Source organism: Amblyraja radiata, chromosome 11 (assembly GCF_010909765.2).
Source record: "Amblyraja radiata isolate CabotCenter1 chromosome 11, sAmbRad1.1.pri, whole genome shotgun sequence".
Classification (NCBI taxonomy): domain Eukaryota; kingdom Metazoa; phylum Chordata; class Chondrichthyes; order Rajiformes; family Rajidae; genus Amblyraja; species Amblyraja radiata.
Window position 1 is genome coordinate 33,673,005 of NC_045966.1, and position 288,358 is coordinate 33,961,362.

The 288,358-nt window shown below is 41.7% G+C and overlaps 2 protein-coding genes and 1 non-coding gene across 3 annotated transcripts; 2 read left to right on the forward strand and 1 right to left on the reverse strand.

Moving 5' to 3' along the window:
- The first annotated feature begins 60,426 nt into the window (after nucleotides 1-60,426).
- ctnna1 (catenin alpha 1) lies at nucleotides 60,427-185,403 on the forward strand. The gene is made up of 18 exons (XM_033029663.1): nucleotides 60,427-60,799; nucleotides 73,247-73,361; nucleotides 75,380-75,575; nucleotides 88,447-88,613; nucleotides 91,120-91,239; nucleotides 94,659-94,928; nucleotides 98,326-98,529; nucleotides 151,451-151,531; nucleotides 159,018-159,170; nucleotides 159,736-159,828; nucleotides 160,243-160,399; nucleotides 161,878-162,078; nucleotides 164,449-164,600; nucleotides 167,815-167,925; nucleotides 171,414-171,595; nucleotides 172,461-172,566; nucleotides 180,448-180,582; nucleotides 184,210-185,403. Exons 2-18 carry the CDS (start codon nucleotides 73,257-73,259, stop codon nucleotides 184,492-184,494), a joined length of 2,718 nt encoding a protein of 905 aa, XP_032885554.1. The 5' UTR covers nucleotides 60,427-60,799; nucleotides 73,247-73,256; the 3' UTR covers nucleotides 184,495-185,403.
- Nucleotides 127,446-129,917, reverse strand: lrrtm2 (leucine rich repeat transmembrane neuronal 2). Its single transcript, XM_033029664.1, has 2 exons — nucleotides 129,406-129,917; nucleotides 127,446-129,133 (listed from the first exon to the last, which is right to left on the reverse strand). The coding sequence occupies exons 1-2, from the start codon at nucleotides 129,407-129,409 to the stop codon at nucleotides 127,581-127,583; spliced, it is 1,557 nt and encodes a 518-aa protein (XP_032885555.1). The 5' UTR covers nucleotides 129,410-129,917; the 3' UTR covers nucleotides 127,446-127,580.
- A 51,049-nt stretch (nucleotides 185,404-236,452) lies between the features above and the next one.
- trnad-guc lies at nucleotides 236,453-236,524 on the forward strand. The gene has a single exon. It is a non-coding gene; the product is annotated as a tRNA-Asp (tRNA).
- Nucleotides 236,525-288,358: the final 51,834 nt, after the last annotated feature.

Consider the following 288,358-nt stretch of genomic DNA (forward strand, 5'->3'; position numbering starts at 1 on the left):
CAGCCATTTAATCATGGCTGATGTATCGTTCCCTCTTCTCTGTAACCTTTGACACACTTAATAAGCAAATAATCAACAGTACTATCATGCAGCACCTATCCACCAATAACCTAAATTCTCAATTTGAGTTACCTCTATGCTAATTGGCTTCTGATCTCAGAATAACCTTTGATCAAACATGAACAATAGAGCAGAATTGCACAGATGAGGTCAAGGCAAAAATGTCACCAAGTAGGGCATCAAGGGGCCCGGGTAAATCTGAAATTAATTTGGAAACAAGGGAAAACTTGCTGCCTGCTGGAATCAAATTTTGTACACAGAATTAGAATTGTAATTGTTGGAGGTTATTTAGTTCACCTGTTGCAGGAATTCCTCAGAGCAGTGTCCTTGGCCCAGCCAGTTATAGTTGCTTTATTCACAATGTTTTTTTAATCTCACGATGAGAAATGAAGATGTTGGTTGATGATTGCACAAAGTTCAGTTTCATTAGCAACTCCCTCACAAATAAAACTACCTACACAGCAATGCATAGGCAATTTTCAGACATGGTTTGATAGGTGGCAAGAAAAACTTGATACAAATGAATAACATGCAGTGATTATTTCCAATAAGGATTACCAAAGCCAAACCTACCATCATCAACACCTGGAAAGTTTCCATTCATTATAATTTTAATTGGTCAGCCACACAGATACTATAACACACAGAATAGGTCCAGGAGTGATATTTTGAAACAAGTGACACAACTACTTAAGGGCCTGTCCCACTTGCCAATTTTTTTGGCGACTGTCGACATAATTGACTGACGAATCAGGTCACTGAAAAAGTTGCGGCGTGATGACGTATTGACACATGGTGTTTCCTCAAGTGTCGCAACATTTTTTTTGTCGCCGCTGGATTTTGAAATGTTCAAAACCTTTCGGTGACCCTGATACGTTAGTCAATGACGCCGATAGTCGCCGGAAAAAATCACCAAGTGGGACAGGCCCTTTACTTAACGATGATTTTCCATAATCTGCAAGCTATGAATAAGGTGTGTGATGAGATACTTTCCATGACGGCTGTTCCAATATCATGCAAAAAGCTTGATAACATCCAGAATATAATCAAGCTACAGGTTGGCACATTTTGTTCATTATCTCAAACATTCACTTTATCCACAATCAATATGTCGTGTGTCAGCGTGTGTCATCTAAAATCCCACAACCAGTGTCTTTTCGCTGACCATCCCACTCTCCTCATTCTGAAAACAAAAGAATAAAACACTCAAGATGGAGGAAAGCTGAGTATGAAACCATTGATCTGAAGGAGGAGTTCTCGCAATTAATTGCTATTTTATTATTTATGATAGTCATGTGAATGTGCCAGTAACTTTTACCTATTCCCCAATTGTTTTTGAGGAGATAGTGATGAGCTGCCTTTCTGAATTTCTTCAGTCTGCTACTCCCATTGTGCTGGTGGTAACTGCAAGACCTAAACCAAACACGGACCAGAACATTGTGATATATTTCCAAGACAAGACATTGTGTAACTTGGACGGGATCAGGCAGTTAATGATAATGTTGGTGACGATCATGTCCTTGCTCTTAGTAATAGTGAGTTTGCAAATTATTTTTTTTAAGTGGTCAAGTGACTATTATTCCACGAGGGCAAGAGATGATGTACAAATTGAAAGTTTTAGTAGTAAGTTATGGAATTAGTTTTGGTGAACTTTTGATGGTAGTGTTCTGAATTGAAGAACAAATGAGGCTAGTGACACAATTATAAGATATACTATTTCAAGATGGAACATACTTATACTGGCACCCCATTCAACCTTTGGCTGCACTGCATGCACGTTTTTTAGTTATAGTTCTGGCAATGACCATTGACATTTCCTTCTATTACCTCCTGAAAACATGTATCATGTGTCTCCTGCCCATGAAGACAAGGGCGGAAAACCCGGGGGGGCCAGAGGGGACACGTCCCCCTCATATTTTGAGAGGTGGGGGACATCCCCCCCAAGTTTTTGTGATACGGATTTTACAATCTCCGCTTTCCGCGAGACAGTGGGGGTGGGACTGATGATCGAGGGCGCGATGATTGGAGGGAGGGAGGAGTGGGGGTGGGGGGGCACTGAGGATAGAGGAGGGAGGGAGACGTGGCACAGACCTGCGCCTCATCCGCAGGCAGGATCGATCCCGGCTGGGTCTCCGGAGCTGTCCCGCGGGCCCCCCCCCCCCCCCCACGGGTGACCAGAGAGGTCGGCAGTCAGACGCGAGCTGTGCCCCCAGGCCCACGGCCAGCGCAGAGAAACAGCACTAAATCCAGCTCAACTCTGCCTGTCCCGCCAAGTGAATCTACAGCCCTTTCTGGACTTGTGGGAAATATGGCCAGCGTGGAGAAGCAGTGCTGGTGGCCCGTCAGTCCAGACAGGGCTGTTGGTTTACCCGGTGAGACAGGGAGATTTGAGCTGCATTTAGCACTGGATTGTGCCTCCAAAGCCTCGCGCACGCATGTGTGTGTGTGTGTGTGTCAGTGTGCGCATGCGCGCGTGGCCGTCAAAAAATTGTGTCCCCCGTCCCCTCCATGTTTTAATAGCGAGTTCCGCTCTTGCAGGAAGATACAGGACTTACTGTGGAAAACCTCCAGTACATTGTCAGAAAACTTTGGGAGACACTCATTCACAGTTTGAGCCATCTTGACAAAAACATTTTAAAGATTTTAAGTTACCTCCTGAACCAGTTCTTGAAGCCGCAATTTACATCTATTTTAAGAGGTGAAAGATACCTTTGGAATCGAGCTAGTAACAATGCATATCCAGTCAGCGGCTGAACCCACGTAATTCCAAAGAAAGTCTGAAGAAGGGTCTTGACCCGAAACGTCACCCAATCCTTCTAGCCAGGGTTGCTGCGTCCCGCAGAGTTACTCCAGCATTTTGTGCCTATCTAGTGAATCATCATGTTGGCTTCTGTAGTAGTCACTGGAAATCAGCAGTCATAAACACAATCATTATTTTTTCTCTGACCAACCCATTCTCTTCATATTGCCTAAAATATCTAATGTAATCACCCTTATTTTTATCAGTAGAAATTTATCTTCTTTTTTTAATCTCCTGCACCTAAACTCTCTCAATTAAAATTACTTAACATTTCTCTACAAATGTATAAACTTTTATTCGATACAGATTACTTTGTTCCCATTAGGAACAGGGTGACATACGATTTATGTGATTCATTAGGATTTGAAGCTAAAAAAATATGAAAATCTGGAGAGATTTTACTCTTATTGCCTTTAGTTTATTGTCTGCAGTGAAAAGTTCACAGCGGGAGATTGGGTCTATCTCCAAATTACAGGCATACCATACTCCTGCTGCCATAATGTGCAACATATGCTATACTGCTGCCACTATTGTACAGCTGTCAAGTTTCGGGTATCAGTTTTGAACTATTTTACTTAGTCTTTTGTTATGTTATTGCAGAACCCTGCCCTTGAAACATTGTCAAGATAAGCCAGCCAGAGCAGATCTGAAAATATCAGAATGACTCTGATCTATTGATTGGCCCAATATTAGATAACAGGAGCAGACAGTACTGCATATTGTAACAAATACCATTGCACATCCAAATTCATGAGTAATCATTTTATATGCAATGAATCATATATGCAATCCTTTTTAAAAATGAAAAGATACTACCAAAGCATTATTACCATAACTACAAAATGTGATGAATATTCAGAGATAATTGTTCTGAATACAGGTCTAATAACAACAGTGTGCATTTATATAGCACATTTAATGGATGAAACAAAACCTTTAAGCACTTGATGATATCAAGCCATGAGAGACGTGAAGTTCAGCGACCTCAGTACTGAGCCCTGCAGAACTCCGCTAGTCACTGGCAGCCAACCAGAAAAAGCCCCCTTTATTGCCACTCTTTGCTTTCTGCCATCCAGCCAAACTGATATCCATGCTAGTATCTGCTCTTTGATACCATGGGCTCTCATTTTCCTTAGCAGCTTCCCGTGTGGCACCTTATCAAAGGCTTTGTGAAAATCTAGGTAAACAACATCTACTACCTCTCCTTAGTCTGTCCTGCTATTTACTTCTTCAAAGAGCTCCAGTAAATTTGTCAGGCAAGACTTAATGGACTCTAAAATCTTACCAACCACCAAAGTCAGACCAACTTACCTTTAGTTCCCACTATTTTGTTTTGCTCCCTTCTTATGCAGCGGGGTAATAGCGGCAATTTCCCGATCATCTGGAACCATGCCTGACTCTAGTGATTCTTGAAATATCACTATCAACGCCTCCACAATCATTAAAGCTACCTCTTTCAGACCTCTAGTATGCTGTCCATCTGATCCAAATCTCTATCCACCTTCAGCCCTCTCAGATTCCCAAGCACTTTCTCCCTGGTAATAGCAACTCCACTAACTTCCACCCCCTGACTCTCTTGAACTTCGGGCACATTGCTGGTGTCTTCCACTGTGAAGACTGATGCAAAAATGTTATTCAACTCCTCTGCCATTTCTTTATTCCCCATTATCACATCTCCTGCCTTATTTTTCAGCGGCCCAATGTCCACTCTTGCCTCTCTCTTACTCTATATATAACTGAAGAAACTCTTGTTATCCTCTTTTATATTATTATTATTATTATTATTATTATTATTATTATTATTATTATTATTATTATTATTATTATTATTATTATTATTATTATTATTATTCGCTAGCTTACCTTCGTATTTCATCTTTTCTCCCCGTATTGCCTTTTTAGTTACCTTCCGTTGTTCTTTAAAAGCTTCCCAACCATCTGGCTTCCCACTAATCTTTGCAATGATACATGCCTTCTCTTTTAATTTTATACTGTCCTTGACTTTTCTTGTCAGCCACAGTCACCTCTTTCTACCCCTAGAACCTTTCTTCCTCTTTGGAATGAAAAGATCCTGCATCTTCCGAATTATTCCCTGAAATTCCTGCCATTGCTGTTCCACTGTCATCATTACTACGGTCCATTTCCAGTCAACCTTGGCCAGCTCCTCCCTCATGCCCTTTGCTCAGCTGCAATATCTACACCTTTTCACAATGGCAGGCAGTGACTAGTGGGGTACCGCAAGGCTCAGTGCTGGGACCCCAGCTATTTACAATTTATATTAATGATCTGGATGAGGGAATTGAAGGCAACATCTCCAAGTTTGCGGATGACACTAAGCTGGGGGGCAGTGTTAGCTGTGAGGAGGATGCTAGGAGACTGCAAGGTGACTTGGATAGGCTGGGTGAGTGGTCAAATATTTGGCAGATGCAGTATAATGTGGATAAATGTGAGGTTATCCACTTTGGTGACAAAAACAGTAAAGCAGACTATTATCTAAATGGTGGCCGATTAGGAAAAGGGGAGATGCAGCGAGACCTGGGTGTCATGGTACACCAGTCATTGAAAGTAGGCATGCAGGTGCAGCAGGCAGTGAAGAAAGCGAATGGTATGTTAGCTTTCATAGCAAAAGGATTTGAGTATAGGAGCAGGGAGGTTCTACTGCAGTTGTACAGGGTCTTGGTGAGACCACACCTGGAGTATTGCGTACAGTTTTGGTCTCCAAATCTGAGGAAGGACATTATAGCCATAGAGGGAGTGCAGAGAAGGTTCACCAGACTGATTCCTGGGATGTCAGGACTTTCATATGAAGAAAGACTGGATAGACTTGGCTTATACTCGCTAGAATTTAGGAAATTGAGAGGGGATCTTATAGAAACGTACAAAATTCTTATGGGGTTGGACAGGCTAGATGCAGGAAGATTGTTCCCGATGTTGGGGAAGTCCAGGACAAGGGGTCACAGCTTAAGGATAAGGGGGAAATCCTTTAGGACCGAGATGAGAAGAAACTTTTTCACACAGAGAGTAGTGAATCTCTGGAACTCTCTGCCACAGAGGGTAGTTGAGGCCAGTTCATTGGCTATATTTAAGAGGGAGTTAGATGTGGCCCTTGTGACTAAAGGGATCAGGGGGTATGGAGAGAAGGCAGGTACGGGATACTGAGTTGGATGATCAGCCATGATCATATTGAATGGTGGTGCAGGCTCGAAGGGCCGAATGGCCTACTCCTGCACCTATTTTCTATGTATCTATGTATGTATCTGATTTCATCTACTCTCTTCTCAAATTGCAGACTAAAAGTATCAAATTGTGGTCGCCATGTCTTAGTGGTTCCTTTACCTTGAGTTCCCTTATCAAATCCGGTTCAGAGCACCAGCTTTGGTAATGTGTTTACACCAAAAATAATTACTTTTATTCAGGGCGTCATGTATGTAAAATCATCGGATATAAGATTACGACTATGACAATGAGAAAATTAATATTGTATAATTTACTGTCATATTCTTTTAAAATCATATACAAAAGATCCAGAGAATACCTAGAGATTTGTCAGGATTTTGAATACTTCAGGCAGTAGAAGCGGACTTTGTAAATACTTTTAAAAGGGATTTAGACAAGCATTGAAGGGTAAGTAAATTATAAAGTTAAAGGCAAAAGGCATGTCTGGAACTAAGCACAAATGTTCTTTCAAAAGAGCAGACACTGGTATGACAGACAATTTGTCTCTTTTGATCCTGTAATGCTCCTGGATTCATTTATGGTTTGCTGTTCATTGATGGATTTCTTAATAATTTAAATAGTTGTCATCAAAGAACTATCTAATTGTGAAGGCACAGGAAGAGGGCATTCCGCATGTTAAATCTATGCTAGCTTGAATTGAAGTAATCTGTCAATCACAATTTTCTCCGCAATCCTGCAAACTATTCTCACATGGATGTCTTTCCAATTCCCGTTTGAAGGTACCGATGGATTGCTTCCATTTCCTCCCTCTTAAAAGTGGTAAACTTTAGATTCTTACCATTCTCTGAATAAGAGTTTTAGGAATGTGCATATTAATGCCTTTCTGCATATGAAAAAGGGGCATTCTGAAGCGATCACAAACCAGTACATTTCAGATTAGGGACTTGCCAACTTATGTGAGCATGGCCAGTTTTGGGTGATTTGAATCAGATGACAGTAAATTTAAAAAATATTGCCAAAAATATTAACAAATGAGGTTCTGCATGCAAATCATCAAAGTTTTGAATTTCTCATAATTTTGCATTGCTTTTACAGATCCTAGTTTTCTATCAAACGTGGACAGTAAAATAATGGCTACATGAAGAAAATTAACCTCAAGTAAATGCAAATTTACCAATCAGTAGAAGAGGGGATTCACAACTTTTTTTTTTTTCTGCACAAAACTGTAAGTTATAACATTCATCATTCACCAGGAGAGGGGAAAAATTCTCACTCAGATTTAAGCATGGAATTTTCAGTTATTAGTAATCTTTTTGCTGCTGACCAGGATAGAAGATCCCCAGAATAATGAGTAGACACAAGAGACTGTAAATGCTGGAACCTTGAGCAAAAAACAATCTGCTGGAGGAACTTAGCAGGTGCAGCAGCATCTGTGGAGGAAGTCAATGAAAGCGTCAAATGCGTTTATTTGTCATTTGCATCGGATATGAAATGAAATTCTTACTTGCTATAGTTTCATAAGCACATTAGATGCTACATCAACTAAATAAATATACAATCAATTGTTGGTTATTCTAAGTAAAGTGGATCATAAAATGAACAGTTGACGTTTTGGGTTGAGACCATTCCTCTGGACTCGGAGGAAGCATGATCTCTCTGAAGTAGTTTTCCTCTACTTTTTCGATGGGAGTTCATCTCTCACTGCAGACCTCTATGTTTTCTCTTGCTGAGTAAAGCAAGCACCTTGACCCGAAACATTAAACGTCCATTTTCCTCTACAGATGATGACTGATCCACTGAGTCCTTCCAACAGATTGTTTCTTGCCCAGAATAGCAATCTCTGCGGTAAATCAGCTGCTGTTGGTTTACTTGAAGATTTAAGATTTAAGATCTAAGAATCCCTGCTTTCTAGCAGCCATGTTGCCCTGAGATTGGCAGTGCAGCTAATCATGAGTAAGAAAAAATCTTACAGTCTATACACGCACGCACATGAAGTTAAGCTCAAAGTAGAAATATAAGTGAAATAATTACGTTTTTCCACTTTAAAATACTTGAAATATTAATGAGCAAACTAAAGAAATTGCAATATACTGTAAATGCAGAGTATTAAGTTTTTAGTTTACCAGATAATTTAGTAGGTGGCAATTGCGGTTTAGAATGCCATTCAAAATGCACTTAGACCACAGAATATCTGTGTAAAATTTAAAAAAATAGTTAACTTTAAGAATAATTTACCAGAAGCATTATTCATGTCAGTTCTAGTGATTTCAGCTTGATTGCACTGTAGAAGTCCAAAAACAGTACAACCTTTGAAGGTATGCAAGATCATTAATATTGAGATTTTCAGAGAAAACAATATATGTACGTACATAATTTTTTTGCTGTTGTTACACATAGTCATGGTGAATAGTACAGTTCTGCCATCATTATTACTGCAGAATCCAACAGTGATTATGAGCTGGTATAGTTTGGCAATTTGTCTTATTTGCTAATATATATTTAACAGGGAATAGATTATTCTTCCCAAAAATACACAAAGGCAACACATTGTTGCCTCGCAATGGATCACAGAGTAACATATTTTTCTATGATACACAATCTAGTTTGACAGAAAATGAAAGGTTTAAGAAATTCCAGGACTTCATTGCAAGAAACTGCAATTTTTCTTCCAGTCCTCTGTGTCTTACCCATTAATTTACAGAGGATGACTGTGGCATTGAATAACATGCGGCTTAAGCCTGGATGTCTTTTCCATAGTTTTCAATTGGACTGTGTGGCCTGTATTGACCAAAAGCCACTAATGCAGAAGGCCTTCACAGAGCCTCTGAGTCATACATCTGTGTGAGTTAAAGGGGCTTGCCTAAATAGATCCCAGTGTGGCATTAACTTGAACTCAATCCGTCTACTTATCCTCACTTTTCTCACCAACACCCTTAGTCCTGTATGTCCACTGACACACTAGGCATTAACTAACATGTAACGCTCGTTTAGTGGGCTACGATTCCATGGGTTTTGTGTACCTCTGGATATTAGTGAGACCATGACGATTTTTTTAATTTAGTGACCACGAATTGTCTGCATAAAGTAACAACAATATCCAGATAGACACAAAGTGCAGGAGTAACTCAGCAGGACAGGCAACATCTCTGGAGAGAAGGAATGGGTGACGTTTCGGGTCGAAACGAAACATCACCCATTACTTCTCTCTAAAGAGTCTCAACCCGAAACGTCACCTATTACTTCTCTCCAGAGATGTTGCCTGTCCCGCTGAGTTACTCCAGTACTTTGTGTCTATCTTTGGTTTAAACCAGCATCTGCAGTTCCTTCCTACAACAATATCCAAATGTTTGATGTAAATGAAGGAATTGCAGATGCTGGTTTAAACCAAAGATAAACCTCTGGGTGACGTTTCGGGCTCAAGACTCTTTTTCAGACTGACATGAGGGGGAGGGCAATAGATAGATAAGAAAGTGTGAAGGTGTGAAAACAGGGCAAAGGGAATGGAGATCAAGGACATTGTAGAATAGATCATTGTTAGCTAGGAGAAGGTAACAATAACGTAAACAGAAATAAAATGAAGTCGGAGACAGTATGACTGGTCAGAGAACTGGGAAGGGGGAGGGATGAAGAGAGAGGGAAAGCAAGGGTTACTTGAAGTTAGAGAAGTCAATGTTCGTACCACTGGGCTGTAAGCTGCCCATGCAAAATATGAGGTGCTGTTCCTCCAATTTGTGATGGTCCTCACCCTGACAATGGACGAGGCCCAGAACAGAAAGGTCAGTGTGGGAATGGGAGGGGGAGTTGAAATGTCCGGCAACCGGGAGATCAGGTAGGTTTAGGCGGACTGAGCGGAGGTGTTCAGCGAAACGATCGCCAAGCCTGCGCTTGGTCTCGCCGATATACACGAGTCTACACCTGGAACAGCGGATACAGTAGATGAGGTTGGAGGTGGTGCAAGTGAACCTCTGCCTCACCTGAAAAGACTGTCGGGGTCCTTGGACGGTGTCGAGGGTTAAGGTATGGAGACAGGTGGTGCATCTCCTGTGGTTGCAGGGGAAAGTACCTGAGGAGGGGGTGGTTTGGGTGGGAAGAGACGAGTTGACGAGGGAGTTGTGGAGGGAATGGTCTCTGCGGAAAGCGGAAAGGGGTGAAGTGGGGAAGATGTGGCTAGTGGTGGGATCCCGTTGGAGGTGGCGAAAATGTCAGAGTATTATGTGCTGTACGCGATGGCTGATGAGGTGGAATGTGAGGACTTGAGGGACTGTCCCTGTTACAACTGGGTTGAGGGGGAGCAACAGCGGAGTTGCGGGATATCGAGGAGACCCTAGTGAGGGCCTCGTCCATAATGGATGAGGGGAACCGCCTTTCCCTTAAGAATGATGACATCTCCGATTTCCGATGTCCTGGTATGGAACACTTCATCTTGGGCGCAGGTGTGGGGTAGACGGTGGAATTGGGAGTAGGGGATAGAGTCTTTACAGGAGGCAGGGTGGGAAGAAATGTAGTCTAGATAGCTGTGTGAGTCAGTGGGTTTATAATCGATGTCAGTTGATAGTCTGTCTCCTGTGATGGAGACGGTGAGATCAAGAAACGGTAGGGAGATGTCAGAGATGGTCCAAGTTTTCAAGAGAGAGTTTGATTTAGCTCTTAGGGATAAGGGAATCAAGGGATTTTCTATGTTTCTAAGTGAATTTGAGGGCAGGATTGAAATTAGTAGTAAAGTTAATTAACTCAATGAATTCTGCATGGGTGCATGAGGTAGCAACGATGGAGTTGTCAGTGTAGTGGAGGTAGAGTTCAGGGATAGGGCCAGTGTACATCTGGAACAGTGATTTTTCGACGAACCCTATGAAGAGGCAGGCGTAGCTGGGGCCCATGCGAGTGCCCATACCTACACCTTGGATTTGAGGAAGTGGGAAGAGTCGAAGGAGAAGTTGTTAAGGGTAAGGACGTGCTCAGCAAGGAGGAGGAGAGTGTTGATAGAGGGAAATGTGTTAGTTCTGCGGTCGTGGAAGAAATGGAGGACTTTAAAACCTTCCTGGTGGAGGATGGAGGTGTAGAGTGACTGAACATCCATAGTAAAAATGAGGGAGCAGGGGCCTGGAAAATGGAAGTCATTGAAGAGTTGAAGGGCATGTGAGGTGTCTTGGAAATAGGTAGGGAGGGATTGGACCAGGGGGGATAGAATGGAGTTGAGGTATGTGCAAATTAATTCAGTGGGACAGGAACAAGCAGAAACAATGGGTCTGCCAGGGCAGTTCCGTTTGTGGATTTTGGGGGAAAGATAAAATTGTGTCGTGCGGGGCTGGGGAATAATAAGGTTGGAGGCTTTGGAAGGCAGACAGCCAGAAGTGATGAAATCTGAAATGGTCTGTAAGATTATGGCCTGGTGCTCATCTGTGGGATCATGGTCCAAGGATAAGTAGGAGAAGGTATCCGAGAGTTGTCGTCTGGCCTCAGCCGTCAGCACGCCAGACTACCAAGGCAACTCCCTTGCCGGTGGGTTTGATTATAATGTCGGGGCTGCTGCAGTGAGCGGAGGGCTGTACGTTCAGAGGGAGAGAGGTTAGAGAAGGTAAGAGGAGTGGAAAAGTTGAGACGGTTGATGTCATGTCAGCAGTTAGAAATAAAAAGGTCTAAAGAGGGTAGAGAGCCATCCGGGGGAGTCCAAGAGGAGAGAGATTGGTGGAGATGGATGAAGGGTTCTCACTGGACGGTGAGAACTCCTTCCCATAGAAAAAGGCACAGAGGTAGAGGCAACAGAAGAAAAACTCTATGTCGTGGCGGACCCAGAACTTGTTGAGGTGGGAGCGGAGGGGGATAAAAGTGAGGCCTCTGCTGAGGACAGACCGTTCCATATTGGAAAGGGGGAGGTCGGGGGGATGATGAAGACACGACAAGAGTGGGGGTTGGGGTCGGAGGAGGGCAGGTGAGTAGACGGAGGCTGAGGTGAGGTCTGATTGGGGGATGGTGGGGGTTCAGAAAGGAGGGGGGAATGAGGACAAGTGCATTGGAGGGGAGTAGCTGGGGCCACCTGGTTAAAAGAGGGGGAAGGGGAAGACCCAGTGGAACCCCACTGACATTCCCTGTAGGAGAGGGGGAGCTGTCGGCCCCAGCAGAGTGAGACCACGTGCTGTTGGAGTCTGCATCGTGGAGGCTCTGGGCCAGATGTTTGAATTCTATTTGAGAAATGGGTAGGAATAAAATGGCAAGCTACCAAAGTTCTGAAATATGTTAGGGCTAATTCAGTTATCTCTTCCTTCAAGATTGGCTATATCAATCTACTTTTGTATATTTTGCCATCTTAAGTTCTGAACCTCTTATCACTCTGCCAGGAGTATCTCCAAATCAGCTAGGGTGCTCTTACTCTCTAAATTGTGCAAGACATGATTAAATAGCATTTCTGACATATAATGCCAAATACCACTCCCTCACCTCCAAATGAGCAAACTACCAATAAACAATAGAAGTGATAAGAGCTATTTAAGCAGTATTAAACAAATGTGTTGCTTAAGCACCAATAAGGATTATTTAGTTACTGTGATTTATCATGTTAAAAATGCATTATTATGCTGGAAGAATATGGAAGGTAAGATATGTCATTCAGGCTTTTCCTCGGATTTGGAATTGGAAAACAATGTACTGCTGTGTAACACATTCTAACACAGCAGACTAAATTTAGCACCTGTGCAAAGTCAACAGAAATCATTTCCTGCTTTTAACAAAGCTCGACAGCTCCATTTTTGGAAACTATTTTTCATTTATGGATCACACATTACTCTCCAGATTTTTAAAATATTCTCTCGTCTATGAATCGGAAGAATTTCGCTATGGCATGCAACAGCATCTCGGTAAGATGAGCACTCCTTTTGAAATTCTGTTTCATCTGAGGGAGCTGGAGAATTTCTCGGGAATTGTCAATTGAAATACTGCCTATGCCTCAGGTGGATAACCTACCATTATCCAATTAGACAGTTCACAGACCCTGCAGGAACATCTGTTAGTATTTCACTGAGGATATGTCTTCAGCATGTGTTGCTAGGGGATGCCTTAATATACACCATGAAATTGCCTCCTTTGAAACAAATGTGATTGTAGTACACAGAGTGGTCATGCATAAACCAAAATGGATGTCAGTACATAACTACACATCGTTTGAAAATAGGTCTCTCTAAAATTTGAAAATTGTTATTCTTTGTTATGATGGAATTGCAAAGCTCAATTTTACTTCTGAATTGTAATTGTAAAGTGTGGCCTCATCAGGAATTGGCACAGTGAAATGCAAAAGACAACCCATATGCTTTATAAGACTTTGTGACACCTTTTTATCAATAAATATTAATTTTAGCTTGCATTCACAAATCAACAAACAATTATTTTCCGCTAATGATTAGAATTCATTAAAGTATATACTTCAGCAACAAGAAAAGGTGTGAATTTTTTTTGCCCGTTTCATTCTTTTCTTAAGGGTGCAGTTTTACTTCTAAATAATACAATGAATTATGCATTTATTCTTACTAACTTTGGACATGTGGTTCCGTCGATATAATGGATCAATTTATCATTGATAAATTGTCTGGGTCTACACCAAATTTAAATCTTGCAAAATGAATATAAATACCAACATCTATTGTTTTCCTCATTATTGAAGTCAGCGTAACTGGCCAATAGTTAACACTCAGTGTCTTTTCTTGAACAGTTGGTTAATTGTTCTATATTCCAAGTCACCATTGTGGCTGTCTGAAAGATCACAACATCGTTCAGAAATTTTTGTTTGTAACTTCAGGGCACATCCAGCAGATCTAGAGAACCTGTCAGTTACTGTATGAGTCCTCTTATTATTCAACTCATGTCTCTTTATTAATAATATTTATATGAACCTTGTTTCATCACTATATTTGGTATACACATTTGCCCTTCAGTGTCCAATGAAGAGAGACATAAAATACTTGTTGGAGACACAAGGAACTGCAGATGATGGAATCTAGTGTAGAACTCAAAATGCTGGAGTAACTCAGAGGGTCAAGCAGCATCTCTGGAGGACAAGGATCAGCAACGTTTCAAGTCAAGACCCTTCTTCAGACTTGTTTGTTTCTCCAGAAATGTTTTGTTTATAATTTCTGCCATTTTCTTATTCCCCATTATAATTTCACCTGTCTCCACCAGTATTCACATTTACTTTTGTTAAGCTCTTCCTTTTTTACATACTTGTAGGTATTCTTACAATTTGCTTTCATATTTCTTGCAAATCTATTCTCAAATTCTATTTTAACTTTATTAATTTTGCATTTTGTGCTGTTTTTAAAACATCCATTTCCATCCTTCACGCTTACTGAGACTGTATGGTAAGTTTTCCCTTTTACTCTATTTCAATCTTTAATTGTTTTCATTTATCTTTGCCTGTTACCTTTCCAGTGAAGTCATTATTCATTACAGAAAAGTATCGTAGTTGACAATTATGAATGATTTGTTTCAATGTTTTCTATGACTTTTCTATCCTCATAAAATTTAATTTCAAAATCTCTCTGCCACTTCACCTCTCATATGTCCATAGTTTAGTTTATTTGAATTTAAAGACCCTAGTTTCAGATTTAAACACACCACTCTCAAACTTAATATGAAATTCTGCCATATTATAATCACACCTTCCAGGAGGCACCATTTGATAACTTAATAATGAACCGGAGGGGGTGCTGCACTGCAGCAGCCTCTACCTACAGCCTGTCTGTTATTTCAATCTTTTCTTTATTTTTAGTTAGTCTAAAGTTTTGTGTTGGGGGAAACTTTAACTTTTCTATGTGGGGGAGGGGGGCAGGGTAAGTGGGAAACCGTTTCCCAGTCTCTTCCTGGCGGGGACGCGACTATTTCTCCGAGTCGCGTCCTCGCCCCCTCACCTCGCGGCCTACCAGCTGGATCAGAGCGGCCTTTCCTGCCGGGGACCGGGAACCGGACCAGGGCTGCTACAGCGGCGGCGCAGCGCTGGAGTCACCGCGGAGCGGGCGATGCCTACCTGGGTCGCCGTTTAGAGCTCCGGAGCGTTGGGCCGCTGCTCCAACATCGTGGAGCTTTGGTGCGGAGAACTTACAACGCGGGCGGCGCTGAACAACATCGTGGAGTCCTGGGGCGCCTTGCAGAGGGCCTACAGCAGCAGTCTCCACCCGGCGCGGCCTGCGGACTTTGGAAGCCGCCGACTCCGGTAGGAGGGGGCCGACTCTGTGTCCACGCCGCTGAGGACGTCCCGCAGCCCCGACGTCAGACTTGTATCACCCCGGCTAGAGCGGTCCTGGACATCGGGCCACCCGTAGCTGCAACTGCGGAGGGCTTGGGGAGGCCCTGACCATGAGGAACAGTGGAGGAAGAGACTGACTTTGGTGCCTTCCCACACAGTGGGAAACTTTGATTCTGCTGTGTGGGGATGTTTTATGTCAAATTCTATAGTGTGTGTTCTTTATACTCTTTCTGGCTTAATCCCTCCCTTCACCACCTCCAGTTTAAATTCCAGTTGGAATATTTTGGAGGACCCAAGAACCAAGAACCAAGAACCAAGAACTAATTTTCATTATATAACACTGGATTTAAAACTTTTCCCTTTTTGGTTCAAATCATGTTTTTCTTCCAGATAGGACTCCTGAAAGCAAGCTCTGTATATATCTTTGAAGTGACCTTTGCCATTGTGTTGTGCCCAGATTTTATGAAATTCCAAATGTATACTTATTCTAACATTATACTTGTACATGCAGATATGCAAGTCCTAATCTATGTTATGTCAAACAGTATGATCACTATTAGATGGCTTATAACCATTAGTCACTGATGTTTTCTGGATTTTCAAATGCTTTTGTCAAGTGTTAACCTAGTGGTATGAATATTGATTTCTCTAAATTTAAGTAAACCTAGTTCACTCTCTGTTCGTCCCTCCCCCATCCTAGTTCTCCTACTAGTTTCACTGGCTCCTGATTAATTTTACTGTTTGTATGCCTCAACATTCACCTTCCCTCATCCAACAATGAACCACTGTACATGTCCTTGATCGGCTTTGAACTGTCCGTCTCACACCTTACATGTTCTGTGTACCCCTTCCATATCTCTCGTTTCCCTCTCCTCTGACTCTCTGTCTGAAGAAGGGTCTAGACCTGAAACAAGAAGAATTCCATCTCTCCAGAGTGCTGCATGTCCCAATGAGTAATGTCAGCATTTTGTGTATCTTCGGTGTAAACCAGCATCTGCAGCTCTTTCCTACCATTTCCCTTTACTGTTCTGAAATTTAAGTCAATCTTTTCACCGGTTGTTTAAACATTTAGTTTCTTTGTTGTGTGGGAACAGGAGCATCTGTACATAAATAAAAATAACAGTAAGAAATAATATGTAGATAGTGGATTTAAATGATAGATAGAAAATATATTTAAATATTTAAATATATGGAGAGATACTTTTTTTTCCAGGTGTATTGAATCATCTGCCAAAAGCAGAACTGTGATAAAGGAAAACGCAGCAGTAACTTTTGCAGATGGCAAGATTTTGTTAATATAAATGAGACAAATGATTGGTGACATCAGTGTGTGTGTGTGTGTGTGTGTGTGTGTGTGTGTGTGTGTGTGTGTGTGTGTGGGGGGGGGGGGGGGGGGTGGGGGGGAGATTTAAATAGGAAGATGTCCAAAAATAAAGTGAAAATGGATGCCTCAGTGGAATTACTAGGATTTAACAAAAATATTATCTTTACTGTTGCAGTATTGAAAATATCAATACATAGCTCACCGATACCAATTCTGCAGATTAAGACCAGAATTTTAGATTGAGGCAAGACTAGGCAAGTTATTTTTAGTAATGTTTTCATTTAAGGGAAGCAGAGCCAGTCCCAATACTTCCTACTTAAATTTTATGCAGCTGCCAGATTTTGCAACACAGCAAGCTGTCATTCTAACACTGCCTTGTGGTCGGATGGCTTTCGAAGATCATAGTCAGGAGATTTGGCAGGATGTGGAGGCAGTGTTCTCCATCAGGAGTGAAACCCCTTGCAATATAAAGCAATGTCACCTGACTTCACTAGATGCAAGGTAAGAGTTCCAACACTTAAATCACCTCCTCATATATCGTAATAATCAGATATTAATTCACAACTTCATTCACACACAGATAATAATTCACATAGAGCAGTACAGCACAAGATCACGCCCTTCAACCCACAATGTCTGTGCAGAACATAATGCCAAAACCATCACTTATCTACTTGCACATAACCCTCATCTTTCCATTCCCTGCATATCGATATGTCTATCCAAAAGTTTTTTCAATGCTACTAACATATCAGATACAACCACGACAATCCTCCACCACCCCACCTTCCCCCGCCCCACAGCACATTCGAGGCACTCACCACCCTCTGTGCAAAAATATACCCCGCACATCACCTTTAAACTTTGATTCTCTCATCCTAAAGCCACTTAGTATTTGATTTTTCCCTCCAGTGAAAAATATTCTGACTATCTACACTATCCATGCCACTCATAATTTTATGTATTTCTATCAAGTCTCTCGGCAACCTCCGGCATTCCAGAGAAAACAATCCATGCTTGTCGAACCTCCCCTGTAGCCAATATCCCCTAATCCAGGCATCATTCTTGTAAACCTCCTCTGCACCCTTTCCAAAGTAGCCACATCCTTCCTGTAATGGGGCGACCAGAAATGAACACAATACTCCAAATGTGGTCTAACCAAGCTGTGTCATAACTTCCTGACTGTTATACTCAATGCCCTGACCTATGAAAGCAGGCATACCATATGCCTTCTTTACAACTCTATCTGCTTCTGCTGCCACATTCAGGGAGTAATGGAGTTGGACCTCAAGATCCATCTGTACATTAATGCTGCTAACGGTCATGCCATTATGTACTAGTTTGGGGCATTCTGGTTGGTATGGATGAGTTGGGTGAAGGCCCTGTTTCCAGGCTGTATGACTATGACTCTAACTGGTTTCTCATCACATATCCAGAGTGGGACTCCTGTGTCCAGCACATCCCATGATCATCATCAATCAAGTTGCTGTAGAGATGGTTGACAGCTTCAAGTTCCTAAGCATCCATATCACCGGCAACCTGAACTGGTTCCTTCAGTCTTGTGGTGATCAAAATAACATCAGCGTATTTACTTTATTAGGTGTCTGAGAATATTTATCAAGTCCACAAGGATCCCCTCAAACTTTTACAGATGCACTGCAGAAAGTATTCAGACAGGGTGCATCTCAGCCTGGTATGGCATCCACTCTACTCTTGACCACCTGAACCTGCAGAATGTGGTGATATAGTTTAGTCAATCACAGGCTTGTAACTTCCTTCTATCCAGTCCATCTTCATGGTGCATTGTATCAGGAAGGCTTGAAGTATCATCAAGTGTCACCACTACCTCTCCTCTTGCCTACCCTCAGAGAGAACATACAGGGGCTTGAAAGCTTGGGTGTCCAGATTGTATATTCCCCACTGCCATCAGACTCCTTTTTTACACCCTTTTTCTGGACCTGCTGCCAGGTCACTTACATTTAACCACTTCATTCGGTTATTCTGTTATTGCACTTTAAATGTTGGACTATTTTGATTTGACTACAATGTTGCACCATCCTGTTGCTTTGCACTCTTATTGTTTACTGTATTACACTGTTTACTCTGTGAGTGAATCAGTGGCACATATTTTGTTTGACATTTTGATCATCGTCCTCTTTCTCCTTAGCTCCTCCTATTCATTCTCCTCAGGGAAGGACTGTAATCGCTTATTACCTATGTAATGCAAATGATGATGAAGAGTAATTGGATGTGTAGTATACTCCATTCCCCAGGCATGTGCAGAGAAAGGAATCTTAAAGCCCTGTCCCACGGTACGAGTTCATTCCAAGAGCTCTCCCGAGTTTGCCCTGATTCGAACTCGGAGATTTACGGTATTGGCCACTCGTCGGTACTCGGGGCTCTCGTGGACATTTTTCAACATGTTGAAAAATCTTCACGAGTCTTCTCGTGCTTACCTGCCATTAGCGAGCCTTCCCGAGTACCTGCCGTTAGCGTTACGAGCCGCTAAGAGATGTCCCCGAGCTCCGACGTACCCGCTACGTTCATTCTCCGTGCTTACCACGCGTTTGATTTTTTTTTAAACTCGGGAGAGCTCTTGAATGAACTCGTACCATTGGACAGGGCTTTAATTTTTAGTAGGCCAATGTCATGCTCCACTCAGGCTTTGATTGTGTTGTGTTATTCAACGTAATGGTGCCCAGTTGAAGTTGATGTAATATATAGGGTTAGAAGTCAGGAAAAGCAGAGCTAGAATGTAAAATCAAGATCAAAATATAATTTGCAAAGTTGTTTCCATAATAATGGAGTCAGATGAGCCTTCTGGCTACTTGTTAATGACCATGGTAGATCTCTTCTTCTGACCTTGACGAGTTTTGAGTGAATTATAACCCTTCTCACTCATAAAGAGGTTTTGTTCTGAGGTAGGGGGCCTGAGTTCTGCTATCACTGCCACAATCATTAGGACAATAGTAATGTTGGTAAATCTATTTGCTGGACAGGCCTCATATTCTGCACTAGAGAAAAAGTAGAGGAAGTTTATTTCGTTGGTGGAGAGTGCAGCGATAATCTCCCTGAAGTTATGACTTTAAGTATAACTTTGATATTTGACTTTTACTGGTGAAACAGTCCAGGCATGGGCATGTAGCAGGGGTCTGCGTGCAGAATGTCACACATTGTTGCAATGATGGTCATGATGAGCCTTAGCTAAGAGAGATGATTTGCTCATTTGACTTAGCATGAAAAGGTTAGAAACAGAACTCTATTGGTATAGAAACTTTAAATTCTAGCACATTGTGCCTTTTCCTATGGATTGCTGATCTTACCTGCAGCATCTGCTATGTTTGGTCTTAAAAAGAAGAGTGAATGGCACCATCATGGAACCATTGTGGTAGGTCATTTCTAAATTAAAATCGCCATGGAGCTCACTAAAATTGTCCATGGTCAATGGGAGCAGTTTGCCCAATGAGTGGATGACTTTTAATTTCAGCGTGATTAGCACTTTAACACAAGCAGAACAAACACAACTATAAAAATCTGGATTACTAGTGACAACCGAGGGGGAACTGTAGTTTGAATCAATATGATGTAACCTTAACCACTAAGACTATGAAACTGAATTGCACAAGGATCAACTTTCAATCAATGGACTTCCAATATACAAAATAATACTATTGGGGCAAGAAATGGAAGTTCCAGCCTCTTGCATGTCCAAGATCTGGCAGTGCACGATCAAATTCTTGGAAAGAGAATATGATCCATAAATGATTGCAATTGTATTCTACTTACATAATTATTCACTGAATTAAAGAATGGTATATATTCTGATTCACAGGCACCTAAATAGCTACATATAAATATTACCGTGTTTCATTTATAACTAATTACTTCCGAACTATAACTATTTATATTTCATAAATGTACACTGAAATGACTGACCTTTTCATCTGTTTCAAGATAATAAAGATAGGATGGTCAGAAAAAAACATTGGTCCATTTGCTTAACTTTTTTTGGAAATGAGGTTGAAACAATAATTTGTAATTAATAAGCTTTGCTTCTTTGTTAACTTAAAATATTGATGGTTTTATTGCTTACCTTAGCAATTTGAAAACTTCTCATGGTTATTGAATTGAATGTATTTGAGGTTTTCATTGCCATGATGAAGATACAAGAGTTATAATAAATATTCCAGACAATTCATCAATTATGCATTTTAGTGTCATCCAAAAACACCATGTTATATTCTAACTCTCAAATGGCTGACTTAATAGCCAATAAGAATATTTTTCACTGTTTAATTTTCAAAACGATGTAATGTTCATCCTCTATAGTTATTTGAGTATTGGCTTAGGTTTATTATTGTCACATGTACCGAGGTACAGTGGAAAGCATTGTTTTGCATGCTATCCAATCAGGTCAGATAATACAAATTATAAATACAGGCATGCCCCGACTTATGTAAAAGGTGACTTGCATACACTCGCACATACAGTATGTAAGCAATTCTTTAAGTTCACTGCTTTATTTCCCAGCTGTGCATCTCAGTAGTCTAGGTGCTGTGTACCACTGCTGTCGTATGCATCCATTTCTACAAGCTAGTCAGCTGTTCCCACGTGCTCTCCCACTGGTATTTCACAGTACAAATAGTAAATGTACACATATGTAGTAGCAGTTCTGTTGCCAACCTTTGTAACATCTGACAAGCTTGTTTCCATGGACATAACCCTTATGTAAGTTGGGGAGCATCTGTACAGAATACAGTTCTCAACATTGTATTGCATTAGATCCATTGACAAAGTACGACGTACGCAAGGAGTAAAGGTAAATCGGACAGTACCCTGCTTATGGAAGGACCGTTTAGAAGCCAGAGTGCAGGGAAGAAGCTGTTCCGAAGTCCAGTGGTGCGTGGTTTCAAGCTTCTGCACCATCTGCCCAGCAGGAGCAGGGAGAAGAAGAAATCTTCCAAATGATGATATTAAATGATGATATTAAATCAGCATCAATGGTGCTAAGGTGGAAATGGTTGAGAGACTCAAGCTCCATGGTGTTAATATCACAAACAAACTATCGTGGACTAACAAACTAAGTTAGACACAACAATCTGTGGGATAGACAGCATCACTGGAGAGAAAGAATGGGTGACGTTTCGGGTCGAGACCCTTCCTCAGACTGGTTAAGGATAAGGAAAACGAGAGATATAGAGGTTGATGTTGAGAGATAAAGAACAATGAATGAAGGATATGCAAAAAAGTAACGATGATAAAGGAAACAGGCCATTGTAAGCTGTTTGTTGGATGAAAATGAGAAGCTAGTGCGACTTGGGAATCCCGGGGCTTCCTGAAGTGCGAGAAGTCAAGCCAAGTCAGGTTTATTCATCACATACACATACGGGATGTGCAGTGAAATGAAAAGTGGCAATGCTCGTGGACTTTGTGCAAAAAGACAAACAAACAAACAACCAAACAAACTACAAACAAAATGGAACAGAATCATATATTCTTTTACATATTAAATATTGTGGGCGGAAGGAAAAAGGGGAAAAAAACAGCAATTTACAAGAAAGCAATAGAGTGGTACAGTAAAGTTAGTCCCTGGTGAGATAGGAGTTTACAGTCCTAATGGCCTCTGGGAAGAAACTCCTTCTCAACCTCTCCGTTCTCACAGCATGGCAACGGAGGTGTTTGCCTGACTGTAGCAGCAGGAACAGCCCGTTGCAGGGGTGGAAGGGGTCTCCCATGATCTTATTGGCTCTGGAGTAGCACCTCCTGATGTATAGTTCCTCCAGGGGGGCGAGTGAAGTTCCCATAGTGCGTTTGGCTGAACGCACTACTCGCTGCAGAGCCTTCTTGTCCTGGGTAGAGCAATTCCCAAACCAGATTGTAATATTTCCGGAGAAGATGCTTTCCACAGCCGCTGAGTAGAAGCACTGGAGGATCTTCAGAGGCACTCTGAATTTCCTCAATTGCCTAAGGTGGTAAAGGCGTGGCCTTGCCTTACTCATGTGCTGCAGCGTGTGATGTCCATGTCATATCCTCAGAGATGTGGACTCCCAGGTATTTAAAACAGCTCACCCTATCCACAGTATCCCCATTTATCCTCAATGGTGTGTACATCTTCGGATGACTAAGAGGACTAAGAAATGAATACTCATACCACTGGGCTGTAAGCTGCGCATGCGAAATATGAGATGCTGTTCCTCCAATTTGCATTTAGCCTCACTCTGACAATGTAGGAGACCGAGGACAGAAAGGTCTGTGTTGGAATGGGAAGGAGAAGTAAAGTGTCATTACGTTTTTGCATATCTTTCATTCATTGTTCTTTATCTCTCTACATCACCGTCAAATCTTTCATTTCCTATATCCCTAACCAGTCTGAAGAAGGGTCTCAACCTGAAACATCACCCATTCCTTCTCTCCAGAGATGTAGCCTGTCCCACTGAGTTACTCCAGCTTTTTGTGCTGGTTTAAATCTTCGGTTTAAACCAGCATCTGCAGCTCTTTCTTACACACTTTATCCATATTGAAGTGATAGCCAATGCAGCGCAACAATGCCTCTACTTCCTCAGGCATGACTTCATTGACTCATAAACTTCGACAGATGCACCATAAAAAGCATACTGTTGGGTTACATCACAGCTTCGTTTGGGAGCAACTTTGTCCATGATCGTGAGAAATTGCAGAAAATTGTAGATGTAGCACAGTTCCTCACATAAACCAAACTCCCCACCATTGACTCCATTTACACTTCCCACTGCCAATATAATCAAAGACATCCTACCCTGCTCCCATTGGGAAGATGTTGCAGAAGCTTGAAAACGCGCATCATCATACTCAGAAACAGGTTCTTCCCCTCTGTTATCAAGTTTCTTAATGGTCCTTGCAAAAGCTATGGTACTATCCTATTCACCTCTACCCTGTAACAGACATTGGATGTTGTCTGTGGAACTGATATTCTACAATGCTGTGATCTATATTCTGCTCAGTATCTTCCCCTTTGATCCAACTATTGTACTTGAGCTTAGCTTGATTGCATTAATGTGTAGTCATTATCTGATCTGATTAGATAGAATGCAAAACAACACTTTTCACTGTACCTCAGTACACACGACAATAATAAACCTAAACAGGGCACTCATTCAACATAAATCCAAGAGGATTTTTGAGTCGCATCTGAATATGCTTTACATTCCAGCTTGTTTATTTTTTTCACATTGGGTACTTTACCATATTGAGTAATATTTGTTCTTATATCAAAATTGATCAAATAATGTTAGCAGTGATTTGTCAATAAGAAATACTTTTGGTGATATTTTATGGACCTCTTACTACCTAATTGGCACGTGTGGATGCACTGTTATCTTTATATTGAAAGTCAGTGATCCATGTTAGTATTATTCACAATGGATCTTGTGCCTTACTTCAATTTCCAAATTTAAAAACTTAAGAAATTAAATAATTAAATATGAAATCATTAGTTTGTTATGGACTCACATTTAACAGTTCATAAATGTTGAACTGTAATTATCATTTATACATTTGTACAGGATCAATTGCAGAAAATCATTGACAGAGATTGTAATTTAATTAACCAGTTATACCACTCAGAGTACAAATAGAATGTGCTGACATTTAACTTAGTCAGCTCGTAAACAAGGGGTGCCCAACCTTTTTCATCCCGTTTATCCCTGGCAACTTTAATAGCACATAACAATGTCATTTCACTTATTTATGAACAATTAATGATGAACAGATACTGGTATACCGGAACCAAACACAGTCAGTCAATGAGAAAAAATATGTACAAATCCAGAAACAACAAATTTACCCTCTGGTCGGCCAAATTTGCCCCAGGTTGGGAACCCTTGTTGTAAACATTAGATTTATATACCTTTGTATTAAGAGATTTTTACTTTTTTTTTCAGGTATAGGCAAACTGGAGGCAAACGCATTATGGAGCTGCTGCTGCATTTGGAAATACAAGTGACTACATGTGCTTATCTGTTTCTAACCTTCAGTTGAAGTGGGCATATACTTTTACCACATTCCACCACTTATTTGCCCACTCTCCCAACCTGTCCATGTCCTTCTGCAACAGTACCTGCAACAGTACCTGCCCCTCTGCCTATTTTCATATCATCTGCTAATTTGGCCCACAAAGCCCTCAATTCCATCATCCAGATCATTGACCCATATCATGTGAAATGTAGTCACTGCTGTGACCAGTAGTCTCAGGCTCCAACCAGAGAAAGGCCCCTTTATTCCCATGCTTTGCCTTCTGCTAATCTTTTATCCATGCTAGTATCTTGCCTCTAATACCATGGGCCCTTATCTTGTTTTGCAGTCTCATGTGCAGCTCCTTATCAAATGCAATCTGAAAATCCCAAGTAAAAGCAACATCCACTGACTGTCTATCCTGATTTGGCAGGCAACATCTCTCCTTAACAAAAGCATGCTGACCGGACTATGTTATCATGCGCTTCCAAGCACCTTAAAACTTCATTCTTGGTAATGGACTCTAAATTCTTACCAGCCACGGAAGTCAGGCTAACCGACCTATAATTTCCTTTCTTTTGTCTTGCTCCCTTCTTCAACGGTGGAGCTACATTTATGATTTTCCAGTCCTCTGGAACCATTCCTGATTATAATGATTCTTCAAAGATCACTACTAATGCCTTCATAATCTGCACAGCTACTTCTTTCAGAACTCTAGGGTGTTTTCTTTTTTTTTTCAAATTAGTCTTTATTCAGGTAATAAATATATACAATACATGAACCGTGCAAAAAATGTATCAGATATTTTCCGAGGCTATACATAATATTCAATACAGTCTACATACATTGTCAAATTTCACAAATTTATCCCCCACACTTGCCACTCATGTGTCACACTGGCGTTGAAACCCTTCCCTTATTTTGAGGGGCATCTCCACCACACCCTGCCCCCCATGTCCAGCAGCGGAAGGAACCTAGACTGTGGTCCTCCCCCACCGAGCCGTGCATTGGCTCCAATGGGCTTCAGTGCATCCCTCAGCACGTACTCCTGCAGTCTGCAGCGGGCCAGTCGGCAACATTCCCCGACAGACATCTCGCTCCGCTCCGCTCGGGCAGACCAAAGAGCGTCTTTCACCAAGTTGATGACCTTCCAGCAGCACTCAATGTCAGTCTCTGAATGCGTCCCTGGGAACAGTCCGTACATCACAGAGTCCTCTGTGATGGAGCTGTTTGGAATAAACCATGACAAGGACCTTTGCAAACCTCTCCAGACACTCTTTGCGAATCCACACTCTGCAAAGAGGTGGGCAACCGTCTCCTCTCCATAGCAGCCATCCAGAGGGCAGCGTGCTCTGGTAGTGAGGTTCCGATGGTGCAGGAAGGATCTGACTGGGAGGGCTCCCCTCACCGCCAGTCAAACCAGGTCTTGGTGCTTGTTGGTGAGTTCTGGCAATGAGGCATTTTGCCAGACAAGCTGGGCAGTCTGCTCTTGGAACCACGCCATAGGATCCATGGAGTAATTTCCCTGCAGTGCCTGAAGGACGTTCCGTGCTGACCACTGCCCGAAGGACTTGTGGTCAATAGTGTTGATCCGGAAGAACCTTTCCACGGACGACAGATGGTGCGGCAATGTCCAGCTGGCATCTGCACCAGGCCCATCCTTCGCAACACCGGGGACAGGTAGAACCTCAGCAGGTAGTGACACTTGGTGCACATGCGCCTTGGCACTTCGCTCCGCCTGATGCAGCCACACACGAAGGTGGCCATCAGGGTGAGGGCGACGTTGGGCATGCTTTTACCCCCTTTTGTCTGCCGACTTGTGCATTGTGGCACGTCGCACCTGGTCCATCCTCAACCCCCAGATGAACTCTAGGGTGTTTTCCATCTTTTTTTAAATTTCAAAATAGACTTTATTCAATTGATAAATATATACAATTCATGAACCATTCGAACAAAAAAATTCATCCGACATTTTCGGAGACTATACAAATTTTTTTCAGTACAATATTTATTACATTTGTCAAATTCCACCAAAACTGTCCCCCACCCGTGCCACTCTGTGGCCCCTGTCCAAGTAATAAATATATACAATGTGTGCACAGTTCGAAAATTCCATCCAACATTTTTGTAGGCTATAGAGATTGTTCAATACAGTTTATGTCTTTTAAATTCCACAAAAATGTCCCCCACCCGTGCCACTCATGTGGCCCCCTGGTGTGGGATACCTTCCCTTAATTTAATTTGAGGGGCGTCTCCACCATACCGTGCCCCCCATGTCCAGCAGCGGAAGGACCCTAGACTGTGGCCCTCCCCCACCGAGCCTTGGCGTTGGCTGCACCAAGTTTCAGCGAGTCCCTTAGCACGTACTCCTGCAGTCTGCAATGGGCCAGTCGGCAACATTCCCTGACGGACATCACGCTCTGCTGGGTGGTGAACAACGCTCGGGCAGACCAAAGAGCGTCTTTCACTGAGTTGATGACCCTCCAGCAGCACTCGATGTCAGCCTCTGAATGTGTCCCTGGGAACAGTCCGTAAATCACAGAGTCCTCTGTGACGGAGCTGTTCGGGATAAATCGTTCCAGGGACCCTTTCATACTTCTCCAGACTCTTTTTGCAAATCCACACTCTGCAAAGAGGTGGGCAACCATCTCCTCTCCATAGCAGCCGTCCCGAGGACAGCGTGCGCTGGTGTTTTCCATCTGCTCCAGGTGACATAACCACCTTCCAATCTCTGCTTCCCAAGCAAATTCTCCTTAGTAATAGCGACTGCACTCACTTTTGGTCCCTGGTAGGTTGCTGGTATCTTCCACAGGTTGTCCGCCGAATTTTGTTCCCCATTACTACTTCTCCAGTGTAATTTTCCAGTGGCCCAATGTTCACTCTTGCCTCTCTTAATATATCTGAAAAAACGTTTGGTATCTTCTTTTTTATTATTGGCTAGCTTACCTTCATATTTCATCTTTTTTCTCCTTATTGTTCGTTTAGTTGTCTTCTGTTGGTTTTTAAACAGCTTCCCAATCCTTTAGGTTGCCACTATCCATTGCAATATTTTATGCCTTCTCTTTTGCTTTTATGCTGTCTTTGAGTTCCTTTGTCATCTACGGGTGCCTTATTCTCCGCTTCGTATGGTTTTTCCTCTTATTGATGAAAAGATCCTGTGTCTTCCGAATTGCAGCCAGAAACTCCTGCCATTGCTGTTCCAATGTCATTGCTGCTAGGGTCTCTTTCCAATCAATCTTAGCCAGCTTCTCCCTCATGCCACTGTAGTTACCTTCGGTTGGGATCCGTCCATCTGTAAGAGATGATGGTGCGACTTTGATGTTGACCTCCTTTGAGAGGGGAATGTTTTTTCTGTAGTTGCATTTCCTACTGTGGCTGACTAGGTCTATCCTTGACTGGCAGACTCTTCCATAGAAGTTGTCTCTGGTCATTGGATTGGGAAGTGTGTTGCAGTTCCATTGAGCATTTTATGGTGTTAGCGCCCGGTCTTCAGGGTCTTGAACCACATGCTCTTGTGGTGCTTCAAATCTGGCTAAAGGTTCTTTCTACCTCCTCGGTCCTCAGCAGCCACTTCCCAGTTGTCAGTGCCAATGTTACAATTTGTTGTATCTCTTTTAATCCTATCCTACTAGCGAAGCTTTGGTCTTCCTCTTGGCCCCTGTGCATTGGCAACCTCCCATATAGCACATATTTGGGGATGCAGCTATTTTCCATCCTGTGTACAGTCCAAGCCAGTGGAGACGTTTCTGCTTGAGGATGCTAGGCATGCTAATCAGGGAGAGGACAGATTCATTGGTGATTTTATCCTGCCGAGAAGCTCCAGAATGTTACAAAGACAGTGGAAATGAGAAATATTTGATTTCCGCTCTTAATGTAAATACAGTAAGTCATTCAAGCTTCACTGCTGTACAATAACGTGCTCAAGATGCACACTTCGTAGACAATTAACTTGGTCTGATTTCTGATTTCATCATTTCTGGCTGTCTGCCTTCCACAGCCTCCAACCCTATCGTATCCCAGCCACACACAGCCCGGTTTTACCTTCTCCCCAAAATCCCTAAACACAACTGCCCTGGCAGAGCCATTGTTTCTGCCTGCTCCTGTCCCACTGAAATGATTTCCACATACTTCACTCCATCCTGGTCCAATCTCTCCTGACCTATGTCTAAGATACCTCACATGCGTTTCGCCTCTTTAATGACGTCTGCTTTCCGAGCCCTCAATCCCTCATCTTTACTATGGACGTGCAGTCACTCTACACTTCCATCCATTTCTTCCTCAACTGCAGAACCATCCAATTTCCCTCTACTAACACTCTACTCCGCCTAGCGGGGCTGGTCCTCACCCGTAACAACTTCTCCATTGATTCCTCCCACATCCTCCAAATCCAAATCTATGGATACCCACATGGGCCTCAGCTATGCCTGCCTCATTGTAGTGTTCGTTGAACAATCCCTGTTCCAGGTGTACACTGGGACTATCCCTGATCTCTATCTCCTTTACATTGATGACTGCATCGGTGCTACTTACTGTACCCATGCAGAACTCATGCACTTCATCAACTTCACCACCAATTTCCATCCTGCACTCAAATTTACCTAGAGATATGAGCTAAATGCAGGCATGTTGGGACTAGTGTAGACGGGGCATTTTAGTTAGCATCAGTAAGTTGTGCCAAAGCTGCTTCCATGCTGTATGACTATAACATATCAAACAGGAATGACACCTGGTCAGCAGTGACCACACCGACACTTGCAGTAGGGTGAACTCACGTTATATATATTTATCTACAATCATAAGAAAGTCCAGAAGCAGATGGGGATGCTGTTCCTCACAAGTTCTCGTACGTGCAATGACACTCGTAATCGTGAGCTAAACTTGCTGACCGTCTATCAAATATTTTAACGGTTAATAATATAGGACCCTCTATATAAAAAATTCTGCTGGACAGCAGAATTGACCTAAATAACCTACCAAGCAAAAGCATACTTGGGCTTCAATCTAGTGTTTTCAATTGTTGCCAGTTTTGTCCAAACATGCCCAGTAAGATTTCCTTACCCCTCGGGGAACTCCAAAAGTGGGAGAAGCTAAACTATATTTGCAGTTGAATATCTTCCTTAATTGTTACATTTTAGACAACCTCTAATGCCTAAAGAAACAATCTAATTCACATGACAAGGTCCAGATGACTGAAAAATGAGTGGCTTATGGTGACCATTAGTTTGTTTGTAATTTTCCTGCAGTGCAATGTAAATTGGATTATATCTTAACACTTTGAATTATATTATGTCATTCACGTGTTTAAATATCTCAGACACCCAGCTCATAATGCAATTTTAGGCAAATATTATGAATTGGAGAGGTCAGAAAGTGGTCTTCTTCCCTGGATTATTTTACTACCGAAAAGAGTACTATACATTTTTAATTTGGACATATAATTTGTGCTTCAACACCTAAACAATAATAGCAATATATTTATCTGAAGTCACGTAAATGGGAGAGATTGATGCTTGCCTTGATGTTCTGATTATTTCTGCAATTTATGGATAGGTTATATTCATATGCACTAAACATAAATGTACCAGTTCATGTGTATTTCATCTTACTGCTGAAATCCCATTGGCTTCAATGGAGCCACATTTTCTAAGGATCACAGGCACAAGTAGTTTGGTAGTGGGACAATTTAATAGCTACATAACAGAAATGATTCTGACATCTATTAATATGGAGGGTGTGGAAGGAAAAGTTTAAATGGATGTTACCATCACTTAGAAAATATTCTTGTTATTCGATTCCCACTTATTCTGCTGTAAGAATATTTTATCAAGGTAATAATTTCTGTGTTTATCCTTGCAAATGCACCATTTGTCAATTGCTACATGGAAAGTGAAAAAGGGGTATTTATTGCGGAACAAAGAAAAAAATAAGCCAAAATATAATCACAACTGGTCTTAGAAAGTGCTCCGATCGCGGGGCCTGTGGACTTTATTAAACGTGAAGCCACGGTCTCTGGTAGGAAGAGGCCGACTCGGGAGCTCCATCGGGAGTGTTCCGATCTGCCCCGACACCGGAGTTTCGATCTTCCCGATGAGAGGACAACCATGGGTGAACAAAGGAGGAAGATGACTGAACTTGATTGCCACAGTTTTAAGAAATTATTTTTGAATACACTATTAAGAACTTTCTTAAGGATGCAATCAAAGGGTAAGTAAAGAATAAATGTAATATATTTGGAATTGCTAAACGCTTTTCATTAAGTTCTTCTGGTTTAGGGTGCATAGGATTAAGGGTTATGTATTGCCCCAGAACCAGGGGCCACGGTTTAAGAATAAGGAGTAAGCCATTTAGAACGGAGACAAGGAAACACTTTTTCTCACAGAGAGCGGCGAGTCTGTGGAATTCTCTGCCTCAGAGGGCGGCGGAGGCGGGTTCTCTGGATGCTTTCAAGAGAGAGCTAAATAGGGCTCTTAAAAATAGCGGAGTCAGGGGATATGGGGAGAAAGCAGGAACGGGGTACTGATTGGGGATGATCAGCCATGATCACATTGAATGGCGGTGCTGGCTCAAAGGGCCTAAGGGCCGAATGGCCTACTCCTGCACCTGTTGTCTATTGTCATGGATTTAGAGTTGATTATGAATAGAAAACAGAAATAAACAGGTTGTTATCGGGTCAGCAATTTAAATGGGATGATCTATAAATCCTGCATAAGCCTCGCCGATTTGCAATTTATAGCAATCACAAATGAGGTGCAGTGTATCCATGTATGTTGAAAGTGCAAAGCTAAGTGAGTGAGTAAGTGCAGGAAAATGCAGGAACGGTACAAAGGGACAGAGACAGATTTAATGGTCAGGAAAGAAATGAACAGATTGAGCATACCATTGGGAAATGAGAGCAATCTAGGAGGAATAATAGAAAGTATGCTTTATTTTAAAAAGCATGTGGCTTGGATGTGTGGTTTAGACAAATTACAATATTTTAATATGCACATAGAGCAAGCAATTAAGAGGAGAGTGGTATATTAGCATTTTATTGCAGAAGATTGGTATGTAGGAGCAATGACATGGGTATTTGGTCATACCACAACTGAAGTAATGAATATTTGACATGGTACCCTTAATTAAAGGAGCATATAATTGATTTAGAGGGTGCAGAGAATATCCAACATATTGATTTTTAAAATGAGAGAATTTCCCCAGAGATGTGAGCAAATAGATGCAGCAAATATTGAATTTAGAAGAACCAGAAGTTATTTCATTGAAATGTATATATTTTCTAAATGCTTGACAGTTTTTTAAATTTTATTTACAATATGTGGGTGTTCCTGTCAAGTCCATTGCTTTATGATCCAGTAAAGCTTTTGTAAAGGTGGTGGTGAGCAGTTGCAGTTTAAGTTGAAATACCCTACAGAGTGTTTTTAGGTATGGAATTCTAGAATTTTGACCCAGTGATGACAAAGTAAAAGTGCTATATTTCCATTCAATATGATACATTACTTGAAGAGGAACTCGCAGCTGATACTGCTCCCACGTGCCCACATTCTTATTCTTCTCAGAGATAGAGGTCATGAGTCAGGAAAGTGCTGTTGACAAAGTCTTGATAAATTGTAGTCATCTATTTTGCAATGGTGTACGTGTGTCAAAGGATTAAAGTAATGGATTGGGAGTAAATCAAACAAGCTTCTCTGTTACAGATAGTGTTCAGCTGCTCAACAGCTGTTCAGGCTCATCCAGGCTATTAGAATGTCCAGAAGTTCCTTGTAAATGACCAAAATATTCTGGAGATTCACTAGGTGAGATGGCACAAAATGCCCTGGTTTTAGCTTGTTCTTGTTATTGCAACAGTCAATCCTATGAAATTGCTGGTTAATTGTACCCATTAAGATGTTGATGTTCATGTTAATAATAATAATAATAATAATAATAATAATAATAATAATAATAATAATAATAATAATAATAATAATAATAATAATAATAATAATAATAATAATAATAATAATAATAAATACTTTATTGATCCCCTCAGGGAAATTCAGATGTCCAGAAGCCCCCAACCAACAAACCCACAGATTCAAAACGAACGCAGACAGAAAATACATAGAATACAATGTGGACACTACCTGAGAGCAATAAATACTTAAAAAGACCAATAATTAACAGTTAAAAATTAAAAATAGCAAAATGCATCCCCCTACAGCCTAGCGGTCCGAATTATAAAATCTAATGGCTGCAGGGGTGAAGGATCTCCTGAACCGCTCCGTTCTACAGGGCAGGGAGAGGAGCCGGTTGTTGTTCCGAGTGCTCTTTTGACTCTCCAGAATTACATGGAGGAGATGCCCGGGGTTTTTCAGGATGACCTGCACCTTGTGCCTCATACGCCTCTCAAGCACATCCATCCCAGAGTCTACTCTCCCCTCCAGCACTGAGCTAGCTCGTTTAACCAGTTTGTCCAGCTTCTTGTTGTTTTTTGCACTAATGCTGTTGCCCCAGCAGACAACAGCGTAGAAAATAACACTTGCAACCACAGTGTTGTAAAACATGTGCAGCATATCATTACACACATTGAAGGATTTGAGCCTTCTGAGGAAAAAGAGTCTGCTCTGGCCTTTTTTGTAGAGGGAGTCAGAGTTGACAGACCAGTCCAGTTTGTTATCAAGGTGCACTCCAAGGTATTTATATGTCTGCACCACCTCAATGTCAGCCCCTGCAGCGTTGACCGGCTGAAGGGGGAGCTTGGACCTGCCAAAGTTAACCACCATCTCTTTAGTCTTAGTTGTGTTCAGGATGAGACAGTTCTCTTCACTTCAGGCACAGAAGGCACTGGTCAAGTTCCTGTATTCCTCCTCCTGCCCGTTCCTTACACATGCCACAATCGCTGTATCATCTGAATATTTCTGTACGTGGCATGTGTCAGACTTATAGTTAAAGTCTGCTGTATACAGGGTGAAGAGGAACGGGGCCAGAACCGTTCCCTGTGGGGCTCCAACATTGCACACCACTGTGCCAGAGACACTGTCCCCCAGCTTGACAAACTGTGGTCGACCCGTCAGGTAGTCGTATATCCAGGAGATAAATGTGGAATCCACCCCCATCTTCTTAAGCTTGTCATTCAAAATCAGGGGTTGGATGGTGTTGAACGCACTTGAGAAGTCGAAGAACATAATCCTCACATAGCCACCGGGTTTGTCCAAAAAGGAGTAGAGGAGTGGAGGCTCAGGTTGAAAATGGTCTGGAGCGGCTCCGCCAGCTGAGCCGCACAGTCTTTTAGTAGCCTGGGACATACACCATCAGGGCCAGCTGCTTTACCAGGGCGCAACCTCCTCAGCTCAGCTCTCACCTCGTCCGCCGTGAAGAACAGTTGAGGAGATGCCGGCATAGGAGGTGTTGCAGCTGTGGTGTTGGGGGAGCTGCCTCGTGGAGGTGATGGTGGGGGAGAGGCTGCACCTGTAGAGGTGGGAGGGGATACCAGATCAAACCTGTTATAGAACAGGTTAAACTCATTGGCCTTGTCCACGTCTCCTGACGGCTGGCTTCTCTTCTCCTTGAAGCCAGTGATGGTCTTCATTCCTCTCCACATCTCTTTGATGTTGTTGTACTGCAGTTTCTTCTCCAGCTTCCTTTTATAGTCCCCTTTTGCCTGCTTCATACTCCTTTTCAAGTGGTGCTGTACCCTCTTGATTTTTTCCTGATCACCAACCTTGAAGGCCTCCTTTTTCTCGTTTAGGAGGCTCTTGATGTTGCTTGTAATCCAAGGTTTGTTATTGGGAAAGCAACAAACAGTTCTTACTGGCACAACAACATCCCTACAGAAGTTGATGTAGTCCGTTATGCATCCAGCCATCCTATCGATGTCCATACAGCTGTTTAATTCCTGTGGCTCCATCAGTATGTCCCAGTCTGTGCATTGAAAGCAGTCCCTCAGTGATTCACTGGCCTCTGGTGTCCACTTTCTGAAAGACCGGGTGGTTGTAGGCTGTCTCAGTACACAGGGTTTGTAAGAAGGCCTTTGATAAACCAGGTTGTGATCTGATTTGCCAAGCGGTGGAAAGGCTAAGACACTATAGGCCTCCTTGACATTGACATAGCACAAGTCCAGTGTCTTATTGTGCCTTGTGGGACAGTCAACATACTGTGAGAAGCCTGACAAGTTGGGGCTGATGTTCACATGATTGAAGTCCCCTGATAAGGCAATGAGTACGTCCGGGTGTCGGGTCTGTAATCTCGCGACAGTCTCTTGGATGACGTCACATGCGACTACTCCTAAGAGGGAGTTATGTGGCGACGGACAGCTTACATATGTTTTACAGGCTCCGCTCGAGGAGGAATGTAAACAATAATGTCGACGATGTGGGAGAACTCCCTCGGTACATAATAAGGTCTCAGTCCAACCGCCAGGAGCTCAATATCCCGACAACGGATCTTATCTTTCACAGTTATGTGACCTGGATTACACCATCTATTGTTCACAAGCAGAGCAAGTACCCCACCTTTGATCTTCCCATTCGCCTTCGGGTCTCTATCTGCTCGTACCGTAGTGAAGCCGGGGAGATCCACACAGGAATCCAGGATGATGTCCATCAGCCACGTCTCGGTAAAATACATGAGACTGCACTCACGGTAGACCCGTTGGTTCTTCATAAGGGCCTCCAACTCCTCACACTTGTTAGGGAATGAGTTGACGTTCCCCATAAGGATCGATGGCAGAAACGGCTTGTATCTCCACCTCCAGGCCCTTAGCCTGGCCCTTAGCCTGGCACCTGCACGGCAACCACGGAACGGCTTCTTCAGCTCAGACGGAATATGGTGTTTTATTCCGTAAGCTGTCCGTCGCCACATAAGGAGTTCATCCCTCCTATACGCGACTCTACACATGCTGTGTAAAAATTACTGCACAGCAGCAGCAGCAGCAGCCAACGCACAAAACACACTAAAGCACTAAACAAAACTCTGAGCTACAAGGACTTGTATCCAAGTCCTTGTCCTTGTCCTTCACAAAACTAAACAAAACTAAATAAAACACTAAACAAAACACACTAAAACGCTAAAACACTAAAACAAAACTCGGAGCTACAAGGACTTGCTGCCTCTCAGTTCGGCGCATGCATATTAATGATCCATTAAGATGTTGATGTTAATGTTGTTGCACTCAACAACAATAGATAATACTGTTGAATATCTAGGGGAAGTAGTCAGACTATTTCTTGTTGGAAATTATCATTGTTCAGTAATTCTGTGACAATTAATGTTCTTTGTTTGTTATCCTCAAACTTTATGTATTCTCAAGCTTACTAGGAGAGGGCATGGATAAGAGGATTTGGCAAAGGAACTTAACTTAACACAGCAATCATTAGTAACACTCCCATTTTGACCTTAAGATGGGGTGAAGGTCATCAGATGAAAATAAATAGTCCTAGGAGATTGCCTTAAAGAATTCTGGAGGCAATATTCTGGGCCAGAGAGATTAACCACAACCTTAGCTTCTCTTTCTTGGTGGACCAAGTATGAAGCAGACACTGATTGTTTTTCTAATTCCTATTGTTTACAGTTTTACTTGGGTTCCTATAAATAACACAATTAACATTTTGGTGACAACAACTTTAATGTCCCTGCCTCTTAAACCTAGCTCCTTATCATGTAGTGAAGCCAGGAGCAGTGTTCCACATAAAACCCATCCCAGAATCAGTGAGATTTTTTTCAATGGATTAGATTTGTTCTTATGTTTTGTGGACAGTGTTTTTTTCTAGGTACGTTTTACTTTGTCAGTTCGATACCAGTGCTATAATTAGGGGCGCAGCTAATTTTGGAGTATAAACCTTCACCCAGCTCTACTCTGGGTGTTAGTGAGGACTATTTTGTTGTTTGTATTTTCAATGTTAAAATGTCCCTTGAGATATCATGCAATAAATCAAACCTATTGAAGATAGAATTTTTAAGGGTCAGGATTTTGCCAATAAGTAGCTTCCTCACTTCTAATTGAAGATGGTTGCAAACATTTCCACTGTGTCTTTAAGCTAAGCTCTCTGATTATTGAGAATGGAGATGTATTTTTACATTCACATTTTCTATCCTTATTTTAGACTAGGTATAGAGATTTTACTGAGTTTCAATCTGGTTATTATTAGTGCCATTGCTTCTCTACATAGAATATGCTTATTACTTCCATATAGCATGTTCACAGTCCTATATTGTCACCTGGTTTGCAATTCATTCTTAAGCATATTTAGTGATGTTCTTGGCATGTTCTACATTCCTATTGAACTAATGTTGGTCCCCTTGCTTAATAATGAACTGTAATGGGATAAGTACATTACAAATGGTGGTAGAATACAATTATCCTTCTCCTGCTGGTTCCCAGTACCTCATAGATGTATAGTTGGTATTGGTATATTATTGCCACATTTACCACGATACAGTGCTATCTAGGTAAACTATGCCTGCAAATATAATGTTACAGCTACAGGAAAAAATGCAAATAACAAAGAGTGCAAGGGCTACCACAAGGGCTGCTAAATATCCTTAGTCTATAAGAGGTCCATATGTTTGAGTTGATGGCTGCATCCTGGTCATCCTGCAGCCATCTTTAAATTACAGGTAGATAAAAATGTTGGAGAAACTCAGCGGGTGAGGCAGCACCCACTGAGTTTCTCCAGCATTTTTATCTACCTTCGATTTTTCCAGCAACTGCAATTCCTTCTTAAACATCTTTAGATTATGCTTGTTTTGGGGGCTAATCCCCTTCAGTTTTCTCCAGCATATAAAAGGCATGCTCAATTAGGTTCAGATCGGGAGATTGACTTGGCCACTCAAGAATTGACCATTTTTTAGCTTTGAAAAACTCCTTTGTTGCTTTAGCAGTATGTTTGGGATTATTGGCTTACTGTAGAATGAACTGCCGGCCAATGAGTTTTGAGGCATTTGTTTGAACTTGAGCAGATAGGATGTGTCTATACAGTTCAGAATTCATTATGCTACTACCATCAGCAGTTGTATCATCAATGAAGATAAGTGAGTCAGTTCTTTCAGCAGCGATTCATGCTCAGGCCATAACACCCCCACCACCATGTTTCACAGATGAGGTGGTATGCTTTGGATTGGCAGTTACTTCTCTCCTCCATACTTTGCTCTTGCCATCACTCTGATAAAAGTTAATCTTCGTCTCAACAATCCACAAGAATTTTTTTCAGAACTGTGGTTGCTCTTTTAAGTACTTCTTGGCAAACTGTAATCCGGCCATCCCATTTTTGCGGCCTACTGGTGGTTGCATCTTGCAGTGTAGCCTCTGTATTTCTGTTCATGAAGTCTTCTGTGGACAGTGGTCATTGACAAATCCACAACTGACTCCTGAAGAGTGTTTCTGATCTGTCGGACAGGTGTTTGGGGATTTTTCTTTATTTTCGAGAGAATTCTTCTGTCATCAGCTGTGGAGGTCTTCCTTTGCCTGCCAGTCCCTTTGCGATTAGTAAGCTCACCAGTGCTCTCTTTCTTCTTAATGATGTTCCAAACAGCTGATTTTTGTAAGCCTAAGGTTTGGCTGATGTCTCTAACAGTTTTATTCTTGTTTCTCAGTCTCAGATTGGCTTTAATTTGACACAACTTTGGTCCTCAGGTTGATAAACAGCTTCAAAGTTTCCAAAGGAGATGGAAAGACTGGAGGAAAGACTAGGTGCTGAGAGCTCTCTTATACCTGGAATTAAGAGGCAATTTAAAACACCTGAGCAATTACAAACATCTGTGAAGCCCAAACATTATGGTGCTCTGAAATGGGGTGACTATGTGTAAACACAGCTGTAATTTCTACATGGTGAAACCAAAATGTATAAAAATGGCCTTTATTAAAATCTGACAATGTGCATTTTAACCACATGTGATTTTTTCTATTACAAATCTCAAATTGTGAGGTACAGAGGCAAATAAATAAAGGATGGGTCTTTGACCCAAACATTATGGAGGGCACTGTAGTTACTTGAAGACTGAGTAGAGTCAAATGGTCATTTGACTATTTCCCACTGGTGTTCTAATATACCAGTAGAAGTATCTATCATTAGTTTACAGTGCCCTCCATAATGTTTGGGACAAAGACCTCATCATTTATTTATTTGCCTCTGTACTCCACAGTTTAAGATTTGTAATAGAAAAAAATCACATGTGGTTAAAGTGCAGCACCGCCATTTAATATGATCATGGCTGATCATCTAAAATCAGTACCCCGTTCGTGCTTTTTCCCCATGTCCCTTGATTCCTTTATTCCTAAGAGCCAAATCTAACTCTCTCTTGAAAATGTCCAGTGAATTGGCCTCCACAGCTTTCTGTGGCAGAGAATTCCACAGATTCCCAACTCTCTGGGTGAAAAAGTTTTCCATCATCACAGTCCTAAATAGCCTACTCCTTACCCTGGTTCTGGACTCCCCCTTCTGTTATAATTAATAGAAAGTATTAGTTATGCCAATGTTCCATTTATTCAATCTGAATTCTGGACCGTGGCGGCGTTGCCTAAAGGGGCTGTCACACTTGGGCAACCTAATTAACGAGTTTGAAAAAATGACATGTTGAAGACCTCCTTCGACTATGTAGAAGACCTCCTTCGACCTCCTTCGACTATGTTGAAGACCAGCTTCGACTAGCTACGACTAGCTACGACTAATTCCAGGAAGATTGGACACCGAATAGTGGAGAGAGGAGATGACCTCCTTCGATCTCCTTCGACCTCCCTTCCACTATGATGAAAACTATTTACGACTACCTTAGACTACCCTCGATTAACTGCGACTAACATGCCAACATAAAACCTACTACGACTAAAGTATCGATTTTTTCCAACGCACTTTTTAACATATTGAAAAAAATACCGCAACCTAGCTGAGGCCTCAAGTATGCGGAGGCCACTCTCGAGCATGAAGGAGAGTTACGAAGACCTCCTACGACCTCATGTCGACCATGCTGTAAGTATGAGTCGAGGGCAAACTCGCCAGAACTTGCGGATTAGGTCGCCCAAGTGGGACAAGCCCTTAACTGTCAGACATATTTTATCTATGTTGTGTACTGTGCTTGGTAACTTGCAGGGAGTGATCCTTTTGTCAAAACAACTTGCAGTAGAGAATTTGGCAAGACTAACTGGAGCGGAATCAAAGAATGCAGAGAACGCTTCTATTAATATAGCTAATCTTATCTTGCAGAATCCGAAGAGTGCTTCGAAAATGGTTGTTAAAGTAATTCACTGGGTGCATTTAAAAGAGAGTTAGACAGAGCTCTAGGGGCTAGCGGAATCAAGGGATATGGGGAGAAGGCAGACACGGGTTACTGATTGTGGATGATCAGCTATGATCACAATGCTGGCTCGAAGGGACAAATGGCCACCTCCTGCACCTATTTTTTATGTTTTTATAATAGTTGATTTTATTTTCATAACTTTTATAGTAATTTCACATTATCAGAAAATTATTCCTTGCATGGAGAATGAGGAATATTGGCAAGTAAGTTCAAAAGTTTAATCAACGAGTTTGTGAATGGAATAGCATATACAAATGAAATCAAGGAAATTAGCAAAACGATGGGAAGGATATTTCAAGATTACTTTTCATCCATAAGCGATGGGCGTCTTGAATTATTGCCTGAAAGAAAAAAGCAGGCGGAAAACCTCATTGATATCAAAAAATGTTTTTTATTATATGCCATGGGACTCTAGATTGAGAGCTGGGGTTAGTCAAAACAGCTTTTTTATTCAGCTTGCGTACACATGTGCCTTCCTCCCGAGTCACATATTTCTGATTGTACAAATAAAAATGTATTACGCTGTGTAAAGTTAATAAATTACTTCATATAAATGTAGGAATTAATTGTTTCTTCATTAATAGCATAATTCAGAAGCTTCTCGGAGAACTGCTAATGTTTGTCTGCACTTTGTAAATGTTAAATGTAGAACAGAAGTGCACAGTTCAATGATAATTGCACGCAACACATAATGAAGCTCAGATTTCCATGGAGTTGAGCCAAATCAGGCCAGCAATGTCAGCAGTGGCATGCCATTCATTCCTGGCTTCCACTGAAATCTGTCACTTCAGAGTTTTTGTATGTTCAACCGAACAACTTCTTTCACTCTTAACTAATGAAATCCTGTAGAATATTCAATAACTGATCTATCAAAGTGTTTTTAAGATGTGTTCATGCCATACTAATGCTATAATCTTCAGAAGTATATCTTTTGCAGAACTAGTGGAAGACCCGTGTAAATTTAGTGGAAGCTGGCAGATGAGAAATCCCGTTTGGATGAATTTCCTATATCTGATATTTAGAAAATGCAGGAAGCTCACTTTGGACATGTTGGAACTGGAAACACTTGGAATAAATTGCATGTAATGTCAATCCAGTTCTAAAATACAGTTAAAAAAATAGTTTGACCAGTTTTTAAACTTTCAGATGTCATAATAGCCTTTGGTATTACTTGGGCTCTGTAAAGATAGCTTAATAAATTACATTCTGGGGAAATGAGCACAGAGATCATTTTATTCCAGTTAAAGGAGGAAAATTTGATTTTCTGGGGGATTCTGTTGCTGAAACAGTGGCTAACAACAAGCTGTAACCATCAAAGACGGTGTCCTCACCAAATCTTTTACATCCCATATCCCTTCTAACTCACACTGCTACTTACTAGTATCAAATAATGTGAGCAAATACCTCTTTCTTCCTTCCTCTACACTTTGGATATATTGGACGTATAACCTGGCTCGGAAGTGGAAAAGTAGCAAGAATACATTTGTATAATTTCACATTCCCAGTCACCACCTCAAACTGTCACTGCACACTAGATTCAGTGGGTAACATAGAGGCAGTATTTGCATATGAAATACCAGGTATGCATAACCTGTGGCAACATGTAGGACTGTGGATACTGCAGATGAGATGCATATGTGTTTATTATCAAGGTTAGGATGTTGTGAAAGAGTGATAAAGTGGAAAAAAAGATCAAGTAGCATAGCTTGATCTACTGAACATGTCTCACAACCACATCTTTAACAGCAGATAACACATACAAAGAACCATAATCTGTCTCTAACCGCTACAATAATTCCAGTAGACACAAGGAACTGCAGATGGTGGTTTACAGAAACAGACAAAGTGCTGGAGTAACTCAGCAAGTCAGGCAGCGTCTCTGGACGTTTTGGGCTGGACCATTCTTTAGACTAATTATAGTGGGGTGGGTGGGGGGTGGGGCGGGGGGGGGGAGGGAAAGCTCCCGCTCACCCTAACAAAAATTCTTTTGACTGCAATTTCTTCAAGTTGAAGCTGTAGCCATGGCTCCAGCTATGCCTGCCTTTTTGTTGGTTCCGTCGAACGGCACCACCCCCCAACTACATTGATGAATGCATTGGAGTTGCCTTGCAGAACTCGTTGATTTCATCAACCTCACCACTAACTTCCACTCTGACCTCAAACTCACTGGGACTATCTTAGACACCTCTCTCCCTTTTCTCGATCTCTGTCTTCATCACAGGGGCAGACTATAGATTGATGTCTACTATAAGTCCACTCACTTGCAGTTATCTGGATTATACCTCCTCCCACCCTGCTTCTTGCAAAGATACCATCCCCTACTCTCAATTGCTCCATCTGCTCCCAAGATGAAGCTTTCCACTCCAGAACATCCCAAAGGTCATTTTTCTCTAGTAAATGTGGCTTTCCCCGTTGTTGCAAATGGATCCCTCACCCGTGTTTCCTATGTGTCCTGTAGCTCTGCTCTCAACCCCCCCTCCCCCCACCCCTAATGGAACAAGGATAACATACCCCTGGTCTTTATATTTCACTCTACCAGCAGCCTCTGCATCCAACATATCATTCTCTGTAATTTCTGCCACCTTCAAAGTGATCTTACCACCAGTCACATCTTCGCATCCTCAACCTTTTCTGTTTTCAGTAGAAATCACTCCCTCTGCAATTCTTTGGTTCACTCATCTCTTCCCATCCAAACCACCCCCAGCCTTCCCCAGGTATTTTCCCTGCAACCACAGGAGATATGAGACATGTCCCCACAACGCCCTCTCTCACATCCTTCTAGGGATCCTAGCAACTCTTCCAGATGTGACAGAGGATTTAATGCTCCTGATGTTGCCTCATTTACATCTGTGAGACCACGTGTGGACTAGGTGACCGTTTTGCTGAACAGTTGTGCTTAGTCCACCTAGGCCTGCTTGATCACTTCATTGCTAACCATTTGAACTGCCCTTCCCATTCCCCTATGCATCTTTCTAAACTGGGCCTCTTCCACTGACAGAGTGAGGCCACACACAAACTGGAGGAACAACACCTCATATTCCGCTTGGGTACAATCCAACGGTATGAACACTGAATTTTCCAATTATAGATAACAACCCACCTTCCCCACCCCCATTTTGCCCTCCTCTCTTCCCTGTGTCCCACTTAGATGCACACCCAATTCTCCCACTCTCCCTTTCCCCCGTCCTATTCCATAATATCCCTTCCTCTGGCTTCAAAATTCACTCCTCTTATTTTTTTATCTCTAGTCTTTGTCCAGCCACCTACCAATAAAACATCCCCCACACCTGTATCCACCTATTCCTTTGCCAGGCCTTATCTTCCCCCCACCACAATTAGTCTGCAGATGGGTCCTAATGGGAAAACATTGCTTATCTGTATCTTCCAAAGATGCTGACTGTCCCGCTGAGTTACTTTGGGTCTTTTTACCTTGACTCTAGTGGCTGAAGAGCAATGCTAAAGTAACTCATCTTAAGTGATCTATGGTTTACAGGAATTTGTACAATGGCATTATCACCGCCAAATTACTGTCTTTCAAATTTTGCTACCCATTGTGGGGTTCTGGGGAAAAAAATAATACAAAGAATGATAAAATGTTCCTGAAATGAAACATTAGTTCATCTTTTTTTTCCGACAGAAGCTGCCTGACCTGCTGAACGTTTCCAACATTTTCTATTTTTTTCAGACTTCCTGGTTGTGTAGTTTTTATTTTATTTTTCACAAAAAGTATGGGATAATTTTGTAGGATCCAAAACATTGTCATTGTCAAGCGTACAAATTAGCCAGAAAAAGCAGCCTACCAGAGGAGAGGAGGACAAAAGGCTTAATTAGGAAAGGGAAAATAGATTATGAAAGAAAACTGGCAGGGAACATAAAAACTGACTGCAAAAGTTTTTATAGATATGTGAAGAGGAAAAGATTAGTTAAAACAAATGTAGGTCCCTTGTAGTCAGAAACAGGCGAATTGATCATGGGGAACAAGGACATGGCAGACCAATTGAATAACTACTTTGGATCTGTCTTCACTAAGGAAGACATAAATAATCTGCAAGGAACCGGGGGTTAAATGAGATGGAGGAACTGAGTGAAATCCAGGTTAGCCGGGAAGTGGTGTTAGGTAAATTGAATGGATTAAAGGCTGATAAATCCCCAGGGCCAGATAAGTTGCATCCCAGAGTACTTAAGGAAGTAGCTGCAGAAATAGTGGATGCATTAGTGATAATTTTTCAAAACTCTTTAGATTCTGGAGTAGTTCCTGAGGACTGGAAGGTAGCTAATGTAACCCCGCTTTTTAAAAAGTGAGGGAGAGAGAAAACGGGGAATTACAGACCAGTTAGTCTAACATCGGTGGTGGGGGAAATTCTGGAGTCAGTTATTAAAGATGGGATAGCAGCACATTTGGAAAGTGGTGAATTCATCGGCCAAAGTCAGCATGGATTTATGAAAGGTAAATCATGTCTCACGAATCTTATAGAATTTTTCGAGGATGTAACTAGTAGAGTGGATAAGGGAGAACCAGTGGATGTGTTATATCTGGACTGATTGATAAATTCTTGATTACTATGGGTGTCAGGTGTTTTGGGGAGAAGGCAGGAGAATGGGGTCAAGAGGGAAAGATAGATCAGCTATGATTGAATTGCGGAGTAGACTTGATGGGCCGAATAGCCTAATTGTTCTCCTATCACTTATGAGCATAACTAGTAGACAAAGGATTCAACTAATAACTTTTGGGGAAGTTATCTGATTCCCACCCATTGATTTGACTGCACTACAGATAAAGCAATCCAATTCCTGATTCCTTCCCAAAGCCCATTTTAGAGAGCACGACCCTTATGTACGTGTGCAATATCCTGTCGAAGGCCTTCTCCTGGTCCAAGCTGACCAGGCAGACATCCACCGTCTGTCCTGCATGGAGGCAATGGTATCTCTCAGCAGCGCCAGGCTGCCTGAGATTTTCCTGCCAGGTACAGCACAGGCTTGATCCAGGTGGATCACCTGTCCTAGAGCAGACTTGACTCAGTTGGTGATGGCCTTAGACAGGATCTTGTAATCTACATTCAACAATGTGATGGGTCTCCAATTCCTTATATCTTTCATCTCTCCCTTCTGCTTGTAGATTAGGGTGATGCTGCCCTTCCTCATAGAGTCTGACAAGTTACTGGCTAGAAGCATGTCTCTAAGTTCCTCCCTCACATCCACCCCTCTCGACTGCAGAAGGAGCTGTTGCTGCAAATCTGTCTGGAGTTGACACAATTCCCTCTGACTGTCGCTCTCTGAACCCGTTTAACATAGAAACATAGAAACATAGAAAATAGGTGCAGGAATAGGCCATTCGGCCCTTCGAGCCTGCAACGCCATTCAATATGATCATGGCTGATCATCCAACTCAGTATCCTGTACCTGCCTTCTCTCCATACCCCCTGATCCCTTTAGCCACAAGGGCCAAATCTAACTCTCTCTTAAATATAGCCAATGAACTGGCCTCAACTACATTCTGTGGCAGATAATTCCAGAGATTCACCACTCTCTGTGTGAAAAATGTTTCTCTCATCTCATCTTAAATATGAATAACCTCTTGATGTTCTCCTTGGTTGCTTCCCACCAGTTTGTCGGGGAGTCAAAGAGGGGCTTCACAGTTCTCCAACATGCATAGTCCCTCTTTAGCCCCTCAATGTTGTCTGGGGTCAAGAGCGGAACTCGCTATCAAAACATGGAGGGGACGAGGGACACAATTTTTTGGCGGCCACGCGCGCATGTGCACACTCACACACACACACGCGCACGCGAGGCTTTGGAGGCTCAATCCAGCGTTAAATGCAGCTCAACTCTGCCTGTCTCACTGGGTACTGCAAGGCATTTACACATCGTGCAGTGTTTTTCACACTGCGCACGTTTAGCGATGCCAGTGTTAGCTCCATTGTCCTTAAAAAGTCACTGACCATCATCTTGTCCTCTCATGCCCACCGTTTTAGTGAATTGCAGCACCGTTTCGGGGCTCAGGTACTGGGTGTGGCATCCTCAAGAAAGGGGGGGTCTCCTCTATCGTAGCTGGAGTTGTTGTTGGAGGGCTCCTCCTTGTTTCACCATCTTCTGCGCACCGCCCTCTCTGTCTCCTGTAGATTAAGTACGGTGGTTGATTAATTACTCCCAGTCTCCCGGAGCTGGGGCCCATTGGCCGCAGCACTGCTCCTGGTCTCCCGGAGTTGGGGTACAACAGGCGTGTCTTTTCCCTTTCTGATCTACTCACCTGTTTTCTTCCTCTGCCTCCATCATCAGGTCCTCGATGTCATCTCATCCCTCCGATGAGGAGAGGTTGCTAGCGTCGGTCTGGAAGAAGACTCTTTTATTAGACTTGCTCGGCCTTGGCTCTTTGGGCAGAGCCCTCTGATGTTTCTTACTTTTCACCACCTGCCATGTCTCCTGCTGTTCCCCCTCTTCCATCGACTCACCCTCCTGGACAGGGGGCTGCCGGTCTCTGTCCGGCGGTTGGGGGTTCAAAGTGGTCAGGCTGTCCTCATCCCTGTTCTCTTTTTCTGCAGGGGTTTTGGCAGTGGTGGGAGGCGTCTCGACCACCCTGGGGGTGTTGGCCACTGCCCCTCTTATCGCCTGTGAGTAGGTGCTGGCTCTTTTAGGGCAGGCCCTGTAGAGGCAGCCTGCCTCCCCGCACAGGTTGCAGTTCTTGCTCATTTGGCAGTCCTTTGTCACGTGGCCTTCCAGCTTGCAATTTTTGCAGACAACTGCACTGTATTGGACCGCCACATGCCCAGATTTGCTGCATTTCCTGCACAGCCTGGGTTGCCCCGCGTGTAACCTCGATTCCCTTTGATAGCAACACCGAGGGAGGGTGGATGATGGGCTCCCTTCCCGTCCGCCCTCAGCTTCACCTTGACCTGCCGCTTGCACGTCCAGATCCAGAACAAGTTCCTCACATCCACACAGTTCCCTGCTCCCTCGACAAAACAAGCAAGGAAGGTGAGGACATCCACGGTGGGCACATGCGGGTTAAACACGTGCACCGTGATCATCTGTTCCTTCTGGGTGGGGAGGGTGAAGAGCGGCTGCACCTTCAGCAGCGACAACGGAGCTTTGTTCCCCTTCTCCCGGAAGTCTTGCAGTAGCGTCTGCCAACCCATTGGATACTTGAAAGTGACATCAAAGTATCCGTTTTTCCGGGAAGTCCTGGAGACAGTAAATGTCCTTGGCCTCAAAATTGCAGGCCTCCAGCAAGACCTTCCTGATGAACAAGTCCCGTGAGAAGGGTGTCCCCTCACTGAAGTCCTTCATGCTCACTCGCAGGGTATTGCGGATACCCTGTCCTCATGCTCAATTTGCTGCCGCCATTCTGACTGGATGAGGTGTTAGGTTGGTCTACCTCTAAGCCAGCAACTGACAGACTCCGACTGATAAGAACAGATACTACACTTGATCTTAGTGAAAAGTGTGGATACTGTGAAGAGATTGCTTACCGAACACACTTAATTGTAAATATACAACAGAATAATATATTCAGTGATGTGCCAGCGAGGTAGTGGTGGGAGCAGAGAAGGGCAGACAACTTGAATACTATAAATCAGTTGGCAATGAATTATTTTGAATGAACAGGTATCTTATTGTCAATTTAGGTGCAGTTTATTTATAGACACCACGATTTTGCCATATAATAACCTAAATAAAGCACTCATGAACAGTTGGAGTTATACTCCAGCATGAGCCAGAAGTGGGGGAGGAGAGGTTGTAAAACAAGAAAAAAAGAAAAGGCTCTTCCAACCAATATTGATTATAAGCACATTAAAGTGGAAGTCAATTATTGATTTGTGGATGTGGTATTAATCTTGGGTTAATGCATTATCTATATGCAGCCATTTTCCAGAAATCACCTAAGAAAGCCCTGATAGTCATTCAACCTTATTCAAATATTATAATTTTGACCAAGATCAACCACTTTAATGTTGAAGAAAACTATGTGTATGCTTTCAGGGTTTTTTTTGTGTATTCGCTAAGTAAAAACACTACATGAAGGCAAATTGTTGTAAATTAAAAACAAAAGAATCTTATTTCAATGATTCATGCTCAAGAGGTGGTATTTAACCACTCAGCCTTGGAACCTCACACTGCAACTTATGATTTGTGAATCTAAACTACTACTCAGTAGTGTAACCTGTTATTGCCATGTTTCAAAGTGCATGGAAAAAGCAAAGGTGCAGTAATTTCTGACACTAAATTTAAACTGAAGTAAAGTCATGTTAAAACTACACCTAGAAGATCATTCGAGTTCAATTTTCAGTTATCTTAACATTATGAATCCTTCAAATACATATGCCTCTGTCATAAGTAATATTGGTTGGTATCACTAAGAAATGCTTCATGTAACCAATAGTCTGTACTTTAGCAAGATAGTTGACCTTGCTGAAAGTCAGTCTGCCTCGAGATTAAGTTACATTAAGAAAACGCTATCTTGACAAGCTAATGCTTGTCCTTTATTTTTAAAAAGTACATTTATTCAAGCTGATTCATGCTATTTTTCCTGCAATTCCTCAAATAGTATTTCTGACATCATTAAATTTAAATGTCTTGTCTGATCCAGAAAAGCAGTATCAAATGACAGGTTACCTCCACAATGAGGTAACACGTGGATTTGCTTTAAGAGACTTGATCTCTGTGATTCAAGTAAGAGAGAACACTATGAAATACAATAAGCTGAGCCACTGGATTTCCAGGAAAGTAATTTGTTGAAAGAATAAGATATTGGATGGAAAAGTTCATATTGTAAATTGAGCAGGCAATGGCAGATGAACTGGATAAGCTAAAATTATCTCATTAGTCACAAGGGGAAAATTTGTATAATTTAAACTCTTTGGAGAATGCATTAGTTGCATTAAAACACATTACAACTTGCCAAGATACAGATGATTTTTTCAGGTTGTTTACACTCAAACATGAGTTGGCAGGGTCCTTTGATACTTTCATAACCCACGAGATTGTTTGTAAAAGATTGGAGGTATGAAGGATTTATTCATTATAGATAGTATTTGCGAATCCAGCCAGAAGGGGAAACTACCTCGTGAGACACTTAACTTTATAATAGTACTCTGTCATACAAAGCTGCAAAGCTCAAGAGTGTTTTATTGTCATCTGTCCTGGATGGGACAATGCAATTCTAACTTGCTGCAGCACAACAGAATATGTGAATATGTAAACATAGTACATGATGGGGGAAGAGAAAAAAGTTCAATAAATAACAAATATAGTGAGGTAATAATATAGTATTTTGCAGTTCAGAGCTCAGAGCTTATTTGTTGTTGTGTTGTATAGCCTGATGGCTGTAGGGAAGAAGCTGTTCCTGAACCTGGACGTTACCGTTTTTTAGGCTCCTCTACCTTCTTCCCGATGGCAATGGTGAAATGAGTGTGTGGCCAGGATGGTGTGGGTCTTTGATGATTTTGGCTGCCTTTTTGAGGCAGCGACTATGATAGACCCCTTCGACGGTGGGGAGGTCAAAGCCGGTGATGGACTGGGCAGTGGTCACAACTTTTTATAGTCTTTTCCGCTCCTGGACATTCAAGTTGCTGAACCAGGCCACAATGTAACCAGCCAGAATGCTCTCTACCATGTACCTGTAGAAGTTTAGGAGAATCCTCTTCGACATAACGAATCTCTGTAAACTTCTCAATAAGTACAGTCGCTGATGTACCTTCTTTATAATTGCATCGGTTTGCTGGGTCCAGGAAAGATCTTCGGAAATATGCACGCCCAGGAATTTGAAGTTTTTGACTATCTGGACTGGCTATTCAAGTTCTAGCATGGCTATTCAAAGCCAGGCTAGAAATGACCAACGGGAGGAAGTACATCGACTGAAGCAGGAAACAAAAGGCAGATTTGGAATGGCTTACATGGAGACAGGAATATGAGTCGCTTAAAATAAATGTCCTGCCTAGGGAGTGGTGGGGATTGCTTAAGATTGCTTAGAGCTTGTACATAATGTGAATGGCAACATGATCATCTGAAAAAGAAATGCATGAGGGAAATCATTTCTGCCAACTGAACATATTGCAGAGGACAAAGAACATCAAGAGTGAAAAAACTGAGCAATGCAGAGATCCAGTTGTGGCCATATTCAGCATACCAGTTAAAACAATGTAGCTGGTACCAATTGCAGTGACTCTGTGAAAGGAATACATCCCACCCCAGGCAGACGTCCGTCTGGCACTGGAGGAGCTGCACGCCATGGTAACACCAGACATCTTACCCCGAGGCATTCACCATCAATGCTGGGGACTTCATAAGGCAAATCTCAAGAAATCGCTCCCTAACCTCCACCAACATGTCACCTGTTGGTGGAAGTTAGGGACCAAACACCCTCGACCACTGCCACACCACCATCAAGAATGCTTATCGCTCTATCCCTCGCCCTTACTTCGGTAAATCCGACCATACCGCCGTGCTGCTTCTTTCTGCCTACAGGCAGCAATTAAAGTGCGCACCCCCAGGGATAAGAACTGTACAGAGCTGGTCGGGGGGGGGGGGGGGGGAGCAGAGGAACAACTCCAGGACTGTTTGAAATCTGTAGACTGGGCAATGTTCAAGGACTCGGCAACGGACTTGAACGAATACGCCACAGTCGTTACAGACTTCATAAAGAGATGTGTGGATGACTGCATCCCCATAAAAACCTTCCGAACTTTGGGATCCGCACTCTTCTGAAGACCAGACACCATTCATGTCTGATGATGCAGTGGACTACAAGAAGTCCAGATACAACCTTGATAAGGCCATCAAAAAGGCAAAAAGGGACTTCTGCTCCAAACTGGGGCCTGAATGCAATCACCTACAAGGCGAAATCAGGAGGCAGCTCGGATGGTGGCGAAACATCACTCCCTGACGAGCTCAATGCGTTTTACGCACGCTTTGATAGGGAGAATACTGATGTGCCTTCCCGAGCCCCCATTCGCTGTGATGGTATTTCAGTCACAGTCACAGAGGCCGACGACAGGAAATCCTTCAGAGGGGTGAACCCTCGAAAAGCACCTGGACCTGATGGTATACCCGGTCGTGTTCCAAACACCTGTGCGGACCAACTGGCTGGTGTTTTTACAGGCATTTTCAACCTCTCACTTCTGAGGTCTGAGGTTCCCACCTGCTTTAAAAGGGCATCAATTATACCGGTGCCCAAGAAGAGCAAGGTGACGTGCCTCAATGACTATCGACCAGTGGCACTAACGTCTGTGGTGATGAAGTGCTTTGAGAGGTTGATCATGGCGCAAATCACATCCTACCTTGACAAAAACCTGGACTCACTGCAGTTCGCTTACCGCCAAACAGATCAACGGTGGATGCAATCTCGCTTGCTCTCCACTCCACTCTGGACCACTTGGACAACAAAAACTCATATGTCAGGCTGTTATTCATTGATTACAGTTTGGCATTTAATACAATCATCCCCTCCAAGCTGGTTACCAAACTCGCAGAACTGGGTCTCTGCGCATCCCTCTGTAACTGGATCCTCAACTTCCTCATTCACAGACCACAGTCTGTTCGTATTGGTGGAAATGTGTCAGCCTCAATAACAATCAGCACGGGAGCACCTCAAGGCTGCGTGCTCAGCCCCCTGCTGTACTCACTCTATACTCATGACTGCGTAGCCGGTCATAGTGCGAACTCCATCATCAAGTTCGCTGACGACACCACTATTGTGGAACGTATCACTGATGGCAGGGCTGCCAACTCTCACGCTTTGAGCGTGAGTATCGCACATTTGAACAAACTCTCACGATCTCAAGCTGATCACAAATTTCTCACGCTCTGTCATGAGAAATTCTGTGATCAACAATTTTTTTTTAACTTAGATAAACTGCATGAAGAGCCGGGGCTGAGGGAGGGATGGAAACAGAATCAGCGGCGGGGAAAGATGCGTGGAGCTTGGGCTGGCGATTGTTCGCGGGCGGGCGAGTGTTTGCCGGGCTGGCGAGTCATTCGCTGCAGCTCCGGCCATGAAGCAGCCCCAGTGCAAGTCCCGGGCCATCTGAGCCATCGGAAGCAAAGATCATAGAGGAGCCTATGATCTTTGATTGGAAGCGTTGCAGGAGAGAGGGGGAAGAGGGGGAAAGAGAGAAATGGGGGAAAGAGAGAGAGAGGGAGGGCAAAGAGAGACAGAGGCGAACGAGAGAGGGGAGAGAGGGGAGAGAGAGCAAGGGGAAGAGTGAGGTGAAAGGGAGAAATGGTGGAGAGAGAGGGTGAGAGAGTGGAGAGGGGGAGAGAAAGAGAGGGAGACAGAAGGGAGAGTGTGGAGAGAGAGAGCGAGAGGGAGAGAGAGGGAGAGGGAGGAGAGAGAGGAGAGAGAGTGAGGGAGAGAGAGGACAGAGGGGGAGAGGGGAGGGGAAGAGAGAGGAGAGAGGGGGAGAGTGAGGTGGGAGGGAGGGAGAGAGGGGGAAGAGAGAGAGAGGGGAGAGAGAGAGGGGAGGGAGGGAGAGAGGGAGAGAGAGAGGGGGAGAGAGGGGAAGAGAGGAGAGAGAGAGGTGGAGAGAGAAGAGAGGGAAGGGGAGAGAGAGAGGGGGAGACAGGGGAGAGAGGGGGGTGAGAGGAGAGAGAGGGAGAGACAGAGGGAGAGAGAGAGTAGAGAGAGGGAAGAGAGGGCGATAGGAGAGATAGAGAGGGGAGAGAGAGGGGGAGAGAGAGAGGGGGGGGTTGAGAGGACAGAGAGCAGAAGAGAGGGGAGAGAGTGAGAGAGGGGAGAGAGAGAAAGTGAGGTGGGAGGGAGAGAGAGAGGGGAGAGAAAGAGAGGTGGTGAGGGGGAGAGAGACTCCCATGCATTGAGGATGAGAATCACGCATTTCGCCAAATTCTCCCACTGATCACAAATTTCTGACACTGTCGTGAGAAATTCTGTGATCAACGAAAATTTCAAAACTCATATCAACTGCATGGGCCATGGGTGTTGGAAGCAGAAGCAGCAGCGGGGACAGATGCGGACGGGGAGCGGGGATTGGCAAGTGTTTGCCGGGCTGGCGAGTCGCTCACTGCAGCTCGGGCCATGGAGCAGCCTCAGTGCAAGAGTCCTGGGCCATCGGAGGCGTCGGAAGCGTTGTGCCACTGCCATGAGAGTCTCTGTGCCAAATTTGCTCAGGTGATCGGTATGGATCAGGCTGCGGCTCGGTGCATCCTGGAAGACAACCAGTGGCTGCTGGAAGTAAGTACCAAGCACTGGGTAGAAACGGTGGAAGATAGTGGACTTCAAATGGGACTGGTTGGAGAAAGCATCCTGCTTGTCTGCTAGATTTTCACTTACTGTAACTGCAGGAAAAATGTTCCCGATGTTGGGGGATTTCAGAACCAGGGGTTACAGTTTAAGAATAAAGGCTAGGCCAGTTAGGACTGAGATGAGGCCAAACTTTCTTCACGCAGAGAGTTGTGAATCTGTAGAATTCTCTGCCACAGAAGACAGTGCAGGCCAATTCACTGGATGTTTTCAAGAGAGAGTTACATTTAGTTCTTGGGGCTAACAAAATCAAGGGATATGGGGAAAAAACAGGAAAGAGGTACTGATTTTAGATGAATAGCCATGATCATATTGAATGGCAGTGCTGGCTCGAAGGGCCGATGGCCTATTCCTGCACCTATTTTCTATGTTTCTATGCTTGAGTATATGGCAATAAAACTTGATCACATGATTTTGAAGCATTCATGCATGGTGGAGGTATAATGTAGTCATACGTCAGTGGTGGGCAAATTAATGGAAAGGATACTTAGAGATAATATATATAATCATCTGGATAAACAGGGTCTGATTAGGAACAGTCAACATGGATTTGTGCCTGGAAGATCATGTTTGACTAATCTTCTTGAATCTTTTGAAGAGGTTACTAGGGAAATTGATGAGGGTAAAGCGGTGAATGTTGTCTATATGGACTTCAGTAAGGCCTTTGACAAGGTTCCACATGGAAGGTTGGTTAAGAAGGTTCAATTGTTGGGTATTAATAGTGGAGTAGCAAGATGGATTCAAAAGTGGCTGAATAGGAGATACCAGAGAATAATGGTGGATAACTGTTTGTCAGGTTGGTGGCCGCTGACTAGTGGGGTATCTCAGGGATCTGTGTTGTGTCCATTGTTGTTTGTCATATACATCAATGATCTGGATGATGGTGTGGCAAATTGGATTAGTAAGTATGCAGATAATACTAAGATAGGTGGTGTTGTGGATAATGAAGTAGATTTTCAAGTCTACAGAGAGATTTAGGCCATTTGGAAGAGTGGGCTGAAAGATGGCAGATGAAGTTTAATGCTGATAATTGTGAGGTGCTACATCTTGGCAGGACAAATCAAAATAGGATGTACATGGTAAATGGTAGCAAATTGAAGAATGCAGTTGAACAGAGGGATCTAGGAATAACTGTGCATAGTTCCCTGAAGGTGGAATCTCATGTAGATAAGGTGGTAAAGAAAGCTTTTGGTGTGCTGGCCTTTATAAATCAAACATTGATAGAAGTTGGGATGTAATGTTAATTGAGTACTGCGAGGCCAATTCTGGAATATGGTGCACAATTTTGGTCGCCAAATTATAGGAAAGATGTGAACAAAATAGAGAGAGTACAGAGGAGTTCAAGTTCAAGTGAGTTTATTGTCATGAGTCCCTGTATAGGACAATGAAATTCTTGCTTTGCTTAAGCACACAGAAAATAGTAGGCATTTACTACAAAACAGATAAATGTGTCCATATACCATGATATAAATATATACACACATGAATAAATAAACTGGTAAAGTGCAAATAACAGAAAGTGGTTATTAATAATCAGAGTTTTGTCCGAGCCAGGTTTAATAGCCTGATGGCTGTGGGGAAGTAGCTATTCCTGAACCTGGTTGTTGCAGTCTTCAGGCTCCTGTACCTTCTACCTGAAGGTAGCAGGGAGATGAGTGTGTGGCCAGGATGGTGTGGTTCTTTTTGAGGCAGCGACAGTGATAAATCCCCTCGATGGAAGGAAGGTCAGAGCCGATGATGGACTGGGCAGTGTTTACTACTTTTTGTAGTCTTTTCCTCTCCAGGGCGCTCAAATTGCCGAACCAAGACACGATGCAACCGGTCAGTGTGCTCTCGACTGTGCACCTGTAGAAGTTAGAGAGAGTCTTCCTTGACAATCCGACTCTCCGTAATCTTCTCAGGAAGTAGAGGCGCTGATGAGCTTTTTTGATAATTGCGTTAGTGTTCTCGGACCAGGAAAGATCTTCAGAGATGTGCAAGCCCAGGAATTTGAAGTTCTTGACCCTTTCAACCATCGACCCGTTAATATAAATGGGGCTGTGGGTCCCCCTCCTACTCCTTCCAAAGTCCACAATCAGTTCCTTGGTTTTGCTGGTGTTGAGAGCCAGGTTATTGCGCTGGCACCATATGGTCAGTTGCTCGATCTCTCTTCTATATTCTGACTCATCCCCATCAGTGATACGCCCCACAGTAGTGGTGTCGTCAGCAAACTTGATGATGGAGTTCGCACTGTGGTTCGCTACGCAGTCATGGGTATAGAGTGAGTACAGCAGGGGGCTGAGCACGCAGCCTTGAGGTGCTCCCGTGCTGATTGTTATCGAGGCTGACACATTTCCACCAATACGAACAGACTGTGGTCTGTGGATGAGGAAGTCGAGGATCCAGTTGCAGAGGGATGTGCAGAGACCCAGTTCTGCGAGTTTGGTAACCAGTTTGGAGGGGATGATTGTGATAAATGCTGAGCTGTAATCAATGAATAACAGCCTGACATATGAGTTTTTGTTGTCCAAGTGGTCCAGTGCGGAGTGGAGGTTTACTAGAATGTTGCCTGGGTTTCAGCACCTAAGTTACAGAGAAAGGTTGAACAAGATAGGTCTTTATTCTTTGTTCTTTGGAGCGAAGAAGGTTAAGGGGGGACTTGATAGAGGTCTTTAAAATTATGAGAGGGATAGACAGAGTTGACATGGATAAGCTTTTTCCACTGAGAGTAGGGAAGATTCAAACAAGAGGACATGATTTGAGAATTAAGGGACAAAAGTTTAGGGGCAACATGAGGGGGAACTTCTTTACTCAGAGAGTGGTAGCTATGTGGAATGAACTTCCAGTGGAAGTGGTGGAGGCAGGTTCGTTTTTATCATTTAAAAATAAATTGGATAGGTTTATGGACGGGAAAGGAATCAAGGGTTATGGTCTGAGTGCAGGTAGATGGGACTAGGTGAGAGTAAGTGTTCGGCACGGACTAGAAGGGCCGAGGGCCTGTTTCCGTGTTGTAATTGTTATATGGTTTATGTGGAAAAAGTTACCCCTTAAAAAGTTACCTCTTAAAAATACTTCATACAAAAAACATTGAAATCATACTTCCACAATGCACTAAAACATGATTTGAATACATCAAATTTCAAAAAGTTCCTACCCTGGGAGGGGGGACACCCTACTTCCACACCCTCTCCCCACTCAGTTGCTCCACTCCCTCACCGGGTACCCTCAAGTCCAGTGATCAGTGATCGCTCAGCCTCCTCACTTTCAAAGAAGTTCTGTGGCCCCTGGTTCAGACAGAAAACACTGCCTGATGTGAGCGGGGAACTGAGGCCAGTTGTCCGTGATGTCTGGATCCCAATGCTCAGCGCTTCATGTTTTGGAGTTGGCTAATGTTATTGATTTGTAATTAGCCTGATTTGTAATTGGTTGACAAAAGCTTCATTTATTAATCCGGAATATCCAGGGGGATGGGATAAGTGTAATATTAAAATGACATGCAAGGTGTCAGGCTGTCTGTCACACCATACAGCCCTGATAACCCATTATTTCCTTCATTGTCATTTGCCACTCAATTATTATGTTTGTTTACCTCACTGTTTCTAACCCCCCCCCCCCCTCCCCAATTCCTTTGACAGTTTGAATAGAAATGTCCCCAATCTCGTTGTTTTATTAATTGAACACGTAGATGAACATCCTCAAGGAGTGTAATCAGATGGAAACTGATTCAGATGCGATATTTAAGAGCTTGTTCAAAGAAGGGGCATATATTAAAGGAGTGACAGGGATACTTGCAGGGGAATGTGTGAGGAGATTATTATTTTTCTTTAGTTTTAGCTTGAACCAGGACATCTGAAGATTCAAAGTTTAATATAGTAATTCTGCTGATACTGACCCCCAACCAACAACGTAATGAATATCATCCATTCCGGAGGTTTTACTTTTATGATGTATTTTAAACTTCACTTGGATTTCAATCACTTAAATGTAAAAGTAATTGGGAATGGAGAGCATTCGAACAAAAATTTGCTCTCGGTACATATTAACTGTAATGTAATAATGTATGCATGTTGGTAGATGCAATCAAAACAAAGATCTTTTTTTATCATTGTTGTGTTATGAATATCACAGAAAATATTATGTACTCGCAAGATCACATTTAATAGAATAATATTGCTTAAATATATAGTTATTGGACTTTGCATTTCGGAAAAGTCCCAGCTGAGAGGAAGACAGCAAAATACTGAAAATATTGGGGGTGAAAATGACTTCAGGACAGTTTGTTACGAAAATGAAAGAAATTGTAAGAATACTTATACAGCTGAGTAAGTATAATTTTATGGATGAAAAATTGTGTTCAACCAATTGATTACTTCTTTGACAAAGTAACTAGCATGTTAGATAACAAGGAAGCCAATGAATGAAGCACATTTTGTTATCCATAATTTGGTCAGTGAAGTGCCCCATAAAGGATCACTGCATTAGATAAGCACCTGTGGACTTGAACGTAATAGGTTAAGTCCAGGGGGTCAGACATGGGGCTTTATGTGTGGGCCAGATAGTCAGTGCAAAGGGGCTAGGAGCATGGCCAAGTGTGCATCCAGAGTCAAGGTCTGGTATAGTGCTAGGTGTGCAGTCAAAGCTGGGACCAGAGGAGTGTTCAGCACTGGGAACCTAAGCAGGTAAGCAGCTATGATCAGGGTAGAATACGGGGCCAGGTGTAAGGCTGGACTCAGAGAGAGGAATGAGGGGGTATGCAATTGGTGTCAGGGCCAGGAGTAGTACCAGGTATGCAGTGAGACCCAGGTTGGTCAACATGGGCCAAGTGTTTGATTATAACCTGATTTCCATACATGAATACACTAAGATCATTCATGTGCTGCACGTGTTGATCAGAGCCTGGGCTCTACTGTGGAATGTAATTTAGTCTAACCTTATTCATAGCTAATCCAATTTAAAGCATATATATTGCATTCAAGTGTAAGTTAAAAGACTCGTACAGTATGCACCATATTGCACAATTTGAAGCTAAAAAATGCAAAAGTTATGTACCAATGGGAGGAGGGACAACTCCCCCCTCCCACACCCTCCCCCTCCCTGGTCACTAAGCTACCCCGGGCTTGGTCTCTCGCAATTTCTCACTCCCAACTCTCACCCAATGTTGGCAGCCCAGCTGATGGAGATGAATATAGAAGAGAGATCGAGCGACTGTCCATATGGTGCCAGCACAATAGCCTGGCCCTCAACACCAGCAAAACCAAGGAACTGATTGTGGACTTTGGAAGGAGTAGGATGGGGACCCACAGTCCCGTTTATATCAACAGGTTGATGGTTGAAAGGGTCAAGAGCTTCAATTTCCTGGGCGTGCACATCTCTGATGATCTTTCCTAGGTTCGAAAACCCTGGTGCAATTATTAAGAAAGCAGTGCCTCTACTTCCTGAGAAGATTACGGAGAGTCGGTTTGTCAAGTAGGACTCTGTCTAACTTCTACAGGTGCACAGCAGAGAGCTTGCTGACTGGTTGCATCGTGGCTTGGTTCGGCAATTTGAGTGCCCAGGAGAGGAAAAGACTACATAAAGTAGTAAACACTGCCCAGTCCATCATCGGCTCTGACCTCTCTTCCATCGAGGGGATCTATCGCAGTCGCTGCCTCAAAAAGGCTGGCAGTATCATCAAGGACCCACACCAGCCTGGCCACACACTCATCTCCCCGCTACCTTCAGGTAGAAGGTACAGGAGCCTGAAGACAGCAACAACCACGTTCAGGAATGACTACTTCCCCACAGCCATCAGGCTATTAAACTTGCGTTGGACAAAACTCTGAACATTAATAGCCCATTATCTGTTTATTTATTCATGTGTGTATATATTTATATAATGGTATATGGAGACACTGATCTGTTCTGTAGTGATTGCATACTATGTTCTGTTGTGCTGAAGCAAAGCAAGAATTTCATTGTCCTATCAGGGACACATGACAATAAACTCTCTTGAATCTTGAATATCAACAGCCAAGATGTTGACCTACTCCTGCGCCTATTGTCTATTGTCTAAAGCGATATGTGGTGTCATGGAACAGCAAAACTAACTTGTTTTGTGTCAGAACCAAAAACTTCATCTCTCCATTCCCTCCATGTTGCTGGAGTGATGCTGCCTGGCCCGCTGAATTCCTCCAGCGCTTTGCTTTTTGAACAGCATTGATAAGATTGTTTCATGGCAACCAAGCACTTCAGCTGTGCAACTCTAAGATTAATAGGCAGATATCTTAAGCATTGCTGCCAGAAGTGTTAAATTGTATAGGTGTTATGTGCACTGAGACAGAGAGTTTGCTCACCTTACTATATATGAGTACAAACAAGTGTTACAAGTACAACAGATAGAGCAAATTGAAAAATACCAGAATATAGAAAAACGTGTTACAACATTGTAGGTATACAACTGAAGGATTTTGACAAAATGGAGCATATCGACATGGTACAGGTTTTTTTTTAAATTAAAAGGCAGGCAAGAAGCATGTTATTTGATGTGTATTCTTAACCAATCTTTAGTGTGAAACTTCCTATAAGTTTGTTACTTTCTGTGAAGAAAGTCAGAAACATGCTGTCTTGACAGTATACTTTTATTAAATAACATATTTTTGCTGTTTGAATTAGTATTTCACAGAACTTTGTGAGAGGAAATGATAGCAAGACTTCCTTGGTCGCATCTCTCTAAACATATTCAACCAACTAGTGTAACTAAGAGCATTTAGGGAAAGAACATTTTGATTGCAGTGCATCAATTTAAAACACCTTACAAGATTCACTGCATGAGAAGTATATTTGAGAGCTGTTGTATTTAAAAAAAAATCCCCATTCACGTAAGTTACCTTGCAGTCCATTTTAATTTACTGAACAAAAAGTAGGATTTTATTGGAGTGTACTAAATATAGCTGCAGCAAGAGTAGTTTGAGGAGTTTTACTTTTTTACTTATTTCCTCCCGACCACCTCACTTCCTTTCAAATGTAGCTAGTCCACATTTGAGACATATGGATAAATGATTAAGAGCCGCTGATCACGTATCCGGGGAATTAAGAATGCAGTGTATTATAATAGTCTGTAGTTGGTTCAATATGCTGCATCGCATAGAGAACCATTTAAATGGTTAAACAATAAACACGTGTAAATAAGCCTTTCGGGGACAAAGATTAGGAATAAAATAAACAAAGAAACTGAACAATTGACAGGAAAAACAATTCGGTTTGTGCCTTGAGAAAAAAAAAATTGGTCGCGAGTGCGTGGCGAAATGTTCGGTGTGTTTTTCCAGGCTCCTCAGTAGTCACACACACACCTGACTCCATGACACAGCTGCTCTGGGTGCGGCGCTGAGATCCGTGGTGTCAACTCTTCCCGGCATCGCGTTGTCCTCCCGCCCCCACCGATTTCGCAATACCCGTACCGTCTTGTCCCTTCAGCGCACACGGGTGGGCGGGCGAGACTGGGTGCAGCGCCCGATCTCCTGCTTTGTTTCCTGCTCGCCTTGCACTTCCGACCTCTCCTGGTGCGGGGGTGGGTGCGCCGACTTTACTCGGAAGCGCTTCCAACCACCCCCTCCGCTCGATGACTCGGGAAGGCTTGGTTTCCAAGTAGTGTTGAACCAGGGCGAGAGGAGGAGGGATTAAGCGGCCGGGAGTTGACCGGGCAGGAACTGGTTGGGAAAGGGAGCAAAATAAAACTTAAACCAAGTAAGTGAGAAGTGTTAGTATTTGGTGGTGTGTGGATGTGGGTGGGGAAGGGTTTTTGCGACTGAAGGTGGGCGCGTTGGCGGCGCCGGTTGGAAAGTTCCGTTTGGAACTCTTTGGAAGTTTAAATGGCCGCAGAGCAGCGCGGGGCTTTGTTTTAATCGCTGGAGTGGACTCTGAGGTTTTGTTTTAATCGCTGGAGTGGAGAGTTTCCTTTGCTGTCGGGCTGCACAGATTTTTCAATTCTCCTCCGTCCACTACGATCGGTGGGTGGAAAGAGTGTGACTCCCCTTGCGTCCCGACGTGTCGGCCGGCCGGCCGTCGGTGTTAGGCCGCATCCTCCTTGTTATTGTTCTCGGGACACCGGAGAGGAGAGGAGAGGTCGGGCCTGTCCGGGCTGGCTCCAGTCTTACCCCGGCAGGCAACGCCCGCCGTTTCTGAATGTACTTTCAGTTTCTGCGCACGCAGTCTGAACATTTACTTGTCGAAGACTAAATAAAGTCTCTGTCACTTCCAATATAATTCGTGCAATTTTGCAGTGGAAGGTCGAAAAGTGGTCATTGCAAACGATCGAAACTACTTCAGACGCCCGGCGAAACCTCCCGCACTTAATCCCAGAGCCCCATGATTTTAAGTATTTCTGGAATGTCTCACTATCTCGGTGAATCTGTGTCGGTAAAATCATTTTTCCCCTTATTAAAGAGTTTTGTTGCGGGGCTGTTGTGCCTCATTCGGATAAGATATCTTCCAAACCAATATAGTAGACAAACACAGCTTATTGGTATGATAAATTAAAGTTGGGGGAAGTGTTTCAAATTGTTCCCATTGATGTGAACCTGGGTGGGTGGGGTGGGGTCGAACGATCTAGTCGCACTGTACTCTTGGTTTGTTTTGTGAGCAAGCACCTCATTCAGTCCCAGGATTGAAACTGACGTATATTGAAAAAAGTTAATCATGTTTTGGGCAACCAATTAGATGATAACCTACATATGTTGCCGAGGTGTGAGGGATGATTTTGAAGAGAAGTAGCGATAAAAGGAAACTGATTTGCAACTTTTCTCAGTTTTATTTTTATTTTTTGTTAAGCCTGTTTTGAATCATGAGTATTATAACCTGCCCGTATTGTCAAAGTTGTACAACAGAGTGACCCCACTGGTCAATTAATATAGACAGAATTGAAAGGATTTCATGCTATTAATACAATATAGGGAGTTTTAGGGAAACTTGAATGGGGGAAAAAGAATCGTCTCGTTATTCATTAATGTTCGTGGTACATGTCTCTACATTGTCCTATACACAATCAACAAATAACCCAATTTTATATCATCTTGTAGTTTTGAAGCAGCTATACAAATGAACATGTTTTTGTGTGGTACAGTGAAGAGGATTGCGCGTTAGGCTGGAGAAAAGGAGGTTATAGATAAAAAACAAACATTTATTTATAGTTTCTGCTTAAATCTACATTGTGACATAAGTCGTTTAGTTTATTGATAGGCTAATTTAGTAAGGATCCTGAGTATGTAAGTGAATAAATAAAATGCTCTTCAAAAAAAATGAGGCTTGTATTCTGTTTATAAAAATAACTTTTACACTCTATCTTGTTTACTGCTACTTTCTTGGAAATTGTTCTGCAGATTAATTCTGTGTACACACACAGCCACCTTTGAGTCTTGGGTACGTGGGGTTGCTTATTTGGTCATGTTTTCTGATTTGCATTAAGCTGAATTTACACAAAGGAAACAAATTAACAAATGTCTGAAGAAGGGTTTCGGCCCGAAACGTTGCCTATTTCCTTCGCTCCATAAATGCTGCTGCACCTGCTGAGTTTTTCCAGCATTTTTGTGTACCAACAAATTAACATTTATCGTTTAATGATAGTATACTCATTTGTACTAGAGGTCGGTTTTAAATTCGGTCTTTTTTACTATATCACAATGTTAAACATTGGTAAATATGTTTGGATATGCTTCTTGTTCTTTCTCATCAAAGTGGAGGACCTTGTTTAAACAGTTGTTACATTATTAGCTGTGTTCTGAAGGTCCAGCATGAACAAATCCACGATTGTAAGTCGTTTTAAAGTTATGATGCATTGAAATGACATGTTTGCATGAAAAGCAGTTGGATTTGTAGTAGACAATAGGTGCAGGATTAGGCCATTCGGCCCTTCAAGCCAGCAACAGTGATCGAACAGTTAACATTATTTTGCATATATCTGGATTATAGGGTTGAAAGATGTCAGAGAACGAAAAGGGAATAGAAAGTGTTTGGACTGAGGCAATAGCAAACATAAATCAGTAAGCACAGGCATGAAAGGTGAACAGAAGGCACAACGTTGAAGTAATATGTTGGCTGGGAATAGGGGAGTGGTTGTCGGACAAGAAATAGAGTGCAGGGATCAATGAGCTATTTTCAAATTGCAGCTTAGAATCAGTCATATTGCATGGAAACAGACCCTACACCCCAACCCGTCCATGCCGACCAAGATGCCTATTTGTCTGTCCCTGGCTGTACGCCTTTCCTATCCATGTATCGGTTCAAAAGTTGTTTTAAATATTATTATTGTACCTGCCTCAATACTTCATCTGGCAGCTAGTTCCGTATAGGGGGGTTGCACGTAAGGTTACTGGGTCATAGGGCTTGATGCACGGAGCCGCACAATCCATCTGGAGGACATCCGTAACTTCCGGTATATGTTAATAATGCAAGAAATGCGTACTTTCCCATCTGTTAAAAACTGCCAAAATGTTGAATTTTTGCGCTGTAAAAAATTGTGGAAGTCGGGGTAAGTGTGAGAGACATGTACCCAACTTCAGAATTTCAAAAGTGAAGCGAATTTAAGGTAAGGAGAAAGCGAGAGCTGAAGGGACAACAGCAGCTAAAGTGCTTGGCGAACATTGGCCGTGCAGATATCGGAATTGAAAATATTGGGAATTATCGCGTTGGCTCACTGCATTTCATCAACAGTAAGGCATTATTTGTGGTTTTTCTCGATTCCTTTGGTATCTAAAAAGTCTCAGAAGTGATAAATCTGGCTGTAAATTTAGTTTCAGAGGCGTTTTCTTTTTGTATGTAAAAACCCACTTGAGAACCATGGGCGATTTTAAAATTTTACAGCCAGATTTATCACTTCTGAAACTTTTTAGATGCCAAAGGAATCAAGAAAAAACACAAATAATGCCTTAGTTGATGAAATACAGTGAGCAAACGGCCAATGTTCACCAAGCACTCTGGCTGTTGTTGTCCCTTCAGCTCCGCCTACCGTCATTTCTCCTCACTTTTGGAATTCTGAAGTAGGCTAAATGTCTCTCACGCTTATCCCGATATCCATAAATATTTACAGTGCAAAAATTGACAATTTCGGCAGGTTTTAATGGGCCCACTACGCTGGAAACAATGGTAAGTGCTTACCTGCAGTTCATCGCGTGTACTCCATTTGGAGTAGCTTAGCAACAGTACGGGTCATGGGTCGTGACCCGACTGCCGTGAAACCTCCCTATACCTGCCATCATATGTGTGAAAATAGTCCCTTCAGATTCCTATTAAATCTGTTCCTTCGTACAGACCGATGCCCTCTAGTTCTTGGTTTTCCCTACCCTGGGAAAAATACCTCTCTCTATTTCCTTCATGATCTACACCTCTATAAGATTATCCCACAGCCTCCTACATCCAAGGAATGAAGTCCTAGTGTGCTCAACCTCTCCCTATAGCTCAGGCCCTTTGATCCTGGTACCATCCTAATAATCATTATGCAGTTTTTGGCATCTTTCCTAAAGCCGGGTGACGTAAACTGAACAGTATACTTCAAATGTAGCCCCATCAGTGTCTTGTACAACTCTACCCGAAACGTTGCCTATTCCTCCTCTCCATAGACGCTGCCTCACCCGCTGAGTTTCTCCAGCATTTTTGTTTATCCCAATTTCTATATTCAATTATCCAGCATTTTGTGTATCAAAACAGCATCTGCAATTATTCTTGAAATTACATTCTATATTCAGGTCCTAGACTGATGAAGGCCAGAATGCAAAAGCTACCTTCACCACTCAATCCACTTGAGATGCCACTTTCAGGGAATTACGTACTTGTAGGGCATAGGCATATATGCATACAACACTCCCCATGGCCATGTTTAGATTTTCCAAGAAGTAACACTGCAAACATATCTGCATTATCTCCATTTGCCATTCCTCTGCCCAGTTGAACATGATCCTTCTGTAATTCTTGTAACCTGTCCTTGCTATCTATGATGCCACCTGATTTAATGTGTTCTACAAACTTAATCATGCCATGTACATTCTCATCCAAATCTTTGATATAAATGATAAACCACAATGGGCCCACCACCGATCCCTGAGGCACAGGTGTCCAGTCTGTAAAACAACTTTACGCCATCACTTAACGGTTTCGTACTATTAAGGCAATTCTATATCCAGTCTGTTTGTTCTCCCTGGATCCTATACAATCTAACTTTCCAGAGCAGCTTAACTTGCAGAACCTTATCAAAGGCTTACTAAAGTCTATAATGACTATATCTAAGGCCCTGCCCTCTAAAAACTTCTTGGTTACTTTTCAAAATGCTCAATCAAATTTATAAGACATGATCTTCCATGCACAAAACTATGCTGACTTTTCCTAATGGATATATTTTCCCTCAGAATCCTCTCAGTTAACTTGCCTACTTCTGATGTTTGGCCTACTAAATAGTTCCAAGGTTTTTCTTTGTCCCTACTTCTACTTCTTGCGCGTGGCGTGCACAGCCTAAAGTTGTAGGACAACTTGTTCTATTTGATCTTATTTGATTGTGCACACCAGGTTGATTGCATTCGTCGAAACAGGGCGGACCACGTGAAGGTTGCAATAGACTACTTAATATAGACTACTTAAAAAGAGCTCATTAGCCACCCTACAATCTTCCAGCACCTCACCCATAGCGATTGTCTATTTGTATATTCAGCCAGGGCTCGCTCCGGTGATTTCTTCTCACACTTCCTAGAGTCTGCTTGGAAAGGCTCCAAGGGGTAAATTTTCTCATGTGGAGGTTGATATCTGGAATGCATTGCCAGAGGAGGTGGTGAAATCTGATACAATTACATTTAAAGAAGCATTTGCACAGATAATTTTAGTCGGAGAGCTATAGAAATAAAAGTTGTTTGATTTAATTAGAGAAAACAAGCATGGATTTGGCAAAAAAGGGCAAATTAGTGTCGTGCCAGCTTCAGTCGTCTTGTTGAGTCTCATTATCTGTAATTTGTTTTCACCTAGCACACGGCTAACAATGGCCTGCTTCCTTTATCATCATTACTTTTCTGCATATTTTTCAGTCATCTATATTACTAAAACTTCGTGTGTGTGTGTCTGTGTCCCCTCTATTCGTGATAAAATTATAAATCTAACCGTTTATTTTCAAAAATTCCCTGTCCCGATCATTGGAGTCATTTACCGTCACGCACCTTTGTTGAGCCGTCCCACGTGGCTATCAATAGAATAGACGCGAACATCCGACCTCAAAAGACCGTGGAATTCAAAAGTCCCCTACCTTGTGAATTTCTCCTGATTCACGGGACGAGAAGCGTGTGAAAACTCAGTTTTCTGCTGCATAGCGGGTACGTACCTTTATTCCGCGCCATTCCCGAACGGTGCTGAACTCTTGGGGGGGGGGGGGAAACATCATTCTTTTTTGATTTGTTCTGGAGAACAAATCATGCCATGTGCCATTCGGGAAACGATATGGCCAGGCATGGCCTTCCGGCGAGGCCATCCTGGGCTAAAGGCTTGAGCCACCATTTCCGTCATGGCCACAACTGCAACTTAACACCCAATCTCCATCCAGCTCCAGCTGTCGCGGCCGTTGCATCTTCCTGTGACCCGATGTCCCTCTCCACGCCCGGCCCTCTTCAGCCCTTGTTCCCCGGTGGGGGCAGGGGGGGCTGGGGGAAAGGGCTGAAGAGGGCCAGGCGTGGAGAGGGACATCGGATCATGAGAAGATGTGACTGCTTTGTGTCCGGCTGGAGCTGCTGGAGATCGGGGGTAAGTAACCCCAGCCCCAAGCCCTAACCCTAAGCCTAGCCCCAGCTTCAACCCCAGCCCAAGCCTGAACCCTAGCCATAAAGATAGTTTTAGTCATATCCATCACGTGACGCTCCCAAACTTGATCATCTCCACCATGCTGAGCCATATCCGTCACATGAGTATTTTATGCTCATAATGTGTAAAATGATATAACAATTACCATAATAATGAATTGTAATTGATAAATGAACAGTATGCTTCTGCAACTTCATCTGAAGTTAAGGTAGACAAAAATGCTGGAGAAACTCAGCGGGTGATGCAGATCTGGAGCGAAGAAAATAGGCAACGTTTCGGGCCGAAACCCTTCAGACTGACGTAAATATTGTTTTAGAGGAAGTTGGTGAAAAGTTATGTGAAGGTTACCATACTTTTTTCGGCAGTAAACTGTTACGAAGGTTTAAAATCAATGCGTTAGACTGAAAAAGTTTTCTTTTTGGTGGTTTATTTGAGGAAGATACTCTATAATTTGAAAGACTGCGACAAAAATTAGATTATATATTCTTAAATCAGTTATATTTTGCAGTGTTGTTCATCATAAAAATATGATGGATATGACTGAATGCAATGGGCAACCTGGAAAAAGAAGAGGAAAAAATAAATTAAATTCTCTAAAAGATTGCGCCAAACATATTTTTCCCATAGTAGAAATGTTCATCTATGTGAAACAACATTCAAAGTTGCAAAAATTTAAGTTTTTTTGAGTTTCCACAAACTTAAAAGTAGACACTGACGAATCACCCGTGTGTGTGTGTGTCATTTCGGCACAATCTGGTTAATTCCTATTTTCATCCAAACGCTAGGCCACAGCCTTCCCATTTTTTACACATCCTACTCACATTTTTCCCCTGGAGGCAATAAACATCTTCCTGTCACATTTCCACCTATATTTCTGAACTTTTTGATCCGTGAAATTTTAAAAACAACCCAAACTCACCTATTTTGAGACACTCCGATAGGGAGGGACACTCCAGCGGCTGCCGGCCGCCCGGTGCCTGGTGGGGAGGCTGATGCCGCGGGCCGAGCCCGGCGACTGGGTCTGGGCTGGAGCCGAGCCTCAAGCTGGAGTGAGGGCCGAGCCCGGGGCTTGGGATGGGGCCGTGACCGGGGCTGAGAAAGGCTGCTGGTGGAACCAAGGACGAGCCTGGGTCCAGGGTCCGGGACGGGGAAGTCGGAACCTGCACTGGAGCACAAGCGGCGGCTGAGCTGACGGCTGGAGGCTGCCACTCGAAACAAGGATGGGCCTGGACTGGAGCCCAGGCGGCGGTCGAGCTGACGATTGGAGGCTACCACTGGAACCAAGGACGAGCATGGATCGAAAGCCTGGGCCGGGTCGAGTACGAGAACCAGGCCGAGTTCCAGGCCCTGGCGTTGCTCTACGACCTGGGTAGGTCCTGGGGCAAGGAATGGGAGTGAGGGGAGGAGGGTGAGGGAAATGAGGAGCGAGATGGGGTAGGCTCACTACCCATCTCCCTCTCTACCCCTAACCCGCCAAGACCGCGACCCGCCCTCTCGACTACCAGCCCTCGCTTCCGTACACAAGCTACCAACCCTCCCCAGAGGAACAAGAAAGAGACTAGCCCAAACAGACCTCTCTAAGAGAAACCCCTCCCCGAGCTCACCCCCCCCGCTCTCTACCCTCTCCCTCTCTACCCCCCTCCCTCTCTACCCCCCTCCCTCTCTACCCCCCTCCCACTCTACCCCCCTACCGTCTCTACCCCCTTCCGTCTCTACCACCCCCCTCCCTCTCTACCACCCCTCCCTCTACCACCCCTCCCTCTCTCGGGAGTGGTGAGTATTGGGACCTGTGGGTATTGGGAGTGGTGAAATATTGTGTTCAGGGACCAGCCCTCCCCTATAATGCCGCGCCCCACCCCCGGCGTTGGGGGACGGGACCCAACGGGTCCCACTTTGTCTAGTTAGTTCTGAATCTCTTTATATCACCATCTGTTCCTCTCGTTTCCCTTTCCCCTGACACAGTCTGAAGAAGGGTCTCGACCCGAGATGGCACCCTTTTCTTCAGAGATGCTGTCTGACCCGCCGAGTTACTCCAGGTATTTTTGCATCTTTGGTTTAAACCAGCATCTGCAGTTCCTTCCTACACTTCTTCTCCCTTTAACTTTGTGTGGGCAGTGTCTGATCTGCTACTTTATTACTGCTAGCTTAGTGACTGCCAGTGATTGCATTACTTTGCTGCAATAAAACAAAATTCTGAAAATAATCAGTCAACAGTGATTCTGAAATGATGCTGTATTTCTCTGCACATGCGTACTGAGTATTTCTAACTCTTTATTTCCAGCAGTTTCTGCAGTTATTTTTTATTTTTTGAGAGATTTACCACATATTTTACTCCTGCCTGGGATATCTTCTCAGTTTTTAGAGTGTAATTAATTTTGAATGCTGATCTGGTGGGAATTGAGGGTTTAAAAGAGGGCTTCTAGCACTGCTAAATAAACCAGAACTTTTGTTAAAGCATTTTCAATTTGCTTCCTTCTATGTAAAACTTGCAGTGTTTGTAATTATTTTGAACCTTCATATTGCTGAGTAGTTAAGTATAATGCATCATGTTGAATTTAGCTAATATGTATACATTTGTATGTTAAACTATTTAATTGTGAGTATGCTTTAAATAGTTTTACTTTTGCCCACAACCAGTTTTATAATTTCGTGTGCTCTTATTCATAGATGTGCAAGCTTTGTATGTTGCCTTGTATTGTTCTTTTTTACTACTTTCCTTTACGCCTGTCTTACATAAAGCTTCTTCCATAAATCCTTTATAATTGCACTTTCAATCTTTGGTCATCTTTTTGCAACAAGGTGGTGATCTGCATCTGCCACTTCGTAACCTTCATCTCAGTATCCTCATCTCTGATAAGAAAATAGTGAAGATGGGACTTGAATTTATTCAATGCATTTCATGTGAGGTCCTGAATTACCTTGATTACTTGAAGTGTACTAGTCGCTGTAATGGTGTAGAGAAATGCATAATGTGCACAACAAATTAGAATAACTGTTAGTTGGTCAGGACCAAGGCAAGACCTAGGGAGAGCTGATCATAGTCTTCAAAAACCTTAGGGCGATAACATATGGGGCGATAACCCCTTCTCATCTATCATCAATGCAAAAAGAACGGTAGTCAGTGTCACTGAAATTGAGGCTATCTGGTTGAGTTATTGTTGTTTCTCAACCACTGTTTCTATCGGTCCATCACAGAGACCAGACTTCCCACCACTGACTCCATCTAAATTTCACACAGCCTCGGAAAAGCAGCCATCTAAATCTAAGTCTTGTTTCAATTCTCCTCTCCCCGCTCCTATCGGGCAGAAGATACAGAAGCTTGAAAGTGCGCACCATAAGACTCCGCAACAGTATATTTTCCTTTGTTATCAGGCACCTTGATGGTCCTTCCATAAGCTAGTGCACTGTCCGAATCACCTGTACCCCATTGCTGACATTGAACTTTTTCCATGGAACTGGTGCACTACAATGCTGAGAACTATATTCTGCACTCTGTTTCTTTCTCTTTGCTGCGTTGTATTTGAGTTTGACTTGATTGTACTTATGTGCGGTCTTAACTCATCTGATTGGATAGCATTGCAAAACAAAGGTTTTAACTGTACCACACTGAATGTGACAATAATAAATCTAAAGCTAACCCTATCAGTAATGCAAATGTCAAAACTCTGGTCGATCAAAATATTCAAAGACAATATTGGGGAAATAGGAAGGCTTGAGAATAATTGGTTTGGAGTCTAGATGTAAAAAGTGAGATGTGAAGAAAACCTTTCTTTGATTGTGTTCAAGAAGGAACTGCAGATGCTGGAAGATCAAAGGTACACAAAAATGCTGGAGAAACTCAGCGGGTGCAGCGGCTGTGGAGCGAAGGAAATGGGTGACGTTTCGGGCTGAAACCCTTCTTCGGACTGATGGGGGGTGGGGGGGAGGAGGAGGAGGAGCCCGAGGGCGGGGGGATGGGAGGAGACAGCTCGAGGGTTAAGGAAGGGGAGGAGACCGCAAGGCTAGCAAAATTGGGAGAATTCAATGTTCATGCCATCCGGACGCAAGCAACCCAGGCGGAATATGAGGTGCTGTTCCTCCAATTTCCGGTGTTGCTCACTCTGGCAATGGAGGAGACCCAGGACAGAGAGGTCGGATTCGGAACTTTGATTGTGTTTGGATAGGGAAAAGTGAATGTGGAAAAGGCAGATCCACTTAGTTGGGAATGAAAGACTGATAGCGAATGCTGTTGTGAGCACTAATGGCTGTAAAGATCACAAAATATGAAGAAGAATGGCCTTAATTTGTTTTGGGTGCCATGGCTGATATAGAAACTTGGAAAGGTTTAAACACAGAATCTGTACATAGGGATTTGGTAAAGAAAAATTGGAAATGGATACATGTTTTATGTAGGTACATTGAAAGCAGCTTTTTGCTCTTTTTGGAAATATCAAGTGTTTACAATGCAATGGCAATTGAACGCACAAACCTACACTAGGTCTAGACTTCATTCTGATGGCAAGGTGGTAGAAGTAACTGTTCTTGTACCTCATTATTAGGATTTAGTTATCCAGAATATTGAATTGTGTTGACACTTTGGAGAAGTAGGCAGCCGTGAAATGCTGAAATTGAAAATCAAAACATTGTGGAACTTCAAATAATCATTTTCACCTGGCTTATTTTTCCAGTCTAAGTCCGAGCCCCTCACTGTGGAAACGGGGGTCAAACAGCGATGCATCATTGCACCCACTCTGTTTGTCATCTTCATTGCTGCCATACTTCACCTCGTTGGTGAAGAGCTGCCACAGGGGATCTCAATCCTCTACAGAACTGACAGTGGGCTCTTCAACCGTAATAGGTTGAAGGCCAAGAGTGAAGTCAGTAACACCGCCATCGTGGAGCTTCAGTCCGCGGACAACTGCACCGTTGCAGCACACTCTGCAGAAAACCTTTAGGGCATCCTGAATGCCATTGCCAAGGCATACAGAGCCATGGGCCTAGCCTTAAATATCAAGAAGACCCAGGTCCTACATCAACCTCTACCCAACCAGCCAACCCACTATAAAAGTGGACGACACCACTCTTGAAAACGTTGACCACTTCGCCTACCTTGGCAGCATTATTTCCTCAAAAGCTGACATTGACTCTGAGGTCAACCATCGCCTGAGTTGTGCCAGCGGAGCCTATGCCAGACTCAGGAAAGACCGAGACCTAAAGGCTCAAACAAAACTGCTGGTCTACAGAGCCATTGTCCTCTCCACCCTGTTGTACTACCTACAGCACCTGTATGGACCACCTACAGCAGGCACCTGAGAGCCCTGGAACAATACCATCAAAGATCCTTACGAAAGATTCTGAGGATCAGTTGGGAGGACAAACGCACCAAAATCAGCGTTTTGGAGAAACCCAACATGACCAGCATCACCACCACAATAATGCAGCACCAACTTCGATGGACTGGCCATGTCATCCGCATATCTGACACGCGTCTCCCTGAACAAATCCTGAAGTCTCAATTGAAGGAAGGTCGGCGAGCCCCCAGCGGGCCAAAGAAATGCTTCAAGGACAACATCTGACGAAATTCCACATCACATCAAGCAACTGGGAGCACATTGCACTGGGCAGGCGTTCCTGGAGGAAATCTGTGCAGGAAGGAGCTGCACTTCACAAAATGGAACTACGCCGTGTCGCAGAGACAAAGCAACAGCACCGTAAGGAGAGAGAGAAAGGGGCTCGACGACTACCAACCATCGCCAGTCTCCACTGCCCACGTTACACCAAGGTGTGTGGATCGCAGATCGGTCTCTACAGACATTTGCAGACCCACAAGTAGACGACCCTATGGAGAGGAGAGGACAGTCGTACTTGTTTCGAGTGACCGCCGATGATGATGATGATTTTTTCCAGTCTTCTGGCTAGAGATACTTTGTTACAGATTTGAATCTATAGTAGAGCTCCAATAATTAGCTATCCATTTCTTAAACAATTGGGTTTCCAAGCATCTGACTTGCCAAGTCCTGTTTTTCCCAGCATCCTTTCAGCTCACCAGGTTCACTGGAAATCAATATACTACTGTGTAGCGTCTTAAAAACAAAATAAAATTAAGTTTTGGATCAACAGAATTTTACTGTGGTGGAAATGAAATTTGCTGTAAAATGTGTAAGTAGTCTTAAACTTAAACTTCCATCCATTCTTTTGCTCTGTGCTGCCCATTTTATATTGATGTTCAAAAGTTTTTATATTTAGTTTCAAATCTTTGTTCTGCAGTTCCTCCATGTGGGCATGGAGGCACTGGTCATTTATAAACAAAACTTTTACTTTGCTTGCGTATATTGTTTTGACTAATTACTTAATGTTTCAAGTTTTGTATGTTAATTTTTAATCTGACAGGCAAGCAAGCATGACGACTATAAACACTCAAAATATAAGTTTCAAATGGGATCCAAAAAATCTGGAAATAAGGACGTTGGCAGTGGAACGTCTATTGGAGCCATTGGTCACACAGGTATGCGATTGTGGAAAAGGTTAAAAATGTCAAATTGCTCTGCTAATGGAGGGTGGGGGGAAGTTTGGTTTTGGAAAATGGTCTTGAGAAATTATTTAACTAGCTATTTGGCAGCAGTTATTCTGCTTTTGACTTGCAGTTCTTACCTTTGTGACGTTACACAAAGATAATAAACACTTCAGGATAGGAGTACTAATCTTAGCTGTTTTGTTATTTTGAATATTTAGTTAATATTTAATTGAAACTTGGAAACAAGCCGTTTAAATGGAAAATAGGTACAGGAATGGAAAAAAAGGACAGAATTTATCCTGCTGAGCCAATATTGCCATTTATTTAGAGATATAAATCTATTTTGGAATCTGAGCTCAATTCATTTAGTTCTCATATCCCTTAGTATCAACATTATCAACTTGTTTTTTAATTTTATTTGCCTTGATTTAAAAAAAAATCGGTCATATGTATTTTGGTGATGAAGCATTTCCTGAAGTCAACCCCAAATTGTCCCACATTTTATTAAATTAAATGCACGTGTAATTTTCCTTCCTCAGATAAATTCTGGAGCCGTCTAGAAGGAAGTAGGGGATTTAAAAAAAATCCATTCTAACCTAGTAATCATTTGAGGCATCTCCATTTCAGATCACCTGCAGAGAGGGTATTTTGGACAGTAGGTTTCGGAGTATTGCATATGTTTTTTCATCAAGAATGAATAATCATTTTATGCTACTCATTCTGTTCAATTATGGATTGCTTTCTTTAACCTCTTTGAACCATAACATGGAAATTTAGTCAAATAGTTGTCAACATGGAAATTGAGAAATATGTTGACGTTAAACACCGTATTTCCCGGCAAGGAAGACGCTATTTTATACCCTAAAATAAGGCCCGAAAATTTACCTGCGTCTTGGAGGTCGAAGGTTAGATTGTTAGCCAAGAAAGATTGAATGGTGGTGCTGGCTCGAAGGGCCAATTGGCCTACTCCTGAACCTATTTTCTATGTTTTTATGTAATAACAAATTTCCAGAAGTTTATCCAGAATAGGAAAAGGATGATAAAACCTCTTTGTGCAGCTTTGATATGGTACCTTGTCTTGTGTGACTTGTGCATAAATATTAGCCAATGTAGTGGGATATTGATGCTTCTTGGAGGACATGACAATTCACTTGTTTTTCACCAATGGCTTTGTACATTCTTTAAAAAAAAAACCCAAAAGATGCAAATGGAAATCCTTTCATATGACCTTGCTGTCCGTACCCCCCCCTCCATCCAATTATCTAATTTCCTGCTGAATGATTGCTTGAGTCATTTACTACTTAATGTTGCAAACGTCTGGACTTCCTTGATCCTGACAGCCCCACCAACTCCTATTCATGGGAATATGCTCGATCTTCGAGAAATCTTATTATCCCTCCTAGTTCTATGTAACCTATTCGGTCTCACGCCCATCCTGATTCTCCTCGCTCACTGCACGAAAAGTAATTTACAGCAGCCAATGAGCCTATCATGTAGCATGTTTTTGGGATGTGGGTGAAAGCTGGAACACCTGAGGGAAATCAAAGTAGCCATGGCGAAAATGTGTAAACTACATTCAGCAATGATGATCAAGAGCAAAACTGGGTTGCTGGAGTTGAGAAGTAGCAGTGCTATCAACTGACCCAGTGCACAATGCTATTCAAATGCTCTCCAGGCTCTGCACCATTGGCTTATGGTCATTCAAACATAGTGCAAGTCCTGATCACCAATCAATACATCCTTGCTGACTGGTTGCCTTTTGTGTTTAAGTTCCTGTCTCTTGTTTCTTGCATCTGTACATCCCTACCATTAATCTGAGGTCCCTGTTCATTCATCTCTTTTTTTTGCACCAATGCATTCCTTTTAACTGCAACTATACACTGGCATATCTGCTTTAAGTTAAAACCAAGCCATACGTCACCCATGAACATTGATGCTATGCAAATGCAAGTTTTGTCTACAGATCTTACAGCATTTATGAAGATTTTAAGATAAATTTTACTTTTCAGGTGACTACCTTGGTTAATACCAGTAACAGAGGACCATCTAACAAAAAGAAGGGACGTTCTAAGAAAGCACATGTTTTGGCTGCCTCTGTGGAACAAGCAACTCAGAATTTTTTGGATAAGGGTGAGAAAATTGCTCTCGAGAGCCAATATCTGAAGGAAGAACTGACAGCAGCTGTGGAGGATGTACGTAAACAAGGTGTGTGTAACTATCCTGGTTTAAAAAAAATGTTGCACGTGCATCCTTAGGCATTTGTGCTATATTTTTGCCGAATGACGCCATGCTGGCTAAGGCTTTTCTCCAATATTGTTGTATTCGCAGTGTATTCTTTCAACCTTGCTAAGACCATTGATACTTTGCCCAATAAGGGCTGAGAATAAAGATATTAGGTGGCCCACTTGGTACATGAGAAAACGTGCTTAAATCTTAAATCATATTACTTTTCTTTACCTCTTGTGGTTCAAGAAATGGCGACATCTGCTACCAAAAGCAAGAAATTAAAGCCTTGCTTTGCTTCTGAACTTGTGGACTTTTGCAGGTCTGTTAATTTTTTGTCCAGACGAGCACCACTTGTAAATAGCCTTTCCATGAGTGGCAGCAAGGCTATGCACAACATGGTTTCATAAAAATGTAATCACCCATGATGTTGGTGGAGGGAGCAAAGTCTTGGACAGTGACTTGGGCAACGATGGACTTCCCTGATTCTCAAACGGTATTGTTATTGAGATACCGTGAAAAAATATATTTTATGTTATCCAGGCAAATCGCACTGTACATGTGTACAATTAAACCAGACATTGCTACAACAGTTAGTGGAAAAAGAGAAAGGTACACCTCTGGCCCATTGCAGTCATTGAACTTTGTGGAACTGGTGTGCTACAATGCTGAGAACTATATTCTGCCCTCCATCTTCCCCTTTGTCTTATCTATTGTCCTTGAGTCTGACGATTGTATTTATGTATAGTACTATCTGATCTATAGTATTATCTTGTGGAATAGAACACAAAACAAAGCTTTTCACTGTACCTCCATATACGTGACAATAATAAACCTAAGCCGTTGGAATAGTGAGTAACTTGGAGTGAAACCTGCTTTTACACTGTGTTCTTGGTGGTAAAAGTTATATATTTGGAGACATAAATGGAAATCAAAGTTGTGCAATCATCAGTGAATATCTTCAGTTCTAATTTTTGATGGAAGAAAGGAATTTATATCCGGTGAAGATGATTGACCTTGGGGCATTCCCCAAATCGGAACCATCATCTGTTCGTGAAGGGTATGGTTCTAATCTTTTGTAGTTTCCTTGTTATACTGATTGGCTTCTGTTTTACAAGGGCTTGAAGTCACGGGCAGTCTTGCTTTGCCTGTGGAATTCATCTCCTTGATGCATATTTGGACCACACATTAAAGCGATGATGAATTATGTACCTGAAATGGTTCATAGTGAAGCACCAAGTTGTATGTTGTTGGATGAGAATAAGTGATATTTGATAGCACCGTCAACATCTTCCACTGGTGATTAAACATAGAATATGTAGTTATTAGATGGATTGGATTTGTTATTTTACTGAACATATACCTGGGCAATTTTTCACATTGGAAATCAATTAAAGCTTGGGAGTTTCAACATCTGAAATGAAAAAAAAAAACGAATTTCAAATCTGGAATTTTCTTAATATTTGTCCCTCCTACCGATTCCTGTCTACTTCAGGGAATGGACGTTCTCTGTAGTACATGAGAACTAAGAGTGGTTCACCAGACCGTATGTGTATGGGAATGATGATGATTTATGTTCTGTGATGAGACTTTATGCAATCTAATGTTAATTTGTCATTTGCAAAATCCTGCAATGGGCAGTCAGCAATTTGAAGGCCTTGTTTCCTGATGCCAATGCTAGTAGTTCAGTACCATGTTAAATCAATATAGATTGATTGAAAAAACAAATGCCAGAAACACTCAATAGGTCAGTCAATATTTATGGAGGCAGTCAATGTTTTGGGTCAATAACCCTTCACTAGTAATGGTTGTGAGAATTCGAGCATGTTTTAAGTTGTAAGTTTTTAACACCTGCACTAAGTATAATATGATGTGTATTCTACCGAGTTGTAAGAAATGCTTTCTAGTTTTGTTACTCATTGTAAATTAGATTTTGTTCATTATTGCACATTGGTAGTGAATTGCAGTAAAAAAATATGGAAGTGTTTTGATAATTAGTTTAGGTTTGGTGGTGTACTAGTTATCTTAATGGACGAGCAGTCAGAATTCTGGTGTGAATTAACTAAAGAAGCTGAAGTTCAAGTAACTAAATCTGTAATTAAAGAGTCTCAATCGCAGTGGCAGTGTCCATGAATATTGTAATACCCAATCTGGCAAATTTACGTCCTGTAAAGAGGGCTGGTATCCTTAACGGGTCTGGTCTTTGTGACTTTAGATCACCACTGCAGTTAACTTTATAATGCTGCCTCCAGTTTGGGGTCTATTGTGGATGGACAATAATTGGCAACACTAGTACTGAAAGCCCCAGCTTCATGGATGTAAAAATACATGTCTTGATAGATTTAGTTTTTTGAGCAATTTTTTTTGTGTTGATTGGGCAATCTTGCAATGTGAACATTTTGTATTGAATTACTGAAGGTAAGAAAATTTGAACATTCTGATAACATCATTTCTTAAAACACATTCCTGATTTGAAAATAAACTATTTTAGTATATTATAATTTTATAAAGTATCGGATGTTGTGTTCAGAATAAAATTATGCCTTTGACTCATAGTTTATGACCAAGCCAGCAAATAGTAGATAGCATAAGATACAGTTCTTGATATGGTTTGTTATGAAATTTTACTCATTGCAGACACATACTGTATTTCCCGGCAATGAAGACGCACCACCATTTTCAGTTGCTAAATTTTGAAAAAAGGCTGGCGGGGCAGGATCAAGTGTTTGGTTTAGTGCAGGGGTCGGCAACCTTTTTTGCATAGGGGCCAGGACCCATGTTTGTGAGCGGATGGCGATCTGCAGTTTCCAGATCGCCTGCGTGCCCGGGGACTGGCTGTAGTTCCCAGATCCCTCGCATCCTTGGGACTGGCTGCTGTTCCCAGATCTCTCGCTTCCCAGGGACTAGCTGTAGTTCCCAGGTCGCCTGCGAGGCCCGGGACTAGCTGCAGTTAGCAGGTCGCCTCCCCGGGATTGGCTGTAGTTTCCTGGTTAATTGCGAGCCCTGGGACTGGCTGTAACGCCCAGGTCACCTGCGAGCCCCGGGACTAGCTGCAGTTTCCAAGTCGCCTGCGAGCCCTGGGACTAGCTGCAGTTCCCAGGTCGCCTACCCCGGGACTGGCTGTAGTGCCCAGGTCACCTGCGACCCCCGGGACTAGCTGCAGTTCCCAGGTCGCCTGCCCCGGGACTGGCTGTAGTTCCCAGGTCGCCTGCGAGCCCCAGGACTAGCTGCAGTTCCCAGGTCGCCAGTGACTCCCGGGTCTAACTGCAGTTCCGCTGTCCGGACCCGAGCTACTGAGTGAGTTGCTGACATGATCCCCGACCCCTTCCTTCTCAACGCTTGCCTTCCCCACAACTTTACACCTGCCGGCCTAGCCGTACTGACCCGGGCCAGACTCCCCACACGCTGTGCAAGGAACTCTTTTCCCCCCAGCGGTTTTGTCCTTTTACAGTCGCTGTTCTATTGTTCTATGGGATAGCCAAGTCTATCTTTCTTGGCTAACAATCTAATCTTTGGCCTCCAAGACGCAGGTAAATTTTCAAGCCTTATTTTAGGGTAAAAAAATAGCGTCTTCATTGCTGCAAATACGGTAACTAATGAGGGAGGTGCCACGATCATGAGGCCTACCTGCTCTAGTGTATGTCAATCAATCAGCCTGCCAACTCTTGTGGAAAATACATTTTCTTTCCAGTTTTAACATTTAACTTGTTTCTCACCCAATTCCTGGGATGGATCTAACAGGCATTCACTACTTGCAACCAGTAGTTTTCCTTTCCAGTTTAAAAACACCATTCCATGTTATCAGGTTGTTGCTTTCATTGTAATTGATAAATGGTAATGCACTAGAATGACTTTAATTGAAGCAAGTGGTATAATGCACAACATTGGAGGGTAGCTAATGTTATCCCACTTTTAAAGAAAGGCAGGAGAGAGAAAACTGAATTATAGACCAGTTAGCCTGACATCGGTGGTGGGGAAGGTGCTGGAGTCAATCATAAAAGATGAAAGAGCGGCACATTTGGATAGCAGTAACAGGATCGGTCCGAGTCAGCATGGATTTACGAAGGGGAAATGATGCTTGACTAATCTTCTGGAATTTTTTGAGGATGTAACTCGGAAAATGGAGAAGGGAGAACCAGTGGGTGTAGTGTACCTGGACTTTCAGAAAGCATTTGATAAGGTCCCACATAGGAGATTAGTGGGCAAAATTAGGGCAATATGGTATTGGGGGTAGAGTGCTGACATGGATAGAAAATTGGTTGGCAGACAGGAAACAAAGTGTAGGGATTAACGGGTCCCTTTCAGGTTGGCAGGCAGTGAGTATTGGGGTATCGCAAATCTCGGTGCTGGGACCGCAGCTATTTACAACAGTGAGGAGGATGCCAGGAGCATGCAAAGTGACTTGGGCAAGTTCAAGTGAGTTTATTGTCATGTGTCCCTGATAGGACAATGAAATTCTTGCTTTGCTTCAGCACAACAGAACATAGTAGGCATTGACTACAAAATACATGAATAAATAAACTGATAAAGTGCAAATAACAGATCATGGGTTATTAATGTTCAGAGTTTTGTCCAAGCCAGGTTTAATAGCCTGATGACTGTGGGGAAGTAGCTATTCCTGAACCTGGTCGTTGCAGTCTTCAGGCTCCTGTACCTACTACCTGAAGGCAGCAGGGAGATGAGTGTGTGGCCAGGATGGTGTGGGTCTTTGATGATACTGCCAGCCTTTTTTGAGGCAGCGACTGCGATAGATCCCCTCGATGGAAGGAAGGTCAGAGCCGATGATGGACTGGGCAATGTTTGTATTGTGTTTTTCTACTTTTTGTAGTCTCTTCCTCTCCAGGGAGCTCAAGTTGCCGAACCAAGCCACGATGCAACCGATCAACATGCTCTCTACTGTGCACCTGTAGAAGTTAGAGAGAGTCCTCCTTGACAAACCGACTCTCCGTAATCTTCTCAGGAAGTAGAGGCGCTGATGTGCTTTCTTGATAATTGCATCAGTGTTCTTGGACCAGGAAAGATCTTCAGAGATGTGCACGCCCAGGAATTTGAAGCTCTTGACCCTTTCAACCATCGACCCGTTGATATAAACGGGACTGTGAGTCCCCATCCTACTCCTTCCAAAGTCCACAATCAGTTCCTTGGTTTTGCTGGTGTTGAGGGCCAGGTTATTGTGCTGGCACCATATGGACAGTTGCTCGATCTCTCTTCTATACTCTGACTCATCCCCATCAGTGATACGTCCCACAACAGTGGTGTCGTCAGCGAACTTGATGATGGAGTTCGCACTATGACCGGCTACGCAGTCATGAGTATAGAGTGAGTACAGCAGGTGGCTGAGCACGCAGCCTTGAGGTGCTCCCGTGCTGATTGTTATCGAGTCTGACACATTTCCACCAATACGAACAGACTGTGGTCTGTGGATGAGGAAGTTGAGGATCCAATTGCAGAGGGATGCGCAGAGATTCAGTTCTGCGAGTTTGGTAACCAGCTTGGAGGGGTTGATAGCGATAAATGCCAAGCTGTAATCAATGAATAACAGCCTGACATATGAGTTTTTGTTGTCCAAGTGGTCCAGAGCGGAGTGGAGGGCCAGCGAGATCGCATCCACCGTTGATCTGTTGTGGCGGTAAGCGAACTGCAGTGGGTCCAGGTTTTTATTGAGGTAGTAGTTGATTTGCGCCATGATCAACCTCTCGATGCACTTCATCACCACAGGCGTTAATGCCACAGGTCGATAGTCATTGAGGCACGCCACCTTACTCTTCTTGGGCACTGGTATAATTGATGCCCTTTGAAGCAGGTGGGAACCTCAGACCTCAGTAGTGAAAGGTTGAAAAAATCTGTAAAAACTCCATCCAGGGCAGGTTGGGTGAGTGGGCAGATGCATGGCAGATGCAGTTTAATGCGGATAAATGTGAGGTTATCCACTTTGGTAGCAAAAACAGGAAGGCAGATTATTATCTAAACGGTGTCAAGTTGGGAAATGGGGAAGTACAACGGGATCTGGGAATCCTTGTTTTTCAGTCAATGAAAGTAAGCATGCAGGTACAGCAGGCAGTAAAGAACGTGAATGGCATGTTGGCCTTCATAACAAGAGGAGTTGAGTATAGGAGCAAAGTGGTCCTTCTGCAGTTGTACAGGGCCCTTGTGAAACCACACCTGGAGTATTGTGTGCAGTTTTGGCCCCTTAATTTGAGGAAGGACATTCTTGCTATTGAGGGAGTGCAACATAGGTTTGCAAGGTTAATTCCCGGGATGGTGAGACTGTCATATGCTGAGAGAATGAAGCGTCTGGGCTTGTATACTTTGGAATTTAGGATGAGAGGCTATCTGAAACGTAAGATCATAAAGGGTTTGGACACGCTAGAGGCAGGAAACATGTTCCCGATGTTGGGAGAGTCCGGAACCAGGGGCCATAGTTTAAGAATAAGGGGTAATCCATTTAGAACCGAGATGAGAAATCACTTTTTTACACAGAGTTGTGAGTCTGTGGCATTCTCTGCCGGAGGGCTGTGGAGGCCGGTTCTCTGGATACTTTCAAGAGAGAGCTCGATAGGGCTCTTAAAGTGGCTTGAAGGGCCGAATGGCCTACTCCTGCGTCTATTGTCTATAATTTGCACAATACCTAAATTGTATCAAAAGCAATTTCAAAAGTGTCTGGTCACTTCTGACTTAATATTTGTTGTACAACTTACCAGCCAGCTTTTCTTGATTTAAAAAAAGTGATAATCCTGGCCAGGGAAATTCGATTCCCTTGTATTCATTCATTTAGGCAAACCAGGCTTGGATTTACTGCCTTGTTCAGTAAAGGAGCTAGCCGTGATCTTGCAAGTCTTCTGTAGACGTTAGTTGCAATAGTTGGCTTCAGTTCAATTGCAGTAATGGACAAAATGTGATTGTTAAATGAGTCATTTCGCAACTCATGTTGCACTAGGTGAAACTCTGTTATCTGGTAAAGTGGGTGAGGATGTCTTGTGTTTTCCATAAAAGGTAAAATAAAGCTTGTGGAATTTGTAGCTGAGTCATCTCCTTGCTGTGGAATTCTACTGGCAAGCAGCCATTTGTTATCATTTAAAAAAAAATTCTAATCTTTACCAAAGAACATATTTTGATACAATCACTTTATTTCGTTATAGTGTGTCTATTTTTTTAATCTGCAAAACAAAATTAACTTTCCAATGTATTTTTATTGTTTTTGTTTTTTTATCTTTGTCGCACTATATACAGTACATATCGTATTTCCTGGCGTCGAAGACGCACCCCCATTTTGAGTCGCTAAATTTTCAAAAAAGACTGGCGGGACAGGATCGAGGGTTTGATTTAGTCAGTAGAAAGGAAGATGTGAAACTCCTTCAAGGAGGCAATGAGGACTGGGGAGCCTCCATCTTCGCCTGTGCGGTTCAGGTCTGAGGGACGGCGACTTCCTGGCTCATGGAGATCACATAAGGAGGGGAGAGAGAGAGAAAGCCCGGGACGGAGCAGCCAGCCTTCTGCCCAGTAGCTACCGGCCAATCATCACCTCCACCAGTTGCGCCTGTGCCAAAGGACACAATGGCTGACAGGCGGGCAGTAGGCGCTGAGGTGGTGACCGGGTCCGCTGTCCGGTCCCGGCGGCCGCTCGCAGCCACCCGAGCAACTTCCCTCCATGGCGGCAGCAGTGAGTGTGTTGCTGGCATGATCCCCGACCCCCCCCCCCTTCTTCTCAACGCTCCTGCCCTCCCCGCAACTTTACCCCTGGCGGCCCAGCCAAGTTTGCTACTTTATGCAACCCAGGCCGTGCTGACCCGGGCCAGACACCCCACAGGCTGTGGAAAGGAACTCTGCCCCCCCCCCCCCCCCAGCGGCACTGTCCTTTTACAGCCATTTCCCACGTCACACAGTTCCAGGGTCGAAGGCGTGGCAGGTTCTACGGAGCAGTTGCTACGAGAGTGGCATTGCTCGGCCAACTCCAAGTCTCTTTCTTGGCTAACAACCTAACCTTCGGCCTCAAAGACGCAGGTAAATTTTCGGGACTTATTTTAGGGTAAAAAATCGCGTCTTTGACGACCGGAAATATGGTAGCTACATTTAATGAATACTAGACCAAGTGGGACGTGTTGGTCCCTGTCTCACAGGAGGGCTGGTCCCCGAACGCAATATTCCACCACTCACCCAACTGCGCAGGCGCGGCTGACGGGTTCCGGTTGTGACGCTAGAGATCCCCGTTGTGACGTGAGACATGGCAACCCTCCCCAAGTGCGCCTCGCCATTACTCTTCCTACCCCTATCATCCATATTCCCTCATCCCCAGTACTTTCTTCCCCTCTTCACCCTCCCTCTTTCCACTCTCCTCCTCCCCTACCCAACTCCCTCCCTCGCCTCTCCATCCCTCTCCTTTACCCTACCCTCAGTCACTCCCTGCCTCCCTCCAGAACACCTCTCCTCTCCCTACCACCCTTTACGTCATAGTGAGGTGGAAGGTGCTGTGGTTTTTTTTTAAACAGTGTTTTTTTAATGCAAATGAGATCCCATTGTGGGCTGTAACCAAAGATCTTATAGCAGAGCAAGATAGACTACTCTGAAATCCAATGGACTGACGTGTAGTATGTGACGGAACGTCACGGCCGCCATTTATTTAAGCGTAAGGGAGGGAGAGAGAGAGATCGAGAGAAGAGAGGGAGAGAGAGATTCGAGAGAAGAGAGGGAGAGAGAGATCGAGAGGGGAGAGAGGGATCGGAGAAGAGAGGGGAGAGAGGGATCGAGAGAAGAGAGGGGAGAGAGGGATCGAGAGAAGGGAGAGGGATCGAGAGGGGAGGGGGAGAAGGGGGAAGAGGGAGAAGGGGGGAGAGGGAGAAGGGGGAGAGGGAGGGTGGAACGATAGCATGTTATAACGTTCAGCCGTCCCATTCCGACCAAAGATTATAGAGCAGAGCTCCTCTAGTATCTTTGATTGCAACCGCCGCCGCCGCTGCACGCCACGGCCCACCATTGCACCCAAAGATGATAGAGCAGAGTTGTATAATCTTTGATTGCACCCTTCTTCACGGCGGGCTTGTGATCTTTGCTTGTGATGTCTCGACAATTCGAGGGCTATAACGGGTAACAGCCGCCGCGTTCACGGACTTGAATCTGAGCTCGAAAAATCTCGTGGTCACTGGGCCTAATGTGTCCCGCGGGCCATATTTTGGAGACCAATCCCTTACAAGAACAAAACCAAAAACGTACAGAAGTGTTAAAATTGTCTTTATTATAGTGGTAAGTAAAGATCTATTAAAAATAAGTCTAATAACTTTCTAATGTACCGACAAACCTAGTTTCCCAATGGCCGTTGATGGGAGAACAGAAAATAACATTTTCACGACAGAATATCGACAAAAAAGAATAATAATATTTTCTTTCCTTTCTTTTTTATCGGGGAACCTAAAGAATGACAGGTCTGGTCGTTTAGATTTACGATTAGAACAATTGATAGCGGAGCAGTGAGATGAAGACGCCATGACAGCCCAAATAAAATGCTCAATAAAATGGCGTCGACAATCACACACGTCATACTACGCGTTTTTCGAGGAGTTGTCTATCTTGCTCCTCTATAATCTTTGGCTGTAACACTGCTGATGGACAGTTTACGTAAATGAGATCCCATTGTGACATCATACGCTGCTAACTGCCAGTGCAGATGGAAGACATTTTTGTCACTGGGGTTTTGTAAAGTTTAAAATATGAATAACTTGTAAAATATACCATCAATCTGAACAAAACGTGATACAACAATGGCGAGAAAGGGGGTTGAAAATTGTAGCGCTATTCTGTACCGTTGTGGCGTAATTTCAGGACATCACAGACAGACAGACATAGAAACAAACAAGATGATAGTTTTAGTATAAAACCCCTGTCTCACGGTGCGAGTCCACCCACGAGTGAGCCCCAGTTTAAAACAAATCAAACTCGTGGTAATCACGTAGAATTAACGTAGCGGGAACGTCGGAACTCGTAACGCTAACGGCAGGTACTCGGGAAACTTGTTAACTCGTGAAAATCTTTCAACATGATGAAAGATTTCCACGAGTCAAATTTACACTTGAAGTAAAAATTTTAAACTTTTAAACTCGGAAGAACGTAGTAGCCTGTGAGTTTACCGTAGTGACTCGTGAGTCTACCATGGGCACTCTTTAACTCAGCGGGACAGGCAGCATCTCTGGAGAGAAGGAATGGGTGACAGGATGATGTTTCCAAAATTCTGCTGCTTCTTTGTGTTACTCCAGCACTGTGTGTTCACTTTTTGTCAACCAGCATCTGCCCTTTCTTGTGTATGACATTATTTGTATCCGTGGCAGTTGATTGTCGCTCCCTTCAGTTTCCCAGTGGGTCGGGACGGGACTGGAGTTGGGATGGAAAGGTGGGGGGAGGGCAGAGGTGGTTGGGGTGACTTAGTATGGGAGACGCATGTAGGAGAGGTATACTGACTGTGTGGGCAGACACTTTGGTAGTGATTGCCCATGGGGTTCACTGTTGAGGACTTCATAATGCCATGGGCAATCACTACCAAAGTGTCATCATGTTGAAAGATTTTCACGAGTTAACAGGTTTCCCGAGTACCTGCCGTTAGCGTTACGAGTTCCAACGTTCCCGCTACGCTAATTCTACGTGATTACCACGAGTTTGATTTGTTTTAAACTCGGGATCACTCGTGGGTGGACTCGCACTGTGAGTCAGGGCCATTAGTGGGACCCGTTGGGTCCCATTCTCACACAGGAGGCCTGGTCGGCAACGCAATATTCCACCACTCACCCAGAGCACCCAACTGTGCAGGCGCGGCTGAGGGGTCCCCGTTGTGATGCTCCTGATCTCCCTTCACACCGCCCCCCACTCCGCCCATTGTCATTCCCCCGCCACGCACTCACTCCATCCTCCCCTCAACCCCCCCCCCCCATCCACTCTTAGCGGCTCTCCGGCGATGCAGCCATTCCCGCCCATTGGGTTCCCATTGTGATGTAGAACACGCAGGCATTACTGCACAGGCAGCTGACGGGCACGGCAAGTGGAAAAGGTATTAAAGCTTAAAATGTGAATAACTTATAATTTAACAACAATATATATAAATGTTAAAGAGATTTATTCAGTTCAGTTCTTTCTTGTGTCGCTTGTTGCATTCTGCAGCTGGGGGAGGGGGACAGCTTCAGGTGGGGACTGGGGGGGGGGGAGGATTTCTGCAGGGCTGGTATTGGTGTTGTGGGCTGAAGGGACTGGTTTCCTGAGGGCTTGTTTGGATATTATGGGCCGAAGGGACATTTCTTGTGCTCGTACATGTGTTGTGGGCCAGAGGGTCTGGTTTCCAGAGGGCTAGTATTGAAAAAGTTACTTTCTTAACTACTAAACCAGGTTCGCTTCTTAATAAACAGACACCACACAAACAGTTTGGTAGACCAGTTCAAAACTTTACTTAACATCGGCCGATGGAAGGGAGCGAGAATTCCAGTCAAGTGACCAATACAGACACTTGACCGTCTTCCGTCCACTTCCCTGAACAACAGAATTACATTGCATTATATAGTGTTTCTTTGTCACATTAGCACATTCCACAGACATTAGTCATGGTCAGAGGTACAGGAAAAGGCATCACATCAAAGGCCTTTTGTCACATGGTACAAGATAACATTGGCCATTTGGTTTACGACATTTTATCTTCAAAGAGATCACCCTAGCTCTTTCGCTGCTTCCTCGCTGTAATTTGGTCCCTCATAAACATAGACCATTTGGTTTATGGCATCTTACTTCAAAGATGTGACTAGCTGTTTCTCTCTTCCTTTATCGCCTCTTCCCCCATAAACATTGGTCATTTGGTTTACGGCATCTTACTTCAAAGATGTGACTAGCTGTTTCTTTCTCTGTCACTTCCTCACTTGGGAGACAATGTTATAGGATTTATTATCTCACACACCCGCAACCTGAGGCAAGCCTAATTTGAGACTAAATATAAGCTGTAAGCTAGCCCAGAAGCCAATTTAATATCTTCTTATATTTTAACTAAAATTCAGCTTCATCAGTATGACATTGTGGGCCGAGTGAACTTTTCTTGTTCCTTCAGGTGGGGGCCGGTGGGAGTGTCCTGTAGCCAGGGACGGGGACGACTTCAGGCGGGGGCCATTCTGTATCCGGGGGAGGGGGGTGGCTTCTGGCCAGAGCGTTCTGTAGCCGGTGGAGAGGGGCGATTCAGGCGGGGGCTGGTGGGGAGCGTTCTGTAGCCAGGGGACGTGGACTGCTTCAGGCGGGGAACACACACAAAGAAATACCAGAAAACCGACGTTTATGTACCTACAGACATAAAACCAATTGCATGATGTAATGTACATTCAACCATCAGCCACCTCCAAATATGGAGTTTTTTTCACTCTGCCAAAAGCCAGTCATCCCAATGGCATCCTCTGGCCCCTTCTTATCTGATTAACCTCTTCAACACATTAAGAAATAGTTAACGGCAACATGATCTCATAACTAGTCACTGCCTTTAGGTCTCAATAAATTCAATGGACTGCAGAGAAAGCGCCCATGGGTTGAACTAGAGAGCTGCACTTGTCGAGAGTGTAGATGTAATGGGCAGAATGGTGGTTTCTTGAGATGTAACCATTCTATAATTCGACATTGCTTTAGGACATGTGAAATACTTTCATGGATAAGGTTTGGAGCACAGTTAAACTGGGTGAATGCACTAAGTAATTTGCACACAAGGCTCCATCTTGACTGACATGGTATTGTTCGTTATCAGTTCGAACATTCTGTGTTTTGATTTTGTTGTTTTTGTTAAAAAAACATTCTTATATTTCAAATAATATTCCAACTTCTAAACTTTCACTTTCAACTTCATAAAATGCAGGTGAAGCAATGAGGAGTGCTTCCTCTGAATTCGCAGAGGATCCGTGTTCTGCTATGAAGCGAGGCAATATGGTTCGGGCTGCACGCGCATTGCTGTCTGCTGTTACTCGCCTTCTCATCCTGGCTGACATGGCAGATGTTTACAAGCTTCTTGTGCAGCTGAAAGTTGTAAGTTCTGTGCTGAATTTTCCCAACTGAATCAGAACTTTCTAATCTTGGTTTAAAATTATATTGCTTTAAAATTGAAATATGCATTAAATATTTAACTAATGCAGTAATATGGCCACTGTTCTGATGTGTCTGCTGGCAGAGAAAGAATAATACAGTTCGGGGACTCTTCAGAGATACTACAGTTCAACTGATCAGTAGTCACTGTTTTTCAAAAGGGCAGTCTTAAGACTAGTTCATTCAGTTAGCTCGGTTTATGAGTTTTTATTAGATTCCCTTTAAGTGCAGGGTGTGCCCTGGTTTGTTTTTGGCATCTTGCTTTGGAGAGGATAAGGCTATAATTGCAATTCTTAGCTTCTGCTAAAGTACATAGAATAAAACAGGAGCAAAAAAAATATTTAACTATTTGAGGACCCGTGTCATTTGCTGATAACCTGCATTTAGAGTTGTGCAGTCAGTCAGGACCTTTGACCTACTCTGTCAAAAGCTGACCATCAAGTACATGTCTGTATAATTCCATTTACCAACACTTGGTCTATAGTCTTCTATGCTTTGGCAATACTATTAAAATGTAAGAGAAGCTGCCTCCATTATTTACCAAGATCCTTCTGGGTAAAAAATAGATCTTCCTCGGGTCCCTCATTCAAAACGTATGTCCTCTAGTTTTACACTGATATGGAAAATAAATTCCTAAGATCCATTCTATCTATGTTGCTTTTAATTTGTAATATCAGGTCTCTCCGCAGCCTTCATTGCTCCAAGGAAAATAAGCCCTGCCTACTCTGTCTTTCCACAAACCTGAAACATTACAAACCAGGTAACATTCTGATGAATCTCCTCCGCATGATTTCCAGTGCAATCACACCCTCACTATCATGTAACATACAGTTCACCAGCTAGGTTCTAATCTACGCTTTATAAAATTGCACCTTCCATGCTATTGTATTCTATTCTCTAGTTAATCAAGGCAAGTATGCCTTCATCTTATTTGCTTGTTTGCTAAATAGGCCTTTGTTCCTCAGCACTCCTTGGAGCCCTACCATTCATTCTGTATATTCTACCATTATTAGTCTTCAAAATTGAAGACTTAGCACTATCAGAATTCCATTTGTCAGTGTTCTCATTTTACCAATTAATAAATATAAAGTAACCCAAGATTATCATCATCATTTTTAAGAGCACTGATTTTGACCATCTGCAAATCAACTTATCATGCCTCCTGCCTTTGTATATAAATCATTAATCTATATAATAAACATTAAGGTTTCCAGCATTGATTCCTATAGTACACCACAGGCATCTATACAAAAAAAAAACCTCTGTCATTACTCTCCCTGCTCCGCCCGAGCCAGTTTTGGGTCCAGTTTGCCAACTTTGGATCCCACGATAAGACACGGGGTCAAATCTTTTCGGCCATTCTCCCATATGGCATCCTGTTAAAGGCCTTGTTAGAGTGCATATTAGCTACATGAGCTGTAGTGTCCTTATCAATGCATTTTATTAACAATACTTAAAAATTGGTCAAACAGGATATGTGATTGTTCTAAACTGAATTTAGACAATAGACAATAATGTGACTTTTTGAAATAAAAGTAGTGTATATAACCTTGGAAGGGTTACGGTCAGTGATTTTTATTTTTTTTTGCATTTGTGTACAACATGGAAATTACAAAATCTTTCTTACTTCGTATTATACAAATGACCATATCAAGAAGCGTTGCATTATCTACCAAAATGATTACATTAGCTGTTTATCCAAATCCAGACTTTGTAGCAGTACTGATATTAAAAAATAAATTCTGAGGGAACAGATAGTGTATGCTACTTTTTGGCAAGTTTCCAGTATTTTTACTCAATTTTCAATTACCACAAAACCCACAATGACAACCTATAAATGTAAAGATGATATTAATGTAGTTGCATGAAAGTCGGTTCCATGTGTGATTTCAAGCTGCTGTTCAATTTGTCATGCTTTGTTGTGTTTGGGAAAGAAAAAGAATGCAAAAGAGTGTTAATTTCCATAATCTTTTGTGTTTTGGTGTCATGCAGAGTAGGGAAAGGATGAGTTGTCAGATACTTTTGGGAGGATTGCTCTTGGAATGTATTTTATGGCACTTCACGAAAAAGGCCATAGTGTCAATCTTTTTATTTTATCCATGTTAGTCTCAGTGTGCAGGAATAATCTGACATACTCCACCAAGCAAATCTGCAGTTTATATGGTACTTAAATCAGTAATATTTTGCGCCACTGAGGAGAAATACTGTGATTTTAATGCATATTTATTCTTCAATGTGTTACTTGACAAATGAAGATTTAAGTCAATGACTGATTATCAGATAAACTAGAATATAAGGATGGTACCCAGTGAATTGCCACGCATAGTAGATTGCAGTAGACTTGGGAACATGATTAATCCAGTGTTTATACTTTCATGTTTACAAATTATGTACTGCATTGCCTTATTTTGTTTCTTTAGACATTTTGGTAATTAGTTTGGTTTTCTAGGTTGAAGAAACTCTTGTAAAAGTGAGAAATGCAAACAATGAGCAAGAGCTTGGGATACATTTTAAAGCATTAAAACCAGAGGTGAACAAGCTGAATCTAATGGCTGCCAAAAGACAACAGGTATGCACCATAAATTTGAGTGTTAGAAATAATTATTTTCAAGACAACAAAAGTGGAATTAGAGAACACTTCTCTCATTCAGCTCAAATAACAGCATTGGTAAACATGCTATACCAACGTTGTTTAGAAATTGCAGAAGTATGGTTAAGATGCTGCGATTGCTCTCATTTCAATATTTATTTGTTTTTGAAAAAATGTCATTTAACCTTTGTTGTTTCAAAATTTATACTCTTGTACATAATCCATTTACTATTTGTTCAGGAGATTTGATTTATCTGTGTTGTCTGACTTGTTTCAACAATATGCTTGTACAGTAAACATTCAGTTTAACGGAACTCTTTATAACGGGTTTCGGTTAGAGCAGACAACCCGGCTGATGCTGCTTGCGGCACATCCCTGGCTACTTACAGCCCCGGCCTCCGACACCATCCCCGGCTCGCAAGGTGCACCAATTAGCCCGTCACCAACCGCACGGTCCAGTTGATGCTTCTGCTGCTGCGGCTCGCATTGTAGCCCCTGGGGATAACACTTTATACAGGCCGACGCTACCGACAGGATCCACTGAGTCACTGTGGCGCTCCTTCCCCCCACCCCCCCACCACCAGCTGTGGCTTCTTCCTGTTGTCCATCACTTTGTTTGTTCCTGGCTCTGCTGCCTCTGCTTCCTCCTGTTGTTCTGTCAACTTGGCCTCTTTCTTCCCCATTGTCCCCTCCCTCTAGCACCACCTTCTCCCTGGGATCGCTGACATACTCCACCTTGGAAGATGTCAGCGACTGCTGGGGAGAAGGATGAGACTGTTGCAGTGGAGCGCGGAGCGGGAAAAGCGATGGCCGACAGCACGAAGCAGCAGCTGGTTTGAGGGGAACGTGCGGTATCTAATGAAGAAGGGCTTACTGGTGCAGACTAGTGGCATCGGAGCGCCTAATTTTAAGGTGAAACAACACAAAGTAATTCAGCAGAAATAATCAGTCTGAAGAAGAGTCTCTAAGTCACCTATCCAATATCCATGGTAGACAAAAATGCTGGAGAAACTCAGCAGGTGAGGCAGCATCTATGGAGCGAAGGAAATGGGCAGCGTTTCGGGTCGAGACCCTTCTTCAGACTGATGTGAGGGTGGGGGGACGGGAAGAAGAAAGGAAGAGGCGGAGACAGTGGACTGAGGGAGAGCTGGGAAGGGGAAGAGAAAGCAGGGACTACCTGAATTTGTAGGTCAATGTTCATACCACTGGGGTGTAAACAGCACAAGCGAAATATGAGGTGCTGCTTCTCCAATTTACGGTGGGCCTCACTCTGGCCATGGAGGAGGCCCAGGACAGAAAGGTCGGATTCGGAATGGGAGGGGGAGTTGAAGTGCTGAGCCACCGGGAGATTAGGTTGGTTATTGCGAACTGAGCGGAGGTGTTGGGCGAAGCGATCGCCATGCCTTCGCTTGGTCTAACCGATGTAGAGCAGCTGACACCTAGAGTGGCAGATGCAATAGATGAGGTTGGAGGAGGTGCAGGTGAAACTCTGCCACACCTGGAAAGACTATTTGGGTCCTTGAATGTAGTCAAGGGGGGAGGTAAAGCGACAAGTGTAGCATTTCCTGCAGTTGCAAGGGAGTGGTGAAAACCGCTCAGCACATCATCGGTGCCCCGCTCCCTGCCATGGATGCCCTACACCGCAAACGGTGTCTGAGACGGGCCGGGAAAATCATCAAGGACCCCTCTCACCCTAACCATGGACTATTTGCCCTCCTCCCATCAGGGAGGCGGTACAGGAGCCTCCGGTCTCGCACAAGTAGGCTGAGGAACAGCTCTTTCAATAACACCATTACATTGCTGAACTCACTGTCCCGACGCTAGCTATCTTTTATACTCTCCCATCTGTATATATTTATTTGCCTATGTACCAGTTTAATTCATCCACATTGCAAATATTGTCTAACCAGTATTTTTATTTCTACTATCTTGCACTCTGACCAGATGCTAAACTGCATTTCGTTGTACCTGTACTCGTATTTGTGCAATGACAATAAAGTTGAATCAAATGAAATCAAATCAAGTGCCAGGAGAGCGGGTGGTTTGGGTGGGAAGGGACAAATTGACCAGGGAGTTACGGAGGGAGCGGTCTCTGCGGAAAGGAGATGGGAAGATGTGGCCAGTGGTTGGAGGTGGCGAAAATGTCGGAGGATTAGTTGTATGCGATGGCTGGTAGGGTGGAAGGTGAGGATAAGGGGGACTCTGCTCTTGTTAGGAGTGGGGGGGATGGGGAGTGAGAGCAGAGTTATGGAGTATTGAAAAGACCCTGGTGAGAGCCTCATCTATAGTAGAAGAGGGGAACCCTCGTTCCCTGAAGAATGAGAACATCTCAGATGACCTGATTTGGAACACCTCATCCTGGGTGCAGATGCGGTGTAGACGGAGGAATTGGGACTAGGGGATGTAGTCCTTGCAGGAAGCAGGGTGGGAAGAAGTGTAGTTCAGATAGCCATGGGAGTCAGTGGGTTCATAGTAGATGTCAGTCAGTAGTCTATCACCTGCGATGGAGATAGTGAGGTCTAGAAATGGCAAGGAAATGTCAGAAATGGTCCAGGTGTATTTGAGTGCCGGAAGAAAGTTAGTGGTGAAATGGATGAAGTCAGTGAGTTGTGTATGGGTGCAGGAGGTGGCACCAATGCCGTCGTCGATATATCGGAGGTAGAGTTCGGGGATAGGGCCATGGTACGCCTCGAACAAAGATTGTTCAACGTACCCTACAAAGAGGCAGGCATAGCTTGGGCCCATGTGCGTGCCAATAGCTACGCCTTGTATTTGGAAGAATTCAGAGGAGTCAAACGAAAAGTTTTTACGGTAAGGAGCAGCTCCGCGGAGGAGAGTATCAGTAGACGGATTGGTTGGTTCTGCAGTCGAGGAAGAAACGGAGGGCTTTAAGACTCCTGATGGAGGTATAGAGTGTCACCTGCGATGCTGCCTGACCAGCTAGGTTTCTCTAGCACTTTGTTCATTTTGTGTATTAACCATCATCTGCAGTTGAAACAACTACATACAATGATAATACCTTACTCAGTTATTGTGGACAATCGGCAATAACTGACACCATCTACTCCCCAAAGTCCGTTATAACGATGGTTTACTGTATTCTGAAATGGCCCTCGTCTCTCGTAAAATACTTTTAAAATGTTTTGTTTGTAGAGAAGTTGAGAGAAAGATGGCAAAATCCAGCCAGCTGAAGCATATTGTGTACAGGGTGGGAGATGGTTATAAATCAATAAAAGCAATATTGGTGCCAGTACACACATATTTTGATCAAAATAAAATCAAAAAAAGTTGACTGTTGTCTGTGAAAAGTATAGAAGTAAAACATCACTACCATCTATTAATAAACTTTGGAGTCTTGATGCAAATTTAAATAAATGTTTGTATTTTTTTTTTTAAAGGAATTGAAGGATATTCATCACAGAGATCAAATGGCTGCTGCACGAGGAGTTTTGCAGAGGAATGTCCCTCTGCTGTATACTGCTTCACATGCTTGTCTCCTGCACCCAGATGTAGCTGCTTACAAAGCCAACAGGGATCTGATCTATAAACAGTTAACACAGGCTGTTACTGGGATATCAAATGCAGCCCAAGCAACCACATCAGAGGATGCCAACCTAGGGCAGCAAAGTAGTGCTGGAGAACTGGAGGATGCCCTGAATCGATTTGATGTAAGCACATATAACTATTTTCAAATAGACATGGTCATGAAAGTTAAGAAATTCCATTTAGATAACACAGCTCATTTAGAGATTTTTGTTGCTTATCTATGATTATACAAACTTGATTGCAGTTTATGCTTGCTTGTCAATAAACAAATTGTAACTCCAATGAAAATAGTGTGGGGAAGGGGAGAAGAGGGGGGTGGGGGAAGATGAGTGCGGCGAGGTGGGGGAAGAAGAGTGGGGGGGAGGGGAGGGGAGGGAAGAAAGAGGAGTGCAAGTGGAGATTCCTAAATATTAGTGATATATTTTAATTGGGTTGTCCAGTTCATAATATGCATGCCACTTCTCTAATTTGGCATGTAAACTGATACTGGTTACTTTATGCAAGGCTGATTTTTTTTCATCAACTTAGATCCGTTTCAGTGCAATGACATTGAACACCAGGCGCTCCCCCTCCCACTGGATCAAGCAACATCTTTGGAGGACATTGATAGACGATGTTTCTGGTCGGGACCAGTCTGAAGAAGGGTCTGACTCGAAACATTGCTTACCCATGTGCTCCACAGTTGTCAAACTGGCTGAGTTACTCCAACACTATGCTCTACGGAAGATTTCAGTATCTGAAGTTCCTTAGGTCTAATCGAGCAATAGCATGCATCTTTGAAAAATATTTTTATTATTTGTAACATAGATTAAATTGAAACCACTGTTCATTCTGACGAAAATTCAATTATTCAGAGAGGAACATGTTGAGATGATGCTTAAAGTAACCATTTTCTATTAAATAAAGCTTTCCTTCTGAATGGGTCCACTCCAAACGTCATACTACTCACTATTGGCCATCCTTGGCATTGCCATCAATGCTTTAAGTCCTACTCAAGTTACTTCCCTTACCTCTATTAATCAGATTGATGTCTGTATTGATGTTACTTCCTACTCTGTAAAATTCAAACATTTTCCACCTGTTACTTTCATTTTAATTTTCCCCTCCATAGCTGACAAGGCTCCCAACTGCATCTGTTCTATTCTCCAAATTTCTGTCCCTGGCTGCAGGACTCCCCCCCCCCCCCCCCCCCCCCCCAGCCCCTGCCTGGAGCCGTCCCCTGGCTACAGGACGCTCTCGCCGTCCCCCGCTTAAAGCCGTCCCCTTCCAAAGCTGCAGGATGTTTCCTCCCCCCCCCCCCCTCCCCACTGGCCCCCACCTGAAGCCGTCCCGTTCCCAGCTCCAGGACGCTCTCGTCGGCCCCCGCCTAAAGCCGTCCCTGTCCACAGCTGCATGATGCTCCCCCTCCCACTGGACCCCACCTGAAACCGTCCCGTTCCCAGCTGCAGAACGCTCCCCCCCCCCCGGCGCTGTTCCTCCAATTTGCGTTTGGTCTCACTCTGACAATGGAGGAGGTCCAGGACAGAAAGGTCTGTTTGGGAATGTGAGGGGGAATTTAAAGTGTTTAGCAATCGGGAGGTAGCGTAGGCTGAGGCAGACTGAGCGGAGTTGTTCATCGAAACGATCGCCGAGTCTGCGCTTGGTTTCACCGATTTATAGGAGTTCACACCTGGATCAGCGGATATTGTAGATGAGGTGGGAGGAGATGCAAGTGAACCTCTGCCTCACCCGAAAAGTCAGTTGGGGTCTTTGGATAGAGTATAGAGGGGAGGTATAGGGTCAGGTGTTGGGGACGGGTTGGTTTGGGTGGGAAAGGACGAGTCGTTGACCAGGGAGTTGGGCTGATGGGCTGATAGATGAGTTTATTCTGCTTAACACCGGGGAAATGTCCGGGGAAATATCCGCCCTGTCAGAGGTTTGCATTCCGACTCAAACTAATAATCCAACAGATCAGATGAGAAACAAGTGTTGCTCGCGGCCTGAATACCCGGAAAATCATAAACAGGGAATCAGACCCACAACACCTGTACTATCCCAAGAAAACACCCTTTGGCCCACAATGTCCTACTAACCCTCTGGAAACACCCGTACCAGTCCAGCCCCGCCTGAAGTTGCCCCCCACCAGCCCTCGACAGCCCCCACTGACCCTGGCAGCAGTAGGCAGCGGCACGGGTAAGCTGGGGCAGGTGGAGGCAAATGTAGACCATGGCAGTGCTTCCCCCTCTCCCGGCCGGCCCCCCGACTGCAGTACTCTCCCCCGGCTGCAGTACGCTCTTCCCCACCGGCCCCCGACAGCCATCACCTGAAGCCACGACACCGGCCACGACAGCGATAGGCAACGGCAGGGGTAGGCAACGGTAAGCTACAGCAGTGGATGCCACGGCAGCGGTCGGTCACGGCTGCGCACCCCCCTTTCCCCACAGCCCCCAACAGGCCCCGCCTGAAGCCGCCCCCCTCCCCCGGCTGCAGGACGCTCCACAACAAGAAAGGCTGGACTGAATTAATCTCATCTTTAACATTTAAATTGTTGTTTTATTTTAAGAGTTATTCACATTTTTAGCTTTAATAAATCCCTTTTCCACTTGCCCTGCCCGTCAGCTGCACCTGCGCAGTAATACCTGCGTGTTCTACGTCACAATGGGAACCCAATGGCCGGGAATGGCTGCGCCGCCAGAGAGCTGCTAAGAATGGATGGGGGGGGAGAATGGCAAGGGGCGGAGTGGGGGGGGGGGGGGGGGGGGGGGTGAGGGGAGGAGGAGGGGATCAGGGACGGGAACTCGTCAGCCGCGCCTGCGCAGTTGGGGGCTATGCGTGAGTGGTGGAATATTGCGTTGGACCTACGGGTCCCACTTGGTCTAGTAGGAACTAATTTTGGGAAGTGTCTTGAATTAGTAAACATTGTATAGATAGAAATTGATTTTAACAGAAGATTAGTTCTAAAACTGTTGTAGCTGGTAGCGATAAACACAAAACGCTGGAATAACTCGGCGGGTCAGTCAGCATATCTGAAGAAAAGGAGTAGGTGATTAAATAAACTGGAGGTGAGAAGGCCAGAATTAATCGGACCAGCAACAGATGACCTCAGTTTTTTACCTACCTTTTTACATACATGGTCCTGTAGAACTGCAGTGAATAACATTTGTATTAGTAATCTTGAACATATAAATCAATGAACCTAAATTATGTGTGTGTTCCTTGATTTATATCAGCCATGAGCATAATTTCAGACAAATTAAAGTTTGCAGGTGATGGTATAACATTTTATTGCTACTGAGATACTTATGTGAAATGTTCCGCAGAAACATGCTTGTGCTCTTCAAATAAACACAAAGTCTAAACTTTAGTGGATGCAGAGTTGAGTCATTTATTTCTTCAGTATAATTGCTCACACTGCATATGTGTGTATTGCTAATATGAAGAGCTTTTTAATGAAACGGTGCATTGTAACTGTTGCATTTTCTGGTATTTTTAATAAGATTAATCTTTTGTAAATTATATTTTGTTTCTTTGTCCATATAGAAGCAAATAATTGTAGACCCATTGAACTTCAGTGAGGAGCGTTTTAGACCATCTCTGGAAGAACGACTCGAGAGCATCATTAGTGGAGCTGCACTAATGGCAGATTCTTCTTGTACTCGTGATGATCGACGTGAACGCATTGTGGCTGAGTGCAACGCAGTACGACAGGCTCTGCAGGATCTACTTTCTGAATATATGGGCAATGTAAGTCAAAGAAGGTTCATTTCAAGACTTCCCTGTTTTGACATTGAGGGTTTATACCAGTATTTTTTTCAAAAACATATAACCGTATATGGGGCCAGTAATCAAATCATTTCACAGTGCAGAGTCCAATTTAGAAATTATTGGTTTGAATTTGGGGTGGTAATGAGGGTAAAATTGTCAACATTGTTAAAACTAACAGCAGCGGCTGGACCAATATCAATTGAGTCATTTAGATAATACAAGTGTAGCATAATTGAATGGTATTGAAGCTTACAGCAAGTTCCAACAAAACTAGTGCCTCCATAATGTTTGGGACAAAGTCCCATCATTGATTTATTTTCCTCTGTATTCCACAATTTGAGATTTGGAATAGAAAAAATCACATGTGGTTAAAGTGCACATTGTCAGATTTTAATAAAGGCCCTTTTTACACATTTTGGTTTCACCATGTAGAAATTACAGCAGTGTTTATACATAGTCCCCCCCCCCCCCCCCCCCCCCCCCATTTCAGGGCACCATAATGTTTGGGACACGGCAGTGTCATGTAAATGAAAGAAGAAGGTAGACGAATATGCTGGAGAAACTCAGCGGGTGAGGCAGCATCTATGGAGCAAAGTCTGAAGAAGGGTCTCGACCCGAAACGTCACCTATTCCTTAGCTCCATAGATGCTACCTCACCCGCTGAGTTTCTCCTGCGTTTATGTCTACCTTCAATTTTACCAGCATCTGCAGTTCTTTCTAAAACTGTAAATGAAAGTAGTTATGTTTAGTATTTTGTTGCATTTCCTTTGCATGAAATGCCTGCTTGAAGTCTGTGATTCATGGACATCACCAGTTGCTGGGTGTCTTCTTGGATGATGCGCTGCCAGGCCTGTATTGCAGCCACCTCTAGCTTGTGCTTATTTTGGGGGCATGTCCCCTTCAATTTTCTCTTCAGCATAAAAAAGGCATGCTCAATTAGATTCAGATTGGGTGATTAACTTGGCTACTCAAGAATTGACAATTTTTTAGCTTTGAAAAACTCCTTTGTTGCTTAAGCAGTATGGGATCATTGTCTTGCTGTAGAATGAACTGCCGACCAATGAGTTTTAGAAACATAGAAATTAGGTGCAGGAGTAGGTCTATAAGATTCGTCAGACATGATGTACCTTTCGTAAATCCATGCTGACTTTGTCCAATGATTTCACCACTTTCCAAATGTGCTGCTATCCCATCTTTAATAACTGAGGCATTTGTTTGAACTTGAGCAGATAGGATGTGTCTATACACTTCAGAATTCATTATGCTACTACCATCAACAGTTGTATCATCAATGAAGATAAGTGAGCCAGTACCTTCAGCAGCCATACATGTCCAGGCCATAACACCCCCACCACCGTGTGTCACACATGAGGTCGTATGCTTTGGTTCTTGGGCAGTTCCTTCTCTCCTCCATAGTTTGCTCTAGCCATCACGCTGATATGTTAATCTTCGTCTCATCTGTCCACAAGCCCTTTTTCCAGAACTGTGATTGCTCTTTGAAGTACCTCTTGGCAATCTGTAGCCTGGCCATCCTATTTTTACGGCTAACCGGTAGTTTGCATCTTGCAGTGTGGCCTCTGTATTTCTGTTCATGAAGTCCTCTGGACAGTGGTCATTGACAAATCCACACCTGACTCCTGAAGATTGTTTCTGATCTGTCGGACAGGTATTTGGGGATTTTTCTTTATTTTCGAGAGAATTCTTCTGTCATCAGCTGTGGAGGTCTTCCTTGGCCTGCCAGTCCCTTTGCGATTAGTAAACTCAAGTCTCATTATGGCTTATTTGACTTTCATTGGCACAACATTGGTCCTCATGTTGATAAACCAATAAAAGTTTCCAACGGTGATGAAAAGACTGGTGGAAAGACTAGGTGCTGAGAGCTCTCTTATACCTGCAGTAAGGAAGCATTTAAACATACCTGAGCAATTACAAACACCTGTGAAGCCATGTGTCCCAAATTATGGTGCCCTGAAATGGGGGGAACTATGCATAAACACAGCTGTAATTGCTACATGGTCAAACCAAAATGTATAAAAAATACTATTTAATAAAATCTGGCAATGTGCACTTTAACCATATGTGATTTTTTTTTCTGTTACAAATCTCAAATTGTGGAGTACAGAAGCAAATAAATAATTATGTGGCTTTGTCTCAAACATTTTGGAGGGCACATTGTGTGTACACAGTTGAAAGTGTAATTTGTACATATTGTCCTTGGTAAATTCCTGCTCCACACGATGAGGTGTTGATCTTTTGTGAGCCAGGCAACAAAGAATTAGTGAAGTTCAACAGTATTAAGGGCCTGTCCCACCAGCATGCGATTGCATGCATCTAGCACGGCCAAACGTGGTCGCTGAGGCGTACGGCCTCGCGGGGCAGGTCCCACTTCGATTGGCGGAGGCTTATGGAGTTGTGCGGGGCTGGTCCCGACATCGCGCGGGGCTCCAAAAATCTTGCACTGTCCGAAAATCCTGCGCGCCAACGGCCTGTCGGTCTGCAGGAGCATTGAGGGCGTACGCAGCGTCTCGACGGACGTACGCAACGTCTTGATGTTGTACGCAGCGTCTTGACGGCGTACTTCAAGCGCGTGGTGTTGCGTGATGATGTCACTGCCCGGCGTGCCGTTGTGTGATAACGTCACCGCCCGCCGCCGTGCAAAGTCCAAATTCAGTCGGCCTGCCTCCTGCCCAGCTGATTGGTGCGTATGATGTCGGGACCAGCCCCGCACAACTCTATACGCCTCCGCGGTTCGAATTGGGACCAGCCCCGTGCGGCCGTACGCCTCAAGCGACCACGTTTGGTCGCGCTAGACGCATGCAATCGCATGCTGGTGGGACAGGCCCTTTACGCTGTTTAAAAATCAGTAAACTTTTTGCCATTTGACGGCACTGGGCCTGTACTCACTGGAGTTTAGAAGCATGAGGAGGGACCTCATTGAAACTTACCGTATAGTGAAAGGCCTCGATAGAGTGAATGTGGAGAGGATGGTTCCACCAGTGGGAGATTCTAGGACCATGGACTCAGAATAAAAGGACAGATGAGAATTTAGAAAGGAGAAGATGAATTTCTAATCAGTGAATCTGTAGAATTCAGAGCCACAGAAGGCTGTGGAGGCGCAGTCAATGGATATTTTTAAGGCAGAGATTGACAGATTCTTGATTTGTAAGGGTGTGAGAGGCTGTGTAAGGGTGTGAGGGGCTGTGTGGAGAAGATAGGAGAATGGGGATTGAGAGGGAAAGATAGATCAGCCATAATTGAATGGTGGAGTGGCCTTGTTGTGCTGAATGGCCTAATTTTGCCCCTTGAACTTATGAAACTTCTAACATTTTTGAATGTGTAACTGAATTTTTAATTGCTTGTCTTGTGATTTTTCTGCTGAACAACCTTCCTGGGAAAAAGACAGCTTTCGGTAATTTAATTCACCAACTTTTTGGATGGCAACCTGCATCTGAAAAGAAGAAATTTGCGCTACAACTGTCTTAAAGCTAAATGTTTAGTCCCATAGCCATTGACTGGAATATCTGTGCCGTTATCGAACATGCAGATCTGATCTATTTTCCTTTTGGTAACTGATGTAAAACACCAGCCGAGTTAAAAAACCCCAATTCTAATGTTATAATAGTCATGTTACTTTATCTTCACATGCAAATTTATACCAATATTAATAATGCTAATAGATTGGTGTTGTTATGTATGATTTAGCTGTTTATTAAGATTTGGGCTAATCCTGCAGGTTTCAAAAATTTATAGCAATTTACCTGGCAAAGACATGAAGTTGAACGCATACAGCACATGGATGACTGTTTGCATAAGCTAGACCTAAAAGGGGCAGTTTGAAGTGGTTGTGGAATATGCACACTGAGGTTTCCAATTATATTATTGCAGTCACCCTCCCTATTCTGATGAAGTTCTTAAAAAATTGCAGTAGTAAGTTGAAAAACAGAGGGCTCGCTTCTATGGCATTCTTCGGTTGCACTCTCTTACATATTTCTTTCTCCCAAGAGCAGAAAATAATGATGGCCCTTGGTTTCGAACACAATATTGAATGAAAATTTTAAATCATAAAATGCTATGAAGGATTCAGCAGGTCAAAAGTAACTCACAAAACTGCAAAAAAAAAAAGTGTGTAAAGGGTGGGGGAAAAGGATGGTTGAGATAAAGAGAATATCTACCTCTGAGGTGATTCCACCATCTTATTAATAAAGGGAGCTAGAGGCTAAAGCAAAATGACAATATTAGCTATGAAAATGTAGGTTAAAACCATTCTTCAGATCTGAAACCTAAAGGAAAATAATGGAAATTCCCAGCAGATCATGCGATATCTGTAGAGAGAGAAAAAAATGTTAATATTGCAAGTGCATAACATAGCGTTAGCAATTCTGCCATAAACAGAATTGGATATGAAATCCTGGAAATTGTGACATGCTATTCCTTGAGGTATGATGGAACAGTGCTGGAGTCTGCAGACATCCATGTGGGAGTAGGATGGAGAACTAATGCAGCAGTAAGGAGTCCCAGCATGCCTGCAATCTGTGTTCTTTGTGTGATCAATGCCAGAACTTATTTTTCTTTATAGTCTTGTAATATGCATTAAAATTGTTGAGCTGAAATTGAATTGTATCAGGGACGTGCGGTCAGGGGAGGCAGAGCCTCACCTGTCATACTCCCAATGAAAATAGCTGTTAAGAAAAGTAAAGAAAAATAATAATAAAATAAAATAAATATAAAGATTTTTCCACTGATCTGTGCTATAAATGTAATTTCTATATGAATCTAATCATTTTTTATAGTCAATCACAAAATTTTCGCAGCTCCGCTGCAAATACAGGAAGAAATGAGAGGTGAGGCAGCGACGAGCTGAGCCTCCCCTCTGTGCAACCCCTTAGAAACTGCATGGAGCGTGGGCAATAAGCGTATGCCTGTTACTATCTCTATGTATGTCACCAAAGTAATGAGTGTAAACCCCTTCATTTCATGTCCTTACCTTCCATAGTCCAGGTAACGTATTTCACATATAAAGATATTAAATTTGTGCCCGTTGGTCTCACATAAAACTGCCGTGGAAAAGCTCCAGGGGAGGCAGCGATCACATCTGCCTCACAAGGGGGCATGTCTTGAGCCTAGTGTAGGAAGAGTGAGCGTCAATTACGTAGGGTAACGTAATTGACGCTGCCTCGCTCTCCCTCCACGTTACCTAGCTTCAGCATCGACGGCGCTGACTTTCCAGCTGCGGGCGGCGCTGACTGGTAGGTTGATTCCAAAGATACTCCTCTAGTATCTTTGGTTGATTCGTTGATTTGTGGCGACCGATTCGGAGGCTCCCAATTGGGCCCCACACTGGAGTAATCTACTCTCGACTCGGGACCCCGGCATCCACTCCCGCCGCCGGTCCTCTACCTCTCTTCTCTCCTTCCCTTCCCTCCCTCCCTTCCCTTCTTCCCTCCCTCCATTCTCTCCTTCCCTCCCTCCTTCCTGTCTCTCTTTTCCCTTCTCACCTTCCCTCCCTCCTTCCTGTCTCTTTTTTCCCTTCTCTCCTTCCCTCCCTTCTTTCTCTACTTCCCTCCCTTCCTTCCTTATCTCCTTTCTTCCCAGACACACACATCGCGCGCACACACACATCGCACACACACACACACACACACACACACACACACACACACACACACACACACACACACACACACACACACACACACACACACACACACACTTACCTTAGGGTCCTGTCCCACTTATCTGTCCTTGTCACGCAAATTACGTGACCTCGTCGTCACATTGAAGCGCACGGGCATCGTGTGGCCACGCAGGGCCGGTCCCACTGAGAAGCGCGGAGAGATATGGAGTTGTGCGCGGCATCGCGCGGCGCTACGAAATATTGTAGCGAACAAAATCTTTGCGCGCCATCGGCCTGACGGCCAAAGTGGGACAGGCCCAAGACCCTGGCGCGACGCAACGTCTCGCCTCCAACAGTAGCAGAAGCAGGCAAACGATCGTCGGACTCAGCATGGGGCTCACGGCCGTTGAGGATCTGATCCGCCCCCACTTCTACTCCCAGACTGAAGAAGGGTCTCGACCCGAAACATCACCCATTGCTTCTCTCCAGAGATGCTGCCGGTCCCGCTGAGTTACTCCTGCATTTTGTGTCCATCTTCAAATGACGTCACGCGCTCCAGACGACTATGCGGGACCGTCGCGCCTCAACGCGACCACGAGGTCGCGTAATTAGCATGCCAAGGACACGTCAGTGGGACGGGCTTAAGTTAGGATGGGGTAGAAGCCAGTGCCTCCCCAGCTATTGACCTCACCGCACGTTACTGAATTGTATAGATTCAATTGATCATAAAACATGTTATTACAAAGAAATCCAGGGCCACTTAATATCTCTTCAGTAAATTTTGCTGATTGATTACAAATGAATCAGAAATAACTCATTTAAACTTGCTTTGAGACTTATTTATTGGAAATCTATTGATGAACATCCATCGATAGTCAAACAACTAACAAGTGAGATTGCTGAAGTAATACTATTAATCCTTTTTCTACGTATATTACATGTGTCAACATAAATACCTCCAAGCCATAAGTGATTTTAATTTATTTTTTAATGGTAATTAGGAAATAAATTAATTCAACGGAAATGTAATTATAACAAGGTAATGTTCAGGCTCGTGCTTTGTTCTATTTTGAGATGGTACGTTATCAACAATCTAGAAAGTGGGAGTTCAAACTATTGATGCATTAAGGAAAAGTGGAACTTGCATGCGTTTCCAGCTTTTTTTCTAAATTGCCACTCCACATGAAGCTTATTGTAAAATTTGGTACAATGGATTTGAATAATTGCTCTGATCCAATTTGCAACTATCGTTGCAGTCTTGTATATGTTGCAAGATTCAAATTAGGAGTTTGATTCCGAATTGAAGAGCACTACTTTAATCTAAATCTCCATTCTTTTTGCTTTCAATGTAGTTGTGGCCAGACTCAGAACTTCGGTCTTCAAATGTACCAGAGCAATAAAAATACACAGTTTGCCCATTGTACTTATAAAACCAAAACGGTTGTTCATGAGCCTAGAGTTTATTATCCATTGTACGTTGAAATCGCTTAACTGGCTTTGTTCAAGATTTTTAGATGGAAGTGACATAAAGATAAATATGCAAACTACAATGAGGCATGTTATGCTATTTTTTTTTAATCAATCTTGGATTTTCTGCCTAAACTGTAAATTTACTGATCCAGATAGTTCCCAGGTGGTGACAAGGTTCCAGTTTTGAGGACTGTTTGTAAATCAGATATGAATAAAAACAGTGTTTGGGGGAGGATCGCACTAAATAGCTGCAATGGGAAAACAACGGCCAGCCAACCTCACTGACTCTGCACAGCTTGACTCAGCCCTTGAATGTTGTTGCTCAGGGTGGGAGGGGATGAATATTATCAGGAGAGTGCTCTGGAAGTGACCTGTTCCTACATGGCAGATGATGCCTGCTGCCCTATAGCAGCCAGATAATCCATCCCGCCGGTTTCCCAAACACTTGTTCGTATGTACCAGGTGTCCATAATTTAGGCATTGTAACCCAGGGAGGACCTGTACGTTACTGGTACAAGGTACCATAGTTGTCAATTAGTTAGTGAGGAAGTGGGACTGCTTGGTACCTGGTGGCATGTAAAAAGATAATTTAAAAGCAGTCCTGGGTATGTTTTTGTCTTGAATTCTATTTTGGGTATTTTTTTGCTTTCCCATTTTAACCTTATGGCTGTTATACCTCCTGGAATTTGCTGTTATTAAACTTGTTATTGCAGAAATTCACCATGTGTTTTATTTAGATTGGTATCTATCCTTGACGAAGAATAGTTTGAAGAACCGGACTGGTCAAAAATTTAATAAAAATTAGGCTTGACAGGGAACACTGTCATTAACCTGATATACATTTTTGCTTTTGTGGTTAAAATGCGAAATAGCGAAATAATTGTCGGCTTTGCTTGCCTAGGACGAAGTAAATCTGCAAATAGATTGCAGTATACTTAAGGTACGATCTTGCCGGTAATGGTTGAAGTTACATAGAAAATAGGTGCAGGAGTAGGCCATTTGGCCCTTCGAGCCTTTCAATATGATCATGGCTGACATCCAACTCAGTATCCTGTACCAGCTTTCTCTCCATACCCCCTGATCCCTTTAGCCACAAGGGCCACATCTAACTCCCTCTTAAATATAGCCAATGAACTGGCCTCAACTACATTATGTGGCAGAGAATTCCAGAGATTCACCACTCTCTGTGTAAATTTTTTTTTTCTCATCTCAATCCTAAAAGATTTCCTCTTTATCCTTAAACTGTGACCCCTTGTTCTGGACTTCCCCAACATCGGGAACAATCTTCCTGCATCTAGCCTGTCCAACCCCTTAAGAATTTTGTGAGTTTCTATAAGATCCCCCCTCAATCTTCTAAATTCTAGCGAGTACAAGCCGAGTCTATCCAGTCTTTCTTCATTTGAAAGTCCTGACATCCCAGGAATCAGTCTGGTGAACCTTCTCTGTACACCCTCTATGGCAAGAATGTCCTTCCTCAGATTAGGAGACCAAAACTGTACGCAATACTCCAGGTGTGGTCTCACCAAGACCCTGTACAACTGCAGTAGAACCTCCCTGCTCCTATACTCAAATCCTTTTGCTATGAATGCTAACATACAATGACTGGTGTACCATGACACCCAGGTCTCGTTGCATCTCCCCTTTTCCTAATCAGCCACCATTCAGGTAAAAGTCTACTTTCCTGTTTTTGCCACCAAAGTGGATAACCTCACATTTATCCGCATTATACTGCATCTGCCATGCATTTGCCCACTCACCCAGCCTATCCAAGTCATCTTGCAGCCTCCTAGCATCCTCCTCACAGCTAACATTGCCCCCCAGCTTCGTGTCATCCGCAAACTTGGAGATGTTGCATTCAATTCCCTCGTCCAAATCATTAATATATATTGTAAATAGCTGGGGTCCCAGTACTGAGCCTTGCGGTACCCCACTAGTCACTGCCTGCCATTCTGAAAAGGACCCGTTAACTCCTACTCTTTGCTTCCTGTCTGCCAGCCGGTTCTCTATCCACATCAATACTGAACCCCCAATACCGTGTGCTTTAAGTTTGTATACTAATCTCTTATGTGGGACCTTGTCGAAAGCCTTCTGAAAGTCCAGATATCACACATCCACTGGTTCTCCCTTATCCACGCTACTAGTTACATCCTCGAAAAATTCTATAAGATTCGTCAGACATGATTTACCTTTCATAAATCCATGCTGACTTTGTCCAATGATTTCACCACTTTCCAAATGTGCTGCTATCCCATCTTTAATGACTCTAGCAGTTTCCCCACTACCGATGTTAGACTAACTGGTCTGTAATTAGCCGTTTTCTCTCTCCCTCCCTTTTTAAAAAGTGGGGTTACATTATCTACCCTCCAATCCTCAGGAACTACTCGAGAATCTAAAGAGTTTTGAAAAATTATCACTAATGCATCCACTATTTCTGGGGCTACTTCCTTAAGTACTCTGGGATGCAGCCTATCTGGCCCTGGGGATTTATCAGCCTTTAATCCATTCAATTTACCTAACACCACTTCCCGGCTAACCTGGATTTCACTGAGTTCCTCCATCTCATTTGACCCCCAGTCCCCTGCTATTTCCGGCAGATTAATTAAGTCTTCCTTAGTGAAGACAGAACCAAAGTAGTTATTCAATTTGTCTGCCATTTCCTTGTTCCCCATGATCAATTCACCTGTTTCTGACTGCAAGGGACCTACATTTGTTTTACCTAATCTTTTTCTCTTCACACATCTATAAAAACTTTTGCAGTCAGTTTTTATGTTCCCTGCCAGTTTTCTTTCATAGTCTATTTTCCCTTTCCTAATTAAGCCCTTTGTCCTCCTCTGCTGGACTCTGAATTTCTCCCAGTCCTCTGGTAGGCTGCTTTTTCTGGCTAATTTGAATGCTTCATCTTTTGTTTTGATACTATCCCTGATTTCCCTTGTTATCCACGGATGCACTACCTTCCCTGATTTATTATTTTGCCTAACTGGGATGAACAATTGTTGTAGTTCATCCATGCAGCCTTTAAATGCCTTCCATTGCATATCCACCGTCAACCCTTTAAGAATCAATTGCCAGTCTATCTTGGCCAGTTAAGTTAATACAACAGTTGTTCACCTTCTTCTTAAATGTTTAATTCTGAAACCTCATTGCCCTGCACAGTGACAATATTAGCTGTAACTATTATAACCCAAATAGTTCAAGAATTTCTTCATTCTATTCAATTTCTCAGATAACTAAAATGTGTTGAATTTGGATTTGACGATAATGAAAATCTTATTTCTATGCTGTTTATTGATTATTGCTTTAGTTGAAAGCCATAATGCTGTGAGATTTGATTTCTAGGTAAAAGTTACATTCAACATAAATAATTCAACACAATACTGTTAGATCGAGAATTTAATGATTTTTATCTTTATTGCAATGAATGTGCAGCAATATATGATAGTGTTAATGTGCTGCCCTTGTAAGTTGTGGATTTCCAGCGTCATCAGTAGCCTGCTGCACTATATCCTGTAGCTGTAGTTATGATTGGGTGGCCTACGAAGGACATCTATTGGAGCTCTGCCTGGAAAACGTTACTATCTCCACACGACTATTTCAAGGGCATGGATGAGTGCATTAGTAGCTTCTGGAGACAAATGATGTTTTATAGAGGAAAAAGCCCCATTCATGATGATGAGGAGGTTATGGGGTTACAGACTCAATATGGTGTTTTTAGATATCAGGTTTATGACACTTAATTCAATGTGACATTGCCTCAGGAGGTGATTGGGATTTCAGCTGCAAATGGCTTCTTAAAAAATAGCTTACTTTAAATAATCAAGTAACAATAAATTAATTGAATTTAGTTTGTGTGAAATAGCTGAAAATGATTTAATTTGGTTAGAGTTTTGCAGGAATTTTCACATTGCTTTCACTGCATGCCAAATCAGGCTGGTAATTTATTGAGGAGAACTAACATCTTGGGCCAAAGATAGACACAAAATGCTGGAGTAACTCCACCAGCAACAGAGATAGGCAGCATCTCTGGAGAGAAGGAATGGGTGACTTTTCGGGTCGAGACTCTAGACCAGTGGTTCTCAAATGGGGGTACGCGTACCCCTGGGGGTACGTGAAGGCACTCCAGGGGGTACGAGAGATTTTAAAATATAGGCCTACATATATGTAGGCCTATATTTTTGCGCTGGTTAGGGGGTACTTGGCTGAAAAAATATTTCACGGGGTACATCACTGAAAAAAGGTTGAGAACCACTGCTCTAGACCATGCTGTTTGAAAGTCTAGTCACTTCTCAACATTTAAATTGACATTGATAAAATTCCATTTGTCATTTTATGCTGCCCAAGAGACGGGATGGTTCAATCATTATTCACTATACTAGTTATGGTTGGCTTCAGTTACTACTTCCAAATACAGTATAGATAGCTTTTTAAGGAAGGGGTTTTGATAAATGAAATATTTCATGTTTGTGCAAAGGATTACCATATGCAATCAGGCTCTCTGCAGCTGGATTGGTTGACTGATCTAGGTCCATTTTAAATACTATCAAAGCAATGTCTTGTTTTATCAGAATGCTAAGATTAATTACTGTATGCTGTTGGCACATCGGAAATTGTTCTTGTGCTATGGCTAAGAATTGCTTAGTATTTGGCAGTAAATTCTTCCTGCCTAGTTATTGATGAATGGTGATGAATACTAGTGTGGTGCTGTTCAAAAGGGAACTACAGATGCTGGAATATCGAAGGTACACACAATTGCTGGGGAAACTCAGCGGGTGCAGCAGCATCTATGGAGCGAAGGAAATAGGCGACGTTTCGGGACGAAACCCTTCTTCAGACTGATGGGGGGTGGGGAAAGAAAGAAGGAAAAGGGGAGGAGGAGGAGGAGCCCGAGGGCGGGCGGATGGGAGGGTGGGAGGAGACAGCTAGAGGGTTAAGGAAGGGGAGGAGACAGCACGGGCTAGCCAAATTGGGAGAATTCAATGTTAATGCCATAAGGACGCAAGGACCCCAGACGGAATATGAGGTGCTGTTCCTCCAATTTCCGCTGTTGCTCACTCTGGCAATGGAGGAGACCCAGGACAGAGAGGTCGGATTGGGAATGGGAGTGTGGTGCTGTTGCCTTAGCACTTGACTTTTTAAACTTTCAAAACCCTTGGCTCCATTTCAATTGTACAATGAACATAGATTACTGTTCCCTCAAGTTAAGCAATTCTTGTTGACTGATGCATCTTTTGTGAAGTTATTAATGTTTGGGCTCAAAATTTGGGCAGATCTGGAGTACCTTCCAGACTGTGCTAAAGATTGTGACACGGCTGCAGATGCAGTAATCTATAGGAAAGGAAGGAGAGCAGCTTGGGGAATTCAGTGAGTTGTGCTTTATCTATGGAGGGAAATGGGCAGTCAACGTTTCTGGGCAAAAACCTTCATCTAGACTGCATTCGTGACCTAAAACGTCAGCTGTCCATTTCCTTCTACATCTGCTAAAGATTTCTACATACAAAATATTGAAAGTAGCGATGATCAAGTTGCAACTATATTGTTCACTCTGATTTAATAAATCCATGACTTGTTGACTAGTTTAATGTAGAGAATATTGTTTCTTTTGAGAAATATCAATTGGCCTTTTACAGTATTCGTATTTAATGGTATTTAAACGTGTTCCGATCATTGTTGGAGTACAAGATAACAAAACCAACACAAGGCTACAATAGATAAAGCTGGCCAAAGGGTTTATTTAAATAGTTGGCTTTGAGGAGGCATTAAATAGGACAAAGTGTTTTCTGGCAGTTACTGGTGGGACCTCCAAGAAATCAGAGCAGGAAAAATCATTCAATCCTGATTGAAAAGGTAAGTGACTTTTTTTCTTATTTTAATCAAGTTTTATACATTCCTAGTACTTAAAATATGTTCTTTGAATTTTTTAAATATTTAAATCCACTTGAATAAGTTTTAGTTCGTTTAAAAGCGGTGAGCTTTTAAAATGCCATGGTATCCCAGGGAGGTATCTCAGGAACGGTCACCTTAATCTTAAGGACCATTCCCAGTCTACTATGTAAGACAGAAGAGACAGCAAACCCTCCAGCTTATTCAGGACGCATGCCTCTGTCCTGAAAGAGTTAATTGTCTATTTCTTTGTTCATTATGAATTCTTTATTTAAGTTGCTAGCAATCCATGGTGCTTCAGAGACACGGGAGGAGTATAATTAGGTAGTCAGAGGTATTGTTGGATATTACGTGACCTCTGTTAGGCTCTGGAACCAAGGATGCTGGAAAATCGATGGTGTACCTTTATACATTTTAAAACCTAGTTTGGGGTATGCAGTGGCTTTGCAAATGTATACATTTTCATATTGTGAGTGTCGATCAGAATTCTGCAACATATTAAAGGAAACCTACAAATATAAACTGTTTTCGTTTGAACCGCAACTGGACGTTTGACACTCTCTAAATTGTAGCTTCCCACTCGAGTCAAAATATCCATTATAATCTCTAAATATATAATTATCATAAACTAAGAAATGCTTCGGGGTTTGGGAAGCCAATAATTTTAGTCCCAGGAATTCTCTCAGGTTATTAGAATCATTGCAACTGCTTCACCAAATGATCACCTATCTGTTAAAAAAATTGAGGGGCAAGTTTTTCCAAATGGGGTGGTGGTTATGTGGAACCAGCTGTCATAGGAGGTAATGGAGGCAGATATAATTACAATGTTTAAAAGGCTGGACTTCTCTATTTCCAAGGTTGATGGCTAGATCGTTAGATATATTTTTAGTTGAAGATAGATAAATATTTGAAAGATTGAGTAATTGAAGGTTACAGGGAACTGGCGCAGAAAAGTTGAAGCCAGCCTGTGATCAGCCATGATCATATTGAATTGACATGGCAACCTTTAGGGTTCTGGTTGCCTACTCCTGCCCCTGTTTTCCGGTGCATATGAACGTTTAAGTTTCCTCCTGAACATTTCAAAATACAAGTGAATGTCTTTTTATTAGGTTTATATTACTTGAGTTACTTTAATCTTGTGCACGTTATCATCCTTTCCTAAAATGTTTAATGTTTAAAAATAATGTTTTGTACTTCATGTCTGTGAATTCTGCCAGCATTTACTGCCTCTTCTCAAGGCAAGTTAGGGATAAGCAGTAAATATAAACCGTGCTAGTACTTGCAATTAGGAATTATTTTTGGTATATTTTAAATTCCAGACCTTAATGTATTCATTTTGTTACATTATTAATAGTGGATTCAGCTATAGCATGAGGATATTTTACATAGCATCTGATGTACCACTTAATTAACCAAATCAAAGTTTGTTTTAATTTCAACTGTTGTCAGCCATACTATTACATTTTCTAGTGCTCAGTTTACTTGGGGTACTCAAATTCTACCACCAGAGGATGCTAATGAGTTTTATAAATCCTTTAAGGCATGTTGATTAAATAACTAATTCATTTGTAAGTTTACTTGAGAATGAGCAATAGCTGGCAATAATAGACTGGCAAGTAATGGCAAGGCTGGCAAGTAATAGACTGCAATTTTTGAGGTGCTATTCTAGGATATTTACTATTATTATTTCATTTAAATTGTAAAAAGGAATATATTTTTTCAATATAAACTGGCCATGTTTTAAACTTTTAAAAACTTAAATGACTGAATAAAGATATGAGGAACATTTCCCATGCATCAGTGTGACAACTCTTTGAGTAAAAGACTGCATTGCAAACAAAGAAGAAAGAAAAAATATCTTGGTTTGCAAGTGTTATTCCTTTTTACAGATATTTGGGATAAGACTGCAGGGGGAAATTTTGGTCGTTTAAGTAGCAGCTACCTTGGTGACAGGGCATCGCAATATGCTTTGCAGTTAAATGCTTAAATGTCATGTTTAAATGCTATTCTAATAAGGCCACATCAGAAATACAATGGGTGAAGTGAAAACTTCCCCTTTTAATTTATACTTTAAGGTTAGAGAAGAATGATTCAGTAATGTCTTAGTGTCATGGTCATACAGCATGGCGACAGGCCCTATGGCCCAACTTGTCTTTGCCGACCAAGATGCCTCATTTAAGTTAGTCCCATTTGACCATGTTTGGCCCAAATCCCTCTAAACCGTTACTATTTATTGACCTGTCTTTTAAATATTATTATTGTACCTGCTGCAACTTCCTCAGGCAGCTCATTCATTATACCCACCAGTCTCTGTGGAAACATTTCCCGCTCGGATTCCTATTAACTCACCTCTCACCTCACATCATGCCCTTTAGATTTAGATTTCCCCTATCCTGGGAAAAAGAGTGTGCATTCACCCTCTCTATTTCTCTCATGAGTTTATGCACCTCTATAAGATCACATATTAGCATCCTGTGCTCCAAGGAATACATATCAAGCCTGCCCAACCTCTCCCTCTAAATCAGACTCTTGAGTCCTGGCAACACCCTTGTAAATCTTCTCGGCATTCTTTCCAGCATAATGGTGTCTTTCCTTTAGCAAGGTGACCAAGATTGAGCATAACACTCTTAATTGTGAGCTCGTCAACATTTGTACAACTGTAATATAACATCCCAACTTCTATACTCAATTTTCTGACTGATGGATTGGAGTGTGCCGAAAGCTGCCTTCACCACCCAATCTACCTGAGATGCCACTTTCAGCAAAGGGAATTTCATAAATTTAGAGGAAAATAATATGCAGTGTAACATCAAAATAGGGCTTTTGGAAACAAGCACACCGATGTGTCTTATAGTACTGCAATTTCATCATTGTGAAACTTCCTTCTAGGCTATTCACATTTGTATATTTTTCGGCCTCTCACCAAGTTTGTGGTCCTATGAAAATGATTTTTCAAAACTGTAGTTTTAGGTATTTTCATAAGAAAAGCTGATGCTGTGGAAAGACCTCTGTTTGAGGAACAACTAACAGAAATGTATTTCTATTCAGTAGATAAAGGGAGTTGATATTTTGATCAATGCTGGACATAAATTTCTGAATTTAGCCGTGAACAAAAGTATAATGGGTTTAATGCTAGGTCTGTCACCTTCCATTTTCCTGATGGATCAAAAACGTGTATCACCTTTCATGATCACAGGATAACTCGATGTTTCTCAGCTAAAGTGCTCTCTAACTTTACTTGGTAATGTGAATAGAACCATGATAGTGGCAAGGTCCAACAAACAAAAATGAGATATTCTGGAACAGAAATCAATCTTGTCAGCATTTTGCATTCGCACCACCTTTTGAAAGAGCTATTCTGTTTAGGTATATCCTACTTTTTAATCTTATATCTCCATTGTCTCCACAGAATCTGGTAAAGACTTTGTTCAATGATGCTCAAAAATGTGCCAAAATACCCCAACTGAGGCCTGACAGTGGTTTGCAATACTTCAGCATGACCTCCCTGTTTTTGTATTCAGTTCCGTCATTTACAAAGTGTAGACCTTTCCACCTGCCATCATCAAATATTTGTGAATACGCTACTCCTCGCGTCGCAATCCCCACCCCGATCAAAGAACTTAATTTATTTTTAGAGGCACGTTATTCAAAACCACATGCAGATTTTAAGTGTGGCCTAGCCAGTAATTTACCTTTTCAATAAATCTTTGATTGAAATGTTATTGTCAAGCTCATATTGTGCACGTGTTAACCCTGGCCAAATTGGAGAGGCTAGGACTTTAAAATGGGGTAAAAGCTTCAGGGCTGCTGGGAGATTTGGTCGATTTGGAATTGCTCTCTGCAGAACTGGGACAAGCTGCGGAGTGGTGCCAGTGTGTCTGGAGCCTAGATACAAGTTGCAAGAAAATAATAAGAACATCTGCAGATCCTGCATCTGAAGAAGGGTTTCGGCCCGAAACATTGCCTATTTCCTTCGCTCCATAGATGCTGCTGCACCCGCTGAGTTTCTCCAGCATTTTTGTGTACCTGCAGACCCTGTCAGTTAGGTACAAAATGCATAGAATAGATTGGATGGCTGCAAACCAGACATACACCTTGTAAATAATTGTAAATAATTTTGCCGAGTTCTACTTTGCCGAGTGTTGATTGGATGAGGTATTGAGCCTTGTCTGGGTTTCTTGCAGATCAGGGTAAATGTTTCTAAGTTGGCTTCCTTGAGAAGTCTTATTTGAATACAATGTATTGAACTGCTGTATTATTGGGTTAGGGAAATGTCTGTTATGTATGGGGTTAATCGATATCTGTAATTGGATTATTAAGAACCACCTTGTGGTTCGGCCCCTTGAGGTCCCGGGACATATAAAAGTCCGCTGCCACGAGGCCCAGCGTCGATCTTCTGGGAGAGTGCTTGGGACTGCGTTACTTTTGGAGTGTCTGTTTGAGCGAGGCCTAGAGAGCTTGATCAGGCAGATACGAGGATCAAACCTATGGTGCGATAGGTACAGTAGTTGAACTGTACTTGCGTTTTGTCAAAATAAAGATTAGTTGTTCAGTGTTTTTGATTGAAACTAGACTAGAGGAAGCTTAGAACAAGCAATTTACACATATGTAGGTTTTTAGCTCCTTTTATGTGTTTGAATTTTTTTTTCTAGTGCTTTATTTTTAATGACTCGAGATGAGATATTTTAGTTGTGCAAACTTGATGACTGGTGTACTGAAAAATGCAATCATGGGCCTTAATTGGGCATAGAGACGTGTAATAAACTAAGAACACCACCTCAATTGCTTTGGTATCCAATATTATATTAATTAGATGTGTCCTTGTGAAAGTAATTATATTTAAAATTAGTACAGGTGCACAACCTTTTATCCGAAAGCCTTGGGACCAGACACTTTTCGTAATTCAGAATTTGTCGGTCTTCGGAATGAAAATTTTTTAGCGTAGATTTTAATGGCTGGCTCAGTGGTAGAGTGCTCGGCTCATATCCGCAAGGTCGCGAGTTTGCGCCTTGATCCCGGCAGTTACTCGATCGCGAGTTTGAGTCTTCAATGTCGTTTTTTCTTGCAGAATAAATGTTTGTATGAAATACAGTGTAGGAGAAGTGTACTGACTGTGTGGGCAGAACTTTGGAAGTGATTGCCCATCAGTCTAAAAAGCCGCTGTGTCTCCCTGTCCCTGGGATAGCAGGGGGCGATCAAACAGCACAATACCCCCCTCCCCCTCCAACTCCAGAGGAATCCGCTCCCCGATGGGCCGCTACCAAAGATCATAGAGGAGCTCCTCTATGATCTTTGGCCGCTACAGCGACAAGTGGCAGTTCGCCCACAGCCCGAGCTGCGCCCCCTCATCCGCCACCCCAAGAACAAGACGTACCTTGCACACCATCAGCTTCTGCCCCTACGTGTTCCTCTGGAGTTGGAGCGGGGCTGGGCTGGAGTTGCTGCTGGCTGTGGGTCTCTGGGATCTCCGTGCTTGCAGTGGGCCTGGGGGTTGGTGGGAGCTGTGGACCTACGGACCTACCTCCGTGGAGCTAGCCAGCTTCGGAGCGTGGAGAGTTGCGGGGGCGAGCTGCTGCGACCCGACTCCGGTGGATGGTGACACCGGGAGCTCGCGGGTCTCCGGTGGGAGACCGCTTTGCGGGGCACCGGCAGCGGCGACTTCTCCCGCCCGAATTACGGGGTTGAGAGCAAACATCATAGAGGTTGAGAGTGACCTGGAGGGGGGCCTTACAACGCCCGGCGCGGCTGTAAATTGCCGCGGACTTGCTAGCGCCCGCCGGGGGCTCCAACATCAAGGCCGGGGCAGGGCCCTACATCTCCCGGCGTGGCTTTGAGTGGCTGCTCCCCGATGGGCCCCTACGACGCCCCGAGCTGCGCCCCGTCATCCGCAACCCAGGTTCCTCTGTAGTTGGAGTGGGGCTGGGCTGGGCTGCTGTTGGCTGTGGGTCTCTGGGATCTCCGTGCTTGCGGTGGGCCTGGTGGTCGGTGTCCAATTGGTCCTGACACGGTCCTGCGAAATCGCCGACGTGAAGACAGTGCAAAGCCCCCGCGCCGGTGCAATGGGCGGGGAGCTGGAGAGGGGAGGGAAGGGGTCACACACATGGCCGGGAAGCAGAGGGGTGTAGGTGGGGTGATACTGAAGGGAGCGACAATCTGCTGCTGCCTGCCCCGCTGAGTTAAAAAGTTCCCACGCAAGACTCACGAAACACTGTATATCGTGAGTCTACCGTGGGAACTTTTTAATTCAGCGGGCAGGCAGCAGCATATTGTCAATTATTAACCCTCCCGCGCAATATACCCTCATCTTCTCTTTTATGAATGGGGATTTAGTTCCCCTTTCTTCGAGGACCGACCGGAGGTTCCGCTGTCACCTCTGCGGGCCGCCCTCGGTGAACGTTTTCAAGGACCTTTCTTCAAGGACCGAAAAAATGGCCGCTATTCGGAGGTTTTCGTTATTTGGATCTTCGGATAAAAGGTTGTGCACCTGTACCAGAAGTTAAACCTGCCATGAACCTGCACCACTCCTCTCTCCACCTAGGTGGCACTCACGGATAAACTAAGAGTGCTATTGTTTGGGATGGTCTCTCAAAGTAAAATGCTATTTTTCTCCAGTGTAGTTTTATAATGATTTATTATATGTGCATTTTATTATTTCAGAGGACATATCTGTGCATGTTTTATTTTTTTCAGCCTTTTCAATGGTGGTTATAACTTTTCACATGTTGAGCATTCCTAGGACGAGCAGTAATCTGGTTTAACATAGCTTATTTTAAAAAGAAATATTAATTGATGAAGATACTCGATTGCAGTAAATTATTCACGGTGTATAATCTTATATACTTGGCATGATATTGCAGTTTCAAAAACAAATTTCGAATTGCAGACAAATATGGTGAGCATTTTATATTGAAGATGAATTTTGGATGTCTTACGGTAAGGTGAATACATGATGATGCCAGCTTTTATTTTCATTAATATTTCAATCATTTTCTCTTCTGATAGCACTGCGACTGTATATTGCTAATAAATTATGTTTGTAATATTAGAAACCATTTTGATGGATACCAGTTTGTCATTTAATAGTAATGCTTCAAATTAATTGATTAATTGGTAACTGATTTAATTTTGTAAGGAGGTTATATGTGTTAAATAGAAAACGGCTTTACTTATAAGATTTGTGGGGTTTTTTAAATGGGCAGTAGTACAATAAGTGTAGGGAGGAACTGCAGATGCTGGTTGAAACCAAAGACAGACACCAAAGGCTGGAGGACAGGCAGCATCTCTGGAGAAAAGAGAATAAGTGCATTTTGGGTCAAGCCCCTTCTTCATACTGAGAGTCGGGGAACGTCACCTATTTATTTTCTCCAGAGATGCTGCCTGAAGCGCTGAATCACTCCAGCCTTTTATGTCTGTCTTCGTTAGTACAATGACTTTTGTGAGTAGAGTGGCAAATATCAATTTTGTGACGATGCTATATAAATAGGCACTGTAGCAATTTCACCTATACAGTTGGAGCTTTTAGAAATGGTCCAAATTAAAAAGGTGGAAAAGATGGAGAGTGAGAATAAATGAACATAGAGTGCCCTCCATAATGTTGGGGACAAAGACCCATCATTTATTTATTTGCCTTTGTACTCCACAATTTGAGATTTGTAATATAAAAAAATCACATGTGGTTAAAGTGCACATTGTCAGATTTTATTAAAGGGGATTTTCATACATTTTGGTCTCACCATGTAGAAATTACAACTGTGTTTATACATAGTTCTCCCCCCCCCCCCCCCCCCCCCCCCCCCCCCATTTCACGGCACCATAATGATTGGGACACATGGCTTCACAGGTGTTTGTAATTGCTAAGGTGTGTTTAAATGCCGCCTTAATGCAAGTATAAGTGAGCTATCAGTACATTGTCTTTCCTCCAGTCTTTCCATCACCTTTGGAAACTTTTATTGCTGTTTATCAACATGAGGACCAAAGTTGTGTCAATGAAAGTCAAAGAAGCCATTATGAAACTGAGAAACAAGAATAAAACTCTTATACCTTAGGCTCACCAAAATCAACTGTTTGGAACATCATTAAGAAGAAAGAGAGCACTGGTGAGCTTACTAAGCACAAAGGGACCGTCGGGCCACAGCTGATGACAGAAGAATTCTCTCTATAATAAAGAAAAATCCCCAAACACCTGGACGACAGATCAGAAACACTCTTCAAGGGTCAGGTGTGGATTTGACAATGACCACTGTCCGCAGAAGACTTCAAGAACATAAATACAGAGGCAATATTGCAAGATGGAAACCACTGGTTAACCACTAAAATCGGATGGCCTGGTTACAGTTTGCCAAGTACTTGAAAGAGCAACCACAGTTCTGGAAAAAGGAGGTCTTGTGGACAGATGAGACGAAGATTAAGTTATATCAGAGTGATGGCAAGAGTGAAGTATGGAGGAGAGAAGGAACTGCCCAAGATCCAAAGCATCTGTGAAACACGGTGGTGGGCGTGTTATGACCTGGGCATGTATGGCTGCTGAAGGTACTGGCTCACTTATATTAATTGATGATACAACTGCTGCTGGTAGTAGCATAATGAATTCTGAAGTGTATAGACACATCCTATCTGCTCAAGTTTGAACAAATGCCTCAAAACTCATTGGCCGGCGGTTCATTCTACAGCAAGACAATGATCCCAAACACTGCTAAAGCAACAAAGGAGTTTTTCAAAGTTAAAAATTGCCAATGTTTGAGTGGCCGTCAATCATCCGATCTGAACCCAATTGAGCACGTCTTTTATATGCTGAAGAGAAAACTGAAAGGGAATAGCCCCTAAAACAAGCATAAGCTAAAGATGGCTGTAATACAGGCCTGGCAGAGCATCACCAGAGAAGACATCCAGCAACTGGCGATGTCCATGAATCGCAGACGTCAAACAGTCATTGCATGCAAAGGATATGCAATAAAATACTAAACATGACTACTTTCATTTACATGACTTTGCTGTGTCCCAAACATTATGGTGCCCTGAAATGGGAGGACTACGTATAAATACCGCTGTAATTTTTACATGGTGAAACCAAAATGTATAAAAATGGCCTTTATTACAATCTGACAATGTGCACTTTAACCATATGTGATTTTTTTTCTATTACAAATCTCAAATTGTGGAGTACAGAGCCAAATAAATAAATGATGGGTCTTTGTCCCAAACATTATGGAGGGCCCTGTATAAAGCAAAAAACTGGTTGATATTCTTATTTAAAAAAAAAAAAAACTTTGCTCCTTGGAGAATAAGGTTGGGGAATTAATACTTTACAATCCAAAGGATACTAGATAATTAAGAGAGCAAAGAACTTAATGGTGGCGTTGAGACCAAGATCTTATCAGACAACATGATTTGAATGGTAGACTATTTAAGGGGCCAACTGTCTCACTGCTCCTCCTTTTGTTCTCGTCATTTTATTATATAATGAAATGTTGCTCCATTTTCTCACTCCCTTTAATCCAGTTTTGTGATCGGGTGCATTATTTGAACTTTGTCTTTTGGGGCTGGCTTTAGAAAGTTAAATGAATGGGCTGGGCACTGATCAACACCCCCAGGCATCTTTTGAAGCCTTACATTTTCTCCTGGGCTTCATGCTTGGGACAATATCCTTAATTGTTACTTGATAACATTGTCAGAGCCCGTCCCTTTGCATAGTATGCAGTGATTCAAGAACATTTTCTCTGTGCTATAAATGTGCTATAATTATGATTTCAGAATAATTCCATCAAAATTGTAACGTAAAAGATGATGTAAGTTTTGCTAGGTATGTTCAAATAATACCAAAAATTAGGAACTTCTGTTATAAAGAAGGATCAATGAAGCTGGAATCGGCCTCCTTGTGGCAGGGGAAGTTATGGGAAAATGTTAATTGTGACATTCAAAATTGAGACATTGGGAGATGGGAAAAAATATATATCTATCCCTGGGGGACCAGTAACACTAGGATAAGGATTAATCATAAATTTGTTTTCACTCCGATGCTATTTGTTTCCAAATGAGTTTTCTCAGACAGTGGTTAAATATACACAAAGCAATTTGGTACAATTTTATTTTTCAATCCAAAAACTTTTTTCAAATGTCAAAATTCACTAGAGCTTATTGAATGTCAATGTTTTGACTTAATTACCTATAAGCTGAGTTGGTAGATGGAACATCTGTTGCTTATTGTTTTATTTTGAACTAATTTCTGCCACCATTATATTTTTAAAATCTTGTATTTGGGAATTGATGTTCTAGTTGTGTAGAGGTATTTCAGTGGCTTTGTCCAAGATGAGCCACGGTAGTTTAGTATTCAAGTTAAATATGCTCAGAAAACATGTTGAAACTTAATGAATTTTTTAATCAATTTCCAGGGCCTGCCCTGGAAACTGCCCTGCTGACTTGTCACACCCATTATATAAATATATATATTTTATGCCAGTTAAGCTGCTATATATCTGCAAACTAGTAGGAGCTTGTAAATCAAAGCAGCTCCCATCATAAATGTGGAGATGCAAATTTATAATGGAAAACCTGGTGGTATGTCCAAAAAAATGATATGCTAAAATAAATGCTGTGCAAAGAAATAACTTTCCTGAATAGAATTTTCAAAGAATTATTATGTTCCTTTCATGAAAAAATGCTCCCATTATTAAAATCCATTATTTGAATGATAATACTGTTTTTCAAACTTTTTAATAATTCAAGCCAGATGTACTTCTGCATACCTGTCCGTATATCTCCTCCCTTGGTTTTGTCCAGGGACCCCCACAGTAGTTTCAGGTGAGGCAAAGGTTCACTTTCACGGCCTCCAACCTCTGCATTTCGTTGTCTCTGTACTGTACACTGACAATGACAATTAAAGTTGAATCTGAATCTCAGCTACTGTATCCGCTATTCTAGGTGTGGACTCCAATATATCGGCGAGACCAAGCGCAGACTGGGCAATCATTTTGCTGAACACCTTTGCTCAGTCCACCTTGGCCTACGCGATCCCCTGGTTGCAAAACACTTTAACTCTCCTTCCCATTCCCATAGTGACCTTTCCGTCCTGGGCCTCCTCCACTGTCGGAGTGAGGTCAAATGCAAATTGGAGGAACAGCACTACATAGCTTGAGCAGCTTACAACCCAGCGATATGAATATTGATTTCACTAACTGCAAGTAACCCTTGCATCCCTTGGATCCATTCCAGCATCTGCAGTTCCTTCTTAAAACTTGCATCCCTTCTCTCTCCATTCCGAGTTGTCGTACTAGTTACACTGTCATCCTGCTGAGTTTCGCTGTTTGTTTCTCTAATTATCGCCTTCACATTCAACAATGGACCATTGTGGGCTCCACCTTTCCTTGATCACCGTTGCTGGCTTTGATTTATCCTTTTGCATACTGTCCATTCATTTTTCCTATGTACCTTTTCACATCCCTCGTTTCGCTCTCCTCTCAGAGGAGAGCGAAGAAGGGTCTTGACCCAAAACGTCTGAAGAAGGGTCTTGACCCAAAACATCATCTATTCCTTTTCTCCTGAGATGTTGCCTGACCCAATGAGTTACTCCAGCTTCTTGTGTCTCTGTTTGCTATAAACCAGCAGCTGCAGTTCCTTCCTACACACATCTCTCTACAATTCAGAATGATGAAACTGCTATCCGACTTGTCTGGGCTTGTATTTCAGATAATTATTGCCTCAGACCAGGTTTGTGGACCTACCATGGATCTGCTGCTAGCTGAAGTCCTTCAGTTTTTATGACAGTCCAAGAAAATCTCTTTACCTGAAAGAATGTTATTCCTTCTGATAATAGATAGGGTATTTACATCCCGGTTGCTTGTATAATTAGAGCAATAGTTGGAAGTGGGTGGATCACCAATTGGGAAGATTGAAGATGGTTCCAGCGATTTGCTTGTTTAAATCAGCAGCAGCTTCCTTTGTGCTGTTGTTAACCTATCTTTTCAGAAACCTATTGTGAATATCTGAATGGTCCTAAATTACTCAAAAGCACTAATGGGCCTGTCCCAATAAGGTGATTTTTTCCAGCGACTATCATAGTTGTAGGAGGTCTCTGAAAAACCGGCGACTGGACTCCGTAAGTGGGACAGGGGCATAAAGATGGTAAATTCTCTTAATTCTGTTTATGCTCCTTGAAACTAATTTTTCACTTTCAGAAATATAACTGTTATTCAAAGGGTAAATTATTTTAAAAAATTGTGATCTTTAATTTGCAATCCAAAGATTTCACTTATCCCTGAATTGTGGGCATTTTTTTCTGAGCTAACTTTCTTTCACATTTTTTGATTTATGCACCAAATTACACTTTTTTGTATGCCCATTAATTTTGCTTGATTATATTCTCTTGAAGCTTCTGCAGTTTTCCCTTGCACTGGCATATTGTGAAAGATAAATTCCTACCCCACTATCTTAGATGGTACATTAATCTGTTATTGTCCATTTGCCTGATGTATTTGGATATGAAGGTTTCAGCAATGGGTTTTTAAATTTCAAAAAGCAGGATATGTCACCAAATTTGTATAATTTGTCCTGTCCCTTTTTCACAATCCAATTTCCTCGATCATTTTCTTGAAGATAGTCATGTTGCATATTGCTCAATTGATCCTGTTACTGATGTTTAGGAAAGAACTGCAGGTGCTGGTTCAAATCGAAGGTAGACAATGCTGGAGTAACTCAGCGGGACAGGCAGCATCTCTGGGTGATGTTTTGGGTCGAGACCCTTCTTCAGACCTGTCCCGCTGAGTTACTCCAGCATTTTGTGTCTACATTCTATTGCTGATGTTCCTTGACAGATGGCATGGGTCTCTGCTAGCTTTCCTCATTCATTGTCCATATACAAACTTCCAGTAGAGGTCACTGAACAACAGTCATGCTTTACAATGTTAACCATTTTTATTTGCCATTTCTAGCCTGAGGCTACATGAATCTGTCTGCAGTGTCCCCACCAACTCCCCTGATGAGATTAGTACCTCAAGACAGATCAGTAATTAACTCCACTGTCTTTCGTTTTTTTTTTTTGTCTTGTCTTAGACGATCTAAAATGTAGGTTTTAATTTTAAAATACCAGCTAAAAATGAATACTACAATTTAAAAGCTTTATCAAAGCCTTTCCATTATGGATTTTAAATCTTGTAAACCATCAGCAAAAATGACAGGTTATTTATTTTGAGTTTACCATTGAGCATCTTAACTAGTCAAATATTGTTTTCTCCAGAAGAATTAAGAGGAGGAAATTGTGCTTCTTGGAGTCTATCACCAGCAATTTTTTAAAAAAGCTTTCTGGATTTTAAATTGTGCTGTAATTAAGAAAATTGTAGCCCCATGCTAAGATTGGGTGAAAATTAAGGTAAAATTAGTCATGTAATTTTTGAAGGTCACATTTGCCAAATGCACATGGGATTTCAGTGCTCTTTGACTTGTGACTAATACAAAAAATTAAACTGAAGGCTGGTAAAAAAAAATGTCTGCTTGTCATTAAGTATTCTTAAATCTGATTCTTCAGAACTGTGCGTAGGGTAATATTCCCTGTATGCATACATTAATACGTGTTAGAAGTACAAATCTATATTGTCCAGTGAGCAATTCTTTTCCCAATTTTTGTGACACATTTCAGTGAACCATCTGATTATGTGCTAATGTGCAAGTACTTACTGAGTGTGTTTTAATCATTTATGTCATGGCTGTATTTGGGTTAATTAAAAAAATATTTACATTTGTGAAGATTTGAGGTGTTGAGAGGAAAAAATCATGGTAAAATTCAAGGGAAAATCTTGCCTAATCAAAGCTTAATTTTGGGTGGTTCTGAAGAACTAATTTGCTTTCTAACCCTTGTTCCTATCCTAGTATTTTCAATCTTTTTGTTGGTGTCTACTCATCCTTGCTTTCTACCTGACCACTACATTATTTGCTCATACTTTGACGACACTCCTTCCAGCTCCTGTTCTATGTTCTTGTGGTAGAATGATTGCATGAGTGATTGGAGGACAATAGGTAACATGTGATAGACAAGTAGAATAAGAACATAATGTCGAAGGATGAAGCAGTACAGATTATAACTGATTAATGAGTCGATCTAGACTAATGCAGATATTCAAAATAGGTTTTAAAATGGAAAATGATTTCCATTGGGAACCATGCCCATTGGTATTGTGAAATTTATTTTGGGAGCGAGATTTTAATAGACCAGAGATTAAAAAGATGAGTTTAATATCTTCACTGTATTCTCCCCATGTACTGATCTGCTGCCCCTTTGCTTTAAATGATGTGCAAATTACACATCTTAATCCAAAGTACACTAGTCTGGCTTTATTTATTGAAAATATAGTAGCTAATTTTATTTTCAAGCTATTTGGTAAAAAGGGGGCAGTATGGTTCTATCAAAATCGATGTTACTTTGAATTGTGAATTCTCTAGATAATTACTTGTGGATCTTTCTTGTAATGCACCAGCATTTATCCTGTTTTTCTGGTACTACTGATTTCTGCATTCTAACTGCCTCTTGCTCATATTTTAACTATACTTATACTATATTAAGTTTATCCTCTCTCATTCTTGTGATTTTACTATATTACCTTCTCGCCTACCTAAAATAGCACAATTAGAAATTCCAGGTAATTCCCACATACTTCCATTCCTTCGTTGGTATATGGCATTTTAAATTAATATGTTTAATAGCAATTTAAAAAATATGATTATCGGGCATGATATTTATGTAACATGTTAATTGTTAAACCAGCAAAAGCATCGCCTCTTTCAGAAAACCTGTTTTTAAATCTCAAAATCAAGACAACTTGCCATTAATTCTAATTTCCACCTTGAATAACAGTATGGGCACAACATCAAATTGAGCCTGATATTTTAACATATACCAGCTGGTTTATTTAAAGGTCTTATTAATTTTTTTGAAGGTTGATTGCTGACAACGATGAAAGAAGACACAATTGTTAACACCTGTCTATCTTAAAGAGGCTTAAGAAGTTTAAATTTTTTTTTTAACTTGCCATAACCATCTGTGTGAAAACTATTTGTAATTTCTGCCACAATCGGGTGAAATACCAGTTAGAAAAATAAATAACTAGAACGGCCACTTCTAAATCCAGACTGAAATACAGACCGGTCACAATTCTATTTTACTGGTTGCTGATATGTTAACTGTCCCAATTGCAGTTTATGCCTTCAACCTAATCGTTGCAGCTTTGCTGAATGCAATGGTTTAATGGATCACTATAGACATTTACCAAACTGCAAATAAATGTTTTACATAAATATGAGAGCAATAATACAAACATAAAATTGATTTCTATTGAAAGTTTGAAGTTGATATTAGTTGTGATATCCTATGATCCTTTCATCTTGGTATTTAAGCTTTTAGATCTTTTTATTCAAGACTGAGGAAAATTATACAATTGAGTATTTTGCAAACACATTTTATGAAAGCATCTATTAACAGTCTTAAATTACCTCAGTTGTAAACTGTTGAATTGTTAAACCAGCAAAAGCATCGCCTCTTTCAGAAAACTTGTTTTTAAATCTCAAAATCAAGACAACTTGCCATTAATTCTAATTTCCACCTTGAATAACAGTATGGGCACAACATCAAATTGAGCCTGATATTTTAACATATACCAGCTGGTTTATTTAAAGGTCTTATTAATTTTTTTGAAGGTTGATTGCTGACAACGATGAAAGAAGACAAAATTGTTAACACCTGTCTATCTTAAAGAGGCTTAAGAAGTTTTAAATGTTTTTTTTAACTTGCCATAACCATCTGTGTGAAAACTATTTGTAATTTCTGCCACAATCGGGTAAAATACCAGTTAGAAAAATAAATAACTAGAACGGCCACTTCTAAATCCAGACTGAAATATTTAAGCTTAATTTCATTTAAAGCATTAAGTACAGTTTGGAGAAAGAGAACCACTGCCAGAATTTTGGTAACTTTATTCTGGAAATAAAAAATATTAAAGTTCAGTTCTGTAGTTAAAAGTTGAAAGCATTTTACTCACAGATATCCCATTTCTTAAACTGTGTATGTTGGTTACATGAGCTCATTAATTTATACTTCACATTCTTTATAAGGCAGCTGCTGACATTTACATTGTCCATAACCATTTATGATCACCAGTGCGCCTTCCTCATGGGTGGGCTCATATTCATTATAGGGTACTTGTGTAGATAAATCTGCCATCGGCTGCCTAGCTTGATGGCGAATTTGTCTTCGGTGTTGCATCATGGAGCAGTGCCTTATACGTCTCAGGGTAGGCGGGCAGCATTTCCGTGAAATGTACACCACAAGGATAATGAGGAAAAAAGAAAACAATAAAGCCATTGTTCCAGTTATTATCCTGTGTGTAAAGAGAGCATTATCGGGCTCAAAGAAGTCTTCTGCAGTTGTTTCTATAGTTGGATTTTCAATATCCTCTGTAGTGGAGTCTAAGGATGTTAATTTTGTTACATACTCGGTTGTTTCTGGCTCCCGTGTGGGATCTGTATAGCCAGTGGTTATTTGTGTGGTGGCTGCTGAAAGATTGCTGCAGATTTGAAATCCATGAACGGCATCTAAGATGTCCTCGCCTTGTGTGTGTTCCGGGCCAGCACAGACCATCGAGTTCTCCCATCGACCTTGGAAATTGCTTATCCAGGATGCCAGAGCACAAATACTTTTGTTACAAGCCCACATGTTGCCAGAAAGACCAATGTGAGTTAGAGATTTCCACGAGTTAACAATCTGAGCATCCAGGCTGGTTAGCTTGTTTGAATCCATCAGAAGTATCTTGAGGTTTGGCATGGTAATGAAAACTGAAGGGTCAATTGTTCTAATTTCATTTCCTGTCACATCAAGTTTTTCCAATGTGTCCCAGGTCCATTCCATTCCACATAACAAGATACTAATTTTGTTCCACTGCAAAAATAGTGTCTGGAGGCTGATTAGCCGAGGGAAATGAGCAAAATTAATCTTTGTCAGCTGGTTGTGCTCTAGGTGAAGCTCCTTGAGTTTGATTAATCCTGCAAAGCCATTACGAGCCAGGCTTCGTAAACGATTGTTGCTTATATCCAAAAACTCCAGGCTTCGGCAGTCCCAGAAAACCCTTATGGGAATGGTCCTTAGTGAATTGGAACGTAGATGTAGAGTCTGAAGCTTCCGTAAGCTGTGGAATTGCTCTGGTTGTAGAGATGTAATTTGATTAAATGACAGGTCCAGGTTCTGCAAGTTAATCAGCTGGCTGAACGTGATGTTTGCCAGACGCACAATTTTATTGTAACTGAGGATTAATTCTTTGAGTTTATACAGTCCTTGGAAAGCGTCCTCTTGAATAACAGAAATCTGGTTGTGATCTAAATAGAGCCATGCAAGTTGGCTGAAGCTTGTAAACTGATCGTTTTGCAGTTCAAAAAAACTATTGTGCCTGAGTGACAAGCCAATAGACCCATGGGAGACGTTATCGGGTACTCCTTGAAAACCTTGAGAATCGCAGTAAAAGAGCAGCTCTTCGCATCTGCATTTCTGTGGACATGCTGCGCTTGAGGCAGGCAGCATTTTCAACAACATGCTCATCACACACAATGCCACCGTTGTTGGCCCCCCCAATGGCCACTTCGAATGCAAACCTGTAGGTGGCAATCAAATGAAATTCATTTAAAATTTCAGCCTAAACAGCCCATCATATATGTTGATTGATTTAGGCATTTGTTCCCCTCCCCCACTGAAGCTCTTTAGAGTAGCTGACGATGATAGAATTTTAAGACATGATTTTCATTTTTAAAGGCAAAAACATTCTACTTGTTTTCAGCAAGATAAGTAAATGATCCTTCCCCCTTTACCCACTGCATCACTTCCCTTTTGGGGTTTTGAAAATCTCATTTGAAAAGAAAACACTTACCCATTCTCTTCTGCACATTGGAGACTGCATTCAACTATCCTTCCGTTAAGACGACTTGAGCAGTGAGCTGGAAAGAAGTTCCAGTGGAAGAGGCAGCTTTTGAAAGGACACAATACAAAGGGATTTCTATTTGCTTTTACATAAGACAATGACGAGTACTCCAGTTGGAGGCAAAAAGAAAAATGCCATAGTAATTCTTCACCTATCTCAGCTGTAGCGTTTCCTCCCAAAGCTTTGCTCTTGCCCTGCTTTGATTTCCACTGGCTCAGTACTATAGCAATTTTTCTCGCGAATGAATGAAAACAAACATTTCCTTCTCTTGTCCATTCAATTGCTTAATTGAAGCCCAAACCTTCGGCTGCACAGCTGGTGGTCCTGTCCTTAACTTGTTGATGGTAATGAAGTACTTGTGCAGAGACTAGCTAGCGGTGTGAACACATTGACTGAAAGCTTCTTTGGAACGGAATGCTGTGCTGGTGCTGCAAGAACGCAGACTTGCAGATTGGTGGCAGGCTGGCGTAAGCTTGTGACGTGCAATGTTTTCAGGCTTTTCAGTAGCATGATGATGAGCTTCATGCTGCATGCAGTCTGCAAATTGGATGAACAGACATTGAAGCATCGAAAATGACTAATAAATAAAACGGGAAAGTATTGTAAATAATTTGTCTAGAGCTGTGCTTAACAGGAGAATTATAGCCTATTCTTATTTCATTAATTGCCTTGTACCAAATCATTCTTAAAATAAAACAATTAGCTTACCTTTGAAAAAGGTAATACAGCTATCATAAAAATGTTTTCAGGTTCAAGTTGCTTGGTTGAATATTTAAATATTTTTGATATATTCTGCAAGGTGTTGTCCCTATTTTAAATTACACTGTGCTGTTTATATGTAAAACAAAAATACTGATCTGAAAGCATTCCTAAAGATGCTAGAATGAAGAAATCGAAATTGCTTTGCGTGGAATTTTACTGCATTTCATGAGTGATAGCTCTGTCTGTAACCTTTAATATGACATCAATTTTAAACATTAAGGCACAACAGCTTTAAAATGGCCCCACAAGATTTTACCTAATGAAATCTGTATTGAGGATGTATGCTAAACTGGAGTATTATTTTCATGTAATCCTTAACATGTTTAGATGCTTCCAGCTAATTTTGTATTGTGGCTTAATGCTTTTATTTTCAAACGTACAATTGCTAAAACTCTTTCCTTCATCATCTATTCTATTTCTGCATTGCTGCTGTAAAATTCTGCAGACACATTGCCCTCTAGTAACTACAGAACTGATCGTAACTGAAGAAGGAACAGTAAATAGCTATGCAACTAAACCTTTATCTTGCCCCACCTTGAAGTCTGCAAGTTCATTTTCAACAAAGGTCACTTTTTAATCATCTGCTCTCTTTGAAACCGTGGAATGAATTATAGGATGCTGCATTTAATACCAAAAGGCAAGGTGGTGGATTAAAGATGTTATGGTCCTCTTACTGTTGGATGACATTCATGAAAACTTAATAAAGCAGGATTAATGAATCTATGAGTTTTGTTCTCAGAATATCATGTATTTTAACTTACAATCATCCTTTAATCGATTTCGGATATGGTTACATATGGCCAAAAACCATCTGAATTAATATTTTCTGGAATTTCATTCCCCAGTGAATAGACTAGTAGCATTCCTGCTTATTGATTTCAACATTGTGGAATTCTCTGCCTCAGAGGGCGATGGAGGCAGGTTCTCTGGATGTTTTCACGAGAGAGCTAGATAGGGCTCTTGGGGATATGGGGAGAAGGCAGGAACGGGGTACTGATTGGAGTTGATCAGCCATGATCACATTGAATGGCGGTGCTGGCTCGAAGGGCCGAATGGCCTACTCCTGCACCTATTGTCTATTGTATATTGTAGGTTCAAGGTACCTTCCATTCACTTATGAACATAATCTGTTACTTCATGAACATACTTGGCAAATGCTGCATTTAGAATTGCCTTCTTTTGAATAAAGCGGAAAAGAAAAGAAAAGCATTAAACTAAAGCCTGGCTACCCCAGAAGGATGTTGTGAAAAATTTAAGGAAGAGCAGGATAATTCTGGTCGAGTTAAAAAGCTTTATCATTCAGCCAATTATCTGGTCATTTATCTTATTGTTGTACATGAAATCTTGATGTATTTTAATTAACTGTCTCCTTTCCTTAAATTACAGCAGTGAGCATGCTTCAGAGACAATTTATTGCCTTTGAAGTGCTTTGACATGTTCTAAGAATTGAAAAAATATTGGACAAGTAGAACAGGTTTACCAAACTTTGTGTCCAGATAAATAAGTATGAATAATGGTGAATACAATTGGCAATATCTCTGAATGTTCTCATCATGGAACTTCAGTATCTCTAATTTATAAGTATTTAAATTCAAATTCTAGAAGTTTCTGAGTCATAATTTCACATCTGGTAAAGTACTTGATATTAATCAGAATCTTTCACAATTTCCAACCATGAATACCACTGCAAGTTTCCAACATAGACCTCTCAGTCGACAATGTTGTAAAATGAGCTGCAGCTAATTCTGATTGAAAATGAAGGAATGCCCATGAAATTGATTTAGTTTAATGTTACTTTGATACATGTACCTAGGTACAGTGAAATGCTTTGTTTTGCATACAACTTGGTAAAATCATACAGCAACATAGGCCATCCCAAAGCAAAAAGAAATGTTCACATTGGCAATAAATACAATTTTGGAAAACTTTCAGTTGTAATGCTTTGTGAACAGCACTTATCTTGCTGTGCTCAAATTATTGAACATTGAGCATGGTATAAAATTACCTGTGGTTAGAATTTTGTCATCTATAGTATGCACTAAACCGTAATAATGGATCTTGGGCTTGTTGTATTTTATTTAATAGTTGATTTCATTGATTATGATACCTCGCCTGTACTATTGGATTTATAGTCAAGGTGGTTGTAGATGAATTTCTGCCAGGTAATTTTGGAAATAAAGGACCAATAAATATTTCTAAAGAATTCAGGTGCAGAGTTCGTTAGAAGTGATGTTATTTGCTACGGTGTTCGCGATGTTGCACTGCAGCAAAAGCCCAGAGCAGTACACACCAAAGGTTGCATCACGATAGAGCAAAAAATACCAAATTAAAAGGAAATGTGAAAGATGGCATTTGCAGCATTAATGCCAACTGCACTGACAGATGGTAGTGTAAGCAATTAACTTTATGAATGTATTTTGCATTGAGATTGCAATTGCATCTTGGAGCTCAAGTTAAAAGTAGTAATTGATTATAGAGTAATTATGTTTAAAAGTCTAAGACACAGAATATTTTGCAGTTTATCTTTACACCCATATGTTTGTGATTTCACATCTTCTAAGATATGCAAATACAATTGAAAAGTAGATGTCTAACACTTGCTGTCTTCTGGTACAAGTACATATTGGCATTTGGGTTCAATTTTCTTTGAGGGTGATCAGGTTTTCTTGTATCTAATCCTGGGTAAAGGGGCAGATTGCTGGTACTTAGTGATATTACGTGACACAATCTGCATGCGTCATCTTGGTTTTAAATGACCGATCTTGACCATTTACAACCAAATGGTCAAGTAGAAGGTGAAAGCTGATGATTCTTGGTTTACATTAAAACATTCTCAAATTCGTTCTTGCCCAGCAAGCCTATGCCAGCTCTCAAACCTTTCCTATGATTACCATTCCCTCACTTGTATCTATGTATCCTATCTTTTCCTATATGCCTTTCAACTCCCGGTTTTCTTGCCACCACATACACTAGAAGCAATTATATTTGGCAATTAACCTACTAGTGTGTCTTTAGCACATAAAAATAAACCAGAGTACCCAGGGAAGCTCACACTGTTAAGGGAAGAAGAGGGCCAAAATCAGAATCAAATCTATGTTGTTGGAGTGGAGTTGCAGCATCGTTAATTGCTGCACCACTATGCCAAATTGTAACTTCAGTTCACATTTTTAATCAACTTTTAAGAGATTCAACTTTTGTTGTGCTATAGTGCATGTGTTGTCTTTCCATCCAAATGCCAAACTTGATCTGCTTTGTTCAAATTATGTATCTCACAGCTGATGCGCGATGAAGAGAGTCTGGTAAAGAAGGGAATAGTGGTTCAGGCCCAAATTTCCTTGTGTTTTCCATGTGTTTTTTTAATTGACTGCAACATCAACTACAAATGTCATTGCGTCAAGTTAAGAAGAACATAATAGGAGCAGGAGTAGGTCATACCTCAAGCCTGCTGTGCCATTCCACTTTCATATCTAATCTCATTAACCATTGTATTACAGCAACCAACATTGAGTGTGGTCACACAAAATGGAAATATTCACCAGATCTGTTAGTATTTATGGAGAAAAAAATATTTTAGTTCACTGAGCTTTCATCAGAGCTTGGGGCAGTTAAATAACAAAAGTATTAAATTGGAGATAAAAGGGTAGGAGGCAGAGAACTAAAAGAAAGGAAAGCAATAGGATGGTGGATATGAGGTTGCATGACACGTTGTGATGGAACTACTAAAAGGGGTGCAGTAAAGTTGAATAATTAACAAAAGGAAGTTTGGAGCAGTGTAACTTGCAGAAGATTAAAAAACATCTGAAATTACTAGATGTGTGAAAGAAGTGGGGATAGAAGGTGAATCCTAATATTGTGAGATAGCAGTCAGGAATAGCTGATTATTTGAATTTGTTAAATTGAGTGTTGAATTGAGAAGCTTGCAATGCACCTATTCTGAAGATGTGATTCTTCCTCATGCTTGCGCTGCGCTTCATTCGATGGAGTGCCAGAAGTGGAAGTGAAATGGAGTATTAATGTGGCAGGCAGCTAGATCATTCAACTTGCGTTTGCTTCCATAATGCATTATGAGCACAACATGGTATACTGAATGGACACGGTATACCATGACATAAGTAAATCATTGCTTGACCTGGAGGGTGTTTGTGGCCACAGAATGTATGAGGGAAATGTTGTGCTGCTCAGTAAGGTGTCATGAGATAAAGTGAGTATTCATTGAGAAGGAACAGTGAACCAATGTATCCTGTTCTGGGGTGACAGAAATTGCAGAGCATGGTTCATTTAACATGGAGTCTAGTGGAGGAGAAAATAGGGGTCAATTGAATGTCTTTTTTTGTTAAATGATATTGCATCTGCTATCCATTTCCTGGTTGCCTGAATTTGATATCAAGTCATGAAGATAGCAATGTGCTCAGAGGGAAGATGAGGTGTTGTTCTTCAGCCTTGCATTCTTCTTTTTCTAACAGGTGTAGGAGCCACAGGCCGTAAGGTCAGAGTGGAAGTACAATGGCAAATAGAAAGGAGAGGCACCCAGAACCTTGGGGTCACTCCAAGGAGTGAGGGAAGGTTCTTAGTAAAGTGATCACGCAATCTCTGGAAGAGAAATCTTTAGTTTCTTCATTGAATTACGACCATGTTGGAAACACTAAATGCTGTAAACCAGATTTAAAGAAGTGCAAGTGAAACACTGCATCACCTCCTTGGATCCCTGGGTAGTGGGAAATGAGATGAAAGGACGGTGAAGCATCTCTTGTTTTTGCATAGGAAAGTGTTGTAAGATGGGGAGTGGATAGTCAGGATGAAAAAGAGAAGTCTCTCCTGGAAGAGACTTCCAGGATGGAATATGTAGGAAGAAACTGTAGATGCTGGTTTAAGCCGAAGGATGGAACCAGAATGGAAATCTCTAGACCAGTGTGGGAGTCTGGGAGAGCATTTCTATGACATGCTGAAAGTAGAGGGACAAGGAGTATGCTTTGTGAAATCTTATTGAAGTTGACAGAAATTTCGAAAGATCACCTGTGAAAGCAGAGGCTGGTGTGGTGGAAATAAAGAACTGAAAGATCTGTTCTGTCTTAGAAGGGAGTGAGAGCAGAGGTGCAGGAAATAGATGAGATCATTCTGGGGCTTTGTTCACCATTAATGGAAGGGAAATCATGGTTCAGGAAGAATGCTAGTCACTGGCTTGTAATCCAGAAGCCTGAGCTAATGAAGCAGATTTTATTTCTAATTCCTTTGTGGCAGAAGTTTAAATTCAATTATTTAGATTGGATATTCATTCCAAATTATTTATGTAACTGCTGGATTGTCATTAAAACTCAATCGGTTCAGTGATTTTTAAGAACCTCTATTTTTTCTTTGAAAACCATAAGCTCTGGTATCTCAACTGGGAGAGCTACCTCACAGCCCGTTTATGCAAACAAAAGACAATGCTTACCAAATAATCACCTTTGTTCAGTTTTTCAATCTCCTCCACCTTGTTGGATAGTCTTACACCACTGATGGAGCATATTGGTTGCAACAGTTGGGAATAAAATAACTTGGGAGTCCACAAAATTGTCTTCATGCCCATGAAGTCACATGGCAAGAATTCAAAAGTAGCAGTTAAGTAAGCCTCGTGGTGATTGCTATCTACCATCTGCCAATTGTCCACCATGGCAAGCACCTCAAGCACTATGTAGAGGACCGTACAAAGGCGAGGGCAAAGCTTGATCTGCTTATAGATGGGGAAGGGCAAGTTAGTGAAATGTCCATGGGCGAGCCTTTTCCATCCTGACTACCCACTCCCCATCTTACAACACTTTCCCATGCAAAAGCGACCAAATTAGGTTCAAAATAGTTGTGGATAAAGACAGCATGGGCCCACAAGCTAAAATTGTGAATCTGTGCAAGACCAACTTTGATGGTATTGGACAAGAATTTGTTCAAGGTGATTGGCGTTTGTGGCCAAAGGACCATCTGAAAAGGTAAATGCTTTTGAAAATGATGATAAGAGTTTAGGGCATGCAGACCCACACTGTTTGAGTGAAGGTCAAGGCAAGTGGGAGTAAGCAAGCTTGGATGACGAGAAAAATTAAGGCTTTGGTCAGGAAAAAGGTGATATGGGACAGGTATAGGCAGCTGGATGAAGAGTATTGCTGGAGGAGTTTTGCGAACTGAGTAGCATATTTATGAAGAAGTTAGGAGGGCGAAATGGGGGCAGAAGATAGTTCTGTAATATATTTTTTTATTAAAGGTAATCAATTACAATGCTTCAAACAACTTTATATCAAATTAATTCAATTTGCATTAAGTAAAACACTAGTAATACTTATCTACTGTTTTTTTAGAAATAATGATAGAGAAAGAATAGAGAAAGAATAAATCAATAAGAGAGTGATTAAATAATAATTTGATTATATATAGGAAAGAAAAGAGAAACGAAAAAAAAAAAAAAAAAAAAAAAAAAAAAAAAACATTTTTAGTAACCACAAAATGTATTATTAATAACACTACTACAAGTGATAGTATCAATAAAGACATATATGTAATTCCAATATAAAAATGAATTATTCTCACCAAATCCCGCAGGGTGCACGTCGAGCTGTGTTGCCAAGAACAGCTACTTCTCTAAATACTGTATATATGGAGACCATATCTGTTCAAAAGAATTATACTTGTCCAATAGGACAAATCTAATTCTTTCCAGATGTAACGTCTCCATCATCTCTGTTGCCCACATTTTGGTTGTGGGGGATAATGTTCCCTTCCAAAATTTCAATATGATTTTTTTTCCAATTATTAAACAGTAATCAAAGAAATTTCTTTGATTTACTGTAAGTGATAGATGTAAATCCGGAATTCCAAATATTATTAGCTTTGGGTTAGTGTCCAATTTAACTTTGATGACTTCAGAAATAACTTTAAAGATTTCTGTCCAGTAATAATTCAATTTAGGACATGTAACGAAACTATGTATTAAATTTGCCTCTGCTTTCTTGCACTTATCACAAATAGCGGAGAGATTCGGAAAAATACTATTTAATTTAGTTTTCGAATAATGTAACCTATATAATACTTTAAATTGTATCAGTATATGTCTGGCGTTTAATGAACACCGGTGTATTCGTTGTAGACTTTCTTCCCAGTTTTCTTTTGTTATAGCCAATCCCATTTCATTTTCCCATGCTTGACGATATACTTCCGTTATTGGATTCTCCTTATCCAAAATGATGTTATATATATAGGCTATTAATTTTTCTGTATTTGGATATAAATTAAACAGTTCATCTAACAATCCTGCTTCTTTATTTTTATAATCTTGTGTATTGGATTTAATATAATCTCTAATTTGTAAATACCTAAACAAATGTTGTGGAGACAATCCATAAATATCTTGTAACTCCTGGAATAAAAGAAATTTTCCTTTTCTATACAGATGTTCTATCCTTGTAATTCCTAAATCATCCCATTGTTTAAACCCCCCATCTAATATAGCAGGTTTAAACGATGGATTATTCATAATTGGTAATCTAAATGAGAGATTATCCAAGTGTAGAGTCTTAACTATTTGTTTCCAAATACGTCTATTATTATATATTATTAGGTTGTCTTTATAATATTTTTTTTGTACTTCCGTTGGTGCAAAAATTATCGAACCTACATTGAAAGGTAGACAGTCCTCCTTTTCTATATTTAACCATGTCGGTTCATGATCCATATTTACCCACCAGAAATTCATATTCTTAATCTGAACAGCCCAAAAATAATATAAAAAGTTGGGAAGTGCTAATCCTCCATTTATCTTAGCTTTGCATAGATGTTTTTTATTTATTCTGTGATTTTTATAATCCCAAATAAAGCTATTGACAATATTATCAATTTTTTTAAAAAAAGTTTTCGGAAGAAAAAAAGGAATAGCCTGAAACAAATATAACAACTGCGGTAGAAATACCATCTTTATGGCACTTATTCTACCAATCATAGATATAGGCAGTGTTTTCCAATATAAAATATTTTTTCTAAGTTTATCTAATAGTTGAGGATAGTTGGATTTTATTAATGAGTTATGAGTTTTAGTTACGTTAATCCCTAAATATTTAAGTTTGTCTGTAACTACTTTTAATGGGTATTGTTGTAATGTATTAAGATTTATTCCTGTTATTGGCATAATCTCGCTTTTATCCCAATTAATCCTATACCCAGAAAATGCACCAAACTTAGTTATAATGTTTAGCAGGTTGGGAATACTAATTTCCGGTTTTGTAATATAAATCAAAACATCATCTGCATATAAAGAAATTTTATTAATTGTTGTATCAGTATTATAGCCATATATTTCAGGTTCAGATCTAATTTTTTCCGCCAATGGTTCTATCACCAATGCGAACAATAAGGGTGATAACGGACATCCCTGTCTGCATCCCCTAGAGAGTTTGAATTTGGCTGATAAAATTTGGTTAGTCAAAATTCTTGCCATAGGATTCGAGTATAAAATTCTTACCCATTTACAAAATCTATCCCCCAATTGAAACTTTTCCATTATATTAAATAAATACATCCATTCCACCTGATCAAACGCTTTTTCTGCATCTAGTGATATAACCGCTAGTTCCGTATCTCGTATTCTTTTTGAATATATAATATTAAACAAACGTCTGAGATTATGGGATGAGTAACGTTTTGGGATAAAACCTGTTTGATCATAATGTATTAATTTAGAGATCACTAAACTTAATCTCCTAGATAAGACCTTAGTTAATATTTTTTGGTCTGTATTTAAAAGGACTGAAAGATCTGTTCTGTCTTAGAAGGGAGTGAGAGCAGAGGTGCAGGAAATAGATGAGATCATTCTGGGGCTTTGTTCACCATTAATGGAAGGGAAATCATGGTTCAGGAAGAATGCTAGTCACTGGCTTGTAATCCAGAAGCCTGAGCTAATGAAGCAGATTTTATTTCTAATTCCTTTGTGGCAGAAGTTTAAATTCAATTATTTAGATTGGATATTCATTCCAAATTATTTATGTAACTGCTGGATTGTCATTAAAACTCAATCGGTTCAGTGATTTTTAAGAACCTCTATTTTTTCTTTGAAAACCATAAGCTCTGGTATCTCAACTGGGAGAGCTACCTCACAGCCCGTTTATGCAAACAAAAGACAATGCTTACCAAATAATCACCTTTGTTCAGTTTTTCAATCTCCTCCACCTTGTTGGATAGTCTTACACCACTGATGGAGCATATTGGTTGCAACAGTTGGGAATAAAATAACTTGGGAGTCCACAAAATTGTCTTCATGCCCATGAAGTCACATGGCAAGAATTCAAAAGTAGCAGTTAAGTAAGCCTCGTGGTGATTGCTATCTACCATCTGCCAATTGTCCACCATGGCAAGCACCTCAAGCACTATGTAGAGGACCGTACAAAGGCGAGGGCAAAGCTTGATCTGCTTATAGATGGGGAAGGGCAAGTTAGTGAAATGTCCATGGGCGAGCCTTTTCCATCCTGACTACCCACTCCCCATCTTACAACACTTTCCCATGCAAAAGCGACCAAATTAGGTTCAAAATAGTTGTGGATAAAGACAGCATGGGCCCACAAGCTAAAATTGTGAATCTGTGCAAGACCAACTTTGATGGTATTGGACAAGAATTTGTTCAAGGTGATTGGCGTTTGTGGCCAAAGGACCATCTGAAAAGGTAAATGCTTTTGAAAATGATGATAAGAGTTTAGGGCATGCAGACCCACACTGTTTGAGTGAAGGTCAAGGCAAGTGGGAGTAAGCAAGCTTGGATGACGAGAAAAATTAAGGCTTTGGTCAGGAAAAAGGTGATATGGGACAGGTATAGGCAGCTGGATGAAGAGTATTGCTGGAGGAGTTTTGCGAACTGAGTAGCATATTTATGAAGAAGTTAGGAGGGCGAAATGGGGGCAGAAGATAGTTCTGGCAGATAATATTAATTGTAGGTGGGATATCGTGTCTTATGAATCTGAGTTTTTAAGGTCGTGACCAAACAAGTTGATGGTGGCAAAGCCATATATCAGGGCTCGAAATTAGTGGTTGCCCGGGTGCCACTGACCACCCAATGTGCCGCCGGGCAACCAAAACGGCGAGTCATTTTGCCCGGCTTGGCACTGCAGATACTGGTTTATACCGAAGATAGACACAAAAAACTGGAGTAACTCAGCGGGTCAGGCAGCATCTCTGGAGAAAAGGGACGTGACGTTTTGTGTCGGCGACGGCTGTAATGCGTGGGAAAGATGCTAAGTGTGGCGTGATGAACGGTCGGAGCGAATGACGGGCCCCGCACAGCATCTGCGGCTCCATCACCTCCCGCCGCCCGCCCTGATAACGGCCGCTGCTTGCCACTCCGCCAACCAAAGGCCGCCAACGGCACTTTCAAAACAAACCCTTGGAGTAGGGAGGTGTCGGTCTGGGGGGTGGTGGGACTGAGGATAGAGCGTGGTGATTGGAGGAGGGAGACATGCCAAAACACTCTCGGCAGACCTGCACCGCAGCCAGGATCGATCCCGGCTCTCCGGCGCTGCAATCGCTGCCGAACCGCCACTGGATCATCCCCGTCCCCACCCGAGACCCCCCTCCCCCCACGCCCGAGGGTGGCCAGAGACGTCTCCCAGGCCCACAGCCAGCGCAGAGAAGCGGCGCTAAACCCAGCTCAACTCTGCCTCTCCCGCCGGGTTAACTTACAGCACTGCCTGGATTTACGGGAAATATGCCATCAGTCCAGGCATGACCAGGTGAGATAGACAGAGTTGAGCTGTATTTAGCGCTGGATTGAGCCTCCAAAGCCTCGCGCGCGTGTGTGTGAGTGTGCGCATGCGCGTGCGGCTGCCAAGATATTGTGTCCCCCCTGTCCCCCGGTGCCCTCCATATTTTGATTGCGATTTCCGTGCCTTACAGGTGCCCCTTCCCCCCTCTCCCTCTCCCTCTCCCCCTCCCCCTCCCCCCCCCCCCCCCACAGCCATGTATCCATCCTGCACTGATTCACACACACCCCCACCCCCTCCCAACCCTATTGTGCTGGGAATGTCTTCAGAGCGAACATTGACTATGTTTGATATCGGAATGCAATCAAATATGTTTTAATTCCCAGTGTTATTATTTGTTTTAATCCATAAAGATGGATTAATTAAATTGTGAACATGTGAAACATTAAAACCGCAGTGTTCGATTGTCACTGCTACCGTTGACACGTTATTACAGAATTAATTTTAACAGCAAATCAATGCTCTTAATATGGAGTATCAGTACTGTAGTTATTTAATGAGCAACATTCACTATACGTTGGATTTATCCAGGTTTTACTTCTGCAGTCAGTCATATACATCACAAATTTGGTCAGGAGATATTTCAGTTGAATCGCAGACTTCAAGCAGTCATTGCATGCAAAAGATATGCAACAGAAAACTAAACATGACTACTTTCATTTACATGACATTGCTCTGTCCCAAATATTATGGTGTCCTGAAATGGGGGACGATGTATAAACACTGCTGTAATTTCTACATGGTGAAACCAAAACATAGAAAAATGGCCTTTATTAAAATCTGACAATGTGCACTTCAACCACATTCAAATTTTTCTCTTAAAAATCTCAAATTGTGGAATACAGAGGCAAATAAATAAATGATGGGTCTGTCCTAAACATTATGGAGGGCACTGTGTAGTTCACACGACTTTATCCAACAATGTAAAAATTCAGCTTTGCTTTTTATTCCTTGCTATTTAGCCGTTTCATTTGTGGTTACATATTTCTAACTAGCTGAGGTTTCAGATTTAGCCTGCACATACAGTGTTCATAACATTTTCAGATGAATTGAGTTTTAACAGTGATTTATAAGGCCTTTTTTATGTTGCATTTTACTGGGCAAGATAATCAGGCCTCTTTATAAAATGTGTAGGATGATGATGTTTTAACAAAACCAAATTTATAAAATCTTAAAATTCTTGTTAATAATTAAAGTAATATAGTGTGAAACATTAAAAATCCAGCGCATTTATATTAGATCTGCATTATGCCTTCATCAAAATTGTTCTATCATCTGTGTCAACCCATGAGACAAGTGTTAACACCTGATGCCTTGGTATTTTTCAGTTTTTTTAATATATTCTGCTAAAGAATGCTAAGCTGCTGGTTACTATTCTTGATGCAAGGATAGGCAGAGGAGATTATGAATAGGAACATGATAGCTCAATAAAATCAGTTGAATGTGAAGCAAGGTTAGACTGAATAAAATAAATTCTAATGTTCCCTTTTAAATTACATGATTAAGGCAAGTTTCTGAAAGTTTAGAAGATTTCCTATTTGCACTCTGTCCAGTTACAATTAGATTTCAAAGCACTGGTAAAGATTAGTTGTTTGAAAGTTACAGCACAATTTTTAGTTTTTGTTTGTGGTTTGTACTAACTAAATCATTTAACTGTGAATAGTCATCGAGAAAAAATATCAGCTTCGGGAAGGAGTAAGTTATTAGGCTATGTCCTGTGCCATGGAGACAGTTGTACAGTGCACTGGTGCCAACACCAATGTTGTTATTGTAATAGGAGTATGAAAATGGAGATTAAAATATAAAATATAACAGAAGTGAGTTGTGCATAAATGCATAGAGGAGAGAAAAAGGAATGACTGGTGTGTAAATGGTTCTTGATTATGTGGACGTTTTTGCCAGATAGTGTCGACAGGGAGGAGGCTGGCTTCTGAAATTTACTGGGCTACATCCATAACTCTGCAATTTTTGTTGTCTTGGACTGAGCCAAGCTGTAATACATCCCAATTGGATGCCTTCTACGGTGCATCTGTTGAAGTTGGCAAGAGTGTTTAGAGATATGACGCACTTCTTTAGTCTTCTGAGGAAGTAGAGGTGTTGATGTAGTGGTCGTGGACGCAGCTTCAATTAGTTGGTACAGGACAAATTGTTGGTGATATTTATGCCTAGGTGTTTGCTCTCGACCATCTTCCTTTGAGCACCATTGATGCTCTGTTTCCTGAAGTTTGTGACCAGTTCCTTTTTTGACTTGCTGACATTGGGGGTTTCACATGATTCCACACCATGTATGAAGCGCACTATCTCCTTCCTGTACACTGTCACGTCACTGTTCAAGATCCGGCCCATTGCAGTGGTGTCATCTGCAAATTTGTAAATAGAGTTTAAGCAGAATTTGGCCCCACAATCGTGAGTGTATAGGGAGTATAATAATAAGGGGCTGAGAACCCATAGCTGGAGTCTACAGTCTTTTACTAAATGTTATTGGTGTCATTGTATTTAGCACGCCACCTCTGGCAGCTCAGTTGGTCAAATAATGTTGTCACTAACAACAGATACACTGAGGTTGAGCTTTGCATGATTTGGGCATTTCATTTGTGGGATTGACCCTAATAGCTAGAGCAGGCCTTCTTAATTTTTCCTTGACTAGCAACTTTTCATTTTCCTAGATGGCTTGTTTCCACTCTTCATCATAAGTCTGGATTGGCACTGCTAATGACATCCAAAATTGTATAAAATGTCTCGTGAAGTTCACTGAAACAATTGTTAGTAATGTTACCTTCAACTTATGGAACCAGTTTGTTTCTACTGTGGACATAATTTAAATCGGCGCCCGCAAATAATAATGGGATGTTTTTAGACCAGGTGCTGGCTTCGTACCAATATCTGCTTTGACATGATGTTAGCTGGCCTCCTCCGGATATATTCCTTTTGTGTGCTGATAATTATCAGTCATTTGTCTTATTCTTGTTTTAACTATTTAAAAAAAACAATCTATTGGTTTAAAACATGAAAACGTAGCTTCATGGTAATTGCATTTATATCTTTAGTAAATTAGCCTGGCCATGTATCAAAAACTACTGAGGGCCTCAGATTTCAAGATGACCTAACGTCTATCATAATTAGCACATTTGGTCTCTTTTTGAAGACGAGTCTGATGCGAGTGACCACAAGATCCACAAGTTACTTAATTGAAATAGAAGACATTCTTGTGGTGGATATTCACTGACTATCATGACATGCATATCTTTGTCGAGGTTGACTACATTCTAACGTCATAGTTGCTGAGGGCCTTGAATGAAGAATAACTTGTCAAAATGTGAGATAGTTGGTGCCTGCCCAAAGAATCATTTTGAACAGCTCCTGAAAAGTGACTTTATCCTTGACCTGAGCAAAGATTCCTATTTCACAAAAAACTATCTGGTCGATCCTCCTTTTCACTTCTAACGGACAGACATTTGACAGACATATATGCCAGTTTAAGAACAAGACGATCTGCGAAATCGACAATGTCCGTGCTGAAATTCTAAAATTTAGTAGGGGGGAATTTTATTCCTAAATTCATAATATTCTCACATATCTGGGAAGAATAATACATTTGAGTTAGGCTTGGATAGCAAAATTATGGCCGCCTTCAAGAAAGATTAGATTTGATTAATCACTAGACCAAGTTGTCCCCGTCCCCCAATGCGGGGGGGGGGGGTGCAGGTGGCACGGGGGTGGCACTCAACCCAGAGACAGGTGCCACCGGAGAGTACATAGAGGTAAGATGAGGGGTGTGAGGATTAGAAGAGCTCAGAGGGAGATTTCTTACATTTTGGGGGGCATTTGCAATGTGAGATGCTCTGCCAGGTATTGTGTTGGAAGTTGGTTCTCACAACATTTAAGAACTATCTGAATGACCACATGAATTGTCAAGGCATAGTAGGCCATGGACTATCTCATGGTAAATAGAGTTAGTACAGTTAGGTATTTAATCATCAGAAAATACATGTTTGGTCAAAGAATGTTTCAATGCTATATGAATATGATTCTATGACAATATATTGCTCTTTTGAATCTAGTGCAGGTGATGCCTGCCATGGTGGTAGATGGTTTGATATTTGGTTTCCTTGATTTCTTTACTTTAGACTTATGAGATACAGTGTGGAAACAGGCCTTTGGGCCCACCAAGTCCGCGGCAACTGGCAATCTCCCTGTACACTAGCATTGCCTTGCACATAAGGATAATTTGCAGAAGCCAATTAACCTACAAACCTTTTGGAATGTGGGATAAAATCGGAGCACCCAGAGAAGACCAAGCGATCACAGGGTGAACGTACATCTTCCTATAGAAAGCACCCGTAGTCAGGATCAAACCTGGGTGTCTGATGCTGTAATGCAGCAACTCTACCGCTGTGCCACTGTACCGTCCTATTGGGCAATGAACACTGTTCAATCCATATTAGATATCTCCTAATTCTTTCAGTTGAGAGGAAAGGTATTGGCCCGAAAGACCAATTGTCCGTTTCCTATCATAGATGCTGCCTGACTGCTAAGGTCTTCCATCGATTTGTTTTTTTTTTGTCCAGATTCCGACATCTGCAGTTGCTTGTTTCTGTCTTTATTATTCAACCTACATTGCATCTATTCCAGAATCAACTTTAATTATTGAACTGCAGTACACAGACGGCACTTGCAAATGTATTTGTTCAGATGGTAAACTCCAAGCCATCATTGATAATTTAGATCTTGCACTTCTACAGAACAAAGGTCATCTACCAACCTACCCTTGCTGTGTAACCACATATTGTTAAGGAAGGCCTATGAAGAGGCCCTGGTAAATGCAGACCGCATCCTCCAACCGCTTGCCACTTATCAATTGAGGCAGACATTGAGAGTAATAATTCGCAATTGTGTCAGTTTACGTTGCTTTGGCCATCAAAGCAAAAGTTAAGATCAAGATCTTAGGAGGAGGAGCCATCTTGGTGAACGGCTGCTAGCCAGCAGCCGTCCGTTTTAAATTCGTTTTTTTTAATAGTTTTTAGTGAGTCCTGTTTTTTTGTTTGTAGGGGATATGGTCTTTTAATGTGGGGGGGTAGGTGTAACTTTATTTCTAGGTCCCTACCTGGTCGGTGTGGCAGCCTTTTCTCCGGGCTGCCCATCGACCCGTCCTCGTGGCCTACCTGCGGGCTTGGAGCACCGTTTCCTGGCGGGGACAGCCCAGCACCTCGGCCTCGGCAGCGGCACAGCGTTGGAGCGCTGGAGCGGAGCGGAGTGGAGCGGGCGATGCTTTGCCTGGGTCGCCGCGCTGGAGCTCTGGCGAGCTGGACCGCCGAGAGCAACATCTCCGGGCTGCGGGTCTGCGGAGCGGAGAAGCGGCGTGTGGAGAGGCGGCGTGCGGAGAGGCGGCGCCGACTTTGTCATCGGGAGCCTGGGAGCTCCAAACCGGCGCGGCCTTGTCGGCTTCGGCAGCCGCGGGCTCCAACCAGGAAGCGGCCGTTCCAGGTGGCCCAGCCGCCGAAAGGACTCTCCCGACGCCGGGGCAAGACCACCCGGTGAGAACGGCCAGGGACATCGGGCCTCCGTAGAGGCAATTGCGGTGGCCTCAATAGGCCTGACTTTGGGGTGAACATGGGGTGGGGACTGGACATTGCGCCTTCCTCCACAGTGCTACCCACTGTGGGGGGATGATTTTTTTGTCTAATTGTAGTCCTGTAGGTCTGTGTCCAAGATGGCTGCCGTGAAGAGAGAGTGGACGCTGGCGCGCTTTGGCTGCCGCTGCTCCCTCTTCACACTGTGTTTTTGATTTTCTGTTTTTGGATTGAATTCTGTTTTTAATTTGTGTCTCTGTGATGTCTTTTTTTACCTGTTCTATTCCGATTTTATGTTTTTATTCCGATTACTATGTAAGGTGTCCTTGCGATGTCTGAAAGGTGCCCATTAAATAAAATTTATTATTATTATTATTATAAGATCTGAAATTTAGCTCATTTTATGCAGGGAATCGGTGGTTCCTGGCCTCCTATGCTTCTGGGATATGAACTATCTAAAGCAGGCATCTTTACCACCAAACACTACCAGATGACTAACCTAACCGTCAAATCTACTGGCAGGATAATTGAACTTAGTTTGCCATTGAAGCCAAGAGTGTAATTAGACCATACATTATTCACATGTTCAACACTGAACTCTCAAATCAGGCACACTATTTTGAGTGCAGTGCAAAAGTGGGGCAGAAAAAAAAATCAAGAATGTCTCATAATTTTCGTCCATTCGTTAGGCGTACACTATTATGCTGAACTTCATTCACAACTGTTTCACGTACTGTGTCACAAACTCATAAGAGTCCTACTTTGAATATACATGAGTATCCTTTATGTAGTTTCCAGTGAATGCAGTTCACACTGGGGAACTTTTGTGTGTCATGTTTTCAGTAGTTAGCCAAACTTTTTGTTGTGTTAAGGATCACATTGGCTCTGTTTCAAGATTTAAGTTCAACATGTCACCCTCAGTGTACGCACAATCATTATTTCTAACAACCCTCAATGTTTCATGTCAAAAGATCCGTGGAAAAATTAGCGTATAATTATTTGTATGAGGAGTTTTTGTTTATGAATGTATTTCTACTTGGAACAACAATTTCTCCTTGTCTCTAATTCCTCCATACCTTTCATGTTATGCTGCTGTTTTTGTGTTCCTGGCTTAAAAGGCAGAAAGCCTCTCTTCCAATATTGCTGCCACTAGGAGGAGCACAAGAATGGCTGACAAAATGTACACAGGAATTTCCTCCTTATTTTCAGGTCGAAATATTTTCTCTATAGAACACTATAATTTAGAAATTGTTGGCAAAAATTCCATAACACATTTCCATTGAATGAATATTGCTGCTGCATAATACACCATCTAACTTGGTGAATTTCTGTCATTAAAATGGTACTTGTTTTGCACCTGTAAAATCATGCTGCACTTGATGTTTTACACCTAATCAACAGTTTTTTGTTAACCATACTCCTCAAAAGGCCACTCGCATAAAATGAAATGGTTCCATTCATTAAAAATGCAATATTTTAAGGGAGGTGTAATTTTCTGGACCAAATAAGTTGGAAAGAAAAGATGTATGTAATTTTCCCTGGGGTTTCATTATTTTTAATATAGAAAAACATGCCTGACTGCGAGTGATTCCTGGAATAATGCAAGAATTGCACTGTCAGAAGAATGGCCTGTGCTCACAAGCTTAAAATTGGGTGTGATCTTAATAAAATGTACAATAAAATTGTTGGATTGATGCAGCGATGATGTTCTTCCGGAGGTTATCCACTTTGGTGGCAAAAACAAGGGGGCAGATTATTATCTCAATGGGGTCAGGTATGGTAAGGGGGAGGTAAACATAGAAACATAGAAATTAGGTGCAGGAGTAGGCCATTCGGCCCTTCGAGCCTGCACCGCCATTCAATATGATCATGGCTGATCATCCAACTCAGTATCCCGTACCTGCCTTCTCTCCATACCCTCTGATCCCCTTAGCCACAAGGGCCACATCTAACTCCCTCTTAAATATAGCCAATGAACTGGCCTCAACTACCTTCTGTGGCAGAGAATTCCATAGATTCACCACTCTCTGTGTGAAAAAGGTTCTTCTCATCTCGGTTTTAAAGGATGTCCCCCTTATCCTTAAGCTGTGACCCCTTGTCCTGGACTTCCCCAACATCGGGAGCAATCTTCCTGCATCTAGCCTGTCCAACCACTTAAGAATTTTATAAGTTTCTATAAGATCCCCTCTCAATCTCCTAAATTCTAGAGAGTATAAACCAAGTCTATCCAGTCTTTCTTCATAAGACAGTCCTGACATCCCAGGTACAGCGAGACCTGGGTGTCCTTGTACAACGGTCACTGAAAGTTGGCGTGCAGGTACAGCAGGCAGTGAAGAAAGCTAATGGAATGTTGGCCTTCATAACGAGGATTTCAGTATAGGAGCAGAGAGGTTCTTCTGCAGTTATATAGGGCTCTGGTAAGTCCACATCTGGAGTATTGCGTACAGTTTTGGTCTCCTAATTTGAGGAAGGACATTCTTGTGATTGAGGCAGTGCAGCGTAGGTTCATGAGATTGATCCCTGGGATAGCGGGACTGTCATATGAGGAAAGAATGAAAAGGCTAGGCTTGTATTCACTGGAGTTTAGAAGGATGAGGGGGAATCTTATAGAAACATATAAAATTATAAAAGGACTGGTCAAGCTAGATGCAGGAAAAAATTTCCCAATGTTGGGCGAGTCCAGAACCAGGGGCCACAGGCTTAGAATAAAGGAGAGGCCATTTAAGAATGAGGTAAGAAGAAACCTTTTCACCCAGAGAGTTATGAATTTGTGGAATTCCCTGCCACAGAGGGCGGTGGAGGCCAAGTCACTGGGTTGATTTAAGAGAGTTAGATAGAGCTCTAGGTGCTAGTGGAATCGAGGGATATGGGGAGAAGGCAGGCACCGGTTATTGATTGGGGACGATCAGCCATGATCGCAATGAATGGCGGTGCTGGCTCGAAAGGCCGAACGGCCTCCTCCTGCACCTATTTTCCATGTTTCTAGAAGTGTCTAGAACAGTATGCCAGCCATCCAACAGAGTATGGGCATATTTTATATTGTCTACCCAAAAGGACTCTAGGTTGATATATTTTGGGAAATAAAATAAATCAAAAGATAGAGTTAATGCAGGATAGTGCATTGAGAATAAAAGATCAGCCATTATTTTAATGGGATTTGGGGGTGGGGTTCTAATGGACTACTGTGTTTTCCCAAATGTTGTTCAGTACCACCATTTTGATTTAAACGGGCAAAATGCCAATAAAGGCAACATTAGTGCACAAGAGTTTTTTTTAAAATTATGGCGTTACTGTTTAAATGTGAAATCCCAATACTTTGTTTTATCTTGTCATGTCCCAGTTCATCTGATTTAGAGTTACGCAGTTTGTATCAAGAAGCATAGGTTGTTATTTTGGAAAAAGCTAGTACTTTAATTGGGTGCATTATACTGACAAAATAATTAGCAACTTTTAGCATGGTCTGGAATTACTTTTTGGAAAAAAAAGTTTTGGTTTGGAATGTCTTTGACTGGAAGATATGAAGCACACCCTTTTTGGAACTGATTGTCAAACATTTGAGATCTGAATGCCATAGCACCTAGATTTTGTTGAGGTTTGCACTGTTCTAATTTGACCTAGTTAATGCTGATTAAAGTGTCAGACAATTCTCAATATTTGTGATGTTTGAAAAACGGTATTGCTTGATCGTAATGTTTGAAATGTGATTGAACTTTTTGGGTTGCTAATGCAATACCCTCAAGTAGGGCATTAATACAGCACAGGAACAGGCCCTTCAGCTGATATTGTTTGTGCCGAACATGCCTAACTGATCTCATCTGCCTGCACATGGTCCATATCCCTCTATTCCCTACACTTCCATGTGCCTATCTAAAAGTTCATCAGCTATATACCCACCATATTGTTTGCATTGAAGTAAAATACACTTCAGTCCTTCATTTTCCCCATAATCAGGAATCTCTCCCTGCCTGTCTGCCCTTTGAGACATATCATCTCATCCACTTTCTTATCAGCACTTCCGTTTGTTGACCTTTTGCTCTGGTTCTCCCCCCCCCATTCTAGTTCAAATCATCCTGAATAGCACCAGCAAACATGCCTGCAAGGATGTTGGTGCCCGTCAATTTCTGGTGCAACCCATCCCTCTCTGCAACCCAACCCAACCCAACCAATTTCCGGTGCAACAGGTCACCTCTAACCCAGAAGAGATCCCAATGGTCCAAAAATCTGGATCCTTGTCCACTGCACTAACTTCTCATCCATGCGTGATGATGCTCCTATTGATACCCTCACCAATATGTGGCACTGGTAATAATTGAAAGATTACCACCCAAATAAAGAAAAGAAAACGTCAATATCTTTACAAAAGCAAGACATTAGTGCAAAACGCAATTTAATAACGTCCATGGTAGTACTAGAGATGGTCCATTGTATTCTGTTGCTGTGATAGGATTAGGTTGTGCAGGTCGGTTCAAGAACCTGATGGTTGAGGGAAAGTAGTGGTTCCTCAACCTGGTTTCTGTACCTACATCCCATGGGTAGCAGTGAGAAGAGGGCATGGACTGGATGGTGGGGAGACAGCATCACAAGTAGGTGTTTTTGATGGAATTTGCAACATTTTTTTTGTTTGTTTATCAACAATTATTGAGTGTCTGAATTTCAAGGGCCAATGTTGTAATGTTTACATTGCAATATAATTTTGACACTGGATTCATTGCTAAAGGATATTAATGGTTTATGAAATTAATTCAGGATCACCCATTTAAAAAAAATATTTTGATAGGTATAAAAGTACTAGTCTGTTCATAACTTGTTGAATTTTTATTGTTGCAAACTCATTCTTGCAAATAGATACTTTCTTATATATTATCACAGAATATGCTATATTAAAATTCACTTTTATTTCAGGCTGGTCGAAAAGAAAGGGGTGATGCACTCAATGCTGCGATTGACAAAATGACCAAAAAGACGAGGGACTTGCGCAGACAGGTAGAGTAAATCGGACAAGTAACAGTTAAAAATAACTTTCTTTCCATTTAAATAGGTGACACATTGATAATACTTTAAAAGTATTCTGCAGTTATTAATATCTATTGTAGAATTTGTAAATGAACTATGTACTTAATTTTCCACAGGACCAATTTCTATCCCCTTTTTCCTGACAGGAACCATTTTATTTTGTCCAACCCAAGCAGCTCCTGAATTCAGGCATATCATTGTCCCATTCAAATTGAGGACTTGCAAGAGCACTAATTAATTTGTGTTTGTGATTATCCCAAAGCATTTTCTAAATCTGAGGTAGCTAAGCTTTGTGCAGAAAAAAAAAGAAAGCGATTGAAGGTTTCATCCTTTTGGCTCTAAATCAAAATTTGACAATTGAAATGTTTCTGTTTTAAAAACAACAGGTGACGCGGTAAAGGTTTTTGTGTTTCAGTACAATGTTTGGAAAACCTGTAATTTAGACTATATCCAGTATTGAAAATGGTTGGATCATCTTAAATATCTGTTAATTTAAACTTTTAAATTCTGCTCTTGAAAGTAAATAATCTTTCATTACATCCATTGCTTTTATTTTTTTTTTAGAAAATCTGGAATATAAAACTTGGTAACAATAAAATAAACAACAAAGTTCTTTTTTTTTTTGTCTCGAATGACAATATGATTTGTACAGTTTTGTATGTTGGCGGTTAAATTCCTATCCATAAAATTTTAAGAATGATTAAAAAACTTAGTTCAAATAAAATATTGAGTCCTCTAATTAATGTCCCTTATTGATATTCCTTTAACCTTTTCTATTATCTAATGCTGAATTTTAACTAAATTATAGAATTGACAATACAATCACCGTGCTTATTATATTGAAAATATTGTTCCTATATTTAAGAACATTGGAAACAAGGATCATTCATCAAGAATGATTAGATTATTGTCATTAAAGCATTTGATTTGTTTTGAAGAATTTAATTTAATTTTCCTATTAATATTTGCTATTCACCAATACTGGAAAAGGAATGTCAAATTGCACAGTTGACTAGGTGGAAGGGATTATTAGTCTGATCATTAGAAAAGTGCAATGATAAATTAACTCCATCATTGTTTCCAATGGACATCCACAATTTATTTTGTAACTCACCAGTGATTTGGTCGCCTAGTTCAAATTTAGTAAAAAATGTGCCAAAACTCAATCTGTTCGCCGTCTGAAATTGAAGTCAAAGTGTGCATGCTAGGCTTTAAGGTATTTCTACTTTCTGCCTCATTTACTTTAAACAGTGTCATTCTGAACATTCAAATGGTATGATGGCTTTTCCTCCATCCTCCTCAACTGCAATTGCAATTTCTCTTCACATTGCTCACAATCTGAAAAGAAGTAATGTAGAGTGGTATTGTAGTGGTTGAACTAGTGTACTAACAATCCCTGGCCTAATAGGACACTATTTGGCCAATTCAAGACAGCTGGCGAATTGTAATTCATTCTAAGTAACCTGAAACTATTGAAACTAAATCTAATATTACAGTAGACCCTTGCTATAACGGACCACATCTGTCCGTTATTGCAGATTGTCCACTATAACTGAGTGTGGGCAGTAAATTTTAACTAGTTTAACCCAAGGTTAGATGGGAAGAAACGCAATGTCAGAGGTGTTAAACCAGGGGGATTTCACAGGCCAGTAAGCCACAGAGACCCCGGCTTCTCACGGAGTGCATCAGGGATGGGCCCGATACACACTCCACCTTCATGCTGCTTGCCTTCTCCGCTCCCGTAACCGGAAGCACGCTATTTGGCTCCAGCTCTTTCGGTAACCTGGCAGAAGTGGAAAGTGGTGCAACGGGAGTCTCACGCCATTACTAGGCGGCCGAGGGCAACGCAGGTGCATTGGCATGCGGTGCGTCTGCATTCAATGCCCCCGGGACCTTGCTTTGTTTCAGCTGCTTCAAACCCATGCCCAATGTGTTGCTCTTCAGCAGTGTTTACTGCTCACTCTCTCCCCACTACTGCCTTTCTGCTGCTGAACGCTGTGCTCCACTCCAACCACCACCACGAATAGACACCTTGGTCCTCCACAACCAAAATCCGTTATATAGAGGTCGGTATTTTGCGAGGATTTACTGTACTAGTGACCACAACTACTACGACAAATACTAAAGTCAATGAGCATGAAGGAGAAAACCTTCCATAGTTTGAAGTCTTATCTTGCATAAAGGAAATAGTGTTGAAGGTTAATTATCCGAGCCTTAGAACATCACTGCAGGAGTTCCATGTATCTCTGTCCCAAGGCCAAATATCAATGCTGGTGCTTCAATTTCTGTAAGATGCAACTATTTATTCCCTTTTATCTGCCCTGTTAATGATGTCCTGGACTTGGCATTGAAGATCTTTTCATAAAATCAAGTTGCTTCTTTCAAATTGTTGTATTATTTAATTGTATTCTTATAATTTCCATAATGGATTCCTGCATTTTTTGCAGCAGTTATATTTGGTATCTATTCTTTGTTTTATGTCCATCAATTTCTTCAATATTAAATTTTATTCAAATTTTAATTTTAATTAAATATTAAATATTATGTTTTATATCCATCAATTTCCTCAATATTAAAATGTTACAATGAATAAGGCTAGTGAAATCTGGGGCCAGAAACAGAGCAAGCCGATTGTATCTAGATTAAACATCTGAGGTTTTTCCCTCATCACGCTCCTCTTTCCAAGTTAAAGTAGTAATTTAATCACTCTTAAAATGTACTTTTTTTAACTGAATGATCCCAACAATGAGATCCAACAAAGGGTATCATGTAATCTGTCACTAGGAAAACTGCAGCCAACTTAAGTTGAGTATTTAGCCCTAAGCAATAACATATAGGTCTTCACAAATTATAGGAGTAGAATTAGGCCATTCGGCCCATCAAGTCCACTCCGCCATTCAATCATGGTTGATCTCTGCCTCCGAATCCCATTGTTCTGCCTTCTCCCCATAACCCTTGGCACCTGTTCTAATCAAGAATTTGTCTATGGTACACAAATTAATGCTGGAGAAACTCAGCGGGTGCAGCAGCATCTATGGAGCGAAGGAAATAGGCAACGTTTCGGGCCAAAGCCCTTCTACCCATCAGTATGAAGAAGGGTTTCGGCCCGAAACGTTGCCTATTTCCTTTGCTCCATAGATGCTGCTGCACCTGCTGAGTTTCTCCAGCATTTTTTTTGTGTACCTTCGATCTTCCAGCATCTGCAGTTCCTTCTTAAACATAAAGAATTTGTCTATCTCTGCCTTAAAAATATCCACTGACTTGGCCTCCACAGCCCTCTGAATTTTACAGATTATCTACCCTCTGACTAAAGAAGTTCCTCCTCACATCCTTTCTAAAAGAGCGCCCTTTAATTCTGAGGCTATGACCTCTGGTCCCAGACTCTCCCACCAGTGGAAACATTCTTTCCATATCCACTCTATCTATGCCTTTCATTATTCTGTAAGTTTCAATGTGGTCTCCCCTCAACCTTCTAAACTCCAGTGAGTAGAGGCCCAGTGCTGTCAAATGCTCATCATATGCTAATCCACTAATTCCTGGCATCATTCTTGTAAACCGCTGGACCGTCTCCAGAGCCAGCACATCCTTCCTCAGATATGGAGCCCAAATTTGCTCACAGTACTCCAAATGCGGCCTGACCAGCACCTTATTAGAGCCTCAGCATTACATCTTTGTTTTTGTATTCCAGTCCTCTTGATATACAGTGCCCTCCATAATGTTTGGGACAAAGACCGTCATTTATTTATTTGCCTCTGTACTCCACAATTTGAGATTTGTAATAGAAAAACAATCACATGTGGTTAAAGTGCACATTGCCAGATTTTATTAATATTATACATTTTGGTTTCACCATGTAGAAAGTACAGCTGTGTTTATAAATAGTCCCTCCATCTCAGGGCACCATAATGTTTGGGACACGTGGCTTCACATGCATTTGTAATTGCTCAAGTGAGTTTAATTGCATACTTAATGCAGGTATAAGAGAGCTCTCATTACCTAGTCTTTCCTCCAGTCTTTCCATTACCTTTGGAAACTTTTATTGCTGTTTATCAACATGAGGACCAAAGTTGTACCAATGAAAGTCAAAGAAGCCATTATGAGTGAGAAACAAGAATAAAACTGTTAGAGATATCATCCAAACCTTAGGCTTACCAAAAGCAACTGTTTGGAATATCATTAAGAAGAAAGAGAGCACTGGTGAGCTTACTAATTGCAAAACGACTGGCAGGCCAAGGAAGACCTCCACAGCTGATGACAAGAATAAATAAAAATCCCCAGTCCAACAGATCAGAAATACTCTTCAAGAGTCAGGTGTCGATTTGACAATGACCACTGTCCGCAGAAGACTTCATGAACAGAAATACAGAGGCTACACTGCAAGATGCAAACCACTGGTTATCCACAAAAATAGGATGGCCAGATTATAGTTTGCCAAGAAGTATTTAAAAGAGCAACCACAGTTCTGGAGAAAGGTCTTGTGGACAGATGAGGCAAAGATTAACTCGTATCCGAATGACGCCAAGAGTAAAGTATGGAGGAGAGAAGGAACTGCCCAAGATCCAAAGCATGCAACCTCATCTGTGAAACACAGTGGTGGGGGTGTTATGGCCTGGGTATGTATGGCTGCTGAAGGTACTGGCTCACTTATCTTCATTGATGATATAACTGCTGATGGTAGTAGCATAATGAATTCTGAAGTGTATAGACACATCTTATCTGCTCAAGTTTAAACAAATGCCTCAAAACTTATTGGCCGGCGGTTCATTCTACAACAAGACAATGATCCCAAACATACTGCCAAAGCAACAAAGGAGTTTTTCAAAGCTAAAAAATGGTCAATTCTTGAGTGGGCAAGTCAATCATCCGATCTGAACCGAATAGAGCATGCCTTTTATATGCTGAAGAGAAAACTGTAGAACTTTAGACGAGCTGTAGATCAGTTACTGCATTCACAGTCGATGTCGGGTGTTTGTAGAGACCGTTCCTGGAGGAAGGTATCTGGCGCATGTCACACGGTGGAGGTTCTGGTAGGCGGCTCTTTGTTCGGATACTGGGGCTTTGTCTGTAGCCTTGCAACCTCGTGGTCATTAAACTGGATTTGAAGTTAAATAACATTGCTATTCCACAACTTCATACACGAGTCCCCAAAACAAGCATAAGCTAAAGATGGCTGTAATAAAGGCCTGGCAGAGCATCACCAGAGAAGACACCTAGCAACTGGTGATGTCCGTGAATCGCAGACTTCAAGCAGTCATTGCATGCAAAGGATATGCAACAAAATACTAAACGTGATTACTTTCATTGCTGTGTCCCAAACATTATGGTGCCCTGAAATGGGGGGGACTGTGTATAAACACTGCTGTAATTTCTACATGGTGAAACCAAAATGTATAAAAATTATTAAAATCTGACAATGTAAATTTTAACCATATGTGATTTCTTTCCTATTACAAATCTGAAATTGTGGAGTACAGAGGCAAATAAATAAATAATTAGTATTTGTCCCAAACATTATGGCGGGCACAATGAATGCTAGCATTGAATTTGCCTTCCTTACTACCGATTCGACTCCCAAGTCCATTTGCACCTCCGATTTCTGGATTCTCTCTCCATTTGGGAAAATAGTAGAAAGTATTTTTTCTACTTTCACATTTGCCTATGGTGAGGGAAACGTTGAAAGAACCAGCTGTTGGGCTTTGTTTACAAAATGTTTATCCTATGATATTTTTTTGGAAGATAGGAGAATCATTAGTTTTAGTTTTGGAGATACAGAGTGAAAACAGGCCCTTTGGCCCACTGAGTCCACACCGACCAGCGATCACCCATCCACTAGTTCTACCTTGCACACTCAGGAAACTTCACAGAAGCTAATTCACCTACAAACCTGCACGTCTTTGGAATGTCTGAGGAAACGATAACACCTAGAGAGAACCCACGCCGTAACAGGGAGAACATATAAACTCCGTACAGACAGCATTCAGGATCGAACCCAGGTCTCTGTGACACTGTTGGGCAGCAACCCTTCTGTTGCGCCACTGCGCTGCCCCCTGTGCAAATTTGCAGTTTCCTGTGAACAATAGATTCAACTAAAGGGCCTGTCCCATTTTCACAACCTAATTCACGACCTTTGCCGAGTTTGCCCTTGACTCATACTCGCAGCATGGTCGTAGGAGGTCGTAGGAGGTCGTGATGCTAGTTGTAGATACTCGTGGCATCAACACTTAATGAGCATCTTTTACAATTCTCTCATTCTTAAATCTTACATTTTGTGATTTCAGAATGTTGACTATGCTTTAACTTTTCAAATGTTTATGAAATATCATATGCTGTTGTGTTGCCAGTACTGCCTTCGCTTCACTTTTATGTGGCTTCTACTTCAGTGGGAATCACTGTTTCCCAAATGTTCCCTGCTCACCATTGCTTTGTTCTGTACATTAAATATTATGGAATTGGTCTGCATGTAAGTTAGGAATTTCTCAAATATTTTCACTGCTAATATTTGTTTTAAGATCATCTACTTAAAATAGCTGTTGCATTTTAATAAATCTGTTAAGCCTGAAAATAAATCCAAAAAACCTTTACATTGTTTGTAATTTTAAATATCCACCTGAATAAGTGACTGCATTTCTTATAATATCCCTCCAACATCTGCCTGTTTGTAATATCATATTTTCAACATTATTTTAAAAGTTACAATTTAATTAGCTGCATGTAGTCCACATCAATTACAATTGACTTGCATTGAACGTACACCACACAGTGTACATTGCTGATATCTCTAAAAATCCGAAGCAATTGCTCGAAAACAAAAATAAACTTGTAGATTTGAGAAAATACATTTCTGATATGTTTGCTTTAATTTCCATGTTGCTACAGTGATTATTTCTATTAATTGCAGTTAATGTTCTCTGCGGAAGGTCCATGAGTATAGTGAGCCTGCTTTTTGTTTTTCTCTGAATTGTGGCAGGAAGTCATTGAATTCTCACTCGCTTGGGATACATAATAGATGCACTGTGGCAAGAATAAAGGACAGCTTAACTTGATAAAATTTCAGGCCAAAACTGATGAGGAAATTTTACTGGATGACTATGATCATAGAGAAAATCTTTTTAAAACTGTTCAAAAAAAGCTCAAGCAGTAAAATATTGGGAACTGAGGAAGCTGATACTAGAAAGCTATTCTGGCATGCAATGCATTTACTAACCAGTTTTTTTGGAATTATTTGCAAGGGAACGACAAAACCAAACAAGTAACTCTTTATTGGCATTGTTTGGTCTTCAGAGTTGTAAAGTATAAATGCAATATTCAATCTGCTTATAAATACAAGGATTTCGCTGCACAAAGCTGACATATCTTTAGTTAATTAAAGTTGAATGTAATGCATGGTCACTGAAAAGTGAGTCCTGCAGTATTTACATTGTTCAGGTAAAATCTTAAATTTCAAATTTTTTTACAGCTGAGGAAAGCTGTCATGGATCATGTATCAGACTCTTTCCTGGAGACCAATGTACCTCTTCTAGTTTTGATTGAAGCAGCTAAGAATGGCAATGAAAAAGAAGTAAAAGAATATGCCCAAGTATTCCGTGACCATGCCAGCAAATTAGTTGAGGTGAGTGCATATTTCTATCATAGCTTAATTAAATATATAAATTTCTGTTTAAAAATAATCATCTTTTAATTAAAACCTTGATTATTGGTGTATAAACTGGAATTATCTTGTGAATTTTAAAGAAGGTAACATTATTTTTTTGTGCTCTTTTTGACCGTACCATTATACCATGTAAAAATAAAACTGGACAACCTGTTACTGTGGTGGAGTGAGGGAAGCGGGGAATGCTAAGCTTGTTGAACAAATTTGCATGACTAAGTGTTTCATATCCTTGAACTATCATCAGAACTGGTTCATTATTTCTGATGAAAGATCAGTGACCTGAAGCAACTGTTTACCTTTACAGGTGTTATCAGACTTGATAAGTATTTTCCCCATTTTCTGCTTTTATTTATAATTCCACAAGACACTGTCCCTTTCTGCTGGGCCAACTTCTGGATTCTGACCCCAACACCTATTCTCTCACATAAAATCCACTCAATCTGTGTACAGAGTGGATAACTAACTGGGATTGCTTACTTGTCTATAAAGCTATGAAATGCTGTTAATATTTTTTTATTTATAGGTTGCCAACCTTGCATGTTCCATTTCCAACAATGAAGAAGGTGTGAAACTAGTTCGCATGGCAGCCACTCAGCTTGAAGGCCTTTGCCCACAGGTTTGGCAAAATATCTTGTTCAATTTAAAATTTAATCAGAATTGCTTTTCTTTGTTTATAAAGTGTTTTGCCAATGAAATAACAATAATACATTCTATTCATCCTTTAAAATCTGTTTTACAGAAAATATTTAAATAATTTGGTATTTTTAACATTGTTTCTTATCATTTTTCAGTTTTTAGTTATGGTCACTGTTGTCCTAGAACACATTTCAACAACAAGAAATTAATACTGGCAGCAGCTTTAAATACTAGTAGCTTCTTTAAACAGTTAAATAAGTGAATGCTTTACCATTTTCTGAAGATGTATGAACTTGCAAATTAATGGCCTCATAACCTATGCATGCAACTAATTGTTTTAAAAATAATGCACCTGTACAATTGATGCAAATTTGTTTGCAACTGCACTTTTCAGGTCATAAACGCTGCCCTGGCACTGGCAGCTAAACCTCAGAGTAAGGTAGCTCAGGACAATATGGATCTCTTCAAAGAGTTATGGGAGAAGCAAGTGCGTGTGCTGACTGATGCTGTGGATGACATTACTTCAATTGATGACTTCTTGTGTGTTTCAGGTATTTTGTTATAATAAAGAATAAAATACATTTATGGAACATCCCATCGAACTGACTCTTAAAAAGTCATAGAACAGATAAGAAAGGACAATTACTTAAGTGTTATGTCATTCGTAGAAATGAAAATATGAACATACATTGGACTTTTCAATTTAGCGTCATGGGAACTCATTTGTATGGAGGGTTGTCCATAAGTCAACCCATGTTGTAACCCATGTTCATAAACAGCCCAAAAATGTTGAACGTTTAAATTTCATATATAGCACTTAGGGCTAACTGAATCAAGGGATATGGGAAGCAGGAATGCAATACTGATTTTGGATGATCAGCCATGATCATTTTGAATGGCTGGCTCGAAGGGCCGAATGGCCTACTTCTGCACCTATTTTCTATGTCTTAGTGAAGCACTCTTCTCATATTTGTTTGAAAGCAAATCTCACTTGCAGATGCTCCCAGGAATTACAGATCATATTTAAGAGCATGTTCTTCCCATCCCTTGTCCAATTTCTAAAAATTGTTCTGGTGTATCCTTTGTCTAATTTCATTTTTTTCTCCAAAAGAGTTTGCTGTTTTATACTTTTCCCAAAAGTGAAATGCGCTGGCTTAAATCTGATCTAATAATCAAATGGTCATTGAAGAACCACATTATTGTTGGAAATCAATTTGGGTTCTGATTTTAAGGCACTTGGGCGCAGAGGTGGGAATTGATTAATGGTCAGTACCCACTAACATCGACTGAAGCATTAAAGAACATTTTGTTGATTATGGTTACTTGTCTGTATTATGGAACCATAATTTTATTTTAATTAAAAAACATACTTGATATTGCAGTTTGTGGCACAGAATAGTTTCACAAGCCTTTAGTCAATACTATAGCTTTGGTGCTGTAAAGTGTAGTTCTTCAAGGCGGAAATGGAGCATGGAAGCTTTTACAATGGATTAAAAAATAAAAACAATGTTAGCTTTCTTTGCATTTTAAAAGTCTTACATTGTCATAACTTGTGTATTTCATATTTTTAAATACCCTCTTGTTTCCTATAAAGTTCGTGAGGAGTCATTTATATCTCTTATGCATCTCAAACCCTACAATTTCATGTTACTTGGTTAGATTGCATTTGTGTACATGGCCTAAAAAATAGCTGTTTGATAAATCAGTTTTTGGAGAGTGCTGGTCAAGTTAAGATTTCCTTGCCTGTTTGAATATTACAAGATCTTTTAAGCAGACTCCTGAAGCATTAGAAATTGATTTTATTACAGTTCTCGCAATAGTAACCTCTAACAAGTAGTGCATTCTGATGGATTGAACTTAAGTTCATTATTATGTATTCCAAATTTAAAAAACAACATTCTGATGTGTGAGAGAGAGAGAGAGAGAGCTGATTGAGCTGAGTTGATTAAAAGTTAACCTATTAAAAGTTATTGATATGAATAAATCTTTATGAATAAATCTTAAATCAACTATCCTTTCCCCTAAACAGAGAATCACATTCTCGAAGATGTAAATAAATGTGTTATCGCACTCCAAGAGAAAGATGTAGATGGACTAGACCGTACAGCAGGTGCAATTCGAGGCCGTGCTGCAAGAGTTGTACATGTTGTCACTTCAGAGATGGACAACTATGAACCTGGAGTCTACACTGAAAAAGTTCTGGAAGCAACCAAGCTGTTGTCTAATACTGGTAATGCTCCATTTCGAACTGTAGTTCCTTGCCTGTTCAAACATAGCCTAGCTCAAAGTGATGTAAACAAAGCTCGTGTCAAATGTTCTTGTGCTGTCACTTCATGTGGTCACCTACCTTCATATTACATGACAGAGCAGATCGGACAGCACTGTTTTCACTTCTTTCCGCCAAGTGGTCAGGTTGTCATAGATCTTTAGGACAAAGTTTCCATTTTCAGGGCAACATTAACTAAGATTGAGCATTGGAGTCAATGTTGTTAAAGCCAACATTTACAAATATAGAGTGCTTAACGTCAAAACCTGGCACACTAGCTCCCAAGTAGATTTCTGCATATTATGGAATCTGTGTCAGTTTTGGGGGGGGAGGTGATTTATTAAGATCTAAGATCGCTATTCTCTGGGTTTACAAATATGAACTATCTCACAACTAATTCCATAGTTTGAGTTTTCAAGACCAATGACAGAGGAGATAGCTCTAGTATGATTTGGTTACCAAGGATGTGCTTACAATCCTTTGTATAGGGCATGAAACTTGAATATTGGATATCTAGTCCAAATAAATGAAAGCTTGCCAATAAATTTCCATATAAGTAAAGAATCGGATTATTTGCTACCTTGCCCTTGAGGTGGGATTCTTTTTGGCAAACATTCTTTTCACAACAACAAGGAAAATGTTACTCTAGAGATTGGTACTGAAATAGCATCTAGAATTCTCAACCATTGATCTGTAGACTCCTGTTCCAATCCACTGTGGCTGCTGTGAAAATTGAGTTCAAGTCAAGTAGAGTTTATTGTCATATACACAAGTACAGTGAGGTACAATTATAATTCAAACCGCATCACGGGCACATAGACTCAGAAAACACACAATAGCATAAATCATATCTAACATGCATGCGAGGCGGCACAGTGGCTTAGCAGTAGAGCTACTGCCTTATAGCGCCAGAGACCTGGGTTTGATCCTGACTGTGGGTGCTTGTCTGTACGGGGTATGTTCGATTTCCCCTACGATACATGGGTTTTCTCTGAGATCTTCGGTTTCCTCCCACACTCCAAAGAATTACAGGTTTGTAGGTCAATTGGCTTGGTATAAATGTAAATTGTCCCTCGTGTGTGTGTAGGATAGTGTTAGTGTTTGGGATCGCTGGTCGGTGCAGACTTGGTGGGCCAGAGGGCCTGTTTCCGTGCTGTATCTCTAAACTAAACTAAAAATACATAAATTACATGAATTCTATAAGACCATGAAGAGAAAAAGATTGTGGAAAAAAAGATGACATTAGTCTAAAAATCCACATTTAGAAAACAAGTCCATGGTCATCTAAGAGGTGGTCTTAAGGTCATAGTCATAGATTTGTGCAACATGGAGGCAGTCCAACAATGATTTGCCATGCAATTCCTGGGAAGAAAGTTATCCTATCAAGAGAGGGTGGGCAGTTTGGGTTTGTATTCCTTTGAGTTAGCAGAATGTGAGCTTATTTAAAATACATTATCCTAAGGAGACTTGATAGGTCAGATGTTGAGATGTTTCCACTAGTGGGAGTGATGAACAAGGAAACATATCCTCAAAATAGGGGGGCAATCATTTAAAACAATGGTGCAATGAAATCTCTTTCAGAATAGTGAATTTATTAACAAATTGACAAATATTTGAAACATCAAAGAAATGAGGATTGAGAAAAAACGGACAGAACTTGAAGCCTGTATAACCCGTCTGAAGAAGGGTTTCGACCCGAAACATTGCCTATTTCCTTCGCTCCATTGATGCTGCCTCACCCGCTGAGTTTCTCCAGCATTTTTGTCTATCTTCGATTTTCCAGCATCGATTATCCAGCATCTGCAGTTCCTTCTTAAATAAAAACTTGAAGCCTGTATAGATCAATTGTGTGTTCATCTTGAATGGCAGAGCAGGCTTGAGGGTGCTAGTATTTTTATTTCATAAAGAAACTGCAGAAAAACAAACAAAGTAATAATGCTACACTTGTAACTAAATGATGATGGAAAGAAATGGAGAGATGTAACCAAAGACTGCCCTCTGATAATTGGTAAATTTACCTCAGCAATTTTAAAGACAGGCCTTGACTCTCGTCTGTTTCTTGTTGATACCCATGCAATTGCGATAATTTCAATATCCTGTTTTGTGAAACATACCTGTTTAAATAGTGGTTTGTATCCTATTGACTAACGTCTGATTGCATACAGTTTTTAAAATATCGTAATTGTTCAGTGGAAGCAAATGGTAATCAAAGTTTTGAAAAGGTTGCTCAGTAACTCTGAATGTTGCACATGTGGATAAAAAACACTGTAAACATTTTAAATTGTGTGTATATGATTAATGTGGTATTAAAGCTATTCGTCCATTTATCACCAGTTATGCCACGATTTACTGAGCAAGTGGAAGCTGCAGTGGAAGCACTCAGTGCCAATCCTGCTCAGCAGCTGGATGAGAATGAATTCATTGATGCATCACGTTTGGTCTATGATGGTATTCGTGATATTAGAAAAGCTGTATTAATGATTAGAGTGAGTATATTTTGCCAATCCAGAGGAAACTGTCAAAACTGCTGTTCTAATGAAATATGGTATGACTACCTTAATTAAAAATTCAAGGCTAGCATAAAAGTAGTTTCTTGGTTGTTTTCAACCACCACAGTAGCTGAGGCTATTGCAAAGCAGTAACTATACTTGCAATATTCCTGGCCTGTAAGTCTCAGCTAATAATTGGTTATTCTGCTGGCTGTGTGCACTGTTTACTTGTCGGCAGCCCTGTTAATTCTCAAGGACACAGAAGATCTACTTCTGTACTTTATCATTTTATCATTTAGTATATCTGATGGTTCTTTATCACATTTAGTCAAAAGTGGCTATTTACAAAAAACCTATCTCGTAATCTGATCATTTTTCATCAATTTTTATTTTTGTTAAAGTTTTTGTGTGCAAATTCTTCAAACTTCAAACCAGTGGAGGATGTTACACAGGAGTACTGATTAAAGCTTTTATCCTCATCAGCAGAGTGTGGTCAGCCAAAATATTTGAGAGTGTGTGGCCAAGATTACCAGTATTTAATTGCAGCCAATTGAAAGTTGGGCATATGAATTGTTGCACTGGGTGATTATCACCACAGAGGTGGAGTGGTTGGCTGATTCACGTTAAAGTAGTTGAAGTGTTTAACAATGTTCAATGGACCAATTAATATAATTCATGGAACTAGCATGTTTATTTTTGCTGCAGAATTACCCCTTCTCCAGCAGAACAATGTAATATTACAATTAGATGTAGCTATATACGGGAGCTGATGTTTAACATTCAAACACCACTCTTAACTACAAATTAAGGGTAACATTTCATAATCACTAATCAACAATGCTGGAAGATAGACAGTACTGGGTTCCTTCTGCCGGTGCATTGATCAAGATGCAAATGATGATCAAGATAAAAATAACGTGTTTAGATGTGGCTTGCTTCTCAGTGTTCAAATGTAATCAGTGTTTTAAAACCTAAAGATACTGATAATCTTGTTACAAATGTGATAACCTGGTCAAATTTGATTAACATAGTTTAAAATTTATTTACAACAAAATATGGGCATTTCTAATCGGTGTCAATATGTCACCTGAGATTAGTCTCCTGTTTTAATTAAGGGAAATAAACTATTTTCCAGTTATTGGGGTGCAATAGTAAGCTCCCTCATTCTTAAAATTATTCAAAATCATACCCATTTATGTCCTGAGGCTAGAAATGTTAGCTTAATCTGTGTAAGCTTTTGAATAGCTGCCAATGAGCATAATTAGTGGAAAATAGAGTAACAATTAATTCATCTGGAGGTATGGCTTGCATAAAGCATGGTTTTGGACAATAGTCTTTTGTGTATAGTTAATTTGTGTCTAACAATTGATACACCATATTAAGAATAAGCAATGTGATGTCTTTCTGCATTTGTTTACCTGTCATGTAGGGATTATGAAATGAGTGAATATTTATTTGCACTGTAGAGGGGTGTTAAATAGCAGCATTTGTGAACTAAATTACAAAAAAATTCCATCACAATATAATTCTGCCAAATCAGACTACAGGAGGAAGATAGAGGACCACCTGGACAGTAACAACAGCAGGCAGGTGTGGCAGGGGATCCAGTATCTAACCAACTACAAGACCAACCTTGGAGCTGCTGAAGGTGACGCCTCGTTGGCAGAGGAGCTGAACCTCTTCTTTGCTCGCTTTGAAGTGGAGCCACCCGAGACAGCCACATCACACCACATGGTCCACAGCAGCCTAACCCTCAAGATAGAGGAGCATGAGGTGAGGCGCACGCTGCGGGCCATCAATCCAAGGAAGGCTACTGGACCCGACGGTGTCTCTGGACGCGTGCTGAAGGACTGCGCTGACCAGCTGGCTGGAGTCTGTACGAGGATTTTCAACCAGTCTCTGGCCCAGTCCACTGTTCCACCCTGTCTGAAGTCCGCAACCATAGTCCCCTTGCCCAAAAAACCCCACATTTCCAGCCTCAACGACTACCGGCCAGTCGCACTCACACCAGTGGTGATGAAGTGTTTTGAAAAACTGGTCCGGGGTCATATCACATCACTCCTGCCCCGAAGCTTTGACCCGCACCAGTTTGCGTACAGAGCGAATAGATCCACAGAGGACGCTGTAGCCACAGCCCTCCATGCTGCACTGTCCCACCTGGAGCAGCCGGGGAGCTACGTGCGGATGCTCTTTGTGGACTACAGCTCTGCCTTTAATACCATCCTTCCCCACAAACTGGTGGACAAACTGGGGGACTTGGGACTTCCACACTCCACCTGCATGTGGATAAATAGCTTCCTGTCAGCTCGCAGCCAGAGAGTCAGAGTGGGCCATCACACATCCACGGCCCTCAGCCTCAGTACCGGCTCTCCACAGGGCTGCGTGCTGAGCCCCCTGCTCTACACCATCTACACACATGACTGCACCCCCGCCCACCACAGCAACACCATTGTCAAATTTGCGGATGACACTACGGTGGTGGGACTCATCTCCGGGGGGGACGAGTACGCCTACCGGGATGAGGCGGAGCAGCTGACAGTGTGGTGTGGAGAAAATAACCTGCTCCTCAACACCTTAAAGACAAAGGAAATAATAATAGACTTCAGAAAGAATAAAACGGACATGGTACCATTAACTATCAGAGGGGACTGTGTGGAGAGGGTGGCGGATTTCCGCTTCCTGGGAATCCATATTGAGGAGGACCTGACGTGGAGCGTGAACACCTCTGCGCTGCTGAAAAAGGTCCAGCAGAGACTGCACTTCCTGAGGGTGCTCAGGAAGAATAACATCACTCAGAGACTGCTGCTGTCCTTTATCGGTGCTCCATTGAGAGCATCCTAACATACTGTGTATGCGTATGGTACACCAGCTGCACAGCGGCTCAGAGGAAAGCGCTCCAGAGGGCCATTGACAACGCCCAGAGGATTGTCGGCTGCCCTCTACTTACCTTGGAGGACTTACACAGTTCCCGCTGCATCAAAAAATCCCAGAGTATTATAAAGGACATTTCCCACCCCGGACACTCCCTGTCTGGCAACCATAGAAAGATTGTCGTTTAAAAATGCAATTAAAATATATTGCAATTTAAATGTCGATACTGCAATAATAATCTGTTTTCCCAGCATCAATGTAGTAATGCAACTTGTTTCTTGTTTCAACCTCCCCCGCCCCCTCCCCAACCTCGCCCCCCAACACACATAAACAACACCAGACGCCTGAAGAATTGGATGATTCAGACTTTGAAACTGAAGACTTTGATGTGCAAAGTAGAACTAGCGTCCAGACGCAGGAAGACCAACTTATAAATGGACAAAGTGCAAGGGTAAGAAGTTGCATATTATTTTGAGCATGACCATTAACTTTATAATCAGCTGATACACATCTTATGTGCAAGTCTTTGTTGTATTTAACTGTTTTAAATCCTTGGCTGGTGAGTGTCACATATCTTATGAGGAACAACTGAAAGCTCTGTTTTGGGGGAATCTTTGACTTTTCTATGTCGGGGAGGGGGGTAGGGTAAGGGGGAAACTGTCTCTCAGTCGCTTCTTGGCGTGGATGCGACTATTCTCCGAGTCGCGTCCTCGCCCCCCTCCTCGCGGCCTACCACCTGGATTGGCGTGGCCTTTCCTGCCGGGGACACGGAACCGGACCAGAGCTACAACAGCGGCGGTGCAGTGCTGGATTCACCTACCTGGATCGCTATTTGGAGCTCCTGAGCGTTGGGCCGCTGCTCCAACATTGTTGAGCTGTGGTTTGGAGAGCTCCCAGCGCGGTCGGCGTTGAACAACATCGCGGAGTCCTGGGGTCCTTTGCCGAGGGACGCCAGCGCTGCATCTCCGCCCAGCGCGGCCTGCGGACTTTGGGTGCCGCGGACTCCGGTAGGAGATGCCCGACTCGGATGTCCAGGCCGCTGAGGACGTCCTCCAGTTCCGATGTCGGACTTCCATCACCCCGGCGAGCGGGGCCTGAACATCGGGCCGCCCGTAGCGGCGACTGTGGAGGGCTCGGGGAGGCCCCGACCACAGGTGAACATCAGGAACATTAGGGGAAGATGACTGACTTTGGTGCCTTTCCTCACAGTGGGAAACTTTTTGATTCTGCTGTGTGGGGGTGTTTTATGTTGAACTCAATCGTGTGTTGTGTTCTTTATTTTTATTGTATGGCTGTATGGTGATTACATTTCACTGTGCCAACTGGCACATGTGACAAATTAATGTATCTTGAATCTACAAACTTATTAATTGTAAGCCTAAAATTGAATTGTTAATAAACTGCTGCAGAGCAATAGAAATGGGAAAATTTGTAAGTCATGTCATACAATAAATAATTTGTAATTTAATTATTTTGTCTATTTTTCATAGAATCTTTTGCAATAAAAATATTTTACTTTAATTTTGGCGGAGGGGGGGCTTGCAAGATTTTCATTAAAATAGCAATAGAAAATACAAGACTGGAGAATGCTGTCCTCTATCAAATGGGAATTTGTTTTGAACACAGCCGAGGCAGATTGAACGTAGATGACAGCTGTTAGGTTCTGAAGAATGATTTTGGGCAGTTTTAGTACAGTTCCCAATGGACGGTTCCACAGTGCTCAGCTGCTCTGATTTTTGGCACTGTCTGTCAGTGTTGGAAAAAGGGTGTTTTGAAGTCGATGGGAAAGGGAAATGGAAACGTTATGCACTGTCTTTCTGAAGCTGGGATTAAGGCATTTTATCCTAATAAGGGAAGCACTGTAGGGCATCAGCAAGACCAATGTTTTGTAGTGTAGAGCTGATTTGAAAAGTAGTTTTGTTCACTTGTGGATTTCCTGCTTGCATTGTTTATTGTGTTGATTTCTCCCAGCCTTCATGCATAAAGCTGTTAAATGTTAAATGTTTGCCTCGATTTATCAGTAGAATTTTTACCCAATTGGAAAAATTAAAGAAAATATCAAATAAAATTGCATACACCTGTACGCTGCATGTATTTGCAAGGGCATATACTTGCATGTGCAAACAACGTAACTGCAGCATCAGGAAGAATGCAGGCTCATAACTTTTGGCTCCTATAAAATTGAACCATTTACAATCGCAATTGGGAACCAAACAATACATTCATTTAACTTGTATTAGCTGCTGTATTAAGCCCAACAACAAATAAAATAGAAAGCCAGTCAGACTCAGCAGATGAATAGATAAATAGCATAAATATGCAGAGATGTTCAATAGGTTGTTTTAATGAAAGTGCTGTATGCAGGGTATGCACTAGATGAATGTCTGGAGCTGTCTACTTACTGTGCACCTTGTCAAAACTATTCTCCCAATGGGTAAAGATTGATGATCTAGAGCAGGGGTCGGCAACCTTGTTCTGCATAGGGGCCGGGCGGCATGTCTGTGAACGGATGGCGGGCCACATCTACCACGGGTTCGCATAGATCCCGCCCCTTCGAGGACGCCACCCGGAGCACTGGCTCACGAACATGGCGCACCTACGGTCCATTGCCTTGGCTCTGTCCTGGGGGGCCGGATGATTTCGGGTTACGGGCCGGAGGTTGCCGACCCCTGATCTAGAGAGAAGAGAGATTGCAGTGGAGATACTCTCCTACCTGGATAGGAGGATTTCAGTTGCAGGGAGAGATTGAATAAACTAAGTGAAAAAGGACAACATGTGACTAAATAGAAGTATGGAAGATTATGAGAGGTTATGGATAGGGTAGATGGTCAAATCTTTTCCCCATGCTAGGGGTGTCAAAAACAGCATTGGTTTAAGGGAAGAAAGGGTTTTTATGGTGCAAGTTGTTTTCCCCCACAGTGGTTGCTATCTGGAATGCACTGCCAGAACTAGTGTTGGAATCAGATACAATCATGTTTGAGCAATTAAATAGAAACGTATTTTTTAAAATAAAATGTATACTTTAATTTAAAAAAAATAAGTATATGTTAATGCAGGGCTACAGTGCAGCCCCAATGCAGGCAAATGGGATTAGTGTAGATGAGCAAAATGATTGGCAAGGACATGACAGGCCAGAGGGCCAGATTTTGTGCTGTGTGACACTAACTCTGAAAATTGATGCATTGCATTGGCATTGTAGTTATGTTAAGTGTGTGTTGAAAATTCTTAAAATCTGACGAGTTGTGTCTTTCCAGGAAAATCTCTACGTAATAGTTTTGTTATGCATGAATAAAATGTATCCAAAACAAAAACTAATCATATTGAAAAAACATGATATTGAAGAGCCTATAGCTACATTTTTTTAAGCCTGAAATTCTAATAATTTAAACGAAAGAATCAGCCTTTGAAAATCATTGTTTTCTATTCTGCTGGGCGGCTTAAGCATCTTCGGGTCAGATTGTGTGTGAAAAACATTGTTTAATCTATACTGCTTTATTATGTTGATGTAAATCCCAATTTTGAAGAAAAAAAATCCTTTTACATCAGATGTCCTTAAAATCATTTGGGCATTAATATCATTTGGGTATTCCATTTTATTTCAATTTCACTGTGAAGTTTTTGTTTTATAGTAGAAATTAAATCAATTGTACTTGGGAATAAAATTAAGTAACTGGGTGGCATAGCCTCACAGCACCAGAGACCTGGGTTAGGTTGACCAAGTGCTGTCTGTGTGGAGTTTGCACATTTGCCCTGTGCCTGTGTGGGTTTCCTCTGGGTGCTCTGGTTTCCTCCCACATCCCAAAGACATGTGGGTTTGTAGGGTAATTGGCCTCTGTAAATTGCCAAGTGTAGGGAGTGAATGCGAAGTGGGGTGGACAACATTTGAATATTTTTTATATTTCGGGTCTTATCTAGCTGCGATTTGCATTTGCTTTTCAGGCCATTATGGCTCAGCTTCCACAGGAGCAGAAAGCAAAGATTGCTGAGCAAGTAGCCAGCTTCGAGGAGGAGAAAATCAAACTTGATGCTGAAGTTTCCAAATGGGATGACAGTGGAAATGATATTATTGTCTTAGCCAAGCAGATGTGCATGATTATGATGGAGATGACAGACTTCACCAGGTGCGCTGTTTAATGTTGTAGGTCAACTTGTAGGTCAATGATACTGTTTGTTACCAAATATCTTAACATTTGATTTCCTTTGGGCAGCTTACAACCCAGGGGTATGAATATTGATTTTGCTAACTTTAAGTAACCACTGCATTCCCTCTCTCTCCATCCCTCCCCCACCCAAGCCATACCAGCTTTTCGTTCTCACCTCGCTACAGCTAACAATGACCAGTTTCCTTGATCATTGTTTACTTTTTAGCATATCTTTTATTCATTTGTTCTCTATATCTTTACATCATCGTCTATAACTCTTAATTTCCATTTCCCGTAACTTTCAGTCTGAAGAAGGGTTTCGACTAGAAATGCTCCTCATTCATTCTCTCCAGAGATGCTGCCTGTCCCGTGGAGTTACAACAGAATTTTGTGTCTAAACATCTGATATTGCCTTCCTAATCTCCTATCTACTGCATTATCCTCTAAGAAGCCCCTTAAGCTATTATAGTAAAATTCAAATATCTTGGAGATTTGGTTGTGCCAGACCAGCAGACTTTATGGACTAATGGATATTTCATCAATTTATGCTCCATCACATTTTGATTTCATTGATTTAGTATTTAACAATAGTATTATTAACTTTCCTGTGACTATGTTGAGTTTGAAGGCAGTTGGGAGCAGAAAAATATGACCTTTTGAAGTGTGAGAGAGAAATAAGACCACGGTAAATTTAAAGATTGTGCAAGAAACAAAACCAGATAAGCCAGATGCCGAATAGTAGGGATTTCCGATCATCGCTGTTTTACTGTTCATCAGCACTTCGTATCTCGGTACAACATTTTGCATTTATGTAATTATTATTTGCTTTCACTGATCTATGCAGAGGGAAAGGTCCACTGAAGAATACTTCCGATGTAATCAGTGCAGCCAAGAAAATTGCAGAAGCAGGGTCAAGAATGGATAAACTTGGGCGTACTATTGCTGATCATGTGAGTCTTCAAATGCATCTTTCTTTCCTCACGTCTGTGCCTCCCTCTGCGTGTGGGTCTCCTTGTCGTTACACCCCTCCCTGTTGCTCCGTGTGTATGTGTATGTCACATATAATGTTTGGGACAAAGACCCATCATTTATTTCCCTCTGTACTCCACTGTTTGAGATTTGCAATGGAATCACATGTGCTTAAAGTGCACATTGTCAGATGTTATTAAACGCCATTTTTATACATTTGGGTTTCACCATGTAGAAATTACAGCTGCGTTTATACACAGTCCCCTCATTTCAGGGCAACATAATTTTTGGGGCACGTGGCTTCACAGGCGTTTGTAATTGCTCAGGTGTGTTTAATTGCCAGATATAATATAAAATAATATTGGAAATTTTGGAAAACACTTCCAATGTCTTTAATAGGCAGAATAAATGCCATAAAAATGATTTTTCGCCCACAAATTCTTTACTTATTTCAATCAATACCAATATACCTACCTAAAAACCTTTTCAAAAAACTCGAATCCCACATCACAAATTTTATTTGGGACTATAAATCCCATAGAATCCACACTTATGTAAACCCAAAGAATTTGGTGGACTGACACTCCCCAATTTCTTGTATTATTACTGGGCAGTGAATATTAAAAATGTAATTTACTGGTTGGACAACTCAGCCCAACAGGTAGACTGGATAGTAATGGAGAGAGAGGCTTGTTCACCTTTTAACATGGGAGCGATCCTTCTCTCCCCAATAAAATTGAAGAATACAATACACAAGAAAAATCCGATTATCCATAGTACATTACATTGGAGACAAGTAAAATTTACTCTTAAATTAAGAAACCTATCTCTTCTCTCTCCTATAGCTAATAATCCGTCGTTTAAACCATCTATTATCGATAAAACGTTTACTCACTGGGAAAGACTAGGAATTAAAACGTTTGGAGATATGTATGAAATGGGAAACCTTTTATCATTTCAAAAATTACAACTCAAATACAATTTGAAAGGTAATCAATATTTTAGATACCTTCAAATTCGAGATTATTTGAAAAAACATACACAAGAATACCAAACTCTGGCGTCAGATATATTAGATGAAGGCATGAACAGAAAGGCTGAATCAAATAACTTAATATCATACTTGTATAATATCATTCTAAATATAGAGATACCATCGTCAGATGCAATTAGAAGAGAGTGGGAACAGGAACTAACTATAAAAATCCCTAAAGACAGATGGGATAAATATCTTCTATATGTACATAACTGCTCGATTAATGTAAGACATATCCTAATCTAATTTAAAATATTACATAGACTATATTACTCAAAAACTAAACTGAATAAAATGTTTCCAAATGTTTCCCCCATCTGTGATAAATGTTTATCTCAAGAAGCAACTATAGCACACTCCTTCGTCTCCTGCATAAAACCCCATAAATTTTGGAAATAAATCTTTGAAATCTTCACAAAACTATTTAAAATAAAATTGGACCCCAACATAGAATTGATTATTTTCGGAGCAACGGAAGCCTGCTCTGAGCTAACTTCATTTCAAAGACGTTTCCTTAACTACAGCTTGATAATGGCAAAAAAACTTGTACTCAAATTTTGGAAAAATGCACCCACCCCAACGCTTAAAATGTGGATCACAAGCATGTCTGAGACGCTACATCTTGAAGATATGAGATTCGGCCTAGCAGGAAAATTAGAGCAATTCTTAAAGATATGGTCTCCTTTCATCGATTTATTACAAGTATAATATGGTGCAACACAACTCTGGAAATTAACTTTTTCTGAACTGGGTGAGGAGTGTGGAAAGATATGAAGTAGGTATATCCCAATAATGTCCTGTTTTTCCGTGCTTTCTTTTTTACAATGGGGTTTCTTCTCTCTATTCTTCTACAAACTACACATCACTATTTCCCTTACTCTTTTCTTTACACTCTTTTTCTTTCTTCTGTGACTTTTCTATTGTTAAATTTAAAACAAGAAGTTGTACACGAAATGTATTATGTCATGCCACGGTTTATACTACTGTACATTGCTTCTAATAAAAATAGAAATTAAAAAATATATATATATATGTGGAAAGACTGGAGGAAAGACTAGGTGCTGACTGGAAAGACTGGAGGAAAGACTATATATATAACCATCACAATTGGTCGCAGCCAGACCCAGAATAAAATTTATGTGACCCAAAAAAAAAAAAAAGAGCTCACAGCACCTAGTCTTTCCTCCAGTCTTTCCATCACCTTTGGAAACATTTATTGTTGTTTATCAACATGAGGACCAAAGTTGTGCCAATGAAAGTCAAAGAAGCCATTATGAGACTGAGAAACAAGAATAAAACTGTTGGAGACTTCAGCCAAACCTTAGGCTTACCAAAATCAACTGTTTGTAACATCCTTAAGAAGAAAGAGAGCACTGGTTAGTTTATTAATCGTAAAGGGACTGGCAGGGCAAGGAAGACCTCCACAGCTGATGACAGAAGAATTCTCTATAATAAAGAAAAATCCCCAAACACCTGTTCGACAGATCAGAAACTCTCTTCAGGAGTCAGGTGTGGATTTGTCAATGTCCACTGTGCACAGAAGACTTCATGAACAGAAATACAGAGGCAACACTGCAAGATGCAAACCACTAGTTAGCTGCAAAAATAGGATGACCCAGTTACAGTTTGCCAAGAAGTACTTAAAAGAGCAACCACGGTTCTGGAAAAAGGTCTTGTGTATAGATGATATGAAGATTAACTTATCAGAGTGATGTCAAGAGCAAAGTAATCATCCTGAACCCAATTGAGCATGCCTTGAAGAGCAAACATAGAAACATAGAAATTAGGTGCAGGAGTAGGCCATTCGGCCCTTCGAGCCTGCACCGCCATTCAATATGATCATGGCTGATCATCCAACTCAGTATCCCGTACCTGCCTTCTCTCCATACCCTCTGATCCCCTTAGCCACAAGGGCCACATCTAACTCCCTCTTAAATATAGCCAATGAACTGGCCTCGACTACCCTCTGTGGCAGGGAGTTCCAGAGATTCACCACTCTCTGTGTGAAAAAAAGTTCTTCTCATCTCGGTTTTAAAGGATTTCCCCCTTATCCTTAAGCTGTGACCCCTTGTCCTGGACTTCCCCAACATCGGGAGCAATCTTCCTGCATCTAGCCTGTCCAACCCCTTAAGAATTTTGTAAGTTTCTATAAGATCCCCTCTCAATCTCCTAAATTCTAGAGAGTATAAACCAAGTCTATCCAGTCTTTCTTCATAAGACAGTCCTGACATCCCAGGAATCAGTCTGGTGAACCTTCTCTGCACTCCCTCTATGGCAATAATGTCCTTCCTCAGATTTGGAGACCAAAACTGTACGCAATACTCCAGGTGTGGTCTCACCAAGACCCTGTACAACTGCAGTAGAACCTCCCTGCTCCTATACTCAAATCCTTTTGCTATGAAAGCTAACATACCATTCGCTTTCTTCACTGCCTGCTGCACCTGCATGCCCACTTTCAATGACTGGTGTACCATGACACCCAGGTCTCGCTGCATCTCCCCTTTTCCTAGTCGGCCACCATTTAGATAATAGTCTGCATTCCTGTTATTGCCACCAAAATGGATAACCTCACATTTATCCACATTATACTGCATCTGCCAAACATTTGCCCACTCACCAAGCCTATCCAAGTCACCTTGCAGTCTCCTAGCATCCTCCTCACAGCTAACACTGCCCCCCAGCTTAGTGTCATCCGCAAACTTGGAGAAACTGAAGGGGACTAGCCCCCAAAACAAGCATAAGCGAAAGATGGTTGCAATACAGGCATCACCAGAGAAGACACCCAACAACTGGTGATGTCCATGAAGCGCAGACGTCAAGCAGTCATTGCATGCAAAGGATATGCAACAAAATACTAAACATGACTACTTTCATTTACATGACATTGCTGTGTCCCAAACATTATGGTGCCCTGAACTGGGGGGACTAAGTATAAACACTGCTGTAACTTCTTCAAGGTGGAACCAAAATGTATAAAAATGGCCTTTATTAAAATCTGTCAAAGTGCAGTTAACCACATGTGATTTTTTTAAACTATTGCAAATCTCAAATTGTGGAGTACAGAGGCAAATAAATAAATGATGTGTCTTTGTCCCAAACATTATGGTGGGCACTGTATATATCGGAGGAGATTTTTATTTATATATATGTAGATGTTCCTGAATTATATATATTAAATATCTGAATCATATAGCCTATTTCATTGCCCAAGGCTAGCTGTGAATCGTTATCATATAGTGTGTTCATGAATTGTGCTTCTGAACCTTAAAAGTATTTTCTAATGATGTCGAATATTAAATTAGTTGCACAAATGAGTTTTAAAATGCATGCCAACTTACTACCTCTTATTGGCTGTAGATTTTCTGGCAACCGTTTACTCCATGAAACTGAAATATAATTAGCAATTTAATAGGATCTTTGTCATTTTTAATTCAGCATACTGTATCTTTTGGAAAATAGAGAATAAAAACACAACTGCATTGAGTTATAAATCCTAGTACATAATTGCTATAATTTTCACCATTCAAAATTAAAATATATGATTTGGTAAATAACGTGAGAGCAAACAGGTGTGGACATTCTGAACTTGTTCACTGCTTGTTTCGCTCAGTATTGTGGAAGTGCTCTGAAATCGGAGCAATGCACGGTGACTGAAGACCTTTTTGTCTCAATGCAGTCTTTGCAGATGCTCGTATAGATGTCTGAATAAACACTACTTATAATTAGCAGTAACTTAATCAACTGGATTGTGACAACCAGTTCTACTTTAACATAATTGAGGTGCTAAAATCCATTAGTTGTAAGAACTGGATTGTACTGTGGGTTTCCAGTGTTTGGGGCTGTGATAGGATATATTTTGTTAAAAAGCTAATCAGGTTAAGCAACTTCCCTGCTGAATGAAATTGGAAAAATATTCATCTGTATTTCTGGATTTAGACTAATAGCCAGGGGGATATGTTTTTATACCAAAATTGATGGCACGAGCTTGTCTATCTTTTCATAGCTTTAATTAAAAATGACCTTTTTTGCAAATTTGAAATTATCTTAGTCTTTTGGTGCATTCCGTCATCTTAAAATATTTTCATTAATAGAGAATTGATGTAAATTATGAAATTAGTACAAATAACGATTAACTATAAGTTTGCATTTAAGGATATTTTTATTCAGATAGTTTAGGTTTGTCATTTTCATATGTACAAGGATTATACACCGTCTAAATTGGTCATAAAATGTTTTGAATTGATTGAATAGCTAACTAATTACTTGCAACTTAATTTCCCAGTTAGCCCATACATGTCCATCTATTAATAGACAAATGCAAAACCTACCTGCTTAAACCATAAAACCAGCCATACCAGTAATTGATGCAAATCCACATTTAAGCTTATAATGACAGGATAGAATATGGATTGATCTGTGGGAAATTTGGTCATAAAACAAGGATTATTATTCCTAAAGTAGCTTGTTTTTTGTAATCTCAAAGCGAATAATCAAGATTGAAAATAGGATTAAATTAAGTCCCGCACGGAGATGCAGAAATATTTTCTAATATATTTGATCCATTCATCACACCTTTTTTTCCTATGCATCCATACCTCAGTTTTTGCTTATGAAGGAAACAAACAACACTAGCAGTACTAGTAAATAGTATAATATTATGTGTTTAACATACTAAATCATACAAAGGACCACATAGTTAAATCCATTACAGCAAATCCAAAGGAGAGATCACAGCAGCATTATTTCTCATTCAAGACTGTATTACAACAAGATGCTTAACCATCAGACATGAAGGCAAAAATGGCAGACTACATTAATGTTGTATACTTCTCCCTCCAATATCAATGGTGGGATATTCTCTTAAGTGATATTCAAATAGAGGGTGTCAACTATTTAACATTGGAAATGAACTATGATTAGTCTTTTGTTCAAAGATGACCAGGCCTGGCAATTATTTGTGAAACAAGGCTAGCAGTATTAGCCAATCAAGCTTTTCATTGTGTCAATATTGAATCCCTCTCTGGAATGGTGAAGGCTAAATTGTGTACACAAGCTCAATTGGCACTAATTTTGGACAAACTACAACATTTTTTGTTTAAATTCCTTTTATAAATTCTGAGTGATTTGATTTAACAGTTGGATTGTGCAGATAAACTGACATAATCAAAGGAGAAAATCATATAGGTTGTTTCTATTTTCAGGTTACCCCTGCTAGTCAAGATTAGTTCTGCAGGCCGTGGTAATAATTAGGTTATTTAGATAGATCCAACTAGACCAAACCCTCTAACCTGTCAGCACACCAACCATTACTACCATTTTATGCGCTCTCCTTAACTGGGAGGTATCCCATGAAGTACTTCACGAGGCAGAAAAGGGCGGGCGCACAAATTAGAATATGATAATCCATCTCTGCCATTTACCACAAATTTCTATTTACACATATTTTAGAAAATTACATTCTTCCTAACAGACGAGTTCTCATAAGGTTTTACCTACATAAACACCTGCAGTTTAGCCCATCTGAGTAGAGATATCCAGGTCATGGGCACCTAATGGCTTTTAGTTCTAAAAAAATGTATTTTGCAGCCATTTGTGTAGGTTCTTCCTTTCACGTGCATAAATCATTTGCTTATGAGGAACAAATATGTAAATCGGGTAGTATCTCCGGCAGAGTAAAATAAATGATTAGAAGGTGATACAATTTTTGAGAATTTAAGGGGACTAGGTAAATGTAGGCAATGACATGGTTTATCACTTTGTGCAGACTGACTGGCAGTAAATTTAAATCAATCTCTAGAAACAATATTTCAGTCACAAATGGCATGTCTATGGAGTAGTAGGTTGCATCATATTTATCTATACAATATATTTAATGTAGTAAAAGGGTGTGAGATTGCAACCTTTACGTGGTCCGCCCTGTTTCGACGAATGCAATCAATCTGGCGTGCACAATCAAATAAGATCAAATTGAACAAGTTGTCCTACAACTTTAGGCTGTGCACGCCATACGCAAGAAGAAGAAGAAGAATGTAGTAAAACATCCAAAGGTGCCACAAAAGATGTTAGTTGAAAAAAGCTTTAAACAAGAAAAGAAAGCTGGAGGGAATGGAGAAGGGATTTCAGGGTTTTGGGGCTTGGTGCCAGGAAGGCGCAAGAGGCTAGAATAAGAGGTGTAGATATCTGAGACAATTGTGGAGCTGAAAGTGATTACCGAAATAAGGAATGGAAAAGTATACCATTCAGCTCTTTATGTCTGCTTTGCCATTTAATACGACTGTGGCTGATCATTTACCGCAGCTGCACATCTAATGAGTCTCCATATCCCTAGATGTGCTTGTGATATCGAAAACCTTGAGATTCCCAATAGCTTATTGTCTCAGACTTGAACTTTATATCAAGGTTACAAACAACGATAAAGGTTTATACAGATGCTGTGGAGTGTATAGAGTTGTGGTGAGAACCAATATCAATGGCTTCAGTCTTTCTAATAATTTGGGTTCATACGTTATTGTTAGCACAGATGGGTACTCTAAGATCCATTTATAGGATTGAGAGAGATTATATGGACTGTCATCAGGAAATATATTTTGATGTAGCTGAGGGAAGCTTGCTGTTGAGAATTAGAATGGTTCAGTTTTCTCCCACATTTGGCTGCTGTACATTGTTTCTAATGTGGTGGGTGCCTGGATAATTGAAAGGGTTAATGGGCATTTTCGAGAATAGATTTTAGGGAAATTTGGGATTGGGCACATGTGAATATGTTATGGGCAAGCATAGAAATAGCTGATTATTGATATGAATTGACATTTTTAACTTTTTTTTGCAGTGTCCAGACTCCAGCTGCAAGCAAGATTTATTGGCTTATCTGCAGCGCATTGCCTTGTATTGCCATCAGTTGAATATCTGCAGCAAAGTAAAGGCAGAAGTTCAAAACCTTGGTGGAGAACTAATTGTGTCTGGAGTAAGTATATGGTGATGCAGGAATGAAAAGATAATCTGTTGTATTGAGATTGTATTGCGAAGCAAGAATTTCATTGTTCCGTTTTAGGGCATATGACAATAAAATTCTCTTGACTCTGAACAGACATTGGCTTTCTATATCATACGTTCTGGGCCAGCAGGTAGGTAGTTCATTAGCGTGATGGTATCTGACGAAGGTACAGGGCATGTATTTGATGTTCACCTGTTCACCTGTCCAATGCTGATAGAAGATCTTGTGGCTTTTGGCATGGTGGTGAACAAAAATAAGTATTTGGAGTCCTCTAATCTTCCCTCAGCTCTTAGAATGTGGCAATCTCTCAGCTCTTTCAATGTGGTGATTTATTGCAGGGAGCCCATCAATTTGTATCGGGAGGCAGTTAACTTTAATTTCATATTTTACCCATCAGACCAATCACTTTTGAGTGCTTAGTAATCCAGAGATACATCAATAAATTGTACTGGTCATTGTGCCTTTGCACCGTACTTGCCATTTTCTTTGTACGGGTTAAGATGTTCCACCTCTAATAAAACCAGCTTGTATTCAAAGGCACAATCCGTTCCTTACTACTTTCAATTAGGGTCTGATAGTGTAGCAGTTCAAATACCACAGAGCTCTCGCAGAACTTCCATACCCCTGTTCACTTACATTTAAAATTGATATGCCTGATCCATGTAAGTTTATGCCAATCGTCAATTATATTGTATGGAATTTAAAAGTTGATAAAGTAATAGAGTAAAGAGTTAATGATATACAGCAAGTTCTTAACGTTGGAGAAACTCAGCGGGTGAGGCAGCATCTATGGAGAGAAGGAATTGGCGGCGTTTCGGGTCTGGACTCTTCTTCAGACTCAAGATGGGTCACGATCTGAAACGTCACCAATTCCTTCTCTCAATAGATGCTGCCTTACCCTCTGAGTTTCTCCAGCATTTTGTCTACCTTCGATTTTACCAGCATCTGCAGTTCTTTCTTAAACAAGTTCGTAATGTTCTCAACATGTTTGTTGAACTGACTATTAATTAGCAAACCAAATAGCTATGTATTGCTGAAAAACAATTATATTTAAATTGACTAGTTTTTTTCCACCTTCTCCATAATTTACACAAAATAGCAGTGTGCCAACTGAGTTAAATCTGTAGTGCTATTACAGAAAATAACATTAACTTAAAAAAAAATACTAACTCATTGTAGTTACAATTTCTACATGTTGCAATTTTATTATGCCAGTTAAGACTACAATTTTAGCATTGCAATATACAGAATCATTTCAGTACTTGACAAAATAAATCTTGTGTTGAGGCAGGGAGAGAAAGATGATATAGGTAATGCATGATTTTATTCATGGAGTGATGCAAGCAAATCTGAAAACCCTGGCAAGATGAAAGATGATGTCCAGGCATACCACAGATGGCTGTGGAGGTCAAGCCAATGGATATTTTTAAGGTGGAGATTGACAGATTCTTGATTAGTAAGGGTGTCAAGGGCTATGAGGAGAAGGCAGGAGAATGGGTTTGAGAGGGTCAGATAGATCAGTCATGTTTGAATAGACTTGATGGGCCAAATGGCCTAATTCTGCTTCTGGAACTTATGAACATATGTCTCCAGTTTTATTGGATAAAAATGAGAAAGATGCAATGACGTAAATGCATTTCACTCAACTGTGAGGCCTACCGCAAATTGGAGGATCAGCGCCTCAAATTTCGCTTGGGTAGTTTACACCTCAGCAGTATAAACATTGGCTTCTCCAATTTCAGGTAGTTCTTGCTTTCTCCCTCCTTCCCCTCCCATTCCCAGCTCTCCCACGGCCTACTGTCTCCGCCTCTTCCTTTCTAATGTCTGGGATAGAACTAGTGTACGGGTGATCGGTGGTCGGTGTGGACTCGGTGGGCCGAAGGGCCTGTTTCCACGCTGTATCTTTAAATTAAACTAAAAACACTAAAACTGGAGGGAGTCTAAAGAAGGGTCTACCTGAAACGTCACCCAATTTCTTCTACCCAGAGATGCTGGCTGCTCCATTGAGTTCCCCCGCACAATTAAAGCATGGAATAGTCTTCACCCTACGATAGTTACCCAACCAGACGCAACTAAATTTAAGGTAGCTCTTTTTTCCCAAGAACCCTTTTTTGCTTAAGTCCAAGTCTAGAGTCAAGAGAGTTTAATTGTCATGTGTCCCAGAAATTCTTGCTTGCTGCAGCACAACAGAATATGTAAACATAATACAGAACAGGAGATAAAAGTTCAGTGTGTATATCGTAGACCATATATATACACAATAAATAAACAGATAAAATGCAATAGGCTGTTATTGTTCAGAGTTTGGAGTTTGGTGGTGGACCTTCCACCACCTCCAGTTTAAATTCCATTTGGAATATTTTTGGAGGACCAGGAAAACCAAGAAGCAAAAGATACTCCAAGGACTGATTCTGCATTGGGTTTCAGCGGTTGAGGTGAGGCGGCGACCGGACAGCAATGGCGGCCAGATCTCCCACAATGCAAAGGGAGGGAGAAACTGCCCGGCGTCGACAAGTTGCTGTGGCAGTGCGCATGTGCAGGGAGAGGATGTGCAGGCCGTGACAGTGCGCATGTGCAGGGCAGCCGAGGATGTGCTGGCAGTGCGCATGTGCAAGGCGGCCGGCCGTGCCGGCGGATGAGGAGTGGCCGGAGAGGGGAGACTCGGCGGCCCGGACACGGATGGCGGGCAGAGACGGAGAGTGACAGAGAGAGGGGGGCCCGCTCAGAGTTGAACGATAGGTGTCCCGGGTGCTTACCAAGCCGGGCAAAATGACACAGCTTTTAGGCTGCCTGACGGGGCTTTAGGTGGCCATTAGCACCCCGGGCAACCGTTAAATTTGAGCCGTGTAACATCTGAAGTTTCATGAGGATGTCTATTTTTCTTTTGTATATGATTGGTACATTTTTAGCTTCCTGCATTGATCTAAGTATTAGATTATCTGCTGATTGCTTACCAATTCTGTCAAGATATAGTTCGGCATCCTGCCATGCGTAGCCATCCAGGAAAAACTTTTGAACTATTGGTAAGAACAAGATTTGGGTTGGTTGAAATAATTTACAGTTTACTAATATGTCAATACTTGCTGTGTAGGCTCACTTAACCATTTTGTAAGGCATTGCAATCCTATCAATGCCAATGAGGCTGTATCGCTACCCAATAAATTCAGGAGTGAAATAGAGAAAATAACAATGTAATCACCAATTTTATATGAATCTTGAAGGTGTTTTATAATTTTGGCAAAGTGCAATGTTATGCAGTATAATTTGCAATGAAGTTGTGCATTCAACAATTTCATACGTAGAATATTTGGTAACTTTAGCATCAGTTCTCAACAGAAAGTGGCTTTGATATCCAATTTTGGCAGAACAGCAACTGGAAAAAGTTGGTTTATTAAATTTTGTATATTTGCATGATGACTTGCAGTACGCACTGACAGGATAACATTAATAGCTCAAGCCACATACTGAACAAGGTTACTAAATAGTACATATAATCTTGAGTGTATGTAAAAATTGCTTTGTGTTAATTGCAGGCTCACAGAAAATTGTATTGAAAGTATATTTTAAAAACATCTATAATTTGTGTCTCGCTTACAGGTGGATAGTGCGATGTCTCTGATTCAAGCTGCAAAGAACTTGATGAATGCTGTTGTGCAAACGGTTAAAGCTTCCTACGTGGCATCCACTAAATACCAGAAGTCCCTTGGCATGGCATCATTAAACATGCCTGCAGTTTCATGGAAAATGAGGGCTCCAGAGAAGAAGCCATTGGTAAAGAGGGAGAAAAATGATGACATTCACAAAGTTAAAAGATCATCTCAGAAAAGGCATGTCTCACCAGTGCAGGCTCTCAGCGAGTTTAAAGCTATGGATAGCATTTAAAAGAGAGAAAACATTCCTATAATATATCACTGATAAAAGTACAATTGAATGGTTTCAGGAACTCTTTCTATAATTTGCTTAACTTTTAAAAACTTAAACGTAGGCTTTTAATATACATATATAAATGTGTATCATAGCAAGTTACGCATTCTTTCTTGCTTAAATAAAATTAGGCTTCATTCCATAATTGGAATGGGAAGTTGGAATGATGTGCACACTAGGTCAAATTTGAGCTTTGTCTCTCTGGTAACTAGTTAATAACTGCTTTAATAATATAAAATGATGTAAGAAACTTGAACTTTATGAGGGATGTGCAGATTGGATATTGATTTTTTAAGTCCGCAAGTTCTTGCAATCAAGTGAATGGCAATGAACTATTAAAATCTTTTCAATAATCATTCACATTTGTACAGTAATGAAAGACTTTAAGGCATTACATTCTAGTAGAAGTTTTGATTGGTTTAATTGCTTCAGTTGGTTTGTTAATATGTGGATTGGTTTGCAATTTTGAATTAACACTTGTTTTCTTCTAGTCCTCCTTCGCAACCCTCACCCTCTTCCTGTAGTCAAACCCACAGGGAGTTCTTACCATATTTGTTTTTGTTCGCTTATTGATAACGGGGCAAGTTCATTACACATCCCTCAACATTAATATGATCTTTGGTTGTGGTTAATAGAGCTTAAATAGCCAAAATATTATTGTGCTACGCAATCATATATATCAAGGTAAAATGTAATGGGTATGATAATCATTGGAAGACAATCCTAAATTAGTAACTAGAGATGTAATGTACCACGCGTAAGTACTTTAAAAAAAATCTTTTTCATGATTTAGATTCTATTTGAAGCATAAATTTACTTCTGTACTGGCTATAATTCTCCAATAAAGTTACAATTTTGACCTTTTAACTTTTGGCATTCTGAAATTACGTCCTATCATTTGCGATCAACTGAAATGTGTCACTGTTACTATGCCATGTAAGTGCAAAACAAAATAGTGTGTTACGTACTGCAGTCTTGGACAAAGCTCATTGAAAAGTTTTCTTTGAATTCCAGTTGTAGATTTTGCCCAACTTGTGTCTGAGCAGAGGTTGTTCTGATCATGGAATTTAATTATGTTAAATGTCACGGGCCTGTCCCACTTACGTGACTTTTCAGCAACTGTCTTCGACCTTCAAGCTCGGGAGCACTCGCCTGAAAAACCGCGAGCTCGATCGACCGTCAGCGATGACACTGCGAGCTGGATCGACACGCGCGCACACACACACACACACACACACACACACATACACACACACACACACGCGGTACAAAGCCAAGGTGATACCCACGATGAACAAGAAGGTAAAAGACAGCTGGCACAGTGTACGCTAAGAACTTTAAAAGAGCGGAGGGTGGCGGAGGGGAGAAGGGGAGAGAAGGGAGGGGGGGGGGGGGTAGAAGGAGTGGAGATACTTTTAAGATACCAGACAACTTTTAATAAAGTTTAGCGTGCATTTAACATTACCGGTCGGTTTTCCTTTATTCTGAAAACTCGTGCATACGTTTTTTTTCCCCAATGAGCCAATTAAAATGCCCGGTCAGCAAAGGAGATTGCCTACGGCTACCTCGACTACCTATAACTAAATGGCGACCCCACTAACACTGCACTATGAGTTCAAAAGAACCATGCCGACCAATTTTTACTCGTGGTAAAATTTTCAGCATATTGAACATTTTTCCTCGACCAAACCGAGGCAGCGAGTATGCGTGAACTTCTCATGAGCATGAAGGAGAGTTACAGTGACCTAGGACCACTTGTCGACCATGCTGCGAGTTTGTGGCGAGCGCAATCTCTTCTAAACTCACAAATCATGTCGCCATAGTGGGACAGGCCCTTTACTGAATAGAAAATGGTGCATTGCCCACACTAGTTTAGAATTTGAATGATCCAGATATGGGGAGTGTAAAAAAAAACGGTTATGCACTTTGATTTATTTTAAATAGAATTATTTCTGGAGGTTGCTGACTAATAAATCAGTTTCAAAGCATGATGCTTATATATTTTATCAAAAAAACACTTTTAGGTTTAGATCGACTCCAGTTTATGTCAGTTTGCACGTCGGAAATGAGGCCTCGAATCAAAGTGGTCTCAGTTAATATCTGAATGTACAAAAGGGAAGAGAGGTTTTTGTCCTCATTTTTTCCGTGTTTTCTGTTTCCACTGAGATACTGCCTGACCTACTGAGTTTTTCCTACATTTTCTGTTTTTGTTTTCTTTTTGGATTTCAGCATCTGTAGCTTTTATGTTCATATTATGTCATTCATCTTCCATGCATCAGCCTTGAAATATTCAGAGAAGATGGAAGAATAAAAAATAGTTCGAAGTTTAGGAGAGAAAAATGTGAGATTTTTCTGTATTCACAAAAGACGTCACACATGTTCTAGTAAATTGTTACCGGTGGATGCACCGATTTGTAAATCCCCATCTGCCAGTTAACGTTTTGGGGATTTTGACCATTCAGGAAGCTGTCCATCACCCTGTTGAAAGCTTGCAACTAATCTGCACTAACTATATGAGGCAGAAACTTTGTACAGTGGTAAAAGAGTCTAGCAATCTGTGTTCATGCTCATCCCCTGACCAGCCCAAATTGCCTCCATAAAGCAAATAGAATTCTATATTTTGATTACCTCAATTAAACCTGCTTTTCTTCCAAGTGTAATGTTCTCTATCTCAATTGCCACCATACAAGGACCAAAATTGGATTCAATATCCTGGTGGTGACCTGACTTGCACAGTGAATAGTATTTCTTGTTCATTTATGTATCTTGGCAAGACATCTAATCACTTTAATTTTTGTAATGACCTCGGGTGAATCATGTACTTTGAGGTCCATGTGCATTAACTGCAAGGTGGTTGTTTCATGCTGCAGTTTTGAGTGCACAAGGCTGCAGAATGTGCTTGCCTATATGCTCACTTTTTCTATACAAAAAGTGCATAACATTGAAGAACAGATTTCAGATATCATGGGAAACAGACTATTGACTACCATTTCTAGATCTGACAATGTCCATCACAGGAAACAGACTATTGACTACCATTTCTAGATCTGACAATGTCCATCACAAGAAACAGACTATTGACTACAGTTTCTAGATATCACCGTCTCCATCACAGGAAACAGACTACTGAAGTCCTATCCCCGAACTCTACCTCCGCAACATTGACGACTGCATTGGTGCTAACTCCTGCACCCATGCAGATCTTACTGACCATCAACTTCACCACTAATTTCCATCTTGCACTCAAATTCACTTGGACCATCTCCGACATCTCCCGACCGTTTCTAGATCTCACCGTCTCCATCACAGGAAACAGACTATTGAACGACATCTACCACAAACCTACTGACTCCCATAGCTATCTTGACTACACTTCTTCCCACTCTGCTTCCTGTAAAGACTATATCCCCTACTCCAAATTCCTCCGTCTACGCCGCATTTGTGCCCAGGATGAGGTGTTCCATATCAGGGCATCGGAGATATACTCATCTCTAGGAAACGGGGGTTCCCCTCTTCCCTTGTAGATGAGGCTCTCACTAGGGTCTCCTCGATATTCCGCAGCTCCGCTCTTACTCCCCCTCCCCCCATTCGTAACAAGGACAGAGTCCACCTTGTCCTCGCCTTCCACCCCATCAGCCGTTGCATACGGCATATAATCCTCCGACATTTTTGCCACCTCCAACGGGATCCTACTACTGGCCACATCTTCCCATCTCCACCCCTTTCTGCTTTCTGCAGAGACCGTCCTGTAACTCCCTGGTCAACTCGTCCCTTCCCACCCAAGCCACCCCTTCCCCAGGTACTTTCCCCTGTAACCACAGGAGATGCAACACCTGTCCCTTTACCTCCCCCCTCGACTCCATCCAAGGACCCAAACAGTCTTTCCAGGTGAGGCAGAGGTTCACTTTCACCTCCTCCAACCTCATCTACTGTATCCACTGTTCCAGGCGTCAGTCAACTTCTCTACATCGGCGAGACCAAGTGCAGGCTCGGGCGATCGTTTCACTGAACACCTCCGCTCAGTCCGCCTTAGCGTACCTGATCTCCCGGCGGCTCAGCACGCCCATTCCCAATCTGACCTTTCTGTCCTGGGCCTCCTCCATTGCCAGAGTGAGGCCCAGTGCAAATTGGATGAACAGCATTTTGCTTGGGTAGTTTACTCCCCAGTGTATGAACATTGACTTCTCTAACTTAAGATAGCCTTGCCTTCTCTCTCTATCCCCTTCCCCATCCCAGTTCTCCCACTAGTCTTACTATCTCCGCCTACATTCTATCTTTGTCCCACCCCCTCCGCTGACATCAGTCTGAAGAAGTCTCGACTCAAAACGTCGCCCATTCCTTCTCTCCTGAGATGCTGCCTCACCCGCTGAGTTACTCCAGCATTTTGTGTTGATCTAAGATTTCAGATATTGATCTCTTTAATGCAATTTACCTTTTTTTTCCTCATGTATGGTCTGTGCGTGCAGACTTCATTTAGCAAGCAAGTAATTGAGAAAAATGTCTGGTTTCAGCCAATAACCATTCTTCTTGCGTATGGTGTGCACAGCCTTAAGTTGTAAGACAACTTGTCCTTTGATCTTCTGTTTGTGCACGCCAGGTTGATTGCATTCGTCGAAACAGGGTGGACCACATGAAGGTTGCAATCTCCCACCCCAGCCAATCACTATAGCAGTTCACCCTGAATGTCTGATTTGCACAGACCTGAATTGTTGTTTCTAGTACTTTTTTTAAGGTGGCCAAAAAAATACCAGCTCTAGATTAAAGTATGTTTGCTACCTCATATGACTTGGTCCTAGCTTGTTGGGGGAATTCAACACTACATTGATTTTGGGTTTGTATTACATTTAGCTGGTACATTTTGCCTCTTCTAAGATTGGCCTCTCTAATGCCCCTTTGCTCATGACCCTTTGTTTCAATCTTGCACAAAATATATGCTTTCTGAAACCACTGGCAAGTTGTCCTGATGGAAGGTCACACGTGGGCAAAGATGATCTAAGAAGCCAATTAACAAATTAAATTAAGTGTGGGAAGTGAAAGTTCATTAATTTGAATTGAATATACTCACAGTGAAGGGAGAGATGAGCGGTGGTGATGCAAAGAGAAATGGATGCCAATTCAAGGCAATTACCAAGGGCTATATATAACTTTGTCCAGTCTAATGTGTCCGTTGAATTATGGAATCCCTATAATTATCTTTTTTTTGTGATTGGAAATTATAATGGAAATTTCCACCTCGCTAATGTGAATTAGTCCCTTTCAAAATGCATTGAACTGAATTTACACTCCCCTACCAATTAATACAATTATAAAGCAGTGTCGTATAAAGCGCAGTGTATTATTGACAATAATATGTTCCCTAATATTATTTTAGAGGTTTTGAGTCTCCACAATGTTATGGAAAAAACTATAAGCTGTCCCACTTAAATACTTTCTATTTTCATTCTATATCTCCCTTACTAATGTTTTCATCTGACATGCAAAACTTTGTTTGTCTGGTTTAAGTTACATTTCCTGAATACCTAACCAATTGCATGACAAACCATTTTCATGCATGTATTTTTGGATTTGGATTTTCAGCAAATATATTTATTTTTGGCATTATATAAACCACAATTGTGACATCTTGTATTATAGAAATTCACTCTGACAACATGTAACTGTTTCAGGAACGTTAAATCAATTATCTCTGGCAACTAAAGTTTGTAGAATTTGAAACTTAGTTAACTTTGTTATTCAGATAATTCTTTGTAGATTGATATGATATTTCAGTCTTTCTATCTCAAATTGTGAACGTATCACTAGGCATAGATTTTCACGAATAAAATCTAACGGTTTAGAAGATTTACTGAAGTTAATGTAATTAACCATTAGCAAGTTTACAATTTTGTACAACTAATGAAAGAAAATAACTAATCAGAAAGTATCGCACAAGTTATTTGAGAATCTAAGTAAAACTTGAATTGCGTATTGGACCAAACAATTTCACAGATCTTCTCCTTTGTTTTTCTTCTCTGATTAAATAGCATTGTCATGCAGTGCCAGTAGAATAAGTTAGACTTTCTGCCTGATAACCCATTTGGAAGACTGATTATTTTTATATGTGTCATATTTATATTTAGTGTCACAACGCACAGGTATTTTACCTGATGAGACGCAGGAGGAGCCGGGCCCGGAAACACCCCATAGAGCCCGAAGCCTCCAAGTGGCGCAACAAGTCCCTCAGAACAGACCTCTGTAGAAGGTTTGAGTCAAATGGCCACAGGTCTGCAAGACCACAGTCTGGCATCAGTTCGACGAGGACGTCGACAAGGTGCTAGAAGCAACAGTGAAGGGAGGCGCGGACCGAAGGCTGCGGATGATGACGACAATCATCGTCTGCCTAGCTGTGGAAAGGTTTGGAGCAGTGGAGAAGAAGCCTGCCAGAACACCTTTCACCATTAACCAAAGAGCAGCAAAGATCCACAAGATCCAGCAGGAGCTGAAGTCCCTCAAGAAGCAGTACAAAGCGGCCAGCGAAGAGCAACATCCCCCCCTTTGAGTTGCGAGCCATCCTGAGGAAGAAGCTGCTGACCCTCCGTAGAGCTGAGTGGCACCGAAGACGCCGGCAGGAAAGAGCCAGGAAGCGAGCATACTTCATAGCCAACCCCTTCGGCTTCACCAAACAACTGCTAGGGCAGAAGCGCAGTGGGAATTTGGTTTTCTCTAAGGAGATCGTCCGGCACATCCAGACCACCTACAGCGACCTCGCCGGGCAGCAGGAGCTGTGCCAGTGCAACATCCTGATAAAACCACCTCCACCCATCAAGGAGTTTGATAGTAGAGAGCCACTCTTGAAAAGGTCCAGATCTAGCTCAGCCCCTGGCCCGAACAGAGTCCCCTACAGGGTCTACAAGAACTGCCCCTTGTTACTGAAACGGCTGTGGAAGATCCTGAATGTCATCTGGAGGAGAGGGAAAGTGGCACAGCAGTGGCGATTTGCTGAAGGAGTCTGGATCCCAAAGGAAGAAGATTCCAAGAAAATCGATCAGTTCAGGATCATCTCCTTGCTAAACGTTGAAGGCAAGATCTTAGTAGCGAGGCGGCTAACCAACTTCCTCTCCAGCAATGGCAACATCGACAGCTCTGCAAAAGGCCAATGCCTATGACTCCATCCCGCACAGGCTGATCCAGACAGTCATGGCCAAGTGCTGGGCCAAGTGGCAGATTTCATCCTGGACTATTACAACCAGTTCAGCATGAGAGTCTCAGCAGGGCCAGTAACATCAGAGTGGTACAGACTGGAGGTTGGGATCATCACCGGCTGTACCATCCCTGTGATCCTTTTTGCCTTGGCGATGAACATGATCGTCAAGTCTGCTGAGCCAGTGTGCCGGGGCCCTCGGACCAAGTCAGGAGTGCGCCAACCACCAATCAGAGCCTTCATGGACGACCTGACTGTCACCATTGAGTCAGTGCCAGGAGGCTGGCCTGCAGGTGTTGGAGAAACTGATTAGATGGGCTAGGGTGAGGTTTAAGCCAGGAAAATCAAGGTCACTGGTGCTGAAGAAGGGCAAAGTCATGGACAGGTTCCGCTTCAGCATCGAAGGGACACCAATCCCAACTGTCTCCGAAAGGCCAGTGAAGAGTCTTGCCAAGGTGAAGGATACAGCATTTGTCCAGGCAACCTGTCCAGGCAACCTGTCAGGAGCTGAAGTGCTGGTTGAGAGCGGTGGACCGGTCGGGGCTAGACAAGGCAGCTAGGTCCACAGCTAGGCAAGTTCAAGGCGTGGATTTACCAGCATGGTGTCCTGCCAAGGATACTCTGGCCACTGCTTGTCTACGAAGTCTCAATCTCCATCGTAGAGAGATTGGAGAGGAAAGTCTGCAGCTTCCTCAGGAGGTGGCTGGGATTGCCCAGGATGCCTTAGCAGCATCACCCTTTAAGGAAATAACATCAAGCTCCAGCTGCCCCTGAAGTACCTGGAGGAGGAGTTTAAGGTGACTGGGACCAGAGAGGTGATGCTGTACAGGGACTCCAGCGACCCCAAGGTGGCTCAGGCAGGGGTGGAGGTGAAAACTGGGAGGAAGTGGAGAGCCGGCGAAGTTGTGCTGCAAGCAGAGTCTCGGATATGCCACAGAGTGGGAGCAGTGACTTGGGGAAGAGCTAGTCTGGGAATCTTCCCAACTTCCCAGTTTGACAAGGCCAAGGGAAAGGAGAGGCGCAGGCTGGTCCAGGAGGAAGTGAGGGCAGCGGTGGAGGAGGGAGGTCTACCAGAGTGGTTGGCTTGAGGCAGCAGGAGGCCTGGAGAAGGTGGGAGCAGGCCGTGGACTGAAAAGTCACATGGAATGGGCTCTGCCAAGCTGAACCACAGCGTATCAAGTTCCTGGTCCAGGCAGTGTACGATGTCCTGCCCAGCCCATCGAACCTCTTCATATGGGGCAAAGCGGAATCTCCGGATTGCCCGCAATGCTCAGGCAAGGGAACGTTGGAACACATCCAGAGCTGCTGCCTAAAGGCTCTTGGGCAGGGCCGGCACACCTGGCGTCATGACCAGGTTCTTAAACCCATTGCAGAAGCCATCAGCATGGGAATCAGCAGCTGCAGATGAGCACGTCCCACCACCCAGATGATCACCTTCGTGAAGTGCAGCTGCCAAGAACCACAGCAGCCAGGAATCCGTCAGGAATCCTGGCAACTGCGCAGGACCGGCAGCTTTCTTTAGACCTGGTGAAACAGCTGAAGTTCCTGCGGCACATTGCCATGACCACCCTAAGGCGAGACATCCTCCTGGTCTCGGAGGCAACCAAGAACATTGTCTTGTTGGAACTGACAGTGCCGTGGGAGGATTGTCTGGAGGAGGCCCACGAGAGGAAGAAGACCAAGTACGAAGAGCTGGAAGGCAAGATGTATGCCCATCGAGCCTGCAGAGGTTTTGCAGGGCAATCGCTCTTCAAACCCTTGAGTGCACTGGGCATCAACGGAATGGAGAGGAGAAGAGCCACCAAGAACACCACAGAGGCAGCGGAGAAAGCCTTGAGATGGCTCTGGATCAGGAGCGGAGGTCCATGGGGAGGAGCGAATGCCACCTGAACACAAGTTGTAGTCTGATCAACCACGGCTGGGTCGCCTGGGTGAGGGTGTCTGACGTTGAAAGACCCGAAACACCCAATGACCCCAAGTTACATAACTGATGACGTGTTCAGAGCATCAAGAGATGTATTTTATCAATCAATATATCACATATCTGGCAGATTTACATATAGACCTTATTTCAGTCATCGAATCGGAAAGCCTTTTAAAGATATTGATTTTATTTAATTAGTTCTGTGAGCAATCCAATGTTATGTTGTAAATGGTGGTGTTTACTCTCAGCTAATTCTTCAAATTTAAGCTTTTGTTTTGGGAAGAAGCTGCCATTTTAGTAACAAACCTAAAAGATAATCTGATTTGACTTTTATATCCCCTCATTCTTTTCCTATTTAGCTAACCATATAGACTTTAGTACTGAGTAGGTACCTTTTATATTGTCTTTGTCTATGCAGAGTATGGAAGGTTAATGTATGCTGCAGCTTAGCTGCATAACAAATTGCAATTATATAGAGTTTATAAAGTGGCACAAATCAAGAGGAGCCTAAATAGAAGAAATTACTGAAAGCATGCTTGAAAAGTCATTCTGCTTGCAAAGTCATTCCACTTGCAAACATGTTGGGTCACAATTGAATGAGAAAGAGGAGCAAGATTGAACAGTATGTTATTCATGGAGAAATGGTGTGGAGTCATGGGTCAGAAGATAAATTGGAGTGACTTAGGACTGATGAATGGTACAAGCATTGACTGAAGCAGGCATAAGATTAATCAAACAAAGACGTAAAAATGTGATTAATAAATGTGTGAGACTTTGGTGAAGGCTGACTACAATTTCAGGAATTTGTTTGCATTGTCTGGCTTTAGATGACTTTGTGTGGGAGTCTAGGAGGTGAGCAAAAAGTACTTTGGTGTAATAGAGGTAGAAATTCATTCCCAGCCACTTGAAGTAAAGATGTAATGTAATAATTCAGTGGATTTGCTCTGCTTTGCAATTTGCTTCCATTTTCTTTCTAGAAGCCAAATTTCAGTAGAGTTTTGCATATAAAATCCAACAAGTTAGTGAAGACTTAATGGGCTGAGTCATCTCCTATAACAGAGGAAATGTCTCTTATATCATAAGGAAATATAGAAATGCAATTCAGTATATCATGTTATCATGTGACATTCCACCATGTAAAGTCTGAAACTCGTAAACCATGGCAATAAAGCTGCAGATGGCAGAGGAGGTGGAATTGTGACCTTTGTGCTGTAACGGATGTAGTCTTGAACTCAGTTTAGCACTGAACAATGCAGAAATTGAAAACCTTAATTCTGTCTGTTCAATTAATTGTTAGAGTAACTTGTTAACATAGGTATATTGTGGGGTTGAGAGTGATAGTTAAAAGGGTCAAGTCATGTTTATTGTCATATACAGAAGCACTGTGGTACCATTTACACATTGCAGCAGCATCACAGACATGTAGACCCGGCCAATACATAACATAAATTGTACACATTTTACCAGATAGTGAGCGTCAATATCAATGGAAAATGATCAGAGTTATAAAGTGAAAGAACATCGAAATGGTTTTTCTGTCCCACATGTCCACATCGACACATCTACACTAATTCCATTTGCCTACATTTTTATTTAAGTGCCTTTCTAAATGTCTCTTATATGTCGTGATTGTATTTGACCATGCCACCACCTCCAGCAGTGCATTCCAGGCATTCTTTTTATCAAAAAAATCCTGCCCATTAAATTACCTTTTAAATCTCCATTCACTTACCTAAAAACCAACCATATATATTTTGATACTTACCATGGGAAAATATTATATTTACTCCATCTATTCCTCTCATAATTGTATGCTCAGATGTAGACAAATGAAAGAAGGGTCAAGGTTATAACTTTCCAGTGGTGACATTGCAAGGTTGAGATAGAAAGATTGTTGGTTATTTTGGGGCAATTTCACAGAAGCCAATTAACCTATTGACCTGCTCGTCTTTAGAATGTGGGAGGAAGCCGAAGCACCCAGAGAAAACCCACACGGTCACAGGGAGAACGTGCAAACTCCGTACAGACAGCACCCGTAGTCAGGATCAAATCTGGGTCTCTGGCGCTGCATGGGAGCAAATTTACCACTGTGCCACTGTGCTGCCCTATATTGCAGATTTTAATCAGATATTCAGAATTAGATTATTTTTTTTTGAATAAAAATGTACCATATAGGAAGGAGAAATCATTCTTGCAATATCTGATCTGGACACATTAATCGACAAAGTCCTGACATCACATCTTGTCTCACACTGTCTATTTGACATGATATGGTGAAGAATATGTTCATGGGAGCAATTTCATGTCCATGGAGCCTCAGACTTAAAAAGTGTTTTTTGTTTTTAAAATTTACATGAAGCTAAGTATTAAGATTGACAAGTGCCTTGCTATGAAGATGTCAAGAAGTATAGATGTTAAAATGAATGAGAAGTTTTGACATGTCATCATTTGTCAGAGCTGGGCCCTTGCTCTTGATCTACATTACAGAAGGGTAAAAGATAACGAGTAGTTTTTCCTGGCCTTGAAGAATGCACTGATCAAGAGCATAAAACAAACTTGGAGCAACTCGGGCAGCATCTATAGAGGGAAATGGACAAATATAGTATCTTTGAAGTCAGGTAGGAAGTTGAAACCTTAAATTTCAAATCTGCACAACTCACCACATTTGTTTTAAATGGAAGAGGATTATGTAGGTATGTTGCAAAGCCTACCTGAAGCATCGTTGAAGATCTGCTGCTGAGGGTGTGCGCGATTTTGGCGCCGTTTAGAGGGGGCGGGTTTAAAACGCGATTTTCTCTAAGCTGTTCCAATCGAAAATGTTCAGCCTAGTTAATTATTAACGAAAAATCGCTGGAAGACCCCGTCGCAAAAGCTATTATTAGGTTTAAAGGCCTTGAATAATAGTTATAGTAGTTTAAAAATCAATCTCTAAACCCGCGAGCGCCAGCAACCGCAGGGTCTCATAAAGCAAATAGCAGAAGTTAGGTTGTATATTTTTACATTAAAAAGGGCTTCTAAAGATCCCTTTATACTAAGTTTAATATTGCGAGTAGCTCAATTTGGGCCCATTATATCGCGCAGTATTTTTCTCGGCATTTGGGGGCACAAATCTACCGCAATGTGAACGTTCTAAACCAGCGCGTTCCACAGGGACCCACTAGAAAGCTGATTTAAATGGGCATTTATTTACAGCAATTAAACACTAAATTCCTTCCATTTGGCCTATAAATTAATGTAAATGAGATTTAAAAATCATGTTTTATTGTGAATTATTTGTGAATATTATTTGGACATTTAGGCTATTTAAAAATGTTAATCATTTATTAAGAAATGGATAGATGTTTAGATCTAGTAATTGAAGTCTGAAATTAGCTACAATTAGGTAACTAACTAATTATATGCTTTAATTTCAGGTCATCCAAGTAAGATTATTTTATATTTGTTTCAGAATGCTTCAATCTATGATAACTGAAAATTTCATTCAGTTCTCTTAATTTTTAAGAAAGTTATGGGCTTTTGACTGTTCACGATCACAGCTTTTTTGTTATGTCCATAGAAAATCAATAGGGAACAAGATGCTCATTTCCCAGTATGAAAATGGCCATAACTTTTTAAATACTTGAGATATGAAAGTGAATTAGGTGTCAAATTAAACTTATCTTTATGCTTTATCTGATGGGATAAATTACAGACTTGATTTTTTAAATCTCAAAATTTTGTAACATTGCTAGATTATGGGAGGTGGGTTACTGATACCTAGATGAACCAAGATTGTAACTGAGAATAAGGCCACTTCCAGGAGAAGTGTGTATGTTTGCAGAACTACTATGGATCAAGAGAAACAAATGCTTGTCCACCCTTCTGTCCTGCCATAGTTTGGAGCAAGATAGTCCACTCGTCGAAAAAGCCGTAGTAGGTCATGGGTTATCTTCAGCGCCATTTCCGTAACCGGCTTCCGTCTCCAATCTATGATCTTTGGTCATGGCGTCCGCTCTATGATCTTTGGAGTGGACGATCTTGCGCCGCTGTATGATCTTTGGTTTACACCGAAGGTAGACACAAAAAGCTGGAGTAACTCAGCGGTTCGGGCCAGGCAGCATCTCTGGAGAGAATGAATGGGTGGCGTTTCGGCTCGAGACCCTTCTCACCCAGGTGTTAGATAAAGTTAATTATTTTTCTTTTGATTACCTATAATTGTGCTGTGCTCTAAAACTGCAGACGCTAGCTTCAGCTCCTAGATCAATATGTATGGAAATGTTGCAATGCAGAACACAGTTCTGAATCGCTTAAGACCGATGCATTTCATTTGCCCAAGTGCGTTCCGCACGCAGAACTGTCGCGATTCCTAATGGATCGTATTGGGAGTCTAAAATCAAATTAAAATCCAATGTTTCTTGATGCAGTTTCTTGATTGTAAAATTGGAATTTCTGCACTCAGGACATTTTTCCTCGATTTTGTTTTGGGAAAATATAATTGGTTTCTATTTCAAATGGTTTACACCGTTTATGATTCCCACAATACCAGTTACAGAGGGTGCATTTAACTAACTAATCACAGCTGAAGCAAACTCTTTTAAAAACACGTTGTTCCTGCAATTTATCATTTACGCGTTTTAAAAAATATATATATGAATACCAATTAGTAGAATATAGGGTGACCAGCTATGACCATTTATTTTACAGCAAATAAATATTTCGATTTTAAAACACAGGCATTTTAAGTGTCGGATTACAGTAACTGTGCCTCAACATTAAGTGTTCCATTTTTCTACAAATCTCCAAAATGCTACCCATAATAAAAAAAAAATTTCGAATTCCATGTAAACGTCTCACTTTTATTTATTCGATCCAAAATGAAAAGGCGAAATGATATTAAAATGCTAATCATTACCAGCTTTTTTGGTGGTTTGTGATTCAAGATTCAAGATCTTGGCAAGAATCTTCATGCTGTATTGCCATTTGCTTTTACGCGCATTGAAACGAGTAAAGAAAATAACTCTACTGGGCTAAGTGCTTAGGCTGTGGGCCGAGGAGCTTTATTCCAGTGTTTCGTGACCCAAGTCACAGAACAACATGAAATTTTCACATATTGTGTAAAAATATATAAATCACCCCTGAAACTTGTCATGAACTTGCACATTTTTATTAAATTAGAGAAAAAACGGAAAAATGTCGGGTATTTTTAGTCCAATCAAAGCACGTTTAACATTGAGTTGTATGCCAGTTGGCCAATCACGCGCTTTGCTTCAGGCTACAAAACATAGCTAAGAGGACTTCACTGATGCCTGTTTTACTGGAGATTCCGATGAAGGTTCTTTCTAGTTCTGTGGAATACATGTCGTGGAAACTTGCAGCAGGGTAATTGAATTTAGTGAGAAAAGCATTAAGAAGGCTGAAAAATGTGCTGCTAAGTGGATAGAAGAGGAAGTAAGTCTTGAAAGCAAAGTCGCTGCTGAGGTGCTGCAGTCAAACTTTGTGAATCAACTGGAACTGAAAGGTAAGATCTAAAGTCTGAATTTATGAAAATCTATCTGTATGGACTTTAATTAATTTAATTGCACCCTTTTATAATGTGAAAAAATGAGATTTGGAAGCTGTACATTCACTCACTCACTCATTCACTCACTCATTCATTCACTCATTCATTCATTCAGGCTAGCACACAACCCGGCCTCGGAGCTGGGGCAGCGGCCACCTGGCCTCGGAGCTGGGGCAGCGGCAGCAGCCACCCGGCCTCGGAGCTGGGGCAGTGGAAGCGGCCACCCGGCCTCGGAGCTGGGGCAGCGGCAACGGCCACCCGGCCTCGGAGCTGGGGCAGCGGCAGCGGCCACCCGGCCTCGGAGCTGGGGCAGCGGAAGTGGCCACCCAGCCTCGGAGCTGGGGCAGCGGAAGGGGCCACCCGGCCTCGGAGCTGGTGCAGCGGCAGAGGCAGCGGCGACCCGGCATTGGAGCTGGGGCAGCGGCAGCGGATGCGGCCGCCCGGCCTCGGAGCTGGGGCAGCGGCAGAGGCGACCCGGCCTCAGAGCTGGGGCAGCGGCAGGTGCAGTGGCGACCCGGCCTCGGAGCTGGATCAGTGTTCCGGCGGCAGCGGCTACCCGACCCGACCGCGGCCCAGTGGACGACATCGTCGGGAGCTCACAGTCACAGGTTGGTGACCTGTTCTCCGGAGCTCCCGCAACAACAGCTGCGTCCGCTGGACTGGAGGGCCGCAGCTTCGACCACCCCAGGCCGCGGAGTTGAACCGGCCCGTTAGCGGAGCTCGGATTCAGCCGCGGGACTGACATTACTTACCATCGCTGCCCAGTGGGGTCACAACATCTGAAGCCTGGATCGCCTCGGGACAGAGGGAGAATAAGAAGGGATGAGACAAAGACTTAAGACAGTGAGGAGGTGCCTGGTGAACTCACTGTGGTGGATGTTATTTTGGTATAATAATATATAGTTTAAATGGACTAACACGGAAATAGGCTGCCCATGGTGTAATATGGGCATTGGCCACTAGATGGCGCTTACTTTCCCAATTTCATTTTCTAATTTGTTTAATTAATTCATGTGCAACTTTTGGCAATGACGAGTTATGACATCCTTCTCAATTATATTTCATCTAAATCTGTGGAAAATTTCATGTAGTTTGGTGACTTGGGTCACGAAAACAGATTTCTAGACACATTTTTGATGCTCGGCCCACAGCCTAGCTGCGAGATTTGGAATTGCTGTATTTTTCATCCATTCAAACGGGTCCCAAAGCATTGTGTAGGGACGGTGGGTTCTCTAGTATGCTGTAGTGGTGCAAAGTGTTAATTTCTGTCATTGTGTCGATTTTAGAAACTGTCATACAAGTAATGAAAAGAGGGAAATAAAGCGTGTATTTACTGGTGATTAATACACCCCGGGATCGGTTTCAACGCAGGATGAAGTTAAGTACATAAACTGGAGCCAAGTGCATTAAGCATCCTTGAGCACTCGCTGTTGTATTTCGATCGCCAATTGTGCCCTCGACTGGACAGACTGATGTGTGTATAGGAAGGAACTGCAGAGGCTGGTTTAAACCGAAGATAGACAAAAACCTGGAGTAACTCAGCGGGACAGGCAGCATCTCTGGAGAGAAGGAATGGGTGACCTTTCAGGTCGAGACCGAAGAAGGGTCTCGACCCGAAACCAACCCGACCCGACTCCGCTCTATGATCTGAGAAGGGTCTCGACCCGAAACGTCACCTATTCTTTCACTCCATAGATGCTGCCTCACCCGCTGAGTTTCTCCAGCATTTATGTCTACCTTCAATTTTCCAGCATCTGCAGTTCCTTCTTAAACAAACCGCTCTATGATCTTTGCTGATTACACTGTGAGAGGCATAACTGAATTCGGAAAGCTAAAATGGTCCCGCTGCGTTCCGTACTACACGACAGTCCATTGGATTTTGAAGGAGTGGACCATCGTGCTCCGCTCTATGATCTTTGGTTTGGAGCCCTACACAGGAACTGCCCTGCAGATCACCCCATAAAACTCTGCTCCCCAAATTTAAAAAACCCCGTTTTCTCCCCCTTAAATGCATCACAATTGAGCCTCCTGTAATTAACAGAACTATCACCCATCCCCAGCTTCAGATTAACTTTCCTGCAACACAAAATCTGTCTCTTCCCCCAGCAGAGATCATGACCACCCACCAGGGTTTGAATTCCAGCCTTCCGCCAACTTTTTCAAGGTATTCAAGGGCAACAAATGTCTACTCCCCTCATTCCTGATGCCATAACTATGCAAAACTAATGTCATCAGGTACCACTCCGAAGCAAAGGTCAATTACATAACTATGATTTTAACGTTCTAAAGAAGAGACATCCATTAGGTTAAAATAATTGTAGAAATTATGTTTGTTTTATATAGGGGAATGAAATTGTCTAAATTTATAAACAATTCACTATTTGATGAAATTATTGGAATCTGCAATTTGAAATATAGTTTCTATGAATGGTTGTTCTCTGTCATTAAAGGACTATCATTCTACCATGTTAATTAGGAAGAATCCACCACCTTAAGTCAATGGAATTCTAAACATGAATCGGAAATAAAGTGCAATTAAAGAACAAATGCCTTGGACATTCAGTGGGAAAAATTATAACCATATAACGATTACAGCACAGAAACAGGCCATCTCGACCCTTCTAGTCCGTGCCGAACACGTATTCTCCCCTAGTCCCATATACCTGCGCTCAGACCATAACCCTCCATTCCTTTCCCGTCCATATAACTATCCAATTTATTTTTAAATGATAAAAACGAACCTGCCTCCACCACCTTCACTGGAAGCTCATTCCTCACAGCCACCACTCGCTGAGTAAAGAAGTTCCCCCTCATGTTACCCCTAAACTTCTGTCCCTTAATTCTCAAGTCATGTCCCCTTGTTTGAATCTTCCCTACTCTCAGTGGGAAAAGCTTATCCACGTCAACTCTGTCTATCCCTCTCATCATTTTAAAGACCTCTATCAAGTGTACCCTTAACCTTCTGCGCTCCAAAGAATAAAGCCCTAACTTGTTCAACCTTTCTCTGTAACTTAGTTGCTGAAACCCAGGCAACATTCTAGTAAATCTCCTCTGTACTCTCTCTATTTTGTTGACATCCTTCCTATAATTAGGCAACCAAAATTGTACCCCATACTCCAGAATTGGCCTCACCAATGCCTTGTACAATTTTAACATTACATCCCAACTTCTATACTCAATGCTCTGATTTATAAAGGCCAGCACACCAAAAGCTTCCTTTACCACCCTATCTACATGAGATTCCACTTTCAGGGAACTGTGCACAGTTATTCCCAGATCCCTCTGTTCACCTGCATTCTTCAATTCCCTACCATTAACCATGTACGTCCTATTTTGATTTGTCCTGCCAAGATGTAGCACCTCACACTTATCAGCATTAAACTCCATCTGCCATCTTTCAGTCCACTCTTCCAACTGGCATAAATCTCTCTAGACTTTGAAAATCTACTTCATTATCCACAACCCCACCTATCTTAGTATCATCTGCATACTTACTAATCCAATTTAGCACACCATCATCCAGATCATTGATGTACATGACAAACAACAGTGGACCCAACACAGATCCCTGTGGCACCCCACTAGTCACTGGCCTCCAACCTGACAAACAACCATCCACCATTACTCTCTGGCATCTCCCATTCAGCCACTGTTGAATCCATCTTGCTACTCCACCATTAATACCCAACCATTGAACCTTCTTAACCAACCTTCCATGAGGAACCTTGTCAAAGGCCTTACTGAAGTCCATATATACAACATCCACTGCTTTACCCTCATCAATTTCCCGAGTAACCTCTTCAAAAAATTCAAGAAGATTAGTCAAACATGACCTTCCAGGCACAAATCCATGTTGACTGTTCCTAATCAGACCCTGTTTATCCAGATGCTTATATATATTATCTCTAAGTATCCTTTCCATTAATTTGCCCACCACTGACGTCAAACTAACAGGTCTATAATTGCTAGGTTTACTCTTAGACCCCTTTTTAAACAATGGAACAACATGCGCAGTACGCCAGTCCTCCGGCACAATTCCCGTTTCTAATGACATTTGAAATATTTCTGTCATAGCCCCTGCTAATGATGCACTTCATTGATTGAACTAAATTTAAAGCTGAAATTTAACAACTGTTGAGATGTTTATAAGCAGTGTGGGATTTAATTTTCTCTGGCTGCAGTGACATCTAAATCTTGTGATTGGTTTACAATTATAAACTACTCGCCAGTGTTAATTATTCTACAGATACTGAAAATGGATCATTTGTGGGTGCTACTTTATTTAGTTGGTAAATCCTATTAGCGGAATGATGCTCAAAACATTGTTATTCCGTCAGCTGCTTTAAAAAATAAAAATAAATCCCACTGTTGGAACGAATTGCCTTAATTAAACTAGCTCTTGTTTTGATTTTAAAGGTTATTCAAATAATTTTCTTCAGAAGCACACAAAGATAATCAATTAAATGATTTTTTAAAAGATTATATGGAACACTGTTTGGAAATATTACTGTGCTAGGGATCTAAATTGCAATTGATGTTGAATCACCCCAGGGTTCACAACTGCAACTCAGCTAATAATACTTGTGTGTCTGTTGGGCTGAGAAATTCCTCAGTGATTCAATTTAATGCCCATGGGATTAAAAATTCAACAGAATAAAGAATGAAGAGAGATTGGATTCAATCAAAATTCTTTGCTGCCTCTGTATTTTTAATAGAGATCTAGATAATGAAACTCGCACTTTAAGTAACATTTCAGTGAGTTCTTCTTCCATGGAGACACACTGGTATGTGCCACAGCACACTAATGTGTTCCAACATGCTCTCATGAGCTGTAACCTTTCCAAGCACAGGTCACTTACACAGTATAATTACAATTCTGCTCTTCATACAAATATGGAAACTGACCTGGGTGCATATTTTAATCATTCTTTAATTTGATGCTATGAAAAAGGAAGAATATTTACTGAATTACCCTGCAATCCTTTAGTATTTAGAAGTAGTTACCTCTGCACTGATGCTGTTAAACGCTGGAAGAATTTATTAGAGCCTCTGCACCAGCATAGGCTTGTTGAAAGGTCCATAACTTTCAACCTATTTCCTTCCCTATCCTCATAATGGTATTTTTCCTTTGCATATTATTTATACATTGCCATTTTATATGCTATAAAATATTTTCTTTCCATCACTACGTCTTGTCGGGTACTCCATCCTTCCAAGCTTCAACAGCACAGGGATGTTTTCTCCTTCCAGCTGAAACCTCTCATCTATGGTTTCATCCTACTGAATAACTATTGTATTGTCCCTATAGTTCTGCATCTTTCTTAACTTGGGGTGCCAAAAATAGAATAGTGAGAGTGGGCAGGGCAAGAAGCCAAAGGAGTAGCCATTTGGTCCATCTAAAGTTTGTACTGGATGTTCAAATCATTTTGAGGTTAGAATCTCATCTGAATGTTGTGAGCACTATCTGGCCACTTTATTAAGCCTGCTAGTTGAGAGAGGGCAGGAAGTTGCTCAGAATTTTCATTGAAGCTGATGCCATGTTCGGCCTGCAGAAATGGGGAGAGTGAGCACAGAGGTGGGAATGGTGGGCAAGGAGGGACTCACTGTGTAATGGGGAATTACCAATTCGGTAATTTCATTAGCTAATATGCAATGGGTGAAATGGACAGGATGATACTGCAAAATTATCCTCTGCACCAATAGCAGTAAGGATATGAGAATAACTGGTTTCCATGTTAACAGGATTTTCTGGAAAGATAATCGTAGGCTTTAGACAATAAGCAGAGACTCTGTTGCTTCGCATTCCATTGGCTACCCATTTCTTCCCAATTAAAAATAAACAGGTCCTTCTGCCCAACTTGCCCCCACCGGCCAACATGTCCCATCTACACACGTCCCACCTGCCTGCATTTGGCCTATATCCCTCTAAACATCATGATAGCACTTGCCACAAGTACCTCTTCTGACACCTCGTTCCATACATCTACCACCCTTTGCTTGAAAAGGTTTCCCTTCGGGTTCCTATTAATTATTTCCCCCCTCACCTTAAACCTATGTCCTCTGGTTCTCGATTCCCCTACTCTGGAAAAGAGACTCTGCGTATCTACTTAATCTATTCCTCGTCAATGTCAATAGTTGGAGCATTATTTCTCCATGTTCTAAATGAAACTATATCTGATCTTTTATGCTGTTACCTTTAAAGTACTACCTATTACATGGCCAGAAAACACAGAAGCAGCTTGAGTGGGAGTCATTTAGTGATGTAAGGATAAATCTATACAATCTTTAAATCAATGACACCAGAGGCTTGGATCAAATCAAGAAAATGTCATTACATTTTCAATTTATTTTGTAATTGAGAAGCATTTAATTTACTAATCAGATTTAACTGCATGATATTAACTAAATAGAGGAACTGACATTAAATTGTACTGACATTTCAATGTAAAATGTGGTCCAGTGCAAGGTGATGGTGAAAAAAAGTTGTAATATTATGACAAATTAATGAAAATAAAAAATGTCATTATAAAATTATGAAAATGCTGAGCATGTTCAATGATTGGATTTCATCTGATTTAAAGTAGACCAAGACTATCCCAGATATTAAGAGAAAATTAACACCCAATTTCAAAGAGTCACTTGCCAAAATAACGATGCCAAAGCAGATAATGGCACCAACAATTACACATTTGCAGGACCAGGTTGTTTTCAAAATACTATTTGAAAAACTGCAGTTGGCCTAACTATAATCTATTAAAATTATCTTGATTCATCACTATTACTTTAGTTTGGAAAAGAGGTGTATGTCTCTCCACTATTAAAAAAAAGTGGTAGAAAATCAGTTCCAACCAATTATCTTTTCCCAGGAAGTTACCAGAACATATTATTAAAGATAGAGTTGCTGAACATTTTGAACATTTTCATTTGATTTGAGGGTCCAGCATGGATTTGTGAAGGCTAGATCAATTCGTATGAATATGATTGAAATTTTAGAATATCTAAAACATTGGACAGAAAATCTCTGCGGATGGACCTACCAAAAGCATTTAGTAAAGTCCCTCCTTAAAGACTGTTAGCTGAAGTCAGTTCAAGTTAAAATTGATGGAATTAACTTTAGCAAAGTGTTAATCTGGCTAGGAAATTGGCTGAGTGGCATTAAGGGCCATGTATGATAATTGGCCAGATGTGATTTGTGTGTGCAGCTGTATCTGTGTTGGGTCCACAATTAGTCATTACATTTATAAAACTACTATAATCGAACTAGCATCCATGATTCCAACTATCATAAATAATGTCAATCATATATGATTAATGAATTATTTCCCAAAATTGATAGTATCAAATAACTTTTGACAAAAGCAAATATAAGCTCATCGAAATGATAGCAAATAACGTAGAACAGATTACTTTTTTAATGTGGGGGGGTGAAAATAATGGGTCTAATTGGGGTTCAGGGCATGTCCTTGGAATTAAAAAAAATATTGTATATGGGTGGAGAAATTAATCAAAAGGTTAATGGAATTTCGTCTTTATACTTGGAAAATTGGAGTGCAATATGATAGATTTTATGTCATTGATGAATAAAGCTTTGGCTTGGCTTCATCCAGAATACCGCGCAGCCACATGCCATGAACTAAATATTGGCTTTGGGGTGAATGCTGAATTTATTAACCAGAATGATACATGAGCCTCAAATGCGATATAATAAGGAGAGATTACAGAAGATTGGGTTTAAGTCCCTGAAATATGAATGATATGATTAAAATGTTCACAATCTTCAAGGCCTGTTACAGAGTTTAAGACCAGGGGGCATGGACATAGGATTGGTGCCAGGCTGAACTAAGGATGTACATACAGTGGTAGCAATCTGAAACATTTTACAAATTACAGTTATTACATGTTAATGAATACATTTAAAATATGTGATTGAGGATTTTTTGTTACTTAAAAATGAAGGTAATTGGATAGAAGAAAACATTGATTTTGCATATAGAGCAGCTATAATCACGTTGATGGGTAGAAAGGTTTTGAGGGCTTCAGTGGCCTCGTATAACTATACATTAAAGAGTAATGTTAATAAACAATGAAAACATTATGAACCAGGTTTATGTTAATCTAAAATCAAGTTGAAGTCATCTTGTAATTATAATCGATCTCCTATAGCAATTTTATATCTGGAAATAGTCCCTCTGTTCCTTATTATTCCCTACGACTTTACCATTCATGGTATCATTATATTCATTAGCATTCCCAAAATGGATCACCTCATATTTATCTGGAATAAACTCCATCTGCCATTTCTCTGGTCATTTTACCAATACATCAATATCACCTTGTAGCCACTGTCAACAACACTTTCAACAAATCCACCGATCTTAGTATCACCCGTGAATGTACTGATCATGCCACATACCTCCACATCCAAACTCAGAGGTACTCGGACATATTATGGAGGGGTGGGAATTCTTTTTTTTTTTTCCAGGGAGCAATCACATTGCAGTAGAACTGTAGGAGCAAGAAATAAGTGTGGATATTAGTCAGACAGATAAAGGGAGAATCATGAAGAGTTAGAGAAGGAGATTATATGGACACAGATCCTACTGAGGGAACAGTTACCTGCACAGATATCTGTTGAGGGTTGAGAGCCAAAACGATAATCATGACATCGTGAAAGGTAGGAGGAATTAAAATAATAAAAAAATTAAAGAACTAGACAGAATTTTCTGCTAATGGTAGATATCATGTTGGGAGATGGCAAAGGAAAGAGGTCCCACTGAAGGCTAAAGAGAAATCTGGAAACAAATTATGAGATAAGAGCTTACTTTGGATAACCGTGGCATTACTCTACAAACAACCAACTAAATGGCACTGGTAGCTCTGGAAAGTGAATACAAAGCTAAAATAGAAAGATTAAAACGAGAACTTACCATTTGAAGTTGGATCTTTATTTTATGAGAAGTTGAAGTGAGGGATTACGTGAAGGGCCCACCGGCCCACATGAGCGTCAATCTTCAAAGTAGCTGTGTGAAACCACAGAATAGTTGCTGACCTAAGCTATAGGAAGATTAACGAGCTAGAACTACCGAATGATCTTTATGAGAATAGGGTTGGGAGTGGAGGGCACGTAATCCCTCACTTCAACTTCTCATAAAATAAAGATCAGACTTCAAACGGTAAGTTCTTGTTTAATCTTTCTATTTTATTTCGAAGTCATGTGAGTGACTACGTGAAGATTTCAAAGCTCTGTGGTTTCATGCAGTGACACTCTGTGTGTGAAACACTTAAACAGATAAACCATTAATGGTAGGAAAAAACATGACATTAATATCATGATGCTAACTTGCATACATGGCCATTGTTCTTAACTGGACCGTAGTCCCAATAGACTGTTGAGTTAGACAATAACTCATGCAACACTGTGCATAATTCTATCTGCAAATATCCAGACATATTCTACCAAATTTTATAATTTATTAACCTGCACTATGTAAACCTCATGCTGTTCGTTGAAAGGGAAATCCATTTTATTGGCTGCTAATGAGCTATCAGCAATATCTTGAGTATTGAATAACAAAAGAACTATCTTTTATTGCATAGGTACCAGCAACTTAGTGCACTTGTATACCTGATGACATCCCCGATTTCTGCTCTGGTGGGTATGCTGTCAACCTCAAATGTACGCAATCCTGCTCATTTGCTTATGAGATTATTTCTATAACAAGTTACCCTAATGTCAGTTATGACGTAGAGACTAAGCCAGAGATTGAGTAAAGGCTGTGTTCTTTATGCTGAGATCAGTTGCTGAAAGCATAATCATCTTAAGATACTGGTCACATTAGGAAAAATAGAGGAATATTTGCATAACAATTTACTGATGTACATCGCACACTACAATGAGTGTAGGCTATTAGAGTGGTCAAATAAAAGACACCCTGCATAACGTTAGAGAATAGTGGGTGAATAACCAATCATTTATGTCCCACTTATGGTACTACAGAAATGATAAAGCAGCACAAGCAATGTCAATTGTGCTATCACATAAAAGCTTCTCTAGGCTCAAACTGGAAGCCACGCAAACCTCTGTTACTTCCGTTTAAAATTGACTCACATATGTTGTTCACAAGCTTCTCATACAATCGTGCAGAGCTAGCTGCCCGAGAAGACAGGCTGCCCCAGCCGTCACTCGTGACTGAGTAAATAAGACTTGCTTCAGCTGCCTATCATGGCATGATTGAATAGGCAAATTGGTGCTGTTAAATTTCATGTTGCCTCATTTGTAATATCGCAAAAGATGTCTACCGACAACCCATAAGTTTTATTAGCTGCAATTTTTTCATATTACCTAAAACTCGATGACATAATGTCCTTTAATCTGAGACGGGCAGCATAGGCTTACACCACTAGCTTTGTTATTAAAACAGCAGAATCTGTGCCTTATGTGTATAGATATGACAGAGTATGCAACTACCAGATCGATGCTCTGAGTCAGTCAAATTGCAGAAACCCAATCATCCATCTTAAACTGGGTAAGTAAACCCCTAATCCGATTAGCCAAATGCTAACCCGATTCAGCCTGCACCATATTTCTGTAATCTTGAGAAGTATCAGAAATATACCCCTCTAGTCTTTGGCCAGACCACTCATCCTCGGATGAGCTGTCACTGATTGCACTCGGCACCCCTGTTCCTTTATTGATCCTACGGACGGAAATTTAAAAACAAATGTTTTGGCTTTCCTACCCGCATAAGATGCATTATCTACTTATTCATACATATCGCTGATAACATAATCAGCAGCTAATGACTAGAGCTGAAACCACAGTCTCACTTAGATGTGGGAATACGAGTTCCCTGTCAACTCTTGAATAAGAGTCACCACGAATACTCAGCGTTTTCCTTCAGAGTGGAAATAGGATAATGCAAGGCTGAATCAGGAATTATCTCGCAGTCCTAGTAGGCTGAAACCACATGTCTAAGTCGCCAGAGTGCACAACACAATCTCTTCGACCTGCCACTCAATCAGGAGTACTGGTATTGAGAGCCTATGGATTATTATAAATTCATTGGTGATTCACAACATGAACCTGCAGGTCAGATAAAATTATATTATATGCCAGACAAGCTTCCTGCTGGTAACTACCTGTCCCAGAGAGGATGGCAATGATGATTCCAATGAACCAGCAACTCTACTAACTGAGGAGAAATAAACCATATGTTGAGAAAAACTTAAACTACTTTATTCGATTGAGCAGTCTGATAACCTCAATCACAGATGATGAAGCAGTGCTTCCCTGGTCACTATGACCCCTATGGCCAGCCAGTTCCATGATGGTCTACCCCGATCCAGGGTAACCAAACTGTTCCTACTTGGAACTTACAGAGGTTATTATGCAAGGCACCTTGCCAATGTCTCTACATCAACCTGATCTATCTCAGAGACAGTGAAACTGACTACACAGCCCATGCTGGCAGTAAACCCAACCTGGGCCAACAGACTGCTCCATTTCGGAGTTTACGAAGGCTAATAACGAGACCTTACTTACCAGCGTCTCTAACCCCGGGTCGATTTCCTTTGTTGGAGCTTCAGCGGTTCCATTTGCAGACCCTGTCTATCATGCTTGTCATTTCTGTTAGATAGCTGATGCCGCTGGCCAACTCCTCTTGTAGTGGCTTGTCCGTCCCCGAGGGAACAGCAAATTTAGAGGCAAGAGCAGGCAGCTCTTTCTTATGCGATTGTCGCACATCATGCATTAAAGCATGGGATTCAGGCACATAGTCATGTTCGGGGTCATGTTTAAAGTCAGTCCATACTGATCTCTGATGCTCTCTTAGAGTGGGAGAAATATTGCACTCTGAACCAGGCGTTGCCATATGCGTATGCCTCGGACTGCCTGTGCATGCTTCCATAACACAGAGCATATTTTGTGACACCATCTCCGATAGTCTTTCGGGTGGGAGGAATATACCAACCCTGAACCCTATAGTTTGGCACCATCTCCATCACTCCGTTCATCCGAGTCGGAGGAATATTGCAACCCTGAACCAGGAGCTGCTTCAGGCATATGTGTATATATTTTGGCACCATCTCCACTACTCCTTTCATCCGAGTGGGAGGAAAATTGCAACCCTGAACCAGGAGCTGCTGCCTGACATGGCTTCGTAACACGGGGCATTTCTTGTGCCACCATCTGATTCATCAGATGTTCTAATTGAGACAAACGCCCAATCACATCTGCCATAGATGTCCCAAATCATCCGATAAGACTTGTCCCACAGATTGATGCCAGCAGCTGCAATAACTTATCCCAGCCAGCGGTCACCAATTTCGGCCGCCTGCTGCCGCGCAGAGCTATAACGGTGGCAGCCGCAATCCCAGCTCCTATGGAGCCCACGGCGGTCTCCAATTTCAGCAGCCTGCTCCCGTGGAGAGCCCGAACTGCGGCGCAAAAATTTGTTTTGTTTTTTTTCACTCTAGCTCCTATGGAGCTTCCACGGCGGCCCAAACCCCGGCCGCATCCATAGCTACTCTGGGCACGCTATCTCAACATATGGTTTATTTCTCCTCAGTTAGAGTTGCTGGTTCATTGGAATCATCATTGCCATCCTCTCTGGGACAGGTAGTTACCAGCAGGAAGCTTGTCTGGCATATAATATAATTTTATCTGACCTGCAGGTTCATGTTGTGAATCACCAATGAATTTATAATAATCCATAGGCTCTCAATACCAGTATTCCTGATTGAGTGGCAGTTCGAAGAGATTGCGTTGTGCACTCTGGCGACTTAGACATATGGTTTCAGTCAAAGGACTGCGAGATAATTCCTGACTTACCTCGCAGTTCGAAACTGTCCCGACTAGCGCCATGCGTTAGACTTATTTACGCACATGCGGACTGGCGGGCTCTTCACGTAGTCACTCATGTGACTTCGAAATAAAATCCTGGGTGGAATGGACACTGAAGCAACATGCGGTCAGAAGGGAATTGCACTACTTGGACAATGTTAACTGAGATAGAAAAAGTTTCATGGAAGAAGTGTAATACTTTCATGGTCCATTGCTGTTTGGACCTGTAGGTAACAATTTTGTACAAACACTCCCCTCTGCATGTTCTATGGCTTCATTTTTGTAGTGGGGTCCGCCTTCCTGAGCTCAGTGCTCTTCCTGGGAGATTAATGCTATGGATGGCTCTGCAAAACATTAACTGCATTTCAGCACAGAATTATCCTAAATCACGCTGAACAGGATTTTGAATGATTATGCACTGATATAAGAAGCATGGAATCATTTCAGGTTCATACTTTTAAATATTTATCTTCTAAATGTTATTCAATAAAATAAAACAGACTCTTTTATTTAATAGCAATACACTTTTAATGCAAAATTCTCTGGATCTTAGAGTGCTGTGTTCCAATTTAAAACATTTATTCTCAAGACGGTTTTAATGTGAATGACATCAGTTATCATGCTGCCTTACAGTGATCTGTGTGCTTAAAGTAGTGATTTGTTTGGCACAATGTCAATGCTTCCATTTGGCTGAATACATTTGCCAGTAAAGTCATCTGCTTGTTGACTAAGGCAGGCTTAGAGAAGACAGACCTCCTGAGGTGCTGTGCCTCACAAGCTACCTTGCTAGTATTCCAAAGGATGTAACCTTTGTTTACTGCTGAGATAAAATATTAACAAAATGTATTTGCCAGCGATTAATGAACTTATAGAAAAGAAAGGATTGCAAGTGGTAGACCTGACAGTGAGAGTATGGCAGATGCTTCTGCTGTGAGCTACATGTTCCTTATTCTGTAAACTGGATTCTACTGCTGTTTATGATCATAGTCACACTGAGATTGTCCATATGCCTCATTTCAAGCTAAAAGAGAAAAATACGTTTATGGCTAAGCAGCACAAAGCTCGAACAGTAGGAGTTACAATTACTCATTTGTATTTGAAATCAATTGTCAGATTTGTTTGACAAATCCGTGGGTCATGTGACCTACTCTTGCCGAGTGCAATAGTCAATAGGAATAGGTCACATGACCCCCTTTAGCATACACCACCATTCAGTAAGATAGAAGGTGATTTTGTGCCTCAGGTTCACTTTACAGCCAGATTCCCATTTCACTTAATGTCTATGGATCGCAGGCTTGAATGTACTCACTTAGGCAGAGCATTGCAGAGATTTTCATACCCCTGTACAAAGAAATGTCTCCTCATCTCAGTCTAAAGGCAAAGCTCTCTCCTTCAGGACTCTCTGGTTAGATTAAGGGAAGCAGCATCTTTATCAAGCCCTCTCAGAATAGTACGTCATACTGAGATTACCCATCATTATTTTAAACTCCAATAAACTTTACTTAATCTTTTCTATGCAGCTTAAAATATATCCTTCATTAAGTACAGTGACCAAAACTTCACACATTACACCAAAGCAAGTTTCACCAAAGCTACAGTGAGTTGGGATAAATCTTGATATATTATTAGTATGGAGTTTTCATGTTCTTCCTATATACAGTATTTCCTCCAGGTAGTCTAGTTTTTCTCCCCAAAGGATGGATGGATTGATAGGCTAATTGGCCATTGTAAATCACCCTTAGTTTGTAATAAGGAAGAGTTAGAATCTGGGGAAGAATAAAACAGGATTTGTGTGGGATTCAAAGTGATGCTCACCGCAGACATGGTAGGTGATAGGACCTGTTTCCGTCTTGCATGATGCCATGATCTTAATGTCCTTTATGAACTGTATTTTGCTTCTGATACTAATATCTGCATTTTTGCAAAGTTTATAATGGGAGGAAACATCTCTCCAATAGAAAACAACGCATTTTGAGGAAATAAACCCTGTAATGCTGGGCTGCAGGCGTTAGGGAGTAAATGTTGCACCCCATGTTTTTAATCTGACTTTATTCAGTTAAACATATGTGTTTTATTTTACAACTGCAATTTTATATCCTACATTTCAAGAGTCAGCATCTCAGTTGTGTTTTCAATGAAAGTTAACCCCATCTATCAAAATATTATAAGAAATTTGCCATTGCGCACTATAATAGAACCATAGAAAATAGGTGCAGGAGTAGGCCATTCGGCCCTTCGAGCCTGCACCGCCATTCAATATGATCATGGCTGATCATCCAACTCAGTATCCTGTACCTGCCTTCTCTCCATACCCCCTGATCCCTTTAGTCACAAGGGCCACATCTAACTCCCTCTTAAATATAGCCAATGAACTGGCCTCAACTACCTTCTGTGGAAGAGAATTCCAGAGATTCACCACTCTCTGTGTGAAAAATGTTTTCCTCATCTCGGTCCTAAAAGAGTTCCCCCTTATCCTTAAACTGTGACGACTTCCCCAACATCGGGAACAATCTTCCTGCATCTAGCCTGTCCAACCCCTTAAGAATTTTGTAAGTTTCTATAAGATCCCCCCTCAATCTTCTAAATTCTAGTGAGTACAAACCGAGTCTATCCAGTCTTTCTTCATATGAAAGTCCTGACATCCCAGGAATCAGTCTAGTGAATCTTATCTGTACTCCCTCTATGGCAAGAATGTCCTTCCTCAGATTAGGAGACCAAAACTGTACGCAATACTCCAGGTGTGGTCTCACCAAGACCCTGTACAACTACAGTAGAACCTCCCTGCTCCTATACTCAAATCCTTTTGCTATGAATGCTAACATACCATTCGCCTTCTTCACTGCCTGCTGCACCTGCATGCCTACTTTTAATGGCTGGTGTACCATGACACCCAGGTCTCGTTGCACCTCCCCCTTTCTTAATCGGCCACCATTCAGATAATAGTCTACTTTCCTGTTTTTGCCACCAAAGTGGATAACCTCACATTTATTGTATTGTATTGTATTGTATTTTAATGACCACACAGCCAGGCTGGTGGAATTTGTTTTCCACATTATACTGCATCTGCCATGCATTTGCCCACTCACCCAGCCTATCCAAGTCACCTTGCAGCCTCCTAGCATCCTCCACACAGCTAACACTGCCCCCCAGCTTCGTGTCATCCGCAAATTAGCAGATGTTGCATTCAATTCCCTCGTCCAAATCATTAATATATATCGTAAATAGCTGGGGTCCCAGCACTGAGCCTTGCGGTACCCCCACTTGTCACTGCCTGCCATTGTGAAAAGGACCCATTTACTCCTACTCTTTGCTTCCTGTCTGCCAGCCAGTTCTATATCCACATCAATACTGAACCCCCAATACCGTGAGCTTTAAGTTTGTATACTAATCTCTTATGTGGGAACTTGTCGAAAGCCTTCTGAAAGTCCAGATATAACACATCCACTGGTTCTCCCTTATCCACTCTACTAGTTACATCCTCGAAAAATTCTATAAGATTCGTCAGACATGATTTACCTTTCATAAATCCATGCTGACTTTGTCCAATGATTTCACCACTTTCCAAATGTGCTGCTATCCCATCTTTAATAACTGATTCTAGCAGTTTCCCCACTACCGACGTTAGACTAACTGGTCTGTAATTCCCCGTTTTCTCTCTCCCTCCCTTTTTAAAAAGTGGGGTTAGATTAGCTACCCTCCAATCCTCAGGAACTACTCCAGAATCTAAAGAGTTTTGAAAAATTATCACTAATGCATCCACTATTTCTGGGGCTACTTCCTTAAGTACTCTGGGATGCAGCTTATCTGGCCCTAGGGATTTATCGGCCTTTAATCCATTCAATTTACCTAACACCACTTCCCGGCTAACCTAGATTTCACTCAGTTCCTCCATCTCATTTGACCCCCGGTCCCCTGCTATTTCCGGCAGATTATTTATGTCTTCCTTAGTGAAGACAGAACCAAAGTAGTTATTCAATTGGTCTGCCATGTCCTTGTTCCCCATGATCAATTCACCTGTTTCTGACTGCAAGGGGCCTACATTTGTTTTAACTAATCTTTTTCTCTTCACATATCTATAAAAGTTTTTGCAGTCAGTTTTTATGTTCCCTGCAAGTTTTCTTTCATAATCTATTTTCCCTTTCCTAATTAAGCCCTTTGTCCTCCTCTGCTGGACTCTGAATTTCTCCCAGTCCTCTGGTAGGCTGCTTTTTCTGGCTAATTTGTATGCTTCATCTTTTGTTTTGATACTATCCCTGATTTTACTTGTTATCCACAGATGCACTACCTTCCCTGATTTATTTTGTTGCCAAACTAGGATGAACAATTTTCAATGAACAATAATCTTTCAGGGAGAGGCAATAGCACACTCCCACTAGGGCTGGAGGATGTAATGAGTGTTTAAAGTAAAGATATATATGGATTAATAGCAATCATTCAGATTTGTACAATAGAAAAATTGACTAAATGTATTTGAAGAGGTTGTAAAGAAATGGGCACTTTAAAAAAAAAATTTTTAATTACCCCTGTGAGCACTAAGATACAACTGACCGTGTAATGGAGTGGCCCTTCTTAATCACATGGTGAATGACTGAGTTTCTTGAATTTAACCAACTTACTAGAAATTGATGACAAATTATGTTCATACCTTACAGATTTTAAGTAGAACTGCATAGTATTTTATGGATTGGTGCACTGATACAATTAAATACATAACAGTCAACCCACCAAATAAACTATATGCAAGAGATATTTCTCCACAGGAATATTTCCAGAACTATTATAACTGAAAGGAAATAAAAATTAATGCTGAACTGAATAATTATTTGAGAAAAAACCATCTTCGAATTGTAAGGTATTGATTTAGAATATCTGTTGCGAATTGATTAACAACATTATTGAAAGGAGTTTTAGGGGATGGATTAACTTGTGAAAGCTGGTGCCCTTCAATGTGCTTGGGAAGTATACTGAAAATCTATCATAAGTTTCCATTCATTGCTGGGAGTAACAGTGCTTGATACCTGTTTGATGAGGATAAGTGACCATGTACACTTCTACTAAAACCGTAACTTTTGTGGCTGGGGAAATCTTTAGCTGCTATTTTCTATGTCACCTGTAAAAATATGTGTTATTGAAGAGGAAGTGTTGTTACTAATTTGTACTCTCCACCGCTAAATCTCAGCACAACAAAGAGATCAGCATGAGACAGACACTACCGCCTTTCACTCTCCCGAATGGCGTCATCCAATCTATGTGACGGATTGAGAAATCTTTGTGCTGGAAGGCTGAGTCAGGAGAGCTCTGGGTCCTTCCCTACTCTTATGTTCAAAGAAATTAACAGAATCCTTACACAAAGATATAATTCGAAATCAATACAAAATTGCAAACTTGTCAAAGACCTGTCAGCATGGATTTTAAATGTAGATATCGAATTGCTGAGTTATTTGAAAACGAAACATGGTGGATAGATAAGTGTAATGTTGGACATGTATATGTAACAGCCTGGATTTGTTGAGTAGTTCCAGTCTCCTGGAATTGCTGCTTTGACAAACGGTCATACAGCTCTTAGCTGGTTTGTTTGTTGTAATGTAAACATGTATTATATCATACGTAATGTGTTTGTTCCAATGCACAGTCTAAGTGCAGCCTTAGAAGAAAGGGGCTCAACTTGTTTGAACTCCTTAGGTCAATTTGTTTTGCAATGCACTTTATTAGAGATTCAGAAGCCAATTGAAATGTATGTTGTACACATGTGAATTTGCTGTTTTTGAGAGTGCTGCACGCAGTCAGTGAAGCTCTTTGTCGGAACAGCATCTTATGAACTATAATGATGCCGTACAGGCTGAACAGAACAAGCCCTGGCCACTACACTGGCCGGAATTTTCATGGATGCAAAGCACACCCTTAGTTTTTGTCATTTGTCTCAGTTGTCACATTGCAAGAATGCTTACATTTGTCTGTGACTTTCGGAAACATTCAACTACAATTAAAAATGAAATAATCTGAATTAAAAAACATCCAAAATGTGTAAGACATTACATGATTTAAAACATTACTGCAGGTATGAAATTAAGAAGACATGTCACTAAATAACTTTATTTTTGCAAGGCTTCCTCACCACTATAAAATCTTCACCAAAAGGCTAACCGGTTCCAAGGTTTGTGAGCAGGTTCCTTAACTTTAGAGTCACTACAATTTTACTTCCCCCCTTCCCTATTGAGTACACCATCAGATTTGCTGGTTGGAATCTATGCAAAAGTTTGGGGCTCATACAGATATATTTTGCTCATATACATATGGTTTTACTTTTCATGGTTGTGATTTCCAATGGGTATTAGATAAGATATCAGGTGTATGAAGTAGTGAAACAACAAGTTGTTCAACTTCATATAAAGTTCTTTAATATGCATATAAAAGTCAGAGACTACACGAAAGCCTCCGCGTAGTTTTACATCCTTATCAAAACGGACTGCCTTGCCCAGCTAACTGCATACCACAAGATGGCATTGTGAAAACCAAGCATGGATCATGGATTGGGTCAGCAATATAGTAAAACCGGGCATGGATAAGATCAGTAATATAGTGATTGATCTACATCCTCCTTCTTTAGCTTCGTCCCCATAAACTAAACAGTAAGCATGCATATACGTAATGTGTATAGATATGATAATTTAACTAAAAACTACAGCAAATTGGAGGAGAATAAAGTAAAGCAAAGTACGATAGTGATGTCAGTTAGAGTCTGAAAAAACACATTAGTCATAGTCTTTTTATATGGGATTCGGCTTGCACACCCGAATGGCCTGTATGGCCCCTCTGTGGTACTCTTCACAGGTGATGCCGCCACCGGCACAAACTTCACAGGCGATTTCTTCATAGGTGTAGAGATGGGCTCCTGATCCCAAAACTGCTCATGGTTTGCTGTCACATGTCTATCATTTAGAAGAGCATTTCCGTCTTCTGTCCACGTCATGTCGTCCGGATCATCCGTAGGATCGTATGAGATTCGCTGCGATGGCACCGGCTCATTTACCAGTAGGATTTGTCTCTGGTTCCTTCTGTCAGTGGCAGACCTACATTTTTGGAGCCCTGAAGCATGAACTGTGATGGGGGCCCCTTCGCAACCAGCAATGAGGTCTGGGTACCCACTGTTATCTTCTTCAATGGGGTTGTTCCACGACAGATCACCACAAATTTTAATTTCTGTCATAAATGTTAATAGTGTTTTAAATTATTTATAATTATTTTATATTAAATGTTATCTAGAATGAAACATCCTTAATTTGAATGATTTTTCGTTTACGGCTAGCCTACATGATACTTTAATAACCTTTTAATTTTTATTTTAACTATTATTTTGTATTGAATTACACTATATTATTAATATTATTTTTTTTTTTTAAACCTTCTCATACAGTAGACACCAATTTTTTACGCAATGTGGACTAAGCATGATTTTCACTTCCAGAAAAAAAGTAGGAAGTATTGGCCGGGGGTCCAGGAGGCTGGCTAGGCCCCCAGCGGGGTCCAGGGATAGCACCCCGGTGGGGTTTCAGGGGGCAATGCTCCTGCAATTTCAATAAATTGAAAGTGATTCGCAAGCTTTCTGCTGGTAGTTTACATAACAGAAGCTTAGAATTTTTCTAACACATAAACAGTAAATGATATATATTTCATGAAATACACAATAGGTGCAGGAGTATGCCATTTGGCCCTTCGAGCCAGCACCGCCATTCACTGTGATCATGGCTGATCATCCACAATCAGCACCCCATTCCTACCTTCTCCCCATATCCCTTGACTCTGCTATCTTTAAGAGCTCCATCTATCTCTCTCTTGAAAGCCTCCAGAGAATTGGCCTCCACTACCTTCTGAGGTAGAGAATTCCACAGATTCACAACTCTCAGGGTGAAAAAGATTTTCCTCACCTCTGTTCTAAATGACCTACCCCTTATTCTTAATCTGTGGCCCCTTGTTCTGCACTCTCCCAGCATTGGAAACATGTTTCCTGCCTCTAGAGTGTCCAAACCCTTAATAATCTCATATGTTCCAATAAATGGCCTCATATGGCTAAAAAAATATTTACAAACAATGTTACCTGAAATGTCTCTTTGCCTAGCACTGAGATGAGAAAAAACTTTTTCAGCCAGAGTTGTGAATTTGTGGAATTCTCTGCCACAGAAGGCAGTGGTCTTGTCTCCTTCAGCAGCACCTCGGTCTCCCTTCCTGAGCTCAGACACCCACGTCTCCTCACCTACACCTCAACTAAACCCCTCGCCTGACGAAACCCCTCGCCTCGACGATACCTCAAAACCAAACTTCCCCTCACACCTAAACCTCGCCTCGACTAAACCGTACCTCACTAAACCTCGCCACTCAAATAAGCCTCACACCTTAACCCCACCTCAACGTAACTAAACCCCCCACCTCACGACTGAACTCCATCTCACACCTAATCCGCACCTCGACTAATCGCCGCCTCCCGCTCCCGCTATTTATAGCCCCACCCCCGGCCGTTGGCGGCGCCTCACGTGAGTGGAACGGCTCGAACCAGGAGAGCGGCACAGGCGCATTGCCCGAGAGAGCCGATGGGAGGTGAGGGGTGCACGCCCGAGGCCCAAGCTCCCCGCCCGCGGCGGCCACAGCCCCTCCCCACAGGTGTGGGCGAGAGGCGGTGATTAGTCGAGGCGGGGAGTATGTGTGAGGTGGGAGGTTTAGTCGAGGCGAGGTTTAGTGAGTTGCGATTTAAGTGTGAGGTGAAGTTTAGGGGTGAGGTGAGGGGTTTAGTCGAGGTGAAAAATCAGATTAATTTCCTGGAAAATAAAAAAATCGGAATTCTGATTTAAATCGGAAGAATATCTGGACTAAAGTCGCTTCTGGGCCCCCTCCAGGATTAGGGGTTCTGAAGCTTAAGCTTCATTAGTTTCATAGTAGATCCTCCCCTGCCTTCTGTAGAAACTTCCTTCGGACTGAACCAGATAGGATCTTGGCTCTTGGGTGGCATGTCTTCTTGGCCGTGCCCATGCGATCATATCTTTTCTGTGTTTGTAGTCTGACGGTCTGTCCTTCCATCAATGGTTAGTTCATCTCTAATGGGAAAGTAGGGTTGAATAGTGGGCGGAAGCGTGTGCTGCTTGCTGGGCCATCCATGTTGAATGATCGAGATGAGCGTTTGCAGAGTGGTGTCTTCTGCCGTGTGTGTCACCAGACGAGATGAATGAATGTGGTCAACCGACATGACATCGAAAGTGTTCTTCTCAGTTGTGTGTTGGACGGTGGTTTTCCCTGGAGCCCGAGACAGAGTGTCGGCCAGGTACATGTGTTTTCCGTGTTTGTAAACAAGAGTAATGTCATACTTCTGGAACCTTAGCATCATCCTTTGCAGGCTTTCCGGAGCCGCATGTATGGGCTTGTTTAGGATGATTAGGATGAACTTGGCACACGCAAAGACAACTGCCAGCAATTCCTTTTTGATTTGTGCGTATCTAGTCTCAGTGTCCGTCATTGTCCTGGAAGCAGAGGCGACAGGCTTTTCTCCCTGCAGGCATGCGGAGCTGTGGCCATACTGAGAAGCGTTGCAGGTAAGCGTGACGGGCTGATTGACATCGAAATAGGACAGAGTAGGAGGACACGATATCTGTTGTCTGAGTGTGTCAAAAGCACGTTGCTGCTGCTCGTGCCACGTCCAAGCAGTGTCTTTGTGAGTAAGTTGCCGTAGGGGAGCCGAGAGCTCGCTAAAATTGGGAATTTCCCAAGGTAGTTAACCATGCCCAGAAATCACTGCAGGCCGGTGACATCTGTTGGCACCGTCATTTCGCTGATGGCCGCTGTCTTTGAAAGATCGGCTTTGAGGCCGTCACTTGTAAAAATATGTCCCACATAGCTCACCTGGCTGACACGGAACTTACACTTGTGAGGATTAAGTTTTAAGTGCACCTCCCTGGCACGTTCGAGCACCTTAAGTTGTCATCATGCTCTTTCATGTCTCTGACTGCAACGATAATGTCATCGACGATGATCGCACAAGGGTGTCCATCGAAGATTTGTTCCATATTGCGTTGGAATATCTCACTGGCATCCGTAGGAACCTGCGGCTGAAGGAAGTACTGAAGGTGGTAAGCATTGATGATTTGTAGTCCAGGGGAATTTGTCAGAATTAGTTAGATAAGGTATTAGATAAGGTATCGGTAGTTGATCCATGACCAAGATCAGAGCCTGCAAAATTAATTCATGGAACAACTAGCACAATGACCACAAAGCAGAAAACAAGAAAATGGTTACTGACTGGATATGTTTTTTTCCCTCAAGATCTATGGTGAGTAATTGTTACTCACAAATTTAAAACAATTTTGACTAGGTGATCAGGATTCCAATTTCAAAAATGGTGGACAACTACTAAACTGGAGATAGACAAAAATGTTGGAGAAACTCAATGGGTGAGGCAGCATCTATGGAGTGAAGCGTTGCCTATTTCCTTTGCTCCATAGATTCTGCCTCACCCGCTGAGTTTCTCCAGCATTTTTGTCTACCTTCGATTTTCCAGCATCTGTGGTTCCTTCTTAAATAAAATACGAAACTGGAGATATAGTTCATTAACAGGATTACAGCACAATGTATTAACAAACTGGTAGAATTGGAGTGCTGTTGGCAATTTAACTTCAATACAGGTAAAAGTGATGTAAAAATAAAGACCCATGTCTATTGGAAGATGTGTTGAAATGAGATGGAAATGGAAAGTATTTGGGAGTATAGATATACAGATTACAAATGTTGTACATTAATAAGATCAGCAAGGGGGTGGTGGGGGGGGGGGGGCATGTATCAACTAGCACAATGAAGGAGAAAGGAAAATAAAGGAAATAGGATTAAACAGAGATGAGTGTGGAGGTAAAAGAACAAAAACCTGTATGGACCAATTGGGCTCTTTACATGCAATTATTTTGATGTCATATTCAAGGTAATATTATCCTGGAACGTTTTGAGTATAACTTGCCTGAATGTAATCTCCTTTGACTAGGTACTGTATGTTGCAAAACTTACCTTCAGCGGCGCTGCAGTTCTGTCGCTGCCCGTGTGCGCGACTTTGGCGCCTTTGAGAGGGGGGCGGTTTAAAACGCCGTTTTCTCTAGGCTGTTGAAATCGATGTTGTTCAGCCTACTTAGTTGCTGATGAAAAATCGCTGCGAAATTCGTTCGCTGCAGCTATTTTTAAACTAAATTGGGTTATTTAATTGTTACAGTAGATTAAAAATCATCCTCTAATGCCGCGAACGCCGACAACGGGACGGATCTTATGTAGGGGACAAGGCAAGGTAGGTTGTTTATTTTTACATTAAAAAGGGCATCTTAAGATCCCTTTATTCAAAATTTAAAGTTGCAAATACGTGACTTGGGGGCCCATTTAAACCCGCAGTATCTTTCATGCCACATATGGGCTTCAAATCCACCGCAATGGCAACGCTCCAAACCATCGCGTTACAAAAAACCTCACTCGCAAGCTGATTTAAATGGCCATTAATTTACAGCAATTGAACACTAAATCCTTTCCATTTGGCCTATAAATTAATGTCAATGAGATTTTAAAATCATGTTTTATTGTGAATTCTTGTGTGAATGTTCTTTGGACACTTAGGCTATTTAAAAATGTTAATCTTTTCTTAAGAAATGGATAGTTGTTTAGATCTAGTAATTGAATTTTGGAATTAGCTACAATTGGGTAACTAACTAATTATATGCTTTAATTTCAGGTCATCCAAGTAAGATTGTTTAATATTTGTTTCAGAATGCTTCTATCCATAATAACTGAAAATGTCTTTCAGTTCTCTTAATTTTTAATAAAGTTATGGCCATTTCACTGTCCTTGATCACAACTTTTGTGTTAAGTCAATGGAAAATCAATAGGGAACAAGATGCTAATTTCCGAGTATGAAAATGGCCATAACATTTTTAATACTGAAGATATGCAAGTGAATTAGGTGTCAAATTAAACTTCTTTTTATGTTTTATCTGATGGGATAAATTGCAGACTTGATTTTTTAAATCTCAAAATTTTGTAACATTGCTACTTTGACCCTGTAATCAATGAATACAGGCTTCCACTCTTCTTCACTGCTGCCTTTATCCAGGCCTTTCACCTCCACTCCATCTGACCCTTACTTAAAAGACAACTGCAGATTGCAGAGTTGCAGATTTATCAATGTTCTCCAAGGCCGATAATCTATGTACTGATATGTGAATACCTAGACCTGAGATCATAATAAAGCAAGCCTAAATTTGTGTTCATATGTATTTTAAATTCTGATGCTTTTGTATGAAGGTTTCCAGATTAATAATTTAATAATCAATAGGAATCCAAATAAAAAATACATCCTAACTAATTTACATATTTCTCCTGTAGGTAATTATTTTGGTAATTATATCTCACGGAATACTGCAATGTTAGTAATTTTGTAAGACCTTTATGCACTGTTTGTCAGTTGAAATTTGTGAAAGACAGACTTGTTTCAATTATGATAGGTTGGGACCAGATGTTCTGAAAATTTCACGACCAGCACGCTTTGTCAAATATCATGCTTGAACTGTGCTGTTTTTCAAATTGTGCAATGTAACCTGTATATCAGGTAGCACAGTTATTTAAACTGCAATAGCAACAGCCTTTTTTTGATGTAAAGAAAAATGATAAAAGAAAACGTTAATCACGGTAAAGGACTTCCGAATAATTTGTTCGGAAAAATCCTGCTTTCGACCAACCTTTATGTAAAGCGGGAGGAAGAAATATCCAAGCCCTCTCTTTCCGATGTAGATGTATTCTGCATCATTGTGATAAATAATTCCCATCAATAATCATGCCACGTTCATGGTACTTAGCAACCATAATGTCATTTTTACTATCCTTAATCTACCAGCAACATGTAGCACGTTGTTTTACTATTGTATAAGCATACAGAATAAGCTGCATCCTTGAGGGAGAAACATAATGAAAGAGAAACAAAAGCCTTTATTGTGCAATGCTTTACATAACTTGGTTGTGTAACCAAGTTATAACAAGGTTGTAACGAGCTTCACCAACAAAGTGTTTGGAAACCTAGACATTGCTGTAATGAAGGAAAACTGCTAGGATCTTTTCAGAAAGATCCCACAATTGGTGATAATAAATCTTTTATTAATACATTTGATTGGGGCTGTTATACACTGTATATGCTTTTCTTCAAAGTAGTGCTATGTGATCATTTACACCCAATGTTCCCACTAGAGTGCAAATGAGGTGACTTAAAAGAAGTTTATAAATTATGACGGACCAAGATAGGGATGGATAGCCACAGTCTTTTCTCAAGGGTTATGTCTTGCCTTTTCAAATGGTTGTCTAAATACCTCTTAACCATAGCATTTGCATTTAATTTCACAACCCTTTATGGCAACGTGTTCCGGATATCAACCATTCTCTGCGTAAAAATATACATCCTCAGATCCCCTTTAAAACCTCTACTTCTCACCCTTAATACTATGCTCTCTTGTTTTTGATACATTTACCATAGAAAAGAGAATTTGACGATTACAAGTAATGTGGTTGGAATTAAGAAATTATAGCTCGGTAGCTGGAGTAAATGGCTAGACTGGATTTCTGATATGTGTGGTTATCCACTTTGGGCCTCAAAGGATAAAACAGAACACTGTTGAAATGGAAAGAAAAAGCAAGACCATAGTGGAGGATTGAGGATTCCGATGTAAAGATCATTGAAAACTAATGGACAAAGCACAGAAAATGGCATGGTAGACAAAAATGCTGGAGAAACTCAGCGGGTGAGGCAGCATCTATGGAGCAAAGGAAAAGGTGATGTTTCGGTCCGGACAGAAAATGGCTAAAATACTTTTAATCTTTATATCCAGTTTTCTGGGGTATAATATATACAGACTGTTTGGACCAGGCCCAGACTGCTGTGAGTAATTAATGCTGACCATAACCAAGGAAGGATGTAAAGCCTGTAAAAACAAGGGCTGCATTCCATGCACCAGAAGGTTAAGGCATAATTTGATTGATTTTGTTATAGTCATAAAGTGCTACAGTGTGGAAACAGGCCCTTCGGCCCAACTTGCCCATACCGGCGAACATTGTCCCAGCTACACTAGTCCCACCTGCCCGCGCTTGGTCCATAATCACCAAACCTGTCCTATCCATGTACCTGTCTAACTGTTTCTTAAACAATGGGATAGTCCCAGCCTCAATTACCTCCTCTGGCAGGGTGTTCCAGACACCCACCACCCTCTGTGTGAAAATGTCACCCCTTGGATTCCTATTAAATCTTATCACCTTCACCTTGAACCTATGTCCTCTGGTCCTCAATTCCCCTACTCTGGGCAAGAGACTCTGTGTATCTACCCAATGTATTCCTCTCATGATTTTGTACACCTCTATAAGATCACCCCTCACCTATGGGCGGAAATCGCTTTTAAAACATGGGGAGGGGAGGGACGCAATGAAGTCTGACATCTAGGACAGTGGTCGGCAACCTACGGCCCATGGGCCGAATCTGGCCCGTAACCCAAAATCAAGGTGCAATTTTTGTTCAATTAGTTTTTGCGACCTGGGAACTGCAGCCAGTCCCGGGGCACGTGGGCAACCTGGGTGCTCCGGCCAGATCTAGGGAAAACCAGCTGATCTGAGAACTGCAGCCAGTCCTGGGGCACACAGGCTACCTGGGCACTATTGCCAGACCTGCCAGCCGACCTGGGCGCTACAGCCAGTCCTGGGGCAGGCGAGACGACCTGGGCGCGCATGTCCTTTGGCCTACTGTTTCCGCACTGACCAGCAATCACCCCGTACACTAGCACCATCCGACACACGAGGGACAATTTACAATTTACTGAAGCACTTAACCTAGAAACCTGCACAGCCAGTCCCGAGGCACACACAACCTGGGCGCTACAGCTAGTCCCGAAGCAGGCGAGCTGACCTGGGCGCTACAGCTAGTCCCGGGGCACGCAGGCGACCTGGGAACTGCAGATAGTCCCGGGATGCTAGATTCTAGGAGCTGACCTCCTCCAACTGGAATCGATCTTGAAGGCTTCGGTCACAGAGCCTGTGGTCTTACCATCATGGAGCTGGCTGACTTCGGAGGCTGTGGTGGCAGTTTTGCTGCACCATGTTTCACAAAACATGGGGGGAGATTGTCCCCCACCTTTCAAAACATGGGGAGGACAGGTTGTAGTGGCCATTTGGCCTGTTTTGCATGTCATGTGCCTTTAAATTTTAGACTGCCCGTTATATTGTGGGTGGGATTTATGACGTGTTTTTGGCCGTGTTTGGAGCTTAGATGCTTACGCAGAAGTTTCGTTTTTAGATTAGTTTGGAGAGACGATGGGGAAGGTCCATGCGGATCAAGCGGATCATGCGGGCCACATGCCAGATCATGCTAGTGTTACGGAGATACGAAGAGTTTTCTAATGTCTAAAGTAATAAGCTGGAGTTCGAAGAAGATTGTAGTAACGAGTCGGAAGAAATTTGGATGTATCTCCTAGTTTTCTATCAACAATAAAGCATTTATTCATCAAAAGACTGTTTTGAAGCCATATCTTAGAAGAAGCTCTGAAGGTCTCTATGAGTGAGTGAGCATGCATTTAGATGACACCCCCCTTCAACCATTCTCATCCAAATAGCGGCTAGGGTGCTAATTACCTGAAAGATATGAAAATCTGCCGCTACCTTAAGTAGAAGGGAACCTTCGGCAGGGGGGTTAGATACCAGTCCCAGAGAGTGGGACAGATGATTAAATCAAAGAAGACCTCCGTCACAGGAGCAAAACAAGTCCCAGAGATGAAGACAAAAGATTGGCTAAGATTCTCGGAGAGGTTTTAGCCAGTAGAAAGTGGTTCCAGGAGGAACTAGATCTCGACCAGATGAAGCCTTGCGGACTACCGACAGAATCGAGACTTATCTGAAGAGGTATCATTGGATTTGTGAGTACAAATTGATTATTACTCTTTGAATTGAAATCACAGCCTTATTTTAAAAGACTTCTGCAACAGAGCCACCAGAAGGTGTTTTCTCCAGCTTGTCTGGGGAATGCAGACCGACCTTGGATTGTTTTGAATCGCTTGTGATAAGCGCATTCCATTTGAATTAGCATCATCTTTTTGCACCTGGAGTTAGAGAGATGTTATGGTTTTGAAAGAAATGTTGACAAAATAGAGCCACAAGTTCAAGCAGAGACTTTTGTTCGATTAATTTAAAGACTTGGCAATCCGCCAAGACCTCTTTAAAATCATGGATTAGAAGATGAAGAAAGAGCTACGGCAGATGAACCACGTGGTGGTAAAGAAAGACCCAGACAACTTAAATAAACGGATAATACACATACTGCCTGCTTGAGGGAAACCAAGAGAGAGAGAAACACATTATGGTTACAGGTTAACAGATTCATTAATACACAGAAAAAAATAATGGAATCAGAACAGAACGTGATCAAGGTGAAATCTAATATGAGCCAACTATGGAACCTCTGCGAAGAGGTTGCAAAGAAACAGAATGTACAGCTGTGTTCACAGCCGTCTCGGGAAGAAACCAGAAGACACACCCAGTGGTGGGAAAGAAGTGGTTATCTGAAATTATGTCACAAGTTACGAGCTTAGTAGCTGGAAGTGCGAAGCAACAAGATGCCAGAATGGAAGATGAAAATTCAAGCAGTAAAGAGTCTGACAGTTCAGATGATGAGTCTCCTGCAACAGTAAAGGCACAATAAGGTTCGTACAGTGCTGTACCACGTCCCAAAGTTCAGAATGGAAAAGCAGGCGTGACCGAGAAGAAACTAGCCGCAGGAGTGAGTAAATGGAAATCAGTGACTTGTCAGAAGACAACTCAGACAGTAGTGTTCAAGAAGGAACTGCAGATGCTGGAAGATCGAAGGTACACAAAAATGCTGGAGAAACTCAGCGGGTGCAGCAGCATCTATGGAGCGAAGGAAATAGGCGACGTTTCGGGCCGAAACCCTTCTTCAGACTCAGACAGTAGTGCTGAAGAGGCAACCCTAAAACCTGCCACAACAATTGCACAGAGGAAAGCAGACCCCACGCTGGCTAAGGTGGCTGCTGCCGCTCAGAAGCCTGCGGCCAAGAAGGCCAGTACCAGCTCGGACAGCGAGTCCGATTCTGAAAGTACCGAAGAATCTTCAAGTGATGAAGAGCCTCAGTTGAAGACCCCTGTAGCCTAACTACGAATGGCAAAGGCCACGCCTTCATTACTGCCTGCAAAGTCTGCGGCCAAAAAAGCTGACAGCAGCAGCAGAGGCTGCAGTAGCAGCTCAGATAGTTCAGGATATAAATCTGGTTCTTCAGCCAGTTCGGTTTCGAGGGCTTCTGCTCGATTGGGAGCTAAAGCTGAGCTAGCTGCTCTCTCAATAGAAGCGGATGCCATGAAGAAGAAACATGAGATCGAGCGAGATCAAGAAGTCATGAGGCGACAAAAAGAAGCCATGAGACGACAGAAAGAACAGATAACGCGACAGCAAGAACAGATGATGCGACAGATGACGCGACAGATGATGCGACAACAAAATGAGATGATGCGACAAGAAGATGAGATGAGGTGACGTAAAGAACAACTGGAATTAGACACAAAGATGGCAGTGGCCAAAGCAAAGAAGGAGATACTGGAAAATGAGGGGTCAAGGTGCAGCTCTAGATCATCAAGGACGATGAGCTCTGGACCAAGAAGAAAAACTGCTCAAAATGAGTTAGCAGTTGGATCAATTCCACAATCGAGGTCCATCGAATTTCTAGGCTTTAAAAACCCATTGGAACAAAGTAAGATGGGTGAAACTTCATCTCAGCAAATGAGTGCTAGATCAAAGCCAATTACCCTTGGAGCGTCTTTGAATGCTCGAGACAAACGAATAACGGACCACGCTTTTTCGAGGCCTGGTGCACAGGCTCGAGCAAGCCAAAGACCTGTTTATCAACAGGTGGAGCCAAGCCAGAGTTATCAGGATGGATTATTGGCACTGTTGAATAGGCAATCTGAATTCAACGAGATCATAGCTCGACAAAATACCTCTCTCATTCTACCACCAGTAGAAATTTCTACGTATGGTGGAGATCCTTTGCAGTATGAAACTTTCGTAAAGGCATTAGAAGAACTATTAGAAACGAAAGTTAAGAATGAGAAGGAGCGCTTACGATTTCTGGTGAAGTACACGTGGAAGTGCGAAAGTACTTGTAGAAAGTTGTCAGAAGGAGCAAGGCAGCCATGGCTATAAAAAGGCAAGAAGATTACTTGAAGAACGTTTTGGTGATGAACAGAGGATTGCTAACGCTTACATGGAGAAGGCCCATGCTTGGAAAGGAATCAAACCGGAAGATGGGGAGGCATTGAATGATTATGCAATATTTCTGAGAGATTGCTGCAGCTCAATGAGAAATCTCGGCCACATGGAAGAAATGAATCTTGTGCGTAATACTAGAATCATCTTGAGCAAGTTGCCCAGAAGACTGAGAGAAAAGTGGAGAGATGAAGCAGGCAAAATTAGAGATGAAAGGAGACAAGTAGCCAGGCTACCAGACCTGGTGGAATTCTTGGACAGGGAAGTACGGAACATGTTAGAGCATGTAGAAAATAGTATTTTGTTTATTACGCGATTAAGTTGGTCACACCATAAGATGGTGTCGAAGTTTCAAGATGAAAGAATAAGAAGACAAGATGGATTTCTTGGAAGAAAAGATAATCTGTTTTGGCTCCTAAGGGACCGTGTCAGGAACCTGGAGCAGCAACTCGATGACCTCTGTCTGCTCAGGGAGAGCGAGGAGGTCATAGAAAGGAGTTACAGGGAGGTGGTTACTCCAAGACCACGGGAGACAGAAAATTGGGTCACAGTTAGGAAGGGCAATGGGCAGAGGCAGGGACTGGTGAGTACCCCGGTGGCTGTACACCTTGAAAATAAGTACTCATGTTTGAGTAAGGGTGGGGGAGACAGCCTACCTGGGGGCAGCGACAGCGGCCGGGCCTCTGACACAAAGACCGGTCCTGTTGCTCAGAAGGGTAAGGAAAATAAGAGGAGGGCAATTGTAATAGGGGACTCTATAGTCAGGGGGTCGGATAGGTGATTCTGTGGACGCAGACAGGATACCCGGATGGTAGTTTGCCTCCCTGGTGCCAGGGTCAGGGATGTGTCTGAACGTGTCCAAGAAATCCTGAAATGGGAGGGAGAGGAGCCTGAGGTTGTGGTACATATAGGTACCAACGACATAGGTAAAAAAAGAGAAGAGGTCCTGAAAGAAGAATTTAGGGAGTTAGGTAGAGAGTTAAGGAGAAGGACTGCAAAGGTAACAATCTCAGGATTACTGCCACGCGACAGTGAGAGTGGGAATGGAGCGAGGTGGAGGATAAATGAGTGGATGAGGGACTGGTGCAGTGGGTATGGATTCAAGTTTCTGGATCATTGGGACCTCTTTTGGGGAACGTGCGACCTGTACAGAAAGGACGGGTTGCACTTGAACTCGAGGGGGACCAATATCCTGGCGGGGAGATTTGCAAAGGCTACTGGGGAGACTTTAAACTAGTATGGTTGGGGGGAGGGACTCAAATTGGGAAAGCTAGCAGTCAGTGTGTGAGGCAGGAGGCAGAGAATGGTAGCACTCTGACCCAAAATGTCGGGGAGAGAGAAGAAAAAGACAACAAACAGAGAATAAGAGAGGGTGGGTTTCTTAAATGTGTATATTTTAATTCTAGGAGCATTGTAAGAAAGGTGGATGAACTTAGAGCCTGGATTGACACCTGGAAGTATGATGTTGTGGCGATCAGTGAAACATGGTTGCAGGAGGGCTGTGATTGGAAACTAAATAGTCCAGGATTTCGTTGCTTCAGGTGTGATAGAATTGGAGGTGCAAGAGGTGGAGGTGTTGCATTGCTTATCAGGGAAGATATTACAGCAGTGCTTTGGCAGGATAGATTAGAGGGCTCCTCTAGGGAGGCTATTTGGGTGGAACTGAGAAATGGGAAAGGGGTATCAACACTTATAGGGGTGTATTATAGACCGCCAAATGGGCAGCGAGAATTGGAAGAGCAAATATGTAAGGAGATTGCAGATATTAGTAGTAAGCACAAGGTAGTGATTGTGGGAGATTTCAATTTTCCACACATAGACTGGGAAACACATTCTGTAAATGGGCTGGATGGGTTGGAGTTTGTAAAATGTGTGCAGGATAGTTTTTTGCAGCAATACATAGAAGTACCTACTAGAGAAGGGGCAGTGCTGGACCTCCTGTTAGGAAATGAGACGGGTCAGGTGGCAGAGGTATGCGTTGGGGAACAGTTCGGGACCAGTGATCACGATACCATTAGTTTCAATATCATTATGGAGAGGGTCAGAACTGGACCTAGGGTTGAGATTTTTGATTGGAGAAAGGCTAACTTTGAGGAGATGCGAAAGGATTTAAAAGGAGTAAATTGGGACAGTTTGTTTTATGGGAAAGATGTGGAAGAGAAATGGAGGACATTTAAAGGCGAAATTTTAAGAGTACAGAATCTTTATGTCCCTGTTCGGTTGAAAGGAAATAGTAAAAATTGGAAAGAGCCATGGTTTTCAAGGGAAATTGGACACTTGGTTCGGAAAAAGAGAGAGATCTACAATAATTATAGGCAGCATGGAGTAAATGAGGTGCTTGAGGAGTATAAAGAATGTAAAAAGAATCTTAAGAAAGAAATTAGAAAAGCTAAAAGAAGATATGAGGTTGCTTTGGCAAGTAAGGTGAAAGTAAATCCAAAGGGTTTCTACAGCTATATTAATAGCAAAAGGATAACGAGGGATAAAATTGGTCCATTAGAGAGTCAGAGTGGACAGCTATCTGCAGAGCCAAAAGAGATGGGGGAGATATTGAACAATTTCTTTTCTTCGGTATTCGCCAAGGAGAAGGATATTGAATTATGTGAGGTAAGGGAAACAAGTAGAGTAGCTATGGAAACTATGAGATTCAAAGAAGAGGAAGTACTGACACTTTTGAGAAATATAAAAGTGGATAAGTCTCCAGGTCCGGACAGGATATTCCCAAGGACATTGAGGGAAGTTAGTGTAGAAATAGCAGGGGCTATGACAGAAATATTTCAAATGTCTCATTAGAAACGGGAATAGTACCGGAGGATTGGCGTACTGCGCATGTTGTTCCATTGTTTAAAAAGGGGTCTAAGAGTAAACCTAGCAATTATAGACCTGTTAGTTTGACGTCAGTGGTGGGCAAATTAATGGAAAGGATACTTAGAGATAATATATATAAGCATCTGGATAAACAGGGTCTGATTAGGAACAGTCAACATGGATTTGTGCCTGGAAGGTCATGTTTGACTAATCTTCTTGAATTTTTTGAAGAGGTTACTTGGGAAATTGATGAGGGTAAAGCAGTGGATGTTGTATATATGGACTTCAGTAAGGCCTTTGACAAGGTTCCTCACGGAAGGTTGGGTAAGAAGGTTCAATGGTTGGGTATTAATGGTGGAGTAGCAAGATGGATTCAACAGTGGCTGAATGGGAGATGCCAGAGAGTAATGGTGGATGGTTGTTAGTCAGGTTGGAGGCCAGTGACTAGTGGGGTGCCACAGTGATCTGTGTTGGGTCCACTGTTGTTTGTCATGTACATCAATGATCTGGATGATGGTGTGGTAAATTGGATTAGTAAGTATGCAGATGATACTAAGATAGGTGGGGTTGTGGATAATGAAGTAGATTTTCAAAGTCTACAGAGAGATTTATGCCAGTTGGAAGAGTGGGCTGAAAGATGGCAGATGGAGTTTAATGCTGATAAGTGTGAGGTGCTACATCTTGGCAGGACAAATCAAAATAGGACGTACATGGTAAATGGTAGGGAATTGAAGAATGCATGTGAACAGAGGGATCTGGGAATAACTGTGCACAGTTCCCTGAAAGTGGAATCTCATGTAGATAGGGTGGTAAAGAAAGCTTTTGGTGGGCTGGCCTTTATAAATCAGAGCATTGAGTATAGAAGTTGGGATGTAATGTTAAATTGTACAAGGCATTGATGAGGCCAATTCTGGAGTATGGTGTACAATTTTGGTCGCCTAATTATAGGAAGGATGTCAACAAAATAGAGAGAGTACAGAGGAGATTTACTAGAATGTTGCCTGGGTTTCAGCAACTAAGTTACAGAGAAAGGTTGAACAAGTTAGGGCTTTATTCTTTGGAGCGCAGAAAGTTAAGGGGGGACTTGATAGAGGTCTTTAAAATGATGAGAGGGTTAGACAGAGTTGACGTGGATAAGCTTTTCCCACTGAGAGTAGGGAAGATTCAAACAAGGGGACATGACTTGAGAATTAAGGGACAGAAGTTTAGGGGTAACATGAGGGGGAACTTCTTTACTCAGAGAGTGGTGGCTGTGTGGAATGAGCTTCCAGTGAAGGTGGTGGAGGCAGGTTCGTTTTTATTATTTAAAAATAAATTGGATAGTTATATGGACGGGAAAGGAATGGAGGGTTATGGTCTGAGCGCAGGTATATGGGACTAGGGGAGAATACGTGTTCGGCACGGACTAGAAGGGTCGAGATGGCCTGTTTCCGTGCTGTAATTGTTATATGGTTATATATGTTTGAAAAGAGGACATATGGTGAGAGACTGTAAAGAGTCCTATAATTTGTTATGAGTGCAAACAATATCATCCTGAAGTATTTCACATTTATGAAGAGCTACCAGAGCATTGGGAAGAAGAAGAAGAAGAACTGGAAGAAATGGATGATGAGTTACCAGAGCAAATAGAAGAAGATGAACCGGAACAAACAGAACAGGGCAAGAAGCCATCTACTAGAAATGCTATCACCTCGCCTCAAGTAACTGCTCATATTGGGGCCGGGGTAGAAGCTTGTAATTTTTCAGTACAGGTAAGGAACAGTACAGGTAAGGAACAGTAAGACGAATACAGTGTTGCAAACATATGCTTTTCTGGATCACGGAAGTTCGACTACCTGTTGCGCAGAAAGCCTGACGAGAAGATTGAATATTACAGAAGAGACTAAGATTCGATTACATACCATGGCCAAAGATAAAGAGAGCATGACTCATTGCATTACGAGTATGGAGATATCCAGTTTGGATGAAGATAATTTCACACCAATATCTGAAGTGTTTACGCATGGAACTATGCCTGTTGGTCGTCAGAATATACCAAGGAATACTTGCCTGACAAGACAACAATGGCCTTGCCTGAAGGATGTCAAGATATCTGAAATAAATTCTAGTGTTGATCTACTTATTGGAACAAATGTTTTGAAGGCTTTGGAACCTATACAGATTGTTAGGATCCAAGGTGAAGGACCGTATGCTACGTAAACCCGACTTGGATGGGTTATCTATGGCTCCTTGAAAAGGAACCACGAAATCGGAAATCAGAAGAACTGTCCTGCCATTAGTTAATCAAATGTCTACTGATGAATTAGAAAAGTTGGTGATGAAGCCATACAATCATGAGTCTAATGAAAGTACCAGCAAGGAATCTGAAGAGATGTCAAAAGAAGAGTTGAAGTTCATGGATGTTATGAACTACTCAGTGAAAACTGATGGACACTGGTGTGGGGACTTGCCTTTCAAACAAGAAAGTGTTAATCTGCCAAATAATCATAGTATGGCAGAGCAACGTACCCAGACTTTGAAACGCAAGTTTGACGAGAATACTAAGTTTAATGAATTAAGAATCTCTTTGAAGAATAATTTCTATAAGGATGATTGCTTAAAATCTATGTCTACTGAGCAGGAAGCAATTCTACCAGTAGAACATCTGACTTATCTTTGCAATAAGGGAGGATTTATACTTTCGAAGTGGAACAGCAACAATTGTGAAAGCATTCCACTAGATGATGGAGTCAAAGAAACCAGAGAGTTGGATTTGGACAAAGACGATCTGCCAATGGAAATTGGGAGTTACTAATGTGGTACAACTGAAATATGTTGACACAGAAGAAAATTCTGCGAATGAAGTTTCCAGAGAATTGACAGTGAACCACTTCTTAAGCGAGAAGAAATGGATCAATGAACTAAAATCGCTCTGCAAGCCGGATAGAGAATGGCCAAGGCTTGAGTTGGGATTTGAAATATTTGCTAATGACACGGACATTAAATCAAACTTAACGGTGAACTTTATTATTAAAGATCCTGTTATTCTTTTGAAGGCTTTTCATACTTCAACATTACTGTTACAACACATCAATGAGTTGATCGGACATGGAGGAAGACGTTTCATGCTGTCAAAGCTTTGGACTATTATCTTTTGGACTACATACTGGGTATCATGCCTGATTTTAAGGGTTTGGTATACACGATACGACTTTGAACTAAAACCACTGTTGTAATAAGATTAATAACCAAGTTGTGCTTGCTTCTAGAAGGCGAAAGTGAAGATGGAAGAGTCGATGAAGAATTTGGATTGCAGATATATAGTGCATGCTAATTTTTCCTCGTTAGTATAGTGGTTAGTATCCCCGCCTGTCACGCGGTAGACCGGGGTTCAATTTCCCGACGAGGAGCCACAGGGTTTTATTCCCTGACCTTTTGCTTTTGATATATGTTAAGCCTTTATGGCCACTTTTTTTAATGTTTATTAGTAATTGCCTCGTAATATACTCGGAACAATTAGGGGCCGGTATGCAGTGGCCATTTCTCCTGTTTTGCATGTCATTGATGATGGCATGTGCCTTTAAATTTTAGACTGCCCGTTATATTGTGGGTGGGATTTATGACGTGTTTTTGGGCGTGTTGGAGCTTAGATGCTTGCGCAGAAGTTTTGTTTTTAGATTAGTTTGGAGAGACGATGGGGAAGGTTAACCCTTCTACCATACGGGATCATGCGGATCATGCGGGTCATGCGGGTCATGCGGGTCATGCGGATCATGCGGATCATGCGGATCATGCGGGACCATGCGGGACCATGCGGATCATGCGGATCGGGACCATGCGGATCATGCGGATCATGCGGATCATGCGGATCATGCGGATCAGCGGATCACGCGGATCATGCGGATCACGCGGGTCATGCGGGTCAAGCGGATCAGCGGATCATGCGGATCAAGCGGATCATGCGGGACCATGCGGGTCATGCGGGTCATGCGGGTCAAGCGGATCATGCGGATCATGCGGATCATGCGGGTCAAGCGGATCATGCGGATCAAGCGGATCATGCGGGACCATGCGGATCATGCGGGCCACTTGCCAGATCATGCCAGTGTTACGGAGATACAAGAAATTTTCTAATGTCTAAAGTAATAAGCTGGAGTTCGAAGAAGATTGTTGTGACAAGTCGGAAGAAATTTGGATGCATCTCACTGTTTTCTATCAACAATAAAGCATTTATTCATCAAAAGATTGTGTTTTTAAGCCATATCTGAGAAGAAGCTCTGAAGGTCTCTGTGAGTGAGCTCGCATGCGTTTAGAAGGCACCCCCTTCAACCATTCTCATCCAAATAGCAGCTAGGGTACTAATTACCTGAAATATATGAAAATCTACCGCTACATAGGTTCCCCCCCCCCCCCCCACCCCAGAATTTCCCCCCAATGTCCTCATCCTCCTGCGCGCCAAGGAATAGAGACCCAGCCTACTCAACCTCTCCTATAGCTCACACCCTCTAGTCCTGGCAACATCCCTGTATATCTTTTCTGAACCCTTTCAAGCTTGACAATATATTTCCTATAACATGGTGCCCGGAACTGAACATAATATTCTAAATGCGGTCTCACCAACGTCTTACACAACTGCAACATGACCTCCCAACTTCTATACTCAATACTCTGACAGATGAAGGCCAATGTGCCAAAAGCCTTTATGACCACCTTATCTACCTGCGACTCGACCTTTAAGGAACCATGCACCTGAACTCCTAGGTCCCTCTCCTCCACAACACTGTTCTAAATATTAAGGGGAAATTATATTAAAGTGGTCTTTGTAATGCCAATTTCTAATTCTTGTTCATCTTTCTTCCATCTATCATTGGGCCAGTTGAGGGACGTTATAGATATTAGCAAAAGCTGTTCAAAGGACAGGGAATGAAAAGCCTACTGATATATGTTCTGTTTTCCATGAATGACCTTCTACAGTAACATGTTTGAATAGTATAAATCTCTGAGAAACAGTGGTCCCTGCAGTACAGTATATTCATGAAAACCTATCAGATAAAGGTGATTTCATAAAAAGTCCCTTCTAATCAGCAGAGAAAAAAAGATAACATTGATAGTACTTTGCGAGAAACTGATTGTGTATGGACATTAATGCTGGATAATTAGCGAGTCAGGCAGTATCTCAGGAGAACACAGATAGGTAACTTCAGGCAACTAAACCACCCCCCCCCCCTTCTTCTCACCACCCACCCCCCACCCCCATTTATTTTCAATTCTCCCTCCACCCTCGTTCCTGTTCCCCACCTGGACTTGCACCTATTTAACTCCTCCCCTTCCACCAACATTCCTTCCTTGAGCTTCACAATTCTCAACTCTTCAATCCTTTTGTCTCACAGCTTCTGTATTTTGAACTCTCGCATTTGTTCCCTCCCCCACCTGTATTACTTGCCAGGCTTTGTCTGGCCCACCTCTCTCCAGACACTCACACACTGAAGAAGGGTGCAGGCCTGAAATGTCATCTGTCCATGTTCTCCAGAAATACTGTCTGACCTGGAGTTACTCCAGCATCCTGTGTCTTTTTTTTTTACAAATCAGCATCTGTAGTTTTTTGGTTCTTCAAACATTTGCACCGGTTAGGTAGTTTATGACTGCATACTGTAGGCTGAATAATGAGAACCTTAGAGCTCTCGTCCAAGAACAACTGTTAATCCTGGACTAATTCTAAGTTTTAATGTTATTAATAATAAAAAGGGGTATGCAACAAAGATGATAAATATAAGTTAGGTCACAGGTCAGCTATGATTTAACATGGTGAAATAGGCTTGAAAGATTTTCCTCAATTTTACGTGCTCAGTTATGTGATACCTTATTTTGTCATTATGATGTGATATGCTGAACGTTTCAGTTAAAAATAGCCTTTAAGGTAAAATCATAACCTAAAGCTGAAATTGGTATATTGTCAGCATGGTAACTTGCATATGGACTTGTAGATACAACATCTTAAACTGATTTGTTTTAAACTCACCATGAATCAAGATTTCATTGTATTGTAATGGCTGAATCTTAATTTCCCTGCAGTAATGTGCACCCACACTAAAAGCCTCTTTAATGCATTACATTACTGTGGTCTCCACTGCCCATTAATCAGAGGGGACTAAATAAAGTGGTTTTCTGAAACAGCTGCATTTCAAAAAATAAACAAGCTGGGCTTATGTACATACCCATCAGCAATGTCGCTGTTGTTGGCAAAGAAATATATTTCATTACCCACACTCCCCAGTCAGTGCTTTATTTAACAATTATACAGGCCTTGACTCACATAGCTTATAAAGGCTTAACTAAGTATAATAACCAAGTTTAAGTTCAGTGTATGTGTAACAAAAATGAAGGAGTCACTTTGAAACTGTTACCTAGACTTGGCATTTGAGTGACAGTGATGAAAGTTTAAAGCTATTTACAATAACAAATTATGTTTTCAATTAGCTTATGGCCTTTGAATTATTCTCAAATGTTGACCTCCTTAATTATCTTGCATGTTATAAATTGCCTTTTCTTTCTTTATTTCATTAAATATGGTTGCCCAGCTGAAATAGTTGCTCTAATAGGGACAAATTATTAAATTGATATTTGAGTTGCAAAACACAAGAAAATCCTTGTCGTTGATTTCAAGACAGGAGCAGATGTTGCCACATGAATTTACATAACAACAATAATTTGTAGTTCGACAGGGTTTGCAAATAGATAAAGCCTGCATGTTTTCAACCAGCATGTGCAGGAAGGAATTGCAGATGCTTGTTTAAACCGAAGATAGACACAAAACACTGGAATAGCTCAGTGGGACAGGCAGCATCTCTGGAGAAAAGAAATAGGTAACGTTTCTGGTTGAGACCCTTCTTCAGACTTAGAGTCAGGGGAGTGGGAAACGAGAGATATAGATGGTGATATAGAGAGATATAGAACAAATGAATGAAAGATATGCAAAAAAGTAATAACAATGATAAAGGGAACAGGCCATTGTTAGCTGTGCGTTAGATGAAGATGAGTTACAGACAATGATGACTGAAGCTGGTACGACTTGGGTGTGGGAGGGACGGAGAGAGTGGGGATGCCAGGGTTACTTGAAGTTAGCAAAATCAATATTCATACCACTGGTTGCAAGCTGCCCAAGGGAAATATGAAATGCTGATCCCCCAAATTGCAGTTGATCTCACTCTGACAGTAGTAGTTGTTTATCATCGTAACTTTTTTTGCATATCTTTCATTCATTTGTTGTATATCTCCCTATATCACTGTCTACATCTCTCGTTCCCCTTTCCCCAGAACGGTTTAGACCCGAAACGTCACCTATTTCTTTTCTCCAGAGATGCTGTCTGACCTGTTGAGTTACTCCAGCTTTTTGCGTCAGTAACCCTTTACACGGAAAAAAGACATTCCACTGATAAAATAAAACATTTTAGCACCTTTTTGGGAAGGCAGTTCCAAATTACACTTGAAGTGAACTTTCCTGCCTATATATTTGCACCAACTGAGAAACAATATAGATTTAACCAAAGATAGACACAAAATGTTGGAGCAACTCAGTGGGACTGGAGAGAAGGAAATGGTGACGTTTCGGGTCGAGACACTTCTCCAGACTGCTTTAATTTCATAGATTTAACCAAATTCTGTTGAAAGAAGGATCAATGGATTGGCATATGACAAATGTTCTCTTTTCCATTAGTGGCTTTCTGCAGTAACTTGCTTTAGTAGTTGTAAACCAGCTTGTCAAACACTAAAATGTATAGTTGTCCCTGTAGTGTCTTATTCTCTTCACAATCTGTGATATAATATACCCTCATTATACACCTTTCATCAGTAGAGAAACTTATGAAAGACTAACATTTCTCAGATACCAAGTTAGATTGTTTTATTGCTTGTCAGTAATGGCTGCAAAATTTTATGTATTAAAGGTTCTGTATTATTGTTATGGATTCTGTATCGCAAATCTGACATATTCCACATGCAAGACATTGCCAATTATTGTTTTTCCTACTTTCAGGATTCAATTTAATCCAACTCATGGGTCTATTCATGACTACAACAAACCATTCTAAGTATGGGTATACTGGTTGTATGCACAACAGACTTATGAAGTAAATTAACTCCAGCAGAAAGATTTTCTACTTAAAGAAAGTCAGAATAGTCAGATGGTCAGAATATGTTCCTTGAAACCTCAGTGTTAGCCTGTGAAGTAACAGTGACACTGTCTTTTTTCATTCCTCCAGGTTGTGCTCATTAACTTTCATTCTGACCCTGAACCTTTTTTCTCTTTAATCTTACATTAACTAACAATTTCCTATTATTTTATACTTTTGTCATTTCTAATTCTCAACAATTCAATCCTGCTCCTTTCATGCCCCCAAGCAATACCATTTCACATAGCTAACCTTGTACTCTGGTACCAATGCTTCTTTACTACAATGTTTCAACATATTTGCGATCCCCTGTCCTTTAATCAATATTCTCTTTCTCTTTTATTGTAACAATCATATGTCATTGGTACATTCCTTGCAGATTTTATTAATGCTCTTTTCTGAGTTTAAAACATAGTAACAGACTGTTCTACACCTGGCATGGTCTTCACAGGCTGCGAGCTTCAAATGTGTTCCTGGTTAGCACATGTTTTACATTTGTATCAACTTTGATTAATTGATCATCATGTTTTGCTTCTCAGCTTTGTCCTGTTAATACTAATTAATACATATGGTAGTTAGAACATAGAACATAGAAAAATACAGCAGTACAATGTGCCGAACATGATGCCAAACTAAACTAATCTCATCTGCCTGCACATAATCCATTTCCTGTATACTCATGTGCCCATCTAAAAGTCTCTTACACACCACTACCAATCTGCCTTTAGCACCACTAACAGTTTCCATGTACTCACCACCCTCTATGTAAAAAACTTGCCCCACATATTTCCTTCAACGTTTGCTACTTTAATCTTAAAGCTATGCCCTCTACTTCCACCCGGAGAAAAAGGTTCTGACTATCTGCCTTATCTATGCTTATCTAATTTTACATACTTCCATCAGGCCTCCCTTCAATCTCTTACGTTCCAGAGAAAACAATCCAAGTTTGTCCAACCTCTCCTTATAGCTAACATACACTAATCCACGCAGCATTCTGGCAAACCTCATCTGCACTCTTTCCAAAGCCTCCAAATCCTTCCTATAATGGGACGACCAAACCTGTACGCAATACTCCAAATGTGGCACAATCAAAGTCCTATAAAGCCACATCCCGACTTCCTGACTCTTGTACTCAATGTCTCAACCCATGAAGGTAAGCATAGGATATGCCTTCTCGGCCACTCTATCTACTTGTTTTGACACTTCCAGGGAGTTTATGGATTTGGTCCCAAAGATCCTTCTGCACATTAATGCTGTTGAGGGTCTTTCCATTAACTGTATACTTTCCCCTTTCATTCAACCTCCCAAAGTGCAGGGCCTTAGTCTTGCTTAGATTAAACTCCATCTGCCATATCTTCACCTATTTATGTAGCTGATCTATATATCCTGCTGGTAGACAAAAATGCTGGAGGAACTCAGCGGGTGAGGCAGCATCTATGGAGAGAAGGAATAGGCGACCCGAAACGTCGCCTATTCCTTCTCTCCATAGATGCTCCTCACTAAACCAGCACTAGACCTTGGGATGAAGCTACAAAAATGGAAAGTAACAATGCTGATTAGGTCATTGTTATGATTACTGATTAACATAGCTGCAGATTGTTCCATTATGGTTAAGGATACCAAATTTAGGAAATGCAGTCTCTTCTTATTAGCAAGAATAGGATTCAGTTTCAAAGCCTGTTCATGCAAAGCTCTGAAGGTATTCGGCCAAATTCAATGGCCAGTGTCTACAGCGGCTAAGATAGGTTTAAATCAGCCACTGCAGTTCCTCCCTACACATTTTGTCTACGGTCGCTAATATTTGTGTTGTGTTACAATATCAATGCTATTCGGAAGCTAGAAATTAAGTTGAAGATATTGTCTCTGTCTTTGCAACCATGATGATCTTTCAATTGCTCTTGTCAATGCAGAGGGCAAGTTGTATACTTTGGAAGGAGTTCTGAAAATCTTTCATCATCATTGCAACGTAACTTGCATAAAACTCCATAAATTTTGGAAAGGAATTTTTAAAATATTCTCAAAATTATTAAAAACAAAACTGGACCCCCATACAGAATTAATTATTTTGGACCAGCAGGACCCTGCTCTGAGGTATCAATTTTTCAAAAACGTTTCCTCAATTATGGCCTGATAATGGCAAAAAAACGTATACTTAAATTTTGAAAAATGCATCTACCCCAACTCTTAAAATGTGGATCACAAGCATGTCTGAGACGCTACATCTTGAAGATATGAGACTCGTCTTAGCCGGAAAATCAGAGCAATTTTTAAAGACATGGTCTCCTTTCATTGATTAATTACAAGCATAGTATGGTGCAACTCAACCGGAATTAAACCGATTTACGGACAGGGTGATGGGTGTGGTGAGAAACAAAGCTGGTATATCAACAAGTTTTGGTCTTTTTTTTTCTTTTTATTATTTTTCGTTTTTGTCTTCTTATTTTTTTTAAAAAGTTTTTACTTATTCACTCTGCGACTACACTCTTTGGTAGCTTAGGGGTTTACTCATTCACTAGCTCTTTCACTCTCTCTCTTCCTTGCTCTTTTTCTCTCTTTTTCATTTTTGACAAAATTAAAATGGAAGATGTACAATAAATGTGTTTTGTCATGTGCCGCGGTTTATACTACTGTACACTGCTAACAAAATTATTAAATAAAAATAAATAAATAAAAAATAATTGCAACATAAAAGCTAAACGATGCAAATACTCTTTTGTACAGTGAGAGTTGGGTGTATGTGAGTCTGAGGGTGGACAGCAATGGTTAATCGCAAAGACAAAGTTGATGCTATTATGAAAGTCAAACCATCTGAGAATCTAGTCAACCTCAGAAGTCTTCTGCAGTGATTAAATATTACCCTTGCCTGATCTAGCTGTGGTGTTGACACCACTATGCCAACTTCGTAAGATGAATGTGAAATGCTCCTGGACAGGTGCTCAGCAGGAAATAACAATAACATTTGCATTTCACATGCAAGGAAAATTACATGCAAGTTTAGAAATGCTAACGTTTATCTTTTGTGAAACAAAATGTCACCAGTTTATTTCGGGAAGATCTTTTATCCTAACAAGATGGTATGATGAAACAGCTACTGGAGCTGCTGTCTCACATCTATGTCCCTACAACCCCATGCATTTCTTTCAGGTGCTCCGGTTTGATCCCACATCCCCCAAAAAAGTATGGGTAGGGTTAAAAGAGTGGGTTAATTTGCCACGGTGAATTTCCCCAGATTCTAGTTCAGGATTAGAATCTGGGGAAAATTACTGCGTGAGCAGGGAGAATAAAAAGGAATTACCAGGCAACACAGATAAGTTAAAAGACGGCATGGGCATGGTGGTTTGCCTGTTCTGTTCTGGTGCTGTACGACTATAACTCGGTTTGGATGAGTGGAAAGAGGTGTTTGATGGCCAACACTGACTCAGTGAGCTGAAGGCTTGTTTCTGTGCTGTAGTCACAGCATGACTCCTCGACAAACCTTATTAGTTAAATCAGGCACTAAATCAGCAATATCAAATATCAGCGTTTCCAAGATGTAAAATGAACAATGTTCATTGAACCAAAAAAATATGGTCCTGTAAAGTAAATTATGGCATTGTTGGTGTTCAATCTGGATAATTTCCTGAATCTTCTGGTGTAGGGAGTGAAAGCACAATTTTTACAGAGCAACTCACATTTGGTCTCAGCCATCTATAATACTTCAAGGTTTCGAGGTCGGTTTATTGTCACATGTACCAATTAAGGTACAATGAAATTCGAATTACCACACGGCCATACTAAAAAAAATCAAGAAGACACACACATGGTCCTAGGAGGTCCTATGAAGTCACTGGAACTTTTCTTCATGCTCGAGGGAAGTTCCCGAATACTTGCGGCCTCAGCTAGGTTGCAGAAAAACTTTCAGCATGTTCAAAAATTTTCCACAAGTAAAATTTGGTCGGCATGGTTCTTTTTAGTCAAGTCAAGTCACATTTATTTATATAGCACATTTAAAAACAACTCTCGTTGGCCAAAGTGCTTTACATTTGTTATAAGAATAGCACAACAAAACAGACTACATACATATATACATGTAGCCCTCACTCAGAGGACGTCAGGAAAGGCCTGGGAGTATAGATAAGTCTTTAGTCTTGACTTAAAAGAGTCGATGGAGGGGGCAGTTCTGATGGGAAAGGGGATGCTGTTCCATGGCCTAGGGGCTGCAACCGCAAAGGCGCGGTCGCCCCTGAGCTTATGCCTAGACCGTGGGATATTCAGCAACCCCAAGTCGGCCGATCTGAGGGGCCTGGAGGTGGAGTGGTGGGTGAGAAGACTTTTTATGTAGGTGGGGGCAAGCCCATTGAGGGCTTTGTAGACATGGAGGAGGATCTTGAAGTTTATATGGAACCGCACAGGGAGCCAGTGGAGAGAGGCCAGGATCGGGGTGATGTGGTCCCTTTTTTGGGTGCCCGTCGGGAGTCTCGCTGCGGCGTTTTGGACCAGTTGCAGGCGGGACAGGGAAGATTGGCTGATGCCAGTATAAAGGGAGTTGCAGTAATCTAGGCGGGAGGAGATGAATGTGTGGATGATCTTTTCCAGGTCATCAAACTGGAGGAATTGTTTTGTTTTAGCTATCGTCCGAAGCTGAAAGAAGCTAGCTTTTACCACGGCATTGATTTGTTTGTCAAATTTCAGTGCTGAGCCAAATATCACGCCAAGGTTTTTGACGTGAGGTTTGAGTAGTTGGGTAAGGCTTCCAAGGCTGCCTGCTATCATTTTGATTGAGTCCAAAGGGCCGAGAAGGATGACCTCAAACTTACTCTCGTTTAGTTGGAGGAAGTTCTGGGCCATCCAACACTTTATATCCTCGAGGCAATGGGTAAAGTTAAACAGGTTAGATTGGTTTTGGGTCTTCAGGGGGAGATAGAGCTGGGTATCGTCTGCGTAGCAATGGAAGGAAATGCCGTGCCTTTCAATGACTTGGCCTAAGGGGAGCATATACAGGGAGAAGAGAATGGGGCCAAGGATGGAACCTTGTGGAACCCCACAGCAGAGATTAGCTGGGGAGGAGAATGAGTTGCCTATGTTAGTCGAGAAACTCCTACCTTTCAGGTAGGAAATGAACCAGCTCAGGGCAGTGCCATCAATACCAACCCCATACCGGAGACGGTCAATTAGGATGGTGTGGTCGACAGTATCAAATGCTGCACTGAGGTCAAGAAGGAGCAGGATTGCACAGTCGCCGGAGTCAACGGTGATGAGTAGGTCATTGTGTACCTTCAGCAAGGCAGACTCTGTGCTATGGTGAGCCCTGAAACCTGATTGGAAAGTTTCCAAGATAATAATTTTTAATTCGTAGTGCAGTGGAGTGGGGTCGCTATTTAGTTACCAGCAGTCGATGGCAGCTGTAGGCAATCTCCTTCGCTGACCGGGCATTTTGATTGACTCATTGGAGTTTTCAGGCCCATAAGAAAACTGACCGGCAGGTAAAATACCCACTAAACTTTATTATACTTCTTAAAAGTGTCTCCACTCCTTCTCCCCCCTTCTCACCCCTTCTCTCCCCTGCTCTCCCCTTATCTCTCCTTCTCTCCCCCTCTCTCCCCTTCTCTCCCACCCACCCCTCCGCGCTCTCTAAAGGACTTACCGTACACTGTACAGCCGTATTTTACCTTCCTCTTCATCGCGGGTGTGAATTTCAGACAGTGCTCCCTCGCTTTCCCTGGCCTCCGCCTTTGCGATGTGTTTGTGTGCGGTTGGTCTATCCAGCTTGCGGTTTTAACGAGGACGGTCGATCCAGCTCGAGGTTTTCCAGGCGAGTGCCCTCGAGCTTGAAGGTCGAAGACATTTTTCTTAACTCGCGGATTAGGTCGCCGCTGTGGGACAGCCCCTGAAGTGTTTGACCCATATCCCGCTAACCTTTCTTATCCATATACTAGCAATGTTACAGAATTTTGAGATTTTAAAAATCAAGTGTGTAATTTATCCCATCCGATAACGCATAAAAAGAAGTTTAATTTGACACCTAATTCACTTTCATATCTTCAGTATTAAAAAAGTTATGGCCATTTTCATACTCGGAAATAAGCATCTTGTTCCCTATTGCTTTTCCATTGACTGAACACAAAAGCTGTGATCGAGGACAGTCAAAAGCCTATAACTTTATTAAGAATTAAGGGAACTGAAAGAAATTTTCAGTTATTATAGTTTGAAGCATTCTGAAACAAATATGAAACAATCTTGCTTAGATGACTTGAAATTAAAGCATATAATTAGTTAGTTACCTAATTGTAGCTAATTACAAAATTCAATTACTAGATCTAAACATCTATCAATTTCTTAAGAATAGATTAACATTTTTAAATAGCTTAAGTGTCCAAATAACATTCACACAAGAATTCACAATAAAACATGTTTTTTAAATTTAATTGTCATGGATTTATAGGCCAAATGGAAGGAATTTAATGTTTAATACCTGTAAATTAATGGCCATTTAAATCATCTTGCGTGTGGGTTTTACTGGAACGGGACCATTTGGAATGTTGAGGTTGTGGTGATTTATACCCCCATATCGGCATGCCTGTTCGTTTGGGGACTAAATCGCCGTTTCGCAACTTAAAATGTGAACTAAAGGCATCTTAAGAAACACTTTTATACATAAAAATAAACAACTTTCTTTTACCTGTCACCTACATGAAATCCGTCCCCATTGTTGGCGTTTACGGCTTTAGAAGCTGGTTTTAAAATGACTCCAGCGTTGAAATTGTCGGGCGATTTAAAAAAAAAAAAGACACAGAACGGCTGTCGGAACGATTCTTCAGCAAACGCTTGGACTCCGACAAAATATAATCCAGGACAAGGTAAGAGAAAATCGTGTTTTAACCCCGCCCCCCCCCCCCCCCCGCCCCCCCCTCAAACGCACCAAAATCGCGCACACAGCCAGTGGCAGAACTGCAGCGCTGCTGAAGATAAGTATTGTAACTTACCTACATACACCTGTTCAAGTGTCTTATAAATGCTATTACAGTATTTTCCTCCACTATCTCCTCTGGCAGCTCGTTCCTTATTCCCACCACCAATTAGTCTAAAGAAGGGTACTGATCCAAAACTTTGCCTATCCATGTCCACCAGAGGTGTTACCTGACTTATTGCAAGGTTATTGTAAGTCTGTGCTTGATAATCGGTGTGGACTTGGTCGGCCATAGGGCTTGTATCCAGGCTATGTGATTAGAATGTGCATTGGGCAAGTTGATACGTGCAAAAGACTGTATGACTGAAGAGACATAGACATAGAGTTATACAGCATGGTATAAGGCCCTTCAGCCCAATTTGTTCTGTCGATCAAGTTGCCTACCTGGGCTAGTCCCATTTTCATGTGTTTGGTCCGTATTCCTCTAAACCATTCCCATGCATGTACCTATCCAAATGTCTTTTTAATATTGTGATTGCACCCTCCTCTATCACTTCCTCTGACAGCTCATCCCACATATCCTCCATGTTCTGTGTGGAAATATTTACTCCTCAGATCTCTTTAAAATCTTTTCCCTCTCACCTTAAATATGTGCCTTCAATATGCCTTACGAGTTTTGTGATATATGGAACACCAATGGAGTTGATATCTAATAGTGGACAATACTTAACATGGGTTTTGAAAACTTTACATGATGTAATGGTTTCAATCAACCATTGATTCCTTCTTGAATGTGCAGTCGATAAAGCTGTCCAGATACTGCATTAGCAAATATTCCCTGGTTCTTCAGTGTCCGGTTTCTTGCACCACAATATACCACATTTATTGTGCCACAATATACCATATTTTACCAATTATTTCACCCTGGAAGTGTTATTATTATGGCATTGATTTTAAATTGATTGAATGTACTTTTTGCAGTCTAATTTGGAGAGGTAAATGAAGAGCTATAACTGAAACAAAAATCATTAACAAGAAATAAAGGAAGCCTTTTGAACAAGGCAGGAGAATCCAGTAGTTTTATTAGGTAGTCCAATGTAGCTGGAGATGTTGAAAGGACATGTGATGGACACATCAATTGCTGGGGTAAATGAAGAGCCAATTTTTGCTGAAGTACCAAGGAGTAGCATTGTCACATCCTCCAGTTCAAGAGCGAATGCAATGCCTAACATCTACACAATAGAGAAAGTCTAGGTGTTTAAGAGAGCCAATTTACAGATTGAATCTGTAATGGGTGTACATACATTGGTAACACGTGTGGTATATTTGTTTGCCATTATATTAAAAAAAACACATGACTAACATAACACCATCGTCATGACAATAATATGCATACTCTTATTTTGAAGCACTGGTATCCATTGGAATATTATTTACGCTTAAAACATGTCAGCATTTTCAATTAAGTTCAGAGCCCACGCTTCTATCTGTAACAGAAATATAATCATAAAAGCGTTTCCTGGTGTGAATGTTGTCATTTTGTAATGGAACCAAGGCTGTTATATTATAACCATTAACAAGTTGTCATGAAACATGTACAAAGGGATAAATCTTGTGATGCCCTCTCGTGACTGGAAAGAGTGGACGTGAAAAGTTGGACCATTTCAATGTGAGGATATGACAGCCTGTAGATGGATGAAAATGGAGAACACTTTTTATAATTATCAATACTGCCTGGTTTAAAGATTTTCTGCGATACTCTTCAAGATATATTGGTTAAAACCAAACAAATATAAAAGCAATTTCAGAAGGATTCGAGTAGGTTTTTCGTGAGAGAATCTCTTCTTGTGTGAGGTTGTGAAAAAATATTCTGAAATAGATTTCAACATCAATCATAAAGGTTTTTTTGTGCTAATTATCGCACCCTTTCTATTTAATTAAATATTCATGCAAATAATGATATCTTTGGTTTGCAGATAAGTGTTTATGATATCTTGACACGATCATTAATTCATTCACAATGTTGCTTTACGCTGTAGTTTGCAAGTGAGTCATATGTGTTCAAATTGGAGTGAATACTCAGGGAAGACATTGTGAAATGGGGCAAAACAATACCGAAACTCTCAAAATATTCTCACATCTTATCATGTATTTAATAGTCTTTGTGAAGAAGACCCCAAAGGCTTAGCCATGCATTAGCGAAGCTTGTGTTGTGCACTTCTGATTGAAAATGTTTCAGATTGCCTTCTGGAACTCATTTTCACGTGTCATTAATAATAAATTGATGTCATTAATCTTACTGGTGACTTCTCAGTTTTTTTTTTGTATTAAATTACTACCTTGCACACCTGATCTTAGTTTTGATCACTCCTGCATAATTTAACCCTTAAGATTCCCATAACTGCATTCAACAAAAGTGACATTGAATTAATTTCCTTAATTTTAATTGATAACCTCTTTAGAGGCTTGTAGTCAAAAATGAACAATGTTGTATTGATAACGTTTTCAATGCCTAGTATAAAGTAATTGAAAAACAGTAGGATCACAAGGGTAGAAAGAGAAGCAATTCATTATGACCCAATTTGATAGTCACTAAGCCAGTTTCAAAACATCCAGTGTTGATACTGCATGAAGCACGAATGAGTTGTCCTGAGTAGGGTTAGGCTCATCCATTCTGTTTGATGCCACTTTTAAGAAGTTGATTCGGGGTATCTAGTACTAGTCCGAAGTCTGAACCAAATTAAAGAATGCTGCAAGTCAATTGAATAAGTACCTTTTAAACAAAAAAAATCTTACATCTCCACATTCAAATCACAGACCATTGGTGGCTACTGCTATTCCCCCTTCCACTATAAACTCTTCAACACATCTGGGTAAATCTAGTTAAGGATCATTGCTGACAATTCTGCAGTTCAAAATGCTAATGAGCCTCACTGGTGACTCTCCTTTGCAATCTATCAATCTAAACATAACTAAAACGCTGATCTTGTTATCTTCCGGTTTGGCGGTCATTCTATTTGCGCAAAATGGTACGCGATAGCGCTACGATTTTTCGCCAGCTTACTCACCGTTCTCCTGTACTGTGATTGCACCCAGTTTTGTTCTGATCGGTGGCAGCTGGTAAGAGTTATCGAGGTTTAAAAATCTTAATAACCGCGCATGCGCAGATCGATTGCCTCTCCTGCCAGAGAGTCCCTCCGCAGGGCGGTCTGCCCCTTCCTGCGCCATCGCATTTTTACTGCAGCTGCGGGAGGCTTTGGATGGCCAGTGGAGGTCTCCAACCAGACACAATTTTTGGAGGGAAGGACCGGAAATGGCCCGACCTGGCCCAGCCCAACCTGGCCCGACCCGGCCCGACCCGGCCCAACACGGCCCGACCCAGCCCAGCCCTACCCAACGCGGCCCAGCCCAGCCCGGCGCGCAGTCGGAGATGGCGCCGATGTCGCTATAAGTAAAGCGGAGACTCTGATCGCAGAGGAGAATGGCCAGTGAAGCGGCCAGCGACCAGCACCCGCTGTGAGTCCCCATCGCACGGCCAACCCCTTCCCCTCTGGTCCCCCTCGCTAGCTGCTGCCCCCCTCCCCTGTGATACTGCACTCTCCCCCATGGCTCTTTCCCCGTCTTTTCTCCGAGCTCCCTCTCCCTGCCCCCACACCCTTCCCCCGGCCCACACACCAACCCCCCCACAATGCCCACCCACAACCCTCCCCCCACACCCCTCCCCCTCGCACCCCTCCCCCTCACACCCCTCCACCCCACACACAACCCCCTCCCTCCCATACACTCCTCTCCCCCGACACACAATTCACAACCCCCCTCCCCCACAACCCTCCCCTCCAACACACAACCCCCCCTCCCCTCCACACACCCCACCTCCACCCACAAACTCCTCCTCCACCCATCTGCCCACAAGGCCCCTCCGCCCACAACCCCCCGCCCACACACACACCCCGCCCACACAAACCCCACCCCTCCACACCCCCCACCCACATAACCCCTCCCCCAAGCCAACCCCTCCCCCTCACACATCCTCCCTCCCCCCACACACACCTCCTCACCACACAAACCCCCTCCCCCCACACATCCCTCCTTTCCCCCCCTCGCAAACCCCTCCCGCCCACATACACGCCTCCCTTCCCACCCCACACCCCCCCCCCCCTCCACCACACACCCCCACCCCCCGTGGTGACTGGGACCTAACGGATCCCACTTAGTCTAGTATAATATAAAGAAAAATGGACAAACCTTGTTAGGATGCTCTGATAATTTCTGGATCTTTCTGTCAATGATAACCCTGCAGTGAGAATTTGATAGAAATATATAAAGCTTCAAAGACTGTCATTTGGACTGCTCAGGGCAAACATTGAGATGAATCATCAGAGTCAAGACCCAACTTATTGGGTATTTTTAAATTGGAGATTGAAACGTTCTTGATTAGTAAGGGCATCAAAGGTCTAGGAGAGGGAAATGAGGCTGGGAGAAAATAGATCAGCCATGATCGAAAAGCGGAGCAAACCCAATGGGCTGAATGGTCTAATTCTGCTTCAATGTCTCATGGTCTTATAGTCTTATGGTTCCTTAAATGAAGGAAGTTATATTGTGTGTACTTGACATGTTATTGCCATAATGGGACGAGCAGCAACTCATTGGCAGGAGAGTGTGTTTTTTTAAACAGCATAGTGCCTTTTTCAGTTGGCTACATGACCTCCCTTTGACATTTTAGCCCCACCTGCTGTGAACTTGGCCAATGAGTAACCGTAAACTGGCAGATAACCTACTTACCAGTACTAATCTTAAACCTATTTGGACCACGTTGGGGGGTGGGTGTGGAAGGGTATGGTGTTGAACCATGTTTAAAACCGAGAGATACTCCAATAAAATTCTTCAGAAAGAACAAGAATCGGCAGGAGACCAAGTGGGTGTTTGAGTGTACGTGTATGTATGCACCCGTGTGATTTCATCAAGTTTGCTGTGAGGTTACATTGATTTATTTGCTCAATGGGTTAATGTTTTGAGGAATGATCAAGGTTAATGTTTTATCTAAATGACAGCAAACCCTTTGTGAGAAATATATTAATACTCTAATGAAACATCTCAAATTTATCAGGGTCTGTCATCAGACCCTGATAAATATCTTTAATTCCAACATTTTTCAGTTTCTGGTTTGGACTTGAATATTTATGATTCTTTTGTACTTATTTCCTATTTCATTTCTTAATTAAGAAGTAAACCGTAGCAGAAGTATGCTACATTCGAGTCCTCAGTGTTTACTGCAGGAAGTTGAGGAGCAGTCATGAAATGTGATTCATAATTCACAAAATAGCCTGACTGAGTAACTCATTTATGTCAAAGTCACAAATTAGATTTATCAATCTTAACAAGTGATATATAAATCACATTTTACAGCTGCATGGCATGTTTTTCATGCTGCCCGATTTAACATTATTTGAGATTTTGTTGCATTATAATGAAAGGAAAATAGTGGAAAATGTATCAATGTGCAACATTTATGACTGATTATACAACTGATTGGCTAAAATATACAAAGTAGAAATTCAAGGGACAACATTGATTTTTTTTTAAATTGTGACAAAAGTTCCATGATTTTGCCTAAAATATTTTTTCTTTTAAAGTTGTTAATTGTTTGCTCCCTTAACAGGAATAGACCCTGGCTAGTTTATTGTATGGGTTTTACTGAATGTGGTGGACGAGGAGAATCATTAAGGGTAAGAAACTGACCTTGAAAGATTCATTGGACGTTTTAGTTAAAGTAGTTGCTGCACGCAGATATTTCCCTTTAGAGAACTGTGGCAACGTTTTGCTGTCTTCTTGGGTGAGGTAAAAGACATCAGGTTTAAACTGAAATAATATTACCGCAGACATGTTGAATTAGAGTTTAGTAATGACAATAGTTGAAAATTTCTCTTTTCCTTGTTCCCATCCCTAATCAAGAATATTTGCCCGATCAGCCCCTTGATTGAGGAATAGTTTGTGTTAGAGATGGCCTCATTCCTGAACTGAAAGGAATATGATTTAACAACCCCTTATTTTAATTCATTTAATTCATTTCCAGTCTGAATGCACTTTTTTTTCCAGAAAAGAAAAGAAACATAGTGCAGGTTTGGAGAGCTGTCTTAATATTCATGAGGTCATAAGGTCATAGGGGTCATAAGAAATTGGAGTAGACGATTCAGCCCATCAAGTCTACTCCGCAATTCAATCATGGCTGATCTATCTCTCCCTCCGAACCCCATTTTCCTGTCTTCTCCCCATAACCTCTGACACCTGTATTAACTGTATTAATCAAGAATCTATCTATCTCTGCCTTAAAAATATCCACTGACTTGGCCTCCACAGACTTTTGTGGTAAAAAATTACACAGATTCATCACCCTCTGACTAAATAAATTTCTCCTTATCTTCTTCCGAAAGGAGCGTCCATTAATTCTGAGGATATGCCCTCTAGTCCTAGACTCTCCCACTAATGGAAACATCCTCTCAACATCCACTCTATCTAAGTCTTTCACTATTCTTTATGTTTCAATGAGGTCCCCCCTCATTCTTCTAAACTTCAGAGTAAGAGCCCAGTGCCGACAAATGTTCGTCACTCGGTAATTGCATGTGTATAGGGCATAAAATAGAAGGGTGACGAACCTTATAACTTGCATGAAATTACAGTAATAAATTGGCTTTTGTATGTATTTTGAATAAATATTTTATATTAACAAGTAACCAGTTAATTGGAAACATTGGCGGCTTTATCTTTTAACAGTACTTCAGGAAAAAGACATGAAGCTAAGCCAGAGCATTTAGTCGCTGTTGGGATATCTTTGGAGGCCCATCTAGTCCTCCCTGAAGATAGTGGTCCAGCTTGTTCTCCATCTTTTTATAGCATCCAAGAAGTGGCATTGTTTAGGGTTTTATGGCTTTTTGGTACGTCCTAACTATTGCATTTTCCTAATAATTTCAAGCAAATATTTGTATCATCTGATCATTCACAGATTGGTTTGTTCTGCATTCAGAGTAAAAGATGCATTGAAATCTTTTGAAGTATTTTATTTCAATAGTCGCAACCTGTGTTTCTAGTGCCTTTTGTCAATATTTCACAGCCACTAGGTGCTTCAGACATGACAGCAGCATATACTAGTTGCTTAGAGTTCAGTGTGGTGATCACACCATTGCAGGAAGGATGTGGAAACTTTGGAGAGGGTGCAAAAGAGGTTCACCAGAATGATGCTGGGATTAGGAGGTATTAGCTGCAGGGAGAGCTTGGAAAGTCAGAGATTGAGGGGAGACATGAGTGAAGTTCATAAAATTAGCAAAGGCATAGAATTGACAGTCAGAACCCTTATTCCAGGATGGAGATAACAAAGACTACAGGGTAGAGCTTTAAGACGAAAGGTGCAAAGTTTAAATGAGATGTGCAGAGCATGTATTTTACAAAGAGGGTGTGATTGCCTGGAATGGGCTGCCAGGGGTGGTAGTTGAAGCAGATACAAGAGTGGCATTTAAGGGACTTTTAGATAGGCATATTCAGGAAATAAATCGATATAGATTATATGCAGGTAGTTAAGAGTTGGTGTTGGCATTATGTTTGGCACAGACATTATTGGCCAAAGGACCTGTCTTGTGCTGTATTGTTCTATGTTCTATGTTTTATCTAGTTAGCACTGTGGTGCAGCCTTAAGGGCCTGTCCCACTTGGGCGTCATTTGCATGTAATTTACGCGTCACGATGCACAACGCGCGTGTTGTGCCGCGCATGTGATGCGCGCATGGTGCGCATTACGCATGCATGGTGCGTGGTGACTAATGGCCCTGTCCCACAGTACGAGTTCATTCCAAGAGCTCTCCCGAGTTTTAAAAAAATCAAACTCGTGGTAAGCACGGAGAATGAACGTAGCGGGTACGTCGGAGCTCAGGGACGTCTCTTATCGGCTCATAACGCTAACGACAGGTACTCGGGAAGACTCGATAACAGCAGGTAAGCTCGGGAAGACTCGTGAAGATTTTTCAACATGTTGAACAATGTCCACGAGAACCCCGAGTACCGACGAGCGGCCATTACCGTAAATCTCCCAGTTCGAATCAGGGCAAACTCGGGAGAGCTCTTGGAATGAACTCGTACCCTGGGACAGGGCCATTAGGCAGTGACGCGTGGTCGCGCGCGGTGCCCCAGGATTTTGGGATGTACAAAATCTTTGCACGCCACCTGCGTGATGCGCAAATGACGCCCAAGTGAGACAGGCCCTTTTGAGTTGTTGCCTTATGGTGCCCGAGCCGCAGGTTCGATCCTGACTACAGGTGCTGTCCGTACTGAATTTGTACATTCTCCCTGTGACTGTGTGGGTTTTCTCCGGGTGCACTGGTTTTCTCCCATACTCCAAAGAAGTATACGTTTGTAGGTTAATTGGCTTCAGTAAATTGTAAATTGTCCCTTGTGCGTAGGGGTGATTGCTGATCGGCATGGACTTGGTGTGCCAAAGGTTTTGTTTGCACGCTGTATGTCTTAAGTCTAAAGTCCAATTATTCTTCAGTTTAAAGTCCAATGACAATGGGATCATTTTTTAATAGGATTAACTCAAACCAGGGCATCGGAGTTTCAAACCAGGGCATCCTCATTCCTCACGGAACGGGGGTTCTCTTGTACTATAGATGAGGCTCTAACCAGGGTCTCTTCTATACCCTATAACTCTGCTCTCACTCCCCATCCCCCCACTCGTAACAAGGGCAGAGTCCCCCTTGTACTCACCTTCCACCCTACCTGGCGTCACATACAACAAATAATCCTCCAACATCTTCGTCACCTCCAACGTGATCCCACCACTGGCCACATCTTCCCATCTCCTCCCCTGTCTGCTTTCCGCAGAGAACGCTCCCTCCATAATTCCCTGGTCAATTCATCCCTTCCCACCCAAACTACCCCCTCTCCTGGCACTTTCCCTTCCAACCACAGGAAATGCTACTCTTGTCGCTTTACCTCCCCCCTTGACTCCATTCAAGGACCCAAGCAGTCTTTCCAGGTGAGGCAGAGGTTCACCTGCACCTCCTCCAGCCTCATCTATTGCATCCGCTGTTCTAGGTGTCAGCTGCTCTACATCGGTGAAACCAAGCGTAGGCTTGGCGATCGCTTCGCCCAACACCTCCGTTCGATTCGCAATAACCAACTTGATCCCCCGGTGGCTCAGCACTTCAACTCCCCCTCTCATTCCGAATCCGACCTTTCTGTCCTGGGCCTCCTCCATGGCCAGACTGAGGCCCACCGTAAATTGGAGGAGCAGCACCTCACATTTCGCTTGGGCAGTTTACCCCCAGCGGTATGAACATTGACTTCTCCAATTTAAGGTAGTCCCTGCTTTCTCCTCCCCTCCCCAGCTCTCCCTCTGCTCACTGTCTCCACCTCTTCCTTTCTTTTTTCCGCCCCCCCCCACCCTCACATCAGTCTGAAGAAGAGTCTCGACCCGAAACGTCGCCTATTTCCTTCGCTCCATAGATGCTGCCTCACCCGCTGAGTTTCTCCAGCATTTTTGTCTACCTTTGATTTTCCAGCATCTGCAGTTCCTTCTTAAACATGGGATTATTTTACATACTTTTTTAATGAGGCATCTTCCGCTCCAAGGCATGTAATATGCATTATATTTCCTAGCTTCTCATTGCCATCTTTTATTGATGAATTGTCATTTCTACAGCATTATTATCATTACTTTGTTCTCTGCTATGCAAATTTCATATACCTTTGTAGCCTTTTTTGTTATGCTCTTCTCCAATTGCATCTGTTTAAATGAATGTCAGGCCACGGTGAATTGTGGACTCAGCTTGGTCCATCATGGGCACGATTTGTTCCATTACCAAAGGCATCTATATGAGGCACTGCCTCACAAATCTATTATCAGAGATTCCCACCATTCAGACTATGGCCTCTTCTCAATACTACTGTCCAGCGGGAGGTACAGATGTCTGAAGTCCCACACGATCAAGTTGAGGAACAGCTACTTTCCTACAAGCATCAGATTCTTGAACTGATCTGCACAACCTGAATCCCACTTTGACGAGGGAACACTACAGGCTGTTTCTTGCATACTATGGACTTATTTTCTAACTGTGTATTTTTGCACTAATATCTTCGTTTTGTTCTGCACTATCCTTTTTCTTTTCACCGCCTTGCAGAATTTATATATAATTTATGTTTTTGTATGTTGTCTGTGTCAACTTTCTACTTATGTTGTTGTGGAGTTCTTCCATAGGACTTATCAACAAGGGACTGATGTTGTGCTTCTTCTTTGTCAGCCAAAGTGCTCTTTCAGCCAGAAGCTGTCAAAAGATGTTTTAAAGTGTGAATTTATGATGGTTTTCTTTTGGGTAATCATAGTACTTCTTGCGATTCTGAGGTTGACGATGTATTCTATGAGGCTTCTTCCATATTGGATTCAAATCTGCTTCTTCCAGATTTGAATCCAACATTTGCTTTTAATGCAATATCTAGATGTTCATAGCAAAAGGATTTGAGTATAGGAGCAGGGAGGTTCTACTGCAGTTGTACAGGGTCTTGGTGAGACCACACCTGGAGTATTGCGTACAGTTTTGGTCTCCAAATCTGAGGAAGGACATTATTGCCCTAGAGGGAGTGCAGAGAAGGTTCACCAGACTGATTCCTGGGATGTCAGGACTGTCTTATGAAGAAAGACTGGATAGACTTGGTTTATACTCTCTAGAATTTAGGAGATTGAGAGGGGATCTTATAGAAACATAAAATTCTTAAGGGGTTGGACAGGCTAGATGCAGGAAGATTGCTCCCGATGTTGGGGAAGTCCAGGACAAGGGGTCACAGCTTAAGGATAAGGCGGAAATCCTTTAAAACCGAGATGAGAAGAACTTTTTTCACACAGTGTTTTTCACACACACATTCTGGAACTCTCTGCAACAGAGGGTAGTCGAGGCCAGTTCATTGGCTATATTTAAGAGGGAGTTCGATGTGGCTCTTGTGGTTAAGGGGATCAGAGGGTATGGAGAGAAGGCAGGTATGGGATACTGAGTTGGATGATCAGCCATGATCATATTGAATGGCGGTGCAGGCTCGAAGGGCCGAATGGCCTACTCCTGCACCTAATTTCTATGTTTCTATGTTTCTATGTGGCTTGTGCTTATTAAGCAATATTCTCCACCACAATAGTCAGGGTTTGTTGTCCTGTCTCACATTGAAGATATTGTGTGATATGTTAAATGTATTAGTTACTGTTTTCCATAATTCTGTTGATGAATCTTCCAGACCAATTACTTTTCCACTTTCTGTATTTCTTATGGTTTGTATTTCATCTTCTTCTTGTGATGTTTCTCACATATATCTTCATCTTCCAGATCTTTCCTCTTCTGATTGAGTTATTATTTCTGGGTCTTTCATGATCTTGTGATAATGCAGTTCCTTCAAATAGTCTGCCCACCTTTAATTGATTGCATTGGTTTCAATAAATTGGTCAGCATATTTGCCTCTGTTGCAGTTGTTCTTTCCCGATCTATTACGATTTCTTTTCTGAGACTCTTGAACTCTTTCTTGCTGTGGTTGTTTTGAAATACTTCAGCTCTGCTGGGTACACAGCTCTCCACTGTATTCCTTATTTTATTCCTAACTTTTATTATTTGCTTTTCTGCATCAGAGGCTATCAAAATCTGATTGAAAGCACTTGCTTTTAGCTCACTGTGGGCATCACATGCTCCATGATCTTGTCATTTATCCATGGTTTTTATTTTCTTTGCTCTTTCAAACACTGATAGTGCAATTTCATTAAATGCTTGAGTGCAGCCTTTCGTGATGATCTGTAGTTTTGTTAGAATTAGTTACAAAGCTTATCCCTGTTTTTTTTCCCTTACAGAACCGTCTTTGACCTGCATCTATAAGTGTTTCTAGGTCATATCTAACTCTTGATGTTTTTGTTACTGATGTTCAATTTTAATTTATTTGACATAATCAATAAGTTATGGTCAATGCCAATATTAGCTCCTGGGAGAAATTGGATTGATGATCAGAACTGTTAGGACATAAGAGGTAACAATTGCTTGTTATAAATACCATTTGTGAGTGTGATGTTACTGTTGTTGGTACCTTATACGAAAGGAGGGTTTATTATTATTATTTACATAGAACAGTGAAGTACAAGAACAGACCATTCAGCCCACAATATCTGTGCTGAACATGATGCCGATACCAACTCGTATATATGCATATCTCTCCATTCCCTGCTTATATCCATATGCCTTTCCACTAATCTCTTAAGTGCCATTTACGTATCTGCCTCAACCACCATCTTCAACAGTGCATTCCAGGAACGCACCATCCCTTGTGTAAAAACTTGCCCCACACATCTCCTTTAAACTTTGCCCCTCTTACCTTAAAGGTATGCCCTCTAGTATTTGATTTTTCCATCTTGGGAAAAAGTTTCTGACTATCCATCCTATCTATGGCTGTCATCATTTTATATACATCTCCCAAATCTCCCCACAGCCTCTCGTGTTCTAGAGAAAGTTTGTCCAACTTTTCCCTGTAGCTAATCCAGGCATCATTCTGGTAACCCTTCTCTGCATCTTTTCCAAGGCCTCCACACATTTCTTGTAAAGGGGCGACCAGAACTGGATGCAATACTCCAAATGACACCCAGCCAAACACATATAAAGCTGCATCATGAGTTCCAGACTCTTAAACTCAATGCCCCGACCTATGAAAACAAGCATACTATATATGTTATTTACCTCGGTATCTGCGTGTTGCCACTTTCATGGAGTTATTGCCTTGGACCCCAAGATCATATGTTCATCAATGCTGCTAAGGATCATGCCATTGATTGTATATTTACCCCCTACATTTGACATCCCAAAGTACAACACCTCACATTTGCTCAGATTAAGCTCTATCTGCCATTTCTCTGCCCATTTCTGCAGCTGATCTATATCCCATTGTGTACTTTGACAGTCTTCCTCACAGATGTGACCCAGCAATCTTGGTGTCATCTGCAAACTTTCTAATCAACCTGTCTATGTTACATCTAAGTCATTTATATATATCACAAACAGCAAATGTCCCAGCACAAATCCCTGTGGATCTCCACTAGTCACAGACCTCCAGCCCCAATATGGCCCTTCCACCTTATACCAATAAGTCAGTTCTGAATCATATGACCAAATCAATGTGGTATGCTTGCCTTCATCAGCCAAGACATTAAATATAAGAGACAAGAAGTCATGTTGCAGCTTTATAAGATTTTGGTTAGGTCTCATTTAGAGACTTGAGTACAGTTAATTGTGCTGCATTACAGCAAGGATGCCAAGGCTTGGGAGAGTGTGCAGAAGCAGTTCACCAGAATATTCCTGTTTTAGAGGGTTTTAGCGACTGGAAGAGGTTGGACAGACATGGATTGTTTTCTCTATAATGCCAGAAGTTGAGGGAAGACTCAATAGAAGTACGTATATAAACTGTTGAGTTGCATAATTTTGACAATCAGAACCTTTTCCCCGGGGTTGAAATGTTAAAGACTAGCAGGTATAGCATTAAGGTGAGAAGGGAAAAGTTTAAAGGAGTTTTGTGGAGGCACCTACCAACAGAGGTTGGTAGGTGCATGGAATATGCTGTCAGGCCAGGTGGTGAAGGCAGATACCCACAGTGGTCTTTTAGATAGACACATGGACATACATGAAATGGGAGAGATATTGATCATGTGCAGGCATATGGGATTACTTTATCTTGGCATCATGTTTAGCAAAGACATTGTGGGCCAAAAGGCCTGTTCCTCTGCTGCACTTTCTATGTTCTCTGTTCTAATTTATAGTGGCCAATTAACCATCAACAACCCACATGTTCCTGGGATGTGGGAGGAGAATTCAGCACCCAGAGGAAACTGGGACTCTGAGGCAGCAGCTTTCACTCGCTCTGAAGGAGCTATGCAGCTCACCCGTTGTGGTGGGGTTAGTTAATTGGCTTGAATTGAGGTGATTCTTGAGGCAGAATTTTTCCTTCCTTTTATGTAACTTCCCCTGCACTGCCCATCTCCTTTCTAGACACCACCAGAGCACTAAGAAGATAGTGCAGAAAATCAGAATGGAAGTATAAATCTGATAAGCTTCAAATTTCCTCTGAACTTCTGAGAAACAATCTTCTCAAATACCAGGAAGCAGTAAAGTCTGCGAGAGCACAATACTTATCCAACCTTTTTTGTCGGTCGAAAAACGGCCATAACTCCAAGGTCCTTTTTAGTACCATTACCTCTATCATATGTCCTGCCCCTAGTACCAGCTTAGCTGGGTCCCCTGCTAAGTGCGAAGAATGTACTAATTTCTTTACCAGCAAAGTTAAGAACATCAGAAAAAATATTTCCTCTCCCATCCATGATCTAGCTGTCTCATTGGTCTGCTCTTTGAAATTAGACTGTTTTCAACCGGTTACTCTTCCCTCCCTTGTAAAGCTGGTCACCACTATGAAACCTGCTACCTGCCCCCTTGACGTTGTCCTCTCTGCCCTTCTGAAGGATGTCATTGCTATAGCCGGTCCCAGCATCCTCGCCATCATCAACAGTTCTCTGGCCACTGGCATTGTTCCTACCTGCTTCAAGCACGCGGTGGTCCAGCCCCTCCTGAAAAAGCCTAATTTAGACCCCACCTTGCCTAGCAACTACAGACCTATTTCCAAATTGCCTTTCCTTTCAAAACTTCTTGAAAAGGTCATTTTAAATTAACATGCCTTATCTTCACCAAAATTCCATCCTGGAAACTTTCCAATCTGGTTTCAGGGCCCACCACAGCACAGAGTCTGCCTTGTTGAAGGTACATAACGACCTACTTCTCACCATTGACTCCGGCGACTGTGCAATCCTGCTCCTTCTCGACCTCAGTGCTGCATTCGATACAGTCGACCACACCATCCTAATTGGCCGTCTCCGGTACGGGGTTGGTATTGATGGCACTGCACTGAGCTGGTTTGTCTCCTACCTCAAAGATAGGAGTTTCTCTACAAACATAGGCAACTCTTTCTCCTCCTCAGCTAGCCTTTGCTGCGGGGTTCCACATGGCTCCATCCTAGGCCCCATTCTCTTCTCCCTGTACATGCTACCCTTAGGCCAAGTAATTCAAAGGCACGGCATTTTCTTCCACTGCTATGCAGACAATACACAACTCTATCTCCCCCTCAATCCCAACAAACGATCTAATCTACTCAGCCTTACCCACTGCCTCAAGGATATAAAGTGATGGATGACCCAGAACTTCCTCCAACTAAACGAGAGTAGGTCTGAGGTAATCCTACTCGGCCCCCCGGACTCCATCAAAACGATAGCAAGCAGCCTTGGAAGCCTTACCCCATTACTCAAACTTCACGTCAAAAATCTTGGCGTGATATTTGACTCAGTGTTGAAATTTGACAAACAAGTCAATTCCGTGGTAAAAGCTAGCTTCTTCCACTTTTTTCAAAAAAGTCGACTCCATTGTTACAAGTTTTGTCTGGGATTATAAGAATCATAGAATAAGTAAAAAACATTTATGTAAATCAAAGATAAATGGAGGTCTGGCTTTGCCAAATTTCTTATTTTATTTTTGGGCAGTCCATATTAAAAACATGAATTTTTGGCTGGAAGAAATGGACCAACAACCAGATTGGCTAATGATGGAAAAGGAAGACTGTATACCTTTTGAAATTGGACCGATCATATTTGCCCCCACAAAACAGCACAAAAAAACCTATAAAGAAAACCCCATAATACATAGTGGAATACGAATTTGGAAACAAATAAAAAAAGATTTAAAATTGAATAATATACCACTCTGCCTTCCCATTGTAAATAATCCTTTGTTCAAATCATCCTTTATGGACAAAGGTTTCACACAATGGAAAAATCATGGAATCAAAAATATAGGACATCTTTATGGGAAAGGTACTTTTCTTTCATTTCAAGAGTTACAACTGAATTATGGATTGCACTCAAATAATTTTTTCAGATATCTACAAATTAGAGATTATGTTAAATCTAATACACAAGTTTACAGGAATAGGGAATCAGAAATTCTTGATGAGTGTCTGAACAAGCATCCTAATACTGAAAAACTAATAGCTTATATTTATAACACCCTACTAAATAACGAGGTACCACCGACCGAACTACATAGATACAAATGGGAAATTGAAATAGGTCATCCTATCACGAAAGATATGTGGGACGAAAGTTTACAACAAATACATCAATGTTCATTAAATGCCAGACATATTTTAATACAATTCAAGGTCTTACATAGACTACACTTCTCTAAAATAAAACTAAATAGAATCTTCCCACAAATCTCTCCTATTTGTGATAAATGTCTACATTTAGAGGCTAATTTAACACATACTTTTGCAAACTGTATAAAACTTAAACATTTCTGGACAGATATTTTTGAAATAACTTCAAAAGTTATTAATACAAAACTGGACCCAGACACAAAATTAATAATACTTGGAATATCAGAACAAAGCTTAACACTCACAACAAACCAAAGAAACTTCCTCAATTACAGTATAATAACCGGAAAAAAATTAATATTAAAATTTTGGAAAGGCCCTACAACCCCCACAATCAAAATGTGGATTACGGAAATGTCGGAGACCCTATACTTAGAAAGAATTAGACTTGTCTTAATGGACAAACAAGATCTTTTCCATAAAATTTGGGCTCCATTCATTAACTATCTGAAGGGATAGACTGGCACAGCACGAGGACCCAGCTGAAACTTGAACTCAGGAACAGATGAAAAACTATACTCTATACTTTATAACCTACGAACCTATCTCCATTGATGTATCACAGGTAACCCATTCCACCTCCCTTGTTTTTCTGTTGTGTTTTTTTTTTTTGCTTTCTTTTTTATTTGTAACTTTCTACCCTCTCTTTTTCTCGCTTTCTATAAAAAATAAAAATACTAGAAGCAGAAGTAATTGATAATGGAAAATTTTAATAATGTATGACTGATGTATATGAAAAGTTTTTTTTTTCTACTATAATATGTAACTACATTGTATAATATGTCTACTTCTAATAAATAAATTAAAAAAAAAAAAAAAAAAAAAAAAAGCTAGCTTCTTCCAGCTTCGAACGATAGCTAAAATAAAACCTTTGCTCCAATTTGACAACCTCGAAAAGATCATCCACTCATTTATCTCCTCCCGTCTTGATTACTGCAACGCCCTTTACACTGGCATCAGCCAATCATCCCTGTCCCGCCTGCAATTAGTCCAAAACGCCGCAGCGAGACTCCTGACGGGCAGCCGAAAAAGGGACCACATCACCCCGATTCTGGCCTCTCTCCACTGGCTCCCTGTGCGGTTCCGAATCAATTTCAAGCTCCTTCTTTTTGTTTACAAAACCCTTAACGGGCTTGCCCCCATCTACATCAAAAATCTGCTTACCACCATACCACCTCCAGGTCCCTCAGATCGGCCGACTTGGGGTTACTGACCATCCCGCGGTCTAGGCATAAGCTCAGGGGCGACCGAGACTATGGAACAGCATCCCTCTTCCCATCAGAACTGCCCCCTCCATAAACTCTTTTAAGTCTAGTCTTAAACCTTATTTCTACTCTCAAGCCTTTCTTGAGGTCCTCTGAGAGAGCGCTGTATGTATGTATTTATGTATGTATTGTTGATCTATGTACCACTGTTTGTAGCAAGTTAGCACCTGCACTGATGTAAAGCACTTTGGTCAACGAGAGTTGTTTTTAAATGTGCTATAGAAATAAAATTGACTTGACTTGACTTGACTAGATGTCCATAGTCCTTCTTAACTGGCAGACCTGCTCAGTCAATAACAACTTGACTGTTGTTAGTTGGCTCAGTCAATAACAAATTGACTGCAAGGCAGGTTGGATTTGATAATACGGTGGCAGGGTAAAATCAGACTTGATTCTCTAGAGTGTGGCTCTATCCAGAGTCAGGTTGAAGTCCCAAGAAACGGTATGGAATTGAACCATCAACATATTCCACTAAACACCTCTGGCAATTCAATTTTCCCATTAGATTTCTGGTGCCTGAGCTATTTGATTTTACTTGTTTTTAATTGTTGGCTTTTTGGACAGGGGATAATTGCAGCTGGTGCTCTACTGTAATTTTAGAAACAATCTTATCTTTGGCCCTCTGAAAATAAAATCTATAGAAAGTCTGAATGTTTCCGGATATCTGCAACACCTACACAATAAATTAGTGCCAATTAAAAAAGGAATGTAGAATGGGATGAAGAAGTCCAGCACATTGGAAATAGCAATGAGTCATTTCGATATTAAAAATAACATCTATATATCATTATTAGAAAAAAAAAGTACAGCACTGAATTTAAATAAATGAACTATCTATCCCTTTGTTGCTGATTACAGATCTTTATGGATCTCTCTTCTGAATTGAATCCTTTATTCTAGCATTTAACGGATGTTAAGTGGAAAATGGTCGGTTAGCAAATCACAAATACCAGGGCCTAAAGATTTGTTCATACTGTAATGTTTGTTAATGCAATGCAAATTAGTTTCCATATTGTTATCCATAAATAACAGAAAGGTGGCTATTCTGCTTGATTTGCGTTGTTTTGCAAAATTTAACTTGGCAGCATGCACCAATGATATTTGGCACGAAGGAAGTGCAAGGAATGTGGTTAAATGTTCATGTTTGGAGCATTGACAGTATATTCTGTAAGTTTTGAAATACCCTGGCACACTCATAGAGAAGCAGATTTCCTCTTGTGATTGGTGCAGGGCAGCTACTTCAGGGAGATAACACAGCTCATTTGCCATTACTTCTGCTGTCTGCTGCCCTACATCTTGAAAGGTGCCTGGGGATTCATATGGAGAACCAAGCTGTCAATGTGAGTTGCATTGTCATTTCTCCAGTTATTACCTCCTTGCCATGGGAGTTGCAGAGGAGGTCCCACTGGATATGCTGCACTAGCTTGAGCTACTGACAGCCTTCGGAAGACATTCACAAGGACTCCACCAGGGGAGGAAAGGAGGGCTCATATGCATAGATCTGTTACCCAGTGATAACAGATCTGCATTCCCTCTGGATTTCTGGGAAGAAATATATCTGGAGTCCAAAGTTTTCTAAGTCAGTGTTGACACAGATCTGTGACTTTGAAGACAGGGCTCCAGCGATGCCCCCTGTGGCTGGTCTGCTCTATGTGAAAAGGCCAAGGTCACTAGACAGTGGCAGGTAGTCTTTGCCAAGTATCCCAATTTGATCGGCAACTCAGTATTCAGACAGGATGTCAAAAATGCAGTCAAGTCCCTATCAGATATTTTGCTCTGGTGTTGAAGGACAATTGCATTTTTATAACATCCTTTCAAATAATGCTGACGAAAGAAAACAACAGTGTTCAGGCTAATGTTGCTTTACATCTGTTACAAATAATTAAAATAAATCTATTTTTTTTAATGGAGTTTTTATTTACAACGGATTTAAATGCTTTTAGCGGATGCAGAAACAACGGAGGTCAGCAAAACAACTGTGGCGCGAAAGCGAAACCGCTCGAAAACAGCAGCCCCTCCCGAGTCACGTGACCGCGGCTTCTGAACGCTGGGTTCGATATCTGCGTGCGCCAGCAGGCGCCGCTACAAGCTTTTGATTTTGATATAGAGATTTTAATATGACAACACTCTTTCTAAATAAATAATTCGCATGGCTATAAAATCTGTTTGAACGCGCCACGAAGTCTAAAATAAATTGCTAATGTTTACTAATGCTCAAATTTGGTCACGTTATTCCTTAATAACTGAATTATTTAACTCTGTGTGGCTGTGTATGATATGTTTATATGAAAAAAGATCACCCTGTCTTTTCTTACCTAATTAAATATTCAATATATAAAAATATTCAAAGGGGGGCATGGTGGCGCAGCAGTAGAGTTGCTACCTTACAGCGCTTGCAGCACCGGAGACCTTGGTTTGATCCCGATTACGGGTGCTGTCTGTACGGAGTTTGTACATTCTCCCCGTGACCCCGTGGATTTTCTCTGAGATCTTCGGTTTCCTCCCACACTCCAAAGACGTACAAGTTTGTTGATTAAATGGCTTGGTGTAAGTGTAAATTGTCCCTAGTGTGTGTAGGGGAATGTTAATGTGCGGGGATCGCTGGTCGGTGCGGACTCGGTGGGCCGAAAGGCCTGTTTCTGTGCTGTATCTCTAAACTAAACTAAACTAAAAATCAATTTGGTCTGGGACAAAGCTCCAATTTTGTTTTTTACAGTGTCATTGGAAACTGAACCAGTAAAAGGTTAAACAGGTCAGGCAGCATCTATCGAGAGGGAAGCAAAATTAAATCTCAGGTCAATGATCATCCAAAAGTAGCATGGACCTGAGGGGAGGTACTTATTATCTTCAAATGTCGACGAGAGAGTTGGTGAGCAGCTATTTTGAGAGCAGAACTGAGCAAGCTACTTCTTTGAAATAATCAGCAGAAGAGTTGAAAAAAGAATTGTTTGCAAGTCAAAGAAGTCTTTTTTCAAGTGAAAAGAGGGCCATTTAAAAAGCAGGCAATTGATTGGCTCAGTGAGAAGCCAAGCGATCAATAAAAGGAAGGAAAGGTTTAACGGAGTGGCCTATTGGGAGTGAAGCTGTGTTGAGCTGGAGTGTTGAGTTTGAGGGTAAGTGCAGTCCTGAGGTTTTGCCTCGAGAGGGTTCAGTGAGACCGCTGTCTAAAGGGTAAAGTCAGGTTAAAGGTTTCGGTAGGTTAAGCTTTTCTGTGTAATTCTTCCTTGGTTTTGGTGTCATGGGGAGGGCAAGTAGAACATGGACGGGTCCTCCTGCAGGATATTAGAAGTCAGGGGAATTCCCAGTGCCCCCGAGGACTATGCTTGCAGTCGGTGTGCTCAGCTGCAGCTTGTGATAGAAGTGTGAAAGAACTGAAGCTGCAGCTAAATGACCTCAGGATTAACCGGGAATGTGAGAGTGTCATAGATAGGTGTTACAGTGAGGTGATTACACCTAAGGTACAGACAGAATGTAGGTGGATGACCACCATGAAAGGGATAGACAGAGCGTGCAAGAATAACCTGGGGCCATTCCCCTCAACAGCAGGTATTCTCCTTTGGACAGTGTTGCGGGGTGCATTGTAACTGCAGCAACAGTGTTCTAGTCTCTGGTGTCAGGCATGGCTGTGAGGCTCAGTGGGGATGGGAAAAGTCAGACAGTCATAGTGATAGAAGATTCATTAGTTAGGGGCATACGGAGGAGATTCTGGACAGACTTGGACTGTTTACTCTTGAACGCTGGAGATTGCGGAGAGTCCTGAAAGAAATCTATAAAATCATGAGACGCATACGTAGGATAAACAGTCAGAATGCATTTCCCAGGATGGAAATATCAAATACTAGAGAGCATAGCTTTAAGGTGAGAGTGGCAAAGTTTAAAGGAGACAAACTTTTTACATTGAATGTGATGAGTGCCTGGCACATGGTAATGGGGATGGTGGTAGAGACAGATATAATAGTGGCATTTAAGAGACTTTTGGATAAGCACATGGAATGTATGCATGGAATGGAAGGATATGGGTTATGATCATGTTTGGCACAGACATTGTGGGCCGAAGGGCCTGTTGCTGTGATGTACTGCTTTATGTTCTATGTACTCTGTTTCTTTTTCCACAGGTGCCGCCTGTCCTTCTGTTTTATTTCAGACTTTTCAGTTTTTATTTCAGATATCCAGCATCTGCAATTCTTTGCTTTTAGATGACTGAATCTTCAATGAGTCCGGCACACTTGAAGGCACATCAAATTAAGATCAAGGTTCTGCTCAGGTATCCTCGAGCATTTCCAATCAGTTCCAAAGTGATTCAGCAGGCATTCATTATCAATCCTACTCATAATACCAAACACAACTACAAGCATTGGTTTACACAACTGCTCCATTAATCTTATTAACTTAAACTCTCAGAAAATACAGCTTATTGTATCCTTCAGGAAGGATTTCTGACAGGAAAGCTAATGAGTGTGAAAGCTGTACCAGTCCTTCACAGAATGTAGTTAATGCTTCTCTGATCAATGTCCAGTTTAACAGATAATATTCAGAAGATCCTAATGATGTAGATTCTAATCAGCCACTTCTGATATGAAATCATACCGTGTAGCATATTTATCCCCTATTTACTGAGTGTACACAAAATATTTCATGGTAATTTCAGAGGCAGTCCAAAGCTCTTTAGGATGATTAGTGCCACCAACTAGAGATGAATTTCTACACAAATCAGAAGGCAAAGGCATGCGTTCATCGAATGCAAAGACTGTTTACAATTTAATAAATTGAGGCAGCATTAAGAGTCTACATTGCGTTGATATGAACTGTAGACATTTTATAATTCATGAAGGACCTGTATCACTGATATACAATGTTATGTAGAGACAGCAAGCACATGTGATACTGGTCTTCATTAATTAGGGCATCAGATACAGAAGTAGGGAGATTATGCTCCAACTTTTTAAAACCTTGTCCAAAACCTACCTGACGTTCTGGTCTCAGTGGATTAGGAAGGATGTGATAATACTGGCGATGGTGCAGAGGAGATTCACCAGAAAGTTGCCTGGGAAGGAGCAATTCAATTATGAGGAGAGACTGGAGGTGCTAAGTCTGTTTTCCCTGGAGACACAATAAACTGCTGATGCTGGTTTACAAAAGATATATAAAGTGATGGAGTAACTCAGCAGGTCAGACAGCACCTCTGGATGATGGGGATAGGAGATGTTTCAGCATGGAACTATTCTTCAAAAACTTGAATACAGAGGAAGGGCTTTAGAGGGGATAGCAGTAAATAGCTGGAATGCTCAGCCTGAGAGAGTAGTTGAAGCTGGGTTGCTGGCAGCATTTAAGGAGTGTTCAGGTAAGCACTTGAACCGGCAGGGCATAGAAGCTTATAGACCTAGTACTGGGAAATGGGATTAATGCAGAAGGTGTTCACTGGTCGACATGGATAATTTATTTCTATGCTGTATAATTCTATGCTAGTGTAACACCATACAAGGGACAAGATATATTTCTAATTTTAATCTCACTCAAAAAATTATCCCTGAATATTTTATTCTGAGACACAGCGTCTTCACTTAGAAATCTTCGTTATGAGTATCTGGCAGATCCACCTGCCTCTCCCACCACCATAATTCCTGCAATCTTCCACTCTCATACCATCCTTTTGCCAGTATTCAAGTTTGGGCCTTCAGCATCTAGGCCTGACTACACCTGAAGAATTTGAGGTGCTTTTCTGTATTAAAGTCATTACGTAAATACACATTATTTTTTTGCCTATTGTAGCAATATTATTTATACTAGCTTATACTGTACATAATTGATGTATGATTTTGCAATATGTAGCAAAGGAAAAATCTGCAGTTTGTCCATATTTCTGAAAACTAGTAATAATAAAGCATTTACCCAGAAATCAATATTTTAAAAAGCGGTTATTTTTGGATGAGTATTCTTCATTCTATTCATTTGCCTAACCTTCAACAGTTTGTTTTCTATGCTTACTATTTTAACACAACGATGAAGGGAACGGTAAATTGTAGGTTGAGAATAGAAGAGATAAAGTAGAATGTGTCAAAACGATATTACATGGAAACATTTGGTCATTGTTTCTTGCCTAAGAGTAGAAATTTAAAGAATATCAGACAGAGAATCAACAGCAATGGATCTTCAATCGTCTCACATGTTATGGTTGCAGAAAACTATGGAAATACATATAAATGACAGTTTTGTTTACTATGAACAAACATCATATACTATAATTTGGTACCATTTTGAATGATGTACAAAGTTTCTGAACTACAGTCTGAGGACATATGTTCTAGAGTTTAGAAAAATTCCATGTGAATTTATTTGACATGGTAGAGGTAGTGATGATGTTTTCCATGGCAGCAGTGCCAACAGCCATGGTCACAGTCGGAACTAATAATGGGTAGGCTATTCAAGTCAGAGATGAGAGTTCGCTGCATAAGTGAACTTTGATGGTGGAACAGGCATGAGGGACTAAATGGCCCACCTCGGCTTCTGTTTCCAACGTTATTCTATAGGCTTAAGCTGATCAGTATGGTGCAATCTGCAAACTTTCTTAATCATTTTAATTTTCAATTCTATTCTATTTCCATGCTGATATTAAAGTGATAATTTTATAAAATTCACTTTATAGTTTAAAAAAAATGTATTGTGTTATATATCTGTCACACTTATATAACACAAATATTTTACAGTTTATTATCAAAAATCTTGATTTTGTGTGAAAGGGTATGAAAGCTAGAGATAGTGGAGGAGAAATCAAAAGTCAGGAAAGTATAGTCATATCGTTTTTAAGAAGGAAATGCAGATGCTGGAAAATCCAAGGTACACAGAAAATGCTGGAGAAACTCAGCGGGTGCAGCATATAAATAAAGTCTGAAGAAGGGTCTTGACCCGAAACATCTCCTGCTCCTTTTCTCCAGATATCCTGCCTTTTCTCCAGATATTATATATATATATAAAATAAAACACCAATATGGAAACAAAAAGTGGGAGTAACTCAATAGGCCAGGCAGCATATCTGGAGAAAAGGAGCAGGAGATGTTTTGGGTCAAGACCCTTCTTTAGACTGAGAGTTAATGGAGAGGGAACTGAGAGCTAGCAACGATGATCAAGAAAAGATGGAGTCCACAATGGTCTATTGTTGGCTGTGGGGAAGGTGATAACAAGTAATACAAACAGTGAAACTCAGCAGGACTACATTGAAACAACTACGATGACTAAGGTGGGGGAGGGATGGAGAGAGAGGGGATGTAAGGGTTACTTGAGGTTAGATAAATCAATATTCATACCATTGGGTTGTGAGTTGTCACATTTTCCAGTCTTCTTCGATCTTCAATCTATCTCTATCTCTGGCAACGGTCCCCAAGTGCCTGAAAACAGCCACCATAGTGCCGGTGCCGAAAAAGTCCAAAGTCATCAACCTGAACGACTACCGCCCGGTTGCCCTAACTCCAATCCCAATGAAGTGCTTCGAAAGGCTGGTCCTCTCCCATATCAAATCCAGCATCCCTGCCTCACTGGACTCTCATCAATTTGCATACAGGGCAAATAGATCAACAGAGGATGCCATCTCTCTGGCTCTTCACACTGTCCTGACTCACCTGGACAGACAGGGCACGTACATGAGGATGCTCTTCGTCGACTATAGCTCTGCATTCAATACGGTCATCCCCACCAAGCTCACCACCAAACTCCACCAGCTGGGCCTCAGCTCGCCGATATGCGATTGGATCCTGAATTTTCTGACGGAGCGACCGCAGGCAGTGAGACTGGGCCCGCACCTGTCCTCCACTATCACCCTGAGCACTGGCACACCACAGGGCTGTGTACTAAGCCCCATGCTCTACTCCCTCTTCACTCACGACTGTGTTCCTGCATTCGACACCAACACCATCGTGAAGTTTGCAGACGACACAACAGTGATTGGGCTGATCACCAACGGAGATGAAACAAAATACAGGGCAGAGGTACAGAACCTGGCGGACTGGTGCACACGTAACAACTTGTCACTAAACACCTCCAAGACCAAGGAGCTGATTATTGACTTCAGGAGGTCCCATAATGGAGAATACGCCCCAATCTCCATTTACGGGGAAAGTGTGGAGAGAGTGTCCAGCTTTAAGTTTCTGGGCACTCACATTTCAGAGGACCTCACATGGTCCACCAACACCGCTGTGCTGGTCAAGAAGGCACAGCAACGACTGTTCTTCCTGAGGACATTAAAAAAGACTGGTCTGCCCCAACAGCTGCTGACAACGTTTTACCGCTGCACCACAGAGAGCATATTAATGTATGGCATCTCTGTGTGGTATCTCAGCTGCACGGAGGCGGAGAGGAGAGCTCTTCAGCGTGTCGTCCACAGAGCGCAGAGGATCATTGGGACAGAGCTACCAGCCTTGGAGGGCATCTACCACACACGGTGCCTCAGGAAGGCCGTCAGCATCCATAAAGACTCATCACACCCCTGTAACGGTCTGTTCGAACTACTTCCCTCCGGCAGACGTTACAAGGCCTTCTACGCCCGAACATCCAGACTCAGAAACAGCTTTATTCCAAGAGCTATAGCAGCTCTGAACCGGCCCTGCTGAGTGCCCCCCACCCCCCCTGGACTGTCTCCCTCGGATGGTCACGACACACAGCTAATTTATTTATTTTACTTTTCTTTTTCATCGGTTGGAGCTGCATACTAAATCTCGTTGCACTGACGTGCAATGACAATAAAAGATATTATTATTATTATTATTATTATTATTATTATTATTATTATTATTATTATTATTATAATTATTATTATTATTATTATTATTATTATTATTATTATTATTATTATTATCCTGGGCATTCAAGTTGCTGAACCAGGTCATGATGCAACCAGAAATGAAGAAGTTCATTATCTCAACGTGCCAGATGAGGACCAAAGGGCTCTGTAAATGTATAAGAATTTGGAAGAAACAATTGAGAGCAAGAAAGAGGTTTTGCTAAATTTTACAATGCTATTTCTTCTTTAATTCTTCTGATTTTTGAACACTTTCATGATTATTAAAGTGCTATAATAAGTCGACTCCAGATGTGTGGGTTTTACAGAAGACTCTTGGAAGCATTTGGAAATGGTAATAGTCAGAGTCAAGTCAAGTCACATTTATTTATATAGCATATTTAAAAAACAACTCTCGTTGGCCAAAGTGCTTTACATTTGTTATAAGAATAGCACAACAAAACAAAGTACATACATATATACATGTAGCCCTCACTCAGAGGACGTCAGGAAAGGCTTGGGAGTATAGATAAGTCTTTAGTCTTGACTTAAAAGAGTCGATGGAGGGGGCAGTTCTGATGGGAAAGGGGATGCTGTTCCACAGTCATGGGGCTGCAACCGCAAAGGCGCAGTCGCCCCTGAGCTTATGCCTAGACCGTGGGATATTCAGAGGTTTTTGGGTTTAAGAACATTGGAAGAGCACTTCAGCTATCACATGAGCCAAACTATTTCTGTAATGGAATGTATAACATGGACTGATTTGTTAACATATGAAATTTCATGTCACCATGTGGTGAGCTCATATCAACAAAGGAACATAACATGTTTGCATTTTCCTGTCGAAAATGGAAACCATTTTAATTCTGCAATTCCATTGATGCTGCCTTTCCACTTGAAGTGAACCTCTAATACGAATATAACGCTATGTAACTATTGGAATTGTGTTTGACCACCTGAGCTGTAATTCACAATTGTGACTTTGCAACAAATTTAAATGTTATTAATGTTAGTGCAGGAAATACACAGGGGATCAAGAGGGAATTGAAATCCTATTACTCAGCCCAGGTTGGATAACATGTGGATGAAATGTAAGTTGGGGAATAAATTTGAATTGAAAATGTTAATAATTAGTAACATTTTACCTTAGGAGTAAGACCTCTCACCAACAAGGGCACTACTGTCAGGATAGGATAAGGAAGTAGGTGGACTACTGAGGCAGAGGTTGTCAGTGAATGGTGACCTGGTTAGTTACCAAAACTCTTGCCTTAATGGATTATCAGCAGATTGATTGCTGATTGCTGAAGTTATGAATAAATGGGACTAACCTAATAGCAAACGGTGGTACTGGGCAAGGGAAGCATATTATAACCATATAACCATATAACAATTACAGCACGGAAACAGGCCATCTCGACCCTTCTAGTCCGTGCCGATGTTGCAATGACTGCTGTTATTTTGAGGTCACAGTAGTCTGTTGACCCCAGTAAAGGCATATAACTGCAGTGTTTTGAGATCTTCGTCATATATAAAATCTCTGAACTGAATTTTAACACAATTGGTGGTAATTCAATGCCTGTCCATTGTAAATGTGAGTAGGGATGACACCAGTCCTACCTAAACTATTGGTAAAATTATTGATGAAGAACAATTGAAGTGATGATTTAATGAATTGGGAATTGATAGTATGTGTAGGAAGGAACTGCAGAGGCAGGTTTAAACCAAAGATAGACACAAGAAGCTGGAGGAACTCAGTGGGATAGGTAGCATCTCTGGAGAGAAAGAATGGGTGATGTTTCGGGTCGAGACCCTTCTTCAGACGTGGTCTGAAGAAGGGTCTCGACCAAAAACGTCACCCATTCCTTCTCTCCAGAGATGCTGCCTGTCCAGCTGAGTTATTCCAGCTTTTTGTGTTTATCTTTGGAATTCATAGTAATTCCACTTTAAAAAAAACTCCATTAAGCTGAATATATGCCACTTGTGAGATTATATAACTTAATAAATTAAACAAAATGTATCAAATAATGTTTGAATTGCTACCATCTCTCAAGTTTAAGGCTTGAATCCGTGGTTTTTCAAAGTGCCATCATGCAAAGAAATTTAACAAAGCAGTAAAAGGTACCTCCTTACCCTATGCTTATTTCCTTAAATCCTCCAGAATTTGTGTTGCATTGTGTAGCAAGTCCTCCATTGAATGTGCTGGATCTTACTGTTCCAACATGGAACTTGTCCAATTTAAACAATGAACTGGCTTATTTTTCTATACCCAGTTCTCTGTAACATTACTACATTGACCAGGATAGATCAACACAGCCAGATAAATAGTATTTACACTTGACAACTGGGGTGTATTGTTGGATCTTTTCATTAATGTGACAGTGGTAATGTTAGAGTTTCTCACATTTTTAGGCATGTTTAATTAGCTTGGTTTTTGCAACATGCTGGCAAACATTTTAAATTGTGCTATCTTAGAATCTTTCTAACCAATGGGCTATCAAGAAATTAATATGCAGAATGCTACTTTTATCAGTCATTGAAAGGAACTCATTTGGAAGGAATGTTATTGCGAGCTGGAGATTTAGGATGGAGATTTGAATAGTGCGCAATGCTTGCCAATCTCTAATCACTCCACAGCTGTCTCTGTAGCACTTAATTTCATTAAAATGTGTTTCTTTAGGGGGAAAAAACTGAAAAGCAGTATAAAAGGTTGTAAATAGAGGAACTGCAACAAAGACAGAGATTTCACAAATTTAGTTGGTGACTGCCAGACACTGAGAGATGTAAGAGCAGCTTACAGGAAGTCTGCTGAATACTTCAACAAATTGTTTTCAGCAAGTGATGGTAACCTTTCAGTAGAAGTTCTGTGAGCAAAGTCAGAGGCCCAGCAATGAGATTGCTTTCATCGGAAAATGAGAAGCATTGCAACTTTCTCATTGATATTCTTTATGCAACTTTGTGAATTGATGTATGACATGGGAACATGGTGATCTGACTTAAATGTTGGTAGCTTTGATAGTCCTTCTTTATTCCATTTCCTGCAAGAGACTACATGCTTAAACACCATGGTGAGGCTGCACAGAATTAGCAACAGTACAGAATCTTCATTCTTCATCAGGTCCCAAATAGCATCTGGACCAATATTGACTGTGAAGAACTGGATGCATTTTCTCTGTTGCTTGGCCAACATACCGATGACTCACATTGAGTTAATAGATGATTGAAGTTTGTTTTCAAGACTCGGTCTATGTCATTCGGAACACCATTGCACACTGTAGATATTTCTGCCTTAAATCTCCAGCGCACATTTTTCCTTGGTAATATGATTATCAGAGCAAAGGGCTTTGCAGAATGTATTCTATTACTTTCTTTTTCAAAGAGAATTCATCACAAAATGGAGATTAAAGTAAGGGCAGTAAGAAAGTATTTAACCCGGGCCATTCAGCTTGGGAGCAGAACTGAAAGACTCCTGGAAATAAGAGGGCTGTAATAATAATAATAATAATAATATCTTTTATTGTCATTGCACGTCAGTGCAACGAGATTTAGTATGCAGCTCCACTGATGTACAAGAAAGGTAAATAAATACAATACATAAATAAGCAAGCTGAATTGATTGACGTGACCATCTGAGGGAGACTGTCCAAAGGGGGTGGGTGGGGGGGGCACTCATTAGGGCTGGTTCAGAGCCGCTATAGCTCTTGGGATAAAACTGTTCCTGAGTCTGGAGGTTCGGGCGTAGAAGGCCTTGTAACGTCTGCCGGAGGGAAGTAGTTGAAACAGACCGCGGCAGGGGTGTGATGAGTCCTTATGGATGTTGAGGGCCTTCGTGAGGCACCGCGTGTGGTAGATGCCCTCCAAGGCTGATGAGGTGATTTTTTTGTTGTTGAAAAAGCAACATTAAGGAAAAGAAGCATATTTGGTTATGTTACTGGGCTAAACATCGAGCGCACAGAATGAATTATCCTGATACATATTCAAGTCCCACCATGGCATCTGTGGAAGTTAAATTCTGATATTTGTATAAATCTGGAATAAAGACTGTTGGTGTCAGGACTCCATACATGCTAACCTAAGAACTCAGCAATCTCACAATCGAATTTGGTCAAAGCTATGAAAGCCTGCCACAACCAGTTGAGAATTATGATGAATAGTGAAACAATTTACGTGGGGAGGAGGTTCCTTGAACATCATCACTCGGATGATGGCACAGCCTGCAAGTATAATGAAAATGGCTGAAGCATTTGTATCCATCTTTCGGCGGAGACGTGATTCATCTCAGCCTCCTCCTGAGACGCTCACCATTGCTGGAGCCAGACATCTGCCACCTTGATTCATCCATGTGAAAGCAGGAAATGACTGAGCATACTGAATACATGAATGGTAATGGGCTGCACCAACATCATGCCACTGAAGACTTGATCCTGAATTAGCTGTCTCTTTACCCAAAATGTTCCAATCCAAGTGCAACACTGCGGGCAATATGTAAAGTTGCTCAGTGATTCCCAGTCTGGAAGGCAAATTCTTGCTGGCTAATTACTGCTGCCTCAGAATATCAGCAAAGTCATGCAAATAATTGCAGAATATCATCTATCATTGATTTCCTGCTTACAAACATTTGGGTAATGGTGTCTAAATTGAGAGAGATGTCCCACAGTTTAGTCATCTAATAGCTTGACATAATTGTACTCACAGAATACGTTACATACTCAATTCCAGACTAGACCATCACAATCCCTGTGTCCATCCTGTCCCATGGCAGGACTGACCCATGACAGGTGGGAGCACAGTGGTTAAATGTGGGAATAGATAGCCCTTGGAATTCTCAGCCTTGACTCCAGACCCCATTCAGTCTCACGGCATAAGCCCAAGTATGATCAAGAATATGTTCTATTTATGGAGAGCAACAGGAGTATTTATAACTGGAAATATGTTCCCCTCCATGTTGAGCAATCCTTGGATGATGTACTTTGGATGGCATCGAGTGGTGTGGTAGCACCACACTAACTGAGAAGGCTATGTGCTGAAGGACGTAGTTGTCAGACTGGGTCTGTGGCGCATGGTAAGTGAATCAATATGGGCCACTTCACCCTCACACTTGACTTTTGACAGATGCATCTGTCTATGATCTGTAGAAGTGACCAAGTCTGTGTTCACATTGCTGTTGGTAAGCACTGCACAGCCTTGTGAAGGTAAAGTTTTGCCTTCATACTGAGGGTGTCCCTTGATCGTGATGTGTGGCACTACTGTCATGCTAAAGGGGATAGGCTCAGAGCAGATCTGGCAGCTCAAAACGTGGCAATCATGAATTGGTGTGGACCATCAGTAGGACAAGAATTATACTGAGGCTAATAAAAAGACCAAGCAGTAGACCGGGTTAGGTGATCTCACAATCAAAGGATCAGATCAAAACTTTGGAGTCCTCTCCAGGTATAGGGGTGAACAATTAATGGTTGTTGAGAGCGAGGCTCATGGAATATCTGCATTCTAGAACTATCTGCACTTCCAGCCAAGCTGTTCCAGTATAGCTATAACCATAGCATCTCTTGAGAATAAGGAAAATTGTCCAAGTATACAATGTTCCCATGCTTCCAATCTTCCAATGCTTCATTCATGACCTTCCATTCATCCTAAGGCCAGAATGGCACTCAGATAGAGATGGCTGATAGCTTCAAGTTCTTAGGAAAAATATCACCAGCAACTTGTCCTGGACCAGCCACATCGAAACAATGGCCAAGAAAAAACTTTTCACTATACCTCAGTACACATGACAATAATAAACTTAACTAAACTAAACTAAATTAGAGATATTCATTGATAATTGCCCTCAGTAGTATTGAAGACATCAGTTTGCTAGATTTGCATCCAATTCCTCTAAATTAGCCATAATCCTGTCTGGCAAATGTATAGCTGTACGTTCATCATTTTCAGGTTGGATTTCAGAAACTGCTTATCTAATACCAATGTTGGAGTACATTCATCACAATGAGTACTTTAATTCAAGAATGTGGCTGAGCATCACCTTCTCAAGAAATTCCCACAACCTATATATAAAATATACAGCTTTCAATTTTAAAGAACAAAATATGATGATTTGCAGTATGGCTAATAAATTCTATTTCAAGAATAGTTTTGATATGATTTTCTGCATTACACTTAACTTTGTGTTTATTCCTTCTTTTTATAACCTGTTTTGTGAAAGTATTAAACTCGCTCTTTTTGAAGGAATGCATATAAACATTCTGTGACTTATTTAATCTTGAAAGTTACAAATAACCAATGTGCAATTTGAAAGTAAGAAATGTTCTCTCTGAATATCAATGAAATTCAAAGGAAACATAAGGACATTAATCTATCATTATTAATTCTTCAGCTGTGATGAATTGCAGCCACTGAATAAATGCCCACGATCACAGTTAGACACAGGGCACTGTGTTCCAGAGTGCATTTCACTAGTTCAGTGGAGCCACTTTCATTAGCCCGTTTGCCCATGTAGACATTCAGTGTGTGGAGTTGCCAACTCTATTCAGCTTCATCTGTTGAACTGTTGAGCATTTTGCTTACAGCTGCAATGATAAGAAAAAGATTGCAAGAAAAAAAAGGACAGAACAAAAATTCACTATTGGAAAACATGTCCATGGTAGGATTGAGTAGGTTTCTTCAAGAATCTGATATTTGTAAGAAAGCTGATGTTTCAAAATCTGGTGAGTGGGACTCCAGACTTCTATACCTCCTGCTCAATAGAAGCAATAAGAAAGAGTATGAGCCTGGTGGTGGGGATCTTTGATGGTAGATTATGTACCTGCGATGGGCTGGAAAGAGTCTATCACTCTTTGCAGCATCTTGCATTCCTTTGTTTTGGAAGTGTATGTGCTCTCGATACATGGACTTAATACCATTGAAGATGTTCCTTCATCACTGGAGCAATCATGGGTCAGAAATTCCCAACAGAGATGTTACATTTTTTCAAGAAGACTTTGAGCATTTCATTGAATCATTTCCTCTGTCTGCTCAGTATACATTTCCAGAGATAGAGTTTAGAATAGTGTGTCATTTTCAGCAGTCTGTCATGGGACCAATATAGCTGCCTCAGCACAACCAGGGTCTTGGTGTCAGGGTGTCAGCATGGGAAGCACATTGGATTACAAAATGCCTGGCATTCATTTAGGGCTTGTTGGGAAGAGTTAATTGCTTTCCTTGTTGATAATCACAAATTGTTAAGAAGAATCAAATTCAATTTCCTCCACAGAGTTGCTAATGTTCTCGTCAAAGTGGCAGGATGTTATAACTTCAAAAAGATATGCTACAAAAAAATGTAGCATAATGTAAGCTCAAAATGTAAAACATTGGTCTGAAGTCTGAAGTTTGAAGAAGGCTCCTGGCATGAAACATCATCTATCCATGTTCTCTAAAGATGTTGCCTGACCAGTTGATTTACTCCACACTTTGTGTCTTTTTTTGGAGCCAGTTCAAAACTGGTTTAGACCAGTATCCCAAGAGTCAAGAATCAGTTTTATTGCCATATATACCGAAGCAGCAGCACAACAGAATTGTAAACTGTACTCAATAGATAATATAGCGAACAAACATTAAAAAAGTTGAATAAATTAAAACAAAAACAATATAGTGCAAAAACAAATCAAAGCCCAAAGTCCATAGTGCAACTGAGGCAGTTTGTATTTCAAAATTTAATTGGAGTTCAGTGTTCAATAGCTTGATGCTTGCTTGGAAGAAGCTATTCTGTAACCAGATGGTACGGTTTTCAGACTCCTATACCTTCTTCCAAATGGCCGGATGAAATGAGAGTGTGGCTCTCTGAAGATTCCGGCTGTCCTTTTGAGGCAGTGTCTCCTTAGATCCCTTTGATGGTGGAGAATACCTGTGATGGACAGGGCAGTGTTCACCACTTTTTGTAATGTCCTTTGTTCCTGGGCATTCAAACCATGCTGTGCTGTAACCAGTCAATATGTTCCCTATATTACACCTGTAGAGGTTCAAGAAACTATCCGCTGATATAGCAAATCTCCTCAATCCTCGAAGGACATAGAGGCCTTGATGAGCTTCCTTTATGATTGCATCAATGTGCTGGGTCTAGGACAGATTTTCTGAGATATGCATGCCAGGAACTTAATGTTGTTGACATTCTTCACCACCAACCCATTGATGAAGACAGATTTGTAGAACCTCTGGTTTCCTCTTCTAAAGAAAACAATCAGTCCCTTGGTTTTGCTGATGTTGAGAGCAAAATTGTTATAAGGTCATAAGGAATAGGAGTAGAATTAGGTCATTCGACCCATTAAGTCTACTCCGTCATTGAATCATGGCTCAATATATATCTGAGGACATTGCAGTAAACTAGAGTGGAAATTGTCGGAGCCCTGGTTGATATTTATGAGTCATCCTTAAATACAAGAGAGGTGCCGGAAGACTGGAGGGTGGAAAATGTTGAGCCTTGTTTCAAGAAGGGCTGCAGGGAAAATGCTGGGAACTGTAGGCCGGTGAGCTTAACATCTGTAGTGGGTAAGTTACTGGAGAGTATTCTGAGGGATGGGTTATACCAGCATTTGGATGGGAAAGGGCTGATTAGGGATAGTCAGCATGGTTTTGTAGATGTGAGGTCATCACACAAATGTGATTGATTTTTTGAAGACGTGACCAAAAATGTTGATGAGGGCAAAGAAATGTTGATGTCGCGTACATGGACTTCAGTAAGGCATTCGACAAGGTTCCGCATGGTAGGCTGCTCTGGAAGGTTAGATCACATGGGATCCAAGGAGAGATAGCTGAATGGCAAATTGGCTCCATGAAAGGAAGCAGAGGGTTATGGTGGAAGGTTGCTTCTCGGACTGGAGGCCTGTGACTAGTGGTGTGCCTCAGGGTTCGGTGTTGGGCCCGTTACTGTTTGTCATCTACATCAATGAGTTGGATGGGAACATACAGGGCAAGATTAGAAAGTTTGCTGATGATACAAAAGTTAGTGGTTTTGCAGATAGTGAAGATGGTTGTGAAAGATTGCAGCAGGATCTGGAGCGATTGACCAGGTGGGCGGAGGAATGGTTAATGGAATTTAATACAGAAAAGTGTATGGTGTTACATTTTGGGATGTCGAACAAGGGCAGGACCTACACAGTAAATGACAGGCTACTGGGTAGTGTTGAAGAGCAGAGGGTTCTAGGAGTACAGGTGCATGGTTCAGGTGAAGGTAAAATAAAAAGGTGGTCAAAACGGGTTTTGGCACTTTGGCCTTCATCAGTCAGAGTATTGAGTATATAAGTTGGGAGGTCATGTTGCATGTATAAGAAGTAGGTGAGACCACATTATAATATTATGTTCAGTTCTGGGCACCATTTTATTGGGATGATATTGTCAAGCTTGAAAGGGTTTATAAAAGATTTACAAGGATGTTGCCAGGACTAGAGAGGAGATGTTGAGTAGGCAGGGTCTCTATTCCATGCAGGGGCGGAAATCCCGGGGGGGGGGGGGGGACAGGGGGGACACGTCCCCCTCCTCCCATGTTCTGAGAGGTGGGGGACGACCCCCCCCCACCCCATTATTTGTAATCCGGATTTAAAAACACGGTGAAATCTCCGCAGACAGTGGGGGTGGGACTGCTGATCGAGGGCGCCGATTGGACGAGAGAGACGTCGGTCAGCAGGCAATGGGGGCGGGACATGATGATTCAGCGTGATCATTGGAGGAAGGAGGTGTCGGTCAAAGGCGGAAGTAGAGGGGGTTGGGACTGAGGATAGAGCACGGTGATTGGAGGACTGAGACATGCCAAAACACTCTCGGCACAGACCTGCGCCTCATCCGCAGGCAGGATCGACCCCGGCACTCTGGTGCTGTCCTGTTCCCACCCGAGTGCCCCCCCCCCCCTTCCACGCCCGGGGGTGGCCAGAGATGTCGGGAGCTGTGCCCCCAGGCCCACAGCCAGCGCAGAGAAGCAGCGCTAAACCCAGCTTAACTCTGCCCGTCCCGCCGGGTTAACCTACAGCCCTGCCTGGACTTGCAGGAAATATGGCCCAGGTTTACAGCCAGTGCGGAGAAGCAGCTCTGGTGTCCCGTCAGTCCAGGCAGGGCTGTAGGTTAACCCGGCGAGATAGGCAGAGTTGAGCTGTAATTAGCGCTGGATTGAGCCTCCGAAGCCTCGTGTGCGCATGCGCGCTCGGCTGCCAAGAAATTGTGTCCCCCCTGTCCCCCGGTCCCCTCCATATTTTGATAGCGATTTCTGTGCCTGATTCCATGGAGCACAGGAGGATGAGGGGTGATCTTATAGAGGTAGACAAAATCATGAGAGGAATAGATTGGGTAGATGCACAGAGTCTTTTGCCCAGAGTAGGGAAATCGAGGACCAGAGAACGTAGGTTCAAGGTGAAGGGAAAGAGATTTCATGTGTCCGAGGGGTAACTTTTTCACACAAAGGGTGGTGGGTGTATGGAACAAGCTGCCAGAGGAGGTAATTGAGGCTGGGACAATCCCATCATTTAGGAAACAGTTAGACAGGTACATGGATAGGACAGGTTTGGAGGGATATCGACTAAGCGCAGGCAAGTGGGACTAGTGTAGCTGGGACATTGTTGGCGGTGTGAGCAAGTTGGGCCGAAGGGCCTGTTTCCACATTGTATCACTCTATGACTCTATAATCTGTCTCTCCCTCCTAACCCCATTCTCCTGCCTTCTCCCCATAACCCCTGATACCTGTACTATTCAAGAATCTATCTATCTCTGCCTTAAAAATATCCACTTTAGCCCTCTTCAGCCTTCTGTGGCAGGATTCCACAGATTCACCACCCTGTTCTAGCACCATTCAATCAGATGATCAATCTCTCTCCTATATTTTGCCTCATCATTATCTGTAATTTATCTGCCAATTATGGTGTTGTCAGAAAATTTAAAGATGGAGTTAGAAATATGTCTAGCTACACAGCCATGGATATAGAGTGAGTAGAGCAGTGAGCCAAGCACACAGCCTTAATGTGCCCCTCTGCTGATGGTTTTTGAGGAGGAAATGTTGCTAATTCATACCAATTGTGTTCTGCTAATGAGGAAGTTGAGAATCCGGTTGCAAAGGGATGCATGGTGACTCAGTACCCTGAGCTTGGTAACAAGTTTGGAGGGGATGATGGTGTGGAATGCTGAGCTGTAGTTTATGAACAACATCCTGACATATTTGCTATTATTGTGCATCACAGCCAGAAGTTCCTCAAAAGAAAAGCAGATGGAATACATGTGGGATGGCTGTAATTGGGAATTGTAGCCCACTGTTCATTTTAGGACTATGGAGTCTTATAAAAATTATGATGACTCTCATAAAATTATTAGAACATGCTTTAAAAAATAATGAGAGGTGATGATTAGTGCGGGTGTCACGGGTTATGGGGAGAAGGCAGTAGAATGGGTTTAGGAGGGAGAGATGGATCAACCATGATTGAATGGTGGAGTAGGCTTGATAGGCCGAATGGCCTAATTCTGCACCTATCACTTTTAACCTTGTGATAAGGTAGAGTGTACAAATCTTTTCTCATGGTGGGGGTGTCTAAGTCAAAAGGGCAGAGGGTGAATGTTTAGAGGAGATCTAAGGCAAAAATAAATCACATGGAAAATAGCTAACATCTGTACTGTGCTGCCAGAAGAGGTGGCAGAGGTAAATGCAAGTACTTCACTTAAGAGGCATTTAGACAGGCAATGAACAGTCTAGGCACATAAGAAAAAACCTAATGGAGGCAGATGGGATTCGTATAAATGGGCAAAATGGTTGCTGTGGATCTGATGAACTGAAGGGTATGTTTGAATGCGATATGACTATAATTCACTGTTAAAGTTCCCAGGCTGATAAAGATCTGTAAATGTTATCACAGTTATCACAATGATATTCAGTGTCCTAGTAATTGGTTCTTGTTATTTTTTTCAATTAGATCTTGCTATAGAAAAGTTGGTCTCTTTGAATTGTCAAACTCCATTATTGATAATATTTTCCAGATCCTTCATTGGGAGCTCTGAGCAATAGAACGCTCCTCCCCACTCCTCCCCGCTGCACCCTGCCACTTCCTGCTGCTCCCTACTGCTCCCCGCTCCTCCCCGCTCCTCCCCGCTCCACCCCGCTCCCCGCTCGTTCCTGCTCCTCCCCACTGCTCCCCGCTGCACCCTGCCTCTTCCTGCCACTCCCTGCTGCTCCCCGCTCCTTCCCGCTCCTCCCCGCTCCTCCATGCTCCTCCCCGCTCCTCGCTCGTTCCTGCTCCTCCCCACTGCTCCCCGCTGCCCGCTGCACCCCGCTGCCTGCTGCTCCCTGCTGCCCGCTGCTCCCCACTGCTCCCCACTGCTCCCCACTCCCCTCTGCCCGCTGTTCACTGCTCCCCTCCTCCTCTCCCCTCCCACCTCCTCTCCCAACCTCCTCCTCTCCCCCTCCTCCTCTCCCCCCATCTTCTCTGCCCCCATTTCCTATCCCCACCTCCCCCGCCTCCTTCCCTCATCTACCCCTCTCTCTCCCCCCCTCCCCTCTCTCTCCCCTCCCTTTCCCCTACTTTCTCCTCTCCCCCTCTCTCCACCCCCTCTCTCCACCCCCTCTCTCCACCCCCTCTCTCCACCCCCTCTCTCCCCCTCTCTCCCTCCCTCTCTCTACCCCTACTCTCTCTCCCCCTCTCTCCCCCTTCTCCCCTCCCACTCTCCTCTACCCCTCTCCCCACTCTCCCCCCCCTCCTCTCCCCCCTTTCTTTCCCCTCTCCCCCTCTACCCCCTCCCCCACCCATCCCCCCTCTCCCCTTCCCCTCCCCCTCCCCCTACCCCCTCTCCTCATCTCTTCCCCTCTCCTCCCCTCTCCGCCCCCTCTCTCCCCCTCTCTCCCCCCCTCTGTCCCCCTCTCTCCCCCCTCTCCCCCCCCTCTCCCCGCTCTCCCCCCCCTCTCTCCCCCCCTCTCTCCACCCTCTCCCCCCCCTCTCTCCCCCCCTCTCTCTCCCCCTCTATCTCCCCCTCTATCTCCCCCTCTCTCCCGTCTCCCCTTCTCTCCCTCCTTCTCTGCATCCTCTCCCTCCCCTCTCCCCCACTCTCCATCCCCCCTCTCTCCCCTCTCTCCCCACCCCTCTCTCCCTGTCTCTGCCCCTCTATTTCTGCCCCTCTCTCTCTGTCTCTGCCTCTCTCTGTCTCTGTCCCCTCCCTCTCTGCCCTCTCTTTCTATCCCCCCCATCCCTCTCTAGAGTTGGGGGCTATGCGTCAGTGGATAGGGCGGGGATGGGGTAAAAGGAGCCAATAAATAATATTCATATAATATCAACGGGGGTGGTTAGTGTGTGTGTGTGTGTCTGGGGGGGGGAGGGGGTAGTTAGTGTGTGTGTTTGTGTGGGGAGTGGTTAGTGTGTGTGACACCACAGGCTGCCCCCCGCAACCGCATGTTGTGGGGACAGGACCCAATGGGTCCCACTTGGTCTTGATATGTTAAAAAATCACACCAACGTGATCATTATACGTGAATTGAATGGCATGATCCCTTTCATTTTCTTTGTTTTAACTGAGCTTTTAGTATTCTAGTAATACATTCTAGTATTCTTGTTTTGAATGTCAATGAGAACATGATTGATAATTATTTGTGTGATATTTAACCTTCTATGTGTAAATAAAAAGAAAACAATAATCTGATAAATTGCAGCATAACAGTTTTTGGTTAAAGCTCGCACCAATCTTTGAAATACAATTCCCGGAATGAAATTGGGAAATGGAAAGCAGGTGGATTCCCAGAGTACGCAATGTTTTCTCCTGCATTACAGGCAGAAATATATGTGCTTCATGGAAGTAATTACCTTCAAATATGTGCAGGATTATGGATAGTTGAACGCCAATATCATGAGCTCCAACAAACAAATTCAGAATTTTCACAGTTAGTGTATTTTATTCTGCATTGTAATATGTATCCAGGAATCTAAC

Bases quoted from the DNA above. Each gene is read 5' to 3' on its own strand.
- ctnna1 (XM_033029663.1), top strand. From the start codon at position 73,257: ATGACGACTATAAACACTCAAAATATAAGTTTCAAATGGGATCCAAAA. The intron at 151,532-159,017 runs GTAGAGTAAATC...ATTTTTTTACAG, and splicing joins CGAGGGACTTGCGCAGACAG to CTGAGGAAAGCTGTCATGGA. The intron at 167,926-171,413 runs GTAAGAAGTTGC...TTTGCTTTTCAG, and splicing joins TAAATGGACAAAGTGCAAGG to GCCATTATGGCTCAGCTTCC.